The sequence below is a fragment of the Podarcis filfolensis genome, assembly GCF_964270895.1.
Source record: "Podarcis filfolensis genome assembly, chromosome: 11".
In the NCBI taxonomy this organism is placed as follows: domain Eukaryota; kingdom Metazoa; phylum Chordata; class Lepidosauria; order Squamata; family Lacertidae; genus Podarcis; species Podarcis filfolensis.
Genome location: NC_139613.1, coordinates 55,940,956 through 56,220,808, shown reverse-complemented (window position 1 = coordinate 56,220,808; position 279,853 = coordinate 55,940,956). Strand labels below are relative to the sequence as shown.

Sequence of the window (279,853 nt, the reverse complement as noted above, 5' to 3'; positions counted from 1 at the left end):
TCTCCCATCCACCCACATACGTTCTTTGCCCTCTGGTGGTGGGATGAAGGGAGAAAGGTCTCTCTGTCCGCCATGACATCTGGTGTGTGGACAGCTGAGCCAGACAGATGGACAGGTGGTGCAGTGCCTCAGAATTCCACCTGAGGGCTGGAGCCTGTCTCTGATTGGTTATTAAGACAGAGTGGGGTGGAGCCAGCACTTTAGGAGGGAAAATAAAAGGAGCCGTTTCTGAGAGAAGGTTCAGATAGTTTAAGAGGAAGAGAAGGTGTTGGTTCTGGTCCATGGGTAACATTTGCTTTGAGGAAAATATCTGCAGCTAGAGAAAAGAGTCTCTGAGCTTAGATAGAAAGACAGTGTTAGGGTCTTGTGGGAGTATTTAAACAGCAGTTAACTGGAAGGCAGGATTTGAACAGGAGAAGTAGAAGCTGTGAGGAGACAGCCTCCTTGGGTCTCATTTCTGCCAGGAGGGGAGAGATCGTCTAGATAGAGAAGACTCCCAAACCAGTTAAGAAGAATTTGGGGATCCCCTGGGTCTGTTATGCTGCTAGAAGTACCCCAAGAGTGTGATTGAAAGAAGGTTGGGAAACTGACAGAGAAAATACCACCTTGTTTAAGAACCAACGTATTAACCTGTGACACCCCCACAAGTAAGTTTTATGAGACTGAAGTAACCAAACTCGAAATAAGCTGAACATGTACAATCTAGTCTGGAAACCTGTAGCATCTAACTGAAGAGTACTCACTGGATATAAGCAACTGAAGTTTAAAAGAAGCTGTGCGTTTACTCATTTAAAAGGCTGTAGCATCCACTAAATTTATTATAACTGTAAATAAGTTAACTGTTTCCTAAACTTTATTTCCTGTCAAATCAGCTGTTTTACCAGCTTTGTCCTTTAAAACAAATCTTTATTTGTTCAGCTTCTTCCCGAGTTTCCAAGTGTCAAAGCTGTACTTTGTGTAAAACCACAAGATAGCCCATATACATAGCAGTTGGATCCGCTTCAATTGTTGGTAGCGGTGGGATATCTGCCTCACTAGGATTGTGAGTTGGGTGCAAAAAGATCTGGAACTCTGCCTGTGAAAATCCATTGAGGGAATCACATGGAGCAGAACAAATGTGGTTAAGGGAAAGATTACACTGGGAAACAATTTTTTTGTTGCATTGATACCTGCAGTTGTTCTAACCTAATTTCGACGTGCTGATTTCATATCTGAAGTTGGTTTTGTTCTGTAAGCTCTAGGTTTTTTTTTGCAATTCATGTTTTTCACTTTTCACCATAATCTTTGTTTTTCACAATGCAAGAATTCAATATTTTATTAAAGACATAGCCAAAGTAGTATAATAGGAGTATAAATGTAAGTGACTTATATAGCATTGAACATGACATCTATGTACAGTTGGAGGTATGCAAAAAAATGTATTCCCTTGGAATACACAGTATCTACAAGCTGTTGTTATTCAGGTAAGAATTTGAGCTTGTATCTCATGTGTTTGTGGACTTGCACAGGGGATTCTCATTTGATGGTCCAAACCACTTCTCTCGTCCTTTTTGGTCACCCTTTGTCTCTAGTTCCTGACAAGCAACTGCGGTCTCTTCATTTATTTACAAGTGGGAATGCAACTTAAGGTTGCAGTGTGGAATGTCATTTCTGCTCCCCACCTCCCCCCAGTTTTCCATTTCCCTCCATCAACACGGACTCAGCCTTCTGTGGCTATTGAACATGTTCAATCTTCATTGGGTTGTTTGAGAGGTTTTCCTTCAAAGATTTTTCCCTAGAGTTTTTGTGCTTCTGCAAAAACTCTGGTGTTCCTCCATTCCCTAATAAATACTTGTTTGAGTTTTGCTTAAATGTGTTTTTAGACAAGGGTTAGGGAAAGTGGTCCTGTCATCTCTGGCTATGGTGCCTGTGGTAGATGGTAGTTGAAGTCCAACATCTTTTGTAGAACCACAGGTTCTTGGCAATGCCTTCTCCTTATGAACCACCCCTTCCTTTTGCTGTCAAGATAATTTACAAGGTCTTGTTCTATCTGCTGCTTTCGACAGAGGTTAATTGATGGGCACCTGAAGCAGGGTCTTTTCAGTGTTGGCACCACTGTTGTGGAATTCCCTCATAGGAGGCCTGTCAGGTTCAATACTTTGCAGTTTTTAGGAAGTTTGTTGAAATATTTTTGACCATCCTTTGTGTTGCACGAAGTATTTTACACTTGCTGATTCAATATGTCTTTGTAGTTCCCTGTAACCATTTTTATCTGTAAACTACTGTCAGGGAATCAGGAGCAGGAGCACTGGGGAGAGAGGATTTGGAGAGCGAGGGGGAAGAATCCGAGGGCAGCGTAGGGGAGTATGACAGTGGCCCGAGAGATTCCATGAGTTTCTCCAGCGAATCAGAAGATTCCCAGAAGGGGGCGCCGATGGTCAGGGCAAGGGGGGTCCCAGGGGGGACGCACCAGAAACAAGGAGCCAGAGGGGAACCCCAAAGCAGCAGTGGAGGATCGGGACCAGTTTCCCCACCAGAGCATAGTGGGGGGGAGGAGGCACATGTGTCAGGGCCAGCGTCTCCTCCAGAGAGGGAGTCAGGGCTGACCACGCCTCCATCGGACAGTGGGGGAACGGAAGGGAGGTCAGTTGCAGCTAGCCCCCCCGAAGGGGGAAGCAGTGGCAGCAGCAGTGAAACGGTCAGGAGGAAAGCTGCTGGCTGGGCGCGCGCGCCAAGTTCAAATGTGCAGGCGCGCGGAACAGCAGGAGACCCGGATGGGGAACCAGCTCCTAAAGCCCGCCGGAGGGAGGGAGAAGGCTCAGGGGAATCAGCGGGAGAAGAGGCTAGAAAGGGCGGAACCCCGGCGGGCAGGCGGACCCAGAGGAGGAAGGAGCAGCGGAGAAGGTGGAGCAAGGCTAGGATCTTAAATTGGTGTCAGGAGGGAGGAGACTCAGATGGAGCATCAGTGGTCTGACACTTTAGACGTGGGGCTGCGCGCTGCGGCTCTGGAAGTGAAACTGAACTTCAATAAAGGCTTTTATACTTAACAACGAAGCAGCGTTGGTCCTTTGTGAGCTGGGACCTAGGGTAGCCCTGACAACTACTATGAAGGTTTATAGCTAGAAAAGCAGTCTAGACATATTAAAATAAATAACATAAAAAATGAATACACATACTGAATGCTATGCCACCTGAAATCACATGATAGGTTATATTAGAAAAAAATATTGAAAAATCTTGAGGGCCAGCTAGAGATGTCTTGTTCCTGGACCTGAGGTTCTTCACCATGGATGTGGGTTTCTTTATCCTGTTATAAGCAAGTGTTAAGAAGTTAGAGAAATGAACAAGGCTTATTTGTTTCTGACTTACTGGCGCCTTTAGGGGCAGCTCTCATTATTTGTGATTGATTATCAATTTTATTCAGCTTTACACTTAAGTACCTTAAAATATATTTCACAATTCCAAATGGAAGCTGAAAGAAAATTACCTTCCAAAGCTGCCTAAAGCAGCTACAGAAAAGATTAATTGTCAGCATCAAACTATAATGGATGAGAATCGTATTATGGCCATAATAGTGACTGATAGGGAATTATGGGTTGAATTTGGCTCCCCGCCCTTACACTCTAACTGCAAGTATTATATGGCTTAGAGGAGATGAGATTATGGTTCCAAAGTCACTTGAGGAAAGTCTCATCTACCCTAAACTGGTGCAAATGTGAGGCAATTTCACTGATTATGCTGAACACTATATTTATACTAGCAGAGATCTGAATGTAATTTCAGCTTATTTCAGAGTAACGGACTGCAGCTTTGCAATCTCTGTGGCAGTCTAGAAAAAGACACCAGTTTATGCAGGAGCAGCCAGTTATCATAGTAATATTTTTTACTATTTTACACTTTAAGGGTGGGAGACAATTTTCAGACTGAGGGCCACAATCCCTCATGGGCAACCTTTCAGGGGCCACATGTCTGTGGTGGGTGGGGCCATAGGGAAAAGTAGGCAGAGTAATGGATGTGACTCTTACCTTTATACAGTAAACTGCATGCCATACTGTGCATACTGCTGGACTTTCTTTGCCAACCAAGTTTGCGCAGCGGCTGGGACGATGGAATAAAAACTTGCCTGCAATATCTTTGCTTGGCTTTATTTTAAGTAATAATCAAACAGCTGCAAAACACCCCTTCTCACCACTACACACTCCTCCAAATTCTTTAACACTACACTGGTCAAACAGAGAGTATAAAATAAGAGAGTAAGATAGCAAGATATGATACAAAGCATTTGGTCAACTTAAATACAGTATTCAAAATAATCAATTATCCTATCACATCGTTGCATTCAGTGCAGCAGGTAAACTCCCCCTGCTATTGCTAGCATACCACAGGTATGCTGAATTGTCGATAGCTCACAGGTGTGCTGCCATGCAGGCTAAGATTACAAACACACACACCTTTGCGGACTCTGCTGACGCATACGATGATGCAGAACGCAACCCCCACACAAATTGGAGTTTGCCTGTACAACATAATGCATTTTTCTATATAATTTCCACTGGTGTGCATTTAATGCACACTTTAACCTAGCATATACATTTTAATATACATTATTTGCACAGAGAACAGCACTGAAAAATTCAAGTAACAGATTAATCCCCAAAATTTTCAGAATGAATAGAATTAGCATGGGCTTGAAAGATCTTCACTGTGGGACACCAACAAATTGTAAACAGGCTGGTTTTCATCATAGAAACGGGTCCTCAAGATGATGTAATAAACAAATCCAAGTTGGGCATGTAGATGGACCACCAGTAGACCCCTTCTGTGGATTGGCTGGAATGATGCCTTCCTGGAAGAGCCACACTATATAGTGCATTTAAGCACATGACTTCCCCTAAAGAATCCCTGGGAATGCAGTTTCCCCCTCACAGATTTACAAACTACAGTTCCTAAGATTCTTTGAGGGAACTAATTTGTTTCAAATGTGTGTTGAATGTGCTTTTATTGTATGGAGTGGGTGTTCCCAAAGTTGTTTGGTTTGCCTAGGTCAGAGCTTTCCTAATTTTTCAAGTTGGTGACACACTTTTTAGGCATGCACCATTTTGCGACATAGTAATTCAGTTTTACTAGCAAATCGGAGGATAAACTAACCCCTTTCCAGCCCCAGGAGGAGCACAGGGAGTACAACACACCTACACACTGCAGCTGACACACTAATGTGTTGCGACACACCATTTGGAAATCTCTGGTCTAGATGCTTTAAGTTCTACATCCACTTCTTTGCATTCTCTATTATTGTGCTCACTCACTAGCTTACCTGTGTTGTTCCATTATTCCTAGCAACTCATGTGCTTTCATTTCCATTACATCCAACTTCACAGACTTCAGAGTTTGGGTGTCTGGCTCTAGCATCAAATAATATTTGCTTGTGATCACAAGACAAACAATAAAAATGGATGTCTGTGAGACACACGGACAGAACATTTGATGCAGCGCAATGCTGAATTCTAACCCACGTTTATTTCACGTCTTTCATCTACTTTGGCCTCATTGCAATCCATGACATAGAACTCAAAACATATTTTCACATTTTACAGATGAGTAACACTGACACCAAGGCTAGTCGCATGTCACAGAATTCAAAATGTGCCATCGTTTCACAGGACACAACATATGGTAAATCAGGGATGGAGAACCTCCTCCCTGTGGAGCCAAGTGTGGCTCTCCAGGCCTCTCTGCCTGGTTCTTGGCACTGTCCCCAAGCCATACTCCCTCCCCAGTCACATCTTTGGCTGGTCCTGCTTTGCCCCCTGCTGGAGTGCTTTGCCTGGCTGGAATGTGCTCTTGAACGCTGCTCACACCTCTTGCTCACCTGGATGGAGGATAAAGAGGGATGAAAGAGTATGTTTAGAAACCGCTAGCCTTGGCATTCCTTTTAAGAATTTTAAATGACGATATTCCAAAAGACAAAACTATTTTTTTCTTATACGCAATGTCTGCAGCAAGAATCCTGGTGGCTAAGTACTGGAAAGGGAATCAGCTACCCACTAGGGGAGAGTGGCTATGTAAGCTCTCAGAATACTTAGAATTAGCCAAATTGACAGATATAATAAGACAAAAACCAAAAAGTAAAAAAAAGAATGGGAGTGCCTAAATGAATACCTCAAAAGTCAAGGTTCGAGGGCAGAAATCTGGCTGAGTCTGGAATAACCTTGTGAAGTGAAAGGATATGAAAGAAGGATTTATATCTACCGTAGATGTTAGGATAGAGAGGATAAAGAAAACAGGAAAACAGGAAGACAGAATGAGAGATAAAGGAGGTGCTGTGGGATTGGTGGAAGTCAATGTCTTGTTGTTGTTTTAGTGTTTATAATATTAACTTGTAAGATATGGATTTGTTCGGTTTTTTTGTTTTGTTTTTGTTGTCTTTTAGTTTTCGAATGTTGATTTTTGTGTGTTGTGTATTGTTATCTTTTGATATCTTTTGTGTTGTTGTTGTGCGGAAAATACTAATAAAATTCATTTATTAAAAAAAAAGAAAAGAAAGAAACTACTAGCCTTCTGCACAAAAGTAAAAGTCATTAGTTGCTCTTCCCACTTTCACCTCTGCCCCAACCACCACTGGCATATGGCTCCCAGAAGGTTGTCCAGAAGGGAATGCGGCTCTCAAAATGAAGATTCCCTACCCCTGAGGTAAAGGTATTATTAATAATGCATCTACAAAGCATCCAACCATTTCATATTTCTCTCTCATAGATAGGAGAGAGAAATGAACACACACGCTCATTGGACACTGTCCCACTGGCCAACTGCTGTCACATGCTCCTCACCTCTTCTCCATTGCCGGTTGACCTGGGCCCTACTGGGTCCTCACTAGTTGGCTGCTGGTAGTGCCAATCCGTAGTGTGAGCCTCAGCTAGCCAAGCCAGTGGGTTCCTCCTTGCCGGCATTGCTGCCCATCCCTCCTTCTCGGCCTGCGATGACCCAAAATAGTGAACAGACAGCTGCCTACCAGGCCCCTGCTCACCACCCACTTGCAGTGGGGAAAGCTCAGGAGCCGGGGGCTGCAGTGGGTGGCTGTTCTGAGTTTTTAAGCCCTTACATGCCTGGCCTTCTCATGACTCAGTACAGTGGTACCTCGGGTTAAGAACTTAATTCATTCTGGAGGTCTGTTCTTAACCTGAAACTGTTCTTGACCTGAGGTACCACTTTAGCTAATGGGGCCTCCTGCTGCCACTGCGTGATTTCTGTTCTCATCCTGAAGCAAAGTTCTTAACCTGAGGTACTATTTCTGGGTTGGCAGAGTCTGTAACCTGAAGCATCTGTAACCTGAAGCGTCTGTAACCCGAGGTACCACTGTACATGGATGTGCATGCGGCAATGCATGCAAAACAAACAAAATAATTAAACAGAAAAGAAAAACTGGAAAGGAGTGAGGAAAAGGCTCACCCCTCTCCACACCATTAGGAGATGTTTTCTGCTTTATTATTAATCTTACTCATCAGTTTCACCAGAAGTATTCGCAAAATATTGACAATGCTTTGGCTGCATCTATTAAAGTTCATTTGATCAGCCCTTGGCCTTTATGGATAAAGGAAAATTAATGCTAGGCTGTCTGTCAATAAGTCACCTGGCTTTGCAGAAGCCTCTGGCTCTGCCTCACTTGTTAGGTAGAGGGCGCTGCTTTTAGCTGTGCCAGAACAAGTAACTGTACCACAACAGCTAAAGTGGATACATAGGATTTGTTTTTAATTTCCAAACTACTTTCTGCTCATTTACTGCACACTTGCTCTAAGGCAGGGGTTCCCAACATTTTTGTGGGGACTGAAAGCACATCTGAAAGCCTAAGAAATATTGTGGGCATCACACAACACTAATTCCATGAAATAAAAATTGGCAATGTTCAGAACCACCACCTTCCTCCCAAAAGACAAATCATACCCCAAAACACAGACTGAAATGTAGCTATTAACTAGAAATATCTCTGAAATCAGAGCACACTGGAGGAAGATCTGGATGGAAAGCAGTTGCACAGCCATATTTTGGATCAGCTGCGTACGCTGATAAAATTTTCTCTCAGCAATAACACTTAGAAAACACTTGATGGCAGTATTCTACTTGAATTCTTTCACTTTTCATTCTGTATGGACAGGAGTTTTTTTTTTAAAATTCACACACACACACACACACACACATGGGGGGGGGAGAGGAATTAAAGAAAATATATCCATATCTCTCCAAAGCTAAAGCTGTTCCTTTTGGGGTGGGGACGATGACGACACAAATGCTTAATGCACAATCAGGGTATTGAAGTTATTGTCCCTTGTTCAATCATCTATGATTTTAGGAATTAATATTTTTAAAAAAATCAGGGACACATTAAGGCCCACCCTCCCAGTCAAACATACAACAAACAATAGCGCCATTATCTTAACCCCTCCAATGATTCCTTAACAAACATTACAATATATTTTGAACACACACTTATAGGAACATATTTGAATATACACAAACTCTTCTAGGAATGAAGTCACTAATATTAACCATGTTGGGTGTGGGGAGCATACAAATAAGATTGGACCAATTGATGAAGATGAAAGCAGTGAATGAGATCACACAACTAACTAGAAATTCATCTCTCCTCACAGCAATGGTAAAGGAAAGGGGAGGGGAAATTGATTTGGTGATTTGGGAGAGTAGAGGGCCGACAGGAGTGGTGGGAACTTCTCAAAACCAGGAGGATAGGTTTCTGACACTTTTCGGTTAGGCGTAGGTGATCAGAGCCAGATTGAGGCCTTTAGAAGACTTAAGCACCAGTGCTTTTTTTCAGGGAATACTCAAGGGTTTGCAGAAACAGCACCTCTATTTTGTTGTTAAAAAGTGTGACACTTACAATAATAACTTCCTGGTGAGTACTGGCACCTATTTTTCTAGGGGGGAAATCACTGGTAAGCATTGAAAAGATGGTGCCCTCAATATGTTGTTCAAAATAAAAACAATACTAAACTGTAATATAAAATGTTAAAATAATAAAACAAAACCCATATTTATTGCAACACAAGACAGGATCTGATTTCCTCACATTATTTTGATATACATTCCTAAGACGCTGCCTGGTTTAGGTGGGGATGAGCAATAAAAAGAGAATAGAAAGAATGGGGAAGACTGTGTAGTGGGCAACAAAGGAGGCTAATGAAGTTCTGATTTTCCCCATTTTAACTACTTTGATGCATTTTTTAAAAAATCCCAGATATCACATTCTTAAAACAAACCCCTCACATTGTTGTATGCCTCTGCTTTGCTGGCCTGCCTAGGTAATCCAGCATTGTAGGTGTTATATAATGGAAAGAATGAGGTAGATTGTCTACTATAGATGATTAGCAAATAGGCAAGACTGGTGCTGAAACCTCAAGACAAGTCTCAGGAGACTAATTATACGGGTGGAAATAACGACGAGTTACTTTCTATGATTCACACCATGTTAAAAGTTTGGAGGGCTTCAGTGAGAGCTCATAATCACGTAATAAGTACAGTGAGAAGGTATCCCTCCCAACAATGACATACTTATAGAAGAAGACATTGATAATTCAGATGAACATATTGCAGAAGTATCAGGTGGAAAATATACCTCCGTGACCTAGAAGAAGATATATCTGGAATTAGATCTTTTTTATTTTATTTTTTGAGGGACGTGGATCAAAATTTATTGAATGATTTTAGAAGTGGTTCTGGAGATTAACCGTGCAATCATATACATGGATTGAAGGGAGCGGGTGGCACTGTGGTCTAAACCACTGAACCTCTTGGGCTTGCTGATCGGAAGGTCAGTGGTTTGAATCCCCACGATGGAGTGAGCTCCTGTTGCTCTGTCCCCGTTTCTGCCAAGCTAGCAGTTCAAAAGCATGCCAGTGCAAGTAGATAAAGAGGTACCGCTGCGGCAGGAAGGTAAACAGCATTTCCGTTGCACCAGTAGCGGTTTAGTCATGTTGGCCACATGACCCAGAAAGCTGTCTGGACAAATGCCGGCTCCCTCAGCTTGAAGCGAGATGAGCGCCGCACTGCATAGTTGCCTTTGAATGACTTAACCTTTAACCTATACATGGTTACTCAGAAGTAAATATCATTGTTTTCAGTAGGGCTTACTCCAACCAGGAAGTGCATATAGGATCACAGCTTAAAATAATTTTTAATCAGTGGCTTGAATGAAATAATAATAATAATAATAATAATAATAATAATAACAACAACAACAACAACAACAACAACAAATAAATAAATAAATAACTATATAATGAGATGAAGACGCAAGAGCCATTCTGAGGCAGCAAGCAGAAAAAGAGGAAGAAGAAAATGAACAAGGTCAAAGAGAAAATTTGTCTTCAGAACCAGAAGAAAGAAATGGTGAGAGATATGAAGAAACCAGCAAACTTTTGAAGACGATTTAGAGATGAAAGACATTTTGAATAAGACTAAGAACAGGAAGGAAAGTTCTGTGAAGGGGAAACAACATTTGTGGGACAAAGAAACCAAATTAAGATAGCCTTCTCCAGCCTGGAGTCCTCCAGATGTTTGGGGCTCCAAAAGGTTTAACCAGCAATTCTGGCTTATGGCTGTTGGGAGGGGAGTCCATCAGGCTAGCAAAGGTGGAAATAAGGCAAAATAAATACAGTGGTACCTCGGGTTACAGACGCTTCAGGTTACAGACACTTAAGGTTACAGACTCCGCTAACCCAGAAATAGTACCTCAGGTTAAGAACTTTGCTTCAGGATCAGAACAGAAATTGTGCTCCAGCGGCCCAGTGGCAGCTGGAGGCCCCATTAGCTAAAGTGGTGCTTCAGGTTAAGAACAGTTTCAGGTTAAGAATGGACCTCCAGAACAAATTAAGTATGTAACCAGAGGTACCGCTGTATTAAAGGTTAGACTAAGTAAATCCTAAGCACAAAATCTCTCTGCAAGTTATTTAAAAATGCTAATTGGTTTTTTATCAACTAGCCAACACCATATGGTATTTTTGAAACAATTTCAATGGGAAGCCCATTTCATGCAACAGATGAGTGTTTCAGATCCTTGAAAAGTAGAGGCTATTGAGAGGGTGGAATTTTAACAAATAATTATCCGACTTGCCAGAGTACTATTAGGAATGAGAAAATAGCTGCCAGGAACTTTCTTCAGTGACTTTTTAATATCAGTGTTAAGAGGACTGCAGTTAACAGGTTATTTGTTCATTTAATTCTTTGTCCCCTGTTAGAATTCCTCTCGATTCAAGATAAAGGGAAGTCAGAGAAAGAGCAGCTCATGAACGCTGATGATCTGGATTTGTCTGGATGAATGTAACACAATATCATATCCACAATTTATCATCTTACCTCTCCAAAGGCACTATATGAAGCTTGATATTGGGAGGTTCAAATGGAATGAGTAAGTTCTGGAAGTAACTGAAGCTTTACAGCAGACATCTTTCACCTGAGGCCCTCCAGAAGTTTTGGACTCCAACTTTTATCAGTTCCGGTCAGCTCATGTGTGTAGATGTGTGTATATATCCTTAGAGCACCTGGGGGGAATTTCTGAAAATTGGCAAAATGTCTAGGATTTTGAGGTTGATTTCCCAAAAGAAAGTTTCATTTCCCAGAAAAAAGCTCAACAACTTTTATGTCTGAATTTTACTTCTAGAAACCCTGCACAAAAGACATATACTCAGAATCATAGAATTCTGAGCCCAGAAATATCTTTTGAATATCAGCAGTGCACAGAGCTTACAGTTCTTCCACATAAAAACTCTGTCCGGATTACCCTAAGCCTTAATTTCAACAGTATGATTTAGGGCAGTGGCAGGAGGGGTATTATTTTGTTGCTGCTATTGGTAAACCATGGGGAGTTAGAATCCTTGCCAGTGGCGTCGCAACAGGGGGGGCAGGAGCGGTGCGCCCAGGGTTCCATGTCTGCGGGGGTGACAAGAAGTCACCCCACGGGGGCTCGTGGCGACGCAAGCAGCCACCGCAGCCTCATGTGGAGGATCCTTAGTTCACGGCTAAAGCCGCAAGCAGAGGTTCCCTGCACCGCTGCCGCTGCCAAACCTCTGAGTACAGCGCATGTGCGGCGTTGCACACATGTGCTGTATGTAGTGACGCCGCACATGCGCTGTATAGCAGTTTGCCGGTGCCACCGCTCCAGCGCCGTATGGACGGTGCTGGGATTCCTCTGTTCCTGCTACAGCTGTGAGCAGAGGATCCCGGCGCCGTCCGTATGGCGCTGGAGCAGCGCTGCCAGCAAACCGCTAAGTACAGCGCATGTGCGGCGTTCCTACATACAGTGCATGTGTTGTATGTAGCGACACCGCACATGCGCCCTACGTAGCAACGCCTGCCCTGGGTGTCATGCCACCTTCCTTCGCCCCAATCCTCGCCAGAGATCTAGCAGCAGATCCAGAGCTACATTTTGTCCACCGCTGTACTGAACAATGTGCCCCAAACAACAACATCTCTTCCATCTGCCCATTAAGGGAGTGTTCTTACTTGGTGAACAGGTCTTTCCCACAAGGAATTTCTGTGTGCTTTTTTAAAAAAGAAGAACAGGACAACTATTTGGCACAACTCTCGTTCCACTTGATCCATAGGGCAAGGCTATATAGCCTCTCATATCCTGATGCCACCTTGCTAACAAAGGTCTGTATAGTTAAAGCTATGGTTTTCCCAGTAGTGATGTATGGAAGTGAGAGCTGGACCATAAAGAAGGCTGATCGCCGAAGAATTGATGCTTTTGAATTATGGTGCTGGAGGAGACTCTTGAGAGTCCCATGGACTGCAAGAAGATCAAACCTATCCATTCTGAAGGAAATCAGCCCCGAGTGCTCACTGGAAGGACAGAATGTGAAGCTGAGGCTCCAATACTTTGGCCACCTCATGAGAAGAGAAGACTCCCTAGAAAAGACCCTGATGTTGGGAAATATGGAGGACACAAGGAGAAGGGGATGACAGAGGATGAGATGGTTGGATAGTGTTCTTGAAGCTACCAGCATGAGTTTGACCAAACTGCAGGAGGCAGTGGAAGACAGGAGTGCCTGGTGTGCTCTGGTCCAGGGGGTCACGAAGAGTCGTACATAACTAAACGACTAAACAACAACATCCTGATGCCACAGATAAAGCAGATCCTGCGCTGTGCTGAATATGAGCAATATTGTCTGCAGATTTAGTGGGATACTTCTCAGAACACACGGAATTTAACTTTGGCTCTGAACAGAGGCACCACATGTACAGAAGCTGTTACTTTTGCAGGCAAGTACTTTGCAGATGTTACCAGCGTGGCAAGAGTGCTCTCCTCGCTGTTGTCATGGCATATCACTCTCTTTTTAAAAGACTTATGGCTCAATCAGTCAGCTTTGGCAAGAGCTGAATGCCATGAGCAATCAAATTATGAGCTCAATTTCTACAGTTTCCAGCATATTGGTGCCTTACATTAAAATAAAATAAAAATCATGACATCGTAGCAATAGGGAACAATGTTGACTAACATTGCTCGTGCATGTTTCCTATTGGGGGGAAGTAAGTAGTGTGTTGCATAGCATATGTGCAGTGAAGATATGAAGCAAACCTCTTGCTCAGTTAAGCACTAAACTGGAAGGCAAAGGATGCCTGCCAATGGCTATTCTCACTAATGTACATCAAGCATTTACAATCCTGAGAGCATTTATATGTTGAAGATAATCAGAATAGATTGGCTACTGGCCATGATGTTAGGTTTTATACCCAGTGGTGGCTGGGGGTCAGTGGGACACCCAGGGGAGAAGAGGAAGCTGATATCCTTGACTGGATGCAAGCAAGAAGGCAGACCAGCTTCCACTGTTAATAGCTTGTGGTTCATTATTCAATGGAAGTACCAAAATAAGCGCAAACCCCAAATGGACTGATGCCCCATCAGCATCTTCCAAACATTATACCACATCAGGTTGGCAAAAGCTCCCAAATGCCAGTGGACTTTAATCCAGATTAGAGTAATTATGTATTTGCTAGAGACAGGTGATTTAGAAAAATTATATTATGGCCTAGTTTCATAAAACCATTTTCTCTCTTGCCCTCCTATGCCACCCCCACTACTACCTAACCTGTCCACATGTACCAAAGAGGCTCTGTTCACAGTTAAAGCTGCAAGGATTTCAGGAACTGCTTTCATGAAGCTCGACTGCATTTTCTGTTTTGATCAGCTGGGTTTACAGCAGCCAGCTCCACTTAGCATAAATTATTAATTTATTACTGAGCATTGCAAAGGAGGATAGAGGAATAATTCAGTGAGATAAAGACATCAGCTGGAACACTATAGGCACTTCTTGTCTGCTTGAAGTTTATTGGACTCAGGCTTTCTGCCTTTTAGCAAGAGACCCCACACAACTAAACTTTGTAGTCCAAACTTTCATTGGGTGTTCATTGTTGTTCTGCGGCTTGGCCTCTATCTCTTTCCCTACACACAGGAAAACCCTAGATTTCTTTTGCTGGTGTAAAACCATGTCCCTCCATTGACTTTAATGAAGTTGTGTCAGTTGTTATCCGATAAAAAAATGAAGAAATAAAATGTTGGAGGGTGGCCGGAAAGCTTTATGGAGGGGTGCAGTCATGAAGCCAGCAGTGGACAAGATGTTCCTTGAGGGCACGGGGCCTTACGTGGACCTTGAGGAGGCTGGGGGAAGTACAAGTTTGTTGATGGATTTAGCTGTCAATAAAAAGTCAGTACATGCAGACTTCTTTAATAATTTTGATGATGACAATATCCAGTGAAATTCAACTTCCTGCTGTGCTAAATACCTATGTTTCTTGTAGAAGCAGACTATATTCCTAACAAAAGATAGGAAAATGTGAATATTGTCTCCAAGCCATGAAAGAGCACTTCGAAATGGCCAAAGGTGGTTGAATAACTAAACTCCCCCCTCACACATGCACAAACAAATCCCATGCAGCCAACCAAAGACAATCAACCACACCCAAACCTCTCTCACTACCAAGGAAACATAAGTGAATAGAAAGAGAATCTACCCAAGTGACACTGACACAAAACCCCCACACATACACTAAGTAAAAGAACATAAGCTTCCCCCCTCCTGCCCCCCCTCTTTTCTTCCCAACCCTATGCTGCATATAACACCAATGTCTCACAACAAATTTAACTGATCTGAAAATACAACCTGAAGAAAGAGACAATGCATGTGCTTTTGTAAACAAGGAAAATCTTTAATAAAAATTATTAAAAATAAAAAACATAATCAAAGGAGATCTAGTTCTTCATCGATTCTTGCTGAGTCTGTTGTACACAGCAAACCAAATGCTAAAATTGATTATTTGACACACACTGCTTAATATTCAAATATAACTTTTATCAAGCCAGAAAAGCATGGACTTAAGATTCTAAGAACTATAGATTTCATTTTTGTAAGTGTCACTACAGTGTATGCTGAGAAAGGAAAAAGCAAACAAAAAAGCCCCAAACTTGCATTACAAAGACCTGCCATTCTTGCTCTTAAAGAGAGACTCACCTGACAGGATTGGCTCCCCTAGTGAGCTTTCAGTGATGGAGGTATCAGCTGTTGTCTAGTAACCACCCAGTAGTCACTAGGTCTGGGGAGTGGAATTTCAGAGGAAGACCAGGATGAGACTGTACTGTTCAAATCCACTTCCCAAGATTTTGTATTAGGAATTTTTAAAATCATAGGTTTGAAGATGCAAAATAATAAACAGTCCCTTGTTATTTTTGGTTCTGCAGTGGATGGGCAAGTATCTCCCTGTTATTTATATAAGCTTTTTTCCTCATACTTTTATATTTTGTTTGAGCTACATTACATGTCCTCTTGGATTACATGATTATATTCAACCATGCTCAGAAGCCATCATACAAGAACCTTGGAAGAGAGCTTGGCCTTCCCTTCTGCCCTTTGAGAAAAGTTGGAAAGGGGTGTGGTGAAGTAGAACCAGCAGACAAGAGGGCTGGTGGTTACAGAAGGCTGCTGCCAAGCTGCTAGAGGCTGAACCAAAACTTAAGGAAGGGTTGTTCTCGGCCCATAATGAAAACACCTTTGGCAAGATCATGAAGAGCAGAGCATTATACAGTAGTTCCTACATTCAAAGCAGGTGATAAATCTGAACCCAGGAACGATCACCCAGTTAGTTTGGTACCATTTCTGAATTTCACTTGGTATTGACCAAGTTAGGAAAATGGGCTGTATTTTAACTTCCATAATCTTGAAAAAAACAGGCCAGATTTAGGAAAGTTAAGTGTCTAGGAAGCAGTTATACATTGTTTTTGCCAATAATTTGAAAGCTACCATTTTATTTGGTAGCATACACTAGGAGACACTAGGGGTAACATTTTGAGATACCAGTGTTGACAGATATTTACTCTGATCAGGAGACATATTGATACATGTGGCAAAGTCAGTGGCCATATTTAGATGACCATGTTGTTGCTTAGTCGTTCAGTCATGTCCAACTCTTTGTGACCCCATGGACCAGAGCACGCCAGGCACTCCTGTCTTCCACTGCCTCCCGCAGTTTGGTCAAACTCATGTAGGTAGCTTCGAGAACACAGTCCAACCATCCCGTCCTCTGTCGTCCTTTTCTCCTTGTGCCCTCAACATCAGGGTCTTTTCCAGGAAGTCTTTTCTTCTCATGAGGTGGCCAAAGTATTGGAGCCTCAGCTTCAGGATATGTCCTTCCAGTGCAGCTTAATAAACTTGAGATATGAATGAACCTTTTGGCTGAGCACACAACCACTTTTCTCCTTCATTGGTGTGAGAGACTGAACAGACAAAGAAGTGTTCTATTAGTTGTAGTTTTGCACATATTCCAGATTGGGAAACTATGGTAAATGGTGTGACAGAAAGACTCTGGACCTGCCTCCTGGTGACCCAGCAACCATTAAGAGCTGGTGAGACTGGCAGTCAACCAGGAGAGAAGGTGTAAAATTTAAGCAAGCTGCTGACAGTTTAATGAGCAGATAGGAATTTGATGCTCAGTGGGAGAAGGATTGACAGTGGTGGCAGTTGGGGTTTTGAACTATCTGAGTGGGGTTAGCCAGGTAATGCAACCTGGTTTTGATTCCCTGTGGGCAAGTTAAATATTGGAAGGGACTAAATGGGGGTTGCTGGTTTGAACACTAATAGCCATACTTTGTAGGAAAGGTCTACCTGCAGAGGCATTGTGTTCCGCCCAACATTATGGGGGCTTGTTGCATGCACATTATGTCACACGTATCAGGAAGAGGCTGTGAGGTCCAACAAGGCCCTCTGCCATTGCAGGGAGGCCCAGGAAGTCCCAACCCCTCAAGATGTAAATAGATAAAATGGAGGGGGGGGCTTACTCATAAAGTGTTAAACCCTTGTGGAGTGTAATTTAAATAAGCATATAGTTCTGTTCAGTGCTTCCCCCCCCAAAAAAATGTTTAGGGGTACTCTCATTTTCCTGCTCATATTGAAATACTGCCCTTCAATGAGGCCAAACTTAGATTCACAAAATGTTTAGGACTGTGTGTACCCCTTCATCCCTCCAGAAAAAAAAGGTTCTGTTCCATAAGTGCTTCCTCATACTTTGAACCTCTGGGTGGGAAATAAATGGTCACTGGGTAGGAAGCCTTCACAGAAATAGAGTGCTTGCTGCTGTTAAACACAAACGCTACTGTAAACAGTTAACTTTAGACTTTCCTGGTGTAAGTGACAAGGAGAGATTTATCTATCGACACACCCATAAAATCAATCATGTTATTCAACACCCATCTTTAGTCTGTCACAAACGGTTTTGAAACAGGACAGGATATGAAGCCACAGTTTGAAGTTGGCTTCATATTCTGTCTTATTAAGCCAACATATGATTGTCCAAATCATTTTGAAGGTCAACTTTCAGAAGTGGTTTCTATTATCAAAGGTGTTCCAAAGGGTGTCCTATTGACTTTATCCCTGTTTACCAGCGTTTCAGAAGACAGCTTGCTTACCAGTCCCAGTTTTATTCCACAGACTGTTGATGCTAAAGTATGCAGACAATATGGTTCTGTTGTCAACTGTGCAATAAGGGTTACAGTTGCCGAGGGATTTCCAGATGGTGTGCAAAAGAAAGCAGTTAATGGTTAATTGCATTAAGACTCGGAGTTGTGGTTTCTAGCAATTGTCCTGATTACCACAAATAGCTTCTTGATGGTCAGGCAATTAAAGAGGGTTTCCATTATTTGGGTTTTGTTTTTTTACGTTTTCAGAAATATGGAATTAGACTTTCTGCTTGCTGCAGCAAAGGTGAAAGCTTCAGCATGCAGGGTTTGCAAGAAGATTTGAGGAGAAAGATAATTTAGAATATTTCTATCTAATTTGGATGATATTTATAACAGTGTTTATTTTTTTAATTTAACAAGTGTGTAACAACCTCAGTTCTGCATTTCGCTGTGACAGCTCAGAAGTTGATAATACATTTTGTAACAACTAATATTGATGATTGTGGTGACCTTTCAACTTTTTTTATTCCATTGGTTCTGGGAGATGTTATTGCTATAAACAGAAACTGGTGGTAATGCCATTGTTACAATATTAGAATCTACTATTTTGTGATCACCTAATTGCTTGAACAGCAACATTTTGACTTGACTATGCTCTTATTTTTTCAGTGAGGGCTGAGTAAGTGAAATAGGCAAATATTTTCATCAATTTTTTTTATTTCATTTGCTGAGCAAGATGATGATAATTTAGATTTTTATCCTGCCTTTTCTCCCCAATGATCCAGTGAAGTTGGTTGTTGAGAAAATGATTAATTTCAAAAACTGATCTATGCTTTGCAGCTGAGGGATTGGAAGCAGGCTGTGGGCAACCTCAAATCCAGATAGGCTGAATTAAAATGGGCTCCTGCATCATTCACTGTTTCTTCTTAACTCCTCTTTTCAGTTGTCAATTATTTCAAACTTTTTCTTGACCTTATTAATTCCACTGTTTCATCATGATCCATCCAAATGTCAATTGATTTCAGTGGGTAAAAGCCAAAAGATTATGTTCCATAATTGACCCACCAAACCCCATTTGTTTTCTTTTATGAAAGACAAGGTTGGGACTTCTATATGAGGAACAGGGATTTAGTCCTTTCTTGCTACATTGTTTTCTTCCTGAAAATCAAAATTGGAAGCTGTTATTTTGCTCAACTAGGGGAAAATAATAATAAGGGGACAGGGATGCAAGAAGGTATCCTTTTCTATTCTGCTCTGTATTCATTGCATACAGCTCTGTTTCTCTTCCACTGCAGGTCATCTTCTACAAAAAAATGTAGACAAATTACATCACATTATTCCACCTCATTGATTTCAGTGCAAAGGAAACATAATGAAAATGGGGAGGGGGCAAAGTAATCAATTGCATAACATTTGCAGGCTGAAAGCAAGAACAGTGAATGCCAATCAACATTGGATTTATTTCTTTTCCAAACGTGGGATGAAGAATTGAACATCGGCAGTTTCCGCTCCCATTTCTGTTTTAATCAGAATTCTTTGACATCCCTAAGATGAGATGAACCACTCTCCCTTATCCAAATGCTCCTCCCATGACTACTTGTAAAAGAAAAACCATGGATCATTCAAATCACAGAACTCCCACATTATGTCTACTATGCTCCTGCTTACCTCTCTTCAGTGAAATCAATGGGACTAAAAAGTGATCGGACTTTGTCCCATCATGCCATTTGTTTCTGGCTAGATATACCTTGGCAATTGCTGTTTCTTTGTTGTCTGTAAGCTCTTATGCCGTTTAACATGTTCCCAGACACATTAAACTTTGCTGTGTCTTCCCCTGCTGCCGTACATTCTCTTTTAATGAAGTCTATAAAAACCATTATCTGCAGAACTAGTCTACGGTCGCTCCAAGCTGTTATTCCCATTTAGTTTATAGACTGGAATTATGACATCTCATTGATTGCTTTCAACATGACATATTTCAGAAAAGAAAAATGGGTGGGGAGAGGACTTCAGTGGACCCAGAGTCTGTGGCGCAAATGGAAACAGACATGTGAATGAAGAAAGGATCTCTTAACATTCTCTTAGACACTTTGGCAGAGTGCTGGTATTTCCTGCAAGCCTTAAATCAAGAATAAATGTCTCCATGCAGATCATACTTGGTGCATGTAACTATCCAAGGTTTCTCTTTGCAGGCTGCTGGTTGGTTAATGGGTGATTTCACCTCCTTTACTGGTTAATCAGTTTTAAATATACATGCGAAATATTTATATACAATTGGGCAGTAAGTCATCATGAGAGAAAGACCTACTTTGGGATCACTCGGGAAAGTGTGTTGTGATCTAAGATAGATGTTTGGTTGTGGGGCCTTGTGCAAAATTCATTTCAGCCCCCTCCAGCCCCCTTTGCTTGATTATACACCATTATCCAGTTACATAATAAAGTAAGGTAAGGTAAGGTAAGGTAAGGTAAGGTAAGGTAAAGTAAAGTAAAGTAAAGTAAAGTAAAGTAAAGTAAAGTGTATTTTAGGAAAAACACACTGAGGAGGACACAAAAATGCATATCTGATGGGAAAAATAATATAAAGCACATATTAAATGAGTACAATTTAGCTGCGTTTTGCACAATTTCTAGAATCCACAAAAAAATTAAAGCAGGATTGTGTGTGACCCCAGTGACACAATGAGTACACATCATCATGAATGCACAATAAAAAGGATGTCTAGAAGGGTCCATAGTTAACTCCAGCTCAGCAACAGAAGCTGGAGGACCAGAGTTCTCATTTTCCTCTCTTCTAAAAGACTTCAACTTGTCCACATTAAGTGTTGGACAGGATTCGAGTGCCTGACAGGTGACAGCAGAATTAGCAAAAAGAAAGGCAGGAAAAAGGCATGCCAGTATAGGCTGTCCTGTCCAGTAGCTAAGCCATGGCTCTTGTTGCTCTGATGCACCCTAACATCCCAGTGTCATAAATGTATTGCCCAATATATTAGTGTACATATCTTAGATTCAACATTGAATATAGGTGCTTTGCTTGAAGAAGTGAATTCTTAAAGTGTAGGTGCACACAAATACTATCCCAGCCGAGTAAACCCTTCTGTAGGATCCAGTGGCGTAGCGTGGGGGGTGCAAGGGGGGCCGGCCGCACCGGGCGCAACATCTGGGGTTAGGGCAAATCCATGGGTTAGGGGGCGCAAATCCATGGGTTAGGGGGCGCAAATCCACGGGTTAGGGGGCGCAAATTACTTGCCTTGCCCCGGGTGCTGACAACCCACGCTACGCCACTGGTAGGATCAGGGCCCCTGAGAGAGCAGAGCCAAACAAGCACGAGTAGAAGTCCCCTGAAAACCTTCCCTGTGCAATACAGAGAAGGTTGGTGAAGATGCTGGAGGTGAGCCTTGAGAGCCCGCTCCTACCCCATCTACACTGCATGTGCATCTTCAGAAGACTGCCTGAATAAGTGTGTTGGGGATATATTGTGGACTTTAATGGATAACAAACAGCTGCATCCTGTAGAGGAAGAAAAAATGCACTATACAATTGCCATCTTACCATAGGCTTAGTAAATGTAGGTTGAAATGCAAATTGGGTGTGTGGTGTAGCCAATGGCATGGTCACGTCACAATAGGTCGCATTCAGAATGCAGTCTTCAAATCACTCTCTTAGTCGGGGCCACCACAATTTATACAGATGAATTCTTTGATTTTGCTTCTTTTCTGCCTGAGAACCTTATCATTTTCTCCTGTGCAGTCATTGGCTCTGTTCATTGTTTGCCTGTTTATTGTCTCCTGTTGAAACCTTACAGTAATATATATTTGTCAATTTTCAGTTTTTGACATTTCCCTCCTGGCTATTAGGGAACCGTTTATTCTGTGTCAAAAGGTTAAGAGTGCACTTTCTTTTTAAAATTGAAATTTGGTCAATAAATTACTAGCCCATTTGCTTCTTTTATAAATGTCAATGTTCTGATTTATTTTTTAAAGGAAGATAGTTAATGTGTAGAAATCTTTGATACACATTAAAGTGGAGACTTATATTCTGATGCTTGGTATCTCTGCTTCAGACTGATAGGTACTCATATATTACACAGTCATCTATTATTTACTGTGCAGTTACCATAAACATAAAGTTTGGGCATTTGCAGTGCCTATGAGTAATTGACAATGTACACTACCAATAATAAATCACTGCCTAGGAGACAGATTACTCTCCAATCCCATATGATGTATTTATCATTGTCTGCTCAGATGTGGCAGATGGGGATTGAAAATTTGGGTGTCTGTCATCTTGCATAGAGTTTGGATAAAACAAAAACAATTGCAAAACATAGCTTGGCCTCTGTTTAAGAACATTCTTAATGTGTGATTGAACTTGGGGTGAGGCTAGAAATTCTGACTTGGGGCTTATTTTTATGCATTGAGGACTATTAGAATATAGATTGCATTCACACATATTGATACACCCCATAAAGTCAAGGGAATTAAAGGATCTCAAACAAAAAAGAATTAGGTTTCAAACGCTCATGGTTTCAGAGTTAGGAAGACAGTTGTGGTTTTAAATTACAAAGCATGTGGCATTCTTAGAGAGTGATGATTTAATGGAGCTTCTATAGCTGTTGCTTTCTGGATTCTTCATCTTTCTTCCCCTTCCCTTCCCCTTGCCAAATTCAGCTCAGAGTAGACAACCATGACATTGTTAAGGACAGGGGGCTGAGGGCACTTGAGTCCCAGGTCTTTTGTGTTGGGCCTCCAGATCACCTACCTCAGTGTTAGAACATCTAATTTGCATGCAAAAGGTCCCAGATCCAATCCCTGGCATTTCCAGGTCAGGCTGGAAGAAATCATGCTCTAAAGCCCTGGAGAGATTCAGCCAGTCAGTGAAGACAATGCTGAGCTTGATGGACCACTGGTCTGACTCAGTATAAGGTGGCTTCTTACATTCCCAACTTTTGAAGAACTTTGTTTACAGGGCTGCTGCATGTGCTGTAAAGCAGTGCTGCTGATTCACATCCACCCACCAACTTAATTTGCCCAGGATGCTAAATGTGTATCTCTACAAATGAAGTTACTATATGTAAATGCAATGCAAATTTACACCATGGGTCTATTCCCCAAGCCTTTTTAAGTACCTAGCAATGCACCTCACTAAATACATCTTTAATTCTGAAGAATTTGACATAGAGAAGGACCCAAACCATCTGGTTCTTTTAGAGTCTCTTCCCTTTTATGTGATCAGTTCTTGAACTGTTTGCAATATCTGGACAAGCCTTTGAAATCCCTTGAGTTTTATGTTTTCCATCTGAAAGACAGAAGATCTGAGACAAATGGGGTAGCATATGAGGTTACGCCTCTCTGGCAACATATCATTTAAGCAAGTCTTGACCCTAAAATCCTAGAGGAATAATCTGAGACCACTGGTGTAAAACAGCTGAAACTCGTACTTTTAAGAAGACAGTGGGCATCATGGCAGAACCCAAGTCCCTAAAATAGGGGGAAACACTGATGTGACCTGGCAAAGAGGGCAGACCCTGGAAAAGCCAGCTGCAAGACACTTAGAGATTTCTGACAAAAGCAAGGTTTTGTCAGAAATCTCTAACAGCACGAACCCATAGAACAGTGGTAGGGAACTTGTGTCCAGCTCCCAACACTCATCAGCTTCAGTCAGCATAGCCAATGGTGAAGGATGATGGGAGTTGTAGTCCAGCAATGTCTGGAGGGCCACACCTCACAGGTTCTGTTGTAGAACATACATTGGTGCATTTATTTAAGTTACTCACTTAGCAAGTCATTTGCAGTGCAATCCTGTACAGAAGTAATTTGCACTTTCTTCAATAGAACTTACTCCCAGGTGTATGCACACAGAATTTCAGCCTGAAAGGGGAATGCTTTACTGATTGAAATGACTATTGTTTAGTATGGAAATGTTTCCATCATGTGGACTGATGCAGATATTGCTCTTGACCATATAACAGGAACAGTTTCGATTTCATATTGTATAGATACTGTTCTAAGTAGACACAAGAAGCCTAGTTCAATGGTGACCTGAGTGTTTGAACCTCAAGGTGTACATATGACACAGCTCTAACTCACACAGAGACCTCCCTTTCACTTCCCTGCACATTTTGATGTTGAGGACTTCATTATGTGCCCAGAACTGTTCCTTATATTTCAGGGAATACAGTACTTACTGGGTATATCGTGAAGCTTTGAATCAGGATCATTTGCTGCATATTTCTGATTGCCGGTCTTTGCTTAGAGGACCTGGCTTCTGAAACAACAACAGAGGTCTGTTATTACCCAGAGGTCTCAGGGTGGGTGACAAAAATGTAAAGCAAAGTTTACAATAGTTTTACAACGTATAATTTAAAAATGCAATCAGAAAAAAAAGCTGGCTACATCTCGGGTGTTAAAGGCCAGAGTATTGTCAACTTATCTTATTATTTTTCAGAAGAGCTTCTCTTATGGGAGAGAGAATTGTGTTTTGTTGTGAATAACTGTTGGCTGTTGGGTTTTATAAGCCCTGCTCACTTGTGCTCCATAGAATCTAAGTGTGGAGCAAGGGGTGGTGAGACTGCGCTGTGGGTCCCAGCCACAGTGGCATGTGTAGCAGAAGCCATGCACCCCAGACACCTGCAGGCAGGAAGTCTGCGTTGGTTTCACCCATGCAGAAGCCAGAACAACATGCAAACATCCTGGGGTGTGGTGCTAGTGCCATGCAAGATGCTGCAGGTGGGCCAAAAGTGTTGTCCCACTGCCCCCTTCTCCACATGTACATTCTTTGGGCGAATATGGATAATGTGGACCAAACCTGATGTGATGCCAGCCACACTATTAGAAATTATGTTAATGGCTCTTTAAAAGTAAATTCCAGGTCTTCACTCATACTGTGGTCCCAGTTTGATTAGCCTGTCTGCATGAAGGAGAATTCCCCAGAATAGTGCTGTGTCTGCTTTGGCCCCAAGTCTTTATAGACCACCCTGGAAATTTTGAATTGAAGGGCAGTATACAAATGCTCCAATTAATAATTAAATAAACACAATTCAAGCCTAATAACAAAAATTGCTTTTAGACTCAGAAGTGCTGTTGCTCCTGTGAAGTTGCAATAAACACAGGAGGAAGGGAGGGGCATGGAAAGTAGAAAGAAAAAAAACCCCAGTGTTTCTAATTAGGCAACATGTTGAGCAGATAGCTTAAATTCTCTTCTAATAAATAGAAATCATTCCATCCTGCACAACATCACCTTGTCTGGAAAAGGCCAAAGCCCTCTGGAAAAGCCAGCCAGATGCAACACATGACACACACTGGGCCCCCTCAACTGAAGGGGCCCAGCCCCTTTCCAAAAAAAATTGAAGGGTCCGTAAACACATTGGCCCCCTAGAGTTGGCACGCCTGATTGCATAGGGTTAATGGTCCAAAATAGGAGAACCAGGGGACTTCCGGGTTGGCGCCATCGCCGAATGGCGGACTCCCTCCGAGCTCCGGAGGGAGTCTGCTCGGCAGGGGCTGGGTTCTACCGCACCGGCGATGCGGGGACCCTTAGAAACCACGGCCACGGAGGCCGTGGACATGGAGACTCGGCTTGCACCGTTAGCGCCCTCCCGACTCGTGAAGGAGCCTTTTTAAAGGCTACGGATCGGGTGCCGGGGAGAAGCGTGGTGCCTTGAGTTCTCTGCTTCCCCTGCTGAGCGAAGCCGCATGCCATTCGGCGGAGAGCGCTGACTTCTTCCATTGAAAATTCGGACTTTTCAACAACAACCCGTGAGTAAATTTGGAAATCGGGTTCAAAAGGAGGAAAAAAAAATTTTTTTTTCGAATTGGATACGAGCGGGGGGGATCCAAAAAGGAAGTCAGTCCCCTCCCTATTGTAAACTTTCCAAAACAAGGACGGGGAAACCAAGACCCAAAAAGGCTTGCATTGCTGATAAAAATCCAAAATTTCACGATGGGGAACTACAAGAACTGTGCTGGAGGAGGAACTGGAGAAGGGAAACGCAACCCCCCCCCCTGGGAACCGGGGTGACTGAAGAGAGAGCCTGGTGAAAGGAGTCGGAGATCTTGACAGCTGTCAAAATAGCTGTCAAAGTCGAAAAGCGGAGTGGATTTTATTATGAGAACTTGGCTGGTTAAATTTGATACAATTTGTTACAACTTGTTAAAATTTGGATACAAAATGGCGAATATGGATAACAAATTGACTTTTGGATTAGAGGAAACAAAGATACAACAATCCCCCTTGAGGAGTTTCGGGACATTACAAGGATTGGGAAAGTGGAAAAACACCAATGGAACTTTACAGGACTGGTTATCTTCTGGGAAAGCTGCAAAACGGAAATAACATCTCGTCTTCAGGGTGTTTTCTTTTTTGTTTTTTTAAAGGAGACAATAGATTTTTCTATTGAAGAAAGGAAGGGACTGAACGTAAGGTTTTGCCCCTGAATAACAACCATCCCTGCAGACTTACCAAACTTTCGAACTACAACGTTTTAGCAGCGGAACAAAGGGAAATCAGACTACAACCTGGAAAGAACAATGGAGGGAGTTCTATTACAGTTTTATTAAAGACTGAAGTTAAAGTTTTGAAAAATAATGATAATAATAATAATTTTGATTTTCAAAAAAATTTATTTTTAATTTTAAAAAAGAAAAAGCCAGCAAGGAGTTGGGGAAAAGTTGTGATTTATGGTCTTAAGAATTCCAGGCAGACACCAGGGGTTGATGGTCAGGGGGAAATTAAACCGGGGACAGGGGGGGGAGAACTAAAACTCCAAAGGCTTGCCAACTTGGTTATTTTTTGCTGAATTGGTCTATTATTCATTATATTTTTTTTATTCTCTACCTTTTCTGTTTCTATTATCTGGGGTGCTTCTTTTATTAAAAAATGGAAATTGTGGAATGACATGGGGTGGGTCTTGGGGAAAGAACACTGGGTTTTTTTTTTTTCTTTTTTTTACTGTAAAACAAATTAAGTTTCAATTTGAATGGGGAACTTGTTTGGCCAACAATATGAAAGGGGAATATGGTAGGGGTGGGGGAAGGGGGGAGTCCCGTAAAGTGATATTTTTTGTATTTTTGAAAAATTTTAATAAATATTATTTAAAAAAAAAAAAAAAACAAAATAGGAGAACCAGACTGGACACCAGATCTGTCAGAAGGAGAGGTCATGTCTTTGAGCATAGTATCTGGAACCAACTGCAAGACCAGCACAAAGAGGAGAGAAAACAACACATCCCTAAGAAGCACATTTTAAGACTCAAAGGCAAATCTCTTCCACTAAACAGGCACTTAGAAATGAAAACATCCACAATTAAAACCATGTTTGCATTTCAAGTGGATAATGTGTGATCTAATCCTCTTTGCAATGAAGCCATTTGTGGAAAAGGGAAAAAAGCCTCAAACCCTGAAAAGGCAGATGTGTGTTGGCTATGTAATCCCGGGGTGTGTGCCAGCAGCATAACTGGAACTACAAAGAAAGGTGAGATCATTTCCATGTTCTGCTGGGGTGCAAAATGTTGACGCCGGCCAGATTTCTAGGAGCCAGCATGGGAGGAGGGAAAGACCACAGTGTGAATTGCATCTCTGAAACTCCATTATTCCTGGCATGGTGAGCTCCTGACCAAAGGGCATCCCAAGCAAGGAGTGTTTTCGACACCCATCCTTTGTTCAACTTTTGAATACCTTCCTTCCTGTTCCATTTCAAGGTATAGTGTATATGAGGCCTTATTCTTGCTGAATTCCACGAGTAGCCCCATTCAGGCTGAACAAGAGGATGCCTATCTTGTCCAAGACACCTGACATATGATTGGCTACCAAACCATGCAGAACCCAGCCATCCCAAACTTCTATATATTTTAGTCTACAACTCCACTCATCCCTGATCATTGGCCATGCTAATTGCAGCTGGTGGGAGTTGCAGACTGTAACAGTTGGAGGGCATCAGTTTGAGGAAGACTGTGTAATGGGCACTTGCCCTAAGTATTGCATTTGTTTGCAGGAGGTTTGTACCATGCACATTCCTGGTGGATTGTGTCCTCTTTGCTTTACATGATCTGACAATGTTGGGACAAGTTTAAAGTTTGTTTTGAGACTGAATCACTTTCCAAATGTCTCAGTTGTGCAATACCTCAGGAAGCAGGATTATTATTTTATTTGACTGTCTAAACAAATTAAGAATTAATCCTTCACTCTCTGAAACAATGAGTTATAAGGCTATAGCAGTTGGCTATCAAAGGGAGATGCTTCAAGGTGTGGCTCACTCTAAAGATATGTGCCAAACTGCTCAAGGGAAGTTGTGTGAAATAAATTTCACGGAGTATGATTCGCCTCTTCTTAAAAGTTCAGAGAAGTTGATCGTTAAACATAACTTTGCCAGCCTTCCCATGAACTTGTCTCCACTGCATTCCAGTTAGGATAATATTACTATATTGATGTAACTACTGAAGTTTTGTTTTTCTTTTTAAATTTGGAAGGAAGGAAGGACTTGAACTTTGTTTTCAGGGTAACATTTCTGGTTTAGAATGGAGATGGGAATTCATTTTTGGCTGAGGGTCATATTACCCCAGTGGAAAGTTTTGGGGGCTACATTCCAGTAGCAGGCAGGAACCAACCCCAAACTGGTCAGGAACTCACCCCCCACCACCCACACTTGATGTACGGAGAAAAATATAATGTACACACAATGTTATTTCCCAGGGAATGAGGAATATATTTAAGTCTCAGTAACTCCACTCAGGCTTCACCTTCCATTTCGTCTGTAGATTTTTTAAAAAACAATGCTTATAAAAGCTCTTCAGCACTCTTTATCTGTCCTCATTGTGTAATAGGCAAAAATACGGTAATTCAGTAATCCAACAGAAGAATGTGAATAGCATCAATGCACAGCTGAATGGCAAGCAACACTTTAGGTCCTGAGACCCCCCAGCCAAGGAAGGCACACATCTGATAGTTATTGTCCAAAGCACACACTTATGCCAGCTCCTAAGGTGTCCCAGATACACACATGCACACACTTCTAGAATCTAGGCCAGGAGTCAGCAGCCTTTCTCAGTTGTGGGCTGGTCCACCGTCCCTCAGACCATGTGGGGGGCCGGACTATATTTTTTTGGGGAAAATGAATGAATTCCTATGCCCCACAAATAACCCAGAGATGCATTTTAAATAAAAGGACATATTCTACTCATGTAAAAACACGCTGATTCCTGGACCGTCTGCGGGCCGGACTGAGAAGGTGATTGGGCCACATCTGGGCCCCGGGCCTTAGGTTGCCTATCCCTGGTCTAGGCAGCTGTCCCTAGATTTGTGCTTTGCAGAGCAGTTGCAGCCACAATGAGACCATGGCCCTCCACCAGCTTATGTACTGCATCAGAAGGGGTGCACGTGCGCAACCTGAGACTTCCACTACCTGAAAGCTGCCATTGCTCTTCCCTCTTCAAGCCCCTCCTGGTTCTTGGAGACTGTGGACAGGGGATGTTGGGGATTTCACTGGCTTGTCCCTCACCTGAACAGTCTCTTCCTCTGCCTCAGGCTGTTCTGACCTTTCCTTCTCCCCCTGCCACTACCATGGCTCCTGCCTTGTGGGCGGCACCAACCCCACACACTTGTCAGAGCGCTGCCAGTCCCTGACATATTAGATCTCTCCAAATCTTAAAGGTCAACGTGCAATTGCATCCCAAAACTTAGATACACGTACTTTCAAATTTCAGGACAGTTGCAGTAATTTTCCTGCAAGGAGAACAGGTGGGAGTGGTTTAAAATTTGCATGAAATTTAGCATACCCAAGAGAGCTCCCCCAAAATAATGAATTTGCTAAATTACAGACAAATAGGTCCAGGTTTTATTTATTTTTCCAGACAGTTTTAAATTTTATTTTTTGGGTGGAGGAACTAAGAGGAATTTTATTTCCTGCCTTGTAGTTTTGTGGGCAGGAATTTTGTTATGAAAATGGCATGCTTTGTAGAAGTACCCCCAAGAAAAGTAATTGGGGGAAAACTCAGACAAATAGGTGCAGGCAGTTAAGGCAGACGTAGCCAACATAGTGCTCTTCCCAGACTTTGATAATGTAAGAGTCCAGGATCTATTTATTTTCATTGGTGTCACTGTAATGTTCATGTTCTGAACTATGTCTGTCACAGTCTACCCCCATATCCCCCCCCCATATTCTTGGGAGAAAATATGCTGGTGATTCTTGATGGTTTGATTACAGTACATCTGTTGATTGCAGTAAGTGGCTCCAATGTATACAGTGAAATTGTCCTCGGATATTTAAAACAAATGCAGTACAGAACACCTATAAAATGCTCATCTCCACTTGTTATAGCTTGGTGGGGTTCAGTTGTGGGGCAGGCATGGTTTGTGTTGCCTTTCCCCAAGTGATAGACGCCCAGCCTATGTGAAACACAGTCTGGTTTTTTAAGTTTCATTACCTGTCAACACCTTTTAGCCCAACAGTCAAGCTGAAATAAACGCACATACTATTTACTAGGCACCTGGACAACATTTAGCAAGTGTTGCCTTTTTGCATTAGGTAACTGCTTAAATGGAAACACATTTGTCTATCTTGAGCTTTATTTGCTGATCTTAAGAGAGCATGATAAACAATACTTTTGGATTCACTATCTCAGATGTCATTGCAGGTCGCAATGGAAGTATTTTGTTGACTTCTAAGAGGTGCAATATAATAATCCAACCCTTTCTGTGCGACTAACAGAGCTGGCCCTACCACGAGGCAGCTGATTTTGAGTGTTGTGGGCAGAACTGTCCTAATCTTGCCTGGGGGGTGATCAGAGCAGAGGGCCACCACCAATTCTGCTAGTCAGGACAGAAGGTGAGGGAAGCCAATTTTCTCCTCCTCCTCTTTTTTTTTTTTTGCTTTATCAGCATCAGAATATGATGCAGTGGGTCCTTGGCTGGTACAGCTTTGCACCCGAAACACCCCATTTTGGGTTCTTATGCCATTTACTTCTGGCAGGAAGATTACTGGTGATGGCCTTCACCCACCTGTAGGTATTCACCACAGAGGAGATCCTTTTCAGCAGTTGAGATCCCTCTCTGCCAGTGGAGTCCAGCAGAGAGGGACCTATGCTTCACTCTGTTGTTCCCCCCACAGCCACCCACCTTAGGAAGGTTAGGTTCACTCTCAGCAGAGATGAGTTAATGTGGAATGGTGAATAGGTAACAAAACAAATTTAAATGAATCCCACTTATATGTTTAAGTGAAGTTATGCATAGTGTGCCTTTCAGGCATGGCCAAACTTGGCCCTCCAGCTGTTTTGGGACTACAGTTCCCATCATCCCTGACCACTGGTCCTGTTAGCTAGGGATGATGGGAGTTGTAGTCCCAAAACAGCTGGAGGGCCAAGTTTGGCCATGCCTGCTTAAGTGAAAGCTTATGCTATTAAGCAAGGGTTATGAAGGGGTACAGTGGCAAAAAAGAAGGAGGAAAAAATGGTGGGGGAGAAAAGAGGTGGGAAATTGTGACTTCATTAGCCTTTTAGAGAGCATAATTTAAAATGGTAATTTCTCTGTGCTTCATATACTATGTCACAGGATGTCAACATGAGAAAATATAGAACTCAAGTTTCATTAACTTATGTACCAGTCTACACATGAATGTTTTCTAAAAAAAGCATTAGAAGCTTTTGAAAAAAATTAATACATTCTTGGTGTACTATTGTATACGGGGTATGATTCTGCAAATAGGGATAGGTAAATCAATCAGTTTTGGTTTCTCCCTTTCTACTCTTAAATTCAGTTTCCACATCTTCTCATCAGTTTGCAGTTTAATTTTTAAAAAGCCCTCATGAATTCATCAGTGTGCTAGTGCAAATTTATCCTAATACACATGTTTTCACATGCAATTTTGCCTAATGTAGTCATTTGTACAAAGTAATCTTCCCTCATGTAATGCATTTTGGTGTGCTCTTTTTATTAATACATGCATTTTATACACATTTTACTTGGCTAGTGAACTGCCTAGCAAAATTTAGAGAAGTGGAAATTTCAAAGGATGGCTTTGTTTTGATTCAGTTATTGTTTTAGAAAATGCAAATTAGGTTGCTCACCTTTAAATGTGAACTCAATCAAATTTCTCTCCCATCTCCAGCAGCAAACAAACATCTCCTGGCAATTATAGATTACTGCAGGAGGAAAGGCTTTGCAGAGACCTCTTGCTATCCTCTCTTGGAGAGACCTGCTAGGATTAAGCAGGCTGAGGTGCTCTCCTTGGCCGCAGCCTTGCCTCTGGAGATGTTTCATCCTCTGGTACCGGAGGTGGGAGCTGTAATCTCCAAAGCCAGTCATCACTTTAAGAGACACCGTGTAGATTCACAGCTGTGTAAGTTCTTGTAAAAGCCACGGAATGCAGCTGTAATAGCTAATGGATTAGTGTAAACCAGAGCATCTGGGAATCTAATACTTGGGATAAGCCTTTTGAATTGCTGGGAGCAGGGCTGTGTGGCGCAAGTCCTGTTTGGTTTGTACCCAACACACACATTTTTACCGTCAGCTTCCTCCAAAGTCAGTGGAGTTCACTTAAAACCTCCTGGTGACACCAGTACAGATTTTACATATCAGAAAAAACGATGGTTAAGAAGACTTCTTTTTCCTATGTATTCAAGTTTCTTACTTTTGCTTGTTGTGTTGTTTGGGTGTTCTCAGAAGGCCTTCCTACCTCTGAGATCTTCAACCTGAAATCCAGGGACCCACAAGCTAGAGGCTTCTCTAATGGCAATCCAGAGAGTGGCATTTGATGGGCAAGCAGGTGTGGCATCAGCCCTCTGGCCAGCATGGGCATGTAATGTTGAAATTTGAACATTGCAATTGGAGCCACAGAGAGAGACAATATGCGGTGGCTGAGGCTGGTGGGAGCTATAGTTCGGAACATCTGATGGACACCAGGTCGTGGAAGGCTGGAATAATCTGCTGACACATGTTCCTGCTACTTGCTTCTTCATAATATGGCTATGTAGATTTATTTTTCTTACTTTACAAGACAGCGAGGATCTCCAAATGGGTGGGTGGGTGGATCAAATAACAAACTTTATTTATTATTTTTTATGCATTTTATTTTGACAATTTATATACGCCACCTAATGACAATTATTGTACAAGAAAGTGTATAAGAAACTCTATACAATTAAAATGAAAATCAGTTAAAATAATAAAATCAGAATTCAGTTAAAATGTTTGCTGTAAGAAGTCGTCTTCAGAAGGCACCTGAAGTTCAACAGGAATTGATTTTAACTTGTCGAGAATGACTTTTTAATGCTCATTTTGCATCTCAGTGAAACAGATAAATATCGGTGTCAGTGATATTTTGGGTTCACTTCAGTTATAACTGGGGAGGTGGGAACACTGAACTCCAAGCAAATATCAAATACACAAATAACAAGCATACATTGGGGAAATTTCCTAAGAGCTCAGAGCTCCTGGGGCCCCAACACTGAAAGAAGTTCTGATTTAGAAGGTACTCTCACCTGCTGGAGGGGGCATTTCTCGCTGGGCATTTGGAGGGGAACTTCCAGAATTTTAAATAAAATTACCAGAGTTCCTCCTGGCCACTTAGATAATAAGAAGCTTTCTATAGGTGTGTTATAGATTTTATTACTTTTTTATTTTATTTTTTGCATTGTGATGAATGTGAAATTACTGGAAAGGAGAAAGATGCATAACATCTGTTGTACATTTAAAGTGATGGGGGATAAAACTTCATTTTTCATATGATGTGCCAAATGTCATATATCATAATATAGCCTCACTCGCTGCATACCGTGGGGCAGCTGGGAGGCGAAATGGGGACTATCCAACATCACATTCAAAGTAAGGGCCTACTATATGTTTACTTAAATAACTACTCTGGCAAATGTTGCTGCCTTCCTGAAATAGCTTTCCCCCTGCCCTTCGGCATACTAAAGTTTCAAATGGAACCGCTGTAAGACTCGTGTATTGCCCATCTGAATGGTCTCTCCAGCAGCGGGAGAGCAGCAGAGGTGGCAAGTAAGGGACTGTCCTAGGTCTGGGCTTGGCTTAAAGAGGCCTTCAAACATCCATGGGTCTTGTGTCACTAATTGATTTTGTGGATGCTGTCACTCACCATGGCAATGTCCCACAATCACAATATTGATGCTGTTCAGGGCTGGATCATTGAATCCTATGACTGTTGGGTTGAAATAACGACAGACAGGTAGCGAGTGTCATCTGGGAGGCATCTCTCGAGCAAGTCTCGGGGAGTCCCTTTTATTGAATATTACAGCATTGCCACATATGTGCTTATTGCTGATTGGTTAACACAAGTACAAAGCAAAGATTACATTAATCACCAGTGGATTAAAGGCTGGGAAAGGGTGCACAGAATTACACAGGCATGAAGACCTCCTAATTAAACTTTTGCTAGTGATTGATATAGCATTCATCCGTAGATGTGGTCAACTATGCATTAAGAACAAGTCAGGTACAATGTTTTCCTGAACTCAATGTGAGCTGAACTGGTGAGTGAATGTCTTAGTACTGTTTGTGCAGTATTGTGTGCAGGAGCGAAACTTAAGAGCAAGACTTTCCCAAACATGTCACAGTCGTGTATAGGATTATTGCATCCAGCATCCCAGCATATGACTGTCCTATGTTAGAGGCTGGAGCACCAACTTCAGTCTACCCTCAGTCAGCCCCCACCTGCCTTCTTTCTTACAGCTAGGGATAAAAAGATCTGTCAATTTCAGTTCCCTCAGTTTCTGATTTTCCAATTTTAAATTTAGTTCTCCACGTTTCTGCACCAATTACACACAGACACACACACACACACACAATGAAAATTCATCAGCATTTTAGTGTGAATTTCTTCTAATAAACACATTTTTATATGCAGTTTTGACTAATGTACACATTTTTGCAAGTGATTTCCTCTAGTCTAATTCCTTTTTGTATGTTATTTTCACCAATATCAACATTTCCCCTAATGTATGTATTTTTGTAAACATTGTTTGGCTAAAGAACTGCATCACAAAATTTGGACGAATGTGAATTTTGAATGTTAGCTATGTGTTGGTTTGCATATTGTTTTGCAAAGTGTGGATTTGATAGATTTGGCTTTAAATGCATACTGAATCCAATGTCTCCTCCATCCTTACTTACAACCCGTCCAGTGGGTGCCACTGCCTGTCAGCTTATTCCTCCTTAGTCCCAGTGTTGCCTTTTGTACAGCTCAGCAGTGAAGAGGACCAGGATGAAAGTGGAATTAATTTGCTCCACCTGCCATTGGCTGAGGGTAATGCCTAATGTTCGCTTCTTTGTCTTCTTCCTTCTCAGTCCTGATGGACACTAGCCACCATTGCTATCCTGATGATATCATGCTAATCTCTTTAAGGAACTACATCGACTGGACAAATACAAGTCTCTTATCCAAGCATGTATGCCACATATTGCTTGAATACTCCCCAGTTAGAATGGCCTCTCTCTGCCTGCTGTGTGGGTTTGTTCAAGATAACCAAAAGTCATGTTTACCTACATTTGTACATATACCTCCCCAGTTGACCTCACCTCTCTCATTCTCTCCTCCATCTGTTGTTTACCATTCTGTCAAAAGTTAAAATTGTAGCCTCCTCAGGGCAGAGACCTGCTGTTTTTAATGTCACTCTGTAAATATGAATGATGAGATATAAATAATAGCAACCAGGGTTGAACCGTGACTTCATGTCTGTACATAAAAAAATATGTTAGGTAACTACAGTGGTACCTTGGGTTACAGACGCTTCAGGTTACAGACTCCGCTAACCCAGAATTAGTACCTCGGGTTAAGAACTTTGCTTCAGGATGAGAACAGTAATCGTGCAGCAGCGGCAGCGGGAGGCCCCGTTAGCTAAAGTGGTGCTTCAGGTTAAGAACAGTTTCAGGTTAAGAACGGACCTCCAGAGTGAATTAAGTTCTTAACCCGAGGTACCACTGTACGCTCTCTCTGTCTTTTTGCTCACTGAAAATATTGTGGTTTTAGTTAGAAGACTTGCTCTAACATTTCAGGAGCCCTGTGCTTGAACCCTGCTGAGGTCTAAGCATACAAAACACTCCTGGCTTCTGATGTCTGGAGCCACCCTGAGTGGACTCCTGCCCCCAGTTTTCTGAGTCAGTTAAGTCATTTGTTAATAGGCACTGATGATCCCTGAGATTAGAAAGGAAAGCCATCGCCCACAGTTGTGATTTACTGCTCCTAGTTTGTACCAGCCAATTACTCACTAGAACTACAAATGTTCAAACTTTATGGTTATGGTGACTGCATAGTGAATTATAGATGACTCTGTGTTAGGTAGCGTAATATATGACATCCTATCACCAAGAAATGGAGATATCCAAATGTGGGTTTTGCTGTTTTTAATGAATATGAAGGATTGCTATGCATTAAGAGTCTGCAGCCCAGAATCAATCAGAATATTGCAATTTACAAAATGCCAAATGCAGCGCAGTGCACAGTTATTCATTGACCTAATTATGTTTTCAATTCTTGCTACGGGTAGATGAGCAAAGTGACGTGGAAGAGCCACAATGTTCATTTTAAACAGCGTGAATGGAAAAGACAATCACGAAGCTGCTTGAACAAACTTGTTTAGATGGGATGGGGTGCAGTAAGTGGTTCTTCCATTATTTCTACAAATGAGAGGATGGGGTTTTTCCACAGGCTTGGTATGGAGAAGAAACCTCTAGACAGAGAAAATGACTTGTTCATTTTAATTCTCTCCATAGCTGCTTGCCAATGATTATCTGAGCTGAGACCCTATCTGCCTGCAGACTGTCTCGCCAGAGTGGTGCATGCTCTGGTTATCTCCCGCTTGGACTACTGCAATGCGCTCTACGTGGGGCTACCTTTGAAGGTGACTCGGAAACTACAACTAATCCAGAATGCGGCAGCTAGACTGGTGACTGGGAGCGGCCGCCGAGACCATATAACACCGGTCTTGAAAGACCTACATTGGCTCCCAGTACGTTTCCGAGCACAATTCAAAGTGTTGGTGCTGACCTTTAAAGCCCTAAACGGCCTCGGTCCAGTATATCTGAAGGAGCGTCTCCTCCCCCATCGTTCTGCCCGGACACTGAGGTCCAGCTCCGAGGGCCTTCTGGCGGTTCCCTCACTGCGAGAGGCCAAGTTACAGGGAACCAGGCAGAGGGCCTTCTCGGTAGTGGGGCCCGCCCTGTGGAATGCCCTCCCATCAGATGTCAAAGCGATAAACAACTACCTGACATTCAGAAGACATCTGAAGGCAGCCCTGTTCAGGGAAGTTTTTAATATGTGACATTTTAGTGTATTTTTCATCTTTGTTGGAAGCCGCCCAGAATGGCTGGGGAAACCCAGCCAGATGGGCGGGGTACAAATAAATTATTATTATTATTATTATTATTATTATTATTAATCTGTATGAACTGAGTTGCGCATCCCAGAATGCCACCAGCTTGTTCTGCATACTGTGTACAATGGCTCTCTCAGGCACATTTCATGTCAGCCAAGCAGCTGCAAGGATGGCTGCTTGAAACTGAACTTCATGGCCCAGATTCCACATGACAAGATCTGTCCATTTTGGTTTCAAATTAAGTTCAGTTCTCCACATTTACACATCAGTTAGCAATTTTTCTTTCAGGTATTCATGAAAATCCACCAGCGTTTTGTGCTCTTTTGGCCCTAATTTACCCATTTTTGTAAGCATTCCCCCCCCCCAAATAGAGTGCATTTTTGTATCTTATCTTCAGTAATATATGCACAGTTTTCCTACTATAAGCATTTTGGGACACATTAGTTGGTTGGAGAATTCCATTGCAAAATTCAGAAGGGCAAACTTTGAAGGATGGCTGATTTTCAGTGTGCACATGGTTTTGGAAATGGTGAATTATGTGAGTTTGCCTATATGTGCAAAATGAATTAAATGTCTCCCCTACCTCTATTTGTGTGAACATGGTCTAGGGGATTTTTAACAGGCCAGTGCAGTTCTGCTTGGGGAGGGAAAATTTATTTACAGTAAATAAGTGGCTATTATTTTTATTTTACCTTCAGTGTTCAGAAGCTGCTCACACAAGCAGCTCACCATATGGAGGTGCACCTATATGGTTCGGTTGTAAGCATCATGTGAGCAGTTTATATAAGAAACAGATGGACATTAAGACAATATGTCTTATGTCTTTTATCAGGTGTTAACAGCTTCCTTCCTATGCTGTACTATCCCTGCTAAGTGAAAAATACACCAAAGTGATGGGACACTCTATCAGTTGTACCTACTAGACTGGAGGTTGCCCACCTGGCACTTGTGGGCACCATGGCCCTTGCAGAGTCCTTCACTGGCACCCATTCCAGGCTCTGAGCTTTCTTTTAAAACAATAATTCTCTAGACCTCCTAGAAAGAAAGTTATGAAGCAAAATGTGCAGGTACTCTTCTCAGTGATTTCTGTGAAATGAGCCAGCTGCTCCCACCTGCCAGTGATTTTAGCCAATGAATTAAGTTAGATGTGTGATTGATAAGCAAATTGTTTGAATATCAGGCAGTAGGAACCCCCCGGGCCCTTAAGAGTTTCTGTGGCCCCCTCCCCTTTAGTGCATTTTTCCTGCTTCTGTCTTATTTTCTAGTAGTCATTGGAACTGCTATAATTTGCCCTTCTCCCCCCACCTCATTAATCAGGATACATCTTTCCTGTGATGGCTTTATCTGTGATCAGGTACTCCCTAGAAGTGTTTTTGTTCCTTTCTTTTCAAATATTACTGCACAATGTTAAAGAATCCCCTCCCAAAATTACAAATGCAAAATGCGAAAACTTCGCAAAGAGGCTTAGACGTACCTTCTGCTGTGCAGAATCTGATGTCCACATGCTCATCAAGAATCCACTGTATAATTAACTTACAATGGTATACATGTGTACATCAAAAGTAAGTTTGAGTGTTTAATAGTAATTTTTTGTGCTTGCTACTAGGTAAGTGTGTATAGGATGCCAGCCTAGGCTTTTGTTTAAGATTGGCATTGTGCCTAAATTAACTGAGAGCCAGTGTGGTGCAGTGGTTAAGAGCGGTAGACTCGTAATCTGGTGAACTGGTTTTGATTCCCCTCTCCTCCACATGCAGCTGCTGGGTGACCTTGGGCCAGTCACACTTCTTTGAAGTCTCTCAGCCTCACTCACCTCACTGAGGGTTTGTTGTGGGGGAGAAAGGGAAAGGAGAATGTTAGCCGCTTTGAGACTCCTTCGGGTAATAAAGCGGGATATCAAATCCAAACACCACTTCTTCTTCTTCTTCTTCTTCTTCTTCTTCTTCTTCTTCTTCTTCTTCTTCTTCTTCTTCTTCTTCATTGCTGAATCTCCACAACTGGGACCAACAGGACCTAGTTGACTTCCCATGGTAACCACAAGGTCGTCTGGGAGTAGAGGACAGAAAATCAGTAACAGCTTTACTTTTGCCTCTGGTCCCAGCAAGGTAGCAGCGCTTACCTAAATGCCTGTCACTGGTGTTGTTGTGGCTTTCTCGGAGGGAGTGGGGCAGAGTCGGTGCAATACAAATGCACCAGCAGAACCAAACTGGAATGCCCAACAGTGTGTTTGTACTGTGCTAAAGTCGCATTGCTTTGCCCTTCTCCCTTCTAGTAAGCTGTGCTTATGCTGGAGACAAAAGGATAAGCAAGCAGCAGCAGCACCCCACTGATCACTGCCAGACCCCACTCAGGACTGGCTGGTGGTCCTTGGTCTGAAAAGAGTTTCTCACTTCTGTCTTAGGCACATACCTGCAAGCCCATAACACAAGCAAAACAGTCTTGTCACAAGCCAATAAAAGACAAAAATGATAAATAGGTGATTAAACACATATACAACAGTGGATTCAAATCTATAATATAGTATAGTATAGTATAGTATAGTATAGTATAGTATAGTATAGTATAATAATCCATAATATAAAATTATGGATAACCAATAAACAATAAAGACCAGTGTATCAAAGAAAATATAACACAATGCAAAAGTAAGTCTCCATGAAGCTGAACGATGACTGCAAAGGCTGTATGTAATAGAATAGAATTACAATCCATGAAAACTGCATGTAGCAGAAATAATAAATAGTTCCGTATCAATTAAATGAATTCCATATGTGAATGGAGTTAGCATGCGTGATGCATCAAAGGAAGTTGATGTACAAATTGCATGCAGTGGGAAAGTTGATACGATAAAAAGTCCAGAATATATTTCTGTGTCAATACTTCCTCAGAAACTACTGTGATGGATGGGAGCCAAGCACAATGCTCCCCAAAATATCATGCCACTATGCCAAATGCCTTGAAGAAAGGACACTAAAAGTCCCCAAGGAGATAGTGTGCTAGGTTCACCAGGCAGCTTGGTTGCAGCATGGAGCAGCAGTGCTGTGAGGAAGAGCTTAGGTTTGCCTTGTAGTGCCTCCTTTTCTTTGTTGGCTTCTCTTTATCATGAACTCGGGTGCAGGAGAGAAGGACTGAGGGACAACTGTCAGATTTAAGGAGGACTCATAATAGGGAAACGAATCTTTATGAGGAGTTGCCAAGCTTCGAGGTCAGAATGGCTACAGAAATTAGTCGAATATGCAGAATTAGCCAAGTTAACTTAAAGAATGAAAGATAAGTCCAAACAAGTATTTATTACAAAATGGGAACCTCCTAAAACGTATCTTAAAAACAACTGTGGAAGTCTAAACTCGGTCGCTGCTTTTGAATAACCTCTGTAGTTGTGCCAAGTAAGAAATAAAGATACAGGAGAAATAATACAGTAAAATGAATAGATAGGTTTATGCAAAAAGTTAGTAAACTAGAAATGAAGTATGGAGAAGATGGGAAGTCAATGAATTACAAGAAGATTTATTGTCAATTATATAAATTTATCCTTTTTGGTTAATGGTGTAATTTGTAACAAATGTATTTTGTTGGTGCGTAAGCATAAATAAAGCAAAACACAAAAAAAATGGTGCCCTCCAAATGTTATTGGGTTCCAACTTTCAGTTTGAGCCATGATGGCTGGAACTGATTGGTCCAACAGCATCTATAGGGCACCATGTTGGATATCTCTTGTTTAATATGAAGAGGGAGGTAGCCCCGCTCCATGGTTTCAAGGGTTTAGATGAACACACTGGTTGGAGTGGTACAGCAGAAGCCAAACTGTGTGTGTGAGAGAGAATCTATATGAACATCTTCAAAATAGCACAAGGGAATGTAGAAATTGAATTTTCCCAGGATCAGCATTTTGCTATGGGATTTCATTGTAACCAAAGTATTAACTAAGGGAAATATATTCACATCTAATGACTGCCTCTTTTTGCACACTAAAGCAATGACTGAGAAAGGCATGTGGGTATCTTTCCCAAAAGTTGCACAACTTGAGACCAGCCCACAATTTCCTCTGCTAGTGTGCTGGTCCCGGGGGTTAATCAAGAGGCAAGGTCCAAGTCCAGTCCGTGGTCGATGAAGCAATATGAAGGCAGTCCGTAAAAGTCAAAGCTGGGTGCAGAGCAGGGTTCAGGCAGGAGCTGACAACCACCAACATTGCTCCCGCAACCTGGGACTGGGGTTGGCTGGCTTTTATATGCCCCAAGGCACAGGGCGGCCCTGATCCTCAGGTGACTCGCCTCTCCTGGCCTGGAGGCAAGCACTCCTCCTGCGGGAACTTAGTTCCCTCTGCCTCTCTGCCCTGCGCCTCTGCAGCTCAGGAGAGGCTGGAGGGTTACCGGACCCAGAGGCAACCCCAGCTTCCTCTGACAGGGCTGAGAGTGGAGCACCTGCAGGCAATGGGTCCTCCATCACCTCAGGAGCCAGAGCAGACTCAGCTGGTGCCTGCACCTGAGGATCCAGCACAGGTGAGGACCCTTCAGGCTCATGCCCCAGCCCTGGTTCAGCTGGTTCTGGAGGCGGGGACTCCTGTGCAGACTGGGATTCCTCAGGTTCAGCATCTGAATCCGAATCCCAGGCCATCACACCTTGCTTTATAGACTGTGTAGAATGGCAGGGCGTCTTGCATGCACCGAATTACTCATGGATGTGGGCTGCAAATAATGCATGTCTATGTAAACAGATCAGAGTCTTACGAAGAAGTTCTCTGCAGATGTATCTTCAGAGCAGGCTTCCCCAGCCTGGTGGGCTCCAGATATTTTGGACCATGATTCCCTACCCATTGGCCATGCTGACCAAGGCTGATGGGAGTTTGAGGTCCTAAACATCTGAAGGGCACCAGGTTGGAGAAACCTATCTGAGAGACATCATGTATCACACTAGCATCAGTGCCAGGTTCTGTTTGTTTATGTCTGTCTCCTGCTCGCCACATACGGAACACATTTATGTAGCCTTTGCCAAAGAAAGTGCCAGTGAGATGGTTTTAGCAGTGCTATTTTTTGGTTCCCTGTTTCAATTTATGACCCTCCAGAATTTGCTCTTGCTTGTGCTAAATTTCACTGTCTTGACTGTTCTCTTTGCCATGTGTGCTTTAAAGGAAAGTACAAAGATGCCTTTGTATCACTCTTTATAAATCCAAGCACTTCTGCTTAACTGGGTAATGAATCAGGCTGTAACTTGCAAACTGGAAATAAGATTACTGAAGGAAACCTGCCTGGGACGCTCTAAAGGTTGCTTAGCAGTAAAAATAAAAAATAGCAGTGTTGTGCAGTCCAGTACTACAAACATTTATTTGGACGTCTCATTTATTTCAATCAGGGCCAGACTTACGATTAGGCAGAAGGAGTCGGCCACCAAAGATGGCAGATGCATTGTGGGGGTTGCTAAATATTTCTTATTGTTTCCTGAAGTACAAGAAAACAAATAACTCTGAATTATAACAGTCAACAAACTTTGGTGTATGCAGAGCAAACCACAAATGTGATACAGATTAAAGCTCAGTAATGGGTCAAGTTATTCAAGTTTTATGGAAGTAGCTATGCTACAGGACATCAAGCATCATTGGTGGGAAGATGACAAAGCCATTGCAGTTTACATAACTGAGAAAGAGAAACCAAGTCCCATGGAGTTTGTCACGACAGGAAATATCCTTGACTGCTCTTTGGTGTTGTGTTAGATACGTAGCACAAACTATTGCCCATATTTTATCCATTCATCCCTTTACTGTAGGAGTAACTTCCAATGATTCGCTGTTTCTTGGTGGGTGGCTGCCATTAGCATAAAAATGAGGTTTTTATGAATCACCACTGGATTTTTTTCACTCTCAAGTGACAACAGTGCAAGATAAGTCATCTTTCTCCCTAAGTCCACCTTGTCTCTGGCAGCAGGAACTTTAGATGTTCCAGCAGAAGTTCTGCCCTGTGTTTCATCTCCCATTGTAAGGAATTTCTCTTTGTTTTGCACTCCAAGTTTAAATGGGGACACCAATGCCTATAGAATTCCTGCCTCTCTGTGCATGGTCCGCCACTTCAGTGCTTCAGGAGAAATACTCTGGAAAACTTCATTTAAAGCTTCCTTACATTTAAGTTCTCTACAGTTTCACAGGGCTATAAACCATCACTTTGTCGCGGTAGTCTTCAAAGCGGATGATTATGTCTCTTGGCAGGCTGTCACTGTGGGATACTGGACCTGACATGCTGTGTGCCTGCTCAGCATCACCTAGCAAGAGGGTCACTCCTAAGTTCATGGTATTAAGCAAATGAATTAGAAATGCTGGGGTGTCTGCCGCCTCCTCCTTTCTCTTGGAGACCTCCTGTGTGCAGAAATTACTATTTCAGTGCTCCCTAGTACACTGTTCCTCCAACCACAATTCTAGGTCTTCAACCACCATTTTTATGGTCTCCAGCTCTGCTTAACTATCAAGGCCCATTTTCATGGCCACATTTGCTGTTCTGCTAATCTCCACAGTATTTGAGGAAACCTACTCTAGTTTAGCCTCTATTGGCTTAGATTCTGAGGTACAATCCTCTGCCAGTGCCCTTCTATTTTGTAGTTAATATTCCTCCTCCTCTGGCATATCAGGCAATTTCACACCTCTTGTTGATTTAACCTTGCCTGTTTCAGCTTCCTTGTTTGATGGCTCAGAGTTGTTCTCCCCAGTTATAAAATCCCACTCAGTTTAGCAATCTTTGCTTAACTCCTTTGGGTACCGCATTGCATGGCCTCTTAATAACTTGATTTTAATCTTGCTATTGTGTTAAATGTTTGCCACCTACTGTTGCTTTTGCACTGTAGCTTTCTGAGACTTAAAATTAAGCTGCAATTCTACTTACATGCAAGCCTCTTTCCTCAATGTGTGCTTTTAGCAGCAACCCCCTAGCCGTTCTTTCTGAGCCTTCTGGCAAATTCGTTTCCCCTCCTTGAGAGACCAAGCTGTATGTACCAAACAGCCTGCCTTCTGCCTCCAGGTGTGGTGGAGACTGCTTTCTGTCACTAGTGTTGAAGTAATAGTCAAGGGCCAGATGAATGGCTGGATGGAAGAGAGGCACCATCTTGGCCTTCCCCTCAGGCAGCAGAATGTTTTAGTCTATCCCTAACTTCAGTGATCCTGCCAACCTAGCAGTTTGAAAGCATGTCAAAGTGCAAGTAGATAAATAGGTACCGCTCTGGCGGGAAGGTAAATGGCATTTCCATGCACTGCTCTGGTTCGCCAGAAGCGGCTTAGTCATGCTGGCCACATGACCCTGAAGCTGTACGCCGGCTCCCTCGGCCAGTAAAGCAAGATGAGCGCCGCAACCCCAGAGTCATCCGTGACTGGATGTAACGATCAGGGGTCCCTTTACCTTTACTTACTACAGTGAATGTGCACAGCTTCAAAGCCTTGATTGATTTCTCTCTCTCTCTCTCTCTCTCTCTCTCTCTCTCTCTCTCTCTCTCTCACACACACACACACACACACACACACATTCATTCTCCAAAGAGCACAATGTGTGTGTCACTTAGCAAGTATCTTTAATGATCTCTGAGTCATGAGATCACTCAGGTAAATAATCCAGTAACATGAACCGAGTGGTGAATCGGATGGGTAGATGCAGTTGTTTGCTGAAATGTCGGGAACTTTGATCAGATAACAAAGGGGGTTGAGGAAACTGACAAAAGTACTTTTGAAATCTGCTAATACTCTCCTTTACAGAAAGATTAAGAGTCTAATCCTACACGTACACACTGGTGGTTAGGGGAGGTGAGTCTTGCATGTCGTTTCCTCTCCTTCAGCCTCTGCTGGTGTGGAGAGGAATGAGGATGGTGGGAGGTCTTTGCTGCAGCAGAAGTCTCAGCTTTGCCCAGGCAGGTGCCAAACTGCAGCTGAAAGTCTACCTGCCAGTGGATGGGCGTGTAAACCTCCAAGATGGGGCATTGCTGATGTGCTAGATCCAAAGGCCCACAGATCCCCCAAGGGAGCTGGCATAGCTTTAACAATGATGATGATATCTGAAGATGATGGTATCTGAAGAAGTGTGCATGCACACGAAAGCTCATACCAAGAACTAACTTAGTTGGTCTTTAAGGTGCTACTGGAAGGGAAAATTTTTTTTTTTTGTTTTAATGATGATGATGATGATGATGATACTTTCCACCCTGGCTAGCTCCTACCAACAGGGCTTTGGATGATCTGCTCTGCCCTGCCCTTGTCTGGCTGGGGTTGGTATTGTTATTGTCCCAGTCGCAGCACACACATACCCCATGCAGTGAAAGTCCACCCCACAGCCCAGCCAGCAGGGGAAACCCTCACACGGCTGGTGAACACATGTTTTGGCTGCCAGAGATCCTGTATACCTGAAGGAGCGTCTCCACCCCCATCATTCAGCCCGGACACTGAGGTCCAGCGCCGAGGGCCTTCTGGCAGTTCCCTTGCTGCGAGAAGTGAGGTTACAGTGAACCAGGCAGAAGGCCTTCTTGGTAGTGGCGCCTGCCCTGTGGAACGCCCTCCCAGCAGATGTCAAGGCAATAAACAACTATTTTACTTTTAAAAGACAACTGAAGGTGGCCCTGTTTAGGGAAGTTTTTAATGTCTGATGCTGTATTGTTTTTAATATTTGGTTGGAAACCGCCCAGAGTGGCTGGGGAAACCCAGCCAGATGGGTGGGGTATAAATAATAAATTATTATTATTATTATTAGGGGGTCACATCTTCTGCCCACCTGGGAAAGGGGTAAACAGCCACTCTGTAAGCACTCACATGTAGGCTTGTTGGAGAAAGTTGATGGTGATGGATTTCTCCATTCATCTTCTTTGGAAACTTTAATTATTCTTTTTCATTTCCTTCATTATAAGGCGTGCTTCAAAAACTGTGCTGCAAAATGAACACTTGTGAAGTTTTGGCTCTCTCCAACCAAGAGTCACTCATGTAGGGCAAAAGTCATGTGTGGTGTTAACTATGTGTCCATCCCTTAACTATTAACCCTGTTTTGTTTTTTTTGCTTTAGCAAATGTTGCAGTTTGCTTATGGGCACAGGGGAGGATTTTGCCTTTTGATATTTGCATGCAGTTTGCATTTAAATGTGACCCTACCTAACTTGCACTTCCCGAAAAAATGTGCAAAGCATATTGTTAGGCAAAAGCATGCATAAAAGTGTGTATGACTCCAGGGAAAATTGCTTGCAAAAATGTGTATATTCCACAGCATTGCATACACAAAAGTGCATGTTAGGGAAAATGGGCGCTAAAATTTTCCTGAGGACTTTAAAAAAAATAACAAATGGAGAAATGTGGCAAATTGGAACTGGAAAAGTAAGAAGCTGAAATTCACATATTTGTCCAGCCCTACTTTTATTCACCCTCTTTTGGGTGTTTGTTAATGCAATGTCCATTCATGGCTTTTAGGTTTAGCAAGGTTGCTTCTGCTGACTGATAGGAAGTGTACAGCAAAATAATTGATTCACTTTCACTCATGTAACGATGAAAGCTCACACAAGATCAGATGCTATTTTTTGAAGGTCACCGAGCTGCTGTAGAACACAGGACCACTCAAATGGAATGAGTAAAACATTCCCTTTTCAAATTGCTTTTAGGAAGGAAAAATACTTGATGTGTTCACTATTGAGGCAGCCTTATGCCATCTGTTTGCAGTGCTTTGGAAAGGAGAACTATAGCCTCAGCTTTGCATGACAGGTCGATCTTGAAATATTGAAATATAATCCCGGCGCATTGGCATTTACAAGGTAGCTAATGGAAACATTTGATTTTAACCTATGATAACATGAGTAGGTTAATCACACCAATTTACTGATCAAAGCTTGTGGCTCCATTTAGAATGTCTTTGTCATGTTTTCAAGCAGGGGCAAATTTTCTGTTCTGCTAAACATTCTGAGTACTTGACTTGTATGTCATTATCCAAGAGTGTCTCTGTGTTCAGACTGGGCCTGTCCTCTTTCTTGTTCTGGACTCCTTTTTAAAATCCTCATAGCAGCTGGTTCCTGACTACCTTAGATGAGCAGCAGCCTCCAGCCATGGTCTCAGATCAATAAGTGTGTGTGTGTGTGTGTGTGTGTGTGTGTGTGTGTGTAGGAAGAGTCTGAGAGTGTGTGTGTGTCAGTGTAGTGGGGTGCAATGGTTAGAGCATTGGACTAAGACCTAGGAGACCAGATTTTGAATTCCCACTCAGCCATGAAGTTCACTGCATGAAGAAGAAGAAGAAGAAGAAGAAGAAGAAGAAGAAGAAGAAGAGGAGGAGGAGTTTGGATTTGATATCCCGCTTTATCACTACTTGAAGGAGTCTCAAAGTGGCTAACATTCTCCTTTCCCTTCCTCCCCCACAACGAACACTCTGTGAGGTGAGCGAGGCTGAGAGACTTCAAAGAAGTGTGACTGGCCCAAGGTCACCCAGCAGCTGCATGTGGAGGAGCAGGGAAGTGAACCCGGTTCACCAGATTACGAGTCCACCGCTCTTAACCACTACACCACACTGCACCACACACCATGACCTTGGGCCAGTTGCTGTCTCTCAACATAACCTACCTCATAGGCTTGTTGTGAGGATAAAATAGGGAGAGGGAAACCATGTACACCACCTTGAGCTCCTTGGAGGAAAATGTGGTACATAAATGTAAAAAATAATATCATATATGTATATGTGGGACACCCCCCCCCACACACACTGGTTTAACTACAAATGCTAATGAAGTCAAGAAAGCTAGTATGTGTGTGTATCAGTATTTGAGGGATTTGAATAAGCGCCCATGACCACTGGCAGAGGTGGGGTGCCATTGCGGCTGCCCCCTTGCTGGGTGCCACGCCCCTGCGGGTGGCACGCCATGCCCCCGCCTGCTCTCCGCCCCCCCGGTGCCGGAGCATGAAGTTCTGCCACTGCCTATGACAAATGCATAACTTCCATGGGAACTCTTGCACAACAATGTATTTTTCATTATGGCAATGCTTGAACAGTTCATGAAAGAGTGAAGCCAGAGAGGAAAGCAGCTGATGGGAGTTCTGGTCCAAAACATCTGGAAGGCACCAGCTTGGGAAAGTCTAGTATAAAGCATTCAAGCTGATCCCAAGTCCTGATTATTAACCCTGAAGCTAAACATCTCTTCTGTTTTAATAGCACAAATACATTGGCTATTTTTTCAGGTGCTCCATCCATGGCAACACTCTCTAGTCCCCAACGGTGAGCCTAAATGTGTGCTTCTATTTAATCTTTTTTCCACACTACATGTGCTGCCCAGTATTGTTTTAATTTCCAGGACGATGAAAGAACATTGCATCACACACTGAATCCAACAGAGTGGAATTCCTTTCGCACAAATACACTTATTTAGACAGGAACTGGCTATGGCGCTAGATGAAAAAACTTTGAAGATGTGCTCAAGTCTAGCAAAAATATTCTCAGGGGGGTTTGTGATATTAATTGGAGGGAATTTGCATTTCAGCAACGTTCCTTGTTGGAAGCTAAGGAGATCCAAAGACGGAAAGTCTGAAAATAACAGAGCAGTGATAAGCGAAGGAGCATTATGAAGCAAAGGGCCGCTCTGACTCCAAAGAAAACAAAGAGGCACAGGATGAGGGAAGTCGATCTGGACCTCATTGCAAAGTGGAGGAATTCGTTTGGGAACATGTTGGAATTAATAATGTACTTTCTTCACGTCTATTGCCAATTATGCACAAAATAAACAGGGACACACAGATACTTTCCTTGCCCTCCCGTGAACTTAAGTGCAGCGTAATGGATGCTGATGGAATGGCCTCTTGTCCCAATTCCCAAAATGCAAGAACTAGCTTTTCTGGAAGACTTGCGGATAAACAAGTCAAAGTCTATTGATTTATTCATACAGTTATACGGTAGATTTTAGTGCATATTCTCTCTCCCCGTGCGCCCCCCCTCCATCTAACATTACCTGCTGGGGGAAATAATTGGAAACCAAGAAGTACAAGAAATCCTGCTAAAATAAGCAAATTGCTTTGTTATGTGGTTAATATCCACCATTATTCAAAACAAAACAAAACTAAGGAATTACCCGTCAATCAAAATATGCTTCAGAAAACAGGAAATAAATTTAATGGGCATGCACATAAATATTTTTTTGGGATCCATAGTCCCTATTGGTATAAACAGAAGAGCTGACTAAACAGGATTTCAGGATTTCAATGACAAAACCGGCTTATTTGACAAATAGTCTTCTCCAGGGTTACTGCACTTATGTCTACTCTAACGGCGGGTGTGATGTCAATTATCAGTGACCCAAATTATTTATTATTAATTGACATACAGTGTTTATTTACCCCTTTCCAACAAAAAAAGCGCTGTAAAGCAGTTTACATTGTAAAACTTGAGAAGAATCAAGCATCCTACGGCACCTTAACTGTAAAGTTTTCGCTACAGTTTATCTCCTGCTCTTCCCTTTGAATAGAACATTCCTTGAGGCCTGGATGGGCAGAGCAGTGCCTTCCTGCTCCCACAAGCCAAGGGGGCAGTGGAAAGGGGGTCAGATTCATGCTCCCGACTATTGCAGGCACCTTCCAGAAAGTACCAAGCACACCATGACCACATTAGCAGTGATTGCATCAGCTGGGAAGGGAAAGCACGTTTTCTAGCTGCAAAGTATTGTTCTTTGAGTGCTGGGAAATACATGAAAATTCCTCCGATGTGAAAGAAAAACCTTTGGAGGGTTGCTTGGGAAAAGCATCCAGGTGACCTGTCCGTTTAGTCTAACCAGGTGTATGTGATCTATCCTGAGCCTTTGAACTTGTTGCAGTAATTATGTTTTAGAATTCAGATGGCAGGGCTGCAACTCACTGGGTGCAACCTCAGTCCAATCCCCATGAAAATAGCACTGGGTGGGATACCATTGAGGATTGGCGAGTTTCTCAAGAGTGTTTTGCACTGAGATCCCCTTCCAAGGCCTGGCCATCTGAGGTGTGCTGGGTGGGGCCTGTAGAGACGGCTTTCTTGGCAGGTTGCCCCATTTGTGGAACAGGCTCCCCAGGGAAGCTCAGCTGGTATTTATCTTCTTGTCATTTCAGCACAAGATGAAGACCCTTTTAATTTCCCATGCCTTTAAAATGTGAACTTGTTATCTACTGCTTTTTGATGTCATTGTTTTGATAGTGCTGCTGTATTTTTAATGCTTTATCTGTTTTAGCCACCTTGGAAAAGGTTGGCTATGAAGGACAGAATATAAATACTCTAAAATAAATATATTATAAATAGGGGAGGAAAACGAGGGCCACACTAGGCATTCTGTTAAATGATGTTAACAGGCAGGTGGTGTTTTTTTAAATGCAAATTGCATCAGTTAGAGCTAGGGTGGGAGTTGATAAGGCACCTGATGGAATTTAACATGTACATACCCACAGAGGTCCATAAGAAAATCCTTCTTCTGAAGCTGATACAGTACTTGCTTCTTGGGGAAGGGGAATTCCCGCTGGTGCTAATGGGGAATGAACTACCAATGCAAAGAGGGAAGGAGATGGTTACATTTTCTTTCCATGTCTGCTGCAATCCCATTCATTTGAACAAACACAAACCCCTGTGTTGCAAAATGTAACAATATACAAAAATGCAAATGCAACATTCTGGCTAATAACAGGTTGCTCAGTTTTGTTGTCATTCATTGCTTGCAGTGCCTTACATGAAGACTTTATTCCGAAACAGTTGAACTATTCTGGATATACTGTCCTTCTGAAACTTCAGAGAGATGTCTTCCTTTGAGACTTTTGTGAGACGTCTTCCTTTGAGAGAAGGCTTGGTGTTCCTCGCTATTGATTGATTTGTTTGATTCTTTGTTTGACTCTGATACATAACTTGTAGTTACTTGTATATTTTGTGAGATGCGTTGTATGATATTTACATCATTTTGAAGTGGCTTATTTGTATATTTTGAATGACATCATAACCGATTATATATTCACTAACAGTTATTAGCCAGCGTGTTGCATTTGCAATTCCATTCCTTCTCAACTGCTCCTTCCTCCCACCAGCTGGTGCAATTTTCATTTTTTTAAAAGCTGCAGGTTAGATGTAAGGACACAGATATCACATAGTCGAACCCTCAGTAAGTGAGCCTGCACCTGATCTTTTAAAACAACAACAATAATAACGAGGAAATCAAGCTCTCTTTTCATATTTAAAAACTACACAGGTAGTGTATGTGTCTCACACTGTCGTTCCCCAAATTGGTATGTTGTATCAAAGGGAAAGGCTTCTCTGGTTCCATCTCTTAGATTGTCTCCTTTTATTACTTGCCTGCTTTTAATAGCATATCTCCTATTGTTTTATGAGCCTACCATAACTTCAGTTAATGCCAAGGACGTTAAGTGCATGTCTTTTAAATTTTTAACAAGAATAAAAAGTTTACCCCGACAGTGCAGAAGCTTTGTTGAATCATCTCTCGATTTGTGTAAAAGATAAACTGCGAATGTTTCACACATAAGTTTAAATATTTATTCAGGGGACCCAGATGCTTTTCATTTCTTTTCCCTTGCAGCATCTGTTCTTTAAATACTTTTTTTTTAAAAATCCCAATTTCAGCATCCTGTAAAGGAATCTTTCAGATATTTACATTAACAAGTCCGTCAACATTCCCCATAGGTAGAAGCTAAGGCTTGGGGAACCCCACAAGATCCAATCTGATCTCAGTTAAGATTTCCTAAATGATTTTTTCCCCTGGTTGTCAGATTTGTTGTTTCAGATTCTGATTTGTTCTAAAAACATTGCTGCTACTCCACAATTATATTTGATACATACATTTTCTACAGCCACTGGGTATTATGGGTATTGGGTGGCTGACTGCCTGATGAGCATCTGTGCAATTTACAAAGCAGCATGTTGCAACTTTATCAGTTTCTTCAGTTCCAAAATTTGAAACTTAAGTTTACCAATGATTCAAAGCTAATATTTTCAACTGCTCATGAAAGTGAGGGTGGAGGGAGGGATCTCCCAAGAATGGGCAGGAACAATTGAAGGTATGTTGTAAATGGTAATTAATCCAGTCGTCGTTGGAAACTAAACTTCTGAGATTACGTGAGATTTGAAACTGGGAATTTGACCCCAAAATTCAGATTGCAGACGGATGAATGTAGAATATAGCATATAGATAATATTTTTATTACTGAAATGCTGAGAGTTTTTTTGTTAATACACAACCAGCAACTATAATCCACTAGCCTCCTGGCAGGTGGGTAGCTGTTGTTTATGGGGAGAAGAAGAGAGGTAAAGTGGCAGGAAGGTTTTGTGGCAGAAACTCTCTGGTGAAGCAGACCTGGTGCTCCTGAATGGGTTATATTGAGTTTCATTTTGTGGGGTGAGAAAGGAGTAATAAAGGCATCATATACTATAGTTTTTAGAAATATAAACAACTTATGCAGGCACAAAGCCAGGCAGCAGTGAAAATATCTGTGGCTTTGGTACAGTATTAAATTGAAAGTAAGATTTAGGTAACCTGCCTACCCAGTTTATCTGACTACTAAACATCACTTGAATTACAGAAGAGTTGAGCAAACTGATTTATAGCTCAGCGCCATGGAGGTCTAATCAGAGGTAAGGTCTATTGAGTTCAATAGGACTTACTCCCAGTGTGTATAGGATTGCAGCCTGGGAGTAAACCTCACTGACCTCAGTTGGATTTCCTTCTGAGGAGACATTTATTCCGTAGGATTACACTGTTAAGCTCTTCCTGTCAGTGGAATGTATACATCATCCTAGTGTGATGAAGTAGGATTCATTCCATGACTTCAGAATCATGTATACATGTGTTAAAGGTAAAGGGACCCCTGACCATTAGGTCCAGTCGCGGACGACTCTGGGCTTGTGGCGCTCATCTTGCTTTATTGGCCGAGGGAGCCGGCGTACAGCTTCCGGGTCATGTGGCCAGCATGATTAAGCTGCTTCTGGCGAATCACAGCAGCGCAAGGGAAATCACTGTGCCAGTTAATAGGTAAAGGTAAAGGTACCCCTGACTGTTAGGTCCAGTCATGGACAACTCTGGGGTTGCAGAGGTCATCTTGCTCTATAGGCCGAGGGAGCTGGCGTTTGTCCGCAGACAGCTTCCGGGTCATGACTAAGCCGCTTCTGGCGAACCAGAGCAGCGCACAGAAATGCCGTTTACCTTCCCGCCGGAGCGGTACCTATTTATCTACTTGCACTTTTACGTGCTTTCGAACTGGTTGGTAGGAGCTGGGACCGAGCCACGGGAGCTCACCCCGTCAAGGGGATACAAACCGCCGACCTTCTGATCGGCAAGTCCTAGGCTCTGTGGTTTAACCCACAGCTCAGGAAACAAAAACTGTTTTATCATTACATGTGCAACTAAGCCTGCCTGGTTATGGATGGGATGTCACGTTTCGTGTACTAACTTCTGCCAGTCTTCCATGCAAGTCAGTTTAATTTCCTTGGAAATTAAATAGATCAAAAAATCTTGAAATGCACCCCGATAACATTTATGCACTTCTGTTTGCGCAAGGGACGGGGCGATGGGTGGTGGTGGGGAGCAGAGTACTGTCAGTCACATTTTCTCTCCTGCCCCCTGCCAGAGAGACCAGCAGGGCCACGGCTCCCCGTTAATTAATTATGATGTCAGCTTTGTGTCAGTGTCCAATTTGTAATCTGGAGGTTGAACCAGGGCGCTTTCACCCCGGGAAGGAGAATCGCACCATGCAGAGGGAAGCGGTGTTTAATATAAAGATAACCGGGAGGATTTCTAAGACTTCTCCCCATTCAAAGGCAAATTTAATCAGCACTTACGGAGGTCCTGCTGTTTTTAATCCTTTGCTGTCACAGATGTTTTTAACTGAATAGGAACGCTGCATAAAATATGTAGGGGGTGGAGAAACACGTGGAAACGGAGACCGTCTAACCAGGGGTCCTGATAGTTTCCAAGTGTAGGCAACAAGGTGCACTCTGTCATTATCTTTCCCTTGCTGTTGACGTTGGCTGAAAACCACACAAAATGGTTTTGTGTGGGTCTGAACCACATTCACCCTAAAATCAGTGGAAGAAAGGAGTTGACTCTGGTAGCTTTCCGATGCACATCAGAGCATAAGAAGCTACGTGGTCAGGCCAATAGTCTGTCCAGCTCAGTGAGAAGATAAATAGCCCCTGGTGGCTCATCTTGTCCAGCATCATGTTATCACAGTGGACAGCCCCTGGGAACCCTAAGACCAGCACTTGAGCGCAACAGCATTGAGCATTCTCCTCACTTGGGATTTCCCAGCAATTGACATTCAAGGCCATACGGCCTCCAACATAGAATCACAGAACTGTAGAGTTGGAAGGGACCCTAGTGGAACAGTGGAGGAAGGACATTGCCACCATGGCTAGGAGCTATGGATAGTCTCATCCAGTATTGTGGACATTAACTGGCAGCAGCACTACGAGCTTTCAGACCTTAGGGCTGCAGGAGCAGCTCCCTCAGCACAAGCTGTAGCAATGGCCACTCTCACTTAATGGGGGGGGGGAGCAAGGCAGTGGTGAGGGTTGGATTGGTTCTGTTCATGTGCCTGCCCAACCCTGACCTTGCCACCTCCCTGTGAGCATCAGAGATGCAGCTGCCAGGATTGTATTGTTGTGACTCTGCCCTAGCAGGCAAGCTGCTCTGGGATCAAAGTATTTCCCAGCCCCCTTACCTGGAGAATCTGGGAACTGGACGTGTGGTAGACATGCTACCGAGCTAGAGTTGTTCCCCAACAACAAGTGTGTGTGTGTGGGGGGGGATGTTCCCTCCTCTTCCCCCTGGCGGGACTCAAACCCACCTCCTGCTTCCCAACCCTGTGCAGTGAAAGCTACTGTAGTCCTCCTACATGAAGCATCATCATCATCTTTATCATTTGTGTATCCTGTAAAGGGCTTGCTTTACATGTTGGAAAAGGGTGACATATTTTCAATAACAGAATTCATGAGCTGCTGCCTGAGTTGCCTATAGGTTATTGCTGTGGTAAAAAGCATGGCCCTAAGAAATTAGAAAATGTTAGATGTATGACAAGCCATGAAAGCGCTGAGCAGTCCCACTGAGGCTGTTAGTGGATGATTTAAGACTCCTTTCTTTCCCCTGGACAGCACATATGAGTTGCTCCATTGACTTCTAGCAAGAGGATTCCTATTTTAATTTCTCATCCTTCTTCAAAGTTTAGGTCTCGTGCATGCCGTTTTATTGATCCCAACAGCTAGCTTATGATGTGCTTTCCCTCAAGAGTTCCTGATCTAATAGTAAAACAAAGCAAAAGAACCTGTGTGAGTGCGCAGCATCCTGAGCACATTAACACTAACCAACAGAAGCCTTGTGTACTTGCTCAGTTACACCTGCATATCACTATCCATGGCAATATACAAAAATGTTTCACATAAGTAACTGAAGCCCATCAACATAACTGTGTGGTAGTCTATAAATCTGCCTTGTCTTTCACTTTTGAAATCAGATTTTTATTATTATTGCTTCTTTTGGGTGTGCTAGAAACCAAATTACTTGAAGAACAATAGGGTGCATACAGATAGTTAATTCTTTTCATATGATTTTTAAATCTTTCTTTCTTTCCTAGTATTTCCATACATACATATTTGGAATATCAAAATATAATATCAGATATATTGGGGTGGAAATTTAATTGAAAACACAAGACCAGTTGAAACCTATCTTTATGGTTGCCACTTGGCTTGCAGTCTTTGGTACCCTGGTGCTTTCTGGACTATTCTTCTTGTGTCTGTGTTTTTCCTTCATGTGCAAGGCAATAGCAATGCCTCTTGGACATTTTTACAAAGTACAGAGCAGAGCTTTAAGCTTCTTGCTCTGCTCTCTTTAAATAAAATAACTGAAACCATTTTCTGAACTCCATAAATATATTATGCAAGCTCAGGGACCACGGGTCTCTCTATGCACTTGGGAAGGGGAATCTAATGGACGCAGCTTATTGTAAGAAAATGAAATTTATATACTTGTTTATTGACAGTAATAATCTATTAATAATTGAACCACAATTTCTTTCTAGTGCCCCATTATTTATATATGACCCATGCTGTTATGTTAGTATAGATAGTAATGGCTGCAATTAATACACCTACATGTTATCTATGGGATTAGTTTTTATTGAATTTTTCAAACATGAAAATGTTGCAGAGTGCAGGGGGAGGGACATTTTTTGATACAGTTTTCAACCAGGATTGAGATTTCCACAGAAATGTTTTCTTTTTAGGATGAGTGGATTGTTCAGTTCAGCTCCTATAAAAGGGGGAAAACCTTCTGGAGAAAACCCAGTGTGTTTTCTGTGGGGTCCGTGCAAGAGAATCAGCTGTCATGTGGAATCCAGTATAAAATTCCACCCCAGAGCAGATGTCTCCATGGAGCAATCCATTCAGCTTGGAAAATTTCTCTGTGCCACTGCAAAACTCTAGTGTACCCCTATAATAATGTGTTTGTTCTTTTTACAATGATGAAATCGGTTTCTGTATTCGTTTAAGTTATAAAATTCCTCTAACCATGAAGATATATGCATTGCTGGATGGCTATGTCCTGTTTTAAGCTTGTGCTCATCCTCTTGTCTTCTCTTTCTATTTCCCTCTCAAATACTGTACCCCAATTACTGTCTTTATATCGTGGTTCTCAGCAAACCATGGTTTGCCATTTTGTCTAAGTGGACTAACTGCAGATTGGGCTTCCCTGACCAGGGTTTGGTCTTGGTCTGCGATCCTGTGTTTCAAGCATGCACAAGACATGGTTTTACCCATATTTACCAAGAAGTAACTCCTGCCAACCTAGCAGTTCGAAAGCACATCGAAGTGCAAGTAGATAAATAGATAAACGGCATTTCCGTGCGCTGCTCTGGTTCACCAGAAGCGGCTTAGTCCTGCTGGCCACATGACCCGGAAGCTGTATGCCGGCTCCCTCGGCCAATAAAGCGAGATGAGCATCGCAACCCCAGAGTCGGTCACGACTGGACCTAATGGTCAGGGCTCCCTTTACCTTTACCAAGAAGGTAAGAATCTCATTGTGTGTGGAGGGAAGAGGGACCATTTGAGCCTGAGATTCCTCAGGGCTCAGCTGCATAAGGCCAAGCCATGGTATTGCCACTGGAATCCAAAGACCTACTTGAGGAGCACCCAAGGGCATGGCGTTCATCTGCCCGCCACCTCTGAACAACAGAGCAGCATGGCAAATCACAGTCTAATTTTCAAAAAACAGTTTGCCATGTGGGATGAAGAGGCAGCTATTGGGAAGCCAGCATGGTGTAGTGGTTTAGAGTGGTGGACTCGTAATCTGGTGAACCGGGTTCACTTCCCTGCTCCTCCACATGCAGCTGCTGGGAGACCTTGGGCTAGTCACACTTCTCTGAAGTCTCTCAGCCTCACTGAGTGTTTGTTGTGGGGGAGAAAGGGAAAGGAGATTGTTAGCTGCTTTGAGACTCCTTAGGGCAGTGATAAAGTGGGATATCAAATCCAAACTTCTTCTTTTTACCCACAAACTACGGCTTGTTGTTCTTTCCTTTTCCACTTTGCGGCTAGATCACTAACTAGGCCTGGGTGCTGTGTTTGTATTATGCTGGTTTACAGAATACATTTATTTGTTTTGTTTTTATTGTTACCCTTTTATTCTATCATATCATTTAAAGGTAAAGGTAAAGGGAGCCCTGACCATTAGGTCCAGTCGTGGCCGACTCTGGGGTTGCGGCGCTCATCTTGCTTTATTGGCCAAGGGAGCCGGCATACAGCTTCCGGGTCATGTGGCCAGCATGACTAAGCCGCTTCTGGCGAACCAGAGCAGCGCACGGAAACACCGTTTACCTTCCCGCCGGAGTGGTACCTATTTATCTACTTGCACTTTGACGTGCTTTTGAACTGCTAGGTTGGCAGGAGCAGGGACTGAGCAACGGGAGCTCACCCCATCGCGGGGGATTCGAACTGCCAACCTTCTGATCAGCAAGTCCTAGGCTCTGTGGTTTAACCCACAGCGCCACCCGCGTCCCCTATTCTATCATTTAGATTGTACAAAAGTCAGTAAAATACATTTATTTTAAAAACGCAACCAACATGTATCCTGGATCCACCTTTTGAGAAACTGGAAGTCATTTCTCTCTAAACCAGGGCTAGGAAGCCCCTGTTTCCTCCCAGATGTTACTGCAGTCGCACTACCAACAGCATCAGCCAGCATGGCTCATGGTCAGGGATGATGGGAGTTGTAGTGCATCAGCATCTGGAGGGATACAGAATCCCCATCTCTGCTCTACACAAATAAAACTGGGCAATCTCATTCTCTGAATTTTTACCTGGAAGTAATGTATGTTATATTAAGTGGGGCTCACACCCAAGTAATTATATACAGAGTGTGCCATAGTATGGCAATTTGATTAAGCTGGAGAATTGTTTGGCCTTGCATCTCTGTTATGGCCAGCGTTCTCACAGAGCCCAGCACCTAGTGACTCAAAGAAAAAACTATATTGGCCATTGATGAAATTAATAATTTGACGGTTTGCTAAACTACTCTTTTGTGGATACTGAATAAAGAAAAGAAAAAGTGCCCTGCGTCAGTGGTTAACCTTAAAAGAGCATTTAAATCCACAATCAATGACTATGGACATTGATGTTTAACAAAGCTTTTAGCCTTTTAACCACCAGGAAATCTTCCTTTCAGGATATATTGCTCTTGGGGACTCTTATCGTTCTGTGGCATTCTGGTGCAAACTGCCTGGGCTTTTCAATGAGCTCACATAACCCGGTCACAGCAGCCACTGTTTTTTTGTTTACCCCAGAATCACAGGCAGCAATTTCACCAAGTGCAACTTTCCCCCTCCAAGGATTGTGTGTGTGTGTGTGTGTGTGTGTGTGTGTGTGTGTGATGGGGAATTTGTAGTACTTAAAGGGTCCAGGGACTGTGGTAAAGAGGAAAGCACTGCTCCAGTGTGCAGAATGTGGACTGGAGCTTTTCTCCACGTCTTCTAATACTAGAGCTGATTCTAGCTGATTCAATTTCAGTTTGCCTCAATTTCTCATTTTTCCATTCTTAAGTACCCCTGACCATTAGGTCCAGTCATGACCAACTCTGGGGTTACAGCACTCATCTCGCTTTATTGGCCGAGGGAGCCAGGGTACAGCTTCTGGGTCATGTGAACCAGAGCAGCACATGGAAATGCCGTTTACCTTCCCGCTGGAGTGGTACCTATTTATATATTTGTACTTTTGACATGCTTTCGAACTGCTAGGTTGGCAGGAGGTGGGACCGAGCAATGGGAGCTCACCCCGTCGCGGGGATTCGAACTGCGACCTTCTGATCAGCAAGTCCGAGGCTCTGTGGTTTAGATGGGAACAAATGTATTTTAATGACAAAATGTGAATTTCATTACTGCAACCTGAATTTGATGAAATTTGAATTATGCTTAGATTAATGGGAAGACCTGAATCTTTATATTTCACATTCCTTTCAGCTCTTACAGAAAGTTGATCATAAAACCCTTTTCCGGAAAAGTAAAGGATAGAATCATTTCTTGTCACATCAAACTTCATGAGCAACAAAGAACACGATAGGATCAAGTATGCTGAACAAAGAGAAGAGGGCAAAGGTATGTTCTCTGTTGCCCCAGACGGCCTTGAATCCAAAGTGGAGAGAGGGCAGCTGTGCTTTCAGGCTTCCGAAAGACATCTGGTTGGCCACTGTGAAATAACAGGTGCGCAACTCTGTCAATTTCAGTTTGCCTCAATTTCTCATTTTCCCATTCTTAAGTACCCCTGACCATTAGGTCCAGTCATGACCGACTCTGGGGTTGCGGTACTCATCTCGCTTTATTGGCCGAGGGAGCCGGCGTACAGTTTCCGGGGCATGTGGCCAGCATGACTAAGCCGCTTCTGGTGAACCAGAGCAGCGCACGGAAACGCCGTTTATCTATTTATCTACTTGCACTTATCTATTTATCTATTTATCTACTTGCACTACTTGCACAGAAATACTGTTTACCTTCCTGCTGGAGTGGTACCTATTTATCTACTTGTACTTTGACATGCTTTCGAACTGCTAGGTTGGCAGGAGCAGGGACCGAGCAATGGGAGCTCACCCCGTCGCGGGAATTCAAACCACTGACCTTCTGATCAGCAAGCCCTAGGTTCTGTGGTTTAACCCACAGCACCACCCGCATCCCAGTTCTTAAGTACAGTTCTCCACATTTCCACAATATCTTCCTTTTTAAAAATCCTAATGGAAATTCAGCAGCTTTTTAGTGTCTAATTCTCCTAACATACACATTTTACTATGTAATTTTGCCTAATGGACAATTTTTTAAAAAAGCAATTTACACTAATTCCACCTGGATTTTTATGCATGCTTTACCCTGGCATGTGCACTTTTGTTCACATTACTTGGCTGCAGAACTACACTGCAAAAATTCAGGGAAGTGCAGATTTCCAAATATTGATGTGTTTTGGCTCATGTGTTGTTTTGGAAAGCGTGAATTAGGTAGGTTCACCTTTAAATGTGAACTGAATCTAATTTTCCCCCCATCCCTAGCCTCAGATGAGTTTTTAAAATGATTTGTATTATGTATCACTATTCAAAGTGTTGGTGGTGGGGAGTCAACAGTTCTAACATCACATATTTGGACCCTCAAGAATTCTGAAGTAGTTTTTTTGGACCTCCATATATCTTTTGGAGTCAAAAATGTGGGGGCGTCATATACATGGAGGCCATCCCCCCATTTTCTTAAATCAGAGTCCCCAAAAATAGGGGGCGTCTTATGCATGAGGGCATCTTATAGACTGAAAAATTCGGTAATTCACATTAGATTCAGGACAGTTGAGCTAAAGGTGGATATTTTACTGTCTTGTTCTCTGTGATAAGTAGGGTCAGAAATCCTACATGGGAAGCAGTTTACTCTGTTTTTCAATGTGTAGACGAAGAGCTAAATTTGAAGGTATGGGGTCTCAACTAGATGGTGTATCAAATATGTGTGATTGTATTTGCAGGTGTTAATTTTCTTTTTAAAAGCAACTGTGGGGAGGGGATCCTGATCTAGATCTGGGCTGTGGCATGGGGGAAGGGGGCTTAACTCTTTCCTCCTGCTCAGTTTTCCAGATAAAAACCCACCCATTCAAAGTTACTGTTTCTGTTCATGTCCGTTTCTCTTATGGTGAAAATACCAGCTTGCTGGTGTGTGTGTGTGTGTGTGTGTGTGTGTGTGAGACCAAGAAAATAGCATGGGGGAAAACCCCATCTCCTTCATGAAATGGTTCTAATCCAGATCAGCCTTTAGTGGTTTTGTTTTTTTATAGAAAAATATCACACATTTTGTCTCTTATTATTATGTATGACTGAGCTGGATGTGGAACCCAGGTCAGGCTTCTAAAAGTCACCATTGGCCAGTTGTGTTGGATGAAACATGAGACAGGAAGAAGTCTTCTTTTGAAATAACCCCACTCCCCACTACTCTCATTTGTATTTAACTATCATATATGTAAAACCTCAGCGCCTAGGACTTGCCGATCGCATGGTCGGCGGTTCGAATCCCCGCGGCGGGGTGAGCTCCCGTCGTTCGGTCCCAGCTCCTGCCCACCTAGCATTTCGAAAGCACCCTTAAGTGCAAGTAGATAAACAGGTACTGCTTTATAGCGGGAAGGTAAACGGCGTTTCCGTGTGCTGCTCTGGTGCCGGTTCGCCAGAGCAGCTTCGTCACGCTGGCCACGTGACCCGGAAGTGTCTGCGGACAGTGCTGGCTCCCGGCCTCTAGAGTGAGATGAGTGCACAACCCTAGAGTCTGTCAAGACTGGCCCGTACGGGCAGGGGTACCTTTACCTTTACCTATCATATATGTATGATCCTGTTTCTAGGTTCTGCACTAGATGCAGAAATAGTATCTAGGGTGGGGCTATGGTGATGCCAGTGGGTTGTCCACATCAAATGGGGTCAGTTCTCAATAGCTTCTGTGTGTTTCATGGAAGAAAGGCCAACAGTGTCCTGAAATTGCCTTCTCCCTATAAACTACAAGAACACAGGAAGATGCCTTAGACTGAGCCAAACTATTTGTCCATCCAGCTTGGTATTGTCTACAGTGATTGGCAGTGGCTGTCCAGGGTTTCAGGCAGGAGAAATTTCAAGCAAAATCCCTACATGGAGATGCTGGGGACTGATCTGGAGGCCTTCTGGTACCGAAGCATGTACTCCAACACTGAGCTATGGGCTTCTTCCGATGGTTGCACAAAACCCAAGGCTTTCCCAATGCATTTTGGCATCTAGGTAAAGAGTAAAATGTTCCCCACCCTCTTTGACAGACGGCAGTTGGATGGGCTGGCAGTTGAATGGACTTCAGCACTGGGACAGCGTCTTCTACTAGGCCTGAGGGCAACAGGCTAGCTCTGTCCTACCTTCCCAGAATCTGATGCCTGAGGCAGCTGCCTCCCCCTGCCTAATGGGAGGGCTGGCCCTGTATTCCTGTAACAAACAATGGGGGAAACGACCTGTTACACACATTTGCATGTAACGGTGCCTTGCTTGAGGGTTTTATGCTTCTTTTCTTTTTAAAGAAAAGCAGATTCAGAAGGTCTCATCCCCTCGAGGGATCCCTGCAATATATGTGCTCTCTCTTTGCCCTCCTGCCCATTGTGATTATGGGCTTTTCACTATTGAGGAATAAAGGTGATGAAGATAGCTTTCTCCATCAGATTCTATATTGATTGTATAAACATTAGCTTGTCTAACATTATTAAACATGATCTAATTAATCAATATGATATGACTATTTTGACATCAGGGCGTATTTGAGCTTTTCTGTTAAATAGCTCAGGTTCCTGGACTCTTAGAAATAAGAGACTGAAAATGCCTATGAGATGATTTAGCTTGATCATGGCCGCACAGGATTATTCTTACAATATGATTTCGAGAGCTTTGCCTACCTTAGTTTAAATATCCCTGGAGACTGAGCTTCCAGTAAGCTCCAGATTACCAGAAAATGGGCATTAAGAACAAGCTCATTTTGCATTAAAAGCAATAGCCTCATCAGCACTTTATATTCTGATTCTTTACCCTAAATGTAAATATGTAAATAGGCTGAGGTAAAGCGGTGGTAAACTATTTTTCCTCTCAAACCTAAAAACAAATGTTTATATGCAATAATCGATATTGAAGGACATAATCCATACCAATTTTCCAGTTTTCGCAGAGGTAACGAACATGTGTATGGGTTGTACCTCTTCAAACTGAAGGTTGCAGTTAATTGGGTAGATTGCTGCTCCATCCCCCCCCCAAAAAAAATCACTCCCCATAAAGAACAAGGTGCTGGTGGCAGAGGGAGAGCTGTGAACAGATTTGCCATAGTGTTTTTTTTTTAATGGATAAATACAGTTGTGAGGAGGAGGCGGCAGCAAATCAAATTGGTACTGTGGTGCTGAGGGAGGTATTTTTTAACCCTTCTGTCCATGCCATTCTCTTGATCCAGATTGTGCCCTTGCTTCCTTGTGTCTGCATTTTTTAAAAATGTAAGATCCACTTGCAGTGCAAGATCCAACTAGGCTGGCCATTTGATCTCAAGAAGAAGAGTTCTACCCTTTCTGGACACAGTAGTTTTAATTATGGATGAATTTGTTTGTTTTTGAAATGTGTGAAGAAGCATTGCATTATCTGAACCTGCACCTGCAATCCAAAGTCTAAAGGGAGTGGTAACTATTGGATGTCTAACAAATTGAATAAATAAATAAGAACAATTAAATCAAGTTGTATATCCCAGGTACAGGTTTACCACGTAGTGAGGTCCACATAATGCATGTTGTTGTTGTTGTTTAGTCATTTAGTCATGTCCGACTCTTCGTGACCCCATGGACCAGAGCACGCCAGGCACTCCTGTCTTCCACTGCCTCCCGCAGTTTGGTCAAACTCATGCTGGTAGCTTCGAGAACACTGTCCAACCATCTCGTTCTCTGTCGTCCCCTTCTCCTTGGGCCCTCCATCTTTCCCAACATCAGGGTCTTTTCCAGGGAGTCTTCTCTTCTCCTGAGGTGGCCAAAGTATTGGAGCCTCAGCTTCAGGGTCTGTCCTTCCAGTGAGCACTCAGGGCTGATTTCCTTAAGAATGGAGAAGTTTGACATAATGCACAGGTGATCATTACACAGACTTAAGAAGAAGAAAGAAACCCAACAAATGTCATTGTAGGGTGAAACTGCCAACTTGATATGGGTGGTGTGGGGTGAGGTGGACTATTTTCCAAATAAAATCATCCACTGTTTCTCCCAAGGGAGCAACTGGGGAAGGAGTGTGCTGATCAAGAAAAGGGCATGGAAGTTAAGCATCCCCTGCAACAGAGCTGCTGCTCCCATCAAGTTCGTAGCCTGACCATCACCACAGCTGCATTTCATAAAATGTTAGATCCCACATATAGCATGTAGTTTGGCAGCAAGAAACTAGACTACTGTAAAAAGTGTTCTGACAGTACAATTCTATACATGTCCTGAGTAGGCTCCAATGGGGCTTACTCCTAGGTAAGCGAGTATAAGATTTCGGTCTTACTTAAGTCAATGTGATTTCAACAGGAGAAGAAAGCATAATTTTCTCCCGTTGAATAAACAGTACTTAGCATGCCAAAACATTTAAAGCTTAAAATTCCTATTAATATTTCATGCTGAACTTTGGGTATAGCCACTCAAACATACTATGTTGTATCTCTGCTGAATGGATCAGCCATAGATGGGAACAAATGTATTTTAATGACAAAATGTGAATTTCATTACTGCAACCTGAATTTGATGAAATTTGAATTATGCTTAGATTAATGGGAAGACCTGAATCTTTATATTTCACATTCCTTTCAGCTCTTACAGAAAGTTGATCATAAAACCCTTTTCCGGAAAAGTAAAGGATAGAATCATTTCTTGTCACATCAAACTTCATGAGCAACAAAGAACACGATAGGATCAAGTATGCTGAACAAAGAGAAGAGGGCAAAGGTATGTTCTCTGTTGCCCCAGACGGCCTTGAATCCCAAGTGGAGAGAGGGCAGCTGTGCTTTCAGGCTTCCGAAAGACATCTGGTTGGCCACTGTGAAATAACAGGTGCGCAACTCTGTCAATTTCAGTTTGCCTCAATTTCTCATTTTCCCATTCTTAAGTACCCCTGACCATTAGGTCCAGTCATGACCGACTCTGGGGTTGCGGCACTCATCTCGCTTTATTGGCCGAGGGAGCCGGCGTACAGTTTCCGGGGCATGTGGCCAGCATGACTAAGCCGCTTCTGGTGAACCAGAGCAGCACACAGAAATACTGTTTACCTTCCTGCTGGAGTGGTACCTATTTATCTACTTGTACTTTGACATGCTTTCGAACTGCTAGGTTGGCAGGAGCAGGGACCGAGCAACGGGAGCTCACCCCGTCACGGGAATTCAAACCACTGACCTTCTGATCAGCAAGCCCTAGGCCCTGTGGTTTAACCCACAGCACCACCCGCGTCCCAGTTCTTAAGTACAGTTCTCCACATTTCCACAATATCTTCCTTTTTAAAAATCCTAATGGAAATTCAGCAGATTTTTAGTGTGTAATACTCCTAATATACACATTTTACTATGCAGTTTTGCCTAATGGACACCTTTTTTAATAAAACAATTTCCACTAATACCTGGATTTTTCTGCATGCTTTACCTTGACATATGCACTTTTGTTCACATTACTTGGCTGCAGAACTACACTGCAAAAATTCAGGGAAGTGCAGATTTCCAAATATTGATGTGTTTTGGCTCATGCGTTGTTTTGGAAAGCGTGAATTAGGTAGGTTCACCTTTAAATGTGAACTGAATCTATTTTTTCCCCCATCCCTAGCCTCAGATGAGTTTTTAAAATGATTTGTATTGTGTATCACTATTCAAAGTGTTGGTGGTGGGGAGTCAAAAGTTCTAATATCACATATTTGGACCCTCAAGAATTCTGAAATAGTTTTTTTGGACCTCCATATATCTTTTGGAGTACAGTAAATGTATAGCAGGTTTTTGGTTTTTTTTAAAAAGACCTGTTTATTTCATTTATATCCCACCTTTTTCTCCAAGGAGCTCAAGGTGGTGTATGTGAACCTCCCCCTCCACATCCTGTCTCAACATTAGGCTGAGAGGCAGTGACTGGTCCAAGGTCACTTAGTGAGCTTCATGGTTCAAGTGGGGTTTTGAGCCCTGGTTTCCCAGGGTCTTAGCCTTACACTCTAACCACACTGGTTGCTGAGCTGTTGCCCATAGTGCTGTCAGGGCTGGACTTTGGGGCCGAGGTCTGGACCCCCACTCAACAGACTGAGCAGGAGGACCCCCAAAGCAGCAGGGAAGTGAATACCCATTACCATCTCAATGTGAGGGGCTCCCATAAGACCCTTAAGATTGCCTAACTGCACCCCCATTTGACATTTTAGTGTGTCTGCTGCTGAATTATTGCATTTCTCCAGAGCTCAAGATGAACTATCTCACCAGGAATCCTGGGCAATACTTCAGTAAAGGGAAAGCAAAGCAATATATGAAGGAAGCCTCATGTAAAATTATTTATGTGAAGGAGGAAATGGCTGCACCAGTATCAGCTCTGCTCTCATCTGTGTAGCAGAGGGATCCAGTAAGCTCTTTCGGACGCTTCTTAAATACAAAGGGGCAGGTATCATCGTTATTGTTCAGGCAGAAAGCGTATAGTCTTCACGTGTGTGCACGGGGGGAAGAGACGACTTCCTCTTCAAGGTTTCCATCCTCCCACAGATCCAGAGAGATGTGAATTAGTTGTGAAACCTTTCGAATGGTTGCTTTCCCCCCTGCTACTGATGCAAAGCATCTCTCTCCATCGCCGCGCGCGCGGGGGATCGGCTGCTGAGCGTGTGCGTGTGTGACAATCCAGGATTGTGAGTGGCTTCCTCGTGGAAAGCAAAAGCGACCTTCGTCTGTCCGCCCCCCCCCCCGCCCCATCTCTGACAGGATCCCCATGTTACTCCCGCAGCACCGAGGGAGCCGCAAAGACGCGCATTCGCCCGCCCGCCTGCCCATTCCCACCAGCACTTCCCACTTCGGACACGGGGTGGCGCCAGAGCTCGCCGGTGGCGCCGATGGCACTGCGGTGGATTTTCCTGGTCCCTTTTTTCGAGATGACTGCGGAGAAGGGATGGCGGACGCGGGAGGGAGCCGACCTGCGGGGAAAGGCAGATTCCGCGGCCAAGCGCTTTCCACGTCCGCCATCCATCGCTCTCTCTCTCGCGCGCCCGGTTGTGAAAAAACGATCACGTTCCATTATCCCGGGATCAAGGAGAATCCCGCTTTCCTGCGTTCCCTGCCCCGTTCCTACGCGCGTGTCTGCTCCCTGCGTACACGTGACAGCGGGAGGCGCCTCTCGGCCTGCGGGGATCTGGGACGGGGGGGGGAGCGGGCCTCTTCCCGGGTCCCGATCCTACGTCTCCGGCGAGGCGATCTCGACAAGAACAGCTCATCGCCTTAACCTGGCTAAGGGACCTGCGGGGGCCAACATTGCTGCAGGAGGCGGCGAGGGGCGCGCGGGTTGGCGGGGGTGTGGAAGCCCCCCCGGTGAATCCCTCGCCGCCTCCGCCACGTGGGCTGCCTGGGCGCCGAGAGGGGCGAAAAGACGCCCGCCGACCCCCCCCTTCCCGGTCCCCCTTCCTCTCTCACGCCGATCTTCCAGATCCTTTTCGAGCCAGTCCCCCCGGCGTGGCTTTCGATTCCGATCACGTCTTTGCGCCTTCCTTTCTTAGGGGGAGCGGGCAGGGAAAGGGGGGCGACGAGGGCTGCTGCCATTTGCACAGCGGAGGGAGGCTGGAGGGTTGTCAACAACCACAACCACAAACCCCCCCCCCCCACACACACACGCCAGACAGGGGGAAAGGTGTTTTTGCGGAGGGCGGCGCGCACTCCCGCTGCCGCCCCGGATGCGCGCGCGCGGCCAGATCCCCGCCTGACTAATGGGCTCTTCTCCCCTGCGAAGCAGCCCCCGCCTCGCTCGCTCGCTCCCTCCCTCCCTCCCCGGTTTTATTTTGGATTTGAGGCTGGGCTCATCCCCCCCCTTTTTTTTCTTTTTTGGTCAAGGAGTTTCTACCCCTCCTTGCGTCAGCCTCACGTCACTTGGCCGGTGGCAGCCCCCGAGCTCTGGGGCTGGAGCGGGAGGCTGGAGCCGCTCTTCGCCGCGGCGAGGGAAGGAGGAGGAGGAGGAGGAGGGAGACGGCGGCAGCGGCGGGGCAGCGAAGCGCCTTCTCCCCCCACACGCAGCCCGCTCCCTCCCTGCGGTGTTGGCCCACAGAAGCGGGGCAGGAGGGCGGCCGACCAGGCGGCGGCAGCTCCCCCCGGTGCTCCTAGGTAGGAGCGCGGCGGGCACCTGGCTGAGGAGAACAGCGGGCTGGGGAGATAAGCGGCGCCCGGCTTCTTATTCTCGGGGCGACGCGCGCGCAGGGCGGGAAGCGGGAGGGGCGCGCGCAGGGGGGGGGTGTCAGGCGAACCCTGGCGCGCCTTTGCCCGGCTGACCCTCACGGGGCGCTTCTCCTCTCTCCCTCTCTCCCCCTCAGCCTCAGCCGGTCTCCTCTCGCCTCTCCCGCGCCGCCTCGCAGGACTTCTCCCCGGCCGCCGGAGCGCAGGAGGCGCAGTCGCCGCCTAGGGGCGAGGCAAGAAGGCGGCCGCTGAGGCGACTGGTTCGCGCTCGGGAGCCTCGACGATGCCCGAGTGACTGGATTGACTGCGTTTCGCGGGCGGGAGGGCGAGCGCCAGGCCAGCAGCAGCAGCAGCAGCGCCCTCAGCAGCAGCAGCAGCTTCCCCGGCGCCGGCATGGGGGCCTGGCCCAGGACGTGGGGCTGGCGGCGGCCGCAGCTGCACGGCTCCCCGCGGCCGGCGGCCACCCGCTTCTGGAGCTTGTGCTGGCTGGTGCTGGGCGCCTGGCGGGGGCTGGTGGCCTCGGCTTGCCCCGCGTCGTGCACGTGCAGCGCCGAGCAGATCTGGTGCCTGGAGCCCGCCGGGAACCTCACGTCCTTCCCCGTGCTGGGCAAGAGGAGCGCGCCCGAGAAAGTCACCGACATGTGAGTGGGCCGGGGGGCCGGGGGGGGGGCGGCGGGACCGAGCCGGGAGGCTCCGATGGCTCTCTCGAGGGAGAAACCGTTTCCCAATATCCTATCCGTATCATCATATCACCTAGATAGGTACAGGCTTACATACCCACGCGGGTATCTGGCGTGTGCGCAAACTAAATAAGGCAATCCTTTCAGATTTCTCATATTTGCAGCCTATGTGAATGACGCAGACAGGTAGTTTCCTATTTTTTATTTCCCATAAAACCCGCTTTTATATGCCAAATGGCCATTCGAACCTATTCTTTTGGTGTGTTGTTTTTTAAAGCGTTCATCACATTAAAGGCTCATGATTCTTCCCTCTCTTTTAACAACACACACACAAGATCTCATAGCAACAAACCCATAAATTGTTCAATTCCGACTAGGCATATCTATTTTTATCTGCCACAAGTTTTGTATAGTCACCATTCTGGTGCTGTGACCGTATGCCAGTAGACCGCTTCTGTCCACCCTTAGAGAATGGAGTCACATAAAGACTAACCACTATGTTTGCCTCTGTGCAGAGCCAGCGACAGTCTGTTGTAGCTAATAGGCATGAGAAGGACGGACACCCTTGCGTTGTGAGCCGCTCATCTGAGAATGATAATGGGTTTTTTTTACCTCTTTTTGGCATCTCTTTCAGAAAATCTTTCTGCACTACCAAAACATTTCCCTCCATTCCTGTGTATTGGAAAAAGGCACCCTAGCCGTAGGCAAATGGGCTGTTCCTAAAGAGATTCTGCATTAAGGAAACTGTCTGAGACCTTTTGTAAAGGCTGTGTAAGACGAGATGGTCTCTGTATAGCAATGCACTTGCTCAAAAGGCAACTCACTGGGAGCCTAAAAGCCTCAGCTGATCTAATTTAGATTTGACTTTCCCTGAGATATAATTTGGAAAGCATTTAGCTTATAAATCTTAATTGCCCACAGTCCAATTTGCTGGGAATAAACTAGATGATAAAGCAATAAAGGACATGGATTGGTGTTCATTTTAGTACAAGGCTAGTATTCTGTTACAAACCTGCTGTCAGATTTTGCTGCGGAGAGAGGCAGGAGAACTTGAACATTCCTGCTTATTATTGGGTTTTCACAAGCTGTTAGTGTTCTAAAAATAAGAGGGAACAAGGGCATATAGGCTAGCTGTGTGTAGTAGGCAAAAACGAAAACACTGTTTGTTTGTATCATTTTTGTTCAGAGACAAGAAAAGCAGATGAGATTTATTTTCTCTTCATAGACTTTGCCCGTTTTCATGTTTCCTTAACAGTGTAGATGGTGTGTTTTGTCCTCACTTGCTGTTACATATTCTTCCATATAAAGTATATGAAGAATTGTGTAACAGTAGTACTGTAAATAAAGAATTCCTTACTTTTCCTTCCTCTAGGATAGGTTACCTCTTAGGTTCCCAAATTGTGGTGTGGGCCTCCCCTTTGGGGGCATAGGAGACTTTGCATGGAAGCCATGCTATACTAATGAGTGACTGGACAGGTGGGCTCATCTCTCCTACCACCAACCAAGAATTGGGTGGGTTGAATGCCCTGCAGCAGAGGACCATCAGCGATAAATACTGGGTTTGTGGGGTAGCTCCTGTTTGCCCAATTGAATGAGAGAAAGAAGCTTGAAAGGCTGCCGTGTTATTTCAACAATATTTCCTTGTATATGATCAGAGATGTTCTCCTCTAGCACACAAGCTCATTTGTAGAACAGAGTTGGTGCTGCATTAGTGACTTGGGGTGTCAAGAAGGTAAAGTAAGTTTCAGTCAAGGTGGAGGGCAAATTCAAAAAGTTTGGGAAATTCTGGATTACACCATTGTATTAACCTTACTATTACTATAGCAAATTGAGTCCCTCTTAAAAATTAGAGCTGCTGGATTATTTTAATTGGAAAGGCAATTGGAAAGTACTTTATTTCTCCTTTAGAACACAATGCTGATTTTTCAACCCAGGCTTCTTTCCCTCTGAAATAGGTAGCTGAGTATAGACTATATACTTCAATAAGAGATAACTGTAAATCAAAAGATGCACGAGATTGCTAAAGACATTTTATTCACTCTTCCACATTGAGTGCATTGTTTATTTACAGAATTTCAAGATACGTGGTTGTGTTCAAGAAGCATTTTTAAAGTTTTTCCTTTGCAGTTTTTTTTTTTAGCTGAAAAATCCATTACCTCCATTATCAATTTCGTAAAAATCCTTGTTCTGGGCTGCCTATATACAGTTCACTGTAGTTCTTCTGCAGCATTTCCCAGTGTCTGGGTTTGGTAGAAAGTGATGGATTTGTTTTCTATGACATTGCTCAAAGGGCTTATTTTATTTTGTAGCTCTTTCTTTGACAATAATAAAAGCACATATTTCAGAAGGTGATAGTGACAGTTTGTTTTAATGGTTTTTTGTTCATCTTCAACTCAAGAAAGGTGACATTGATTTGGTACCCCATCCTTTCAGAGTGTTTGTTGTGGGGGAGGAAGGGAAAGGGAGAATGCTAGCTACGTTGAGACTCCTTAGGGTAGTGATAAAGCGGGATATCAAATCCAAACTCCTCTTCTTCTTTCACTGACACCATCAATCATGAAAAAAGTATCCCCTTGTATTCTCTTTAACCATTTCTATTTAATTTGAAATTACCCTGAAAACATACAAGTTAGGTTCATTTTCTCCTTGCATTTCTGAAGTTTGTTGGCAGTATTTGTCCCCCAACCCCTGTTACCACCATTTGATTTTGATATCATCTACATCATGAATTGATCATAGAGGAATGGCTAATTTCCCAGGAGATCTTATTGTACAAATTCAAGATACAAAGCATTGAAATTGGCCTTGACACCAAAGGATGAGCAGCTCAAAGTTGTTCATTATTACTCATTATTAAATGTGGGAATTATTTTAGGGTTTCTTTGTAATATTTATGTGGCAACTGCACCATAAATAAACCAACGCTTTATATCTGGCTTCCAAAACTACACACAAACTACATACATAATTGAATGCTTCCAGCCTGGTATGTCTCGTGCTAGTTCATCAGGCATTAAATAATAGCTTTTTCTGTTATATGTGCTACATATTATAATAGGTGGAGTTTTGCATTCTTTCCCCATGTTAAAAACATGATGTTCCTAACTTGTGATTTTCTTTTTCTTTAAAAATATTGGGAGTGATTTTATTGCATGTGTTTTCCTATGATTGGTAAATCTCAGCTAATTTAGGAGGCAAACTTTTTTTGTGGGTTTGTGGAGGACTTTAAGGCCTTGTTATTGGAGTCAGTGGAATTTTTCTGTAGAATAGGAGATACACTGTAAAATGGAGGGCTTGCTCGGTTTCAACTTTCCCATGCTTTGGTGTGGTGCAACACAGGGAAGGTAGAAGGATGGACAGTGGAGTAATTCGGTGGGTGGGAGGGATAAGATCAGCTCAGAATAAGTTGTAAATGTGAGGTTCTGATGTCCTACCTAGGTGAAAATGCTACATTCTTTTGGCTGCCAGACATTAAGATAAATTACTGTTTCCTCACAGAAGCTGACATAGAACTCACAGGGTAGAAATAGAGAATATCATTGGCTTTATGTATGTGGTTTGGGACTGGGCTGATTGAACCAGTTAGGGAGAAGAAGGAATTTTGCCTAAAGTGTTTTGCAGAATCTTTAAAAAAAATCTCTCTCAGTAGATTATTCACAAACTTGCTTGTCTTTTTAATGAATACAACAGACATGGTCTTATAAGCCTGTGCTTATAATGAGATTGTGTTTGATTCTGTTCCTTGGGGTCCCGGTGTGGGCTTGAAAAGCTTTTGCTACGTATACACACTTGCAATGGTTATTGCTCCGTAATGGGCCATAATCTACTTCTGACATGATTGTTGCAGGTTATTGGCTACACAAATATTCTGATATTTGCAGTGAGACACTGTAGTAGGGAAATTAATGTAGGCCTTGCTTAGCTGTTGTTGTTACTAACAGCTGAGGAACAAATGTAAGGCATTTGTTAAGACACAGAATTCAAAATCCGCACTAGAGGCATTTCGAAGTAGATTCCCCCCCCCCACAGTGGAATTTCTAGAGTTAAAACATTAACAAGATGGCTAATGGGCTTCTTAGAGTTCTTGATTAATATTTTCTCTTGTGCTAAAATATCCAGTTGCAAAAATCGGGGTAATGTCAGCAGCTTATCCTATCAAACTATTTCCTTATAGACTTCTGTATATTGTAGTAGCTAAGATTAGCAGTTCTTCTGTCAAGCTATTACTTCAGACAACCAACGTTTGAAATTAATTGTTCTATTTAAGAACGCATATAATGTGCCAACAAAAAAACAGGCAGCTATTCAACTCCACGCCATAGCATTGAAAAAGCAGATTGTGTATGTGTATATTATGTATATCTAAAAGCCACAGCGTGAATTTGTAATGTGCTTGTAATGTAAACCACTTCAGACCTGTTAATAAATGAGGCACATTGTGCAATTTAAATAATAAATTATTTAGCAAGGTTTGTAAGCTTGTGCAGAAAGGGGGGTGGGAGAGAGAGAGATGCTGTTTGCATTCCTGTGAAGCTTTGTCCTGTTAATTTCTTGGGTCTCTTCCATGTTTTGCTCATTATGCTCTTTGCGTAATACAATAAAAGCACCTCGTTCTTTGGCCCATTTGTTTTTATTTAATGGCCACTGCCAACTTCTACAGAAAATTCTTCTGAGGTTGTATCTGTTTTGCTCTCTGGCGATTTGGAGGTGCACAACTTCACCTCCTCACCTTGTACCACTTGAACCAGACGCTGTTTTCTCCTTTTCGTGAGGAGGCAGCAGAAACACAGGCAAGAGCCTGAGACTTCTAGCAGGTTGCAATTTGTCCCCAGTAAGTAGTATCTGAACAGACCCAGATAAATGTCTTGATGGCGATAGAAGGGACACCAGGCTGCATGTTGTGGTCATATCTACACTGATACTTCAGGCCAGAGAAATTTGCAATGGAGGATATCATGCAGGATATCATGTACTTTTATGTGCCCGGGAAATTATGTGATAGATTGCCTTGTAGTAACTTTTAAAGGGCCAGTTCATTCATGTTTTAAAATAGCCAAGCTGTCTTAAGGTAAGTAGAAAACATTTGCAGGGGCAGAGTTATCTAGGCAAGCTACTGGACGTACAAGGTGGGGGGGGGCTGCAGGAATATGAAGGGCCAGCTCTGCCCCCTTGATGATGCTGTGCATGCCGGCAACTCTTTTCAGTGCATAGTCAGGCAAGGGGGGGTCTCCTTAATCTCACAAAGGGTTCCCAATGGGGTTAGAAACCCTGATGGGCCATGTTTCCCATTACCTTATTGGAAACATTTCACATGATGAAGGGAGCCTTCTTCAGACTCAAATCAAGTTACTGGTGCATGTTGTGCTGTCCAGGGGCAGACCACGTGTTTCACAGAAACACCTGAGGAGGTCTTCTAGCTTTTGCGTTTTCACTGTCGTGGTTGCCATGGCCTCCTGTTGACCTTTCAACCTGTTTTGACATGGGATTGATGATGCTGGGAAAAGCTGAGCTCCAGAAGACAGGGAGCACAACACTTTTAATGGCGCATCTTGCAGGATTCATTTTGTAAGGTGTGAAACATAAGGGTAAAGGTACCCCTGACCATTAGGTCCAGTCGTGGACGACTCTGGGGTTGCGGCCCTCATCATAGATAACTGTAAATAAACCTATATTGGTTCAATACGGTGGTACCTCGGGTTACATACGCTTCAGGTTACAGACTGCTAACCCAGAAAGAGTACCTTGGGTTAAGAACTTTGCTTCAGGATGAGAACAGAAATTGTGCAGCGGCGGCTAAAGTGGTGCTTCAGGTTAAGAATGGACCTCCGGAACGAATTAAGTACTTGACCCGAGGTACCACTGTATTTTGTTATATTGTTGTATTGTTTGTTGTGATGGCTTAGACTACTCGCATGAGTAGTTACTTATGGGACAAAGCACTGGTACTTCTGAGCAGATCCTCTTCCTTTTTGCTCAAGAAAAAAAGGTGTGAGTCAGATCTATACTAGTACTGTCTAGAGCAGAGTTAAGACCATGGGTAGGCAAACTAAGGCCCGGGGCCCGGATCTGGCTCAATTGCCTTCTAAATGAAGCCTGCGGATGGTCCGGGAATCAGCGTGTTTTTACATGAGTAGAATGCGCCCTTTTATTTAAAATGCATCTCTGAGTTATTTGTGTGGCATAGGAATTTGTTCATTCCCCCCCCCCAAATATAGTCTGGCCCACCACAAGGTCTGAGGGACAGTAGAGCGGCCCCCTGCTGAAAAAGTTTGCTGACCCCTGGTCAAGACACTGTGAACCTTGATTTAGTGCTAAAGAAGCTCACCATCAATTTTCAGATACCGTATTTTTTGCTCTATAAGACTCGCTTTTCCCCTCCTAAAAAGTAAGGGGAAATGTGTGTGCATCTTATGGAGTGAATGCAGGCTGCGCAGCTATCCCAGAAGCCAGAACAGCAAGAGGGATTGCTGCTTTCACTGCGCAGCGATCCCTCTTGCTGTTCTGGCTTCTGAGATTCAGAATATTTCTTTTCTTGTTTTCCTCCTCCAAAAACTAGGTGCGTCTTGTGGTCTGGTGTGTCTTATAGAGCGAAAAATACGGTAATTGTTAACCCAGAATAGCCTTATTCAACCAGGGAAAAAAATCCAATGATTTTGATTGCACCAGCTTTCACATTGTATTGGTTCAGCCACAAGTCACTGTATTTATCTATGGAACTTTGAAAATTGGACTCTAGTCATGCTTATCACAATCAGCATGGGAACGACTTCCCTGTGTAGAGATCTCATGCCATGTGGTAAGCACCTGAGGACCAGAAACACATGTGCAGAGCTAATTGTGTGGGTCCTTCTCACAGAGGTGGATTTAGGGAAGAGCGACTGAACTGGTCGCACTGGGTGTGGAGCCTTGAGGGTGTTGCAGGAGGCGCCACAACCAGTCCCTTTTTTCTGGGGGGAACGCAGGGGTACGCATACCCCCTAAACATTTTGTGAATCTAAGTTTGGCCTCATTGAGGGGCAGTATTTCAATATGAGTAGGAAAATGAGAGTACCCCTAAACATTCTTTAAGGGGGGAAAAGCACAGGCCACAACTATAATGTAGAATGGAGGGTGAAAGGCTGGGGGCGCCAAATTTTGGAGTTGCATATGGCGCTGGTGGAATTTGAGATCCCAAGGTTTGCCACTGCTTCCCACCCAGAGAAGTAGTGAGAAGAATCTGTGCAGTTGTTACTGCTAAAACAGTAACATGGGCTCTCATTATGGGGGGGGGGGGAGATCCTATGATACTAGATATGGATAGCACTGCAAACATAACTGTTGTGGGGTACTGTATAAAATGCACAATTCATCTAATAGTAGACTTGGGTAGTGTCCATAGAGCAGCAAGAGAGGGGTATTGGCCCCTCAAGCATTGCAAAAGTATGAAATACCATTAAGGTGGCAATTCCTTTGAAGAAATAGAAGATATAGAAGCATGATCAGTCGCACCAACAGGGTAAAGAACAGCTTCTATCCGTGGGCTGTTAGGCTGCTGAATGAAAAGATAACAACCGGGCAACTGACTTTCGGGTTTGGTGAGTGTGCGTCAGTAAACGAGGGGAATTAAGACTAAGAGAGCTGAGTGGGGGATGCTCGTGTAATCTCACTGTATACAAGTTGTACAAGTGACGATAAAGTATTTCAGTTCCTCCCATCACCCCTGTTTCACCAGACCAGTGAAAACTGAGTACATACTTGGTACCCATGGAGCTTTGAGTGTCAGTTGGAAAAGAAAAATAAAAGATGGGAGGGGCAGGGGGGAGGAAGATGCCTTCCTCATCACTCAAGGAGGACTGGCTGACTGGAACTCTGAACAGGAGCGCTCCTGTTTGCAGGTGGGTATACAATGCAACATTATGTTGCAGATTCCACTTGTTCAATTTTGATGACAAACCAGGAATCTTTTCATGACTAAATTGTTTTGCCTCACTATTTTATCTGGGATTTCTTATTTGCTTAAGAGGATTTTCTTGTAGTGCTGCCATTTTAGTCAGTGTGTAATGGTTGAAAAAAAAAAAAGGGCGATGTATCAGACTGTGTGGAATTTATGGATTAATTTATCAGAGTTGCCGAGGAAACCTTGCATAGTGTCTTGTAACAAAGAATGACTTCTTTTCAGCACATAAGAAAATGATCTATAAAGCAACTTCAAATTTTTAGTATGATTCTTCTTTTTACCAAATTCTTCCCAGAGATTCTGGCTTGGAAAAACTCAAATGATGTGCTCAGTATGAATTCAGATAAACACTGCTGATAGCTTATTGGAATGATAACTTTGGTTTCAGTCAGAATCTTTCTTTTTTTTTAATTTAGAATTTTTAGCATGGAGTGGCAAGAACAGAGGGAAGCTTAAACTGAATTCAGATAAGATACAGAGATGTTGGCGATTGTTCAGTCTTAGGAGGATCAGCTCTGTGTGTTATTGACGAGGTCACACTCCCCTTGAAGGACCATGTGTGCAGTGTGCTGTGTGTGTGGATTTTGGTTTGCTCTTGAGTCCATAGGGTGGGGCTATGTCCAGGAACCTTTTTTTCCTTGGCTGGGCTGCTGCATCCTCTGTGTCTACTAGAAAAATTTAACCCCTGAATGGCTTGGGATCTGTATAGCACAGAGACTTCCACCTTCCACAAGTGTTTCCCTGCTTTCTTAAATTACTTGAGGTAATCTTTTTCCATCTACTTGCTGTGTTGGATGTTTAGACTGTTGGTGAGATAGGCTAGAACCTTTTTGCTGTTGTTGTTGTTGTTCTAGTGCCACAGTTATAATCTCCTTCTTATGGTAAGCTGGGAAGCGTTCTTAGGGATTTTATGAAAAATTGTGACATTGTCTTTGGTTACAAGTCCTACAGTGTGTAAGCTGATATTAATTCTACTTGCAGATTGTACAGCTGTTTTACAACTTGCAGTTTTGTTATTGTTCATAGAATTCATAATGCCTGTAACCTGCCTGGAATTAATAAAGAAGCATGGGATATACTTTTGCAAATGAATTAGTTGTGTATAGTTTTGATATGGGTCATGGAATATGAAGGAAGTAGTCATTCAGGACAGAAAAAAAATGGTCTTTTCACACTGATGACATGTTTAGAAATAGATCTCATTGATTGTGAGAATAGACTCTTACTATAATAAAGTAAGGGACACAGGTGGCGCTGTGGGTTAAACCACAGAGCCTAGGGCTTGCTGATCAGAAGATCGGCGGTTCGAATCCCCGTGACGGGGTGAGCTCCCGTTGATTGGTCCCTGCTCCTGCCGACCTAGCAGTTCAAAAGCCCATCAAAGTGCGAGTAGATAAATAGGTACCGCTCTGGCGGGAAGGTAAACGGCATTTTTGTGCGCTGCTCTGGTTCACCAGAAGCGGCTTAGTCCTGCTGGCCACATGACCCAGAAGCTGTACGCCGGCTCCCTCGGCCAATAAAGCCAGATGAGCGCCGCAACCCCAGAGTCGGCTATGACTGGACATAACTGTCCAGGGGTCCCTTTAGCTTTACCTATAATAAAGTAAGTGTTTTACGGTGTACTCTGTATCAGATAATGGATAGTTTATGGAGCTCTATGCATGGGACCAGGGTGTGTGTGTGGGGGGGGGGTAAGTGGCATGAGGTATATCACACATCAAATGGCTGCTTTAAGGGGAAGAAGGCAGAAAGGAGAACAAGCTCCTGTGCTCACAAATGCAAAACTCCTTATTGTAGGTTTAAGAGGAACCTGATCCCCATTTAAAAGAGGTCTTGCTGACTACTGTAGCACTAGGGATTTGCAGAAGGGCAAGGAGGTCAAGCTGCATAGCTCTGTATATTTCTCACTTATCAATACCGACAGAGGGTCCTGGCTTCTTCTTTTTCTTTTGCAGTTGAAGTCAATATTAATATCCCAAGCTTAGAATCAAGCCACACCTGAACGTAGTTTAAGTGGCATTTAGTATTTGACATTTTTTGGTTTCTTTCAGGACTAGTCTGAGGAACATGAAGGCTCTATCAGAATTGGATTCTTGAGCCCAGCCCCCAACCCTGTTGTACACAGAACTATTTTGCATGGTACACAGAAAGAAAAGAAAGAAAGAAAGAAAGAGATGAAGGCAGGCTATCATGGTTGTCACGTCCAAAAATGGATAAGAATATAGCTGAGTCAATTCATTGGTCCATCTAGCTAGGCACTGACTTGAGAGTAGCTCTCCAGGGTTTCAGGCAGGAATCTCTTCCAGCCCTACCGGGAGATAACTAACCTGGGACCTCCTCATGCAAGGTAGATGCTCTACCACTAGACCTGGGCGATTTTTCAATATTTCGTTCCGAATCGGTTATGAAGTCCACAGCACGGTAGTGGTTTCATAAAGCAGGTGATGCTTATGACAGTAGCTGGGAAAGCAGCAGCCAACCAGCAGCAGAATCTTATCAGCCCTCGCAATATACTTCTTTCGAATTTGCAGCAAGCCCTGACTCAGCAGTGGGACAGGTTGATAGATGTGGTTTACAGAGATACTAGTCTGAGCTGGCTCGGGGCTTCTTGCTGGGAGCTCCCTTTCCCCTTTGCCCCTCCCTTACCCCCTCCCCCCCCCCAGTGAAAGAAGAAACGGGTCTATGGAAATTTTATGGAAACCCCTGTTGAAGGTGAATTGCCCACCTGAGAGCTCCCAGTTAGTTTGGAGTGGTGATAGCTGTATCCATTTAGCAGTGGCGTAAGCCAGCCTTCATTCCATGCCTTGAAGCAGATAATCTTTGCATGCATGGTGCTAGACTATGTGATTCTCAGATATGGTAGGAGAAAGTTGTTTATTATGATGACAAGAGACCAGTTTTTTAATGGGTTCATAAATATTGACCCGGTCTACTATTCAGATTCTGTCTCAGCTCACCACCAACGCCTGCCCCTCCCCTAATTATGTGGCACGTGCATTGACGGGGTGAGGGAGGATGGAATTTGGCTTATGTGCTGGTGTTTCCTGGCTGCTCTCCCAAGTTCTCTGCATTTGTCAAAGGACTTGGGGAGAGACAGGACCCTGCATCTTTGCTCCTCTGTCTTCAAAGTTTCCTCCATTAATCTAACACAGGCATAGGCAAACTCAGCCCCCCAGATGTTTTGGGACTACAACTCCCATCATCCTTGACCACTGGTCCTGTTAGCTGGGGATGATGGGAGTTGTAGTCCCAAAACATCTGGAGGGCTGAGTTTGCCTATGCCTGATCTAACAGAACTCGCTGCACAGCGGTGATGGTTCCACTTGTATCAATCTGTTCTCGTTTTCAAATAGCAACCCACGCACCCCGCCTTGAATATCTCTGTGATGGGGCAGCATGTTCTCCATTACATCCCACTGGGATGTGCATCTTGCCCCTAAGTGTTGCCACTGGGGCATTAGTAGGATTTATGGCAGTTTTATGGCCTCTTAACTCTTCATTCCTCCTTCCACTCTCTCTGACTGTTGGTGTGAAGTCAGCAGTTGCTGTGTGAAGTGGAGGATACCATAGGGTAAAATCAGGCATCCTGGGCAAATCGCCAGCAGGCACTGGAAATCAACCACATGAACATGTGGGAGGAGCAAGGGTGGATGGGACATGAGCTAGGTAATTGATCCTTGTGATTGGCAGTCACACTTAGGGATGGATGGATCAGTTTGTTTCCAATCTGTATCACTTTTATATATGTTCATTCAAAAGTCTATTCCAGATCATTTCTGCATTAACTTGCAAATTTTTAAAAACAAGAATGTGTAAGCAACTTTGCATTTAAATATTTAAATGCTATTTTGAATGTCTTTCATCGCGAAACAAGTGTTTATAAATGTGTTTTTTAAATGTAAATATTTTTGTTAAAGTATGCATTTTATGTGCATTTGGGTATATTTTTTGGAGCTGGGAGCTGCACTGCACACTTGGAGAAGTGGGAAATCTGAAGGCTAACTATGTTCCGTTTTGAACATTAGTCCAGGAGATGCAGATCAGGCCGATTTGCAATAACTGAATTCCTCAAGCTAGACTCTCAGGCTAATGTGTGCATGTGTCTCGCTCTCCCTGTCCCATTCCTAGTTTCCCAGACAAAGCAGGGGAGTGGTCAGCTAAACCAGCAAGAACTGAAGTCCTATGAGAACCAGAGACCTGGCAAGGGAGCTGTCCAGCAGTGCCAGCAAGGTCAAATTTCAAGTGCTGATTAGCAAGGGGGAGCCAAAGAGACAGCTAGGATTAGGCGATGGTCCATAGGATTATTGTACAACAGATTCCAAGCAGCAGCTGAGGGTTTTTGTAGTCAGTGTGGACTTCAGAGTGACCCTGCCCTTGACCATTGCTTAACAATTAAACTACTTCTTATCCCACCCTTCCTCCCAAGGGTCTCAGGGCAGCACACATGGTTCTCCAGCTCCCGGCTTTATCTTCCTCAATCTTAGGTTGAGATTGAGAGGCAGTGAGTTGCTCAAAGTCACCAACTAAGGCTAAGCTTTGTGTCTGGGCAGAAATGTGAACCCATTTGCCTCTGACAGTGAAGACAGAACATTGTGGCTAGTAGCCACTGATAGCTTTTATTCTCTGCGAAATTGTCTAATCCTCTTTTAAAGCCATCAAAGTTGGTGGCCATGCCAAGGAGGGAATGCCACAGTTTAACTATGCATTGTATGATGCACTTCCTTTTGTTCCTTCTGAATCTCTCAGCATTTTAGCTTCATTTGCTGTCCCTGTGTCCTAGTATTATGAAAAAGGAAGAAAAACCTTTCTCTATTCACTTTTCCCACACCATGTATAATTTTAAACACCTCTATCATGTTCTCTTACTTGCTTGTTCTCTGAACTTAAAAGCCCCAATGCTGTAATATTTCCTTACAGGGGAGTTGTTCCAACCCCTTGGTCATTTTGGTTGCCCTTTTCCAACTCGAAAATATCTTTTGAAGTAAGGTGATCAGAATATTATTATTGCTGCTACTATTATTAACCTCTCAGTGGCTTTGGACACCATCAACCATGGCATCCTTCAGGAGCAGCTGTCCGAGTTATGGGTGGGTAGCACCATTTGCTCTTCAGCCTTATGGAGACTTCATTGTGGGGTTCCTCAGGGTTTGATTTTATCTCCCATGTTGTTTAACATCTACTTGGAACCATTGAATGGGGTCATCTGGAGTTATGGAGTACATTGTCAGGCTGGCGCCTTCATTATATCTCTTTAGGTGCCAGGCAAACACATTCCTCTTTTCCCAGGCCTTCGGCTAATTAAGCAATGTATGGCCTTTTAAACTGTGTTGTTATTTTGTTTGTTACTATGTTATGAATTTTGTGTTCTTATAACTGTTCTGTGATCTTCGGGTGAAGGGCGGTAGGGCTTGCCGATCAGAAGGTCGGCGATTCAAATCCCTGCGACAGGGTGAGCTACCGTTGCTCAGTCCCTGCTCCTGCCAACCTAGCAGTTCGAAAGCATGTCAAAGTGCAAGTAGATAAATAGGAACTGCTCCAGCAGGAAGGTAAACAGCGTTTCCTTGCGCTGCTCTGGTTTCGCCAGAAGTGGCTTAGTCATGCTGGCCACATGACCCGGAAGCTGTGCACCGGCTCCCTCGGCCAGTAAAATGAGATGAGCGCCGCAACCCCAGAGTCGTCCGTGACTGGACCTAACAGTCAGGGGTCCCTTTACCTTTACTAATAACTGTAGACAATATTCCAAGAGCAGTCACATCATAGATTTGTATGGTTTTATTGACAGCTTTATTTTCATCCTCTTTCTTAACGATCCCTATCATGCCATTCACCTTTTTAACAGACATACATTGCTGCACACTGCATCAACATCTTTGCTGAGCTATCAGCTAGGACCTCAAGGTCTCATTTCTGGTCAGTCACTGGCCAGTGCGAACCCCACCAATATATATGCAAAATTAGGATTCCTTGCCCCACTTGATGCACTAACTGAAGCTGATGATAGATGCTTTTCATCATAGAAGCCACCTGGGCCTCAATGGACAGAGAGAGTTCTAAGAGTAGCTCTGAATTGCATACCTGTTTCTTCAGTGGGAGTGCAACCCCATTTAAAACAGGCGGACTCCCCAGTTCTCATCCCTGGGAACCACTTAGAAGAAGAAGAAGAGTTTGGATTTGATATCCCGCTTTATCACTCCCCTAAGGAGTCTTAAAGCGGCTAACATTCTCCTTTCCCTTCCTCCCCCACAACGAACACTCTGTGAGGTGAGTGGGGCTGAGAGACTTCAGAGAAGTGTGACTGGCCCAAGGTCACCCAGCAGCTGCATATGGAGGAGCGGGGAAGCGAACCTGGTTCACCAGATTACGAGACTCTTAACCACTACAACACACTGGCTCTGTCTTAGTAGGATTCAGCATCAGTCTACTGACCCTCATTCACAGTGCCCTAGAAGAGTTGCTCATGTAATCAGATTTCCTCTTACAAATCCCAGCATTACCTCCTATGCTGTTTCAGAGGGTCACAGACCCTCCAGGGCAGCTTTTCAGGAGACACATAGAAAGGGAAGAGTTCAAAAATTGCCCCCTTTTTCCATTGAGGGCATCCTATCAGTGACACTCGCCACATGGGAAATCTGGATCCAACCTTGATATATAGTCTGCCTTGTTTCAAGAAGAGGGTTTGGTACATTTTCTCCTTTTTCCGAACGACCAGCACAGTTGAAGTGAAAGTTAGCTGAATCCCAGGAACATGGCTGTTCACTAAGGAATGTTTGTTCATTAACCTTCAAAATGTTTTCCCCCCAACACAATGAAATAAAGCTCAACAGATAACCGAGGAGTGTTTTGTTGGGGAGGGCGAGAATGGGAGGTGGGTGGAAAGTGTGTATTTGTAAATAAGTTTTCCACAAAGGGGATTTATGGCAGTAGAGCTTGAGGCAAATTGCAGTATTATTTCTTTTTACCTAAGTAGTTCATGCTAGTGTGTGGTGGGTTTTTGAGTATGCTGTTACTGCTCTGAATTGTGTGGGGCAACTTCAATGTTGCTTGTACAAGACATGAACATCAAAAGGCTTAAGTAGACATATTTTGGCTATCAAACTGTTTTGAAGCATTGGAAAAGAGTATAAACATGCCATGTTAAAATTTTTAAAAGTGATTATTTACTGGGAACAAACTATGTTAAAGGGTCCTAAAGCATGAAGTGTATTAATGTTATGAGATATTCCTTAGCTTTTCCAAAATCTTTGGGCTGAATGAAACTGCTTTTGCTTGTGGCTGTATGTGTCATAAGCTAGTTTTGGAAAGATTAATTATCAGTTCTAGTATTCAGAAATGTAACATCTTTTTTAAAGAATAAGACACATGAGGAAAGTAATTTCTGGTGGGAATATATGAGTATTTAAATATATGTGCATATAAAAATGCAAGTTCATTGTCTATCTTGGTTATATAATTGGACCTTCTGTATGTTGCAGTCTCATCTCTTTTAAAGTTTCTTACATACTGGACATTCAGTGTCCATAATATATTTCATTGGCTCTAAGCAAGTTGGTTTTAAGGCTGTAGTAAGGTGCATGCAAGACCTCAGCCATCCAAGGCTATGTTCTGCATGATTGGCAAGCTAAGTTGGTTGGTTTGACAGGTTGGATTATGTGTTGCAGCTGGTGGGATCCCCATAATCTTTTGTAAGATCACTGCCCTATCCAGGTACCCAATCACTGAGTTTCAAGTATTTGTCCCTATTTGTGGGCCTGCAAGACAGAATTTGGATTCTCTTTGTGTGCCATCCAACTGACTACCCAATAGTACCTCTCTCTGAGTTGGTAGAGGTAGTCTAAGGGGTGTTGTTGATCTCCCTCAGGTGTATTATGCAGAGAAGGATAGGAGTTTAAGGTATTTTAAGACCATTGAGAATATTGTTCCTGCCCCCTGATATTTATTATTTTGCTGCTTTGTAAACCATTACATACCCTTCTTTGAACTTCAGCATTTGTACTTTTCTATTTTATTGTCTTAACCATGTTTTTTTAACTTCTCTGTGCTACCTAGGGGGCCTTTTGAAAATAAAAATGGCATACAAATGTAGACTTCATCCTAAACTAATTTAGCTGATGAAAGGATTCTCTGTGTGTTTGTTTTGGGTTGACAGAATACATACCAAATACATAGCCCTTGAACTTGCCAGGTTTTAGTTTTGGGGATTTTAGCCAGGTTAAGACGGTAGCTGTTTTTTGAGCTGGGCTGAAATATCATAGAAAACAATTCTTTTGCTCTCCCCTCCAAGAATTATTTTTTAAACTCATACATTAATTGCTGTAGAATTTCAGCCCCACCATGCTCCCATCCCCAGTTTGGTACTGTGATTATTGTTTAATATTGTTACAGGAAGCAATGGGCTTGAACTGTACTACTTTCCAGCCACCCCATTGTTTGCTTCATCCACCATCATAAAGTAAAAATAGTCACTTTCTGTATTAACCAATCTGTTTAAAAACAATAATTTCCCTGCCCATCCCACAAAAAATTCTCTCCTACTCCAGCCCAGAAAACTGTTGAGAGAAGACTGCCTTCTCTCTGGAGAATATTCAGCGAAACGGTGGATAATGGAAACTGTTTTTGTTTAGCTCTAGACCTTTTCTTTTACCATGTATAACAGAGCCTACCCTGATATTCCCGGTTTGGGTTCTGAGAGTATCCATGTGCAGATGCCAAATTTTACAGCTAAATACAGTAATAAGAATTTGGAAGAGGAGAGCGGAAGGATGGAGATAGGTACTGCATGTTGATAAGAAGAAGGTTGTCATTGAGGATTGTTGCGGCTTTGCCTAAAGACTAAAATAATTAGAAAGTGTACTTATCTTGTAGGTCAGTTGTGATCCCCACACTCTGCTTAAGTTCTAGCAATGGGGCTGGACTGGGCTGGTTACAAAAGCTTTAGATCTCAGGGTTGTTGACATTTTCCTATGGCATACAAATAGAACATTGGGGCTTCCATAATCTGCTCATGTCTTAGAGTGATTTTCTTGTAAGGCTATTCAATTAAATAAAAGGAAAGCTATTTCTAAGAGCAGAACACGCTACATTTCTCAAGATTGCCCTCAAAAAGCCATGGTAATGTCAGAGCTTTTAGGAATATTAATGTTTGATAAGTAACATCAAGGTAGAGTAGTTGTAAAAGAGGCAGAAATAGCCTTTAGCCAGAGCAGAGGTTTTGCTTCAAACCTTTGTCTGACTCAGGAGTCCATGCACAGATCTGTACGTGTGGCTGGGATGGAGAGCACACGTCAGTTGCTGTCATCCCCACCCCCAATTAACCCAGGTGATCTGCATTGTAGTCTGCAACACCTGGTGGAGTGAAGCAAAAGCAGTACAGTGCATTGCTACCAAAGTGCTTGCAAAGCAGACAGCTCTAAATTATTCAGGCAAGTGAACATTGCTCCAAGCAGAGGCAAGTAATATACTCTGCATAGTTCAACTCTGCATAGTTACTATCCTCTGGCCCTTTGGGAGAATTCCTTCCTGAACACCACTCTGCTCCCTGTCAGTGATGATACTCTGAGCAGGAGGGCCAGCTTGAATAAAATATTGGTGGGTGGGGGGCAGCTAAGCCGCACCCCACATAACTGATCACATGACACTGCACACACACCATATGAATGGCAATGCCCATCAACTTTGTGGAGGACCGGCCAACTCAAATATTTTAGGGGGTGCAAAGGGACCTTGGTTCCTAGGAGTTGGCTCTTACGAGCATGTGACAAAGCCTGTCCACTGAGAGTCACCCCTAACTTTACTGGGCACATGTTTCCAACAACATCCAGTTAGGCAGGGTGTGGGAATCAGTACTTGATCTCAGAAGATCATAGTAGTGAAGTGAAAGATTAACATCTGTAAACAACCTAGCAAGATCCCCAAATCCTATCACAGTGTAGTTCTTTGCTCCCATTCTATTCTGTTCTAAAATGTTATTTCTCTAATAAGAGTGAAGCCTTCAGGCTTTCAGCTTGAAAAAATAAGGACAATTTTTTATAGTTAGTAGTCTTTCAATTTAAATACCTTCCTCCTATTATATCTTGTCTCCGTTGTTATTTTATTACTGTCATCTTGTCACCATTTAAATTTTTCTAGATCAAATTCTCTTATTCTGTATTCATTGTAGAATTCTCTATTTGTTTAGATGGCCTACATTGTCTTGTGGCTTTTTGCCTTTTCAAAACGATGGCTCCCTAACTAATAACATGTACTGTTATGCTTTTAATTTATTGATTTTGAGCTCATCCTGTTTGTTCTACACAGCAATTCTCCATATCTCTGTTATCCGCAGGGTTTTCCAACATGCTCCTCCTTTCTATCCAAGATTGCTAATGAAAAGAGAATTAAAATAATAATTCCAAGATCAATCCATAAGCATGACCTTCTGGTTCTGAGTAGAAAGTTTAAATTACAGTTCCTATGTTAATATCTATTTGTAGAGAATTTACATTTAAGGTAAACCAAGTGGGGTGCATTTCCTGGTCCACCCAGCAGAGGGCCACAGGCAAACACCCAATGCAGTGATTGGTGTAAGCCTGTAAGCCTTCAAGCCATGGTTCTTTGTCCCCTGCTGGATTTTATCTATCCAGTCTGCTCCCTGTTGGGAAAAGAGACAAAGGAACAGCATGGAGGATGGTACCTGACAATTCTTGGAGCATTTCCACCACAACAAGGGGACACCAGAGGACACATTTTTCCAAGGTTCCCCTTAAACTTGGAGCTGCAAGAAGCAGCCCGTGGGGGGGGGGGGAGAGATTTCAAATGCCCCCCCCAGCTGCAATTCTTGGTTTTAGCACTGCATAGTAGAGGATCCACAGCTTGTGTCACATTTTAGTGACCCAAGAGACCAGGCATTTGATTATATACTCAGGGCCATCTTAAGCATATCCGGCGCTGTGGTGCTAAGATCCCTCTGGTGCCCCCCCCCCGGGAACTTCAAAACAAGGGAGGGGGCGGTGGAAAATGTCCTCTGCCTCCCCCACTGCGCCGATCCCCGGCGTGGTGGCGGCGATCAAGCAGGAAAACTTGCTGGCGGGCATGCTCTCCTGGGCGCCTGAGAAGGCAGCCCAGGAAGGCTGCGCGCCTTTTGCCAGGAAGCAGGAAGAGGCAACGACCGGTAGCAGTGCTGTCTTTCACAGATGCATATAGTTGGCGGGGTGCAGCTGGCGGGCATGCAGGGAAAGGGGAGGCTGCCGGCAAAGCCGCGAGGCTCCCCCACTCGCTAGGGCACCCCTGAGAGACCGGCGCCCTGGCGCAACAAACCACTAACACCAATGGGAAAGACAGCTCTGTATATACTAACAACATTGTGAAAGTAGATTAAGAAAACTGAAAGGCTGGTAGTTAACCTGTGCTGAACTGGAGTATTATCAGCTTTAATCTTTTTTCTTTTTTTAAAAAAAGGCACGCATAAGGGGTTACATACTTAGTTGAAAGACAGTAATGGGAGGAGGAATGTGTAGATTGCCCTTATGTGTAGGGAGAGTGTACCTAAGGAGGAGCCTGGTTTTTGTTTTTTAATGTAAACAAATAGAAGAAAGAAGGTTCTTTAGTAACAACCCTAATTTATCCTTTCACGAAACAACCTGATTTTGTAAACAGGTTTTGAACATTCAGCGTGAGATCCTTTGCCTAGCTTGAGGAGAGAATTGCTCTAATGCGAACTGACGATCAACAAGGGGTTTATCCTTATTATCTCTAGTGTTGTTTCATGAGTTTTGCACTGTCTCTTAATGAGCACTAAAGGTTTAGATGAGTTTGCCTGTGATGGCTCGCAGGGGGGAGATTGTGAATAAACCTCTCCCGTAATTTCTATTTTATTTTATATTTATTTTTCTGTTGCTTTCCTGTTCATCCCCTGCTGTGCTGTCACTGTGATATGATGCACATGATACTGGTATTCTATGTGATGAAGACCAATCTATACCAACAGTGGCTGATGTTTGGACTTCTCAATAACCTTCAGTCTAAGCAGGGTTTGAGGTCATTATTAGGCATGAATTTGGAGGGAAGATGCATGGTCATTAGAAGTGGTGGTAGATGTTTTCCCCTGAATCAAGGGCATGAAGAAAACGTTAAATGTCTGGTCATTTAAAAATGGATCAAAACTAGCAGACAGTCAATAACTTGTATCAAATTTGTACAGATCAGTTTTTGTAATTTTACATTTTAATATTCCAGTCTAAACAGTTTTTGTTGTAGTTTTGTCCCCACACTTTAAGGCTTGAGATCCCTCAGTTACTTACAGGTTAAACTCAATTACTTCTCATCAGATCTCTGTTGCACATATTGTCCATTTAACTCACAGTGTCAAATTATAATCAACGCTTGGAAGCTGGGCATTCTGTGTTTGTGTTTTACTCAGGGTGTGATGTGATAGACACACAGAGTTCATTAGGACTAAGATCATTAGACTTTGCTAGTTATCTATTCTGCTTTTTCGGAGAAAATAATCAACCTAGAAAGGAGTAAGTGAAATCCATTGTGGTATAATGGATTGAGTGCCAGAATAGGACCTCTTGAAACCTAATGCTTCTATTCTTCTATCTTACGATGCTCCTGCAAGCCTGTAGCCCTATTTGGGTGTTAGTAGTTCATGAAATTACCAGTGTGTGAGGGAAGAACAGGGGTGTGCCAGTCTGCCCTGTCCCTGCTGCTGTATCTACTGAGGCCACCTCTGCCCCAGCTGCCAGGGGTCTAAATCATATAGGGAGCCTATGCATGTGTAGCAGGCCCCCAACTCCAGACCTTCCCAACAAGACCTTCCCCACTACAATAATGCATCAACAGCCTTCTTAACTGGCATCTCTCTCTCTCTCTCTCTCTCTCTCTCTCTCTCTCTCTCTCTCTCTCTTAAATAGTTACATTGCAAACCAACGGAAATTAGAAAGCATAAATGAAAGTGATGTCAGAAGCTACATTGGATTAAGAAATTTGTGAGTATATCATTTTTCATGTTTATTATTATAAACCCCGTGTCTTTGTCCATTGTTGCATATGCTCTGTAGGGGCTTAGGCAGAGTTCCTGCATATTTGGGCATCCCTGTTTATTTTAATGAAAAGAACAACTTTGCAAATGAAAAAGAATATATGTTCTCTCCATTGCACTTTGAAGCTCTCACATGCACCGTGGACGGTTTAATAAGGGCAGTAGTGCTTAATAATCTTTAGAATCACAGTACTATGTGCCTTCCCCAAATGTGTGCCCTCCAGATATTTTGAACTACAATGTCCATTATTTCTGAGCATTGGCCATGTGAGCCTGATGAGAGTTGTAGTCCAAAACATCTGGAAGGGACCAGGTTGGCCATGGCTGCATTAGACGTGCTTTGGTTACTGAACCAATATAAAAAACCAACTTCAGATATGAAATCAGCACGTCGAAATTAGGTTAGAACAACTGCAGGTGTCAATGCAACAAAAAAATTGTTTCCCAGTTTAATCATGAAATACTTTGAGCTATTAAGGTAACAGATAAAGGACCCCTGGATAGTTAAGTCCAGTCAAAGGTGACTATGGGGTGTGGCACTTATCTCACTTCAGTCTGATGGACCTGGCATTTGTACACAGGCAGCTTTCCGGGTCATGTGGCCAGCATGACTAAACCGCTTCTGGCGCAATGGGACACCGTGATGGAAACCAGAGCGCACGGAAACACTGTTTACTTTCCCGCCGCAGCGGTACCTATTTATCTACTTGCATTGGTGTGCTTTCGAATTGCTAGGTTGGCAGAAGCTTGAACTATTATGCAGCATTAAAAAGGATTAAAGATCACTTGACAATTCTAACTTGCATTTGTGTTTTTTGCCAGAACTGTGGTGAATTCAGGTTTGAAGTTTGTCTCAACCAAAGCTTTCCTGAAAAATCCCAGCCTGCATTACATGTAAGTAAAAACTCACTTAATGGTTCCAGAATACGCAAAGCTTTATCATACATCATTACCTTATTTGCAATCCATGGGAAGAAAATTAGAGGGATGCTACTTAAAAATAACAAGCTGTGACCTGCCCAAAAGTATTGCAGTGTATCATTGGTGCTTCAAGGCTCCTGATCAGGGTTCACACCAACCTGGAACAAACATTTTTTGTGGCTTGCAAAGGTGTTCACGTGTCTGTTCACGTGTCTGAGACTCCTTCAGGTAGTGATAAAGCAGGATATCAAATCCAAACTCCTCTTCTTCTTCTTCACGTGTGTGTGTGTAGATTTCAGGAGAGGGAAAAGAAAACAACATATTTCTCATCCCCTCAAAGCCTTTCCTGGCTGTTCTAAATGACAGGTTTGGGGCTGATTGACAGCCTTGTACCTGTATCACTATGTAGCAAAGGGGTGTGTCTGAAAAAAGAAAGGGGAAATATGCTGTTTTCATTTTCCTTCTTCTTGAAACCTCTCTGCATTGTGAGAAGTGGAAAGTTTTTTAACCGTAATCCTGATCCTGACCCTAATCTGTCCTGTTATGGGTTCAAGCAGGCTAATCCATGGCTCTCCCCTTTACTTTATTATTTATCCTCTAACACCTTTGAAAGCATTGGGCATCGTTGAACCATTTTAGCACTACCTTAATTTCCCTTTTCATTAATGCACTACTTATATTTTTCTGCATGCAGAAAGCACTATATTGTTTGTGGTTGGCCCTGTTTTGCTACCATACTGATGGCAGTGGATTGTTCAAGTTCAGTTTAGAAAGAATGATAAATGGAAAGCATCTAGATATATCTGGTTATATGTTGGAAGTGTAAAGAAGTGGTTGCTGATTTTGCTTTTCATTCTGGATTGTTAACATCTTGTGATACGGTATGATGACTAAAGAGCCGTGGATTTCAAGCTTGGAATCTAAGGGAAGAAAAATATTAGATACCAATGACCTGCTAATTGCCACTTTGCAAATTCCATGTTTTATATTTACACATAAAATACCATGTATTCCTGTGAGACACACAGCACCTGAGCTAGCAGCAGAATGCTGATGGAGATAGCATTTAAGTACATGTGCATATTTGTATATTGTCAAAAGCAGTATACTGCAGATATACAGCATGTACACTTGGATGCACATTCTAATGTATCTGAAACAGCAAGTGATATGCCTGTGGATATTTACTGTTGTATATATGTTATACAACTACAATACTTTATTGTGGTCCAAAGACCCACAAAAAAATTTCAAAACAAGATACAGTTAAAACGACCAGACAGACAGATGGAAAAAACCAAGGCTGTCATTTTGTTTTATCTAGGGCATAATCATCTTTGTTTCTTATAACCTCCGAAAGAAACTTTGCCATGGCCCATGTAGTATCATTTGACCTGTCTTCCAAAAGATATTTAATATGGGAGGCTTCAGATTTTCCCTGCAATCAATTGATCCCTCATATTGCCCACAATGCAGTAGGATATGCTTCATACTATCGACATCCTGGGAACATAAACAAAGCCTATTCTGATAGAGGATGCCTCTCAGACTGCCACTGAGAACTTCTGAGGGAAATACATTTAGTCTGGCTTTGGTAAATAAACGCCAATAGGTAGGTACCAACAAATTCCTAAGGTATGAGGATATCTGGAAGCCGTACCCGTATTGGGTTCCAGCTGTGACTGAGGTGCAAATTACATAAGATCGGGATCGCAGGTTGCTATGTGAGATGTCCCAAAGCCTTTGTCTCAGGGATTCAAGGGCAGTGTCATAACCCAGATGATATAAGAGGGATGATGGCAGTCCAATTGAGGTGGCTTTCCTGGCCATAGTTTTCAGCCATGGGCTGACAAACTTCTCATTGGTTAAATGTACTAATAATCCCTTATCCAGGCCAAATACTGAGATCTTGAGCCAGTATCTCAAGGCAGCCCACCATGCTTTGGTGGAGAGTGGGCATTCACCTGTTTTCAGAAATAGAATTGAATTTGGGGCACAGTTTGGGACCTGTAATAGGGACTGAAGAAACTTTGCCCAGAACCTGTCTAACTTAGGAAATGAACCGTTGTACCAGACGTTTGAAGCATAGAGAATTTGGGAAACAGATTTTGCATTAAAAACACTTATGGCTGATGGAACATAATGGCCTCCCCTTGTAAAAAAGAATCAGAGTATAGCGAGTTTGCTTATCTCCGCCTTTTGATAGGCGGTCTGCCTGTGGCAGTTCCAGGACTTTGAGTGATGAAATAAGAACCCTAAATACCAGAAGCATTTGAATATATGTTATGCAGCTACATGTTCCATTGAAAGATGCGGCTTCTTGAGTTTTGTCCATGAAACTTATTGCATAGGCCATATTGGGATGTCATGCTAAACCACGATTGGCTTGTTTCAAACAAATCATGTTTAACATGAATGGCAGCTTGTTGCTTCAGATGACATGGTGAGCTGTTGGTTAAGCCAGCAGTGGGGAAGTTCAGGCCTAGGGGCCACATATGGCTTCTGCACGCCCCTCTGTCAGGCCACACACCCTTCCCCCCAGTCCACATCAACCCTGCTTTACTTCCTTGAGAGTTTCTGCCTTGCTGAAATGTGTTCTTGAGCTCTGATATTGCCCCTTTGTTCCTTGGATGGAGTATATACAGCAGGGGTAGGCAACCTAAGGCCCATGGGCCACAAACTACAACTAATCCAGAACGCGGCAGCTAGACTGGTGACTAGGAGCGGCCACCAAGACCACATAACACCGGTCTTGAAAGACCTACATTGGCTCCCAGTATGTTTCCGAGCACAATTCAAAGTGTTGGTGCTGACCTTTAAAGCCCTAAACGTCCTCGGTCCAGTATATCTGAAGGAGCGTCTCCACCCCCATCGTTCTACCCGGACACTGAGGTCCAGCACTGAGGACCTTCTGGTGGTTCCCTCACTGTGAGAAGCTAAGTTACAGGGAACCAGGCAGAGGGCCTTCTCGGTAGTGGGACCCTCCCTGTGGAACGCCCTCCCACCAGATGTCAAAGAGAACAACAACTACCAGACTTTTAGAAGACATCTGAAGGCAGCCCTGTTTAGGGAAGCTTTTAATGTTTAATAGGTTATTGTATTTTAATATTTTTTTGGGAGGCCGCCCAGAGTGGCTGGAGAAGCCCAGCCAGATGGGCGGGGTATAAATAATAAATTATTATTATTATTATTATTAGCCAACAGGGGTCATTTAACCGGCCCACCAGGCGCCCCCAAACCGAGCTGTCCACTCGGCAAGTCCCCATAATATGCTAAACCAGCCTGGTGCAGGGATTCACTTCCGCGGCGCTGGAAATCACATCTGCTGGAGTGAACCAGCCCAGGCAAAGTAAACTTTGCCGACCCCTGATATAGAGGAATGTGTGTAGAACATAGTCTACTGTACAAAGGTTGCATTTACACTGGATGCTCTGCCCACTTTTGCTTTTGACCCTGTCCCTCACCGGGATGTGGCCACCACAAAGTAGTGTGGCCCCCAGACTGAAAGAGGCTTCCCATCCTTGCGTTAAGCAAAAAAGAAAAAAGGGGGGAAAGCAAAAGCTTTTGAAGTCCTTGTGACCACACTGGAGGAAGATTGGGGAGGAGGCTTGCTGTGGCCTGTTCAACTCAATTGGAATATTTGTTTACCACAGCCTTCCTCAGCCTAGGTCCATCAGGTGGTGTTGGACTACAGCTCCCATAATCTCAGACCATTCGATCTGGGAATGATGGGAGTTGTGGACCACCAATGGCTGAGGAACCCAGGTTGAGCAAGACTGGTTTTGCGTGGCATTCAGACAGAGTCATTATTCATTTTCATATTAAGCTAAAAACAACCCAAAACAACCCCCCACCACCACTGTATATCCTTGAGTCTCATTAACATTGGTGGCAAAAATCCAAGTGATTTCATAGGGAGTAATGTTTGCTTTTTCTACTGAAGTTTAAATCACCAGAGTGACAGCATACATTTATGCATTTCACTGTTTCTTGTCTTATAACAATTGGTGCACATCTAGGATTTGGAAACCATTTTTGTTTTTGTTTTTTTGGCAGACGTTTTAATGAAGACTGATATAACTGCATGGACTTTCCAACTAAGAAAACTATTTTGGCTTTAATTATGTCACAGGAGGAGCCTTTCAACTCCTTTTAAAATCCCTTTTTAAAAATAAACTGATTCCCAACAGTATTTCATGTGAAAATACTAATGATAGCAGCAAGCACTTAAAGCAACTGCAGGAACGTCTGATGCTAAATAATACATTTTGTCCCCTCCCAAGATGAAATTTGTGTAGCCAAAATGCTTTCCTTTAGCTTGATTATTTGAAATCAGTAATAATGTAAACAAAGAAAAATAAACATTCCAGTAGATATTGCTTAAATGTAACTTACAGCATCATTGACTCAGTTCTGGCATTCTCACTGACTTTAAATTTCAAAACAATAACACTTAACAAGCCATTGAACAGCACTGTTTTAGCAAAGCCACCTGTTTGTAAATTCAGCAGTCAAAATCATTAATGACTTGTTGTTGTGCTGTATGAACAGTCACTGTGTATTTAAGTGCCTGAATAAGTATTGTACAGTATGTGCTGTTCAAAACTTTGGGGCATTAATGCTCAGTGCATGCAAGTATATGCTAGGGACACTGGAGGGATTCAGTTCATTCTGTATTTTAAAGTGAACCAACCAAATTCACATTTTCCAGATCATGAATTGCAAACACTGCTGTGAGGGAGAACATTTTCCAGTGATTTATTTTCTGTTTTGTATGTTCATTAGTAACAATGAATGGATGTTCGTTGCAAATAAATATTGGGCAAGTTTGGAAGTTTCAGATTTTTGAGCTGTGTTTACTAAATATGAGTAAATATACTAAGTTGGTTACTTTGGGTTGTTTTGCTCTTTTCTAAATTTTGCAATAAATTTTTTTAGCTCAGAAACATGCCAAATGTGTAAAAAAATGCATGTTCTACTGTAAAAATCGCCCCCAAATGCATATGCTTAAAGTCCTTTTTAAAAGAATGCAATCAACTTTTCATTAATGTTACTCCAGCTGTGTAATAACTGACGTGCTATAGCCTGGCAGATTTCTCAGTTACATAAAATGGTGAAAAGTAGCACAAGTAGGAACAGTGTAAAATGAAGTCTTACTTGACTCCCTTGCCAAAAGAATCAGGGCTTGCCTAATACACTTATTAAAGCTGCACATTATAATAAAGTAGGCAAACACCTAATTCACCCTCAACTATCAGTGAAGAACCTGTGACCATCGGGTTGTTGATAGACCCCCAACTCCATTCAGCCCCAGTGCATGTGGCCAGTAGTCAAGAATGACGCGAGTTGTAAACTAGTGTGATGTAGTGGTTAGAGTGTCGGACTAGGACCTGAGAGACCAGGGTTCAAATCCCCACTCAGCCATGAAGCTCATTGGGCCAGGTACTGCCTCTCAGCCTAACCTACCTCATGGAGTTGTTGTGGGAATTAATTAAGAAAGAGGAGAACCATGTATACTACAAATGGCTTAGCATGTAACACTGGGGTGCAGCTCCTAGTTCAATGCAGTTCATTACAAGTAGAATCGAAAGCATCTGATCTTCACTCAGGTAGAAGGCAGAGAGAGGAAGAGAGAGGTTCCGAGGCTCATAGCTATTGTACTACCAACCTTACTGTATGCTTGTGAAACATGGACCACTTACAAACGCCACCTGCAACTTCTTGAAAGATTCCATTAACGGTGTCTCCGAGAAATCTTACACATCACTTGGGAAGACAGGCGAACTAATATCAGTGTACTGGATTGTAATGGCTTTAGGGGTTGCTTGTGCGTAAGTTACCGCCGCTCTGGGCTAGGTTGCCTGGTTAAACCGTTTCTCGCTGGACAGCCATCCACTCCGTGGCTGTTCAGTCGCTGGCAGAATCCGTCAGTGGGCGTTTCTTGAACCTCTTCCAGCAAAGAAGTTCTTTGATGCCAAGTCGCTGCCTACTTTCCCTGCGCGGAAGTCTTCTGCGCAGGGTGGGTGTGGGCAGTGGAGGACCTGTGCTCTCCTCGCTGGTCTCCTGCGAAGAGTCCTGGAGCCTCCCCTCTGCTTCCCCCATCGGCCCCCCTCTATCCCTGGTGTTGCGCTGATTTTCTTCCCCAGCCAGAGACCTGCCTCTCTCCCTGCTTGGCCCCTCTCCAGCATCGCTGTGGAGCCTCGCCTCCTCCGCTAGTTCCGATGGCAGTTCCCTGACATGGATGAAGCAAAGATCACCAGTGCTGAAGCAATGATTCTTCAACATCAACTTTGTTGGACTGGTCATGTTGTACGGATTCCTGATTATCATCTTCCAAAGCAGCTACTCTATTCTGAACGTAAAAATGGAAAGCGTAATGCTGGTGGTCAACAAAAGAGGTTTAAAGACTGTCTCAAGGCAAATCTTTAAAATGTAGTATAAACACTGACAACTGGGAAACACTGGCCTGCGAGCGCTCCAGTTGGAGAACAGCCTTTACCAAAGGTGTCATGGACTTTGAAGACATTTGAACTCAGAACGCAAGGGAGAAACTTGCTAAGAGGAAGGCACGCTTGGCAAATCCACACTGTGATCAACTCCCACCCGCGAACCAATGTCCTCACTGTGGAAGGACGTCTGGATCCAGAATTGGCCTCCACAGTCACTTACGGACTCATTGTTAAAACCGTGTTTATGGAAGACAATCTTACTCTGCTACGAGTGATCGCCAAAGAAGAAGAAGAAAACGAAAAAGAAGAAGATAATACAAAAATATAGTTCAGCATTGTAAACCAGACCAATACAGTGGGTTACAGACGCTTCAGGTTACAGACTCCGCTAACCCAGAAATAGTTCCTCAAGTTAAGAACTTTGCTTCAGGATGAGAACAGAAATTGCGCAGTGGCTAAAGTGGTACCTCAGGTTAAGAACAGTTTCAGGTTAAGAACGGACCTCCGGAACAAATTAAGTTCTTAACCCGAGGTACCACTGTATCTCCTTAGGACTATTCCAAGATTTTTTCTTCACTGCCCTAGGTGGATTTAATTCCCCCATCTTGTGTCCTAAGCAGCATATTTTTTGTTTTAATTTTTGATGACAGTGCCTTCCTTACTTCCTCTCTTTGGAGTGCTTCAGCTTCAGGTGCTGTGCAGTGTATCTTCATATCCCGTACTTCAGCCAGATTTGCACTCAACTGGGATGGAGGTTGTGGGGAGACAAAACTGGCAATTCATGGCAGCTTCTACACTTGTTCCCAGCCCTAAAAAAAAAGGTCCAGGTCTTCAGAGATTTGTAGTCTGAATGGGAACATAGATGACAGGGACCACTACAGCATCTACTAAGCATCTCCCTTGCTCACTGGGAACATTTTATTTTATTTTATTCCATTTTTCCTCCTTTGTCTCTTCTTCAGTGAAGGTGTTTCCACCCCCACAGCACAGATGACCATGTGAACATAATCTAGAGCAAAATTGCCTCTGATCTTCAATCTAGTAGAAGACATTAAAGCTCATTATAGTATGACGCCCTGAAAGCTTAATTGACGTGAAAGGCCTAATGGCTGTATTTTGCCATTTTCCCTGTGATCTTTCATGCAGTTTCAAAGGGATATATAAAAAGCTTATGAAACTTCTTATTTGGCATGTGGTCAGGGTTTAGGTAAGTACAGTTTTCAATGAAGGATCAAAGAATACATGGTAAACATGTATATTGCTTATGAATAAGTTGAGCATGTAGTCAACATCTGAGAATGTCTTTGGAGTAAAACTTAATCCACATTTTTCCTCTACATGAATAGACCTGTTTAAAGGTGCACATCGTGATGAGTGTTTGCCTTTGTGTTGTGTCTCATCTTCAAGTTAAAGTACAGTCCGTATCGTTTTATAGGCCATCACCCAATAAAAAAACCTGAAAGTTGGTAGCTTTACCAACTTACAATATATTGCAATATTTTTGTTTCAGATGGTTTTTTTACTTTTAATAATGACATTCTGTTTCTTTACAGTAACTTATCTGGAAACAAGTTCTCAAGTTTGTCCAGAAAGTCTTTCCGCCACCTGAATTTGACTGATCTGTAAGTAATTGTTTTGTTTTGTTTCTTAAATGTTGAGGGTTGGTTATTTTGGTAGTTGCCATTATCATCACCCATCCAGCCCAAGCCTACTTCACAGGGTTCTTGTGAGGATAAAATGGAGAGTGTTGAAAGCTTGTGTGCTGCCTTGAACTCCTTGAAGAGAAGGTGAGATATAAATGTAATAATAAATAAATAAATAAAAATAACCATTGTCCAGTTTTTAATGGACATGGAATATATCAAAGAAATACTTGTGGGTTTAAGAAAAGGTAAATTTTTCTTTGCACAGGCCTAAAGACATTTGTGTGCTCTGGTGAATCAGATGGGTTGGCCACTACCACATGTTTTGTCTCCATACTACACAAGCCATTACTGGGAATGTTTGGGGACTGTGGTGGTAAAGAATATGGGACAGATACATGTGATGAGCACAATACAGACAAACAACTCACTTCATCCCATGGAGACAATTTAAAGAGACTCCCATGCAACCACTGTATTGTGAAAAGGACTCCTAGGCTAGAACTCTTTAACAGGGGCTCTTCTCTCTTCCCCCTCAAACCACAGAATCCACACTGCAGATCAATTTACTTTTGAAACACTAGAGAATTGCAGTGGCAGTAAACTGTGCACTATGGGAAGCCCTTGAGCAAGCCTAGCATCACGTGACCCTTTGACCTGATGAGAATTACTGAACCCTTGGTGAAGCAGCAGACTTAATCGCTTCACCTAATTAAAGTTTTTGAGTTACTGGGGCAGTATCACAAAACTTGTAAAAGTGGATCAAGTGATGCTTGAGTTGTGCTTATGAAGAAGCAGTCAGTAGGTAACATACCATGGTCATGGGAATTCACATCCTGTTGCTCTAAAACGTTTCTGTGTGGATTGGACCTTTTGTTATTTCGTCTTTGTCCTGCTCTTTTCTTCACATCTTTATTGCACTTGTCTTTCTGGTGAAGTTGTACAGTAAAAGAAAATTTTGTTGTTTTAATCAGTTGATAGAGAAGAAGTAAACTGTGACTATCTGGAGGATTTAAAAACTAGATTTGTGTTTGATTTTATTTCCTGCTGCTTCTTAAACTTGTCTGAAGGCACATTATCTTACCTGGACTCATTGTGTTGAAACCAGTGTTAATTCTACTCAGAGGAAACCTATTGTAATTGAATGGACATGTGTAACTTAGGTTCATTCATTTCAGAGGGTCTGCTATGAGTAAAATTTAGATGGATTCAACTCATTAGCTGTAATACCAGTAAATATATATTTTAAAATACTTGTTACATATTGCTTTTTAGGGATTTAGAAGTTCCCAAGGAGATCCTAATCTTAGTTAGGTCCCATGGTATGTGCAGGTATGGAAATTTGATAGACAAGGGAAAATATACTATGGCCTTGGAAAGCAATGTGATTACAGTTCAAGAGGCAGCATTAGTTTGCATATTTTTGTAATGTAGTAGTCATCAAGCAGCTGGATGAGAAAGATTATTGTTTGAGAAAATAGAGTGACCATGTTTGGTCGATTATATCTCAGTAAGCTGAGATATGAAGAAGTCTTTTGAATGTGTGAGCAACTCCTTTGCTCCACTGAGTATTTTCGCTAATCCAACCTCTATAGTAAAGATTGTACTATTCAGTTGAATGTGATACTTGTTTGTCAGCTCATATTAATGTACGTTGCTGGCATAAACAGCCGAATGATGGCATTTTATAATGCTCCTTTTGATCTTTCATCTGGGTGCACATAGACTCTCAAAAGTTTAAAGAACTTGTGCTAGCACTGGCCAGAATTTAAGTGAGTTCAGTTTTCAATTTGTGATTCAAATAAGACATGAGGAGCACCCACTTTGCTCATGGCTAAATTGAGCATATAATTGAGACTATAAAAGTTGGCTTGATAGTGGAATCTGCCTCATATATCTGTAGGTGCCAGGTGGGGCACCCAGTTACAAAACTTGATTCTTCTGTGCAATGAAAGTGAGATATGAAATTACTCTTACAGAGGAAAATAATCCAATCTCCTGTTCTGACTGTCCTTTGACTTCCCTGTAATCAAACAAACACTTTGTTTTAGATGTCATGGTAGACATGAGTTGAGAGTGGTTTTAAAAGGCCATAGCTTTAAGTACATTTTAAGAGATTGAATTTGTTGATTATAAGGTATTTGGATGCTATAACAATAAGTCAGTCTAATAAAGTAGAGATTTGAGGGGAGATGGGAAGTTAGTGGTATAACAAGGGTAGAGAACCTATTATAAAATGTAACAATAAATGGGTAGCAATAATCTGAATGAAATGTTACTGTGAAAAGAGAAGGAACAATGTACCACATTTGTTGTTTACTGAGCAAAGGGCAGGGAGCTGATCCATAGCTGTCAACAGTTCCCTTTTTTTAAAGGGAAATTCCTTATTCTGAATAGGATTCCTTGCAAGAAAAGGGAAACGTTGACAGCTGTGAGCTGATCATTAAGATTTAGGAGTTGGGCAAGTCTGGGTTGTGCTGCTAAAATGTGCTGCTATATCGAAGACAGAGGAAATGTTTCTGAATGGCCCACTAAATCTCCAAGGGGAGCTAGTTTATAATCTGACAAGCACAGCCTTGTAAACAAAGGTTACTAGCCTGCAATTTTTCTTTTACTAGCCTGTTGTGGCTAGCAGAGGAGGGTGAGAGAGCTCTGTTCCTCCTGCAGTAGCATTTACATTTCTTTGCATGGACGATGTAGCTTCTCCCCTCTTGCAGCATGCTTGGTTTCTTTGTTGGGCACAGAGGAAGGATGGAGTCTTCCATCACCCTTCTGCTGGCCTGTTTATGCGCCTGCATGCAATTCCATGTGTTTACCTAATGGAACCAGCGGAATAGTGTTTAAAAGGCTAGGCCAGTATGTACAGTGGGGATTTAACTTTAAGGTTATAAGAAATTCAGATAAAAGTTAAAATAAACATGAAGCCACGAATCAGCATAAAATAAGTATACTTGGAATAGGGAGGGGCGACAAACCCCTAATCTACTATGCATATACTTTCATCTCTGTGTCCACCTGATTTCCTGCTGGGTATAAATTAAGTACTGCATTATGGAAGTGTGATGATTATTATTAAGCAGTTGCCAAGTCTTTCTTTCAGTGTCTCCTCCAATACAGTGGTACCTCGGGTTACAGATGCTTCAGGTTATGTGATTTCGGGTTGCGCACCGCGCCGAACCCAGAGGTACCAGAATGGGTTACTTCTGGGTTTCGGTGCTTGCGCATGCGCAGAAACACTAAATCACGCTTTGTGCATGCACAGAAGCACCGAATGACGACCCGCACGTGCGCAGATGTGGCGCTGTGGGTTGCGAACGTGCCTCCCGCATGGATCACGTTCGCAACCCGAGGTTCCACTGTACTCCTGGATGAGACCTGGGCAAAGCTTTAGTTTGGCAGCGTGGCAGCGTCATGACAGGAGAGTGTGAATGCTATCTTGAGGTTGTGGGAATTTGGCACCTACTGAGTTGCCTGAGTGCAGATAACTGTTGCAGTTATGCTGTTGAAAGGCTGACCCATGGATACTTTTTCCTTTTGTATTTGCTAGCTAAAGGCTAGCATCAATAATAATAATAATAATAATAATAATAATAATAATAATAATAATTTATTATTTATACCCCGCCCATCTGGCTGAGTTTCCCCAGCCACTCTGGGTGGCTCCCAATCAAGTATTAAAAACAATACAGCGTTAAATATTAAAAACTTCCCTAAACAGGGCTGCCTTCAGGTGTCTTTTAAAGATAGGATAGCTACTTATTTCCTTCACATCTGAAGGGAGGGTGTTCCACAGTGCGGGCGCCACTACCGAGAAGGCCCTCTGCCTGGTTCCCTGTAACCTCACTTCTCGCATTGAGGGAACTGCCAGAAGGCCCTTGGCGCTGGATCTCAGTGTCCGGGCTGAACGATGGGGGTGGAGATGCTCCTTCAGGTATACAGGACCGAGGCCATATGCATGGTTAATTAACATGTACTCTCTGTAGCTGTAAACCCAGATTTGCTACCAACAGTTTAGCAAGCTGGTAGAGATACTCTTGCCAAGGAATGAGAATTGGCTGCAACTTCTTGTCTAATGGTTAGTTGGTGACAAATTGATACATTTATGTTCCGAAGCCACTGTTTACATTTCAAGGGAAGCCTCACTTTCTGCCAATGGAAAATTTCAGTGAAATCTAAAGCTCCAGAGAGACATTTTTTGTTAGGTCCATGGTAGGCAGAGAGACAGAGGGAAAGAGATTGAAACTTCCTCCCCTTCCCCATCGCCAGTCCCGAGGCTCTTTGGGCTTCACCTCTCACTGCTATTCACATAACAAAAATAAAAACAAACCATGTATGTAAATTTTACTCAGTTTATCCCTCAAATGCCAGAAATTCAGCATTCCATTTTATGAGAGGGGGGACACTGGGAAGACCAGACCAACTCCCAGCCTTCTCCACTGCCCCGTGTTAAAGGAGAATTAAGGTGAGACGTGAGTCGTTTGGTACAGTTGTCTCTCTTTATTGCAAATCCCATCCTCTCCCTCTGTACTGTCTCCCACGCACCACTGGAAGAAATCCAGTGCTGACCCAAACCACAAGGTTTGTAGGAGTGGGGTCTTAACTTTTCCAGTCTGTTAGCGAGAATTTGTCAAATCTGTAGAACAGTCTGTTTTGATCGGAATTATCTACTTTGGCTTGGGTCCAGTCCAAATCAAGAGTTTTGGAAACATCTGAACTGTTATGAACATTCTGCTGAGATTGCATTGGCAAAAAGGATTTTGAAGATCGTGGTCAAATCAAATATAACTCCTGTAGATTATTGTAATTAGTGCTGGTTTGTTTCTTCTTTTAATGAAATGTCTTTGGCGGCTCAAGCGGCACATAAAAAATTATCCTCATGAAACATAGGTATGCTTTTATGAGCAAAGTTGAGATAATGTTCCGTTCCTGAGCCAGACATCTGGATGTTCTGTGTTGTGTTTTGTCTCCAGCATCTTTGCACTTAGCGCTGATTTGCGGCTTTCATGTGTGTTTTAATTATAATAGTTCTGCAAAGCTTTCATTTGAATTCCTCAATATGTGCTTACATGCTTAGAGTATGCAGTTCAGCTTTTGTTTGTTATTACTCTTTGATATTAGTTAAACACTTTTTGCGTCATTGCCTAGAGATCTACAGATTATTTCTTTTTAGAATAATTGCATCACTTACTTTGAATACATTTCTTTGGTGCTTCAGTATAAAGGGAGCTAACTTTACCCCAGAATATGAAAAACATTTTAAAATTTACTTTCTCCAGAAATAATACTGGAAATCACATATGGTTCATATTCCTGGTCCATAATATTTTTGTTGAAATATATGGGATTGCTCAATAGGTTGATTATGTGCTTAGCACAGCTCAGACTAATGGTAGAACGCTACTGAAGTCAGTGGAATCACATCTCTTTCCTCCAGTTCAAGACCTGGTCCTTGAGCTGAAACATTTAGTCTATTCATCAGTTGGATTAATAGGTTATAAAACATTTGATTTAAAAATGTGTCCCTAATTAATTGGGAGTTTTAGAAAATTGCCAGTTTTTTTTAAAGATACACGTATGTATGTATGTATAAATAAATAAATAAATAATAAATATGTATGTATGTATGATATCGACAGTATCACATGCCATGTTAGAAGAAATATTCCTTTCCTCTCCCACATACATCTGTGAATGCCTGCTACAAGACTTGCATGAATATTGTCTTATTCATATACAGATTGTATTGATTAATAGATTGAAATTTATGGGCTTATGCACAATGCATGTAGGTCCTATTTCACACCCTTGCGTTTAGGTATGTTAAAGATGGAGCAATCATGCCAGGTGGGAGTGGGAAAGAGCTATGTTAATTGCTCTCCATCATGGAGCAGATTAAGGACAGGTAACATTCAGTCCAGCCTTAACGACTTCCTAATTAGGTGACAGTCCTGCCTGGTCTCATATTAAACTTTAATTTGGAGCACCTTTTTTTTTAATGCATTTGTACTTACTGTTTTGTATATTATTAATTAGTTTTGGAAAAGAAAACCATATTTCCTGTCTTTTTAATCTTTGTAGGATTTTGGATGGCAATCCATTCAAGTGTAACTGTGACATTATGTGGATCAAGATATATCAAGAGACCAAGTTTCCAAAAACTCAGGATTTTTACTGTATGAATGACTTCAACCAGAACATATCTCTGAGGGAGAAGCCAGTCACAAACTGTGGTAATGCACTTTTAATGTAGAATGATTGGCATGTGTGTTTGATGTCGCTGAAAGTTTTGGAGCACAACCCATTAAGCACCTTCCCTGTCCAAACCCCATTTAATCAAACTTTTATTAGCTCATTTCTTCATGGATTAGATTCTTGTTTATAACCCGGGTGCTAGTCTGGTTTGTGAAAGATAAAAATCATACTTCAGGAGAATGTTTAAAGTTAAGTTGTGCATACCTGTTGCTTAATCAGTCTTAATTATGTGCAGGATTTCTACTGGAAATGTGACTTTTGTCACTTTTTGGATTCACTTGTTAGAATGATTTTTCAAGTGAAAGTCCTGTTTTGCCTGGTGAAGAGTGGATAAAACTTCCAAAGTTAGTCCATCTTTTCTGTGTTGCATTATGAGTACCTTGACAACTATTGATATTCTGTTACACTGTGACTGTTTGTTAAGCTGAAACAGATAATTTCAGGTTGAATGAACCACAGAATTGTTCCCATTCTACATCTTTCTAAAATTTCAAAATGTGTCGGTCCACTTTTCAATATTTAGTCAGCAAGTTGCACTTGCTAAAAAGAGAATTTTTTTGTGGGAGGATTTCATTGATACAGCAGTGGGGAGAGAAAATTGGAAAAAAATGCCTTCCCCCTGCAGGAACTTCTGTTGAATCAAAAGCCCTTACATTCGTTGATGAAAACTTTGCATCCAAGCCTGTGTATTTATATGAACCGTTAGGTGTCTTGCCTTTTCTGAAGCTTATATTGTAGAAATGGGAATGTCCAAAATACCATCTACTCTACATTGTCCATGCCATCCAGTGGCTTATACCAGTTGCAGAAATGTCTGTTCCTCTCAGGGCACTTCTATTATACAGGCTTTAGGTCTGCTGAGCTTATAGAAAAACATGTTAACTTCTGTTTCCTCCACATGCTAGTTCTTTACTCTGAGATACTTCCCTCTAAGGAGTACATGGCAGAGATCTCCCTTCCTCCCCCTTTATTTTTGTTATGCTGCCCCTCCAGGTGTCCTTGCATTCAGGGTCCCATTGTTTAGCTCAGGCATAGGCAAACTCTGGCCCTCCAGATGTTTGGGACTACAATTCCCATCATCCCTAGCTAACAGGACCAGTGGTCAGGGATGATGGGAATTGTAGTCCCAAACATCTGGAGGGCCGGAGTTTGCCTATGCCTGGTCTAGCAACTCTGGGGAAGCAATTTTGCCTAAGAGAATAGCATAGGATTGAGTGCACAGGCTTCATTGTCAAATTTTCGCCAAGCAGTCCTGCCAGAACTGATCCATGTGCTTTCAGCTGAAAAAACTAGGGACCTGAGCATCGTTTCCAGAGTCCTCCAGCTCTGAGTCAAGCAACATTTAAAAGGTTTACGCTTCTAATTTTTCTGCTTAAAAATACACACTTTGCATTAAAAGTAGGAATAAAGAAATAATTGGTTTAACTGAGAAACAAGAAGCATGTAATGTGTGGTTTTCAAGTTTAGGAACAAATGCCTGGTCACTCATTTTTCTTCCTGTTCTGTGGAAACAGACTGCTTTTGACTTGTTTTTCTGCTCAGATAATTCATCCCAAGAGATGAACACCCACTTCTTCTTTGACTTAGCTTTTTTTAAAGCAACATTGTTGTACATATTTATTTGATGTAATAATTAAATTAATTGTCATTGCTTCATTCTGAATTCCTGTGAACTTGCAAGAGGACAAACATTTTTTTAAAAAAAGAATCAAGGATGTAGGAAGTCAAAGTCGTTTGTTCATTTATTTTGACAGATGTTCTACATTTTGTATGGTTATAATTTCCTCAATATATTGCAAATTTAGTATTGTACAGAAGGCAGTATAAGTGTTAGTAATGCAAGGCCTTACTGCAGTCAGCTGCTAATAAATTACTTGCTGGGAAATGAAGTGAGACTGTTGTGGTTTCTTGGTAAGGTTATTCATATTAGCAGACCAGTGTAGCAAGAAATAGAAATCGTTGATGGTACTGCCTGTACTCTCTTTTTATGGTTGAAATGGTCAAAGACTTGCTTTCAATGCTTAGCTGAAAATAAACATTAAGTGTGCAATGGAAGTTTATTTCTAACCCTGGTAAAATATTAACAAAGAGAACTATGAAGAGTGGGTCAGATTTGGCTTACTTCTCTCTCTTTTCTTAAGTATATTTCAGCTGGTTCTTAGACTGCTCGCTGATGAACTGTAGGGGACTTTCCTTCTTTCCAGCTGTTAAGTTGCATTAAAAATACTGTTTGTTTATGTTTGCTGCTAGCTTGCCATTTGTTGACTTCATTTGGAGGTGGTATATAAAATAATGTAATTTAGAGGGCATTGTTAAGTGTTTAGTTAGCAAACCAGGGTGCTTTTGTGTAGTTTAAGATTATGTCATTAAAATAAGGAAAAATCTGTGTCACGGTAAATGTTCAAGCTCTTGAATAATTTTTGCTGTGAGGTATTGTATTTGTGTAGCAGTTACATTCTGTTGGTTGTGGCCAATGTTAGTCCTACTCAGAGTAAACCCATTAAAATTTATGGGTGTGACTAACTTGGGCGGGATTTGGCTAATCACTCCCACTAATAGAAGGACCCAAACCAATGGCTTCAAACTATAAGACTAAACACCAGGAAGAACTTTCTGATGGTAAGAGCTGTTCTACAGTGAAACTCCCTGGGGAGGTGGGTGGACTCTCTTTCATTGGAGATTTTAAGCAGATGTTGGATGCCCATCTCTCATGGATGGTTTAGTTGAGATTCCACATTGCAGTGGGCTGGGCCTCAGGTTCCCTTCCAACTCCCCATTTCTATGAATCTATGACTCACGCCAGCACAGTGGTAGTTTCCCCTATTCTCCTCTCCCCTGTGCCCCTGGAAATTGGCTAGGGGAAGCAGGAGAACCCCAAAACAACATGTCAGAGCAGGAAAGGGAAGGGGGTTGTTCCATCTGGTGAGCTGAAAAGCTTGCAGTGATAGAGCAACTGTTGTAGTGCTGTGTTGAATTTCCCCCATTAATTCCAGTGGGTTTTCTGTGAGTACAAGTTAGTTGGAGACAACCCGATATCTGCATCTTGGGACCAAACCAGACCTACATGCATTTATTAAACACATGCTTGCCCTTTTGGCTATAAAGTTATAGTGGGGGTGGGGTGTCAAAAATTTATACCACATGGAATATGTGGGGGGAGAAAAGCCCCCCCTCCTGCTGGCTGACCTAATCTTGCTGTGCTCCTTTTCCGCCTTCCATTCCCCAGTTGGGGAAAATGGCTTTAAGCAGTAGAATGTGGCAATATTAGGTTCTGTAGAGCTACACTCTGTTTAGCCTGCTTCCCCCAGTGACCTTATCATTATAACCAAGCAGACAAGTGCAGGTTTAATAATCACATCTATGTGTGGCTTGGCTTTCAGTGTGATACCTTTGTTTGTCAAAACTTGCTTGTTCTTTTTAAGACTCCCTGGTTTGGCTAATCTGCTTTCTTCAGACATGTTGCATTTGTTTGAGTTGCCCAGAAATGCTATCTAATTCAGAATTAGGCTTCTGATTATGATTTTGTAAAGTTTTCTGGTGCTAATAAGAGTTGGACAATATGTGCTGAGTATTTGCAGATCGCTAAAATTCTGTGAGCACAAGAGAGATTTCTGCGCTATGGTTGATGCTTCACTTGCTTTGAAAATGGAAGAAGGGATTCAGAATTCTTGAGGAATCTAGGGCTGTACTTCATAGATGCCTTTCCTTGCATTGGAAGACGTTGTCTGGTAGTCTCCATGGTTTCGTTCATGGAGTGTTAGGGTGTGATTGCTTTTTTAACTGTTACCAAATGTGAAGTTAATTCCATTCACCTAATCAATTGTAAGGAATGTTCTTGTTTAAAACAATAGCAAAAGGATTCCAATCATTGTGGTGAAGTCATGATACTTGGCAAGGTTTAAAACGGCTTCTTTTCCTACCCAAGTGTTACTTATGCTATAAAAATCCATTTTGTCTTCCAGGTAATGTGCTGGTGCAAAAGTAGGTAATAAATGTCTCACAGATCCCTATAGGGCCTCATCCCAACATCTTTGCATGGTTGGTGCTGTTCATTTGCTGCATAGTTGTAAATTGCAGGGATTTTCTTGCAGGTTGTAATATTTCATTTGAAAGATATTTTTGTGCATGTTAATTATTTGCTGAATAGTGGAGATATACAGGTTGTTTCCAGAAGCCTATTGACATCTGGACTTTGTGTGTAGGGTAGAGAGTAGGGAAAAGTCTTGGGCTATTGAAAGCTCCCCAACGTGGAGCCATGTTCCTGTAACAGGAATTGTCTGTGGATACACCTGTGCACAATGCTCTTTATAGGTCACCTATATGTGGGACGCGGGTGGTGCTGTGGTCTAAACCACAGAGCCTAGGGCTTGCCGATCAGAAGGTCGGTGGTTCGAATCCCCGCAACGGGGTGAGCTCCCGTTGCTCGGTCCCTGCTCCTGCCAACATAGCAGTTCGAAAGCATGTCAAAGTGCAAGCAGATAAATAGGTACCGCTCCGGCGGGAAGCTAAATGGCGTTTCCGTGCGCTGCTCTGGTTTGCCAGAAGCTGCTTAGTCATGTTGGCCACATGACCCGGAAAAACTCTCTGCAGACAAACGTCGGCTCCCTCAGCCTATAGAGCGAGGTGAGCGCCACAACCCCAGAGTCGTCCGCGACTGGACTGGACTGAACGGCCAGGGATCCCTTTACCTTTATTTGTGGTGGGGGAAGGCTTGCAAGCCAGATTTGCAAGAATTTCTTAAAATAACCCACCCCATGATTTTTATTTTGAAAAAATTAAAGAATAGCATATGCATGTGTTCAGGCCATGTGTGAACTGGTAGAGAGTTTTGTAGTTGTAGGTGTCTGTTAGCACCTCATATTTGACTCTGAATGAGGTGTTCATAAAATGAATGCAGGTTTCATTCTGTTGGTTATTGAATAAGTTCTGAAAGTCCTAAGTGATTTCTTTGAAATGAGATTGAGCAGCATGAGGCCAACTTGTATATTTTTCCTGATACTGAGGGACGCTGCCTGTTGCTACTGAACAGTATCAGTGTAAGTGTAAAGTCAGACCTGTGTTACCTGCAAAGGACACAGCTGATCCCTGCTTTAAGGTACCAAAGTGTGAACTTAGTTCTAGTTTGTATGGCTACATCTAAAATTGTTGTGTGTAAAGATGAAAAGGATAAAGGCATTGTTACACTGGAGGTAGATTTAGGTTTGTTAATAATATTCCACATATCTGAGAAAAGTGTGTAACAAAGTGGTTGGCTAATCTCACTAATGCAACAAACCCCAAAATATCATAATAACCCAATAGAATTATTTGGGTCATTTGGAATGGTGTCAATCTGTCTTGGCAACATTTCATTTACCTCTGGATCTGAATTTGCTTCTCTCGCAATCCGTTGTTTATCTTGACACAAATGAGTGACTGCTAGGAGGGGGTGAAAGACCAGGTCTTAACAGAAGTATTAGGGCTTAAACTGTAATTCTGACACAGTAGTGTCTGCCTCATGCACACGAACACAAAACATTTCTCTTAATCAATGTGTGCACTCTAAAAAGCAAATTAAAAGTGGTTGGCCCTTCTCCTCCTCCTCATAAACTTTATTGCACTAGCCAAAGGCCAGGGCATCATTCACAAAGGGAACAAAAAGAAAAGCAACAAAAACCATAAAAACATCAGGCACTGCAGATACAATTAACCACGATCACGTCTCCTAAAAATTATTTGTTGCATACGATAGAATAGCAAGGGGTTCTCAGGTAGAATGTGCCATCTTAAATGTCCGAATCACCTTTGCAATTGACCGCTATTTTATCTAGTTCTTTTCTCCTGATCTTCTTAGCTGCCAATGCATATAGTGTTACTTTACAAGTTACAAAGTCAAGTGCTTGGTCAAATTCTATTGTGTTGGAGAAACTTGTAAATTCTTCTTCTCGCACCTGCTAATTATTTTCTTTGAATACATAAGAACATATGAATAGCCTTCTGGATCAGCCCAATGGCCCATCTAGTCCAGCACCCTGTTGTAGGCCAACCAGACGCCTGTGGGGAACTAGCAAGCACAACGTGAGCACTAGAGCTTCCCATGGTTTCTAGCAACTGGTATTTGAAAGCACTGTTTCCTCAAGCTGTGGAGCTAGTAATAGAGCATAGCCATCCATCATGGCTAGTAGCCACTGCTAACCCTCTCTTCCTTGAAATACAGAAAAATACAGCTTCTAAACTGGAGACAGAATACATGCGGCCATGCAGTTGTGCAATTGTGGTATGCATGAGAGTTCAGGATGATTTGAGAAGTATCAGTCTGCTCCTGAAATGTTGTCACAGTGAATGAGTACCTGAATATGAACACAGATTTATGAAGCAATAAAATATATATATGAAACTTCAGTGTAATAGATGTTTGCTGTTCCCCATTCTAAATTATTTAGTCTGTGTCTTAGAACACTTCCAAGAAGATGCTTAAGTAGATTTTAGATAAGGATTTCAAAGACCTTAATGAAGGTCAGATGGCGTTTTCCTGCTGGTGAGGGGAGGGAGGATGTTTCACAGTAAAAGGCCTATTCTTTAGAAGAACTAGTGAACATTTATAATGGGCGCAGAAGCGATTGGTCCCATAATGTCATTTAATTAAATTTTAATTCTTTTTTTGTCTTCTGCATCCATCAAAATATCTTGTTTTTTTATGACTGTGGAATTAATAAATTCCAAGTTTTATTTGCATAGGTGTCTTAGCTGAGATGTATTCTGAGGACATCTGGGTCAGAAATAGAACACCCACAAGTAAGGTTCCTTAGATTTGGCAATAATGCTACAATAATGAAGTGGCCTCCAGTAGGATTATATGTATGTTTGTTTTTATTGAACTTGTATATCCAGGTCCCTTAGCTGGCTCAAGAAATCTCTTCTACAATGTTGTTATTTTGTCTACCCAAATGTCATTTCCTGATAAATTCTGGATTCTAGCAAGACTTGATTCATTGGCGTGGTTGACAGGAATATTTGGAGCATTATTATTCTACAAAATTTGTGTTTTTAAAAATTATATTGCTTCAGAATAAAACAGCTATCTGAATTCATAACTGGTTCCTGGCATAGACTTCCATGCTTATATAATGCTAATACCAATAGGATCCACAAGTATGTGAAATAAAGTTGATGAAGGAAAATCTAAGCTGTCAACCTAACCTTAAATATATTTTGCTTTCTACTTTATACTGGAGTGATCATAGCCTCTTCTGTCCCACGTTCTTCAGCCAGAATGCCCTCCCCCACCCTAGATTTTCCCCACCACTTTGTTATTGTCTGAGAATACTCTGCAGATTTAAGCACCATGATAGGATTGTCAGTAAATTAAAGGAAGCTCCCAAAACTGCACCCCCTCCCCAAATGTTACCTAGATGAGGTGCAAGCGGGTGCAAGCTGTCCTGATGAGACATACAGGCATCACAGTTCTTCTTGCTTACCACCAGGTGGCAAAGTCCAACAGGTATCTAATGGGGCTGCATTAAGAAGGCCTTGTAGCCCCACAAGGGGCAGTACAGCATGGTTGCAAGTGGAGAGTTGTATGCCCTTTGCTAGTTAAAAAGAGGATCAGAGTTAAAAATTTGTACAAGAGATGTCTTGACATTTATTACTTACTGTGTTCTTAAAAGGAGTACTCACATCCTGCCTTTCTAAGTCAAAATGTGACCCTTTCCAAGTAACTAACATCAAAATGCAAAACGTAAGCAGAAAGGCATACTAAAAAGCATAAACCCAAAAATAAAATGAAAACAGAAGCAAACAAGCAGGAGATACAATCGTAAAAACAAAGGGCTGCAGCGAAAGCAAATCTCAACTAGCGTCATAGCTCAAAGCTTGCAGAAACAAAGCAAAACTCGTGCTGGCAGAGTGCCATCGGGGGGGGGGGGGCAAGCAAATCTCCTGAGACGGCGAGTTCCAGAGAGTGGGTGCAGCAGCTGAGAGAGCCCTTCGAGTATTTCTGACAACTGTGCCTTTGATATCAAAAGGGCCTTTCTGAATTGATATTAAGTATTTAGCAGGCTGCATTTGAATTTTACATATTGATATGAAGACTTTCCTGTGATTTGGAGTTTGTATGAGCTTTCACTTCACGTGACGGATGCTGTGGAGATTGTGCTTGAAATTAACGTCCCTGCAAAAAGGAGCCTAGCTTCTAAATTTCCTCTTGCAAGCCAGTATGGCCACAAGCTGCTCAGAACTGAAACAATTATATTATTGCTCCTGCCTGTTTCTTAGCTAGTGTCATTCATATCTAACTGTTCCATAGGTTTCGTTGACAGTTAATAAAAGCTGATGGACGTTTTTGTCGACAGATTGCTACATCCAGAGGAAGAGTAATGGAGCTTTCAGTAGTGTTTAATGTACAGTTTTGCAAACGGAATGGACAGTGAATTGTCTACAATTCCCACAAACTGATCTTTGGACGCAAAATAAGCTGCCTTAGTAATGTGTTCATTGTAAAACCTTGCTAGGCAAGAAAATGATTTGTCATTTCAGTTCTATCGAACTTTAAGTACATTATACTTTCCTTCAATTTTTTTTGTCCCTCTTATTAATATAGCACTAGGGGGCCTGCTGCAACAAAATGTGACAGTGTAGAGCGCTTCTTGCTCATTCGTCCAGTAAGCCTCATCCTTGCAATAAATAGTTAACATTCCATAGCTGTTGATCATTCTCAGTCCTTGTTGGGCTGTTTTTGAGGTTCCCCACTGTAATGGCTTTAGGGGTTGCTTGTGCGTAAACAGCCGCCGCTCTGGGCTAGGTTGGCTGGTTAAACCATTTCTCGCTGGACAGCCATCCACTCCGTGGCTGTTCAGTCGCTGGCAGAATCTGTCAGTGGGCGTTTCTTAAACCTTTTCCAACATAAAAGTTGTTTGACGCCCAGTCTCCTCCTACTCTCCCTGCGCGGAAGTCTTCTGCGCAGGGAGGGCGTGGGTAGCGGAGGACCTGTGCTCTCCCCGCTGGTGTCCAGTGAAGAGTCCCGGAGCCTGCTCTCTGCTTCCCCCATTGGCCCCCCTCTATCCCTGGTGTTGCGCTGATTTTCTTCCCCAACAGGAGACCTGCCTCTCTCCCTGCTTGGCCCCTCTCCAGCATCACTGTGGAGCCTCGCCTCCTCCTCCTCTAGTTCCGATGGCAGTTCCCTGACACCCACCTTAGGTTTTTCTCCTCTTGCTGCACTTCGACAAACCCAGGAGGTCCCCTACGCCTGTTAATACCCTACCCTTCTGCTTGGATAGAGCTACAGCACTCACATCTGAACATTGGAAATACTTTTATTTGTTTATAGAAATATTTGCATATAAAATATCAAGGTGGTATACAACAGTATATGCATAATACAATAAATCATAAGATACATAAAACAATTCAAAATAAATATTAAAATGTCTGGTTAACCTTGAAAAGAATATAAACAACTGAACAGGCCAGCCATCATTAGAAAAAGTTTTCAAGAAACATCTGAAAGTTAGGACTGAGGGTGCCTGTCAAATATCTGCTGGATTCAGGTGTCTTCCCACTTATGTGCATTTGACTCACGCACAACCACATATATGCACAGTGCCAGGAAATAATCAAATCAATTGATTTAAACTGCAAAAAGGGCATGAAAAGAGAGGGAAAATAGCTAGCAATCCTAGGAGCCTTTGCACTGACCTTTAAGGCCTGTGCAGAGTTGGAATCTGAGGTTAGAAGGGAGCAGTTGTGGTGGAGTTTGGCAGATTTTTATGAGTTTTTTTGTCAGAGTTTGGCTTTTTAGATGGTGTTCCCTACTACTGGTATACGCTATTTCACATATATGCATGGTACCCAGGAACGTAACCCCTGCGTAAATGGGGAGTCTTATAACTGAAGCCAGTTGGGCATCTGAAACACAGGGGACAAGTAATAGCACTCCTCTAGATTAACTCAGGTTATGCTGGGATAGAATGCCTCATGCAGTCATTAAGGTATCCTGGACCCAAGTTATTCTGGGCTTTTTATATTAATACAAGAGCCTTGATAGTTAATACAGATCACATATTTAATGGCTAATGGAGCCATTAAACCTTGCAATACAATAGAATCAACCTTGCAAGACTGGCATGCCTGTCAGCACATGATGAAACAACTACACCATAACTGGAAAGTAGAAACAGAATGAGGCACGGTTACAGAAATAAACTCATGTCGATACAGAGCCTACAATCTCTGTACAGAGATGTACTGCCATGCCCTCTCAGTTATTTGAGATAACAAACATGCCTAGAATTGCTTAACCAACATAAAAAAAGGTAAAGGACCCCAGCTATTCTGGGCGGCTTCCAACATAAATAAAAACATAATAAAACTTTAAACTTTAAAAAACTTCCCCATACAGGGCTACCTTCAGATGTCTTCTAAAGGTTGTATAGTTGCTTATTTCCTTGGCTCGTGGGTTGCAGAACTCCATACCCTCCAACATTTCTCTGATGAAAATAGGGATATCCTAAGAAAAAGCGTGACATTCTGGCATCAAATCAGAAACCAGGATGGCTTCTTTAAATCTGGGACTGTGCCTGGAAAATAGGGACACTTGGAGGGTCTGATATCATGATAACAATACTGAATGTATTGAAATCAGTGAGCATGATCTGTCTCCTTCTTGTGGGTGAAATGGCACACATGAGCAGCCCTGGCAAGGCCAGACCCAGAGAAGTTTTGGGAGAAAGCTGCTAATCTAGTGAGCAGTCTCTCTCTTTTTTAAAATAATATTTATTAAAAGTTTAAAGATTACAGAAAGAATAAAAAAGGAAAAATGAAAAGTTAAACAAAACAAATCAATACATTACAATACATAGGAAAAAAAACAAAAAACAATACAGCAAAACAAAAAAAGCAAAAACAATTAAAAACACATTGTACCTACACACACCGCCACCGGACCTTTAAATAAGGCTTCAACATCCAATATTTCCATATCTTTGTCTTTCATTTACTTGTTTCATCGACCTCCTCACACCTCCCTTTTTTGTATTCTAATTCAGTTAGCTATTTCAGCAAATCCTTTCCATCTTTCTCAATTTTTGTTCTATAATTTATCTTAACACAATCTAACCTTAATTTTTCCACTTTGGCCCATTAACAATCTATTTTTACTTAATTCTTTATAACATTTCTGCTAAAGCCATATAACTTCATTCCAGCATCCTTCTAACATTCATTAATTTTACAGTATTTCTGTAAATAAACTTTTAATTTTTTTCCAATCTTCTTCCACCGACTCTTCTCCCTGGTCTCGGATTCTGCCAGTCATTTCCGCCATCTAGTGAGCAGTCTCAAGCAGATGGGGAGAGCAGTCAGTGAGCAAAGGGAGGCTGCTTGCCCAGTCCTCAATATAGGCATCTTTTTCAAGATATGGAAGGAAGTTTCTTTTGAGTGATATTTTACTAAATGTATTACATTTCATGTTTAGAAATGCAATATTTCTCCTCAGATTGGGAACCCAGAATATAGGATATTCCTGTATACAAAGCACACCAACTTCAAAATGACTTAAAATGAACAAGTTCAAATCCCTTAAGTATTGCGGAAAACCCAGATTTGAAAAAAAAACTTACTGACATTGATTTTAACTGAGCGTGGCCTGGTTCAGTTGTTTGTGGTTCTTGCCAGAAGGAAAACCCTAGTGGTTTCACTTTGAAATGGAAAAATTCTGGCTATAAAGCTGAAGGTTGCAAACTAAAAGGAAAGTTTATTAGAAGTTTCACTTTCATTGGTTTTGCCAGAGGGAGGAGGGATTCAGAGTATATGTGTGGCCTGAACTGATTGTGTGAGTACCGATGATTAATCATGGAGAAAATTTTAATCTGCATTTAAGCCTTTCATTTCTCTGCTGAACTAAAGCTTGCGGTCCTGGTGATAATTCTTCATAGGTGGTATATAATAATTGGCAGCAGGGTGAAGTGATTCAAAAAACATTACACACTAATTGTTATAAAAAAAACATTGCTTGTGATGGGGATGTTCTATGTTGTTGGCATCATGGACATATTATAGTCACTTCATGGAGTTTTCCTTATTATTTTCAGTGGCTTCTTTTGAGGAGCCTTAAGAACTAAGTTGGTTCCCATTTCTTCATATAACTGTGTTTTGATATGCCAAAATAATATTTGAAAAGTCTGTTCACAAGTGTTATGTTCAAATAGTTTATGAGAACCAAGATGCATATGGTTCACCTGTGATATTTGCTGAAAGCGTGGCATAGAGATTTCTCTCTTTCTTGCTTCGTAGGCTTGCCTTCAGTTAGGCTGAACACACAGAACCTCACTGTTATTGAAGGAAGAAGTGTCACATTGTACTGTGAGGCTACTGGAAGTCCATCACCAAGTATAGCTTGGGTTTTCAATAATATTGTTTCAAAACATGAGGTAAGAATTTCATATTGAAGTATCTGGATCTGCCAAAGCCGTTGGTTTTTAAGGAACGGTGCAAATTCCACATCCTACCTGAAGTAAAAGTGCCAGATGCAGTAATGCAGATTACATGGAATTATGCAGCTTGGAACTCTTTAAGTGCCTGTCAGGAACCCCGCAGACATTCCTCATCAGTCCTGTGAGTTAATGAATTGCCCACATCCATAGCGGGTGATGCAGTGGGTTAAACCACAGAGCCTAGGACTTGCCGATCAGAAGGTCGGCGGTTCGAATTCCAGCGACAGGGTGAGCTCCCGTTGCTCGGTCCCACCTCCTGCCAACCTAGCAGTTCGAAAGCACGTCAAAGTGCAAGTAGATAAATAGGTACCACTCCGGCGGGAAGGTAAACGGTGTTTCCGTGCGCTGCTCTGGTTTGCCAGAAGCGGCTTAGACATGCTGGCCACATGTACGCCGGCTCCCTCGGCCAATAAAGTGAGATGAGTGCCGCAACCCCAGAGTCGACCACGACTGGACCTAATGGTCAGGGGTCCCTTTACCTTTACCTTTATAGTAATACTTGCAGAGCCTATACAGTGATGTCCAAACTTTTTTCGAAGAGGGCCAGATTTGATGAAGTGAAGGGCCGTGGGGGCCGACCAAAAGGCCGACCAAAGTTATTGACCTTTTTTTAGGATTCAAGTTGTTGAGCTTTGTTGCTTTGTTTAGGGTTGGAGTTGTTGAGCTTCTTTTAGGATTGAAGTTGTTAAGGTTTGTTTTAGGATTTTACCCCAAGAAATAAACTGCCAGAGGGGCCAGATTAAACCGACCGGTGGGCCAGGTTAGGCCCCCGAAACTGACTTTGGACATGCCTGGCCTACAGCCTGAATCAGCAGAAGAAGCTGCTCACATTTAACTGGGCGTATTGTCACCTTCCCCTTATAAGCTTTTGTGGCCTTTCCACTATGTGATGCCTCTAGGCTGACATCACAATAGTGATGCTAGCCAGGAATGAAGCCCAAGGGCAGATGAATGGCAGGCACTGCAAAATGTAATTTCTTCTTCACTGGTCGTCCTCAGAGGCTCCCACTGTCTTGACCCATACTGGGCAGGATCATATCCCCGATTATTGTGAGGAATTGCCAATTGCCTCAGATAGCACACTCTTTCCTTCACAATCGTATCACTATCTACTTTTTATATAAAAATACAAACATATTTATAATGTCTGTGTAGTGAAAGAAAACTTCTGGTGGTTATTGTCATTTAATGTCCTAGATTAGGAGGCCATTAATGCAAATGGAATGGAATTTGTGGTTTGTGTTGAATACATGTGGTTAATTTTCTCATCTCAGAAAAATTGTCTGATAATTATCAGAACCCACATACAGTGAACCAGTTTAATATTTGATTTCTAGCCAAATTCTTCATGCACTAGTAAAACTATTCACCATGACAAATGCTAATAATAATGTACCTACAATTCATTAAGAATGCATTAGAGTTTTTGCTCACCTGAACATGAGCAAATTGAGGCGATGATAGGATATGAAATACTGCTTCAGTTCTTCACATGATAGATGGGCTTCTGTAAAGCAACAACACATATAGGTGTGTCTGTGTGAGAGTATGCCCTTAATCCATCTCTCACTCCTGTTTGTATGTGGGTTGGTATACCATGTGTGCATATTGATTGGAACAAGTCATGCGGCAACTTATTATCCTGCCTAATTCATACATGGTCTATGGCATTTCTTTGCATCCATTTATATGTATATGGGTATGTTCACAGTTTAGTTTCTGTGGCTAGAATTATAGTTACATAACCATAGTGAGTGCAGTGGAAGTTCTCTTGTAACAATTAAGCATTGGAAGGTATAATTTGATAGGAGGTTACTAGGGCTTTTTTTTTGTTTGACACCCAGGGCTATTCCTTATTCCCTATATAATATATTTATTTGGGGATGAAATACTGTATAAACAACTTGGAACCAGGGCACCTAGGAGATCACCTCCTCTGTATAGACCACGCTGATTGTAAAGTCTTTCTGAGGAGTCACTTGCTATAAGCAGACATTCTCAGTTATAGCACCCAGCCTCTAGAATGCCTCCCATGAGTAATTCATGAGACAGCAATTACATAGCTACAAACCAAAATATAGCCTTCAAACTAATAGGCGCTTTATGTAAATTGAATAAACTCTTTTGTAAATATGTTTAAATTCAAATAAGTTTCTTAGTATCAGATCATGTTAGGGAAACCACTCCTAACCTCTTTATTTCTCCGTTGCTTTTCTTCTAGAATGACACAAATAAGAACCCAGCTTCCCTAACCATAAAGAATATATCATCCAATGACAGTGGTGTGCAGATTTCTTGTGTAGCAGAAAATATTGTGGGCGAAGACCAAGCTTCTGTTGACCTCGTGGTGTTCTGTATGTAAATAAACTTACGTAAAATTTTAGCTGCAGATAATTGTAGCCAAGTGGTATCAGTAGAGAACAATTTTAGAATTTCTGCTCAGCCTTCTTCGAAAAGATAAAACTTTATAAAGTATATATTAGTAAGGATTAGCACTGAAGAGAAGAGTCATTAAATGCTTATGATTGTCCACCCTCAACACGCCAACAAACATCTTCCTTTGAGGTTGCTAAAGGTATTCCCTGAATTCATTGTGTATGTGCAATCTGATCAAGAGATTTAGAGTTGGAGCTTCAGTAAATCGGAGGACACTGACAATCTGTTTCTTTTTGGTCTGGCCCAATTCCATCATTTATGGCAGAAAATTGATTAATGGTGCAGAATTGCTCTTCTTTTGGCCTTAAGGCAAGAGAAGAGCGTGACCACAGACAATATTAAATCATTCATTTTCCTCTCTGTTCTAATTCTCAGAACATGCAAATATCAAAGTTTTAAGGGAACTGCACTGCATTTCAAGTTTTGCCTTGCCTAGTTATGTCAACTTCTGCTGTAAACATTACAAAATTTGCTGGAATAACGTTATAACAGAGTAGGTTCAAGCAGCAATCAGATACCTAATTATGAGGAAGTAAGACCCATTGCAGTAGTGGTTTATTTCAGATAGAAATGGATATGACTGCGCTGTCAGAAAAAGAGGTGTATGTAAATGTGAAATATATTAAAGGTTTAGGTAGAATAAACTCAGTTGTGAAGTGGGTAGGAAACACTAGTGATTGAACAATATGAAAAAGCCACTGCCCCTCCAAAAAGTGAAGAAGGAAATCATAAATCATAGCTTAAATGATCCTCTGTTATAACTTCCTCTAAAGAATGCTTTAATATATATATATATTAAAAACACAACAAATTTGCTTTTGGAATTCATTTATTCATTGCATTTATATGGATGCCAGCTGCTTTGCTTTAATGATTTAAAACAAACTGATGAATTTTCAAGGAAGAGAAAATGTAGTATACTAACATTACTCTTATTTGTTCTTAATATAGTTGCACCAAATATCACGTATCTTGAAATTCCATATCCGGACCACCACTGGTGTATTCCATTCAGCGTGAGGGGAAACCCGCAGCCTATCCTGACATGGTTGCATGATGGGGTTAAGTTGAATGAGTCCGTCTATATCTGGACTAAAATACATGTTGTAAATCAAACGGAATACCACGGCTGCCTGCAGCTGGACAACCCTACTCATGTGAACAACGGCGATTATACCTTGGTGGCACAGAATCAATATGGAAAAGATGAAGCCAGCATTTCTGCGTACTTTATGGAAGATCCTGGAGGTAGTAAGTAATAATATTACTATATTATCATTGAAGCATTAATTAAGTAGGGCTGTTGTTTCTTCTTAGTTTGCTTAATGATGCTACTGAAAGTTAAGATGAGCAATTTTTTATTTTAGTTTTGCATGCAGCCTTTGGGTGGCATATTTCTATTAAAGCTGCAATCCTATACACACTTACCTTGCAGTAAGCCCCATTGAATGGAATAGAGCTTGCTTTCGAATAGCCGTGCATAGGTTTGCATTGTATGTGTGCAGTTAAGTCGTAAGGTTAGACTAGTTAAATGCTAAAAAGCGAATAAATGCAGATTTGAGAAAGTAATCTCACTAGACAGCACAGTAACCTAAACTTTGCATGATGAACTAAACCGTCTCTGGTCATTCTCATTAAATTAGTAAGTTAACATTATCAACTGACTGAAATCATTATATAAAGCAGTGGTTTTCAACCAGTGTGCCGTGGCATCCTGGAGTGCCTTGAATGATAGTCAGGGGTGCCACGGGCAACACTGGCCTCTGTCCCTCTTTCCTTCCCTCCCTCCCTCTGTTGCCCTCTTGCATCTCTGCCTCCCAAAGGCTTGCACAGCTGTTTGTTGCAGCAGCCCTGACTACAAACTCCCCAGGCGAATGGTGCGTCTGGGCTGGCCAGGGGGTGCTTCCCAGGTCCCTGTGGGGCAGTGTGAGGAGGCAGCTCTCTTTGGGGTAGGGGGGTGCAGCTCAGAGACCAGGGGTGGCAGCTGTGGCTGCCCAGAGGACGCCCAAGGAGAAGGGAGAAGAGAGGAGACTGAGGGAACACTCTGCAATGGAGGGTGTTTGAAAAAGGGTGAGAGGCTGCCAGCTCTGCAGGCAAGGGGGGACATAATTGGGCTCCTGAGCCCCACAGGGGTGCCGCAGAAAGAATGTAGTTGGTCAAGGGAGCCGTGGACTCAAAAAGATTGAAAGCCTCTGATACAAAGTATTATTTTCTTAATCTTCATGTCACTGCGAGTTAAATACAGTATTGCCCATCGGAGACGATAATTATTTCATTCATTTGCTTAACTTTCACTTCAAGCATGGTTTGTTTGTTTTTCTGCTGGATACTGAAATACTAATTATAGAGATCCAAATTGCAATCCAGTGTTCCTAGGTTATGGGTGCTATTAAATGAGAAGTTTGTCTGCACTGAAGCATCTTTGTTAATTGACACATTATTTTCTTAATGTATAGCTTAAGGCTCTCAAAATGAGAAGGATAAGTGATCATTGCATGGGGGGGTATGCCTGTGTGTGCATGCTTTTGTATTCTTCTGCCTTCCTCATTATTCACTACTACTGAAGAGATGCATTACTTCTACCTATGCACGGAGGTGCATGGAGGTTATCATATCTTGCTCTTCCAGAAATTAAACCTTATAATTTAAGCATAAGTTCCTCAATGTACAGTGATTTTTTTTTACCTTTAAACAAAAACATTTAGGGCTCCCATATTCAGCTACATTTGCAGTTTCATAGAATGCTGTTATACAGTATCTCCCTGTGAAGTTAATTAAACCAAGCTGCTTTATTCTTGTGATGCCAGTTATATAATCTCTTCTTTTATCTTTACTTTATACTGTTTTTAAGTCTTAACAAACTTGTAAATATTCAGAGATTTTAAAAACCGTAGGTTTTTTTGCTGCTTTTGTGGTGAAAAGGAAGAATAAACTCAAGCACAGTGGTAGTGGAATGGCATAATACATTGTGAAATCCCTTGGGGCACTCTATAGACCTTCATATGCCAGTAATCACCACCACTGTCTTGTTTTCCATGGTTAAACTTCATATCTCATACCTTCCTTAATAATGTAATAGTTTCACCTGTTAAGAGAAGGAAAATACCAATCAACTTCCAATACTTGTTAAATAGATCTAAATGGTTGGGGTTTCTTCCCTGCTTGAGGAAAAGAACTCTGCAAAGTAGGTTAAAACTTCCCAGGGGAGGCCAATGCAGGGTAGATGAAGATACACCCAGTGCTTTTTTTCTGGGGGGGGGGGGACGCAGGGGTACGCTTACCCCTGAACATTTTGTGAGTCTAAGTTTGGCCTCATTGAGGGGCAGTATTTCAATATGACTGGGAAAATGAAAGTACCCCTAAACATTTTTTTTAGAAAAAAAAGCACTGGATACACCTAAGGACTTACTAAAATCCTTGATTTGTTTGTGTTGGAGCCCAGTAGCAGAGAGGTGCTATAGACCAGGCATAGGCAAACTCAGCCCTCCAGATGTTTTGGGACTACAATTCCCATCATCCCTAGCTAACAGGACCAGTGGTCAGAGATAATGGGAGTTGTAGTCCCAAAACATCTGGAGGGCTGAGTTTGCATACTATGCCTGCTATAGACTACAGAAAAGACCATTGTCTCCTACAGGTTAGCATGGCAAGAGGTAACTTTGTACCTCTAGCCTAGGAAACAAATCTAAGCAAAACATTTTGTTCACTTGCTTTACTGTGCAGTTCCATTATTTGAATGTCAGTGGCATTAAAGTATTGCTACCTAAGCAGAAAGAAACTTCAGTAGATGAGGCAAATTTTGTAACGGCGCATCTGCTCCTTTTCATATCCTTTTCAAGCATCCTGACAAGGTTCTGGATTGGGGGCTGGACAGTTGGTAAACGCCCATGAGGATGTTGGCATCTTAGGGTGACTGTAGTAAATGCTTGATACCCTGGAAGCTTGCTTGTGCAGGTCTGCAGCACATTGGGTGTCAGTTGTATTTGGTCTGCCTGAAATTCTTTACCTAAAGTTCAGTTTTTCATGTGGCTTATAGTTGTTGACAAGTATTAAGAAATCAATGCTAGGTTAAACCATGTGTAGACCCCACTCCAAGATAGCTTCACTCTTGGAATATTGCAGTGTCTTGCAAACTATTTGTTTTATATTTTATGTTTGCCTTCTTCCACAATGAGAATAAAGACAAATAAAACATATATAATCTACTGTAATTGCATTCATGGTTTACATTGCTATTTAAAATAAATACAGATCAGTCTTCAAGCCTGAAATGGCTTTGATAGCTATTGTCACTGTCAGTTTTACATACTGCACAAGCCCAGTGCTATCAAGTGATGGCAGTGAGCTGATTTGAGATTCAGTAGGCTTTCCTTGAGTTACGGTTGCTGTGAATCCCACCAGTGATACTCTTGCCTTTCTGCATTTTGGGATCAGTGTAACAGGGAGCTGGAGGAGTGATGTCGGTGGAGCTGTTTGGGGCTAGATAACCATTGCTCCACCCATCCACTCCCACCCAGAAAAAACGCTGGTTAGGGCTAGATATAAGAACAGGTCAGTGGCTCACGCTCAGTTTATAAGACCAAGTAAATAGGCTACATTTGCCAACACTGTTGGCAAAACCTGAATGTGCTGCAGTCCCCAACTGGAATAGTACAAAGACAGAGGAGGCTTTACCCCGTTCTACAGAGGGAGAGGTTTTTTTTATATTCTAGTTGAAGGGAGACAGCAGTTGACCTGTTGGGACCAGTGCTCTCCTCTGGTTTTACCATTACCAGGACTTTTAATTGTATATAGCATTGTGTTCCTGTATGGGGGCATTAGGAACATACATAGCCTTTTACAAAGTCAGATCCTGGTTCTGGAAATTGCCATACAGAGACACCATTGGTCCATCTAGCCAAGTATTGTCTGCCCTGACTTGCAAGGCTATCCCGTATTTCATATCAAGGTCTCTCACCTCTATCTAGAAATGCCAGGAATTGAACTTGGGACCCCACTAAGCTATGACCCTTAAACTGTGCATGTACAAACCTTTTGACAGAATCCCATGTGTAGGGTGTTCTGAATATGGAGAAGAAGGATGTGTGTTTTCTGTGTGGGGGTACATTTCACTCCTCTGTTGCTGGCATGGAGCCACCACATTAACTGTTAGAGACAATGGTGATATATGCATACATAGTCACAAAAGAAGGTTAATTTTCATTAATAATTGCTTTATCCAATTGATCTCAGAGAAAAGCTTATCATCCAGATGGTGGGTTAGTATACAATGTGTGCCCAAAAGTTGTAAAGAGGGATTCTCAGTCTGGGCACAAGCATTTTGAAGTAAAGCTTGGCTTGAGTTCTTCTAAGAGACAGACAGACAACAGATTTTTTTGTCATGTTAATTATTAAAATGGCTCACATCTAGTTCCAAAACCTCTAATTTCCAAAAAAAAAAAAAAAAGGTAATCAAGAATCTACATATTGACCTCAGCAAGGCTGATTTGAGTGGCAGTGCTAATGGAAAATGTCCAACATGAAAGTTAAAGTTCTGATGAGATACCTTCTCAAAAAATTTTTTTTGACAATATTTCGTCAATTTGAGGTTAACAACAAACTATGAAACCACAAAAAAAATAACAGCCATTAAGAAAAGCGGGATTGTTCAAAAACTAAAGAAATTGTTTTTTTAAAAATGAATAAAAAGAAGAGCTCCTAAAAGGAAGCATAGTCTCTGAGCTTCCCAGTTCACCTCTAGATGCATCTTGACTGCTGTCTCCTTCTGAGGCTGAAATGGAAAAGGTCTAGGGTTCAGAAAATGGTCACCAAGTAACAGCACGTTCAGAGGTCTAAAGTAACAGAATGTCCCAAAGTTCTCAGTCCAAGATTTTGAGGTTAACCAGCTAAATAGCAAAGGAGTAGGTGGACTCACTCCATGCTTGGGGTGATGCAGGACATGTAAACAGGTTTCATTTACCTGTGCAGCACCATAGTTTCCCACCCCAGCCTCTGGGCAGTTTGTCAGCCGCTCCTTGTTATCTCTTCTGGATGTGATTTGAGGTTTTATAATCTACAGCAAGTCAGAAGCAGAAGTTAAAAGGTCGGCTTTGTCTATGCCACTGGCCAAAATGTCCCCCCCCCCCCGTTGTTTCCCCAAGCAAGGTGGCATATACTATACAGGTAAGCACCACAGAATCTCACAAGCAGTTTCACAAAAGTTTCCCTCACAGGCACAAAGTGGATCTTGGGCTGTTGGTTTTTGAAAAAGCTTTCAGGCCTACCCCCTTTCTAAAGGCCAGGTTGGGCAGAATCTGCAGCTAGGCACCTAGTGTCTCATAAGCAAGCTCTCACAGAGCTCTTCCTCCACAGTGCAGGATCCGGAATGCTGGTCCCCATTCCCAGATGAGACAGATCTTACAGGTAGGCACCCCAGAGTCTCACAAGCAAGCTCCCAGGAGTCTTTCTCATAGGCACCTGATCATATATGAGCTTTCCCACCATTTCATAATGATGACATCTTACTAGTAACTGGTACAATGATTACTTGACCATTAAAACATGCTACATTTTCACCTTGCATCATTGAGAGAGGTTCAAACACACTTAAATAAATGGGTTTTCCCATCAATAAAATATATGAACAGGGCCCACTATTCTCAAGTTACGCTAATCTTATCAAGTTGCAAGTTGTTCTCATTGTTCTAGAGAAATAATAAGTGACTTAGATTTTGTGTGCCCAAACTGTTTCATCATCTTGGAAGATTCAGCTTCCTAGATAAGTTTTTTTAAAAAACCTTTAAAAGTTACAAATTCAGTAGTGAGTGGTGCTATTTAGACTGTTGTGTTTCAGCCTGACATGGCTATGTTCCTTTTCTTTTAGAAAAGTGATAATTATTACATTAAAAATTCCCCAGTGCAAACCTGTTCATTCAAGTTGAATCTGAATTCTCATTTTAGGAATATTGAATATTGAATGAATGTTCTCCCAAGGCACAATATATTTATTTATTTGTTTGTTTATTTAGTTATCAAATTTGTATACCACACTATATCTGCAGATCTCAGGGTGTTTCACAAAATAAATGTGCAATGCATAATGTAAAATAGGTGAATTCAGCTGATATGTGTGGTGTAGAATATGATGCGCAAATAAGTGTATTTTGTTTTTCTCTGGAAACAGTTTAGAAGATAAAAGTGTGTGTAACTTAGGTCTGCATTTAATGTTATATGGTATCATGTGATTAAAAGCTAATTGGTTAACTGTACCTCTATGCTATATTTGTAACTTAATTATATCTTTTTCTTTTTGTTATCCAGGTAGTTCGTTCTACACCCATCTTGGTTATAGTGGTATATTTTTATTTTCTACTTCAAATATGTATATAACCTCAAATGATCAAGTAAATGACTGAAACATGTGAAAGATGGACTTTTATACAGTTTGGAATCATGAATACAGTAGATACTATTCAGCTAGATTTAGAACCTCAAAATTTGCCTTGAATTTAATATAGATATGAATTTCTTCTGAATTTTCTGAAGGGCAGTCCTTAATCCTGAGGTGGCACATTTTCCTGGAGAATGTCAGCAGGGTCAATCTTCATTGTTGTCAAGGGAGAGGGACAACATGACCCTTCCTGTCAAGCTCTGCCTAGTGAGATGAACAGTCAGGTCAAGTTGGAGCTGTAAGAGCTCTTTGAGGCTTCTCCTTCACCGGCCCAACATGCCTGAGAAGGGCCTCTGGGGATGTTTCTTTGTGTGTGTATGTGCGCAGAGTCTCTTCAAGAGCACTCCATTCCCACCTAGTCTGGAGCCAGATGTCTTGCCACTGAAGGAAAGTAGCAATTTTAATCTAAAATAAAAGTACAGCGGTACTTTGGTTGTCAAACTTAATCCATTCTGGGAGTCCATTCGACTCCCAGAACCGTTCAAAAACCAAGGAACGGCTTCCGATTGGCTGCACTCAATCAGAAGCCGCTTCAGACGTCCGGCTTCCAAAAAATGTTCGCAAACCGGAACACTTACTTCCGGGTTCGGGAGCCGATTTGTTCGGGAGCCAAGCCATTCGACAACCAAGGTACCACTATACTAGGATAGATGCTCTGGCAGCAAAAACTGTGAGGCAACAACTAATATGTGATCCTATGCCCACTCTCCCCTCTTGTCATAGGACAAGGCAGACTAAAAGTGCTCCTAGAGCATCTGTCTCCCCAGGCAAATTGGCAGGAAATATCGAATGTAACTTACAAACTCTGTCCAGCAGTTTATCTATGGTTTATTTACTACCAAAAAAACCCCACAGTTGGCTTATGAATGTTGGGTAGCAGAGTATCCAAGGATACAGTTACTAGTTGTTCAATGGAATATACTGCTTTGACTTATCAAAGACTTGGAAACTCACTATTCCCTAAAGGAGATGGCAGCATCTGTTGTCTTTTGGCTTAATTGTCCTTAGTCATTTGATACGTCGCTGAATGGGTCTCCACCCATATTTGTTTTTACTACCTTAAAAAAAAATACAGTCTGTTTTTCAAGAGAGCTTATTCCATAAAATGGCTTACAGCTGTATTTCAAACCACGACAGCATTACAATCTACAAGAATAAAATATTACGTGCATTCAGCAAGCATTACAGAATAGATACTGCAGACGTGGACTTTAATAAGAAGGTCTTGCACAAGGTTGTGCTTTAATAGGGTGCTGGCTCATGAAAGCCCACCCTTAACTCTGCTTCTCTGTTACATGCCAAGGTGAAGGAATGGCCTCCTGGAGCCTCAGGAGAAAATGGAATTTCTCTTCTCTGAATTTCCTGGAAGATAGTCCACCTGCGACCTCTTTGTGACTAGCCAGCCGGTTATGGATTTCCTTCAAACCAGAGCTTCTGTCAACATTGTACATACGTTGGAGGCAGACAGATGTGCTCACCTCCTTCTTTCCATTTCTTATTGTTTTGAGAAACAGTTGTTTTTGAAATGATCATATAATTGGTGCCTGTTGGTACGCATGTTTTTTTTATTTGGTTTTGAGTGGGGACCAAAGGGTTCGTGCCCTCTTCCAGTCTGCTCTGGCAGGGCATGGTATCTAGTCCTCCTGGCAAACTGATAAAAATTGACCTACCCACATGTTCCAGGTGCCTTCTCAAGGTTAAGAGCTGCCCTCTGTGAGACTTAGAGAAACAGAAATTCGTAGTAAGGGAAATTTCCAATTTTTCTTTTTTGTGTGTGTACTGAAGCAAGTCTTCTTATATAACAATCCCTTTATATATTTATGGAAAATATCATACTTTTGTTTTTCATATTTGTTTGTTTTTTTGTATATCTACATAGAATTATTAATTACTATTTTTTAAAAAAAAACATACTTTTTACCATATAAAAATTCCCATCAGCGATTTTTCTTTTTAAAACAATTTCTTAAAACTGTGCTTGTTGGAGGCTGCAATCCTGCACACAGTTAATCTGCTTAAGTCCTACATTTAAGCTGCCCAATTGTGTGTAGGATTGCTGCTGAAGCTATTTGCAAATTAATGTTCTTCAAAAGGCTAACCTATTGTTATTAGATCAAAACTGGTGCCTTTTAAAAGAACTAAATTTTTAGATAATGCCATCATAAAAGGCACCATTGCCTTTTATCTGTGAAAGTCCATTTTAAACTGTTTCTATAATACTTGTATACCTTCAGGAGTGGAAAGTTTTGTTCATTCTTGCTGAATATATAGCCCTGTGCCAAAAATTGTCTAAAAAACCAATATAAATTATATATTAATTGTAATATATAATTTTATATATTAATTCGGTTTTATTCCACATCATTAACCATAAACTCTAGCATGCAATTGGATTACCGCATTACCTGTAAGAGGAATGAGTAGTTCCTAATACTAATTAAAATCAATTCTGAAGGGGAGTTTTGGACCATTCAAGAACCCATTATTTGGATAAATATTTGGGCAGCTTGCCTGTGATAGTGGAGGAGCAGGGCAGGAGGGAATCCCACAGCCCACTGATGAAGTCTCCCTCACTTAATTAGAAGTTCACTGAATAGATAGCTTGCAGCAATGCCTTCAGTTCTTTCATACTTAATTACAATAACCCTGATCAAGAATGCAGTATGCGAGAAAGGGAAGCTTACCTTTCACAGAGGCATGCAAACTGTGATTGTAGGAGCCATAGGGGGAAAAGTCTCCATTGGCCTAGTTGCCATAGGGGAAAGTGCTAGAGAAATGTAAAAGACAATGACCCCAGAGTTAAAACTCATTGGTTGGAATGAATGTGTATAAAAAGGAGAGTGTGGTAGTTATGCCTCTTTCTCAATAAAATGTTTAATATGACCTTAGGATTGGAGATACTATATTATTGTAGTTGGTAAATTATTGTAGTGTCCTGCTAAAAAATGAGCTGCAGCAAAATTCGGGCTTGCAGTCTCCACTTCTTGCAAAACTGAGAGGAGACTTGGGAAGCTTTTGTTTGTGTATTTATTTAATCACAGGTTTCCACAGCTGAAGTTGGTTTGTTTCAGACAATAAACTGTGGTTAACCAAAAACAGAAATGAAAGCTTCCCCACTTCTCTGAATTGTATGGGAAAATTAGGTGAAAGTGTTGGAGCCCAAATTTTACTGAGCTTTGTACTTAGTTGTGCACGTTGTGTTAAACCAGGCATAGGCAAACTTGGCCCTCCAGATGTTTTTGGGACTACAACTCTCATCATCCCTAGCTAGTAGGACCAGTGGTCAGGGATGATGGGAATTGTAGTCCCAAAACATCTGGAGGGCCGAGTTTGCCTATGCCTGTGTTAAACCATGGTTTGGCATGATGTATATATGTTGCCATAGAGTTAATCTCTTCCATTCCCTTTTTCTGTGTCATTTCTGAATTTTCTGGATTGACAAAATTAATGATAAAATAAAACTGTCCTATCAGGAGTAACTAACCCAGTGGGGAGAAGCTGCAGCAATAGTCTCCCAGCAGCGGGGAGGGGTGAGGTTAGGGCTATGTAGGATGCTCCCACTTGTTCACCCATGTAGCCCCAAATTCTCCAGTGCCTCACCCCTTTTCCTCATGGTAAGTGGCAGTGGCCATGGTGCCTGGAGGCTGTTGATTTGGCTTCACAGCACTGGGCAAGCTGCTCCTCCCTCCTCATATCAGCTAAAGAAACAACCTGCTCAAATGATACCAGCTCACATCTAAATATATTTGGTAGGGAATATATCAAACTTGCCTATTTTCCTTATGTACTTTGGGGAAGGAGTGAGATGACTTAAAGGGAGTAAACTGCCATTACATTTAGCTTATAGTTAATCACCTTGGTAGTCCGAAGCACACAAAGTGGCTCAATTCTGTCGATTGTATACAATTATAACAAATGGAATTTCTGCCATTAAATGCTCCGTTCCTATGCGTGGAGCTGATTGCATCATTTTTTCCAAAACAAATCATAAAAATTAACTCTGCATTCAAAGCATATAAAAAGATTAACTCCAGTTGTGCAACTCTAAAAGCTATAAACAGAAAACATTTTGTACGAAAAACCACCTAGTGCTGTGTGAAATTATATATTTCTCTACATGTTTTTTATGTTTACATTGTACATTCTGCTGGATGCTTATTTATTTCTAGTTTTCAGATTTGGCTCTAAAGCCATATAATCTGATTTTTCTTTTGCCCTCTCTTATTTTGTGATAATACATACTAATGAAAGTGGAAGAACCCCTGGCTTTTGTCCAAGTGGCAATGTTAATGTTTCTCAGTATATCTGTATCATGGCAACACAACCACCAATGTGCCAATGAAATCTCCTTTCCACCTTTTTGCTTGTACTCTGTTACAAGAATCTTGAAAGACTTTTGAATGTAATGCAAAGCACCCCACCATAGATGTCAACTTTTCCCTTTTCTTGCGAGAAATCCAATTCTGAATAAGGGCATTTCCCTTAAAAAAAAGAGGAAATGTTGCACCCCACCTCACCCCCATGATCTCACAAGTTTCATGTGCAGTTTTTGTTTTTTTGTTTTTTGGCATGTCTTACTGCTTAGCCATTCTGGGCTCAAGGAAGAAACTTTTAGCCCTTCCCTGGATGTGGAAACCCTTTCCTGTTTGGATGCACACCTTCTTGTGATATTAACAGAGCACCAGGTGGTGTGGACTTCATTTGCCCTTTGTGGGATCTTGACACTGGAATCAGATATTATGCAGAACATGAAAGGAAGTGTAACTAGTCATAAATAAGCACAGCATTTGCTGCGATTTGAGATAATGAGCAGATTAAACCTTTTGAAAAGTTCTACACACAAGAAGCATTACTATCTCATGGGAAGAGAATATATTTGCTCTGGAATAGTTTTAAAGTAATTTCCTTCAGTTCAAGGATAGGCAAAGTTATGCATAACTTAGGTTTAATATTTGATTTGTTAATATTAAGTGAAGATCTTTTGTTCTATGCTCAGTGAACAGATTTTCATTAATTATTTGTTCATTCCTTTGTATTTCCAAATGCCTGCTTTAATAAATCTAACCTTTTCCCCTTCCACTAAATGGAGAATAACTTTTTTGGCATTTTAAGATACTTCAAATTGTACAACTTTCAGAAAAGTATTTTTAATGTTTTAATGCACATTTTGTTGCATTTCAACTTAACCTATCTCTTGTCAGTAAAAATACTTCCCGCCCTTGAGCTTTTGCAAAACTTATTTCACTGGGAAAGGAGAACTGTAACTCAAGCAAAAGGATACATTTTTCATACTCAAAATGAAAGTTAGAAGAATCAAGGAAACAATGATGTACTTTCAGCTGCCCAAAACAGGCCTTAAACTACCCTATGCATTATTCTTGGCTGGTCCATGTGGTTAGAACTCCCTCACAGAATTCTTAGGAGATGATACCTCTCCTTCTTCCTTTAAAGTCCAATTGAACTCCATCTCCATCTCCAACCCTTGATTTGTCTCCTTGTCTGGAACCTTATTATACCCAGTTTCCTGGGAATAAGCCCTATTAAACTCAATGGGATTACTTCTGAGTAGGCAAATATAGGATTGCACTGTTAATTTTTACCACCAATTATGTGTGTAATCCTATACCTACTAAAAACTAAGTCTCATTGAGCTCAGTGGAATTTACTTTTGAATATAGATGTTTAGGATTGTGCAGCAAGTATATGGAACTCTATTTCCTCCTGTTCCTCTGCTGTTATCCTGCTCTCTCCCTTTTCTTGTTCGTTCCCCTTAAATGGTAGATTATAAGATGCTTAGGGCAGGGGCCAGTATTTTTGCCTAACTTATGTTAACTCTTTGAAGTACTATACAAATAACAGAAGAAGTTTCTATTTAGTGCATTTTACTATTATAGTATTACTATTTTCATCCTTTGTTTAGAATATAACTAAGAAAGAACAGAGTACATATTGAATTTGAAGAGTAGATACAAGTTTTCATACCACAGAACATTCACTGAGAAAGTCAGGAGCAAATAAAGTTCTTGGCTTTCTGCATTTTTGGCAAACAAAACTTAGAACACTGAACAATACATTATAGAATTATAGTAAATTTTCATTTCCTGTGTTTAGTACTTTTCATAGAGACAAAAAAAAAAGTTACAGTCAGGGAAGTAAATAAAAATACATTCTTTCTCTTAGAGGATTATGGAACGCCAACGGATAATTTTGAAGATACTACAAATAATAGTAATCCAGTTACTTCTACGGATGTTTCCGACAAAAACAATGAAGATAGCATCACTGTAAGTATATACATAGTTTCCTGGTTTGTAATCTCAGCAGACTTTCTGACAAGGGATCTGATACGTTTGTGGTGTTTTAGCTTGTAACAAGACACCACCTTGACTATACCCCAGAGCTTTTCACAGGCATTTATATAATGTGAAACAATTGCTTTTTCAAAGAGTTGGTAAATTATAGATAGAAAACAGTGTGCAAAGTTTGTTTCATACGTTACCATTAAGTGATATTACCTAGTTGCAGCTTCCAAGCTGCATGGAAACGACTCCCATTTACAGCCTGAAATATTTTGGGTTTCCCTCTTTTGGCATGAAAAATATGGTGTAACTTTAGCTGAATGTTCTAGTGAGCACCCACATAATTTAAGTAACTATAAGGTCAACGCGGGTGGCGCTGTGGTCTAAACCACTGAGCCACTGATCAAAAGGTTGGCGGTTCGAATCCCTGCGACAGAGTGAGCTCCCGTTGCTCAGTCCCAGCTCCTGCCAACCTAGCAGTTTGTAAGCATGTCAAAGTGCAAGTAGATAAATAGGTACCGCTCTGGCGGGAAGGTAAATGGCGTTTCCGTGCGCTGCTCTGGTTTCCAGAAGCGGCTTAGTCATGCTGGCAACATGACCCGGAAAAACTGCAGACAAAACGCCGTTCCCTTGGCCTGTAAAGCAAGATGAGCACCGCAACCCCAGAGTCGTCTGCAACTGCACTTATCTGTCAGGGGTCCTTTACCTTTTTAAAGCCAAGATAAACTGGATGTTGTATCCACAGGAGCAGATGATCTTGAGATATTTTCCTGGTTCTGGTTTCCTTAGCAAAAAGCCATAGAAGCCATATTTTGAAGTCTCTTTTATTGAAGAGGCAACCTTAATTTTTTTTTTTAAGGATTAAAATTCTAAATTCTCAGCTCTTACTAGGGCGTTGTGACTATCCCTAGTAAGAGCAGCCTAGGTGTATAACACCCATAGGCTCTGAGTGGCAAGAGTTCAGACTGCAAACTTCAAAAGCTTTTCCAGTTTGACAATTCTGATATCATGTTCAAATACTGCCAATACTTCAATACTGGGTTTAATGCACCTTACTTTTCTTTTAGGTCTATGTTGTAGTGGGGATTGCAGCATTAGTGTGCACTGGCTTAGTTATTTTGCTCATTATTCTCAAGTTTGGAAGGCACTCCAAGTTTGGAATGAAAGGTAAGAGGGGCTGCTTTTATTTCTTTACTTCAATGAGTTAGATTGTTGCTTTTTGTTTTTTTATACACACTATATACATTTACATAGGGACACGGGTGCCACTGTGGTCTAAACCACTGAGCCTAGGTCTTGCCGATCAGAAGGTCAGCGGTTCGAATCCCCACAACGTGGTGAGCTCCCGTTGTATGGTCCCAGCTCCTGCCAACCTGGCAGTTTGAAAGCACGTCAAAGTGCAAGTAGATAAATAGGTACCGCTCTGGCGGGAAGGTAAACGGCATTTCCATGTGCTGTTCTGGTTTGCCAGAAGCGGCTTAGTCATCCTGGCCACATGACCCGGAAGCTGTATGCTGGCTCCCTCGGCCAGTAAAGCAAGATGAGCGCTGCAACCCCAGAGTCGGTCACGACTGGACCTAATGGTCAGAGGTCCCTTTACCTTTACCTTTATATACATTTACATGTGTAAACTTTGTACAAAATACATACAGTATGCATGCTAACTCAGAAAATGGAAGGTGTATTTTAATGTTCCTCCTGAAAGATACAGCAATTCTCTCCATGATTCTTGAAGTCTGCAGTGCATATTAGCAGTACAAAGTGCTGGGCCCCTATACCCTTTCTTCTACTAACAAATGTATACTGGGGCTGTGCTAAATGTTTGTATGTGTTTGTATGTTCTGGTACAAAAGCATTTTAAGGCAGCCCAAAATGCCCACTTCCTGAAATTCCCCTAAGTGCACCTTGGTCCCTTTATGGTCATGGGTGCTTTCTTTCTCTGCTTCTCCCTCAGCACCATTTCAGAGTGAGGCCATTACTTTTTATATCTCATTATCCATAGTCTCCATGGATGTGGCGAGTGCTGTAATACTTTGAGTGCATGTCACAGGAGGGGGAGAGTGGAACCACCAGGCAATGAAGGTGTTTCTCAGCCAACAGAGTTGTGTGGGCTCCTCCTCCTGTGTCCTTCTGCAAAAGGTGTTTTGTCTTCAGTTTCCTACTATTCCGATGATTAATACAAATTGCTACTGAAAAACTGAACTGTTCATTTTCATTGCCGCTTCTTTCACTCTTCAGTAACCATTTTAACCATTACGCCATGATCAAATAGTTTGTGTGCTTATTCAGTAGTAGTGAGAGTTCCGATTGCTCCCCCCCCCCAAAATATATATTTTTCATATAGGAAGTGATTTGGCAGCAGTGGTCACTGATGTGATTAATTCTCTGTAAAGGAATAGAAAGGGGTAAGATGCAGTTGTAAGTCAGTGGTTGCTTTATCTTTTCTCATATTTGTCTAGTCAGTCTACCATATGTGGGCATGTCTACCATGTGTGGTAATATGCACCCGTTTCATCTTCATATTTCTAGGAACAAGTGATGACTTTTCACAGGTTATATGATGTCACTTAATACAACTTTCTCTCAGATGTGAACATAAATACAATCAATTTATATCCATATCATCTCCCTCCTGAGTAACTCTGTTTTGATGCACAGTCATATATCATACTATGATTATTAGGGAAAATATTTTTTAAAAATACAGCAAGTCTTGTAATTCCTTTATATAAAACCAGTGCTATTTTTCTAGAAAAAGAAGTGCTAGAACTCACCATTAACACCTCCTTCATTCTCTTATAATGGCAATGGTGCCCACCTGAGAAGTGCCGGAATTGAGTTCTGGCTGAAAAAAGTCCTATATAATACTATAATTCAGCTGCTTTGTAGAGATGCTGTCCTACACAGAGTAGATCCAGTGAAGTTAATTGACATGACTAATTTGAGATAATTAATTTCACTTGAATCAATTTTAGGCCTAGCTGAATACAACTATATGTACAACTGTCCCATCACAGAAAAGCACAGACCTGAAAGGGGTCTAGAAGGGGCAACCAAAAGGCTTTAGATGTTCATTTGGGACATCTACAAGGAAAGACTAAAATGTTTGGAATATTTTAGGTGGGTTTTGTCTTGTGTTTTAAGGCAGCTGTTGGGTGACATGAACTCAGGATCATCCAATAAAGTTAATGGGCGTGGATTCCGAACATACAAAAATCATTACTTCACACAATGAATAATCCATTTATGCTTTCACTGCCACAAGATGTGGGGATAGCCCTTGGCTCGGATGGTTTTTAAAGTGGATTGGACAAATTGGACTGTCAATTACTATCAGCTGTGGTAAATAAATAGAGCCTTCAGGTTCAGCGGTGGTATATGCCTGAATACCAGTTATGGGGAGTCAGTTTTGTGGGAGAGCTACAACCTTCATGCCCTGATTGTGGGCTTCTCAAAAGCATCTGGCTAGTGGCTGGAGAAGTTCAAACAATGGCCACTTATTTGGGAATCCTGGCAAGTAGCGGTTAGAGCCACAGCCTGGTCAGGTCATCTTTACCATGGTATGACCAACTGGGGACATGAGAGCCTCTCCTGCAGTGGCACCTCTCAGCAGGAAGTGCCTATTTGAACAGGCCAACATGAGACCAGCTGGAGGCATGGCTGAAGTGGTAGGCCAGGGCATCACTCAGGTCCATCCAATTTTTATAAGTTCAGGCTGCACCCAGGCTTCCCAGCACAGATCAGCATTGGTTCTTATCTTGGCTAATTATGCCGAGTGTTTTGATTATGCATGTAGCCCCTTCATGAGGCCATCAAACAGGGTCATACGACTTGCAAGTAATTTTTCAAGTTCTGTAAATTCCCCTGAAGGTGCTGACTTCTCAGTTTGTCAACATAAAATTTTATTTGCAAATATCCAAACCACAGAAAAGTTTTATTTCCCATATACAGTTTGATTTTATCATGGCTTAGAAATCCAGTTTCGTGCCCTAGGTCTATATATCTATTCAGTAAGACATTTTATTTCGTTCATCAGAGGTCACTACAGTCCCTCTAATGGCAAGGAAATACCTTGAGAAATAAGATACATTAAAAATGATAAGAAATGGTTTTCAAAGAAGGCGCAGTAATTTATATTTACCTTAACTTACAACTTCACAGGTCTCTTTGGAAGTTTAAATCATTATAATTTATTAAAGCTGCTGTTGGGAGGGCTACAGACAACCCGTATTTTTGGGTTCTTTTTCAAATAGCTTTGACTTATGAAAATGTTATGTTTATGGCATAACTTTTGAAAAGTCACGCAAAAAGAGGTTTTGTTTTGTTTACAAAGAGCCCTGTTTTGGCTCAATCTTTGTAAGACCAAGGGAAGCTGCATAAATAGGTTTGGCACAGTTATGATGAAAAAAAGAGTCAGGATCTTGCTTTGGGCCCAGCTATCATCCAAAGGTGAACCGTGTCCCTTAAATGCCATTTTCCCAACTGCTCACCTTTTAAAAGGCCTTGTTCAAGCCTGCTTTGTTTAAAATATGTGGACAGTAAACAGTAGGATGCTGTTCTTCTTTATTCAGAAGCAAGTCCTATCGAGTTCAATCAGATTTACTCAATAGGAAATCTGTGTAAGCCACAGGGAATAAGCCGCATTGAACTCAGTGGGTCATATTTCTATATAGACATTCATAGGACTGCACTTCACATGCTTGAAAAACATTTTGAAGAGCCTGATAATGAAAAAAACTTCAGATGGTATACAGTTGCATTGTATACTGTTGGATTCGATTTCACTAGAACGCGGCACACACAATGTCATTGTATATTTCATAAGTCTAACCAAATTATAGACCATTTTATAAAGAGCAGAACATATACCGCTAAACATTTTTTATTAAGGCATATATAAGATTTTTTGAAGGAGCCTATCATCTTCTCAGCCTTCTCTCATCCATCTCTCCCTTCTCTCACATATCTGTATTTGTATACACCCACAAAACCAGAGAGATATTATGTTATTGAGGCCATATTTCTACTGAACATGATTTTTCTGCTCAGAAACTGAGTTACTTTGATCACACAGAAAAGCTACTGTGTAAATGTGAAGAAGTAACAGTATTTGCTCCTTTAACAATGGAAGAAATTGAACTAGCTTCGAACTCTGGAAGGGGCTTAAGTTCAGCTCACTACCTCAGAATTCCATATTAGCACTATTCTAAAAATCATTACCATCACTAGTGTAAAATTAGGAAAGTGCTTACCATAGTGATGTATCCTCCCTCAGGGTTGCTGCCAACATATGTTTAAAGAAAAATCAAATGTAAGCTAATGAGATCTTTCTGTCTGAAAGCACATCCTTGTTCAGAAAGATCATTGAGTGTTGATGCCTACTCTAAATTTCAAATGCAGTGAATTTGGCTGCAAACTGTTTCAAGCCCTAAGATGTATTCAAAGTTTTTTCAGTTCATTTGGGGGAGCTATTGATGTAATTCATTCCACCTTTAATTTGTTCCTCACCCAAGAGACGGATATATCACTACACTGGTTGGTCTGTATAAAGGTCCTCACTGCAACTCATATATCTCATCTTAAAATCTGTGCATCTGTTACAGAGATGGGTTAAGGCAGCATAAGCAATAACTTCACTAGGGACTACAGACGGTACTTGCCAAAAATATGGCCACTTTCCAGCTCTGGTTTTGCCCTTTGTTTCTTCTTCTTTTGAATTTTCCATTAGAGCAGCAGAAAAGTTCTAGTATTCTTTTACGGTGATTGACTGGGTTGCCCTAATTTCTCTGTTGGTTTGTATGCCAGTTAAGTTCATTCAGAACTTCTGAGGCTTAGAATCCCTGTGCTCAGTGTGGAGTTTTGAAAAACAGATTAGTTCGTGGATGAGATTATGCGACTTCGGCTTATCAATATCGTATTATATTAAAAAGCTTAAACTGTGGTGATGTAAAAAGCAGTGTGTTGAACTTCAGTGCCAACAGAATGCTTGTATTGAACACTGATGGCCTGTGCACCAAAACAGCACACAGGTTTTCTCATACTTAATTTAGACCAATTCAAATCAACTCCATTAGTAACCCTTCCTATATTAGACTCAAAATGATTTAAATAAATGAAATGTGGGGTTTAATTTTTAAAAATCTGACACTGGATTTAGATTTTTAAAAGTTTGTGATAGTTATCCAAACAGGGTGGTTTTAGGAAGGTTTCCAAGTTCCTGAGTTGGATTGTGTTGTTGACAAGGCATCTTGAGTCAGATCAGGGACTCCCTAATCTTCCAAGCTGCTATGTGGCTTCAGATGTCCAAAGCATGCCCAACTTCCTTTTGCTTTTGCTGAAAAACAAAAACCAAATTGACTGCATAAGCACCCAGAGCTCAAGAGGAATGGAGGTGAAGAGCTGGGGGGGGGGCAGGGGCTTCTCTTCTCATTCACGATAGAATAGAGCGTTAAAACCAAAGTCTTTAAAGAGCCTAGGTCTATCAATCCAGTTTGCTTGACGTGTTTAGAAGAATTACCTTAGAGCATTCCTGATTGCAGTTTATCAACACATAATCCCACCCCTGTTATCTGACTTATTTGATGCAAACCAGTCAAGAGCTTTATGTTTGATCCATCCTTACAGATGCAATGCAATTATATTTCCATCCCATTCCCCAAATGTTGGTCCCCACTGCAGTCTCTTACTACAACCCTTAGGGAAACATGCCAAAAATAGCACTATATTGCTAAACTTTTCACCTGGCTCAAATCCAGCTCATCTTTCGCTGATAATCTCTCTCACAGTTCTTTAAATATACCTACATAAGGGCCAAACTAAAGCACACAATAATACAGTGCTCCTGTATTATGTAGCAATCGTTTGTACCCTGCTAAATTGTTCTCTAGTTCATATCCTACCCATTACTTGGGCATTTCTTCTTCATAGACTCTGCGCATGCACACAAATGGATTTTGTGCCTGTGCAGAGTACCTTTCAGAAATTTCTAGCAGTTTTTGTGTGTGAAGGTCTCCCATACTGTGCATGCTTTAATGACTTCTCTGCCACTCCCATGACTACCCCACCAACATCTGGAGTGATGAGCTCCCCTCCATCAGCCTCTGCTTCTATTCTAAGTTATTATGGTGACTGCTATCACAGCAGCAGAGTGTAGGTTTCCATTTTTAAAAGGTTTTTGACAATCTACCATGCCTCTTCCCAGTGAAGGAGCTCCTTATTCTCAAAGTCTCCCTTGACAACCTTGTGATTGATGACACTTCCTGCTACTCCATCTTGACTCTCCTGCTTCTTCCTGACTTCCTTGACCTCACTTTTACCATACACCTCTGTTATTCCCTTGTTCCTGGATCTATAGCCATGACACCCATCACTACTTTGCTCATGCTGAAGACTGGGACTGTGATCTCTGGAAAGAAGAGCATCCACCTTCTCTATGGTCCAGTTCCTGGAGCCTTTCACCAATTTATTGTGATGATAAGAGGCAACTATGCATCAGATTGGGGCAGAGGTTCCTGTGCATATATCACATATGGATTCCTGCTATAGGTTAGGGATCTCTTTCTGTACTAATAGTATTACACATTAGCCTCCAGAATCGTGGAGACACACACCCATAAGGTTTCAAAGCCGCCACTGGGATAGGGATCCAGCTCCATCAACTTTCACAGTCCCCTCTGCTTTGATTACCTCTATGGAGTCTGTTAGTTGACCTATAGTAGATGGACTAACAGGCACTTATTTCAACATGAACATCAGACCTCAAAGCAGGAAAGTGTGTTTAGTTTCATTTTTTGCTTTGCCGTGGGTGATGTGAGTATTCCCTTTTCGTCTCATTATAGTATTTAGTAAAATTTCATTTTCTTCTACAATGATGATTAGTTATGAGTAGGGCATTCCTAATTCCATATTCTCCACCAAATTACTCAACTTCTTTTATGTACAAAATTATACCTACCCACTTGTTCCATGGTATGGGGGGAGGTCATCCTGGATTCTTCATATGCCACAACTTTTGGCTGGCCACCATGGTTTTCAACACCCACTCAAATAGCATTACAAATTCAGCATCTTTCTTAGTCTTAACGTCAGCCCTAAATCCTGTTTCACAACCCCAGCATGAACATATTCTTACGTGTGCAGGAGTTCAGACAGGTGCAAACTAGCTATACATATGTGCCAGAGCTCATGGGGGGGGCATATGCATACATGTTCTTGTTCAGTGGAGCATCTGTTGACATGAGAGTGCATGGGGAAGATTTTGCATGCAGTATCTCCAGTGCTTTTTTTCTTTAAAAAAAATGTTGAGGGCTACTCGTTTTCCCACTCATATTGAAATACTGCCCCTCAATGAGGCCAAACTTAGATTCACAAAATGTTTAAGGGTATGCATACCCCTGCGTACCCCAGGAAGAAAGCACTAAGTATCTCCATGTGGACATTAGAATCTTGCATTAGAGCTCTTTGGGTGTTTTCTTCTGTTACTGTACCCATTGAAACCCCTTTACTGTTTGGCCTTTCACATGAACCAGGGAAGTCTCTGAAAGAGCTGGAAAGATATTTGGGCACTTCATTTTGCAACGCAAAAAAAGAGTTACCTTAGCACTATGCTGCTGGGTTCTGTCTGATTCTGTGATGCAGTTAGGGGTGGTGGCTGATGTCCTAATGCTGTGATATATCTTACCTGATCTCAGGAACAGCAGAGTTTCATCCCAGAAAGAACGAAACAAAGAAAGCAGTGTGTGCCAGACTGTAGCATGCATGCACAGTAGCTAGGGTTCCTTCGGGACTCTGATCTAGAGACTATATCCTCTTGGGGTGATGTTGTGCCAGTGAATGCATTAGCAATTCCCTTTATCTAGCCTATAAATTCCAAATCCTGCGTTAGAGTCAGCTAACATATATCTCTGCAAGCAACTAGTGCTTCAAAGGAGCCTCATGAGGGAAAGGGAGCCAGGCAGCTTACCAAAAAAGGAGCCAAAAGAACATTGAATGAGCATTAAAGATGTTCTGGTCAAATGGGAGCTGAAACAATATCCTTCGTTTTACTTTGACTTCAATACAGCACCTACCATATTTTTCCGTGTATAACATGCCCCCGTGTATAAGACAACCCCTATTTTTTGGGAGTCCAAATTTAGGAAATGGGGGGGGGGGAGATTGCCCAGAGTTGTTAAGCTTTTTGGGGAGGGGTTGCCCAGAGTTATTGAGTTATTTTGGGGGAGGATTGCCCAAAGTTGCTGAGCTTTTATGGGGGAGGGGTTTGCCGACAATCTCACACCCGCATGACCGCTGATGCCAATCACCCACCCACTTGCTGCCAGCAGGCCTTGCTGGAGCCACTAATCACCCACCCAATCACCGATTACAATCTCCTGCTCATGGCTGCCACCAGTCGCATGTCCCCCCTTCACTATCTGTGTATAAGATGACCCCCCAATTTTTAACAATATTGTTGTTAAAAATCCCATCTTATACACGGATAAATATGGTATATTGTAGCAAGGATAAATTGTTCAATTGTAGCCTGACACATTTCAATGGCAGTTCATAAAATTGGATACACTCCATTTCTAGATGGAATTACTGTACTACTTTTTTTGTATTCTCCACTTTCCAGCCAAGCACCATTATAGTGCCTGTTCCTTTAGTTTTGAACACTTTGATGAATGGATGGATGAATGAATGAATCTTTATTTACGTCAGTCATCGGCCATAGCAATAAAACAACAATACAATATACAAAGAATAGAAATAAAAAGTCAATTATAGACTTACTTTGCAGATGGTAGGCTCCAGCAGGACCTGGCATTTTGTTCTTAAGCCTATAAGCCTATCATGTGTATGTTTTTACCAATAAGTAGGGTGGAGAGTATGCAGAGATGAATTGCATTTCCCAGCAGTTTTTACAAGCTCTCCTCCCACATACACCCTATTAATCATAATTATGAATATTTTACTACTAATAAAGACATTTGAAACTATATCAACTGGTGCTTTAGCAGAGTCTTTCAAATATTTTGGCACTGTTAGGGCTGGGCGATACCTGGTTTTCAACATTGTGATATATCACCAGCTAAATATCACTATATAATGATATATTACCATGTCTGCAATAAGGAGGAAGAAATAAATAAGGTGAGGAGGGAGAAGCAGCTGAGATACATGGCCCAGCCCTACAGCTGACCTCCATGCCACTCTGACTCATGCCGGAAGGGTGGGGGTGGGGCTTCCTTGAGCTTCTCAGCTGAGTCGCAGAAGCCTCCTTGCCCCCCAGCTGAGCCGTTCATGCCGTTCTGGCCCATGTGAGCCGGAAGGGTGGGTTTCCTTAAGCTTCAGCATCAGCTAGCTTCACAAAACAATGCTTTCTGTCAGCGGCTTGCACACAAAGAAGGGAAGAAGGGAGGAAAGAGCGCTTGCTCACTCAACTCAGGGAGACACAGAAGAACCGACTGGCTTCCCTGTTTTTCCAATAGGGTCGTACCTCGGAAGTCGAACGGAATCCATTCTGGAAGTCCGTTCGACTTCCAAAACGTTCAAAAACCAAGGTGCGGCTTCTGATTGGCTGCAGGAAGTTCCTTCAGCCAATCGGAACCCCACGGAACCCGCATCAGACATTTGGATTCCAAAGAACGTTCGCAAACTGGAACACTCACTTCCAGGTTTGCGGCGTTCAGGAGCCAAAACATTTGACTTGTAAGGTGTTCAACTTCCGAGGTACGACTGTATCATGATTTTTGCATAGCACACGCACACATACAAGTGCAGCACCTCTACACTCATACATACATATACACATACACACACCCACACCCCAGTGGCTCCTATGGCACTTTTTCTTTTCCTAGTGGTACTATCACGACTGTCTCTCCTTATCCTTGAAAGCCTGTTTATGTTCTTGAGTAATTTACATTACTCAATTGTATTACCATAGAAAAAGCATAGCTGTCGTTTTTGTATTTCATCCAAACTAAAAATGGTGGGGTGTTGTTTTTTTAACCTTTCTCGCTGTTTTCTGCTGTATAGATTGAAATCATAGGTATTCATTTCTAGCTACCTAGCCTGATAGAGTTGGAAACACCATTCACCTCCTAATTGCTGCAAGGACCTGACACATTAACAGTGGAAGTGGTGATATCGCTGTGTAAGCTAATAGAATCGTGTTACTGTAGGAAGGCATGAATTTGACACCGTGTACTAATTTTCACTGCTGTCAATAGCATTACATTGTCCTTGGGGCCAGAGTTAAATGAAATGTCCTTGTTCCTCTCAAATACCTTTTTTTTAATGGACAGTTTCTGGCTGTTGGAAGTTTGTTGTTGCATTAACTAATCAGCGAGAATATTTATTTCAAAGATTTTCCCCAGTCCGTTTCTGTGACAAACCCTGTCTTAAGTTCCAAAGCAAACCTCTAACATTGTAAAAAGTGTTATTATATTTTACAACAAGGATGGAGGATTTGTGGTCTGCCAGATGTTGCTGGACCACAACTTCCATGATCTGACTCTGTTAGCTGGAGTTGATGGGAGCTGGGAGTCCAAGAAGCATCTTGTGGGCCACCCCTGCTCCAAATGAAGGCCCCAGCCACTAATTGTTGTTGTTGTTGTTCTTATTTTATTTATATGCCACTCATCTAACTGGGTTGCCCCATTTACTCTGAGTGGCTCCCAACAAAAAATAGTAAAAACATCATACATCACTAGGTGTTGCCATCATCACAATGGACCACTTTGCTCTATTTGTTGTTGTCGTTTAGTCGTTTAGTCGTGTCCGACTCTTCGTGACCCCATGGACCAGAGCACATCAGGAACTCCTGTCTTCCACTGCCTCCCGCAGTTTGATCAAACTCATTCTGGTAGCTTTGAGAACACTATCCAGCCATCTCATCCTCTGCCGTCCCCTTCTCCTTGTGCCCTCCATCTTTCCCAACATCAGGGTCTTTTCCAGGGAGTCTTCTCTTTTCATGAGGTGGCCAAAGTATTGGAGCCTCAGCTTCAGGATCTGTCCTTCCAGTGAGCACTCAGGGCTGATTTCCTTAAGAATGGATAGGTTTGTTCTTCTTGCAGTCCATGGGACTCTCAAGAGTCTCCTCCAGCACCATAATTCAAAAGCATCGATTCTTCGGCGATCAGCCTTCTTTATGGTCCAGCTCTCACTTGTTCTATAGGCAGCTACAGATTGCCTCTTAGACAAGAACATCCAGGAGGAGTTCTTTCCTATCCAGAAGCCCAGGCTCAAGTTCCTACACCTGCCTCTTGTAATATTAGCACTTCTGCCAGTAACTTAAAATATCAGGCAACTTAGGCAACTTGCTAAGCTTGAATCACTCAAATACTCTGGTTTAACTGGGCTGCAGAGTGTTCATTGCGGAGTATCTTTGATGAATGTTACTGGTGAGACAAGCCCCTTTCCCATCCAAGTAGCCTTATTTCGCCGTTGTTGGTTTGTGCAGATGTAAAAATGATATCCAATACAGACCAGTTGTACTTAACAGTTACATTTAGAAAACAGTTTCCCAAAGCTGAACAAAAAGGTGCTCGGTTAGGAATAGCATGCATTTTTTAGGAAGAAATTGGGGGGGGGGGGGAGACTTTCACTTCATTCCACAAAGAGGTGAAGTTCAAAGTAGAGAATTGGAATTCATTAATGATTCAGAATGGTTGGTTTCCAATTCCATCCCTTTAGTCACAAGGCAAATCATGGTCGATATTTCTCTGTCAAGGTCACCACTATTGTGCCCCCCTCCCCAATTCATATGCACATTGTCACCTGTCAGACATTTAGGAAGCCTTATCTAGCCATTCTTCCTTCATGAGGAGAAAGGCAGCGTTGGGAAACGCTGTCATTTGAGGCCAGGATAGCAGTCCTGAACTGGATGAGACATGACCTCTTCTCATCCTGTCTTATTTTGCAGATGATAGGCTCCAGCAGGACCTGGCATTTTGTTCTTATGTCTATAAAAAAGAAAACAAGTGAGGAAGAGAGAGTAGAATAATATAATAATAATTTATTATTTATACCCCGCCCATCTGGCTGGGTTTCCCCAGCCACTCTGGGTGGCTCCCAATAGAATATTAAAAACATGATAAATACACCATACATTAAAAACTTCCCTAAACAGGGACAATCCTCACCTGCCTTATCTCCTGCCAGACTTCCATGGAGGGAATTCGTCGTCCTTGGTTTAGCCTTCACCATATGAAATTGCGTATGAAAGAAATAATGTCACTTCAGACCAACCTTTACCTGTAACAGGCCATGCACGTATATTATCACCAGCAGCAGCTTGCATCTCTCCCACATCAAGGCTCTGTAACTGCCAGAAAAAGTCGCTGCCAGTATGGCCTTCTGGTGGGTGGGGGCCCTTTCCCAGGTCATTCACTGTTCTTAAGAAAAAGCAGGGAAGCATGAGTTGTTTCAGATTTTTAAATGAGCCAATCAGTTTCTGATCAAGTGCAGGTTTCATACAGAGACTCTTGATACTTTCGTTCCCTAGCCACAGTCATTCTTAGCAAAGCCTGTCCTCACATCCCAATCCAGAACAGACACTGTAGATTCTGTTGTTTCAGGTATAAGGATCAGTAGCAGCACTTCTATGCTTTGCCCTTCTGTCACTCTTGAACTTTGAGGCTCTTCACCAAGATCTTGGAAAGTCCAGCAGCTTTTCTGATGGAGAAGGGGATCTACAAATATCCACTCCTCAACTACCTGCATGCTTGTTTCTTTCTTTGTTCCTAGGTCCTGTTTCTTAAACATTTGGAAATAACAAGCTCTGCCCTGTAGATGCATAGTTTTGTCATCTGCAAGGATGACAAAATCAGTCACTCCTTTTGTAATTGGTTCTCATTGTGTCCATAGAATCAGTCTTTCTGTTTCCCAGCAGCATGAACTTGGTGAGTGTACTTGTGATGCTCCTCTAACATGATGTTGTGACATGTCTTCAGTCTTCGTCCAAGCTTCTGGAAATGAATATTTCATACTTCAACTTGGGCAAGATTCTACTTCAAATTCAGATTATTGAGACTGAATATGCCTGCTTCCAAAATAAGTGTAGTGCCTCTCCGGTGATGAATACTCTCCCTGGGGAGACTTGCCTCGCACCTTCGTTATATATATCTAGGCATCAGGCAAAAACATTCCTCTTTTCCCAGGCCTTTGGCCTTTGAAACTTTTTTTGGGGGGGTTGTTTTTGTTTGTTACCATGGTATGTAGGTAACAAACAAAAAAGAAGGAAAAGAGCATAAGTTCCATGACTTAATGGTGATACGTCTGGCACTAGTATACTTTGCACACCTCGTCAGGGGCCACTGTGTCCTAGTCAACATGGCTGCAAATGTATAGTGGTGGCCAAAATGCATGTGGTTTTTGGAGCTTGTGAGCCAAATTCATGCACCTCAAATCTCTTCCTTCACATTTCTCTGCTTTAACACCATCTGGGCTGTACAGTGGTACCTCAGGTTAAGTACTTAATTTGTTCAGGAGGTCCGTTCTTAACCTGAAACTGTTCTTAACCTGAAGCACCATTTTAGCTAATGGGGCCTCCTGCCGCTGCCGCGCCACCGGAGCACGATTTCTGTTCTCATCCTGAAGCAAAGTTCTTAACCTGAAGCACTATTTCTGGGTTAGCGGAGTGTAACCTGAAGCGTATGTAACCTGAAGCGTATGTAACCTGAAGCGTATGTAACCCGAGGTACCACTGTACTGACTTGGAGAATAAGTGGGCTACCTCTAAGCTCATAGTTATTCCACAGAAGTGATCTACATCCTCTTTGCATCTATGTCCTTTTGACTAAAAAGTATGTGGCACCACCTGGATGTTTTTGTAGCTTGGTGCCAGTGGTATGGTAAAAAGAACTCAAACTAGGCTTAGGTTGTGGTCAATGCTCCCCCAGGGGGTACTCAAGGGTACACAGTACCTGCACCTATTTTTGTTGTTGTTAAAAAGTGTGGCACTTTCTGTAACAACTTCATGGTGAGTACCGGCACCCATTTTTCTAGGGGTGGAAAGCACTGGTTGTGGTGGATTTGGTTTCCTCCAAAATAGCCTTTAGTCAGGGTTGAAACAAAGAACTCTACAGAAGGAGATATCAGCCCTTGCCAGTACCCTGGAAAACTTATTGTCATCTTGCATAGTTTGTCAGCTTATTTTGTGAGCCCCCCTCCAGTTCACAGGGTACCCAACCTCTTAAAGCCTTTGGACCCACTACATTCTAGATCCTGATTTTGAAGACTGACTGGTGGTAGTCATCTCAGCAAGCCAGGTATCAGCATTTGGGATTCTGCCTTTCGGGAAATAATTGTGTCTTTATCTGCTAGGAAATGTAATCTTTAGGCCCATTAAATATTTTATTCTTAAGACTGACCTGGCCTTTTCTGCAGGGTGGAAGATTTCTTCTTCTTTTCTTCTGCCAACTGCCTGCCACTCCTTGGGGGAAATTCTTGATGTATACAGAGCTCTCGTGTGTTATGTAAACAGGATGAAGCTCATTTGACAACACAGACCCTATTCTTACTTTGGAAGAAGTTATCTTTGGCAGGACAGTGTCTATGAGCTTCCTGGTGCACTGGCTTCAGGAAAGTATAGAGCTGCCCTCTACTTCTTGCAATTTGCAGCTGTTTGAAGGCATGCTTGCTTATTCCATAGGGAGTGCTGCAGCCTTGGCTTCTTGGGCCACTTTTAGATCTTTACTGGGTATTATCCTTTGCCATGATATGAAGCAGGATCAAAGGGCTGTCCACCGGGGACATACTACTTTTTAATGTCCTAGCACTAGCTGCATCCTTCCCTTCAGGGAAAAGAGATAAAACTAGGATTTGTCTGCGAATTAGTGTTATTCTCAAGTGAACATTGTGGCGTTCTGATCTGATGGAACATAGAAAGTTGTCTTATACCAAGTCAGACCACTGGTCCACTTAGCTTGGAGTCATCTACAATGTCACAAAGATAAAGAGAGATGAACTAGAGAGAGAGAGAGAGACCAGAGGTTTAGAAAACAAGAGTGCTAAAGTTGGGAATGCAAGATAGTTGGAGGAAGCTTCACCACACCCAAAGCTATGGGCTGCAAATGTAATAGTTGAAAAATCTGAAAGTGATGACCCTTTAGCCAGTTAAACCCTGACTTGCTGACCTAAACCCTGACTTGCATTCCCTTGACCTAATAGTGGGGCATTGCTTTAGTGGGAGAATGGGATATTTCCACCTCTGATATCAGTTGCCATACATGATTCTTATTAAATACTAGTACAGTTGCATCTTTCTAGTCCACCTCTTTTTAATTTACTGGCTCCCGTTAGAATGATTGTCACAAAATGAATGCATGTAACTGAATTTTGATTAGCACTTATTTGGGGGGGGGGTGATTGGGAATGGAACCAGTGGAAAGAGGGGAATCCTTGTCCCTTCTTCCACCTCCCACTTTCTCTTTGCAGATTCCCATAGATTGTCTCACTCCGTGAGATTATAAATTGAAGGAGGATAAGGCTGTGTTCTCCTTTCACTGTCAGAGACAGTAAGCCTCTGAACACCAGTTGCTTTCAGGCTTCACTGAGAAGTTGCACAGGAGGGGGAAATAGAAAGAACCTGGAGTTTGACTTTAAGGATGATCAATACCTTGGCTATTTAAATTGTGTTGATATTGCCTTCATCCTACGAGCTTGCAAATTACATTTATTTTGCAGGTGTAAACCAGTTGAATAATTCAGATGCCTTCCAGTAAAAACAGACAAATAAGTGTGGATTGGAAAATATACAGTATGTGAGATATCCAAAAACAAAAGAGGAATAGACATGTCTGTGTAACTAGGTATCTTAATTTAACATTTGTTTTAGAAACTAGGGCACTAGATAGGGTGAATTTTTCATGACAGGCTTCCAAATCTGAGAAGAATATAGGAGGCATTTGAAGATGTATCAGATATTTAGACAAGGTAAAAACATAAGCAATGGAAAGGGAAAGGAACCTATCTATGGTGATTAAATATGTTACATAATACTGGCATTAGAAGTATTTTAGAATTGACTGCTAGCATTTGGCTTTATCATATATCAAGGGCACAAGTAATCAATAGCTGTTAAATATAGCAGATCCAAATTTGTAGCTGCTCATAAGACTACATCAGACAGGGACCATATGCTGTTCAATTTTATTAATCCCTGTGACATTATACTTACAGTTCAAGCAGGTTTCATGTATGTAATACTGATTTAATGTTGTTCATAAAAAGCCACTAATAGAAAAATCCATTTCTATTGCCTTCTCTCCCTGTGTTTCTTGGGATACACTAAATCAATGACCATGGGAACACAATGTATTTCTGAATAGCCATTGGAAAGCATTAAATCAAAGGTGGGTTGCTTGCTCATCCATAGGTTTTTAAGGGCTGCCCTGCTGTACCCAACATCTACCCTCATATGCATAAAAATTGAGTTGTCAAATGGCCATAAGAATGCATTAGGACAGCTTAGCTCTGTTGAATCAGCTACAGGCATTGCGGCCTTCTATGTCAATGAAGTGTGTTACCAAATGGCCGTAGGAATCTGTTGAGATGGGGAACTGAACTATGACCTGTATGAATCACCAGGAGCCCAACTATCTGTCAGAAATACATTTAGGCCATCCCACCCTGTGCCCTGCAGAGGAATACAGTGGTACCTTGGGTTAAGTACTTAATTCGTTCCGGAGGTCAGTTCTTAACCTGAAACTGTTCTTAACCTGAAGCACCACTTTAGCTAATGGGGCCTCCTGCTGCCACTGCGCCGCCGGAGCACGATTTCTGTTCTCATCCTGAAGTATAACCCGATGTACTATTTCTGGGTTAGCAGAGTCTGTAACCTGAAGTGTATGTAACCTGAAGCGTATGTAACCTGAGGTACCACTGTATACAGTACTTCTAGGATTTTGCCTAACAATATTCCAGTGTCTTCTTAGCCATTCAGAAAGTGCATAGGTTGTAGCTTTCCAGAACCTAGAGTCTAAGAGTATGTGTGCGACTGCACAGCTGAAAAATTAATATAACTCTAATTAGCAGGGCAGTGGGATAGCCTTGAAAACCTGGGACAGTGAGATAACATAGGTGCATCTGCTATTAGTGAGAGAGAAAACTACATTCTCATGAGCTGATTTACCCAGAAAGCTGAGCAAAAGGAGCCATCTTTTTAGAAAAGGCCTAAACATAAAGACCAGTTTTCTTGACAGGCCCCTCTCTACTCCCCACCAGCCATACTTAAACTACAGCAGCATACAGAAAAGGGCCTCTCGGGTAGATCTTCGGCAGCAAACAGGCTGGTAAGGGAGAAGGTGGTAATTTAGGTAAATAGTCTCATAATAAAGCCTGCTTCTCATAAACGACCATGGGAGTGCCCTGGCATATGTTGTCAGTCCTGAGACATTTCTTGTAGGCTTTAATGCCTGCCATGTCAATCAGCCCAATTTTGAATGGCCATTCCATCCAGCATTTTGGATTCTCCTCAATTGCTTCCTCTGACCCAAACTTTCACAGCCATCCTCATTTGCATAAAAATCAACAGCGTTTCCAGATGGCCACAGAAATGCATTGCAATGGGCTGGGATTCCACTCCTTGCCTTGTCATCCTCCAAATAATGCTATACAAAAGGCTTGTCAACCTGAATGGCTATTAAAATGCAGAGGGTTGGATGGAGAAGGTAATGCCTGATCAGTGCTATATAAATGCATTGCTCGTGGTTAGGAAAAGGTGAATCTATCAATTTCAGTTTCTCATTTTTCCAATTTTAAGTTCAGTTCTCCACATTTCTGGGATGCGGGTGGCGCTGTGGGTTAAACCACAGAGCCTAGGACTTGCCGATCAGAAGGTTGGCGGTTCGAATCCCCGCAACGGGGTGAGCTGTCGTTGCTCGGTCCTTGCTCCTGCCAATCTAGCAGTTCGAAAGCACCTCAAAGTGCAAGTAGATAAATAGGTACTGCTCCGGTGGGAAGGTAAACAGTGTTTCCGTGCGCTGCTCTGGTTCTCCAGAAGCGGCTTAGTCATGCTGGCCACGTGACCCGGAAGCTGTATGCCGGTTCCCTTGGCCAATAAAGCGAGATGAGCGCCGCAACCCCAGAGTCGGCCACGACTGGACCTAATGGTCAGGGGTCCCTTTACCTTTACCTCTCCACATTTCTACAGCAGTTTGCAACTTTTGTTTTTAAAATCCTCATAAAAATTCATCAGCACGTTGGTGTGAATTTCTCCTAACATACACGTATTTGCATGCAATTTTGTCTAATACACACACATTTGAAAAACAAATTCCGTTAATATAATGCATTTTGAATGTTATTTTCTTCATTATTTACATTTTTATGGACACTTTACCTCAGTTTATGCATTTTTGTACGCATTACTTGGAGAACTGCACTGTGAAATTCAGAGAAGTGTGGTTTTGAATGAATTTTGTATTTTGGTTTACATGTTGTTTCAGAAAGTTTAAATTAGGTCAATTCAACTTCAGATGAGAACTGAATTGAATTTCTCCCCATCTCTCCCCACAGTGTGCATTAACTAACCACTAGTTTGCATTGGGAGTTAACAGTTGATGCTGAAGTTCCCATTGCAAAATATTATGTGGCCAGCCTGTATCTAGTTTCATTCTTCATTTATGTAGGATGGTACGCACTTCAGCTCTGTGATAGTGACATGATTAATACAGAGTTTACATACACAGAAACACATTTTGTTGCACTAAATTGAAATTAAGATTTGGCCAATAAGAAGCTGCCATATCCCAAGTCAGACCATCTACCTCAGTAATGTTTGCACTCAACTGACATCATCACACCTGGGTTACAAGTTTTCCCAGCCTACCTGGAGATGCCAGGAACCGAATCTGGAACCTTCTGCATGCGAACTGTTCCCCAACTGTGGCTGACATCTATGAGCTATCAGCTCACATGTTACATTGACCCTAATAATGCAGATATACAGACTGTGCCCACATGTACAAAAACATGCCCTTACTTGCTGCCTGAATGCCATGAAAGATGCCATGTCATTTAAGGTTAAGAGAAATGGAATCACTGGACTCAAAGCTGTTGTATAAAGTAGGGCAGGTTTCAATCTGTTCTGAGCAAAGTCTTGGTTTCCCCTGATCTGATTCCAAGTTTAGTCACAATTATTCATCCCACCCAGTCTCCTCAGCTGTTTATAGATAAGAATACGTGCTCACAGAGTTCTTTTCCTGTCCATGCATACCCACCCAGTCAGTTCCTACTCCTCCCTCCATAACAAAAGAAAAAAAACTACACAGTCTTTTACCACTTCTGCACAAACTAGCTTAACTTTAGCACACTGCCTTTAATTTCAGAAGACCTGGTACTGGTTTCCTCTACTATCTTCCTCTCGATGAGTAGCTGGAAGTTATTCCATTTACCCAGCTGCACCCTTGCAGAAAGCAGTTAAGACAAGAGGGATGTTCCAGTCATGAATTTTTGCCCTGACTTACTGACCTACTTCTGAGTCCTCTGGAGTAGAAGCTGACAAATGCTGGATCTAAATAGAAATTCTAAAACATTCATTTACAATGAAACACACAAATTCACTTCCCATCTAAACAGGACTGAAACAGGACTGAAATTGATGTGTGCAAACATAGACCTGGATCCAAAGAACTGCATGATCATTTCTCTGTGCCAGAGGGATCTTTGAGTTTCTGCTTCTCAAAGAGCAGCTCTTTTTTGAAGCAGAGAGCAGTTTAAAAAGTGGTTTCTGATTTGGTGTGGGACTAAAAAGTCATTGTGGGTATGCCCTAAGCCCTTTGGTGCACCTGTAATGGCTTTTTGGATCCAGGCCACAATTAGCAACAAGGCAATCAGGGTGGTTGGGGGGAAAAACCAGACAGGTTATTTGCATTTTTATGGCATGCACATACAAACACTTACATTTTTTAAAAAATAATAGTCAGTTAATTCAGAATTACAACTATCTGCTAAAATTTAGTAATATCAGCCCTGCCTTTTCCTGCCCTTCTATCAGGTCTAAACTAGATGTGACATTAACTGCACCAATGCAATTAAACGGCAAGTTTCTTGTTATGTAAATATCGGCCAAGGGGAAGCCTTGGCAGCTTTGGAAATTGAGTGGGGAAGGGAAATATAGCTATTTATTTCCCTGTTACAGCCTCTACAAAAGCCACCTGCTAAAACTCTTTGCCTCATCTCAAATGACCCTGAGCTTGCTCAGTCTTACCCTCAGTTGCTTTTTTACATAACAAAAAGCATGTAGGTTAATTGCATCTTGTCTAGCTTTATGTGTGCTTCCCACCTCTTTCCTGCCAGAGAGGTGGCTGTTCATGACATAGAAGAATATGCAGAGATCTCCTTCAGTTTCTTTGTAGTAAATAAACACCCTCTGGAGGGAGGTTCTTATGAATAAATAGTTTAGGTGCAGACTGTTAAACTGGAGTGAGTGGTGCTGGTGTGAGCAATGGAATGTGTTAAATGACCTTAAGTTATGTTGAGCTTGATCAACACCCTTTTCTGTTGCATTAATGCCAGTGCATCTCGTTGCAGTTGAATTTAAACAAGTTGGTCTGGTAGACCACATGTGGCTGTCATTGCAAGACTGCGATAATGAAGGTGAGACCATTAGTTGTATAGACTCATAGCTCATGGACCAGAGATAAAGACTAAAATCCATTTTTCTTATTAAAAATGGATATACTATGAAACGATTCCATCATAGTAGTAGTCTTAGCGCAAAACATTTTTACCATTATTGTGTTGTGTGGTCCCATATATTTCATTGGTCATTTTAGTTTCACATCCATCCATCCTAAGAGACATAGCAATTGGAGGAGAAGGAGGAATACTACCTGTCTCCAATTTGTGAAATGAAGAAGTTCAGTAGAACATATTGTTATATCTGGTGACTCCAGCCCAGAGTTTTATGGACTCTCTGATATGTGCCACAGCACTGGCACAGATTTCCCACAGCACTTAAAATTAAATAACAAAGCTCCAGGGATGTGTATGTTGCCTTCTCCCTTTAAGCCTCTGAAGAAATATTCTCTAATCATACCTTCGTTTGCCCTAAAGTTTGAAGATTTCTTAGGACTCTTTGAGTCTCATTCCAAAGACCCATTCACAAAACTGCTTCAGTACTTTGCAGATTGACTGGTGACATCAACATGTATTTATATTTCCATTCTAATTATAGGTCACTTACTATGCACAGTTTACAATATGATAAATCCTAATACATAATCAAAATGCATAGATGTACAATAAGCACATAGCTTATAAGCTCCTTACGTCAGGGCTATAGTTCAGTAGTAGATAATCTGATGTGCATGTCAAAGGTCCCAGATTCTATGGTCATAAGGTCTCAGCATCTACAGCCACCGTAGAGCCACTGTCAGTCAGCATAGACATTACTGATCTAGATGGACCACTGGTCTGATTCAGTATAAGGAGGCTTCCTATGTTCCTACATGAGGACTGACTCATGATACCATTTCAGTATGTGAAAGCTGTGGGGGAAAGCAGCTCTGCTCCTTTCCTTTCTGGGTATGGAAATTTTCTTGGAATCCTTTTAATGCGATTAAAAAGAGGGAAAGGGTCATAGATGAGGGGTGGCAGAGTATATATACTTTGCATTCAAAAACCTCAACTTTAATCTCTAATGTCTCCAGTTAGGAAGTTTGTGGGTTCCAAATGATGGGAAAGACATTGGCATGAGACCCTGGAGAACTTTTGCCTCATAAACAATGCTGGGCTGGATGGGCAAATACTTATTTAACATATTTTTAGACTGCCTTTTAGGGCCATACTCTCAGAAAGCAGCTTCCATCATGCATAAAAGACAATTCAAATAGTGTTTCCTGGTATTATAAGTCAGCTTTCTATGTTTCTAATGGCAGACTACTGGCAGACTGGACTGGTTTGTTATTGTTTTTATAAAAAAGCCAGCAAACTTAGTTATATGAGGAGTTCTGAGCTGAAATCTATTCGTGCTGCTGACAGAAATCCAAATGTCACTAAATAAGATTGCCCTGGTTTAATAATAATAATAATAATAATAATAATAATAATAATAATAATAATATATTTGTATCCTGCCCTCCCTGGCCAAAGCCGGGCTCAGAGCAGCTAACAACAGGTAAAAATAGCACAGTGTACATAAAATCGCAGTCAGTTAATTAAAATACATTCTAAAATCAATTCAGAATCAAATTAATGGCAACCGTTGGGTTAGAGTTCTATGAAGATTATAGAAGGAGAGAGGGGGTCAGACTGTGCCTTGGCCAAAGGCCTGGCGGAACAGCTCCATCTTGCAGACCTTGTGGAAAGATGTCAAGTTCCACAGGGCCCTAGTCTCTAATATTTAGCTTTCTAGTGGTATTCCTGGTAGACCATGTAGTAAGTCACCCATAGCATACTGTCCAACGTAGCTCAACTCTCTAATTAACTTTATGTTAATTAATTTGGTAATATTTAATTACCATTCCATTCTTGTCGAACACATGGGCTGAATTTCCAGAAAAGTCTTCTTAAGTTTAACTTGGAGCTAGTTAAACTTGGAAATATACCAAGGGTTTCTTTTGTTTTTCAACTCCTTAAGCATATATAGCCCCGGATCCAGCAGAGTTAAGCATGCTGAATCCCATTGAAACCATGGCTAGTTCTGTGTAGGATTTAGGTGTCTGTTGGGGACAGCATCCACACTAGTAGTAGCATTATATCCTGTTCATTTTCCATCTCTTATCACATCAGTGGTGGCTTTAGCTGAATTCATTCCCCTGTACGTTTCCATGGAAATTGTCTAAAATGACACTGTCCATTTCTTTACAAAATGCATGGTGCAGGTTCATATTTATTTATTTCACTATCACCTTCCAAACACAATTTCAATGTACAAAATACCAATAAAACAGCTTTAAAAAGTGTTAAAAACAGCACAGAAAATAACAGTTCATGAATTTAAAAACAGTGCAAAGTTGGCACTGGTTCTTGTAGAATCAATGTAGTAGGTGCAGGGGTTTACACATAATGAGAATAAACTTCTAGGTACACTAGTAATAGCAAAAATACAATTTTTTAAACACACTGTGAAGTTTTCTGACATCAATACAATATAATTTTAATTGAATTTAATTCAGTCTTGCTATTCTTAGCAAGAGCTGCCACTGTAACCAGATCTCATATAGATCTGTACTCCCCATCTTTTTCAGTATTGGTACAGGATGGTTTTATGATGCAGCCCATTGCAATTATTTGCAATGTGAGCGAGATGTAAATTCATAGCACAAAACCTGCCAGCGTATCGTTTTGAAAGGAAGATTATTTGAAAGCTGTAGTCTTTTTAATGCCCTTCATTCTCACTAATCAATAAAAAAGCAAGGAACTATATCTTCAACACAAGCAGAATCGTAGAAGGAAGTGCTTATTAGACATTGCACAGGGCAATGTGAGAGTAATGACCCTGCGTTTGAGAAATGCATCGTAAATCCTAGATTAAAATGCTGAATACAATTTATATTTCTCTTTCTGTCTCATGCCAGGAAGATGTATATGCTGTTCAAGGTTTCAGTGGGAGAGAACACCGTCAAGTAGCCTAAAATAGCCCATTACAGGCAAGGCCACTGCAAAAGAGTTTAAGGAAATCAGCAAACATTGCCGGCAGGGCATGGGGCTATTAACCCTGCCCATATTTTTGCTGTCAGAAATGCTGAGTCTGTGGGTCATATCTTAACATCCCACCCCACTAATTCATTTTATACTGAGATCAGTGTTAACACTTTTTCAAAAATTAAAGTGTGTACGATTCCATTTCCCTCTCTCACACACATACACTTTTATTTTATGAACTTGTGGATAGATTATTTAAGCTATTAAATATATGAATGAACACTATCAATAGCAATCACATTAATTATTCCAATTTGTCTCCTTAAATCATAAACTTTGTTTCTGTAGACGTTGAGAATATATGGCTTGGCAGTTAATAAGGAATGTGACTTTTATTAGTTGTACAAGAAACTGCATTTTAAAAAACACCACCACCACCACATGTGTCTCTTACATACTTATTTCTGTGTTGAGGACTGTGGACAAAAATGTTAACAATAAGTCTGATATTGTGGTGTTATGGTAGGTTGTGTCTATAGCTCTACAATGGTTATGTGTCTGGGGCAGTTCAAGAAAGACTAATAATGGAACTCAAGACTCTTGTGTTCTGCTCATTTCACCCACTGACAGGATATGTGACCTTGTTTGATGATTCACTTAACCTTCCTGTGCATTGATTAATTAATGTGCGAATGGAGTGTAATCATTAGAAATTGTCTAAAGTTACGCAGTAAGGGCTCCACACTAGATTACTACCTGTTATTTGGGCCTGAGCATTTGTTTCAGCTACCATGTAAGAAAACCAGCCAGAATCGCATGCAGATAGGTTTAATATTTCTTGTCGGGTCCTGCATTTATCTTAGGGCAAGATTTATTTTTTTTCTTACATGCGTAGTCAAAACTGGGAAATTCAATCAATGTGGTGACATCCTGTACAAATCTACCTGTGGATGGTTATACTGCAGGTAAAAGGATTCATAACTAAATGTATGGTTTCCTTTGCCATTAGAGAAAGTGGAGTGGACTGTCAGTATTCTACAAATTTTACCTATAAACCAGAAGCTCTAAAGCATATTACTGATTGTCGTGCTCACAGCTGAACATTCTGCATAGAAAGTGGGGAATTGTAATGTACGTGGAGAGCCCACATCATAGAAGATAAGCAGAAGAGTTTGTGCTGCTAATCATGCCTCTTCTACAGCATACACCATACAATGTTTCTTTAACATTTTGAACAGGTCTTCCAATGTTATTCACCTTTCTGTCCTCATCTCTATTATCTTGTCAATACATGGAGGCATAATCCACCACACATAGCTATGTGGATGTGTGTGCTGCTTACTCAGTGTTCTCCCCTCTTTCTCCCCTTCCGGCCAGAATCTGGCCCTTTCCACTTCCCATTTCCACTTCACCCCACCAACCAGTTAAAAAATAAAATAGCAGAATATAGCAGTTGTCTTCAATGTTCAACACAGCTGCTGGTAGCTGTGATTACAAAAACCATACAGGTTGTGGGTATGATTAAGAAAACAGTGTGTCCCACAATTTGAGAAACACTATAATAAGTTTAAAGCAGCGTATTTTTCGCTCTATAAGACGCACCAGACCACAAGATGCACCTAGTTTTTGGAGGAGGAAAATAAGAAAAAAAAATATTCTGAATCTCAGAAGCCAGAACAGTAAGAGGGATCGCTACGCAGTGAAAGCAGCAATCCCTCTTGCTGTTCTGGCTTCTGGGATAGCTGCGCAGCCTGCATTTGCTCCATAAGACGCACACACATTTCCCCTTACTTTTTAGGAGGGGAAAAGTGAGTCTTATAGAGCAAAAAATACGGTAACCTTTTTTGCAAATGTAGAGAGGTTACCCTTCCTAAAAGGCAGTCATCTGAGAGAGAGATTTGAGCACCCCCCCCCCTCTCTCACACACACACACTCAGAGATAGCTAAAGGAAGCTTAAAAGGCAGACTTCATAGAATTCTGAGACGTTTATGTATTAGCTGTAGCTGTAATTTCACATGAAATTTCAGATTAAGAGGCTTTTTCTGAATATTTTATCTACTGCTTGGCATTATGATGATGATACACGGCATTATTCTTTTTGCATAGGAAACAATTTCCAGAAATCCAGGCGGGAAAATTCCCTGGCTTTCTGGGAAAAAAAAAATAAATAAAAACAAGGCAGCAACATTAGCAAGCATTGCGAAGTAGCAACTGAACAGGATAAATTATTTCATTTCACTTTCTTCTTGGAATCAGAACTGAACAAATTTGATAAGATTTCCTTTTTAGGTAACATTGCAGCAGCATCCTTCCTTCTTTTTTTTATTGCTTCCCTTTAACACTCAGCTATTCTTCATTTCTCTCCTAATAAATCATTCTTCATTTAAATGGGTCACAGATACAAGTCTTGTTACAGATTATGTCTGTATCTTGTTTAAAATAGCTGAGATTGCATAGGGTATCAAATAACAGTAATATGCTTGAGATACATGAGGAAATATAGTGGGAGACAGAAACAGAGTTCAATTTTAGTCAGATTTTAAAGCCAGAAGAATTTTCAGACTCCGCGTCTCCAATTTGAATCACAGAGGCGTGGTGATCATTTTAGGCCATTTAGCCCAACTCAGTGCATGAAATCCAGAGCTGTCCAGGCTCAGCTTGAAGACCTCTGAGCAGCGAGAGCCCACCACCTTTCTATATAATTGTTTCCATTGTTAAACTGATCTTACCATTCTGCTTCTCCTAATGTCAAACCAAAATCTACCCGCAACAACTTAAGTTTTCATTAGATCTATGTGATATGCACATCATACATTTAAAGCATGTTGCTTCCTCTTAAAAAATGAGGTTTTTAAGTTTAACCCTTGCAGAGCTATGTTTTCCAGAACCCTAAGCAAACTACAGTTCCCAGAATTCTTTAGGGAAAGCTATGCATTGAAAATGTACTTTAAATGCCATGTGTTTTAAATGGTGTGGATGCAGCCCTAGTGTAAAGCCTTAGGGTTCTGTAATTGAGAAGAGGAGGGGCGGATTGGCAATAACTCCAAAGTCTATGAAAATAATCCTTTATCTCTTAAAAGTAAACAACAACAAACTATTTACATAACCAGTCAATGATCCATTATAAAAACAAATGCACAATGCACAAAACAAAGCATTCCAGAAGGACACAACTCAAACCACTGTGGGTTCCTTGGCAATAGAGGATTTATTAACGAATAATGTCAGCTAACTGTTGCTATTTAAGTCTGGCACAAGTCCATCTGGCACCGGTCTTTCAGTCTGTCAGAATTCACGTTCTTTTTGTTCACTTTGATTTCTTCCATTTCTTCCTCTGGTTGTGTTCTTCAGCTTCTCTCAGATCTCATCTTATTCCTGTCTTTATTTACTTGAGGCCTCACTTCCCATTTGACAATTCTCACCATTTTGTGCTCTTCCCCTTTGTACATCTCGTCTTGTAGAGCCCTTAGGAGCAGGCATTGCGCTAACCTTGCCCTCTGGAGTAGCAAAGAACAAGTGTGTGACAGCTCTTTAGATATTTGAAGAGTTCCACCATGCCCTGCTCAGTCTTCTCTTCTCCAGGCTAAACATATTTACTCCCTTCTCCCTTTCCTAATAGCACTTGTTTTTATACCGCCGACCATTTTTGTCGCTCTCCTCCGAACCCATTCCAATTAAGGACACGCTCATTCTTCGCCTGCCCCTCACATGATGGGGAAAACATGAGGTACCAGGCCAAGTTCAGAGCCCTGCAGCAACCCTCCCTCCAGTTTGATGAGGAACTATTGATGAGAACTCTTTATAATCACCTGTGAACCCACATGGCTGTATTCTCATATAACCTGCATTTAACCAGTTTGCTAATCAAAATGTAGTGTGTGTGTGTGTGTGAGAGAGAGAGAGAGAGAGAGAGAGAGATGCTTTTTTGAAATCAACATAAGCAAGATTACTTCAGTGCATGGGGCTATCTCTGAAGACAATTTGGAAACATCATCTGGAGCAGAATTTGGTGGCCAGGTTGCTCACTGGGGCAAGATGGTTTGAGCATATTACACCAATCCTATCCCAACTGCACTTGCTGTCAGTTTAGTCTCCAGGCCCAATTTTAAGTGCTGGTTTTGACCTATAAAGCTAAAAAGTCACAGCCATAATACCTCAAAAACCACCTCTCCTGATATGAACCAACCCAGTCCCTGCGATTCAGGCCCTTCTTAATGTAGCCCCTCAACAAAAGGTCTGGAGGGCAGCAAAATGAGAACAGGCCTTTTCTGTAGTGGCTCCCTGCTTGTGGAATGCTTTCCCTAGGGAGGCTCGCCTGGTGCCATCATTAAATATCTTGAGGAGCCAGGGGATAATGTTTCTCTATGACCAGGCCTTGGCTGATTAAACATTCTTTAGCCTTTTAAATGTGTTTGTAGGAGGAGGGTTACTGATCTGCTTTTGTTTTATTATGTATTTTGTGTTCTCGTTTGGTATTTTTAAGTTGTGAACCACCATGTGATCTTTGAATGAAGGGCGGTGTACAAATTTAATAAACAATAAAACAGTAAGAATTACGGCCGCAACATCCCCAAAATCTTCTAAACTGGTAATCATGCAGTGCTAGAAAGTAAAATTGACACCCTGGGAAAGATGAGAGCTCTCAGCTTCACCCTGCTTGTGTATAACAGCCACTTTGGTGGGACAAATATAAGATCAGTATGGCGGTTGGTGTCAGTAATGCTCCCAAGCACACACCGTTTGTGCTTTCTTGTGTCCTGCTTTAAGCAGTGTCTTGGATTTTCCAAGTGGTGCTTAGCTGTGATCCTGAAGTACAAATCCTTCTGCTAAAATAAATCACAATTCATGATTGCCCCACTACTTCAACTCCATTTCAAAATGCTGTGTGCATACCTCCTCTATTAGATATTGGAATGAGCCATGGTGTGCTGGGAGTTGCAGCATGTCTGTGTGTTGTCCCTGGCAAGATGTGAGTAGCTTACTGGGGAGGTAAGAGGGCTACTTAAAAATAAATCACAGTGAAGTGTTAATCACATCAGTGAATGTGGTATTCCTCAGAAGTAGTTGTCATTACAGCAAATATTACCTTATGAAATTAATCTTCTTAATGTCCTAAAGCCTTTCCTTCAAAACAGCTTATGAGAACGCCCCGTTACAGAATCCTGGCAGTTCTAAATTGATTACACTTGCTCTGAGCCAAGTCCCTTTTACTCTCTCTATTTTTGTTGGCTTTTCATTCCACGTTGTAGTGATTGTTTCAGCAAAAAGGAATTTAGGCAAACCTTCTTGGAAACATGAAATAGCTCCTAATAAGCTAGTTTGTTTTTGCACATGTGTCATTACCTACAGTGAAGGAGCAAATAGTACTGTTGCCTCAGGTGTTAAATTAGCAATCAAGTGGAATGCAAATGAAGTAATTGCTGTTTACACCCTTCAAAGCCCTACAGCCTGTATTGATAAACTTTGGAGCAGTTAGAAGTTCCAAAAGTCTCCTTTACGATTGAAGCACATTGGAGAATGTTTCACGGGATAAGCACTTATCCATTTTTATTTTGTTTTTTTGTGGCCTGTCTTCTTTTCTGGTTCTTCTCTGATCCATGTGATCTTCCCCCACTTTGGGGTTGTGGGGTGGAAATCACACAAACCAGATCTCCTCAAGATTGGATGCTAATGTGGAAGGCCCAAGTCAGTGGCGTAGCGTGGGTTGTCAGCACCCGGGGCAAGGCAAGTAATTTGCGCCCCCTAACCCGTGGATTTGCACCCCCTAACCCTAACCCCCAGATGTTGCACCCGGTGCGGCCGGCCCCCCCTGCACCCCCCACGCTACGCCACTGGCCCAAGTTATGCAGCAGTGTGGTTGGGAAGGGACTTGCACTGGTCTTCTACTATGTTGCTGTCAGTGCTATTTTTCTAGAAAGGTGCTGGAACTCACCATGTCTGCTTCCCTGGTTCTCTTATGATGGCAATGGCGCCCACCTGAGAGGTGCCAGAACTGAGTTCCTGTGAGTTCCCCCTGAAACGAAGCCCTGGTTATTGTGGTGGTGCCTTGACCTGAACATTTGAGCCAGACGCAGTTGTATGTGGTTCTGAATCGTGGCATCCATGTCCGCAACCAAGGATCATTTTTGTGCTGCTCATATTACATTGCTTTCTATTTTGAATATTTTATTTGTTCACACAATGCATATATAACCATACACTAAATAGTAAATGCCTTTTAAAGGGAAAAAGAAATCCATGCATGCAAGTTATGTCAAAATATATTTTTTCTTAAGCATCAAGCGCATTCCCCCCCCCTTATGGTCATGTCATGTGTTTTGTTAAATGCATTCCATATTTATTTGATTCTTTAAAAAATATTTATGTTGATTCATTGTGTTAATTTTGTTTAACTGTTATAAGCATGATTTCTCATATGTTTATTTTGTTTCTTTTAGGTTCTGTTTTGTTTCATAAGATCCCACTGGATGGGTAAATGAAATAAGGAAAAAAAGAGAGGGGGCGTGTTGAATCTATGTGCTTCTCACTAGGCAGTGGACATGTTGTTGTGGTGTCAATTGCTACACTCCTTGGACCTCTCTTGTAGAGATGAGTTATGTTTGGAGGACTCTGGAAGTATGCACTGTTTTGGCAACTTCATTTCAAAATCAGCCCCAGGCAGCTAGAAAGAAAGCACAAAAATAAACTCTTGTATTCCGTAGCAACGATCCTGTTCACAGAGTGGCATTTTAGCAAAGTTCCACAGTATTATTTCAATTCGATTGTTTGCCTGAACTTAGCTGGAAAGAGAATTAATTTTATAGATAATATTTATTAAAGGTGAACTGCAAATACTTTGTGTACTAAAAAAGTTTAAATGTTTTATGTCCTCATTTTACAGATTCTTATATTCCAGCCTTTGAATTATAACATTCATACCAATGGAGCAATTGCTCACTTAAAACCTGAGCACCTGCATGTTTGCAGGACTTTGATCAAACGTTCTAAAAGCAATAAAAAGTAGTTCCGCAAAGCTTTCTCAATGTAAGCAGTCTTTAGCATGGGCTGGTGTCTCTGGAGAGAAAATAAGCTGTAAAAATGGCCTCTTAACATGCTGCACTTAAGGCATTGTTTAGCAGTGTGCCATCTCATGTTCAAAGATCACTCTTTGCTATTCTCAAGAAATCAGTTAGACAGGAAACGTTATATGACTCTCCACCACTGCTACCATTAAATAAAATATACTAAATTGCTGTATGTGCAGTTCAAGTACTTGCATGGTCTTTTAGGTCTCAAACCCAACAGCAGTACTATTGCCATTACTCTCACACAGCATTACCACCCTTAAACACTTAGGTTGCCCATATACCGTATTTTTTGCTCTATAAGACTCACTTTTTCCCTCCTAAAAAGTAAGGGGAAATGTGTGTGCGTCTTATGGAGCGAATGCAGGCTGCGCAGCTATCCCAGAAGCCAGAACAGCAAGAGGGATCGCTGCTTTCGCTGCGCAGTGATCCCTCTTGCTATTCTGGCTTCTGAGATTCAGAATATTTTTTTTTCTTGTTTTCCTCCTCCAAAAACTAGGTGCGTCTTGTGGTCTGGTGCGTCTTATAGAGCGAAAAATACGGTGTGTGTGTATATCTCCTATTTCTCTTTTTTGAACAAAGGTAGGTGGCAGACATATGCCTAGGTGCTGTGGTGGCATCTGAGGCAGAAGGAACCCTTTTCAGACAGCAGCACATCTCTCACTATATCACAGCCGGCTCTGTTAAATATAAAAAGCATGGTGGGTTCTGGGGCAGTTGCCCAAGAGGTTTCATTCTCAAAGGAAAACTGTTCTGTGCAGCAAAGGAGCACAGAATAAGTGTCTAACATCTTGTTGCCTAACCCTGCCAGTCCTTTGTCATCTCCAATAAAATTCACTTATGCACCTCTGGGAATGAGACTGATTCTTTCTCCTGATTGGTATGAACTTACATTTGGTGTTAATGGACTGAAAACCATTAAACAAAAGGTGGGCAACAAAACAAATGCTCTATTTAGCTTATTCCAGCCTCATCCCAGCTGCAAAGTTTCATGTGTGTAAAAAACATTAATAGACGGATATCTTAAATACCAAACTGAGAATTGCCAAACTTCAAAATATTCTCAATTTCCCATTCTTTAAAGAAGTTTCCAGACACACTTCTTGTCACATTATAGGTTTAGGATCTTTATCAGTTATTTCTATAAAACATTCTTGTAGTATTTTGCAGTTCAACTTTAAGGTACACAGGTACGATTTTGGAATAGCTCTACGTGTACTGACAGATTATTTTGGATTCTATGTAATCAAGGCATTTATTTTGATAAAACAGAATTGATTCGTGCACCACCAATTTATATATGCACACAGGCAATATAGGATAATCTGGGTATTTTTGTATTCCACATTAGCCACCCAATGCACTGTTCATGCTATAGTTACTCACAATGTGTTATGGATTACAGCACATGGCTATTTGCTGTTTGTGTTTTGGCAGTAGCCATGCTTAAATAATGAAATAGGCCATGCTTTGCTTGCCGATTTCCTTTCCAATATGGGAGCAGATAAAGCTTACTGAAGCCAAATTTTGAAGTTGGAACTTGCAGTATGCGTATTTCATTTGGATTACTAATGACCCTGCCTGTCACTCTGGATATTTTAATCTGTCCAAATAGTGTTGAGTTTACAAAGATCATGGTTAATTATACAATTACTGACCCCTTAAACCACAGTGAAAATCACCCCAAGAAATCTGCCAGGGCCATTAAAATAGTTAAAGGCGTAGCTTTCATTGCTAAAGTGGTGTTAATAGTACCTTGCTAGGTGGTAAAAAGGGTTTGTAGAATGCTGAAAGTCTGTTTTACACATTGATAAAACCTGAACGGGTAGAATAGTGTATTTTTATTGCCAGCAGTTGTGCCTAGCTAACTGTCATGCTGGCTAATTGCAGCATACATTAAAAATCAGTCCTTGGCTCTTGTGGGGGGGCGGGTGTTAAGAACCAGAATCTGAAACTACTATCATGTTGAGAAACTATTCACTTACTTAGGTTGAGCAGCTTCAGGTCTGTAATAATTCATGCTGAATTCTACTGGGAATTCTGCTATTGGCATTCATGGCTAGAACATGGTACCTTGTGTAGAGTGTATATATTTGATCAAGCCCTGAATGCCCACTTAATCACAGACACATTAGTGTTCCATAACATAAAATTCACAAGGAATGTCACCATTTAAAAGGGGTAGCTGCCTGCCTTTAAATTTTCTAGAAATTAATTTGTATGCGTTGCTTACATTTTATCATGTTATAATTTGGGTTTTCCTCGTGCAATATAGCTAACTACTGTCCAGCTATATAGCTCAGGCTTTGATTCATTTTCATTTTTTAGTTACTAGAACCTTTCTTAGCAAATGACAGAGTAAAGCTGACACATTAAGCTGAATTGTGACCATTTTCATTTAGCATTTTAAAAAATAAAGAGAAAAAATGAACTTGTTTAATTACGTAAATTGTGTGGATTAAACAGGACTGTTCTGGAAAAGGGGTGGGGGAGTCAGAAAATGAATCTTACCTTCATCAAGTGGAGTGAAAAACGCTCCCAAACTTGACCTTCTTGGGTTCCCGGTTTTAGATTGTAGGCTACTAAGTTGGTGCTACTGGGGAAAGTTAAAATGCACCAGAAGGACCCATCTGCTGGTGTGAAAGAAATTGCCTGACCACTTCCGTAAGCCTTTCCATGTGGAGTGATGTTAAAGCGGCCTTCACATAAGGGTCACAAAGTCATTGGTGGCGTGGGAGGTGGGGAAGCTCTGCTGCCATTGGGGGCTCCATTGCATCTAAAGAAAGCAGCACGGCAGGGCCGCTACCACCCGCAATGTTTCCACTTCTGGTAATAATAATAATAATAATAATAATAATAATAATAATAAATCAATTTTTTATTTATACTCTGCCTTCCCTGGCCAGAGCCGGGCTCAGGGCAGCTAACATCAGTAAAATTACAATAAAAACATAATGGGGGGGGGATTTAAAATACAGGTTAAACATATAATTTAAAATGCAGCCTCATTTTAATAGTAGCCCATAGATCAAAACCAGAAGGGGAGGGAAACATAAGGGTCAGACTGAGTCCAAACCAAAGGCCAGGCGGAACAGCTCTGTCTTGCAGGCCCTGCGGAAAGATGTAAAGTCCCGCAGGGCCCTAGTCTCTTGTGACAGAGCGTTCCACCAAGTCGGGGCCAGTACTGAAAAGGCCCTGGCCCTAGTTGAGCCCAATCTAACCACCTTGTGACTTGGGACCTCCAAAGTGCTGTCATTTGTGGACCTTAAGGTCTTCCGCAGGATAACCAACATAGGGCCTAGAATTGAGGCACAACAGTACTGACCACAGGCCCACTGGATCCTAAGCTATTCCCCATCTTCTTGAGCAGAGCCTGGTTCCCCCTCCCCATAATCTTCCCCCCTGACGACCATGCCCGCAATGCAGGAGTCAATCCAGGCAGAATTTGCATTGTTCTGACCTCTAATTAAATTATTGCTTCCATGTGAGTTTGGGGGGTGTAAACTTGAAGTCTCCCACAATACCACCCATTTAGATTCCTATCGTAGAAGTGAAATAATGTTCTCCTGAAAGTCCTGCTCTCCTGTGTATCATTAGTTGAAATCCTCCAAGCACTTATCTTAGAAAAGTCACACTGACTTTAGGGTCACTACTCTTAGGTAAGTGGTTTGCAGATTTTGACCAGTGAAGCTACCCAGTCATGGGATGCCAGTCACCTGGTTCATATGTCTCATTGAACAAGGTACAGTTTAATATGAATGAAAAAAAGTCACTGCACTTCCTCATGCCTTCCCACTATCAGGAAACAAGCCAGAGTCTGGCTTGTCATAATGTCCAAATCCTAGTTTGTTTCTCTCCAAAGAAACAAGTGGGAACATAATTTTTTATCCTTTGCCTCCTGCACAAGCCCAGGTTTGGACATCACAAGAGGCACGGTGAGAAATTTTCAGCAGTCTACCAACTGCACATTCACACTAAAGCATTGTTGATTTTTAGCTATGGATTAATTTGTACAATACTCTGCTAGTCCATTCATACAATACTGTGCCTTGTTGTTTAGTCGTTTAGTCATGTCCGACTCTTCGTGCCCCATGGACCAGAGCACGCCAGGCACTCCTGTCTTCCACTGCCTCCCGCAGTTTGGTCAGACTCATGTTTGTAGCTTCGAGAACACTGTCCAACCATCTCGTACTCTGCCGTCCCCTTCTCCTTGTGCCCTCCATCTTTCCCAACATCAGGGTCTTTTCCAGGGAGTCTTCTCTTTTCATGAGGTGGCCAAAGTATTGGAGCCTCAGCTTCAGGATCTGTCCTTCCAGTGAGCACTCAGGGCTGATTTCCTTAAGAATGGATGCATTTGATCTTCTTGCAGTCCATGGGACTCTCAAGAGTCTCCTCCAGCACCATAATTAAAAAGCATCAATTCTTCGGCGATCAGCCTTCTTTATGGTCCAGCTCTCACTTCCATACATCTCACTGTGCCTTACAGAGGAAGAATAGCAGGATTTATTCCCCTAGCCAGAACAAGCTGATGCTGACGTATTCAGCATTTAATTGATTTGAGTTTAGATCAAATCTAAACACCCATAATTCCTGACATATGCATAATGTAAATATGTTTACAATTTAATTAAATCACATCAAAGCTTTAATATAGCTGCTATTAGAGGGCACCATTTCTTTTGGACCATAGGATTGTATCCAGTCCTGCAGCCCAGCTGTTGCAAGGGACTTCTGTGTGCACAACAGAACTTCCTTTTTTCTCTCCTGTCGTTCCCCCATGGACCCTCAAAATTAGCTCTAGAGGAATGGAAGACCCTCTGGATCAGGGTGGTTTGAGTTGGGGTTGGAGGAAGGAAACAGAAGTCCTATTGTAGCAGTGGAACCTCACTGGAACAGTACTAGATACAGATTGTAGTTCCATTTGAGTAAGAGGAAAATTCCCATCATTTGCTGTAATCCATCAACAATGTGAAACTTTAGATACTCTGCCTGCAATTCATCTTAAAAGGAATTTATATATATATATATATCTTGTAAATAATTGACAATCACTGATTTTATTTCAAAGCACGATCTTGACAATATGGACAGACTGTACTTGCTGAAATTTCTAAACTTCTTTTTAACAGGCCAATAAAGTTTTATAATTCATTACCATTGTGTCTTGCATTTTTTGTAAATGTATGTAGCATCTACCTAGTCCTTCATCAGTGAAAGTCTAACCAGAAATGGAATCCATTGATGTATCATTCTTATGTTATGATTTATTTTGTTTCTCTGAAATTTGTAGATATTTGTGTATGTTTATAGTCTGGTGCTTTTCTAAAATATGTACCTGGTAATGTTTTTCTCATAAATTTATTTGAAATTTAGAGTATGGGGTGTGTTCAGACAAGTAAAAATCACTCCATTTCCAAATTGAAAGTAAGGGAAATGTAATATTTTGCTGAGGCAAATATATGTGGTTAATCCAGCATCCCACAATTATTTAGCATTTTGATTATAATTGGGAATCCCTTAGACTATTAAACTGAGTCTCCAAAGCATTTTCTGATTTGCATTATGGTAGAATGGGGGGTGGGATACTCTTTAGGTTTAGAACTGGGAGGGGACGAAGGGAATGTACAGATAGAGATGGGATAAGAAAAAGGATGAGGTCAGAAAGGAAGAAAAAGGATAGGCAGAACCACTGAGGAAGGAGTAAATTGTCATAGTTACTTGCATTCCTGGATCAAGCATCTTAGCAATGTCTCTGTCACTTTTGTTTTAAATACTGCAATGTCAAAATGAACTGATAAGGAACATCTTACAGGTAAGAAACCGTAACAGCTGGAACTATGCCACTTTCTTAAAACAACTTTGACAGAAGGGGAACAAATATGATTTCCCAGTTAGGTAATACTGTAGAGATAAAAGGTAAAGGACCCCTGGACGGTTAAGTCCAGTCAAAGGCGACTATGGGGTTGCAGTGCTCATCTCACTTTAAGGCTGAGGGAGCCAGTATTTGTCCATAGACGGCTTTCTGGGTCATGTGGCCAGCATGACTAAACCGCTTCTGGCACAGTGGAACACCTTGACAGAAACCAGAGCGCACAGAAATGCCGTTTACCTTCCTGCCACAGAAGTACCTATTTATCTACTTGCACTGTTGCGGCGCTGTGGTCTAAACCACTGAGCCTCCTGGGCTTGCTGATTGGAAGGTCAGCTGTTTGAATCCCCACAACGGAGTGAGCTCCTGTTGTTCTGTTCCAGCTTCTGCCAACCTAGCAGTTCGAAAGCACACCTGTGCAAGTAGATAAGTAGGCACTGCTATGACAGGAAGGCAAACGGTATTTCCATGCACTCTGGTTTCCGTCACGGTGTCCTGTTGCACCAGAAGCGGCTTAGCCTTGTTGGCCACATGACCCGGAAAGCTGTCTGTGGACAAAGGCTGGTTCCCTTGGCCTGGAAGCGAGATGAGCACCTCAACCCCATAGTCGCCTTTGACTGGACTTAACCGTCCAGCGGTCCTTTACCTTTTTTACCTTTTAATACTGTAGATCAGGGGTCACCAGTCTTTGGGGGCTTGTGGGCAGAAGCTGGAACCCCACCTAAGTGCTGCAACCACTCATACATCACCATGCAGCAGTTAATTCTCCCCCAAAAGTCACCCCTTGCACCGCAGTTAGGCTTGAAAAAAAAGCTGCCTATTGCTACAATAGAAGGCTGCTTTCAAGCCTAATTTCACCAGGGGAAGGGGAAGACCCTGCTAGTGCCAGGAAAATCTTCTGTTGGCATATGGGTGCCCATTGGTGTTTCGTGTCATAGAACTGGCTTCATAGGTAAGTTTGTTTGTTTGTTTGGTTGTTTGTTATGCTATGCTATTCAGTTTCACTTTTTGAGGTTTATTGCCTTTTAGGAGCCTTCTCTTAATCAGGATATGTGTGGAACGTGTCCCAGTTCTGACAAAAGAGGTCATTTCAACTGGGGAAATGACAGGGACGAGAGATGTGTACAGGACTCATCAATCTGGTGGTCTTTCCACTTTAATGGTGCCTGAGATAGTGGAAGGCATTCTTCTTCTTCTGCTTGCTCCAGCCCACGGGTGGCTAATCTGTGTGCCTCCAATCTAAGTGGAGGATCCTAGCAGGGAGCAAAGGGTTAACCCCAACACACAACACTACATTGCAGGTCCTACACTGGCAGTTTGTGCAAAACAACAGCACCTGCACAGCTGCATAGCCATAGCACAATGTTGTTTGGCCCTGACATGCTTAAGGAATTGATCAACCCCAATTTTGCCTGAGTGCCCTTGCCAAGACAATGGAACAGCTGGACTCTCTAGAACAGCCTTTCTCAACCTGTGGATCCCCAGATGTTGTTGAACTTCAACTCCCATCAGCCCTAGCTAGCAAGGCCAGAGCTCAGGGATGATGGGAGTTGTAGTCCAACAACATCTGGGGACCCACAGGTTGAGAACCGCTGCTCTAGAACTTCCCACCATATCTGGCAAGTCACCTTATTTTAATAATAATAATAATAATAATAATAATAATAATAATAATAATAATAATTTATTATTTATACCCCGCCCATCTGGCTGGGCTTCCCCAGCCACTCTGGGTGGCTTCCAAAAGAACACCAAAACACTGTGATACATCAAACATTAAAAACTTCCCTAAACAGGGCTGCCTTCAGATGTCTTCTAAAAGTCTGGTAGTTGTTGTTCTCTTTGACATCTGGTGGGAGCGCGTTCCACAGGGAGGGCGCCACTACCGAGAAGGCCCTCTGCCTGGTTCCTTGTAACTTGGCTTCTTGCAGTGAGGGAACTGCCAGAAGGCCCTCGGTGCTGGACCTCAGTGTCCGGGTAGAATGATGGGGGTGGAGACACTCCTTCAGATATACTGGACCGAGGCCGTTTAGGGCTTTAAATGTCAGCACCAACACTTTGAATTGTGCTCAGAAACGTACTGGGAGCCAATGTAGGTCTTTCAAGACCGGTGTTATATGGTCTCGGCGGCCGCTCCCAGTCACCAGTCTGGCTGCCGCGTTCTGGATTAGTTGTAGCTTCAAAGGTAGCCCCACGTAGAGCGCATTGTAGTAGTCCAAGCGGGAGATAACCAGAGCATGCACCACTCTGGCGAGGCAATCCGCCAGAGGTATATGCCTCTGGGTATTCCTTTAGATGAGGCTTGTATGTTTCATGGGCGTAGACGGTATTTTTGTTAGGGGTGCAGGCTTTTGTTAGGGGGAGGCAGAACCTCAGATTTGTATTGATTTTGATTGATGGGGGGGCTGCCCGCCCGGCTATGCCCATGGTACACTTTGTCAGTTTACAGCCCCAACTCCTTGCTTTCATGCTCATTCTGTCATGAGAAGGTCACTAGGAGAAAAACACTGAGATAACTGGGTCAGTTTTTCAGATTTTTGCACATAAAAATATATATATTCTCACAGAACTAGAATAGATTCTGCATAGGCACACTGTGGAAACAAGCTGTTTTCTTTTTATAACATAGCAGGGAAATGGAATGGAAAAACTCTGAAACATTTTTGGTTGATGTGAATGCAAGTGGATTATTATGGGCAGTCGTATCTGCTTTTTTCTGAAGGGAAGAGAAAACAATCCTATGAGTGTTAAAGCAATTATGCCTCAACATTGCCCTTTCTTGCTATTTGTACAGTCATGTCATGTTTTTCCCATGGTTTTGAATATTCTAGTTCTGCTAACTTGGCAGATGCAGATTTTTACAATCTAAGCTGTTTGTGTTTGCAAAATGTGCAGTCATTTATTTATTTTTTCATTCTGGGAAGACAGAAGTCTCCTCAGCATCTTAACAATCAGCATAATTTGGCCATAGGGGACAACTATTTTTTTCTTGAAACAGACATGATAGCTGATGGTGTTGCATTGTACAGTGGTACCTCAGGATGCGAATGGGATCCATTCCGGAGCCCCGTTCGCATCCCGAACAGAACACAAGACGCGACGGCGTGTCTGCACGTGCGCGGGTCGCGTTTCGCTGCTTCTGCGCATGCACGTGACGTCATTTTGAGCGTCTGCGCATGCACAAGCGGCGAAACCCGGAAGTAACATGCTCTGTTACTTCCGGGTTGCCGTGGAGCACAACTCGAACACGCTCAACCCGAAGCACATTCAACTCGAGGTATGACTGTATATTTAATATGCAGATCACTCTTGTGTGTGGAATGTTCTTGTGTGGAATGCGCTGTTATTGGAAACACATTGCTAGACTGTCTCACCATCCAAAAGAAATTAGGCCAATTTAAGAATCACAAGCTTCCATGTCAGGATTTCTTCACCATGGTTAGGCGCATGTCCATGCTCCTATGTTCATTTATGATAATTCCATAGTGGCAGAATATTCCTGGACTCACCCTGCAACCTTGGGTATAGCAGCAATGTATTTGATTAATACTTTCAGCAAAATGTTTGGCTCCTACAATTTTCAAGACTGGCTCTTTCTTGACCTTCTGGGCAAAGGACTCCTTCTAGTAAGAGCATTTTTATATACTCTAATCCAGGCATAGGCAAACTCGGCCCTCCAGATGTTTTTTTGGGACTACAATTCCCATCAACCCTGACCACTGGTCCTGTTAGCTAGAGATGATGGGAGTTGTAGTCCCAAAACATTTGGAGGGCCAAGTTTGCCTATGCCTGCTCTAATCCAGATTCAACGATCCCTTGGGAGAGTGCATTGGCTCTAATGCACATATGAGTTCATTTTTCCATAATGTATTCCCCATTTTATTTCAATACACAAAGGGATGGGAATCTGGAACAATACTCTTCATGTAAGTGAATGGGGATAGGAGCTTTTATTCCACTTGCACATATAGAACTTTGCATTATGACAACTTCCCTGTCCTGACATTCTAGATCACCCACTTCCATTCCTTTTATTTTATTTTTATACATATTATTTTTCAGTGTTCAATTTAACAATAATCATCATCAATTATACTTACATACATACTTGTTTTGACTTCCCTCCTCCCCTTCCTTGGTTTCTTGTAAAAACATTTTCAAAACTGCATCTCCCCCTTAACTCCTTTTATTTGTTACTCTCTATATTTCTTCCAAAGTCACCTTTTAACTGCTTGGTTTTAAATTAATCCTGCTAGCTAGTGTGTTTAATTGTTTACAATATATTTTTTTTAGATAATCCATGTATCTCCCCCATTCTGTGTTAAACATTCTTCCATTGCTTTTAAATGGCCAAATCTTTCTAACTTCTGCTTAATGAAGTCAGTTCCACTTTATATCTTTAAATGCCAGAAGAAATGTTCACAAGTGTCAAGAGTGCGACGGGAACAGAGAGCTGGGTCTCGTACATCCCAGGGTTAGCTACGGAGTTTAGGAGCTTTGGGGCACCATATGCTGGGCCATCTGCCTTCCTCTCTCTCATTACTATTGTTCTAGCTGCTTGTGAGGAAGCAAATAGTGGCTGCTGTCATTCCTCACCCTCCTCTGGGCCAATGAGGAGGCAGCAGTGAGGAAAAAATAGAGCCAGGATTTTATTGACAGTGCACTTACTGCCAGGGTATGGGCCTTGGTAGGGGCTTTCCCATGTGCCAGTCACTTCAAGGTATCTCTTGAAGGTTTTTGTCTTTGCAGCTGTTTAAATAGCCAATCACTTTCATTATTGGTTTTAATAACGTTCACCACCCTGAAATTTTATGATATGCTGGACACGGGGACACACACACACACACACCGTATTTTTTGCTCTATAGGACACACTTTTTCCCCTCCAAAAGTTAAGGGGAAATGTTTGTGCGTCCTATGGAGCAAATGCAGGCTCCTTGACTTCAGCGAAAGCAACGTGAAGCCTCCAAAGCACAGAGGGAGCGTTCCCTCCGCACTCCGGAGGCTACGCATTGCTTTCGCTGAAGCCTGGAGAGCGAGAGCGGTCGGTGCACACCAACCCCTCTCGCTCTCCAGGCTTCAGGGATAGCCGCCTGAAGCCTTTGGAGTGCAGCAGGACCTCGCGCTGCACTCCAAAGGCTTTGGGGTTAGCTGCGCAAAGCCTCCGCAGGGCAGCAGGGTTACTTCACCCTGCTGCCCTGCGGAGGCTTCGCGGGCTGTCCCAGAAGCCTCTGCAGGGCACGGGGATGAAGTCAGAACAGTGAGACGGACGCTGCGCAGTGCTCTGTCTCGCTGTTCTAGCTTCGGGGTTAGCGGCGCAAAGCCTCCACAGGGCAGCGGGGTGCCTTCATCCCGCTGCCCTCTGGAGGCTTTGCGGGCTGTCCCAGAAGCCTCTGCAGGGCACGGGGATGAAGGCTCCCTGTGCCCTGCGGAGGCTTCGCGCAAAGCTAGACCAGCTATCCCAGCGGCTATCCCAGAAGCCAGAACAGTAAGATGCTATCCCAGAAGCCAGATCCCTCTTGCTGTTCTGGCTTCTGGGATTCAGATTTTTTGTTTTTGTTTCCTCCCCCGCCAAACTAGGTGCGTCCTATCGTCTGGTGTGTCCTATAGAGCGAAAAATACAGTATATATAGGAACAAATAGTGTGGAAGGCATTGGCCTGGATTGCAAAAGTAATGGACTGATGACTGAGCAGTGGTTTCTGTTTCTTCTCTAGCCTAAACACGATATTCACGTAATATTTCAAAGAAAATGTAGTTATCCATGATCAGCCATGTGCAAAATACTTTTTCCATTACCTTGTTTTTGCAATATATATCATATATTTAAAGCCCCAGAAGAAAATGCAGATGTTTAACCTTCTGTTGCTCTAACCTAACACAAATATAAATACAATATATATAAATCCACAGCCATTCTTTTGTGGATTCCTGGAGCATTTCTCAAATGTACCTGCTCAACAAGCCCTCTTATGTCTTTTATTCAAGTGAAATACTCTTTGCTGTTTGTGTGCATTACTGAAGGCATTTGTTGCTTGTGTTAATGCAGCCTGAGTCCACCCTTCGTTTGCAAAAAAAAGTGATTAACAATACTCCTATAATAATAATTCTATTACTACTACAACAACTTTCTGTAGAAAAGGTCACTTAGAGATTTTTTTTTATGTCGAAGTGGATGCCAGCTTTTCATTATTTATAAGTGGAGAGATAAAGCTACACATTCACCATGATAATAGAAAGTGTTGCTTGGTAAGTTTTCTTATTTATATGGCTAATAGTTTTTCCTGTCCTGACCTCTGAAGAAGTTTCATGCTCCAGATTTGTTTTTTTTTAAGTACTACAGAATACAAAATTAGAAGACTTTCTCAATTTGAGACATTTTATAGACTTTGGCTTTTAATACCTAGCTAGGATCTAAAAGTCTGAACAGCACAATCCTATAGCTACATATCCCCCATTGAGTTCAGTGGGGCTTACCTATGCAAATGAGTATGAGGCTGAAACCTCAGCTAATTTTATTTCACTCCTAAGCGAAAGGGACTTTTCTGTCTCGGGAACTTCATCCATTTTATTTGTTTGTATCCTATCCCCTCTCCAGAGTTCAGTGCAGCCTCCATGACTCTTCTTCCCCCACACCCCATCTAGGAAGTAGTTTATGTTGACAAATATTACATAATAAGGTTAATGGAACTTGGTGCTGAGTAGACATGCATAGAATTGTGCTCTAACAAATGTTGCACGTCTCCTCAATTCCTAACCTGGATGGGGAGAGTGCTGTTGCACTCAGTGCTGTTTTTGGGCTTCCCACAGGCCGTAGGTCTGCCACTGTGAACAGGAGGATGGACTAAATGGGCCTTTGGCATGAGCCATTCGGTCTCTTTTTATGTTCTTCTTGAAGGGGGTGGGGAGAAGTAGAAAGGTAGATCCTGTGAAATGTCAGGTGTTGTACTGTCTTCAAAAAATTCATCTGGAGGGGTAAGCCATCTTGTAGGTTGTGTACTGTAAATCTTTACTTTGGTTTACGTTACGATTTGTCTTTAGGGTTTGTGAGGAGGCAAATGCTGTGGGCACGTTGACCAGAAGGCATTTCATTTGTTCCTTAGAACTGTTAGAAAGAACTCAGTCCTGCCGTCCTCACAAATCTGTAACAGCTGCTAAGCCCTGGTGATTGTGCCAAACAGTCTGGCAAAGCCAGGCTCTAGCAGAATGTTAGGGCTTGAGCAATGTACTTTAGACATAGATGAATTGAGCTAATAGCTCATATTTCTCTGGTACTGTGGGCCAAGTCATGCAAGTCCTTAATACCTACTCTGGCAAAACTCCCACTGATAGTTTTGTCTCAGCATGAACCAAGGAGTTTTCAAGATTTGATCTTGCATTAATTTCTCAGGGGTTAAAAATGAGGAATGGATTTTCATAGATTTTCAATTAAACATTATGTAGACATGAAACTGTCACTCTTTGTAATATAAGAGACCAAAGATCCATCATTTCCCTCTTTGCACGGCATTGGACTAAGGAAGATGTATTACTTTAACTCATTCTTAACAGCAGAACATTAATCTGCAGTTGTATAAATGAACTATTGCCTCTCCAGGACAGAAATGGCTGAAAACGTCATTTGCTAAAAATCATGCGCTGATTATTTCAAGACTTCATGCTTTACTGGTCTAGAGAGCACTCATGCATAGTGGAGGGGAGGTTGCTCAGCACAGCTTGGCCGGCCCCCTATATTTGCAGAGAGATCTCTGAAGAGGAACCTCTACACATGAGTAGCTACTGCCCACCAGAGTCCTCTATGTGAGTAACACATAAAGAGGGCTTCTCTGATCCTCATATTCACAAGGGACTTGTTATGTATAATAAGACTACTAGTTAATAATCTAATCTCATTCACATTTATTTTAGAGGAAGTCCAACTGAACTAAGTGGGAGTTGCTTCTGAGTAAACATGCACAGGATCAGTCTGTTAGGAAAGTCTGGATGGCTCACTGTTAGAGATCCACTTAGCTGAATGAGTAGAAGAGCACGTAATGCTGCAGGGTCATCTTACCACATCCAAACTTTTCACATTGGTGACACATGTTTTAGACATGCATCATTTCGTGACATGGTAGTTCGGTTTTGCTAGCAAACCGGAGGTTAAACTAACCACTTTCCAGGAGTGTGGATAGGATTCGCACGACACACCTGCACACTGCAGCCAACACACTAATGTGTTAATAATTAAATAATAATAATAATAAATTTTTATTTATACCTCGCCCTTCCCAGTTTAAAAATCGGGCTCAGGGAGGCTAACAGCAAATATAAAACATTGATTAAAATGCGAGTTAAAAACAGCATAAAACAGCATAGAATACAACATAAAATGCAGCATCAATATCAATAAAATTCTAAAATGCAGGAGTCATTTTTGGGGGGGAGGGGGAGCCAGACAGTAGACATTGAATGATCAGCAGGAGTAACTGGCCAAGTTGGTCCTACTAGGGCCAGCAAGGAGGTGCGTGAATAAGAATTTAAATGTGGGGACCCAGAAAGGGTTTCTTCATGGAAGAGGAAAGAGAAAAGGGAATAGAGGATAAGCCTAATTCTGATTGAATTAGGTGGAATAGTTCTGTCTTACAGGCCCTGCAGAAGGAGATCAAGTCCTGCAGGGCCCTAGTCTCGTGGGACAGCATTCCACCAGGTCGGAGCCATCACTGAAATAGCCCTGGCCCTGTTGAGGATAGTCTGGCTTCCTTAGGGCCTGGGACCCTTAAGCTATTGTTATTCATGGACCTTAGGGTCCTCTGTGGGACATACCAGGAGACACAGTTTGGAAAGCTCTGAACTAAAGGTGTTGAAGGGTGTGGGGCATAAAACCATAAAGTCCCCTCTCTAAAATTACCTAGTTGCACCACTGTGCCAATCAATCCATCATTTTATTTGTATGCCATCTTTCCAAAGTTAAAACAATGCTCAAGGCCGCTTGCAACAATAAAAAAATCCATAACTACAAACAAAAGTAGTCATAAACAATAAACAAAACATCAAAGCATATACAACCAAATTGAACAATTTCCACATAAATCATAATTTCCAAAATAAAAATACAAAAAATCAACAACAATAACCCCCCCACCCAACAACCCCCCCCCCCAAAGAATGCTTCAGCCCAAGGGGCTGTTCAGCAGCCTCGGCTTCTGTAGCTGGAATTAGTCAGGGTCCCACCGTCCCAGCCCAAGTGGGAAAGGCCTGCAGGGCAGGGAGCAGGTCTTCCAGGACTCACAGCCAAGATTGCCCAAGTACCATACACAAGCAAGAGACACACCCGACTGCTGTCTGTGTGTCCCTGTACAATTCTTTATCATTCACTGATTTATACTCTCCACTCTCAAAAGAGGATGTATGTGTTTTAAGGAGAATAAGGAAGAATGATGCAGGCAGGCACATTCCACATTTGAAATGCCACTCCTCTAATTTGGGCTTGTGTATTTCCACCTGATTTAGGGACACGGGTGGTGCTGTGGTCTAAACCACAGAGCCTAGGGCTTGCCAATCAGAAGGTCGGCGGTCCGAATCCCCGCGATGGGGTGAGCTCCCGTTGCTTGGTCCCAGCTCCTGCCCACCTAGCAGTTCGAAAGCACGCCAGTGCAAGTAGATAAATAGGTACTGCTCTGGCGGGAAGGTAAACGGCATTTCCGTGCTCTGCTCTGGTTCGCCAGAAGTGGCTTAGTCCTGCTGGCCACATGACCTGGAAGCTGTCTGCAGACAAACGCCGGCTCCCTCGGCTTATAGAGCAAGATGAGTGTGCAACCCCAGAGTCGTCCATGACTGGACCTAATGGTCAGGGGTACCTTTACCTTTATTTCCACCTGATTACAGAAAAAACACTTGTATGAACTGAAGGGCAATCAGGAACGTCTGATTCTATCAACAACCAGTGTTTCTGCTACCTTCCATTTAGGACTAATAAGGTTCGATTCTTGGCATCTCCCTATAGGTCTGGGAATGTCTTTCCCCTGTCTCAAATCCTAGAGAGCCCCAGTCAGTGTAGACAATACTGAGCTGGTGGTCTAAGAGAGCTTCCAGTGGTCTGAAGTGAGCATAGAGTCACAACAGTCTGATCTCACGTGGAGAGTTCATTGTAAGCAAACAGGCCACTAACATTGGTTGCCGTTATAAAATGGTTTCTGGATCAAACTTGCAGCCGTGAGCACTTTTGATAGCAGAGCTATAATAAAATACAAATAGCTGAAAGGAGTATATATTCATTTCAATCGGAAAATTGCTTATTTCATCATTCTCTAGGGAACTGGCGTGTTTGACATCAACATTTATTATGCAGGATCTGTTTCTGAAAGGTGTGTTTAAGGTTCTATTTAAATTAGCAAGAGTAACCCTTTGACACTGTTGTTGATTATTTAGGATGAACTAGAATGCAACTGTTTCACTGCCCTTGCTATGACTTATTGCCAAATTTGTCCGAACACTAAAAATGTCACTTCAATGCATTTCCTCTTCATCAAAGTCGAACTACAAGGTAACCCTTTGCCGTTCTCTTCAGGCCTTAGAGAAATATATTTCCCTGTCAACCAAAAAAGGTGTAACATGACAATGGCCTGATAGGTGGAATGAAAGCTGCATAAAGAAGTGTTTCATTCCAGCAGGATTCATGAACTGTGACCTTGAGCTTGGATCCCATTCAGCCAAGGGGGGGGGGTGAAAGCTTGCAAGTTGGTTCTTGAACTTGAACTTTATTGCATAGGCAGCCAGCCCATTCCTGTCAAACGTCAGGAGGAAATCCTCCACGTACTACATTGCAGATGTCGCTGAAATAGGCAGGCTACGCAGAATGCTTGAATGGAGGGAAAGTGACATACTTCAAGAGAGATCAGCCCTCTGAAGAAGTCAAACAAGATTTATTAAGTTAAATATAGGTACAAATAGATTGGGAATGTTTTATTCAAGTTGTTCCTGGGGGAAATACGTTGTGAGCTCCAGCATCACCCTACAATTTTCTCCCCTGGTAGATGAGGCCATAGGGTTGGGCGCATGGCACACCAGTGTTCTTGCTTGAGCATGCTGCAAATTTCCTGTGTAACATCCAGGAGCTGGAGCTTCTTCCCATAAGCTGAGGAGGTCATGTGCTTACAGTGGCAGTCAAAACTCAGGGGCGCTGCCAACGCCAAGGACACCAAAGCCAGCAGCACAATGATACGCTGTAGGAGAAGAGCTGGAGGCCAACGCTAAGGAATGATGGTGTGAATAAAGCCCAATACATGAGGCCTGCCCTACCATTAGGCAGAGTGAGGCAGCCACTTCAGATGACAAATGTTTTGGTGCAGAGAACAGCAGCAAGATTTTGGGGAGGGAGGTTAAAGCTGTTTGTGTGGTATGGTCTCCCCTAAGCCGGCCTGTCCCATCACAAGTGTTGAAGTAAGATTCCATTGCCAGTCCAGTCAGCTTTTGTAAATAGAACAGGGTATTAGAAATGAAGAGTAAATTGGCACAGATTCTCTCTGTTTCTAACAATTCCCAGCCGGATACCTGTGGGAAGCCCACAAACTGACCTGGCCTCGTCATGTAGTCCTTTGGGTCCTAGTGAGGACAACCAGTGCCAATGTCTGCTATGGTTCTGTTGCACCAGATCAGGAAAGCTGCCATTTTAAATACCTGATGGGGCCTGAGAGCACCCATTGTTATTATGTTTCATGGCGTTCTGGAAAATTAAGAATGGGGGGGGCAGTTGTCAATGTAGGACAAGACCCACCAGATAGCACTTGCTGACGGACCTCCTTATGTTGTTTGCAAGCAAGGCATGAAGGCCTGCCCCACTGTTGTTTCCACAGATGCTGTGGACAAGGATGAATGAAAAATTCCAAAGTTCATTGGGTTCCCTCTTTTTCCTTTTTGAAAGCAAAGGAACTGTATCTCAGCATTGTCAGTGCCACCCAAAGAAGTACCACACCACTCAAAAAAGGACAACCAGCAGGCCTGCTTTGGAAGGTACTCCATTTCTAGGTGTGTCATCCAAAAATACACCCTGCAATACCATAAAGAAAAAAACTAACTGGAAAAACCATATGTGCAATGGAAACAGAAAGCAAACAGGAGAATCTACCTTTAATGTTCAGCATTCTAGAGAAAATCTGGCTACAATATGTAGCCTAAGGATAACCTTTCAAACACAGGTCTCGCCATTTGACTGTTGGGAAGTCCTCCAGCTGTGGCTGTGTGCAAGTGTTTCTGCTGTATCCTGTTAATGGCTTAAACCAGGCATGGCCAAACTTGGCCCTCCAGCTGTTTTGGGACTACAACTCCCGTCATCCCTAGCTAACAGGACCAGTGGTCAGGGATGATGGGAACTATAGTCCCAAAACAGCTGGCGGGCCAAGTTTGGCCATGCCTGGCTTAAACTTATAGGAATGCAAGAGAGAGAGGAATACAAGAGAGAGAGAGCGCAAGGCTCTTGTAGCCTCTGGAAGAGTTGTAGGAAGTCAGAGAATCCAACCTCCTAAGGGGAGAATGAGAAGGATCCTGTTGCAAGGGTGCTGAGAGAAAAGTGAATATGGGAGGCACACAAGAATTTATGGGATAGGGTAGAAAGAACTAGAGAAGACGATAAGTACTTAGGATGTGTTGCGTGCCATTTCCAGAATCAGAAGTAGAACAGGTGTAAAGCAATAGTATTTTCTCCAGATGGCAGACTGCAACTTCCATCATCCCTGACCAATGGCCCCATTGGCTGGGACCAGTGGGGATTACATAAGAGCCCTGCTGGATCAGACCAAAGGCCAATTATCCTGTTCTCATAGTGGCCACCCAGGTGCCAGTGGGAAGCCTGTGAACAGGACCCGAGTGCCAGAGCACTCTTGCTACTTGCGATCCCCCCCCCAATTGGCGCACACAGGCCTGCTGTCTCCAACACTGGAATCTACAAAATCTGGAAGGCAGCATGTTGGCTAACTCTGAAGTAGACCCAGCTTCTATAAGACCTACTTACTCCAAACAATAAGTAAAGCTATAAATACAAAAAAACAACCACTGCCCAACGTATTACTCATTTTGGCAAAGAATGAAGTCTTTTATTGCTTTAATATTTCAGAGACATTGATGCAGTCTTCACAGTCTAGTTTCTTAAGTTGCCCCAGCATTTGTTGGGCAAGAGGTGGGAGCAGTAACAGCAATGGAATTCAGTCAGGCTGGGTCTCCGATATCAGATTTATTGTGTGCAATAGCAACTGGGAAGCATGGACTTTCAGATGTTTTGAGTGGGCAAGTAAAGTACTCTGCTATTATTGCATGACACTACAGATGGCTTCCTGGAGTGAGAGTTCTCTGTGGAAATGTAAGCCAGTGGACATTATGTGGGGGAGTGAGGCTCTTGGGTGGGGGCAGAGGATGGTGTGATGGCTTCTGGCACTTCCATGGTGTGTGCAGCAGGAAAAGGTTCCTCCACCAGAACGTTGACACACCCCAGAAGGGCCAGTCGCAATCTATGCATTTTTTGAGGGGTGGGGGAACCTACATACGAAACATGGATAACTACCGTATTTTTACGTCTATAAGATGCCCCCATGTATAAGACATTTTTGGGGACTCAGAAAATGGGGGGAGATGTATCAGTGTATAAGACACCCCCTAATTTTTGACATTTTTAGGGGGGAACCTAGCCTTACACAGGGAAAAATATGGTACTTTTCCAAATCTCCAGGCTAGACTCTGTATTGGAAATGATTCACGTACAACTTCATGCAACTCAGAATGCACATCAGATATAAGAAGGAAGGACGGAAAGCTAGAGCAGGAAGTATTTCTCCTATGTTCTCTCTCTCCTAGGCAGATTGCTGTTTCTTATCTGTTTTTAGTTTCCGACTTTAAAAAATAAGAAAAAAAAATCTTAACATGAATTCAGTTGGGAACATCAAGCGGAAATCCATATGTGGTTACTATTAGCTATTAGTGACCTGCATTTCTAGCCTTTTTTTTTTTTTTTAATGTACTTTTCCAACTTTTGGTTGTAAGCCAAAGCTGGATTTGTGAAAACAACATCAATAATAGGTGTTATCAAAAGGTTCCTTCTGCTTCTGACAAGTAATTAGCTGACCCCATTTGAACCAGATGCAGCAGAATTTCAGCATTTGGGTGGAAAATTACCCTTTGCCTCAAAGTTCACACACTGTGTGTATGGGAGAGTTGATGGAACAGTGAAAGCTACTTCCAATTCGAAGTGAGTGTTTTTAAATTCCCTTCTGAAAATTGTTTTGCATTCTTGAAACCTCACGCATACATTTGGTTGTTCAATTAAGTGTTGGCTCTATAGCATAGCCTTTGACTGTGGTGTAAATTTGGCAGTGCATTAAGGAAATGGGATGCAGCTTTTCATCTAATAGCTAGTCTGTCAGATAAGCAAGCATTAAAACAGTTTGTACGCCAGTTTACTCACATTTATCAAGGGAGCTGACAAACAAGGTATTTAAAGAGGTGTAAATTTAGCTGTCTCCTGACACACAGAGATTTGCCATCTGTTAATTACATAACAAATAGAGGACAAAAGGGGGAAAAAGTAGGCATTGGGAAATCAGAACACTTGCACTAAGCTCATTCATTGCCACATTGTCTGGAGTATTTTATTATCTTCTTTTAGGATATTAAAATATGATGCCGGTTTTTGTTTCATTGTTTTCCGTTGTGGCTGTTTGTGTGGCATTAATGTAGGTCAGGTGAAGGTTTTCAGAGCACCATCTAATATTGGTTTGTGGGATCAGTTTCACTTGTTGTGGCCTGAGGATATGGACAGGATACTGGCAGGGGTCTGGCTTTTCACAGGCTACATTCAACTAAGTTAGTTCCAGCCATGTCATTGGTTGAACTCTGGGTCTAAGTGAATCATGTCCATTAATTCTACTGGTTCTACTCTGAATATAAAATATAACTAACACTGGATACTGCCTTATGTGCTGTGTGTTCTGTTGACCCTTGCCTACCATGGCTAATAAATATTAGCCAGGAAGGTTTGACCATATGAAGTGGTTGAGATGGGGGTGGGTTGATACTTCTCTTCCAAAAAAATGGTGCAGCAGTGATCCCTTTCTCAAGAGTCCCTCCCTGGACTCTGAAATTCTAGATAGCTATGATCCACTTCCAAATGTCCAGGGCAAGAGGATTGAGAGATGGCAGCTGAACAGTTTCAGGCTTGCTTGGATGAAGCTACCCATTTCACTCTGGCATCATGGATAGCACTGAAATTACCTTGGTCACCCTGACTGATAACCTTTATCAGGTAAGCAACAAGAGGGAGTGCAACTCTGTTGGTTCTTGATCCCGATGTGCTTTTGATATCATTTAATAAAATGTATACATCATTTGATTGTAAAAACAAACAAACCTCAAGGCAGTTTACAAAAGATAAGACAGTAAAATCAAGAAAAAAATCACAACCCTGCGGGTGTAGGGCGGTATATAAATTTAATAAAGAATAATTAAAGAATAGTGATAACTCTACTTTAAAACAGATCAAGATTACCTCAACTTTCTTTTTTCCTGATTTTGAGATTATTATAGTCAATTAAAGTAAATAAGAAGAAAAAGGAAGGAACAGAAAACAAGTTAAAAACAGATCAAGATTACCTCAGCTTTCTTAGCATCTGGGTGGGCTTGTCTAAACCAGAATGTTATTAGCAAGTGCTTAAAAGAGTACAGTGAATTGGTCCAAGTTGTTAAGGGCTTTATATGCTAATAGTAACTTGGCCCAGCAGCAAATCGGCAACATTTCAGATCTGTTGAGCACAGGGCCTCACCTGTCAGCAATCGTGCTCCAGCATTCTGCACTAACTATAGTTTCTGGTTCAAGTGTGAGGAAAGCCCCACACAGAGTGCATTGCAGTAATACAGTCTTGAAGCAAGCAACACATGGACTGCTGTGGTAAGGCTTTCCTGAACCAGGAATGGCCTTCCCTGTCAAACGAGCTGCTGTTGATAAGAGACACTTCTAGCCACTGAAGTCCCCTGAGCCTCCAGATACCATTAACTATTGTATCTTCCTGTACTGACACCATATTACAGGACCTCCTCTTGTACCTGCAGAACTGATCCTGAACAGTAGCATTGGGCGTCTTCTGCTCAGTTCCTTGGCATTTGTGCAGGACACATGCTTTTTAACATCTATATGAAGATGGTCAGAACTATCATCCAGGGGTTGGGAGAGTCATCAATATGCAGATGGCACCCAGCTCTGTCTCTCCTTTCATCTGATTCGGAAGAGGCTGTTCAGGCACTGGATCTGGGCCTGGAATCAGTAATAACTGGAATTGGATGAGGGTCAAGAGGCTGGGGATGAATCCTGGTGAGATGGAGGCACTGTTGATGGTGGTTTCCAGGTCCTGGAGTTAGGTAGATGGCCTGTTCTCAGTGGTACAGCACTCCCCTGAGAGCACAGGTTAATAGCTTGGGGGTTCTTCTAGAGCTGTTGTTATTGTATGCCCTAACCCCTTAAGAGCTAATCCCATTCCGGAAGAGCCAGGTGGGGCCAGGGAGTTGCTCTACAGAGGAGCCCCTCAGCTTTTAATATGATGGAAAGTAACAAGTAAGAGGAACTCAACATTTTGTGTAAGGTACCCATAGAAACAAGCAATTGCAAAGAAAACAAAATGCTACTCCAGTTGTCTTCGCTGAAGCAGAAAGGAGACATATTTGGCCATAAGTAGAATCATATTTCAGTTCCAAGTCATCTGCTGAAGTGTTCTGGCAAAAGAATGAGACTATCATGAAATTTACAAGTTTGTTTGTAACAGAGTAGCATAGAGGAAGTCAGAAGACAAGGAACACCGTCAAGCAATGGCTGTAGACTTCTTTCATGTTATTTGATGGGTTTTCTGGTTCACAACAGCAGGTGGTATGTTAACACTTGTTTGCAAGCTTGTTTGCATTTCTAATTAAGTGCTAAAGGTTGCATTTTGGCTGGATGAAGAACTTTTGTTGAAGCCTGAAGTATTTCCTAAGTTGGGGTCCAAAGTAAGAGGAGGAGTTCAATGGCATTTACTCCCACAACACTACACTCCAGCTTCAAGATTTCCCACTACATCCCTGGTGTAGTGGGCAAGCGGCCATAGTAACTGTGGTGCAAGTCATTGCTTTTCAGGTAAAGTGAAGTTAAGGGGGTAGGAACCGCCATGTCATATATAACTGAATTCAAGATGGTCAGTGGATTGAATTAACTTTCTGGTTTATGAAAAGCCTCTAGAGTACTTAGCGTTGGGCGGTGATTTTACAATACAACATGGGCAAAAGGGGGGAAACTAGTAAAGGGATGTGTGGTCATGGCCTGGGAAGGAGGGATGACTAGTGAGAGGGTGACCTCAGGGGTTGCATTTGTCCTCCAGACCTGAGGCTCCCCATTCCCAGACTACACAGTGCTGTGCGAGATAGCCAGACTCGGTATAAGGCAGCTCAAATTAGCGCTGTCACCTCCCTCACCATGCAAGCCATTCTGGGAGAGGGTGCATTTGAGCTGCTGATGACCTGCTTTTCTGCATCCATTCCATTGCATCCACATTCCATGACTTACAAAGTCCCCAGTATCTTACAAGGAGACCCGCTTAGGACATGAGTCGTCATCTATACATTTGCTGTGTTTTATTATTCATTTATTTGTTGCATTTATATGCTCCTCATATATAGCTAAGTTTAATGTGCTGTATGAGTGGGCACATACATTATTTATTGAAAAGTACAAAATGCCATCCAAATGGAAAAGAATGAGAGTATTAATTGGAGCAAAACAGCAGGAGAAACTGTCTTCAGAACCTTCTAAAAGTCAGCACTGTCTATACGTAATTGCCACGGTTTGCTGTGGATCAGCTTCCAAAGTGGTAACAGGATCAGAGCCCAAGTGATGTGCAAAAGGTCAACTTCCAGAAGCGGCAGCCGTTGAGGTCGGAGGCAAGCAGCCTGGTCAATGCTAGGCAAACAGGCCCCACAACTCAACCTTTGGTAGGTCTGCTGCCTTGGAGGTGCAGAAGTTAAGGGACTAGGCGTCTGGGTGAACTGGTCTAAAACTCTTTTCCCCATCCTCTGCGCAAAACCTTACAGTATGCTTGGTTCTAAGCAAGATAGTGAAGGCAGAGCAATGATAGAGGGAGGGGAAAACTATGTCAAGTTACAGGGACATCTTTGTTTCTAACTTTAGGTCCTTCTTCAGTTATCAGCAATGACGACGATTCAGCGAGTCCTCTTCATCACATCTCTAATGGAAGTAACACTCCATCTTCTTCCGAGGGCGGACCAGATGCAGTAATTATTGGAATGACAAAGATTCCCGTAATTGAAAACCCTCAGTATTTTGGGATCACAAATAGTCAACTCAAGCCCGACACGTGTAAGTACAGGTGTTTGTTTATATGTCTTTCAGTCGCTGTTTTTCCCTCTCCTGAATTGTATATGAGAGCCGAACAGCAAATTAACAATGCAGTCCTAAATTTTTTCATTTTGATTATGGTGCATAATCTAATTTTGTTTAGATTGTGTGTTCAGTTGGGCTTTCTCTCATGGTGCAAGTAGGACTGCAGTCTAAATGAGCTTTTGAGGTGGGAGAAATGGGGACAGGTGGATTTCTCCAAGCATTTGAATCCGTCAGGCTCTGAAAATCAAAATCTGGTACAATTTTAAATACATGTCAAGGAGGCATAAGCTAAACCTGCAAAATGCCAAAGCTCAAGTTGTAATGCAAATGTTTTGTTTCGTTTTCAGGTAAGTTTAGAGATGTTTGGATTAAATTAATGGTTTCTCTTGTATGTTTTTATTATTTTATTTATTACATGTATATACCACCTTTATCTTCCAAGGAATCTAAGGTGGTATACCTGGTTCTCTTCCTTCCCAGTTCATCCCCACAAGAACCCTATGAGGTAGATTAGGCTAAGAGATGGTGACATAGTGAGCTTCATGGCTGAGTGGGGATTTGAACCCTGGTCTCCCAGTCCATAGTCCAACACTCTAACCATTGTGCCACAGTGGGCAAGGCAAATACACTAATACCCTTTCTGTTGATTATTGGAGCAATATATAAAAAGCAGAATGAGGCCGTAGATTGTATCACAACAACAACAACAACTTATTATTTATACCCCGCCCATCTGGCTGGGTTTCCCCAGCCACTCTGGGCAGCTTCCAACAAAATATCAAAATACAATGGTCTATTAAACACATGGGACGCGGGTGGCGCTGGGGACGCGAGTGGCGCTGTGGGTAAAACCTCAGTGCCTAGGACTTGCTGATCGTATGGTCGGCGGTTCGAATCTCCGCGGCGGGGTGAGCTCCCGTCGTTCGGTCCCAGCTTCTGCCCACCTAGCAGTTCGAAAGCACCCTTAAGTGCAAGTAGATAAATAGGTACCGCTGAATAGCGGGAAGGTAAACGGCATTTCTGTGTGCTGCGCTGGTGTAGGCTCGCCAGAGCAGCTTCGTCACGCTGGCCACGTGACCCGGAAGTGTCTCCAGACAGCGCTGGCCCCCGGCCTCTTAAGCGAGAGGGGCGCACAACCCCAGAGTCGGACACGACTGGCCCGTACGGGCAGGGGTACCTTTACCTTTTTTATTAAACATTAAAAGCTTCCCTAAACACAGCTGCCTTCAGATGTCTCCTAAAAGTCTGGTAGTTGTTTTTCTCTTTGACATCCGGTGGGAGAGTGTTCCACAGGGCGGGTGCCACTACCGAGAAGGCCCTCTGTCTGGTTCCCTGTAACTTGGCTTCTCGCAGTGAGGGAACCACCAGAAGGCCCTCGGCGCTGGACCTCAGTGTCTGGGCAGAACGATGGGGGTGGAGACGCTCCTTCTACATAACAGTAGATTACTGTTATGAGAATCATTTTAATTCCCCCCTATTATTAGTTGCTCCCCCCTATTATCAGTGCTCCCAACAGTGGCAACAAACTCAGGATGCCAGCCTATTCTCTTAAAAAAAAACAACTTTTAAAATTAAAAATTAAAATAGCTAGCAGGCTGTGTTGGTAAGGAAGAGCTCAAAGTTGACCTCTTGGCTGCTGTGGTAATCTTAGCCTGCCAAGAGCAGGCTTGTTCTATACAGTGGAACCTTGGTTCTTGAACGGCTTAGTTGATGAAAAAATCAGCTCCCGAATGCCGAAAACCCAGCAGTAAGTGTTCCAGTTTTCAAACGTTTTGAGTGCAAGAAGCTCCTGCAGCCAACTGGAAACCGCGCCTTGGTTTTTGAATGTTTCGGAAGTTGAATTGACTTCTGGAATGGATTATGTTTGAGAACCAATGTACCACTGTACATCCCAACCCTCTAGGTTCAAAAGTTTGAATGAATGATTGTTGAACCAGCAGAGAATTTGAGATTTGGTCCCAGTACTGGAAAGCTTAAACATTACATGATTCAGAATGGCACTCTGCTCCTTTTCAAGTCTGCAGAGCGCTCCTACGCCCATTCATTCTATACCTGGAGTGTTTTAACTTGTCTCTCTTTTAAGAATCCCTGTAAATCTCCATCTCATGTATGGTGGATTTTTCATTTCCATTGCTGGGCTCTGTCCCTTCAGATTAAACTGTCTCCTTGAGATTTTTCTATGGGCTGGTGAACAAGATCAAGAATGTCTACCTGGTTTCCCTGTGTTACCTGCTTGTAGATGGATAAGAGTAGCAACTGAAGTCACAGACTCACAAGGAGACTCTGAATATGGAAAGGCAATTTTTGATATGAGGTCATTGTGTGCAAAAACTTTGCGGTGTGAGGAGCAGCATTTCACCTTGGAATGACCTATAATTTCCAATTATAACTGTTAGAATGGCATTGCAGTGAAGTAATCTGCAGGTGTTAGGATGGGTGGCAGTGTTTTAATTTTTTTAAGATTACACTCTCACTCTTGAAGACCCCATAAGATTGAAAGCAGCTCATACAGCTATTTGGAGGGCCCTGTGTTTGTTTTACAAATTCTGGCGAGAGATGCAATATCCCCTTATCGTCCTTTTGCCCTTTCGTTGATACTGTTACTGCTGACTGATGCCTTGGCTGCTAATATTTCAAAATTGAAATGGGGCGTGGGGGAGAAAGTGGTGGAAATGTTTCACAAATAGACTCACCAGGGAATGGCCATTAATATTACACAAAAACAGCGATAAAATATACCTGAAGGTAATTTAATTGAGCCCACCACACTGAAGTAAGGTGTCTTAATATGGTAAATATAAATGGCTCAAGCAACAGAACTGGATCGTGTACTGTGGAAGAAGAACCTTTGTCCAGGGAAAGGTTACCGGCAGCTAACATGAACTAAAGAAACTAAGGTTACATACACACAATAACTATAAAGCATGTTCAAAGCACATTTCTCCCCTCAAAGAACTCTGGGCACTGTAGTTTACTCCTCACAGAGTTTTAATTCCCAGCAACCCTTAACAAACTACAGTGCCCAGAATTCTTTGGGGGAAAGAATGTACTTCATTTTCCTGTCACCTAAACCAAAGCAAGCCAAAAATTGGGAATTGGGGGGATTAAAAGGGCAAATTATATCATTAAGTGAGAAGAATTGCAAAGGGATTCTGGTCCTCAAAGACTACATCATGGGTAGGCAAACTAAGGGCTGGATCCGGCCCAATCGCCTTCTATATCCGGCCTGCAGACGGTCCAGGAATCAGCGTGTTTTTACATGAGTAGAATGTGTCCTTTTATTTAAAATGCATCTCTGGGTTATTTGTGGGGTATAGGAATTCGTTCATTTCCCCCCCAAAAATATAGTCCGCCCCCCCCCACAAGGTCTGAGGGGCAGTGGACTGGCCCCCTGCAGAAAAAGTTTGCTGAACCCTGGACTACATGGCCATTAGAAATTGTTGTGCTGGGTTGGCCAAAGGACTATCTCATTGAGCATCCAGTTTCCAGCCAGACTGGCCTCCCAACTATTTGTGTGATATATTACCTGTACAAGTTTTGAGCCCAACACAATTAATTTAACTGATCCCGCTGCATAATTCCTTTGTCCAACAGGCAGCGGATATCACCAAACACCTGCTATTTCTCTGCAAACTCCTTGTTGCTTTAGTTTGCTTCCAAATGCAGTGAACTCTCCCACTCTTTGAAGCCTGTTCTGACAATTTGCCTTTCTTGATCTGTGCTCAAGAGAAAGGTGAAATATAACTTCTTACTGTCATTACTGTTGGGACAAACCAAGCAGTATAGCTCAAAACTTAATGCAGAAAAGGACGAAATTATTTGCAAGTGTTTGAACTATCTGCCAGGCTTGGTTTAGTACACACACACACACACACACACACACACACACAAACAAACAAACAAACACATATAAAATAGTTTGTGGTCAAAAAGTTTTTTTTTCAGAACCTACCTTCACCCCACCCTAAGCACAGCTGGCTATGAAATAGGTTTCATTTCAAATCAGTTGGTTCCAAGTTTTTCCTTTGGCTGGCTTCTACCATTTTAAATCAAGAACTGAGTTACTGTTAATTTTCATTGACTTCTTATCTATTCCCAAGAAAATTTCAAAGTATTGAGATCACTGGTGCCAGCTCATCCAAGTGCTATTAGCTCCAGTATCACAAGAAGCCCTGCTCTTTGAGTAGAATCAAGTGCTAAAAGTGCATCTCCACAAAGTAAGCAGTCAATATTATCAAATAAATGAAATCTCCAGTCCCCCTTGATGAATGCACTGAGTCAAATATATTAATTACCCTCTGGCTGAAATCCAGAATTTCCATTGCCATTATCGCTGTTGCTACTACTACATTTATTATTTACCATTTATTTTAATCTGGAAATTGTCCTATTCCGATGATTGTTTCTACATTTCAATTAATGCACAGAGAGGGAGCAGGATTGCACCGGCGGATCCCACCCCTGATGTCCGCATGAGCCTCTGAGCACACCCTAAGATGTATGCATTCAGCCGAATTCATGAAATGGGACCTTGCATGCATTCAGTTGTGTGTACATACAGGTTTCCATACAGCCGAGAGCCCTGTGTGGTCCCGGTTCTGGATTGCATGGAATTCCCAGCACATCCTGCATACTTACTTGCTGCCTTGCAGGACATCTTTGGGAGAAGAAAAGGCTAAGGAGTAAAACCTACCGGGGCAGAGCTACCTGCCCTGGCACCTGGAGCGGCGTGGGGGGCGGGGCTAGCCACCCGCACGGTGAACGTGGGGGAGCGCCGCTAGCTGCCTGCATGGTGAGCATCCCTAGCCACCTGCCGCCCGCCCAGAGAGTGGGGGAGGGTGCTGTTAGCGGCCCACGCAGTGAGCGTCCCTAGCCACTTGCCCGGCGAGCAGGAGTGTTGCCGCTAGTCACCTGTGCGGCGAGCGTCGGGGGGGGCACTGTTAGCTGCCCGCGGCAGCATTGTCCCTAGCAGCCCGCCGCCCGCGCAGCAAGCGTCCGGGGGGTACCACCTGCACAGTGAGCATAGGGTGGGGGGGGTGGCGCGGTGATGTCACCCACCCTTACGGCTGACACTCGGTGCGCACCGCATCCCCTGCACCCGCCTTCCTGCGCCAGTGAACCCTACACAAATCCAGAGTGGAGTCCCTAAGATGGTTGAAAGGCGCCTTGCACTCTGCTTTCAGAAACTCCTGCATCCAAGCTAGTATTACTCTGCTTTCCTTTGGACCACATCAGGACCTCCAGACACACTGCCCAGGCTTGCACATTGGAGAGGTCACTTCAGTGCTGCTAATGCAGCAAAAGCAACGCAGGAGGCAACAGTTATAAGTCGCCGGTCTCTGCAGCCACAGCAGGCGCTGTGATTCTCCAGTGGCTTGACTTCACCCTTGAAGGCACACTCCATTGCCTCTCGAGTCAGACAGGTGCCAACAACTGCTTCCTCCTGTTGGCACATGGGAGTCCCTTTCACCCATTCAGCTGAACATGTGGGTGTTGTTTGTATGCCTTGAGGCGCACAAAGGCATTACCGGCAGGTTCAGCAAGTTCAGTCATATTCCCCTTATGTACTCAGTGACGCTGTGGAGGAATGAGGGAACACAGCTATTATGTTAGCCATTGCAGCTGGCAAGATATAGTTGTCTGGAACCAGCAGCAAGGAACTTTTTTCAGCCAAAGGCCACATTTCCACATTAGAGCACATAACTCCATACCCTCCCATTTCTCCAATGAAAATAAGGACATCCTAAGGAAACATGAGTGGCGCTGTGGTCTAAACCACTGAGCCTAGTGCTTGCCGATCAGAAGGTTGGTGGGTCAAATCCCCACGATGGGGTGAGCTCCCGTTTCTTAGTCCCAGCTCCTGCCAACCTAGCAGTTCGAAAGCACGTCAAAGTGCAAGTAGATAAATAGGTACTGCTCCGGCCGGAAGGTAAACGGCGTTTCCGTGCGCTGCTCTGGTTTAGCCAGAAGAGGCTTAGTCATGCTGGCCACATGACCTGGAAAAACTGTCTGCAGACAAACATCGGCTCCCTTGGCCAGTAAGGCAAAATGAGCGCTGCAACCCCAGAGTCGTTCATGACTAGACTTAACTGTCAGGGGTCCTTTACCTTTTTAAGGAAAAGTGGGACATTCAGGGATCAAGTCTGAAGCTGGGATGGCTTCTGCAAATTCGGGACCGTACCTGGAAAATAAGGACTGGGGGGGGGTCCAATTTAGCCCCATCTTCACTACATGCCAAGAGAGGTATTAGGAGACTCCTGTTCCTTTCCCAGATCTACCGTTCATGGAATTGATTGACAATCAGTTCCTCTCTGCAGGGAACTCTAAGAATCATGTGTCTCTGGAAGGAATTTGGGTCTCCTAACAGTTCTCAGCACCTTTAACAAATTGCACTTCCCAAGATTTTTGAGAGGAAGCTATGACTGTTTAAAGTGGTATGACTCTGCTTTTAATGTATTGGGCAGATGTGAAGATTCCTGTGCCTGGTTGCACTTTGTGCTTTGGGTCCACACGAACCAGTTTTCTTGTGCAAAAGAGCATCTTTGGAATGCGTTCAGTGCAATGCATAAATGTTAAAAGATCAAACTATTCTACCATCAGTTAATACAACTTGAGTGCTTCGGCCATTTGTAATTTTATCTGAACAACCAATGTTAGCCCAAAGGATAACAGCAGACTGCGGTGGGGGAGGGGGGGAATCCATTTAATCTTCAACTTAATGTATTCATTTGTATAATTTTTAGTTTTGCCTTTCAAATCTCTCATAAATCTTTTGGTAAGAAGACGAGCACATAGTTAGAATTATTCATAAATCAATCAAACATCTCTTTGCTTCAATTCATTATCAAGTGATCATGTCATTAATCAAATGTTTTTACTTGCATTACGTTCCTTGCCTCCGGCAAGTTTGTCAGAAATTAGCTTGAGGGAAAAGCAATTGTTGATTCAACGACCTTGTTGCTGACAAGCTAGCATGCAGTAAAAATAAGAATGCCATTGCTCCTAATGAATCGTTTCTGCAATGTTAGTCAGATACAGAACAATGCATAGCCTATTAAAATATAAAATCCACTTTAGGGCAATATACAGCCATAAAATAGTAAGCAAGTTTTTGAGTTCTGCAGAACTCTTAACCAGGCAGGATGATAAGCAAGATTGGGTGGGAGGAAGTAGAGGGGACTGGTGAAGTTCTTTGCTCCCCAGGCCTGCAGTTTAGAGCAATCTTCAGCTGGAATGCACCAATCTATTGGACATAACTGGATTAAGCCTCTCACAGTGCGAAGCCCGATTATAACTTGCATCCAAGTCTATTTCCCTGCATTTGAGAATATAAAATCTAGCCATGACTACTTAGTTGTTCTTTCTCAAGCTATAATTAGAATATGCTGTTCCCTTGGAAGGCAGAGAACAAAAACAAAAAACGATATGGTAGTCTTTAAAGCTGGAAGTTACTTTTTAGGTGGTAAGTCAGGGTATTTTTTAGATAGCATTTTAGATAGATAGTAGTTGGAGGGCATGAAGCCCTCAGAAGTCATGTTTTATCTTCAGGGGAAGTCACTGGATTGCAGCTCCAAGGGAAATCACTATGCCAGTTAATAGGTAAAGATAAAGGTACCCCTGGCCGTTAGGTCCAGTTGTGGATGACTCTGAGGTTGTAGCACCCTGCTTGTGGTTAACGCTTAGCTGGAATGAAATATTCAACGTAGCAATAGAGAAATTAAAATAATAATTTATTTGTCAGACAAATAAATGAGAGACACAGTGGTATATGGTTACCAAAGCTCTGCCCACTCCAGCCCTGATGGCCAGCACTTATATTTCCTCAGCCCAGCCCCCTTGCTCCTCCTTTGGCTGCCTCTGTCCAATCAGCCTGGTTGAAATTCCTATTGGCTGTTTGCTAGAACCAATCATAAAAGATACACCCATTTCCTATTACCTTTTATGGGAGACAAAGAGCTATATTTCCTTCTATCTATAAATGGCAAACAAGTAGCCGTATATCTTACATTTGCCTCAACAAGGCACCTTAATTACCAGATCACCTTTTGCCCTTCTTGCCCTATTGCCCTCCAAAACAGATGGTTAAAACAGATGCTCATTCTGTCTTAAACAGAGATCAGAGATCTTGGGTTCACATTCTCACACACCATCAATGAAATAAGAATCTATTATAAGAATCTAACATTTCTTACTTTCTAAATCCTTTGCATAATTACATTTAAGCCAACAAATCTTATACATTAACATAGATCCTTTTCAAAGTAAAACTTCTTCAGTTTACACCCCCCTTTCCTGGCCAGCTGCTTTTCCCATTAGCTCTTGCCCTTTAACCTTAGGAATATATGGCTAAAGTCTCTAATGGGAGACACATGGTATTATATTTTGTTAAACAATGAATCCTACTATTTACCAACTCTTAATTAGTGCTTTTGCAGCTTGATTGTATTCTGTAGGGTCAGTAAACTAGTAACCTTTGCTCCCAGCCTGTAATTCCCTTTTTACAACTTTGAGAATTTTGGCTCCTGCTATAAATAAATTGGGGGGGGGGGCCTTTGTCCAGGAGGATAAACATCTGCCAAAGTCTTTTAGCCAGCTGGTCTTCTGCCTGGCATAAAAACACACAAGCATCTGCAAATATATATTGTTTTAAGCTCATTTAAAAATACAAGTCTTGATCAGATGCCTCAAGGTTGCAGCGCTCATATCGCTCTATAGGCCAAGGGAGCTGGCATTTGTCCGTAGACGGCTTCCGGGTCATGTGGCCAGCATGACTAAGCCGCTTCTGGCGAACCAGAGCAGCGCACGGAAACGCTGTTTACCTTCCCTTCCGGAGCAGTACCTATTTATCTACTTGCACTTTGACATGCTTTCGAACTGTTACGTTGGCAGGAGCTGGGACCGAGCAACGGGAGCTCACCCCATTGCAGGGATTCGAACCACCGACCTTCTGATCGGCTCTGGGGTTTAGACCACAACGCCACACACATTCCTGCACCAGTTAATACATCGGAATAATTCACACAATTATACAAACAGTTACTTTATCATTTATCTGCGGACAATACAGCACAACAGCAATACATGACTGCTGCAACCAACTCTGGTGTTTCCCTTTGGAGCTTTTAAAGAGACAGAAACATTGTCTTTGGGGAGGAAATACACACACACATTTTATCAACTGAGGTCCAATGCATGCATTTACAATACACATTTAGTAGCTAAAAAACCCTTCTATGACATCAGTGAAAATTTCTGCCAGGAAGCTGCAGCTCTGTCCATGAAGGTGACGCTCCAGATGAACTTGAGCTCCAAGTCTTGGGATGTGTACTCCAACAAGATCTGGAGGCCACGGGTTCCTCATCCCTGCCTTAGGCACTCACTTCCGATTCTCCCCAAAGACAGGCCGTTAACCCTCACGCCATGTCTGAACTAGCTCCAGCCTTGACAAAAGCCAGCATGCCACAAGGTGTGTGTATATGAATGGCAAGGTGCAGACAGTGTAAAGCAAGGCCTATGCAGGTTTTGATTCTGAACACTCCACCCCAGTTCTTCGGGCTCTGGGGGCTCTTTAAAGCCATAAGAGCGCCAACGTTACTGATATAGAACCTCTCTGATGCCAGCCTACCTTAGAAGTATAGGGAAACTGGATTTTTGGAGTGTTTTCTTAGACGGATGAAGTATTATGCTTAAAATGTCACTTGCTTCTCATTTGCTTAGGTGCTGACCAAGAAAACCCAGATATGCCACATTCCCCTTTTAGATACAAAACAGGGAAGGGTAAAGAGTGGCGAGAAAGATGAGAGAGGCAGCCCCGTGCCTGCCTGTCTTTGGCTGTTTAATACGCTGATGTCATAAATTAAAACAATATTTTGCAGCTGTGCCATGCCACATCTTAGGCAATTAAAGCTATTAAATAGATTCCATCCTTACACCCTTTGACAGAATATCTGCAGAATATGGGTTAAAGCACCGAAGGCATTTGGGAGTGTTACCATCTCTGTTGATATATTTCCTGGCTGGTGTTAACAACATCCGTGCTTAATGATGACAGATCTTTTTAGCTGGCTTTCAACAGGAGGTAATGTACTCACATTATAAGTTTTCTTCTTCCTGGCACTTCTCTCAGAGACTCCCAGGCAGGTTAGGAAGTGAATCTGCCTCCAATTTTGCAACAACAACAAAAAGCCACGGAAGATGGGTGAATGATGATAAGAGTTGAACTGGGGGAAAGGTTTGGGTGAAAATCGAATAATAACGCTTTTTGACATGTCCAGAGTTGCCATTCAGAGCTTTCAGAGATTACGGAGCCCTTTAGAGACCTGCTTTCAGTACCAGCTAGGCAAGGGGGAGATTTGATTCAGTTTGCATTTAAGGGTGAATGTACCTAATTCACACTCACTGAATTAGTGTATGACCTAAAATTCGGCCATCTTTCAAAATTCACACTTTAATTTTGCAGTGCAGTTCTTCAGCTACATAACATGTGCAAAAGTGCATATACTAAAGGATACATATACATTAGTTAGATACATATATATTAGATACATATATATTAGTTAGAATAACATACAAAAATGCATTACGTTAGGTGAAATTGCATTGCACTGTATATTGGGGAACATTTCATATAAAAATGTCTATAGTAGGAGAAATTTGCACAAGAACACTAATGAATTTTTATGAGATTTTTAAAATATATATATATAAATCTCAAAGTGATGCGGAAGTGATGCGGAAATATTGAGAACTGAACTTGACTGGAAAAAGGAGAAAATGAAATAAACCAAAACTGATATATTTACCTATTTCTAGTATCAGCCCCTGAGAAAATGGCTGAAATAAATATTCCAGAATGCACATCTCTCTCTCTCTCTCTCTCTCTCTCTCTCTCTCTCTCTCTCTCACACACACACACACACACACACACACCCCCCCCTAAGGCTGGAATCCTGTGCACTTACTTGGGTGTAAATCCCATTAAAATAAGGAAGGCTTAGCTTAACAGGCTCAGTAAACATGGACAGGGTAGAACTTGATGACAACCCAGAGAAGGTGAACAAACGGGGGGTTGCATTTTCCAGGTCTACAGTGGTACCTCGGGTTAAGTACTTAATATGTTCCGGAGGTCCGTTCTTAACCTGAAACTGTTCTTAACCTGAGGTACCACTTTAGCTAATGGGGCTCCTGCAGCCGCCGCGCTGCCGGAGCACAATTTCTGTTCTCATCCTGAAGCAAAGTTCTTAACCTGAGGTACTATTTCTGGGTTAGCAGAGTCTGTAACCTGAAGCATCTGTAACCCGAGGTACCACTGTATAAGGCAAATGCAAAGCCTCCCATGCTTAGAATGCCATATTCCAGTCTCCGTACATGTGCACAAGACATTTGAAAGAGATTTTGTGCCCTGTACGGTTTTCATTCTAAAGGTAATAGCCGCTTTGGTGATGGTGACTTTCAAACAGGGCCACAGCTCAACAAGGCGTGTTTCTTAAAGCCTCCCCATGTCATGGCCCAAATCAAATTGTCCCATCCCCTGGTGGCTGATTTTGGAGGCATCTCAAACATCACTTTTAGTCTGGCCCTAAATAAACAAACACAAAGCACACAGGGGTTTATGGCGCTCAATACCATAGGGTCAAGGCTATATTAACATCCCTTCCGCAGATGCAGAGTAATGGACAGTCCCTTGCTGAATTTGAGGTGGCTGGCAGAGCCGCTAAGCAACTCTTTTTCGAAGCACATGTGTGGTTTCTTAGTGAGCAGCTCCCCTAGGCTACTCAAGATGAATGAATATAAATTAATTTAACAGTACCTAAAATGCTTAAGTGGGAAAGTGGGAAGAAATCTGATTAATATTACAAATTAACTGTGATCTGGAGACTTTCTTTTCTTAGGAACTGGAGCAGCTAAGTCATACTGTTGCCTCTTTTACCTAGAGGAGAGTGTACGATACTTTCCATGCTCTTCATTTAACTATCTCAACACCTGCCAGCCTCAAAACTTGCCTTACGTTTTTAGCACATTCCACAAAAATTAAATTCTGTTGTATGCTAGGTGCCAGATATGGTTTCTAAGAGAGTCTGTGTACTGGTCCAGTAAACGCTTCCGCTGCGCCACCAGCAACAGTTCTCTTTGCAGAGCATTAATTAAGTCCAGTGCAGAGATTCTTGTTGCAGTACAAGCTTCAAAGTCTCAGCAGCAAAGAAATAACGACACAGGGAAGCCTGTCTTTCCAAAGACAGGTTTATTGCAGAAAGATAACAGAAACACCTCCGGAGCTTTCAGACATTTTTGCTTCACGCCCCACAGGCAGAGAAAACAAACACTCTTTATATACTGAGCAACTTAACAACTTAACGAGCTTGACTACTTAAAGTCACATGACATTGCTAACTTGCCAGCGTCTTAGGTTTCACACCTTAACACCCCCTCTCGCTGGCAATACAAAAACAAAATTACTTCAGACCCATTTCTTCACAAAAGTTTTCATGCCGCTGAAACCCAAGCGGTTTCGTAAAACCATCAGCTTGATTTTCATGACTGGGACAGTAATTTAATTTAACAATTCCTGCTTTTACCGTTTGACAAACATTTTGAAAGCGGATATCTAAATGTTTTGTACGACCTTTAAACTGCCCATTTTGTGCTAACTTAAGACACGGTTGATTATCACCCCATACAGTGATTGGAGTGATGGCCTTTTCATACATCTCTTGTGCCAAGCACTTGTAAAATTCTAGATCTCTACATAACTCAGATAAGGCACAGAACTCAGCTTCTGTTGACGACAAAGCAATCAGGTTCTGTTTCTTGGATCTCCACCCAATCAGAGAGTTACCAAATTTTATTACACAGCCAGACACTGATTTTCTATCTTTTAAATTTGCCCAATCACTGTCTGCCCAACAAGTAATCTGTGCTTGTCCTTCAGAAGATAATTCAAGGCAAAAATCTTTGGTGTATTGTAAATATCTTAACACTCTTTGAATTCCTTTCCATGCATTTACACTAGGTTTTGAAGCTTCTCTGCTGAGTAAGTTAACAGCGTAAGCAATATCTGGTCTACTCCATTGCGAAAGATGAAGTAAGCTTCCCAGTGCTGACTGAAAGATTTCAGCACGCTTGAATTCAGCACTATCCTTGAACTCATTGTCTTTTACAAAACCCATTTCCATTGGTGTTCTCTGACCTGCACAGTCCGTCATGCCAAATTTTTTCAACATTTGCAATATCTTGCCTTTTTGATTCAGTAGAAAACTGCCATTGTTGGTCCTATCTATCTGAACACCAAGATAGACCTTCACATCACCAAGATTCTTAACTTTGAAGTGTTTATTTAACTCTTTGGCTAGTTTTTTTACTTGTTCTTGTGTCTTTGAAGTATAAATCAGGTCATCTACATAAACAAGCAAAGATTCTTGAGCATCTCCTGAACCTCTGAAATATAAGCAATTGTCAGCCTTGCTCCTGCTAAAACCAATGCCTACCAAAACGTCATTCAAACACTCATTCCAATTATGAGCAGATTGCTTGAGTCCATAAATAGATTTATGTAGTTTCCATACCTGATTTGATTTACCAACTTTCAATCCTGGCGGTAGCTCCATATAGAGCTCTTCAGCCAAGTCTGAATGAAGATAAGCTGTAGAGACATCAAATTGATTCACTTTGAACCCTTTCTGAGCAGCAACTGCTAATAGTGCCCGTAGGGTTTCACTCCTTGAAGTGGGTGCATAGACTTCGGAATAATGTAACCCCTTTCTTTGCGTAAAACCTCGAGCTACAAGCCTTGCTTTGTACTCTGGTTTCCCCATCGCTGTTGTCTTTATCCTGTACACCCACCTACAACTTACTGCCTTGGTACCTTCTGGCAGTTTGGTGATGGAAAACACACCCAGTTCTTTCATAGAATTCAACTCTTTTTGCATGGCCTCACGCCACCTACTGGCCTCCTCCTGGGGTAATTGCTCAACCTCCTCAAAACTTTCAGGTTCGCAATTTGCCAAACCAGCCCAAACACTAATAGCTTGGTACCTTTCAGGAGGTTTACCTTTGGTGGTACGCTTGGAACGCCTTAACAGTTCCTGCGATGTTCCTTCAGTTTCTCCTTCTGACCCAGAATCACTAGTCGTCACCTGTTTGTCACTAGTAGTTGAAGAACTTTCTGATTCTGACTTTACACGTCTCTCTTGCTGTACAGGTGAACTTTTAGAGCTAGAAGATTCTGACTTTACAGACTTGGGTGAACTAGACGATTTCTCACCCTCGTCCTTAGACTCAAATTCCTCAGCCTGTTCTGGAACTAATACCTGCCCGGGGGCCTGAGTTTTATTGTTACTGTTCACCACATCAAATAGTATGTCAGGATTTCCATGAATTTTATTCCAACCATCCTGTTCACAAAATTCTGCACTTCTGCTGATTGTGATTTTCGTTTGATTGCCTTCTACATTCACAAATCTCCAACCTTTTGTGTTTGCTTGATAACCACAGAAAAACATTTCTTTAGATCTAGGATCGCCTTTCCTACGTTGTGCCCTAGGCACCAGCACATAAGCACGACATCCAAAAACTCTTAGATGATCAATTTTTGGTTTTTTCCCAAATAGCATGAAGTAAGGAGTGTTGCCTACTGTGCTATTGTATACTCTGTTAAAAGTATAATTCGCATACAGTGCAGCCTCAGCCCAAAAACGCTGTGGAAGTCCAGAATCAAACAGCAAAGCAGCAATGGCTTCCTGTAATGTACGAAATTTTCTTTCGGCAACTGCATTCTCCTGTGGTGAATAGGGATTGGTAAGTCTATGAACTATACCTTTCCTTTTTAACCACGTCTCCAACGTGTGGTTCACATATTCCCCACCACGATCTGATTGTATTTTACGTACCCTGGTGTCAAATTTACATTCGACTTCTTCAATCCAATCCATCAGGATGGAAGCTGCTTGTGATTTTTCTTTCAGAAAGAAAACCCAACTAGCCCTTGAAAAATCATCCACCAAAATTTGCATAAATCTCGCACCTCCAAGCGATTTGACTGGCATAGGGCCACACACATCTGTGTGCACAAGTTCAAAGGGTTTTTTGCTTACTCTATCAGATCTAGGATAGTTACATGTCTTAACCTTAGCATGTTTACAAGCACAACAATCCAGAAAATTTGGACAGGGTTTAATGTTACACTCCTCAGCTAAATCTGGCATCTTGCTTACATACTTAAAGCATATATGAGCTAACCTTCTGTGTAGTAGATGTGCACAACCTGTATGAGGAGCCTTATTTACACACTTAGCTTGCGCTTCACCTGTTGAACATCTACCTGCTGCTAACTGCTCTTCATCCAAAACAAAAAGCCCATCCTCACAGGGAATTTTAACTAGCTCCTTCCCCTGTTTCGAAATGGTGCACACATCATTTTCAAACTCAACCTTAAAACCACTTTTTACCAGGCATGACACACTCAAAAGTCCATTCTTCATTCCTGGAAGAACAAAAACAGGAAGGTTAGTTTGCAAACAGTTAACATAAATTGTGCCTTTAAGGTTCATTTCTCGTTTGCTATTGTCTGCTATAGTCACAGTTTTTGCAACTGGCAATGTCTTGCAGTTCATCAAGCTGCCACTAGATGTCGCTGGAACTAAACTGTGACTTGCTCCACTGTCAATTATCCACTTCAAGGTTTGTTGGCTCCTTTTAGGACTCTGTTGTGCTGCCATTGCAGATAGTCCCTTATCAGCACCTGCTCCCCCTCTGGATCGTTGATTCTTGTAGTTCTCACGTCGTCTTCCCCTGTAGCTCCGGAAACGAGCCTTGGACTGTTGAAATTCCTGTTGCTTTTCTGGACACTTTGCTATCAAATGAAACCTGCTGCCACATCGAAAACATGACTTGCTGGCCATAGCAGACACTTGTGAGGCTTCCTTACAGCTCTGCCTGCTAGTTCCCCCACACTGGGAATTATCTGAACATCCAACCCTTGGGGTATTTGAATTATCAATACGTTTTCGATGATGTTGATATTCTTGCTCACACAATCTACCAGTAACATAATTCATATTCAGCTGGTCCTCTGGCAAAACTTGTAAAGTTAGTACTAAGTTTTCAAACCCTGCATGCAGGCTGCTAAGCAGAGTATAAACTTTAATATTTTCAGGAAAATTCACACCTAGAGATGACAGTCGGTTGAAATACTCAGTCATCTGTGACGTGTGTTCAACCACACTATCCCCTGGCTTCAGTTTCAACTCATACAAAGCACGTATAATGTTCACCTTCTCTCCGGGCGTGGCTCTATGGTGAATTCGCCTAAGAGCTTCCCAAATTTCAAATGCAGACCTTAAATTTTCCACATGAGGTAATTGGGAATCGTCTATCGATACCATCAACATGCATCTAGCTTTAGTGTCCATTTTATCATGTTCCCTGTTCTGAGCATGTGCAGCAGCCTGTTGCTGTGCTGTGGCATCTGCTGCAACAGCCACAAACGGCTTTCGCCTCTGGACATAGTCAGCACACACTTCTTTGGCTTCCAACCAGACTTGAGCCCTCTTAGACCACTGCACGTAATTAGCAGAGTTCAACTTTGTAAAGGGAACCTGGAAATTTTCCACTGCCATTCTTGGGGTCTGCTGCTACTCCCTCTGTGTGCCCTTGCTTCTCTTTCCCCTTGGGATTTGTTTTACTCACTTTTCAGACGCCTCCAGCCTCCTCTGACGCCTTTAAGAGCTGGATTTACGACCAAGCCGGTCTTCTCTCATCCGAAAGCTGCTTTCACTTTCTCTGCACACAATACAGCTGTAGAAACGTAGAAGGAGCCATAACCTAAGAGAGTCTGTGTACTGGTCCAGTAAACGCTTCCGCTGCGCCACCAGCAACAGTTCTCTTTGCAGAGCATTAATTAAGTCCAGTGCAGAGATTCTTGTTGCAGTACAAGCTTCAAAGTCTCAGCAGCAAAGAAATAACGACACAGGGAAGCCTGTCTTTCCAAAGACAGGTTTATTGCAGAAAGATAACAGAAACACCTCCGGAGCTTTCAGACATTTTTGCTTCACGCCCCACAGGCAGAGAAAACAAACACTCTTTATATACTGAGCAACTTAACAACTTAACGAGCTTGACTACTTAAAGTCACATGACATTGCTAACTTGCCAGCGTCTTAGGTTTCACACCTTAACAGTTTCTTCTATCAACTCTTTTCAAATATCAATTAAAATCAAATAGAAAATATTGCCATGTTTCAAATGCTGATGGCGAATATCCATCTCAAATTAACTGTCAACATTTCATACCATTTAACACATTTATATACTGTATTTTTCACTCTATAAGACGCACTTTTCCCCTCCTAAAAAGTAAGGGGAAATGTGTGTGCGTCTTATGGAGCGAATGCAGGCTCCATGGCTTTAGCAAAAGCTCCAGAGCCTTCATGTTGCTTTTGCTGAAGCCAGGAGAGCAAGAGGGGTCGGTGCGCACTGATCCCTCTTGCTCTCCTGGCTTCGCTTTGCTGGAGAGGCGTTGCACAGCTTTCCCTCTCTGCACAGCGCCCCTTCAGCGAAGCGTGAGGAGAAATGGAAGGGGCTAGGCTTCTGCTGCCACTTCACTGAAGGGGCGCTGCACAGAGAGGGAGAGAATATTTTTTTTCTTGTTCTCCTCCTCTAAAACTAGGTGCGTCTTATGGTCAGGTGCGTCTTATGGAGCGAAAAATACGGTACACAGTGACTGCATTTTTATTATTTGTTACATTAATAATCCATCTGCTACTCAAAGCTGTGTGTACAGAAGCTATCCCCAGATATCCTATCCAGGCATTGACCAGACTCAGACCTGATTAGCAAATTTGGGACTTCATGTGCTTTTAGATCAGGATTGGGGAACCTGTGTCCCTCTAGTTTAACAACTCCCATCTTCCATGACCATTGGTCATGCTTGCTGGAGCTGATGGGAGTTGTAGTTAAACAATATGGGGGGGGGATAGGTCCCTCATCACTTTGTAGAAAACTTTGCACTGTTTCACACAGCAAGATGAAGTGGTGATCTGCTGTGTCAGTAATCCAGTCCATGTAAAACTTTCATATCACCCAACATTGTGGTAAGCCTGGTGCTTTTTGGTGTTGTCAGTTCATCCATTCGGATACTGGCTGTTTAAATCCTGAATAGTTCCAAGCATTGAGCTTTAAATGGCAAATATATACCATATTTTTCCGTGTATAAGACTAGGTTTTCCCCCAAAAAAATAATGTCAAAAATCGGTGGACATCTTATACACGGATAGTACCAAGGGTGGACTGGCGATTGGTTGTTGCCCCCCAAATAGGGGGCGTCTTATACATGGGGGTGTCTTATAGACGGAAAAAGACTGTATATAGTAAAGCAGTAAATTTAAATTACATAATCAGTGGATAGGAAATCAATAAGGCAATGCATGTGGTGAACCAATCCTTAAATAGGTTGTAATTGACAACAATACCAGAAGGGCTGTTGAAAGTAAACAAGGATATAGATTATCAGCAATATCTTGATGATCGGTGGAGGAAAACTTACTTATTGCTTACCTAAGAGACCCAGGATACCTGCAGGGCATTCCAACATGACTGTTAATGGAAGATGAAATGTAGGAGCTACCTGAAAAGGCTTATTTGTGATGGCATCTAATGCTCTATGACAGGCATGTCCAACTCCCAAGAGACTGTGATCTATTCCCACTATTAAAAAACTGGCAGTGATCTACCCATTGGATTGACCAAATTGTTTGGATTGTTGAGCTTTTCTTAGGGAGCCAGAGTTGCTGAGCTTTTTTTGGGGGGGGGGATAAATAGCTGAGAGTCCAAAGATTGAGCAGGATTGACCACGGACACCCCACGATCAACGAGTAGGCCTGTTCTATGAGAACACTGCAGAATTAAGGGTTCTTGATTAATCAGAGGTGCCAGCTCAGTTTTCTTCTAAGCACAGGTTAGCTAAGCACAGGGGCGCACAGTGTTTTGGAAAGGGATAGGATTGTAAACCACATGGGACTTCCTCCCCACCATTTGCCAAAACCTGTGTGAGGCACATGTACAACGGTTTCCTGCTTACCCACATTATATTGGTTTGCACGGTGCCTTTCCAGCTGACCACTATGGGTGGTTTAAGAAGGGCCTGAAGATGTCCAGTTCAAAAAAAAAGGTACTTTAGATATTGTGTTGTAATCTATCGATTCCTGCATGCGCCATTCACAGCATTGGACCAGTGACTAGGATGCTGGACATAGGCTAAGGTGGAGCCATGGTTTTCCAGTAGTGATGTATGGAAATGAGAGCTGGACCATAAAGAAGGCAGATCGCTGAAGAATTGATGCTTTTGAATTATGGTGCTGGAGGAGACTCTTGAGAGTCCCATGGACTGCAAGAAGATCTATCCATTCTGAAGGAAATCAGCCCTGAGTGCTCACTGGAAGGACAGATCGTGAAGCTGAGGCTCCAATACTTTGGCCACCTCATGAGAAGAGAAGACTCCCTGGAAAAGACCCTGATGTTGGGAAAGATGGAGGGCACAAGGAGAAGGGGACGACAGAGGACGGGATGGTTGGACAGTGTTCTCGAAGCTACCAGCATGAGTTTGACCAAACTGCGAGAGGCAGTGGAAGACAGGAGTGCCTAGCATGGGGTCATGAAGAGTCGGACATGACTAAATGACTAAACAACACGAAGGTGGAGCAGGTTCAAATCCCCACATGCCCACAAAGCTTACTGGGTGACCTTGCAATAATCACTATCTTAGCATTGTGCAGATTAAAGATGGCAGGGGAGAGATGGGATTCTGTCCTGAACTCCTCGTAGGAAGAGCAAAATAAAAATATGTCATGAAATAAATAACTGCATGCATACTAAGCCATAGAACTGAAGCCAAGAGGCAGGTTGAGGAGCAAGAGAAGGCAGAGTAGATTTAGAACAGTTCTGGGGAGGCTTCAAAATGTTGGAGAATATTATCTTATGGTCAAGCTCATTAGGGTAGCTGAATAAATCAAAGCTGAATAAAAGTGATTGTCCTTTATCTGCGCATGCCCTTATTCAGCAAAGTCCTGCATCTGCCGGAAGATTGGACTCATGCCCTTCTGTGAATACCAAACAGCCTTGGATGCTTGCCTCGTGCCCACTTTTTTCAGGAACAGTGGGCTGTGAGGAGGGGGCAACCGTGGTTACAAATACTTGTGATTGTTTCCCCCTCCTTTCAGATGTATCGGAACAAAATGTTCAGGCCGTGGCCCATCTCCCTCTGCTTCTCAGGCTACGGATGGAAAGTTGTGAGCGAGTTCATTATGGTGCGATAAATCAGCCAATAAACTTGCATGCATTGTCACTGCGGAAGTGTTGGGGCAGCTCGTGTTCCTTAGTGACAGCTGCTTGGCACAGGATGCCGCAATTATCAACAGAGAGAGATTTTGAGAGAGAAGAGGAAGAAGAGGAAGATAGATGGATATATTTTGAGAGAGGGAGGCTGGGAGAGAGATGCAATTTGGAGGGAAAGGGCATGCCTAGGTGTAGACAGCACAGAAGCATTGTAGCAAGTGTGTTGTTTTGCTGTGGGGCAAAAATAAAATAGTATGTAAATTATTATAAATCTTACCAGAAACTCAGTGGGGGGGGGAGCCTGTGGGTGCAACTTCTGTTCCATTAATTTTGTTTAGTTGTTTATATGTGGGGGGGGGGGTTTACTGCATTTTGGTGTTTGCTTTTTATTTTCCTTTTAATGTTTAAGAGAATATTTTGTTTCATTGTTAATTGCATTACTTTAAATGTGAAGTATAGAAGGGGAAGAAATGGAGGCAGTGAGAGATTTTACGTTCTTGGGCTCCGTGATCACTGTAGATGGTGACAGCAGCCATGAAATTAAAAGACTCCTGCTTCTTGGGAGAAAAGCAATGACAAACCTAGACAGCATCTTAAAAAGCAGAGACATTACCTTGCCGACAAAGGTCCGTATAGTTAAAGCTATGGTTTTCCCAGTAGTGATGTATGGAAGTGAGAGCTGGACCATAAAGAAGGCTGATCACCGAAGAATTGATGCTTTTGAATTCTGGTGCTGGAGGAGACTCTTGAGAGTCCCATGGACTGCAAGAAGATCAAACCTATCCATTCTGAAGGAAATCAGCCCTGAGTGCTCACTGGAAGGACAGATCCTGAAGCTGAGGCTCCAATACTTTGGCCACCTCAGGAGAAGAGAAGACTCCCTGGAAAAGACCCTGATGTTGGGAAAGATGGCGGGCACAAGAAGAAGGGACGTCTGAGGACAAGATGGTTGGATAGTGTTCTCAAAGCTACTAACATGAGTTTGACCAAACTGTAGGAGGCAGTGGAAGACAGGAGTGCCTGGCGTGCTCTGGTCCAGGGGGTCACGAAGAGTCGGACACGACTAAACGACTAAACAACAACAAATGTGCATCATTAATATATTTGGATCTGATTCTCATTTGTAATGTTTTGCAGTGTTCTATTTGATCATTTAAGGCAGCTTGAATCCTACAATTCCTTTGGAAATGTGAAGCAGTGTAGAAATGATAGGCTGTGATACTGGTGCTGGCAGAACTGAGATTTAGGTAGCTCCCCGTCACCAAGTCAAATGGCCAAATATCAACCTTAAACCCAGCATGCATTTTTTTCTTTCTATATGGTCTGCCACCATTTACTGCACTTGTAGCCTGCTGTATATATATATTCCTCAGAAAGGCCACAGTTCAGTGGTAGACCATGTATAGAAGGTCCCAGGGTCACTCCTTAGCTTCTCCAGTAGCAGGGATAGTTTAAGATCCTAGCATGAGCACTTGGGAGCTTGACAATACTGGGCCTAATGGGACATTGTATAAGGAAGATTCACATATTGGAAACATGTGCCGAGGAGGGGGACCAAGATGATTAAGGGGCTGAGAAACAAGTCTTATGAGGAATGGTTGAGGGAGTTGGGTGTTTAGCCTGGAAAAGAGGTGACATGGTAATCATCTTCAAATATCTGAAGGGCTGTCACATGGAAGACGGAGCAAGCTTGTTTTCTGCTGTTCCAAATAACAGGAAAGGAGATTCCAACTAAACTTTAGGAAGAACTTTCTGATGGCAAGAGCTTCTCAACAGTGGAACATACTACTTCTGAAGGTTGTTGACTTCTTCACTGGAAGTTTTTAAACAGAGTTTGGATGGCCATCTGGCAGGGATTTAGCTGTGATTCCTGCAGTTCTATAATTCTGTGTTCGTAGAGGCAGGTTCTGAGTTCAGGCAAGTCTGTTAGCCTAGTTCTACATTTTCAGGGCCCTCTTATATCTGTTGGCATTTTGGAGCCATCACTTCAACGTGAAAAGCAACGGTGGGGAAACTTATGCAGCTGGCAGGCTGCATCCTTTACCTGTTGCATCCTCCACTGGCCATTTTGACAAGAGGATGGGGTTGATCAGTGGCACCTGCAACCGCTGCTTATTTTGTCTGGGCCAGTGTTTGATTTACACTATAAAGCAGGGGTAGAGAACCTTTATTCCCCTCTGTACCTGTCCTATATCTCATGGGTCAAATGTGACAGGCCTTGCTCCAGGAGTGGTTTGCAGTGAAACTCCTGCTAAAACAGAAGCTTTCACTCTTGCTATACAGGAGCATCTGATATAGGGTCTGCAATGCTGCAATGCGCTCTATGTGGGGCTACCTTTGAAGGTGACCCGGAAACTACAACTAATCCAGAATGCGGCAGCTAGACTGGTGACTGGGGGCGGCCGCTGAGACCACATAACACTGGTCTTGAAAGACCTACATTGGATCCCAGTACGTTTCCGAGCACAATTCAAAGTGTTTGTGTTGACCTTTAAAGCCCTAAATGGCCTCAGCCCAGTATACCTGAAGGAGCGTCTCCACCCCCATCCTTCTGCCTGGACACTGAGGTCCAGCGCCAAGGGCCTTCTGGTGGTTCCCTCATTGTGAGAAGCAAAGCTACAGGGAACCAGGCAGAGGGCCTTCTTGGTAGTGGTGCCCGCCCTGTGGAATACCCTCCCATCAGATGTCAAAGTGATAAACAACTCCCTGACATTCAGAAGACATCTTAACGCAGCCCTGTTCAGGGAAGTTTTTAAAGTGTGACATCTTAGTGTATTTTTGGTCTTTGTGGAAGCTGCCCAGAGTGGCTGGGGAAACCCAGCCAGATGGGCGGGGTAAAAATAATAAAATTATTATTATTATTATTATTATTATTATTATTATTATTAAGGGAAGCAGACAAAAATAAAGCAGCAACAGCAGCATTGTCATAATTTTATCCTTTTCGTATCATCTCAAGTAACATCTCAAAAACAGGAATAGTTGTTCAGTATAGTTTGTGACATTCATACGTCTGTATGGTCTGGTATTTTAAGGACTAAGACTGCAATCCTGTACATACTTACATGGCGATAAGTCTCATAGAATTCAATGAGGCTTACATTTGAGTAGACATGTCCTGTAAATATTTTTGTAAGCAGGAAAAGAAAGAAGAACAGGCATCAAAGAAAATGGTGAAGGGTCCAAGTTTTAATACAGCAAGACAGATTTATCCTGTAGCAGACAATTGCCCAAGCTCTGATGGCCATATTGCTGCCAATTGTCTTATTTCTCTGTTTAACCTCAGAGCAAGAGTGTAAATCATATTTGCTAGAATGAAACATTTTATTTATCCTAGTTGTTGAATGAAACAGACAGAGTAAGTGGCAGCTTAATTTAAGAGGAGCAAGCGAGGAGAGCCACAGAGTAGGCTGGATTTAATTAAATGAAGACCTACTTTATCTTCCTAGGTTATATGAATTTCCCCCCTCCCCCCCCTCAGAAATTTTCTTTGCTGTGCAATAAAGGGGAGCAGCTGTTAAAGAAATTTTTAAAAACGGAAGTGACAGGAAATAAACACAGCCTGTCTTTCAGTGTTTTCCTCCTCTTAATTTATTTCTTGAAGCAGCAGCATTCAGAATTTTTTTTTTCAGAGCTCACTCTGCTGTGGTGATCAAAGACATCCCAGGATGACGGACGACCTTGATCTTGTCAAGAAGAAACACACTTTTTCCCTCTCTAAGCCTTTTCAACCTAACCTGTACACCATTTTAACAGCAATATCAAAGTATTTCATTCTTGTGCTCCACCCTCTTTTGGCTTTGCCTCCCCACATCAGAATGTGGCCCCTGGAAGGCTAACCAGCTCTGATATATTTAAATTCCATTTTATGTATTTTATGTTCAATTCCCCCTTTGTTTGGGGGCAGGGGAAATGTATACCTCATACATAATATAAGTAAATGGTTACGTCTAACCAGAGGTGTTATGTACTGAAGTTCTCATCCTGGGCCAGCAGGGGGATACTGTAGATAGTTATGCAAATGAAGGATCGAAAGTGACGTTCAGTGATTGGATAGTTTTAGAAAATGGCAACAGTTACATTGTTCTGGAGCTCTATATAAGCAGGCTGACTGAGCTCCTCAGTTCAGTTCTGTTCAGCTTACAAATAAAGAGCTGCTTTGGAAGAATCGCTGTGTCGTCTGATATGTTCGCCCACAATTTAACAAGAAGAAAGCTGAGGAAGGTGTTGGGGCAGATTGAAACGATTGTCATGTCACATGATTGGTGGGTGGGCGGAGTTTGCTAGAAATGGCCATGTGAGCCTGAATGGTCCTGACCTCTGCATTAGCTGCTTTGACTTAACATGGCCAGGTAAAAAAAGAGGAGTCCTGCTTTGGGGCCGGACTTGCCAAGTCAACAGAGCAAACAAGCCCTGTTGCTCTACATGCTGGGATTTTACCTGGGCCCACTTCCCAAACTGCCGCTCTCCCTGGCCAGGAAATTCATTTCTAATCCTTGCTTTACCTTCATTTTGCAGTTGTCCAGCACATCAAGCGACACAATATTGTTCTCAAAAGGGAACTGGGAGAAGGAGCCTTTGGGAAAGTCTTCTTGGCCGAATGTTATAATCTGTGTCATGAGCAGGAAAAGATCTTGGTTGCAGTGAAGGTAAAACAGACCATCTTTGTTGTGGATGTAACGGTTGATGTTTGTTGCCATTGAATTGTCTCCAGCTATAAATGGTTCCTGTAAAACATGGGTGAGGAACCTGTGGCCCTCCAGATGTTATTGGACTCCAGCTCTCATTGGCCGAAGCCAGCATGGCCAACCGTCAAGGATAATGGGAGTTGTAGTTTAGCATCATCCATAGAGTCACAGTCACATAGTTGGCTGCTATTAACATCGTGCAAATGTTAATAGGAAGTCAGGAGATTCCTGTGAAAATGCCTAGAAGTAGGTTGTGGCCTACCTGAAAGCCATACCCTTTCGAAGGAGAACCTTGTCATAATCTCGATCTCACATTCCAGTTGCGTTTATTCAGCAGGGAAGAAAAAGCACTCTGCAGATGCTTGAAGATGCACTCTCTCTTGCTTCACGTGCTCGAGAGTTGAGCCCTAGTGCAGTACTCCAAACATGTTCCATGGCAGAACATTAGTGATAAAGTGCTCCTTGCTGTGGCTCTCATCCCTAAATGGTTTCTTACAGCATGGGGGATAATTTAATTAGATCTACATTTTTAAGCAAACTTGGTGCATGTGAGGCCACCTATGCACTTAGTTTGTGTGTCAACCAGTACTTTACTATGTGCCTGGAGAAAAGTACTAGCATTCCAAGAATTATGCTTTTTCTTCAAGTCTTCATTATGTGTTTTTTTTAATATATGAATTGGTCAGCCAAGGGGGACACACAATTGTTTTTTAATAATAATAATAATAATAATAATAATAATAATAATAATAATAATGTATTATTTATACCCCGCCCATCTGGCTGGGCCTCCCCAGCCACTCTGGGCGGCTTCCATAGAAACCAAAAATACACTAAAATATCACACGTTAAAAACTTCCCTGAACAGGGCTGCCTTAAGATGTCTTCTGAATGTCAGGTAGTTGTTTATCGCTTTGACATCTGATGGGAGGACGTTCCACAGGGCGGGCGCCACTACCGAGAAGGCCCTCTGCCTGGTTCCCTGTAGCTTTGCTTCTCGCAATGAGGGAACCGCCAGAAGGCCCTCGGCGCTGGACCTCAGCGTCCGGGCAGAACGATGGGGGTGGAGACGCTCCTTCAGGTATACTGGACCGAGGCCGTTTAGGGCTTTAAAGGTCAGCACCAACACTTTGAATTGTGCTCGGAAACGTACTGGGAGCCAATGTAGGTCTTTCAAGACCGGTGTTATGTGGTCTCGGCGGCCGCCCCCAGTCACCAGTCTAGCTGCCGCATTCTGGATTAGTTGTAGTTTCCGAGTCACCTTCAAAGGTAGCCCCACGTAGAGCGTAGAATGCTTATTATTCCTTCTTTTCTGAATTGTAAACAATGCGATATCACTTCCTGTCTCTTTAAGACAATAGAATCTTGATAAAACATGTTTACTTTCCAGGAGCAGTAGAGGATTACATCTGTTAGCCTACCGCTCCCTTCTGTGTGTTCAGATGCAGAAGGTGTGCCCATTGTGGTTACAAATCAATGCACGAAGGCTCTGCGAGATCATTGGCCCAGCATTTTTGCAGAGTTCTCAATTGCATGGGAGCATCTACTTTGCTTCCAGTTGTACACATACCACATAGGACTTTGTCCACACTGATGAACACACAGAAGATATGGGCAGGACCAGAGGATACAGTCTTCCTCTCCACCATCACTTTTCACATATTGAGTGAATGCAATTTGCAAGTGTGAGCAGGACTGCAGTTGCAAGTTGACAGATCTGGAACTCTGACTTTGTAGTTAATGCTTAGCTCTTACTCAAAGTAGCTTTGTAGTTGACAATATTGTTGTCACCCTGATGCAGAGATAAAACATAAGAGCACAAATAATGCAAAAAGATTTTTTTCTCTCTCTCTTACACACCCGCACACCAATATGTATATTCACCTGGGAGTGAGCCCCACTGAAAATAGTGGAACTTATTTCTGTATAAATACATACAGGATTGTGCTGGAATTTTAGGGGATGTTATATGCACACATCCTTCAATTCTCCTTGTGGAATATACACTTTGTGACTAATATGTCCATTTCAGAAAGATTTTAGACAGAGGAGAATCTGAGCAAGTTGCCTCAGAAGGCCAAATAATCTCACTTAATGTTCAAGTATTGTCACATTTGCTATTCATTCATTGGATCGTTGACATGCCTCCTTGGTGGTTGCTGGGCAACCCAGAACAGCATTGTGTATACATGTTAGGGAATGGCAGCCACTGTTTCCTGTGAGAAGACAAAATCTCAAAAGGTAGCATTTTCAGGGTGTGTGGAAGAGAGGATGGCAAATATTCTAATCTTGTATGAATTAATAGCTTTAGAAGAAAGGGTATTCATAAAAATTGATTTGATATAAAAAGAGGAAAACACATACAGAGGGAAGCTCTGCTTTGCCCTTAAAAAAAAAACAACTTGACTCAGGTTTATTTTTACTTTCAGTTTGTTTGGACAGAGTTTGATTTGTGTGTGGCCATTCTGGAGCCAGCTTCTGTGCAGAAAGATTTAACTAAGATTTGAGTAACACACAGTCCTGCTATAAGCCCTCTAAAAGCAAGCAGATGGAGAGGCCATGTACAAACTCATAACAATATGAAAGCAGCAGACAAGATAAGACAGAATTTGTTGTTCTCCACAGAATAGAATTCTGATTGCAAAAGTGTGGCTTTTGTCTTTGCTGCAGGATATTCCTGTTACACTTTTTTTGGATTGTTCCATTAGGGTGGTGTAGAAAAGACTTCAAGAAAAGAAAAGTGCTAGAGGAGGAATTAAAAGAAAGTACTGTAGCTTAATGGACGGGAACGTGGGTGGCGCTGTGGGTTAAACCACAGAGCCTAGGACTTGCAGATCAGAAGGTCAGCGGTTTGAATCCCCGTGATGGAGTGAGCTCCCGGTGCTCGGTCCTTGCTCCTGCCAACCTAGCAGTTCGAAAGCACGTCAAAGTGCAAAGTAGATAAATAGGTACCACTCCGGCAGGAAAGTAAATGGCGTTTCCATTGCTCTGGTTCGCCAGAAGCGGCTTAGTCATGCTGGCCATGTGACCCGGAAGCTGTACGCCGGCTCCCTCAGCCAATAAAGCGAGATGAGCGCTGCAACCCCAGAGTCATCCGCAACTGGACCTAACGGCCAGGGGTCCCTTTACCTTTACCTTAATGGAAAAGCGAAGGCTGTTAAAGCCACAGAGAGCAATATGGTAGAAGGCTTAGGGTCTTCTCTATAGTCCAGCACATGGATAAAGAACATGCATGGCAGGGGTGTGTGCTTGTTGATGGTTCTACCCCTAACCTTCATGAGAACGTCAGAAGAGATCCTGCACATGCATGTGTGGACATAAGAACATAGGCAGAGCCTGCTGGACCATGCCAGCAGCCCATCTAGTCTAGCATCCTGTTCTCACAGTGGCCAACCAGAGACTTGTGGGTAATCTGCAAGCAGCACCGTCTCCCCTCCCGTGGTTTCCAGCAACTGGTATTCAGAAATATTAGTGCCTCTGACCATGGAGGCAGACCAGAGCTGTTATGTACTGAAGTTCTCACGCTGGGCCAGCAGGGGGATACTGTAGATAGTTTTCATTCAGGTCCACGTCAGTTATTTTAGGCGGGAAACCCTGGGTTGTTGTTGCTACAATGTTGACAGCCAGCTGCCTATAAAAGCAGGCCGGCTGAGCTGTTTGCTGTTCAGTTCTGTCCAGCTCACAATAAAGAGCTGCTCTGGAGAAACCGCTGTGTCGTCTGCTATATTCGCCCACAACTTAACAAGAGCCATCATGAATGGTAGTCAGTGATGCCCTCTCTTTGGGTTTTCTAATGAGCACATACAGATGAGAGGTAGGCCCTGCCGCTGAGATGCTCCCACCCTGCGCATTCATTTTCCCTGAACTGAATTAACGAAAAGGACTGCAGTTGGGTTGGGAGAGAGAGACAAGCAGAATTTTGATTAAGGGAATTTCTGCTTGTTCTGAAAGGACTAGATTGGGGACACAAAGATGTTCTAGCAGCAATAATTCTCAAGCATCAACAATCTATCTGGGCTTAGAGACAGTGTGCATTTGGCTGTTTTGACGGACAGTGTACAGTTACCACGGCAACAGCTCCATCACGGAAAACAGCTGCTACTCCTCAGAGATGAAAAACATGAGTTCACCATTCCATCTTCCCCAACTAAGGCTGCATTCAGACAGCACTTCATTCCATCTTCCTGGTGTTTCTTCACCTGATGATTTTTGCCTTTCATGTGATACACAAAGTAAAATTCCCATCTTGGAAAACTAGCCAAATCTAGTTAGAGTTCTAGTGCTCATTTCTATATTGTTTCCAGAAAAAATCCTTTTGCAACCCTGGAAACCCATAATATCGGAAGGGTTTTATTCACATAATGAAATTCTGCATGGCAGTTTGGCATACTGTGCAGTGAATTATGGGGAATGGAAGCACCCAAGCCTGGAAAGGGAGGGGGAGTAGTGACATATCCAATGACATTTGTTGTTGTGTCACACCACACCCACTAGTGCAAACGAAATTTAACATGACGTGGTGGTATATCAAGCAAAAAGCCATAGTTAAGGAACATTGAAAATTGGAACAGAAGTGCTAGTACCTGTAAAACTCATGCAATAAACCCCATGTTTGAATGCAGCCTAAATGTGTTTGGATTTGAGGGTTTATAGCATGTTCCATATTTCTCTCTCGCTTACACACACACACACACACACACACACACTTCATTTTTTCCTCCCAAGTTGGTAATTTCATTTTCAGTTCTGTGAGAGATTTTTAGACCACTGGGGATTTTTTACAGCGTGAATACAGCTATATCTGGTACATAGCTTTGACATAGCTGCAAAATAGTTCCATTTGGCAACACAGACTGCGCCAAGAGGCTTGATACTTGGGTGCAATGTTTCTGAGGAGGAAAGGTCACCATGTTGTTGAATGTAACAGTAAGTAAAAATGGAAAAAATATGTATCGCCCAAGATGAGAACTTGAAAGACAACTTCCATGCAACAACCATGCAAGTACCTGGCGACTTAGGCTCCCAGGTTACCTTTGGCATAAGAAATTTCAGAAGGAAATAGTGCAACACACACAGCGTGATTCCTCCCAAAACAAAAAAAGTAGTTGCCAAGTTTCTGAAAGTGTGTGACGTTTTTCTCTTAATTTTGTTTGACTCTTTCCTCACAGGCGCTAAAGGATGCTAGCGATAATGCCCGCAGAGACTTCCACCGGGAGGCAGAACTATTAACTAACTTACAGCATGAACACATTGTGAAGTTTTACGGGGTATGTGTGGAAGGCGATCCTCTCATCATGGTCTTTGAATACATGAAGCATGGAGATCTTAACAAGTTCCTCAGGTAAATTCATAAAGAAACATCTGCTAATTATGTACAATAGTGGAAATAGCTTTTAGAGAAATAACGTTGGGCTAGTCTGTTGCAGCAAACAACAACATTATAGCACCTTAAAGACTAATACATGCATTACAACACAAGTTTTTGTGGACTAGAGTCCATCAGGTATCCAACAGTGTTGGCCAATAATGAGAATATAGCCCAGATATTTCATAACTTGCATGTTGATGGGTTTCGGTTTTGTTTATTATGTGCCACCAAAATTCATGGCTTAAGTTACTATTTCAGTGGGTCTACGCTGAGTAAGACTTAGTCACATACAACCCTTAGCTTCCAATCCTATACATTCTTACCTGGGAATAATTCCCATTTAACACCATGGGGCTTACTCACACACATTATAAAATGGCTAGGGATGGGAGAAGCTTCCAGTGCACAAAAGGTAGGATTTAGACCCAGGAATGGGGAACATATGACTCATGAAAATCTTGCAAACCATGGGAAAGAGAAGAAGTATACAAAAAAAACAACAAAAAAAAACCTGGTGCTGAAACTATCCAGTCGACTTTAGGAAAGTAGATGTCAAGTGCTGTGAGAGATCATAGGAATTGAGCCATATGAAAACATTTAAGAACAGGGCACATTCTCAAAATCTGGCTCTGTCCTCCAATCCTGTGTTCCAAAACTATCCAGCCTGAGCTTATAGGATCATCTATGAGTGTATTGCATGGACCACATGATCTGGCACAATTATTGGGCTCCTGGAGATGCCTTTTGGATGCCAAACTTTATTTTGGAATTAGGTATTCTGTTAGGAAGGGTATTTTGGCAGTCATATTACCTAAAGACCACACATCAACAGTAAATATTCCTCATGATACCATTTTGAACAGAGAAATCATTTTCACTAGCTAATATTCTAATGGCACAGTCCTACCCATGCCTACTCAGAAGTAAGCCCTATTGAATTTCATCAGGCTTATTTCCTGGGTAAGTGGAGTTAAAATTGCAGTCTAAATTAGGGATTGTCTTCACTTCCACATGAATTGTTCCTAGAAAGCGTGAGTCCAAGCAGTTTTGCCTTTGCCACACAACCTTCCCCCAGAAATCACTCTCTTTAGCACTAAAACAGAGCAAATGTCAATCCAGAGAAAACATGATTGACATTTGCTCTGACTCAGCAATAAACAGCAGGTTTTCCTGGGGGCAAGTTGTGGGGCAAGTGGCAATGTGGACAAGCCCTTAGTTTTTTCCATTTAATTTCAGCTTCCCTGTCAACCTTCATTATCTGTGAAGGTGGTTGTCTGCTTTTTGTTCTTGTACTTACATATATAAATGCATTAGTGTCAAGATGCAGTCAACCACCATAGAAAAATTTAGGAGGCTGAAACTTTAGTGCATGTTTCTGCACACAAGTAACATTTCTTAAAGGCATCCAGTGGATCTAACCCATCCTCCTAGCTTGACACTTTATTAGTATGATAGAGGAAGAAGCGATGTTTAAGGAGGAAAGAGAAGAGATAAGGCCTTGTTGATATCTTGCATCCAAGCGTCCCCAGAAAGCTAGAGCAGGCCTTGTGTTCATGTGACCTGCGATTACGTCAACACAAATCAGATTCCCAGATGACATCTAAGTCTGTGCGTGTACTGTTTGTACCACATGAAGGGACTGCATAGTTTAGTGAATGTACATAGGTTGAGTAGCAGAACTTGCTGCTGTGATCCTGTTTCTTCCCCTTCGTAAGTCCATTGTATACACAACTGGCATCTAATGGATGCTTATACCTTTAAAGCATATTTGAAGCACATAGTTTCCCTCAAAGCATTTGGATCCCTGTAGTTTACCACTCACAGAGCTACAATTCCCAGCAGCCCTCAACAAACTGCAGTGCCCAGACTGCTTAGAGGGCAAGAAGGTGCTTTGAATGTGCCTTAAAGGAATGATGTGTTTCACAGCAGATCCTTCTTTAGCTAACAGAGTTCTTGATGTGAGATACCATTAGCATTCCCATACTGCTTTGCTTTGGAGAGAGGAAGGCTGCCTAAATCGCGGTCACTCGGATACAGGCAGCCTGTGTTTAACAGCACAGCCATTTCATCCCAAAAAGGCATGTGCCATTTCCACAGGGAGAATACCTTGCTGGCAGCCTGGCCTGACACATGTTTACTTGGAAGTAAATCCCACTGTAGGCTTTACTCCCAAACAAATGTGCACTGCAGTCGGAGAGGGTGGGGAGAGGGATCCATGCTATTAATAGACCGATAGTGCCAGCTGATGTGGCCTGGATGAACAGCGCAAGTCAGCTTCCCACAATTGAATGCAAACATTAAAAATTCATAATAATGGCACCCGTTTAATAGCATTTGAAGCACTTATTCATTTACATTTGTCTCTTGAGTTTTGATTTGGGATTATACCACAGCAACACATGGTCTTTCTTTTGCACTCTTTCTCTCTGCCTTCAGTTGTTAGTTATTTCTCAAGTTTAGAATGCTGAATTGCTCTTGAACTTGCGCTTAAGTGTGGCTTTCTTCCATTTGACGCAGCTTAATAAAGGCTGCTTGCTGATCATGAGGCAAAGGAACATTTATTTCTTGCCCTGCAGCGCCCCCCATGGCCACCAGGAAGAAGTAAACTCTCTGCGTCCTTCACAGTGCTGGCTTCCTGCAGTACAGGGCCAAATTGCAGGCCAGGATCTGAAGGTCAGGAAGCCTTCCTGTGGGTACCATTTAGGCTGAGGAAGCCTAAACAACAAAATGAAATGTGGCAGCCACACACAGCTGTGTGTCTGTTATAGATATAAACTGGACAAAAATGAGAAAGAAGAGCCAGTCATTTTTATTTTAAAAAATCAAATTTAGAGGGAAATAATTCTAATGGATGATAGTCAAATATTATTAACAAAGACTAACTACGTACGATATGTGTTGTGACTGCAGAAGGAGTGCTGCTTCACAGTTTGTTTTTCTGCCAATGTTAAAAAGCTGCCCACACAGTTTTGAGGAGGAGGAGGAGGAGTTGAATACATGAAAAAAGGTGTCCTGTTTAAAGAAATCAGCCATGGGTGCTCACTGGAAGGACAGGTCCTGAAGCTGAGGCCACCTCATGAGAAAAGAAGACTCCCTGGAAAAGGCCCTGATGCTGGGAAAGATGGAGGGCACAAGGAGAAGGGGACAACAGAGGACGAGATGGTGGGACAGTGTTCTCGAAGCTACAAACATGAATCTGACCAAACTGTGGGAGGCAGTGGAAGACAGGAGTGCCTGGCATGCTCTAGTCCATGGGGTCATGAAGAGTCAGACACGACTAAACGACTAAACAACAAAGGACAGGTGACACTTGAAAAAAGGACAATCACGTTTTTCTAGGGATGGGTGACAGCCCTACATTTCAGCCACCATGTACATACAACTGTATGCACTTAATGTGGGAGTTAGGAATTAAAAAGGGACCTATATCAGATCTGTGGTGTAATCATAAGGCTTGTGTGAGTTTTCTCACATGAAATGCTGCTGTAGTTAATTTGCGACATTCCAGTCTGTGAAAAACAGTGCAGCTGTTCATCTCTTTAGGATCTGAGTGCCCAGTGACACAACCTTCACATTCTCATGTGAGGGCCACTTGAAAGCATGCGCTGGTCTCGTCAAGCCCATGGCAAGCCAGCCTTGTGCTTCTACCACCTGCAACAAGGATTTTGCTGTTGCTTCCCTCAAAATCTCCTGCTCATTTTCAAACTCAGCTTTTATTTTATTTTCAAAATGTCTTCAATGATTGTGGAAGAAAGCTTTTAAACATGAATAAAGCAATCTGCTCTACAGCTCAGCAAGCAAAATGATACAGTAAAAAAAGGCGGGATTTTGACAGTACAAGTCATCATGTCCCACCATTTGGGTTTCTGCTTTGGCCTTTATCATCCTTCTTTTTATTTTCCACTCTTTTTCATCCTCTTCTACTCCAGTTCCTTATTTGTTTATTCATGTGTTTGTTTAAAAATCCATGTCGTTCTACAGACACAAAAAAACAAATGTGAATGTATGCAAATTTGCATAATTGGAAGACTTCATTCCAGTCACTACATCTGTATTTTTTGCTCTCTGTTTTGAGCATTTATGACATATTGTTAAACTCTCCCCTCAGATATGTATCCTCACATATGTATTCTGTGTTCTAAGGGCTGAAGGCTGACATTTGCCTTCATGTCAGATTGCACAAGTCCGAAGTGAGAAGGGACTAGGATGGGTACGTTCTGTTAGAATTCCTGCTCCATGATTGCAGTCATGGGATTTTTTCGTCTATCACATAATGGTGTATGTTTTGACTCCACAAAGTGGGAAGTGATGGAGACAGGATGTTTGTGTTACTGTGTTCTGTGAGGTGGGACTATTGTCCTTTGTTCTTTCTCTTTGCTGTCTGGTGCTAGAGAGAGAGAGAGAGCCATGTTGCAGTGCTCCGTGTGTGTTTATAAGTAAATAAAGTAGATTAGCCAAAATGCTGAGTTGCTGAGGTCTGTTACACAAGCTGTGAAGACTCTGCGGATCCCTAAGTGTGCCGGTGTCTGTTGGCATTGGTCTCTGTGATGTTCGGGCTGAAGAAAGCTTTTGAAGCTCCCGAATGATTGACCAGGAGGGAGAGAACATGCCAGTCGGGCATGTGTCTCTGCCAGGGTCCTATTCGAGTGTAGGACGAGTTCCTGACACATTCCATCGCAATCTTTCTTTGTAACTTTTGTCTTGGGTCTTATGAAGGACAGAAGAGGAGCAAAGTTATCCAGCCCATCCCTCCCAGTCACCAGTACAATAACTATTCTGCAAGACGATAACTCAGAGCCAGCAGGAACACTCACCTAGCGCCATTTGCATTGTCACTGGTGTAAAACCATTCTGCTACTGATGTTCTCACAGAGATTGTTCCACAGTTTGTAGTGAGGATTATGCCCTGATTATGAGCAGCAGACTATTTTACCAGAAAGGATGCTTGTGTTTCAAAGTCTCTCTCTGGGACTAATGAAAGAATGCACCCCACCAATTTGCTTTCTCTGTATTGGAATGTATGCTGTAATCTATGCCCACTGTCCTATAGCTAGCAGAGGGATGTGTAATGAGCAAAACAAGACAGTTCACGTATATTAATGTTTTGTCTGTTAATAACTTGAGCAACACCCTTCTTCTTTATTTTTCTTTGGTTATTAAGAGTCCATTTCCAGAGCTTAAATGGCATCACCCACTATAGAGCTTTGGAGGGTACTACTGAGCATGGAGTACAATAGTTTCATATTATAACTGGCTTTCCTCCATGGAGCCCAAGGCAGAATATGTAGGGTTTCTATGTGTTCTGCTAAGTCTTGGCAGAGACCAGCAAGTCCCTTTTCATTTGTAGAGACAAGGGCTCATCCACACTCACCCTTTGCCCCTCACTTTCTAGGCATGTGTTCACATTTTCCCAGCCATGTCCAAGTGCTTTGGTGTTTTTTTGCACTGCCTCTTTCCCCAGGAAAACCTGCTCTTTACTGCTGAATCGGAGCAAACAGCAATTCAGGCTTTCCACAGATTGCTGTTTGCTCCATTTTAGCGGTAAAGAGCAGGTTTTTGCAGCGAAAGTCCCAGCGGGGCTTGGACAGGAATCTAGAAAGCCAGGACCTGTGCCTAGACATGTAAGTGTGGATGAGCCCGAGGTCTGTTAATCCAGGCCTTGATGTTTTCATGCATCATACAACTGAGATTCTTAACCTGGAAAAGGACTGTTGTTATAGGAGATATAAGCTCAATAAGCACTTTGCCTGCTCTTCAAAACAGATGGTCATTAAAGAGATTGGGGCTCATGGATCTTCATCTCCCATATGGTTCTTCCATTGTGTGTGCATGTTTTAAACTTAAAGGAAATGAATAATTGGATCTGCTTACACTCTCCTGTGTTCCATACAGGGCACATGGACCTGATGCAGCTCTGATGGCTGAAGGGAGTCATCTAACTGAGCTAACCCAGTCACAGATGTTACATATTGCCCAGCAGATTGCAGCGGGCATGGTTTACTTGGCATCACAGCATTTTGTGCATCGTGACCTTGCCACTCGGAATTGCCTGGTTGGTGAAAACTTACTGGTGAAGATAGGAGATTTTGGAATGTCAAGAGACGTGTATAGCACAGATTACTACAGGGTAAGTGATTTGTTGTTTTTAATAACTTTGGCTTCAGTCTGCCATCTTGTTGCTGCTACTGAAGCCAGTAGTTGTGCTGTTATTTTTAGAGGCTGTGTCATTTTATGGACCTTACTGATTATTTTTATCTTACTTAATTTTGTTCTAAACTGCCATGTGGCTTGTGCAAAGAGTGATATAGAAACCGTTATTAATCTACAAAGCAGAAAATGTTAGTAGAGTTGAGTTTAAAGTGTCAAGGATGGACACTTTAGGAAATATATCCTGCTGAGTGCTCCAGTGGGTATAGTATTTGACTTTTATCTGGGAGACCTGGATTAAAATCCCTACCCGGTCATAAATCAATTGAGGGGCAGAGGGCAATTCATTAACAGTTAGACTGATCTTTCACTCTGTACAACTGAAATATTATACATCTTGTATAATATACACTTTATGGCTGCCACTTGCATACTTGGGGCCAGTTGCACCAACAGGAGCACAACAGGGCTTTCCCTGCTCCTTTGCCCAGGCCCCACAAAGCTTGCCCAGGGGGATCAGGAGAATCCCAGATCGGCACACCAAGGGGGGGAGATGGGAGTTGGTTCCTTTGTTCCATAATAGTGCAATTCATCCTTTGGCTTTTAAAATAAACAAACCGAGACAATTTTCAGCGGTGATTTCTAGCTATGTATGATATCCAAAGATGCAATTCTGTAGTCACAGAGAATGCTGACCACCAGATGTTGGGAAGAAATAGTCGGCTCCACATATTGCCGGCTTGTCTTGCTTTATGAATTTCCTTGAGCTGTCTGGCTGGCCAAAGTCTCAGACTAGCATTCTGCTGGAAAATGCCTTCTGCATTTTTTCATGAATATTCTGCATCCATTAATGAGAAAAGAAATTGCATTCCAAAATTTTCAAAGGGGAAAGGAAAATTAAGTAAAATTCTCATGGGTGAGATGCAAGATTTTTGTTGCACTTACTTTTGAGATGAGCCAAGGTTCTTGTGAGTGTCCTTTCTTTCATTCTACAAGTCATCTCTCCAGGGATCTGCCTTCTTCAGTCTTCCCACACGCCTGCCCTGAAAACCCCAGGATGTCATTGCTGGACTCTCTCTAAGCAGGGTCACCCAGGGAGGCTGCCGACCCTGCTCCTGGCAGATGTTCATTTTTGAAAAGAGTAATCTTTTTACTTATAAAGAAATCAGTGTGGATTTTTAATTTTTTTTTAGGTAAAAGGGAGCACCTTCTTAAAACAACAAAATCAGTGAGCGCGTCCAGGTTCTCATTGGTCAGCCTCCCCAGTGTTCAATTAAAGCCCAGGGGGAGACATTCCTCCCCTGAGACTTAAGATCAGGAAACACCACACTCACTGAAATTATAAAGAAATTCTAAAGCTCCCTGAGGAATGAGGCAGGTAAAGGGAAGCCTCTTTTTCAGAAGAAAACTTTTGAGAAACAGCTTTTGGCACATTATTTTCTCAGTGAAGATACTGACGTACTGAACTCTTATTCTGATCCAAGATGCTAGCTGTGAGTTGATAAATATTAAAAATGAAATAGCTGTTTGGCTAATCTTTTCTTTTATTCCTGCTCACGAGTAGCTTACAAGTTTCTTCTGAGACCTGAGAGCTCACTTGACATGAATAAGGAAAAAGCATTTCTCAATGAATGCTGACTGGTCAGTTTGGTCTGCCATGTCATTTCAATGATAACACAACCACCATATCTGTTCTTAAGCCTGAGAGAGACCAGATCTTACTGGAAAGAAAATACAGTGGACGCTCGGGTTGCGAACGTGATCCGTGCGGGAAGCACGCTCACAACCCGCAGCGTCCACAACCCACAGCGCCAGCAACCCACAGCGCCATGTCTGCGCAAGCACGGGTCATGATTTGGTGCTTCTGCGCATGTGCAAAATGCGACTTAGTGCTTCTGCGCATGCGCAAGCGCCGAAACCCGGAAGTAACCCAAAGCTGTGCGCATCCTGAAATCACGCAACCCAAAGTGTCTAACCCGAGGTAGGACTGTATCAGTTAAAAATCATGCACTACAACATCAATGGGTTGCATGTTGCTGCCATCTCACAATTCCTACCTTCCGATGGTGACATAATCATGTTCCCATGCATTTGTGAACTCCCTGCAGAGCATCAAGCGTTCAGTCATTGCTTATGGATCAATTTGTTGATCAACATACAAAGGACTTCACAAAAGATAAAAGCTTCAGTGCTAAACTGATTATTTATTGCTGTCTTTCTTGCTAACTTCTTTTAATGAGGCAAGTGGCTGTGGTTATTGTAAAGCAACAAGTCATGGGCTAACAGCATTTGGTTTTGATCACGTGTAAATAAAGAGTCGTGCTCTTTAGCCACCTCATTCTTCGCTTAGTGGCCTGGTTCTGTGAGAGGACAGAACCGATTTTGAGCAGTTCCATTGTCTGCAGACATCCTGCTTCAAAAGTGAATTGTTACATATGGCTTAGTGGCAAGGCAGAGGAAACTGCACCACCACACAAGGACAGTATTTATTTTCATACAACTGTTTTAATTAAGAGCCGAAAAAGAACACTCTTATTTTGGTTTGCATTGTCTGTTGCTTCCTCCAGTGATCCATACTTTGCAATTAGTGAACATCTGAACTAGATTTCTGTCACATGTTGTCTTCCCAAGCTTTAGCCTTCCAAGCTAGTACATTGTTACACTACGAAAATGACATCACATCACACGAGCGAACATGACTTTCACGTGCAGTTTTAAGACCTTGGGGCAGGAAAGGCTTGCCACTGGCTAATTTGCATCCGCAAAGTTTCAGCACTTTTTACACTTTATGAGACAATAATGCCTCAAGGGCAGTAGCTTCAAAATAAGTCTATTTGGGAAGTTAGGTTACATCTGCACCATACATTAACCCCCCCCTTATTCTACTTTAACAGTCATAGCTTCTCCCAGAGAATCCTGGGGAAGGTGGTTTGTTAAGGGTGCTGGGAATTGTACCTATGCTTTTAACAAACTACAGTTCCCAGGATTCTTTGGGAGAAGCTATGACTGCTAAAGAGACGCGGGTGGCGCTGTGGGTTAAACCACAGAGCCTAGGACTTGCTGATCAGAAGGTTTAGGTTTGAATCCCCATGACGGGGTGAGCTCCCATTGCTCGGTCCCTGCTCCTGCCCACCTAGCAGTTCGAGAGCACGTCAAAGTGCAAGTAGATAAATAGGTACCGCTCCAGCGGGAAGGTAAACGGCGTTTCTGTGCGCTGCTCTGGTTCACCAGAAGCGGCTTAGTCATGCTGGCCACATGACCCGGAAGCTGTACACCGGCTCCCCCAGCCAGCAAAGCGAGATGAGCGCTGCAACCCCAGAGTCGGCCACAACTGAACCTACTGGTCAGGGGTCCCTTTACCTTTACCTATGACTGTTCAAGTGGCACAGGAGTGCTTAAAATGTATGGTGTGGGTGTCAGCTTAGAGGAAGAGAGATCACAGAGCCAGGGTTGTCTTAAGCATATCCAGCGCCATGGTGCAAAGATCCCTCCGGTGCCCCCCCCTTTCCCAGCCCAGAGTTGTTGACCTTTTTTAGGGCTGGAGGAGGCGGGCAGCAGCTGGCCACGGCAGACAGCACACAAAGTGAGCGGGCCTGCGCCGAGCGTCGGCTCGGTTTTTTCCCTTTTAGCCTTCTGGCGCCCCACATAATTTGGCACCTGCAGGCTAAAAGGGAAAACACCGAGCCGACACTCAGCGGGAGCAGCACACACACCCTTTCTCACTCAGCACGCTCGTTCGGTGTTCCCAGGACTCTCACCTGGCGCCCTCCAGAACTTGGTGCCCTGGCACCCCGTGCCACTAGCCTTTATGGGTAAGACGGGCCTGCACAGATCTCTTGCTTTCTATCATGGAAAAATATCCTCCCATAACAGGGTTTTCAAACTCTCTTCTGGGAAATCCTGGAACTCCTCAATGGAAAAAACAAATCAGTCGTGGCAGACCAGCTTCCCCCAAAGCCAGCTTGCCAGTCACTTCTTGTCTTCCCCAGCAGGGGACAAATGAATGCACAAGACTGTTTTAGGACACATTCTAAGGTACATTTTCAACCCACATGGGACAATGGTGATGCTCATTAGAGAGCCCTAGGACATGCCCCAGAATCCTTTGCAACACAGAAGGGGCTCCATTATAAACATATAATGGAGTTTATAACTCCACTATAAACATTTCTTAAATTTATATACCGCCTTTCATCTGAGGATCACAAGGCAGTTTACAATACAAAAAACACAAAAATACATAACATAGTGATAAACAAAGACAATACCCCCACATGCACGCAGTTTAAAAGGCCATAGATATTTTTATTTTATTTAAACATCCTCAGTGGGCAAAGCAATATAGGAAGGGTTCCTTGATGTCAGAAAGCCTTAAAATCAGAATCTTAGGTTGTTTGTAGTTTATAGTGCCCACTGTGGAAGTAGGAGAGAAAAGAGAGAAGCAACACGGAACTAGATGGGTAAAATACTACTACTTTATTTGTCATAATTCAAATTAATTTGGCCTAAAAAGGAAGGGCCTTGGCCTTCATCTGCCCAGTTGCTGAGTGGTGGCTTCTGCACCAGCCTAGCCTGGCTGCTAGGTAAACTTTGAAAGAACAGTAGCAGACAGAGATCCAACTCAGGCGAGTCTCTATGCCCTCCGCCATTCTTCTGGGGTGTGGTTAAGCCTTCTTTAAGTTGCTAGATTGGTCCGGTGTGCCCAAAGCCCCCAGGACCTCTTAGTTAACCTTCCTTTATTGTAGTGTGTCCAAAGTTGCTCCACCCTAAGGCCCTAGTTCCCTTCTAAATCAGAAGTGGGACAGTGATATCCCAACATTTCCCTGAACCAACATGGGAGGAAATGATTGTCTTGATAAAGACAAATAGTGATAATGATCCTATCCTGGACATGGACAGGACACTTGAGATACTGAGGCTAACGACATGTCCTGTTGATCCCCATCTATTATGATTGATGAAATCAAGTAGGAGGGGATTGACTAGGAGTGGTAAATGCCACACCACTTGAGGGAGTTATGTCCACCACCTTGAAAGAGGTGGTAGTACAACTTCTCCTGAAGAGGACCAAGTGATTTTAGGAAACGTTCACCCAGTTTCTAGTATTCCCTTCATGGGCAAGATGATTGAGAGGGTGGTGGCCAGCCCGTGGCAGGTGTGTCTGGAGGAAGCAAATTATCCAGACCTCTGGTTTTAGGTCTAGTTTTAGCACCAAGACAGTCTCTGTCACCTTGACCAAGCTATGTGAGAGGGACAGAGTGTGATCCTGTTGGTTCTCCTTTATCTCTTTAATCTCTTAGTGGTTTTTGACACCATTGATCAAGGTTTCTGGAACAACTCAAGAAGGTGGGAGTTGGAGCCATTGTATTACAATGGTTCTGTTCTTGCCTGCAGGGCATTTAGGCCATGGGGTCCTCAAGGGGTCTATTCTGTCTCTTATGCTTTTCAACATCTATATGAAACCATTGGGAGTTGTCATCCAGGGATTTGGAGCATGGTGTCTTCAGCATGCCGATAATATGCAGCTTTATCTCTCCGTTCCATTTATACCAGAAGAGGCTGTGAAAAATTCGGAACAGTGCCTAGAAGCAGTGATGGGCTGGATGGGGGCCAGTAAACTGAAGCTGAATCCTGATAAAATCCAAGTGCTATGGGTGGGTGGTTCTCAAGTCCTGGAATTAGGTGAGTGATCTGCGGGGTGAGTTGCACTCCCCGTGAAGACACACTCATGGTCTGGGAGTGCACCTTGATCCAGATCTGTCATCGGAATCCCAAGGGGCCTCTGTAGCTAGAGTTGATTTGTTTTTCGTTTGACAGCCATAGCTGTTTCTGAGCCAGAATAGCCTGACTGCAGTAGGCCATGCTCTAGTGACCTTGCATTTGGGTTCCCCACGTATGCTCTATGTGGGGCTGCGCTCAAAGACAGCCTGGAAGCTGCAGCTGGTGTGGCAGACCAATTGGACCATGTGTCACTGGTCCTGAAAGCACTATACTGGCTGCCAGTGAACTACCAGGCCCAGTTCCAAGTACAAGGCCCTAAACAGTGTGGGAGCGAAAACATCGCCTCCTGCAATATCAACCACCAAAGGCCATATAAACAGCAGGGGTGGCCACAGCAGGCTGCCTAACCGGTGCTGACTTTCCAGCAGTGGTTCATCTCCACCCCTGTTCCTGCCTCTTAGTGACATTTTAGGGTCACTTCCAGATTCAGTGCCATGCGTCTGTGCAACGATTATCATTTGGATGTGCATAAATTGGTTGTTGCCTGTATTTAGGCAGAATTCTAAAGCAGGCCTGCTTACCCAGGGATCTGAAGTCTCTTCCATCCTTGAAATTAATTAGCTGGGAAGATATTTGAAGGTTTTGCTTTGTAAAAATCTTTGTATTGTTTTTACTCTTTGCGTTCTTGTTTGGGAGGAAGGTTGGGTCAAAGTATGATCAAAGCAAGACATTGATCAACTGCAAAAGACACTGGAACGTGTAGTAAGCTTGTGTCTTTTTACTATTGAAACTGCATATTTGCCACTGAATGTTGTATCAGCTGTTCATTTGCCTGATCTGTGTATCTCTTAGCTCTGCGGTGCATAGTGGAAAAGCAAGTGTTGGTTACCAGTGTGTACATAACCATCTTTATTAATGTGTTAGTAACCGGCACTCCATGACGCCTGCACTGATTTGCTGAGATATTAGTTTGCATCCAAAATTATTGTCTGCTGCTTGCCTGTTTACATGGCAAATAGGCCCGGCCCTTCTGCTCTGTCAGATTGTTAATGATATTCTGCACTCTGTCGGCACAGCTATTAAGAGATGCTGCAGGGACAACTGTGGAGAGAGATAACCTTTGGATAATTGGCATGTTGTGCTGTTGCATGCTGCTAGCTACAAAGGCTTTGTTTGTTTGTTTGTTTTTGTTTGTTTGTTTGTTTGTTTAGAGCCTCTCTGAAATTGTACAACAGACAGGCTGGGAAAGTACTTCTATTGTCCAGTGCAGGAAACTTGTAAAAACATGATAGTTCTTTTTAAAAGCAAGCCCACTATGTCTTAAGACATGAATGACATATAGCGTTTTTTCCCTTTCTTATTCTGTGAAAGAGAAAACAGAATGATAAATTATGAGCATCAGATTTGCTTGGCATGCAAACCCCAGATCTTGACAATAAGTATTTATCCTTCCCCGCCCCCAAAGTGTTCTTTCAACATTTTGCAAAATTGCAGTCTTATACAACTGAACTTCTTCAGTTTGAACTGAGTTTGGTGTTCATACTGACGGGGGTCATTTCCTTCTTTTGCTGAGGTCTGGGGTGTTTGGCTGCTCATAGTGTTATTCCCTTAAGACAGGAAGTTTCCCATTCTTTCTGTTTGGCACCTGACTCAGGTGACTCATTAGCATTTATCTCAAGGGGATTTACAAACAGCAACTTTGCAAGGTATTCTTGAATTCACTAGGAATGGGGAGAAACTCAGTTTGGTTCCCATTTGAAAGCAAACCTCCCTCAATCACACATTACTAACTAACTGGGATAAGGGACATGGGTGGCGCTGTGGGTTAAACCACAGAGCCTAGGACTTGCCGATCAGAAGGTTGGCGGTTCGAATCCCCACGACGGGGTGAGTTCCTGTTGCTCGGTCCCTGCTCCTGCCAACCTAGTAGTTCGAAAGCACATCAAAGTGCAAGTAGATAAATAGGTACCACTCCAGCAGCAACGGTGTTTCCATGCACTGCTCTGGTTTGCCAGAAGCAGCTTAGTCATGCTGGCCACATGACCCGGAAGCTGTACGCCGGCTCCCTCGGCCAATAAAGTAAGATGAGCGCCACAACCCCAGAGTCGGTTACGACTGGACCTAATGGTCAGGAGTCCCTTTACCTTTAACTAACTGGGATGGTATTTTCCTTTGATATAATTCCTCTGTATAATTCCACAGCCCTTATCATTTCTGTAGGCTTAACAGGCACAAAATCCCACTATGGTCCTATATAAATCAAGCCTAAATTGTCGGCACACATCCAAAGTAAGTGCTACCATATATAGACTGCAAGGCATATTGTAATTCTTGTTTTCCCCTCAGTACATATCACAAATTTAGTACGCTGATCCAATCAAAACTGGTAAAATCTGTTAAAACTCACTCTGAAGTCAGTTTGCAAGTGGTTTGTATTCATAGGGCTCTAAGCGGTTATCAGCTGATTGGCACTGACAGCCAGCCTTCAAAGGGGTTCAGCGGAGCCCCTTCTGAGTCGTCAAATGACATCAGATGATTGACAGGTGGCTGGCCCCATCCATCTGACAAATTTGGCCTGCAGGAGAAGGGGAAAGGAATGATCCGGCTTACAATCATAGAATTGCAAAGTTGGAGGGGATCACAAGGATAATCGAATCTAACCCCCTTCAATCTTTTGCCCAACATGGGGATTGAACCCACAGCCCTGAGATTAAAAGTCTTGTGCTCTACTGACTGAGCTATCTCACAGGGCTTGCCTGCGTTAACATCACTGCATAAAACACCTTACTTTCATTTACATACATTTCATGGTCACTGAGAAATACCTCGTGTTGTGGGGATGGAATTTCAACGTGTCATTTGCTATCGTTTGTTAAAGCAGTTCTGGGTTTCATCAGACACCTGCCTGCAAAGGACGGGTCCCCTTTTTCTTAGTAGCCATTTGTGTACTCAGAGTCGCCCTAAGTTCCTTTTGTGCTTGCAGGGCCAAAGATATGAGAACCCGGTATCTTTTCTAGCACAGATGGGAATGCAGCTGGGGGGAGATTTAGGGAGGACAAGTGACCGGAAAGGCAATGGTTAATCTTCCCCTTTCCCCTCTACTTCATTCAAAGTCACCTACAGCTGCCTTGCAGGATAAAAGAAAAGCCCTGAGGGAAAACACTTTGAGTTCCTCCCAAAACCAGTAAAGACTTCTTATCAACATGTAATCCCCCCCCCCTTAAGAGTAAGTGTAACTAAGTAAATAGTAAGGTGTGTATATATTAGATAATAGAAGCAATCACAGCTTGTTTGTAAGAGGTACACGTTCTTTAGCGGTGGGAAGAAGTTCAACCCCTTTTGAATGCCAGAAAGTCAAAGCCTGTCACAAATTAAGCCACAACAAAATATAACAATAGCGCAGGCACACACAAATGAATGGAAAATAAAACTCGGATACTTGTACTCCGCACTGACCTGTATCAGGTTGTTTATTGCACCATAGGAATCTGATTTTGTCTGTCACCAGGTTGACTCAAAATAAGCAAACCTTCCCAGTGTTTACCAAGAAGGTGTAACCTACTGAGCTTCTGCACGCTCCTCTAACTGCTTGGAGGCTTAAAGGATGCTCTACACTGGGGTTGTTTTGTGCTTTGGTAGCAAGCTAATACTTCCTGGAGTAAGCTAACTTTTCCCATAAATGTTACATGTTTTTGCTAGGTTTTAACCTTAGATTCTCCAGCACAAATTGTACTTCTTAGTAGAATGGCAGATTCCGGCACAGTATGAGAGGCTCAGAGCTAGCTACTCCCTGTAGAAGCAAAATTATTCAGTAGACATTTTCTGGGGAATTTATTTTTTTGCCCATGGACCCCACCCTCAGTTTGTTTAAAGGGCCACTTTACATAATTTTCTCCCTGCCATTTTTGTAGTAGCTGCCTTTTACACAAACACAGAGTGCCCAAGTGCAACAGTCGTGTGTGTGTGTGTGTGTGTGTGTGTGAGAGAGAGAGAGAGAGAGAGAGAGAGAGAGAGAGAGAGAGAGGGAGAGAGACCGTCTGTGATACTGCCACTGCAAATTTGGAGCCGTACCCCAATAAATTTGGAGGGGTTCCCCTCCCCGTGGAGAAATTTAGTGAAATGCCCCACTCCATCAGTTTCTCTGCTGACAAATAGGGTAGAGACTTTTGAGAGGCCATCTGTGCACTGCAAAAGAAAGAAAGAAAAGAAATCATTCCTTAGCATGTTATGTTCTGCCTTCCATCTTACAACCTTTCAATAATCTGTTCCTGGCTTTGGTGCATTGTAGATTTCCTTGTGACTCCGCTGTTTGTTAATGATAATGGCAGTGTAATAAGCCCAAAGGGTGACTTCACTGCCTATTTCTAGTATAAAATGTCTATACATTAAAAAGAGTCGATGTGTGGCAACAGGGTTCTTATTCCCCCTTCTTTTTATAAATAATGGCAGCAGGTTTAGCTGCTGATGGAACACTTCAAGCAAGGGATAAGTTGCCTTTCTTTCTCCCCTCAGAAATGGCAGTACTCACAGGCACCTGCAGGTCTCCGCTGTCACTACGCAGCTGTATACCTGTGTGGGCGAGTTTTGTGTCGAGGTCTCGCACAGGAAAAGCAGGAGCAGGCTGGTGACGAGTCAAGCAGCTTGCCAAGGCATCCTTGTGGGTGTTTATATTGAACTGTCACAGTTTGAAGGCTTTTTATTAGATGCTATTTTGGCAACTGGTACTCAAATGAAATTAGCTCTTTCCCCCACATGTGCTTTTCAGCTTCGCTCCAACGTCACAGCCTGGTTCGGCCATTGCGTCATGTCAGGATCTATTCTAGAGGATGACAGAGGGATTTTATTTTTTCCTAGGGGCTAGAGGCCTTGTGCCTTATCTTGTGCTAGGAGCTTGGGAGCTTTACTCCCAAGGTTGTAAACAACATTTTCAAGTGTCTACGTTTGACAAGAGCCAGTCCTTTGTTTCCTTGCATAATGAATAGGTAATGAAGGAAAGACCATACATGGTATAATTAGTAGTGTGTTGTTAGTTTAGATTGGAGGAAGTTTATGCATATGTATTGCTTTAACAGATAACAGCTACAGTATGTATATTAGCAGGCCCACCCTTTTGGGCTTTGCTCAGCTTTCGGAGAGTGATCGCACTGAGCCATTATTGCTAGCGATAAACACCCTTTGTTTTCTCACCACCGCGTGGAGATTTCCTTCAGCCTCAAACATTAATTTTGCTACACAGCACGGTGGTTGCCTTTATTTTTAGCCCACCTTCAATGACTCCCCATCCCCGCAGTATTCTTAGTTCATTTACCCCAGAGTTGTCGGACATAAAAATGACATGAAGCAAGGATTGTGTAAAGCAGGGGCTTGCAGACGGATTATGCTCTTGCCTCTGGTAGCAAATAATGGTATAAGGTGGGAGTGGAGTGAGGTTGATCTTCTGAGCTGGACTGGGCCTAGCCAGCATGGCCAGATGCAAAAGTGCAGGGCTCCTACACTTTTAATAGTTAATTAAAGGTGCAGAAGCCCCAGCACAGCAACTGCCATTGGTGCCAGTTTTAGCACAAAGCTGCCCCAAAGCCTGGGAAGGAGAGTAGGTAGACCCTGGCCCATAGCTGTCAACGTTTCCCTTTTTTAAGGGAAATTTCCTTATTCCAAATAGGATTCCTTGCAAGAAAAGGGGAAAGTTGACAGCTATGCCCTGGCCTAGAAGCCAAAGAGCTTACTACAAGTGGCCACTGAAGCACTCTGGAAAATAGTTTCTGGTTGCATCCCTCCACATAGAAAGGAGACTTCTTACGTTATAAATTTGCTTTCATTGCCTATGTATGTTGACTGTTGTAGAGGAAAGTCTTTTTTTTTTTTTTTTGTCCATCCCTCCCCTTCGCCACTTCTGCTAACTGATCCTAACTTGGCCATGAAAAATAGAAAATAGATCTGCAATGAGAAGATAGCAAATCTTCTATAAAGAAGAAACTATTATGCTATGGGCACTATTAATAATAATAAATTTTATTTATATCCCGCCCTCCCCAGCCGAAGCCGGGCTCAGGGCAGCTAGCAACAATAAAACAGTACAACAGTACAACACAACACTCTAAAATAATTCATTATAAAATTAATTCAACTCAAACCAATGGCAACCATTGGGCCAGAGCTCCGCGATGATTGCCAAAGGAGGGAGTCAGGCTGTGCACTGACCAAAGGCCTGGTGGAACAGCTCTGTCTTGCAGGCCCTGCGGAAAGATGTCAAGTCCCGCAGGGCCCTAGTCTCTTGTGACAGAGCGTTCCACCAGATCGGAGCCACAGTCGAAAAAGCAATTGGGAATTTGTTGGGTGATCCTTACAGAAGCATATAGAAATTCCAAGCCAATCCCTTGAGGGCAAAAATGTTCCATTCTAGGTGATGATAATTTTAAGTTTTGCACAGGTAGGAGGCAAGAAGGAGCCCTGAAACTCTGGATCCAATAAAATCCTTGCCCTCTTATACTAGGCACCTGTAGAATTATTGGAGGGAAAGTATTTGTGTAGATGGCACTGCAGTGAATGGAAGAGCATGGTGAACGAAGGTGAATTTGAAAGCTCTGGTTCAGGGGGAAAGCAGATGTCACCCTTCTTAATTCCTGTGCCAATCTTGAAACAGCGGCTTTATTATCGCTGTGCATTGTGAGTTTTAATTTAGAGTCTCAGGCATCTCAGGAGTCTGCCCTCACAAGTAGAGATGTTGTTTTTGGCACCAAGATTTGAAAGCTCAATGAATAGTTCTCTGCAGCTGTAATTTTAATTACATAGAAACTCTCTGCTGCCTTCTGCGAAGCAACCACCCAGAGTCTTAGAGGAATCCGGAGAACTGCTGGGCACAGGCAGGTTAAATTACAGTTATTAGGAGGAAGTTATTTAAAGATCAAAGTTGACTGTCTTCTAAGGAGCGAAGCCTTCACTTCCCCCCGAAGTGCAAACCAAACAAAATGTTTGCTTATCATTCCAGACTTCCTCTTGTTTATTGCTGCTTGCCTGCAAACTCCAATGCATTGTACTATTACCCTCTTATCTGCCAAAGAAATATACTTTTATTGTGAGCCCCCCCCCCCCGCCATTTGTTTCCCACCCTATCCAGATGGCTGAAGGCAGGTAACAAGGTCAATAAGGAGTCGTGCTGGTGTGAGTTGTGGGAATGAAACTGAACCAGAGCCCAAACTTAGAATGAACCATTTATTTATTGAATATGGTCCTCAGATTCCTGGAAAACAGGAACTGTTAAACAGAGTTCAGTAAGGGCTGGTTCACACATAACATCACACCATGGACCCTTCCCCTCCCCCCTTGCATTTTCTGATTTACAAATAACAATAAATCACAGTATATTGAGCTATAGTTTATTAAACCATGGTTTAGCATTATGTGTGAGCCCTGGCCAACAGCTTAAATAGGATTTATTTGCTGCAAGCCAAATGTGATATGAAGCCATAGTTTGTGGTTTGTTTGCTTATGAACCTTGATCAGCTTTTACTATGGCTTGGCATTCCATGTGAACATAACACCCTCCGTCCATTAACCCCACCCAAGAGCTCTCCAAACTACAAAGATGTGAATCAAGAGCAGCTAGAAAACAAGCCATATTTGGAAGCAACAAATCATGATTTGTTTCATTGTCTGTGAAACAACTGGTTGATAACTCATGGGTTGTAAAACAAACCATTATATATATATTTAGAAATGAATTGCTTAGTATTATGTGCAAAGTGGGCCAACAAATTACTTTCCCTTCCATGCAGCCCATAGTGTTCCAACAAACTGTGCACATACACTCCAAAACCAAGATGACAAACCACATTGACACTGTGACTTCCTATCTTTATTTGGAGGGCAAATGCAAATTTGATGATTCAGGTGTAACTGCAAACTATGGTGTGGCTGAGAAAGGCAGTAACTCAACAGTTCATGAAGTTGGGAGGAAAGAGGAAGTGCAAGGCTTGTTCACACATTGCTAAACTGTAGTTACACCTGAACTTAGGTAAAGGTAAAGGGACCCCTGACCATTAGGTCCAGTCACGGCCGACTCTAGGGTTGCGGCGCTCATCTCGCTTTATTGGCCGAGGGAGCCGGCGTACAGCTTCCGGGTCATGTGGCCAGCATGACTAAGCCACTTCTGGTGAACCAGAGCAGCACACGGAAACGCCGTTTACCTTCCCACCAGAGTGGTACCTATTTATCTACTTGCACTTTGACGTGCTTTTGAACTGCTAGGTTGGCAGGAGCAGGGACCGAGCAACGGGAGCTCACCCCGTCGCGGGGATTCGAACTGCCGACCTTCTGATCGGCAAGTCCTAGGCTCTGTGGTTTAACCCACAGCACCACCCGTGTCCCACATCTGAAGTTGGCCCAAGTTTATTGTTAACCCCAAAAGTATGCTTAGGTATTTCACTAACAGTGAGGGTGCGGTGGGCAGTCCTGTTTTGAAGAACTTTGTTTTTAAAGCTTATTTTCAATAAAATAAATAATATTTAAGTTTCCTGAGAAGAAACACTCTCAATTAGACTTAAACCACTAGCAGCAGGAATTTGAGACAGTCCCATTGTTCAGAATGGCGGCATCTGTAGCTCCTCTGCCCTAGCCATCCTGCCTACAAATGACTGAGCAGGATAAAATGATGATTGCACAGTGCATTTATTCCAACTGTGTGTTGCTCCCCAAGTCCAATTTATTTTTAAAATTTGGATTCTGCCCCTGCAGTGGACTGCATGTGAGCTCTGGCAAATAGCTCCAGCCCAGCCTGATCCATTGCCCCTTAATCACCCCGCTGGCAGAGGGCCTTGCCCACCTGTTGAATCAGATTCCCTCTGGCTCTGATTTTTATGATTGGGTAGCACCTGTAGATCTCTCAGGCATCATTTGAATTGACTCAATAGAATGTTTTCACAGATTGGCATCTGTACTGCTTACATCTTATACCAGTGGCAGGAACACATTTATTCTGAGTCATTAAACTTCCCCAGACGCAGGAAGGAATCTCTGCCTTTAAGGGGTTGCCACCTTGGTAAAGGAAAGAGAAGTAGATTTGCTGGTCTATTTTGGTTCTGCTAGTTTCTTGCGTAGTAAGCAGGGTGTGCATGCAATATAATAATGTACCATTTCAGCAGAATGTGTTGGTGGGATATATGTGTGAGTGTTGATCTCTTGGCCATAATAAATCTGTCAGGACCCTAAACAGCCTGCCCATGAAGGAAATCCCCCTCTTTTTGCCTATCCTCTAGCCTGATGTACCTTTTTGAAATTCACCAGCAGTATGCTCGAGATGTTGATGCGGTGAGGTTTGCACATTCGGAGACTTAGTTTCCATGGTAGCAAGCCTTCTGTGCTAGGAACCGGCAAGTCAGGGGAGCAGCGAGCAGAGAGGGAGGAGAGAGCAATAGGGAAAGAAATCATTAAAGTGTGTCAATTAGTATGCAGTGCCATAGCTGTCTTTACAGCACACTCCCTCAAAAGCAGGCAGTGTTTTCTGCCCTTGCAGAAGCAGAGTGGGCATGAATGGGAAGAGAATGAGTTTTCTCGTTTAAAACTAATGGCATGCCGAGCTGAATGACAGATCACCATTATACCAACATTAATGCGTCTTTGTAACAGAGAGGGAAGAGCTGATAAGGAACACCAGATGAGTATCTTCCAGGCCAAATATCCCCTTCTTACCTTTTCTGCCCTCTCAACCAGAAAATATTGCACCGATTGGAAAAAACAGTTCATCGTTTTGGAGAAAATATGCCTTTCTTTTAGCCTTCGTAAGCAGGGATTATGGGGAGGGCAGAATCTGTGGTATTTGTATATTTGACAATACCACAAATTAAAAATCTCGAGACTGAAAAGATGACTATTACCCCGAAATGAGTAATATTCCTGTGCAAAGAACATTGCCCACATTGGCTTACAAGGAAGTAGTGAATGCTGGAACAGCATCAATATGAGATGCTGAATTATATCTGTCTATTTAGAGCGATAGCCAAACTGTGATCATTAAAAAGCCAATGAACTAACTCTGAAGAGAGAGGGGATCAGAACCATGGGGGTTCTTGTTTACCAATATGAATCACTGTTTAGTGTATGAAAGGCTATACAACTTATATCTTGTTTATTAGACAACAGCTGTTCATAAGCTTAGCATGAGGTATCATAGAATTGTAGAGTTGGAAGGGAAGAAGAAGAAGAGTTTGGATTTGATATCCCGCTTTATCACTACCCTAAGGAGTCTCAAAGCGGCTAACATTCTCCTTTCCCTTTCTCCCCCACAACAAACACTCTGGAAGACTCCACAGTGCAGAAGTTCAGTGCAACAAAACTGGTTAGGATGATGCGATAGAGGGGGCTGGGAGTTAAGTAGCTTAAGTGCCTTAATTGTATGTGTGTGTTTATATCTATAGTAAAGGTAAAGGGACCCCTGACCAGTAGGTTCAGTCGTGACCGACTCTGGGGTTGCAGCACTCATCTCGCTTTATTGGCCGAGGGAGCTGGCGTACAGCTTCCGGGTCATGTAGCCAGCATGACTAAGCCGCTTCTGGCAAACCAGAGCAGCACACAGAAACGCCGTTTTCCTTCCCGCTGGAGCGGTACCTATTTATCTACTTGCACTTTGAGGTGCTTTCGAACTGCTAGGTTGGCAGGAGCAGGGACCAAGCAATGAGAGCTCACCCCGTCATGGGGATTCGAACAGCCAACCTTCTGATCAGCAAGTCCTAGGCTCAGTGGTTTAACCCACAGTGCCACCTGCGTCCCGTTTATATCTATAGTTATGAAGAAAAACATTTCTGTTGTTAACTTGAGGCAGCCCAAGATCTTTATGTAGCGATTGTATATGTTTGGCTATGTATCAAACGAGGCTCCTACATTTAGTGTATGTTATTCTTCTGGAATATCTAAGCTAATAAGAGGAAGGGTGCCCTTCTTTTTCTAATAGGCATTTACATTTCTTACGATAGCGAGAAGCTTAAATCACAACAAAACCTCAATAAAAGAGCGAACCGTGTTTTACAACCAGCTTTCATTAATTTTTTAAAGACTGTCCCATAAAACCCACGGAGCCAAAGCAGTCATAGATGCCACGTGATGAACAGGCTTAAGAGCCACTTAATATTTAATGAACCAAAAGCCTCTAGCAACTAATAATGTTGTAATGGTGCTTGCCCTTTGCTCTGGTGTGTAGCCACAGATTTCGAAGGGTCTCTCTCTATTTTTTCAACCTCCTAATGAATGCTCACCCACCCACTGAGGAAATGCAGCCAAGGATAGCAGCTTGCTTCTCGCAGTGCATCTTAGAGCAAGGGTCAGAAACTGAATGTTGGATTTGTGTCTGGTGTGCATATTGGCAATGCATTAGTAACACTATACTCTCCACACAGATCTCGGCCACAGATCATATTAGTTTAGTTATGGGTATTTTTACACATCCTGGTTCTGGCACCCTTGATACCAATCCTTCATGTGCTCTGGAAGCCCCCAGATGTCTCAGGAACATCAGAGAGCAGTGGCCGGTCTGCTTCATTCATGTTAGATCCCAGATGTGTCCAAGGAAAGAGTGTAGCTGGCTGTTCCTAGAGCCTAGATCAGCCTTTCTCAACCTGTGGCTCCCCAGATGTTGTTGAACTACAACTCCCATCACCCCTAGCTAGCAAGGCCAGAGCTCAGGGATGATGGGAGTTGTAGTCCAACAACATCTGGGGACCCACAGGTTGAGAACCGCTGGCCTAGATGCTAACCGGACTGCTGCACCTTTTCAAGTTGCAGTGCAGAGTAATTCTACCAGCTGTGGCTTCTGCTATGAAACATGCTGACTTGAGAGCTGAGCCATGTGTATGTTCACTAGGGGATGCCTGGGGACCTCTAGCCAATCCTTTGCTTGTAGACTTTTAGTCATTTTTGTGTTCTGGCACAACCAATCTGGAGCAAACAGCCAATGAATGAAAATTGGTGGTAAGCAATTAAGTTTTACTCAGAGTAAACCTATTGAAATTAATGGCTCTAATGCAGTCATGGCCATTCATTTCAATGGGTCTACTCTGACCACAGTTTAGTTGAATACCACCCATTGTGTGCCTATTTGTGTGTAAGATGCAAAGCTCCTTATTGGAGGTGGCATACAACCTGGTTTAAGATGATCTTCATTGATTGCCATGGTCAAATATTCTGTGCAGTGAAACAAAATGAGTAATCCACAAACTGTTGATACATTTTCTGTCCACCGTATTTAACCAGGAAAGCATTTAAGAACAAATGTAACCGGCATATATGCCTTCATTTCAGGGAAGTCAACAATGGCTCCTTTTTGAGAAAACACTTCTGCATGTCTTTAAGTGCATACAGAGGTGCTTTCTCCAAGTAAATCAGTAGCCCTGAATGCAGTTGTATGCTCCAAACATCCATATGCTACTGCTAAACTCTGGCATACAGCTGGAAGAAAATGCTCCATAAATCTTGGTCAGACTTTTGGTTCTCCTGATACTTTGCAAAAGAAGTAAAGGACTATAGTGTAAAGTCCCTGGAAGTTTCAAAGAATGTTGCCTTGGAAGTGAAGAATCCATCCATCCCTGATGAAGATTGTAGGAGATAACAAGAAGCAGAAGGATGTACTAATGAGACACAAATTAACAATAACAGGAAATAATATATTGCACTGCAAAACCTTTAAAACATGCATTGTCCCTTTCTGCATATACTTCTTCCCACAAAAACCATTTAAATTCTTTCAAACTCTTCTATCCAGGTTGGTGGACATACCATGTTACCCATTCGCTGGATGCCTCCTGAAAGCATAATGTACAGAAAATTCACCACAGAAAGTGATGTCTGGAGCCTTGGAGTCGTTCTATGGGAAATCTTTACCTACGGCAAACAGCCATGGTATCAGCTCTCAAACAATGAGGTGTGTGCTGTTGTACAAATGATATGCTTTTAAAAATGCAGTCGGGCTGTGGTGGTAAATGGTCTCAAAGGCAGTGTATTTGGCTGGATCCATTTGCCGGAAGTGGAACATTTCTAGAAAGATAAGAGTGCAGAAGTGTTTGGCACATGTAAATTGGGAGGTGGGTGACTCTCTCAGGATGTGTTGACTAATTGCCCAAATCAGCAATAAAAGAAAGAATAAATTGGCTTGCTCCTTGTCCTTTCTCTTCTCTCTCTCTCTTACTCCAGGTAATTGAGTGTATTACTCAGGGCCGTGTCCTGCAGCGACCTCGCACCTGCCCAAAAGAAGTCTATGATCTGATGTTGGGATGCTGGCAGCGGGAGCCTCATATGAGGCTCAACATCAAAGAAATCCACTGCCTCCTTCAGAACTTGGCCAAGGCATCTCCAGTGTACCTGGATATTCTAGGATAGAAACTCCTGGCACTTCCTCTTACGGAGTGTTTGAATGAATGTGTTCAATTGCCACTAAACTCCATTAAAATGTGTTCTCAACTCTGACAGTATTAAATACAAAGATATGGAGAAGCTTTCAAAGGGCAAGCTGTGTGCATTTCTCCCTCTGTAGACACAGTATTGACTTTGTGACATTACTGACATGTATCTCTTCTCCCCTTCGTTCTTTCTGTGTCTCTGTCCCTGCCCCTCGATTTCTATTCAATCAGGCTTCTGCATTATTATAACTCTGCATAGACAAAGGCCTTAAAAAACCTGACCTGTTATATCAACAGACACTCAGTTTTGCCCATCACAACTAACAATGCCTTGTTGTATTCATGCCTTTGACCTGGATAAAAAAAGGGAAATAATGACTTGAACTTTGTGACTTCTGCTGTATGGATATCTGGAGCTTCTATGGATTCACCTCTTCTTCACGTGCTTTGGCATCTGGGCAGAAAAACCGAAGACTGGTATTCTCTGTGGGAATCTTGTTTGAGCTGAGATCAAGCCAGAGGGAAAGAAATCAGCAGATTGTGTAATCCACTCTAAGGAGAAACTATAGGATCAGATGGCATCCGATATACCACTTTAAAACATCAATGTAATTATTTGGTGAATGGGAAGGAATTCAGTGCTTTCCCCTGGGAAATGTTTAGAGGAGTAAAGGCACATCTAAGTGTGCCGCCATTTTTACACTGATAGATGCATCCATGTGGTCTGTGTAAAAGGCGTTGCCAAGACATCCCAGAATTGCATAGCAGTATGTTCCAGCCTTGTTTAACCATAGGGATTTCTGATGTCTCGGAATACTAGCTGATGAGAATCGCACATGCGGAGAGTGTTGCTGTTCTTAGGTCCTGTTTGTGGGCTTCTCCAGGCATCTGGTTGGCCTCTGTGAAAACAGGATGCTGTACTAAGATAGGTATTGGGCCTGATTCAGATAGGCTGTTCTTTCGTTCTGTTCTGATGCCACTGGTACAATTGTTCTCCCGTGAGTCTTTGATAATGCAGGCGAGGGCTGAGGTATATTAAAGTGTAGTATAATTACCAAGGCCAATTCCTAAACTATGAATGCTTCAGTAAGACAGGAGGGAAGCTTCTCTTATATGATGCTGTTCAGACAGCGAGCCCCTGCTGTTGCCTCCCTTCCTCTTCCCCTTCTCCCTGTGCAAACCCCAACCCAGCATGGTCCCTGTTGATTAATACCCAGCAATTTGTGCTGAAAACAGTTGCTCATCTCATTGTGCACCCAAATAGGCGTAGCAAATTCATGACGGAAAACATATATTTAGTTGTAGGAAGGTCATTAGCTACATTCAAGCATCTATACATTGTCGCAGGCGCAAGAGGCTGGTACCGAAGATTATATGGCATTTGTGAGAAAACGGGTCCAAGAAGGCTCTAGAGAAACGACAGGACGGTTATTAACTTGGTGAATGATTAAGATTCAGAGTTCGCACTAGTGTCTGCTTGATGAAGTGGTGGTAGTCTGGTCTTTTTTTTATTTAAGATTGACAGGCATGGTGCGTTTACACTTTTCATCATGGCTGCTGGGCTGAAGAAGGCAAGCTCGTGACACACAAATGTGAAAGGTCTAGGATGTGCATGTCAGGTAATTTTTATTATAAAACCCTTAAGATGAGATAAAATCAAAGTCAGTTCCTACCTTTGTGGAGAAAAGTGCTGCAAAAAATAGGGGTTATTTTTTACTTTAAAAAATGGGGTCATAAACGCACAGCTTGTCAATGTTTTATTGTCGTTTTATTTTTAAAATTAAGCACTTATTTTTCTAAGTGTTTCCATAATAGTTTAATATATGTTTTGCTTGCATTTCTTATTTATTAAGGCACTTTCTTTTTGTCCCTCAGTAGTTTGGAAAGAAACTGTTCTTTTACATCTAAATTAAAATAGCAAATGTTAAATAGTGGTGAAGTTGGGCTCTCTTATGTCATTGACAAAGGTTGGTGAAGAATACATTTAACAATGTAACTCTAAAGCCATATATATATATATATATGGCTATATACATATATATATATGTTCCTAAATAAGATTTGAACAGGATTTTTTAATGACTGAGGATATTTAATATGAAATGGATTTTGAAGATTATTTTAGTGATTGCTGAGAATTTATTACATGGAAAGAAGAAATGTTGAACACTCAGTCTTATCCATTCTTTTCAAGAACCACTTTTTAAAAGTGTCATTCTAGTTCATTTCCAATATGTGAAAAATGTGGGAAATAAATCTTGAGATGTCAGAGATCACTAAAAGGCACACCCATCCGTGTATTGCATTCCAAAGTCATTTTTCAAAACCTTTGGTTGCTTTAGCACTGCTGAGGCATTGGTTAGTATGATTAGTTGATAGTGGAATTAAAGGGGAGACTCCAAGCACTGTATTATAAAGGTCCTTTCCAGTGTTAATTAACAGTTTCTTGCTTCTAGGACCTGTCGGATTTGATTCCAGTAGAGGAAACTTGGCTTTAATTATGCATTTCCTTTTATTTATTTTTCTTTTGCAGTTTAATAGTGAAATAGTGGTATTTCACTATTCAAAAAAGGAAAGAAAATTTTTTAGAGCCTCCCTCTACCCAGCATGAATGGAACTAACGCTGTGGCAATTAAAATAGGCTATTCCAGGCACAAAGAACAGGCAGTTCATCCCAAAGCATTAAACAGGCGGGCTCTACAAACAAGAAACTTTAATTAAAGGCACAGGAGCACGAAAAAGCTGCAATTCCACTTTGCCTTTCCTCACTGGACAAGCTGGTGTTGCAGTTGGGTCTTATAGGCGGGGTGGGTTGCTACAAATCAGGTCTGAGAATATGAGAGAGGAATACAGAAATGACTGGAGAACGCCTGGAATTTTGATAAAGTGTGACCGATCGATATCTGCCATTCCTAGAGAAAAGGGACCTATACTGAAACAGACCTCATTAAAAAAGTACCCTTATTTCACCTCTCAATACACATTTTTTAGATTCTCAGCTTGAAAAGAACCATGTATATTGTATGATTGCTGTATACCAAAACAAATGTAAAATTTGACCAGATGGTATCCTCTCCCCACCCCCCTTTCTGGAAAAGCATAAGAGAGTAATTAAAAATACTGTGTTATAGTATAGGGTGCAGTAGCTTACCCATATGCCCATGTTAAAGGACCAAATGTTCTATACAGCCATTGTTCTGTGCCTAAATCTTGGCCTGTACTGCAAATGTGGACCTTAAGTGAATAAAATCTTCTGGCCTTGTAGGAAAGGTGTTAACTAGCTAAACGCTAAGGCAACAGTGGCATTTATTCATTCAAGTGGATATAACTATAGGTAACTGACAGGAAAATAAGAGTAAGAAATATAATCTAAAATGGGAAAAGAAAGGTTAATCATCTACTGTGTACATATCTGTCATGTTTTTCAACTTTGGCTAACTTTATACACTGAGCAAATATGACAATCAGGCTTATAAATAAAGAGAAAACCTTTCTTGACTATGCTACAATCATATAGATATAATATAAATTAGATATGTGTCTGTGACTGCATACATTGTGTATATATCCACAGTAGATACATACCTGTATATGTGTTTTATAAATATTTGATTTATACATATGCAGACATATGTGATTTTGTGTATATGTATACATTTGTGTACACTGCACATATCTTCTTACTGGTGATGTATAAAAGACAAGTTAGATCAGAAGGCTGACAAAGTATGCTAAGTAACCAAAATCCATTTATCATCCATTTTTCCTTAGGTTTTTTTAAAAAAATAATAATAATAATAATATTGTATGTTTTTCCACATACTGGTGATTGGTATCTAACCTGCATGCAGTTCTGCCTAACCAGATAAATTCTAAAAAGCAGATTTACTAAATGCATAAAAATAGCCCTATTAATTCCTTTCTGACTGGTTTTAAGAGTATCCTTTGGGTCTAAGAGTTTGACTTAGCCTGCCTCATTTTCTTTTGCTATTATTATTTTTCATGAACTTCCATTGTGTGAGTTTTCACATGTCATTTATGCACAGTAGAATTTCTAAGGCTAAGCTGGAAAAACAAAGGTGCCACAGAGAGGGTAGGATGCAATCACTGGGAAAGCAACAGACTTTCCAGTAAGTGCTGCAGCAGCAAGGGAAACCCAGCCAAATGGGTGGGGTATAAATAATAAATTATTATTAAATTATTATTATGAAACTAATGAAGGTTAAGCTTCATCCCAGAGGGGCCCCAGAAGCAACTGTAGTCCACATGGCTTAACAATTTGGGGTTCAGTAGACCTAATTTGAGTTGCCTATCTCAAATGGATATTTTTTGTTGTTGTATATAGTTCAACAACCCCCAAGTCTGAGTGTCAGTAGCACAGATGCCAAATGTCACAGTAACCTGAAAACTACAAGGCATAGGAAAGTTTTATTTACACCCGTGACTTTGACATGTGCAGCAATTTTAACCAAAATCTGAGATGATGCAGTTATTTTATTTTTTTAATTGTGATCTGTCATAGAGCAACCCAACTGAAAAAGATAACAGTGGTTACCCAGACCTCTTTAATGGTTGCGAAGGGTCAAGCTACAGGGACCCAATAATGGAGGTCCGCCACTGTGCAGCAGAACTGAATTTTTGTGAATTTTGTGGTTAAATGTGCAAGTTCAATGTGGGAGAAGTTCTGAATGGGCAATTCTCAAACATTTCTCCTGGACAGTTATCACAGATGATGTGCATCTGTAATCTCTGAGATAGCCCACAGAAGACAGTTCATGGAAGCTCCAAAGATTTAGGAGCTGTGGAGTTAATCCCTGAGCTGGTCTAAGAAGTTGGGGAACTTTCCCAAGCTCACTGATATAAAACTCTCGCAAAGGCCATTTATCTTGATTAAAGCCTTTCCCTAGCCCATGTGACCAGGCACAAATTTTATGCAAATCTTTGTTGTATTTTATTATATTGGCAATGCAAAAATGGCAAGCGTACCTGCAGCCTTTAACAAATTTAGCCAGGGGCTTTGTAGACATCTCTCATGTCTAGGCGTCACTTTTTGATATAATTGCAAGGGCACAACTGAAACAACGAAGGCTGTTTTGGCTGAGCAGGACCACAGAAGTATTTCTCGTATTCTTTTTTCCACCCTCCGTTTCTTCAGCTAGCTTTGGGGGCAAGTGGGCTTTGCAAAGGGACAGGGTCCTGCAAGGCGACTCTTCTTCTGAATGGGGTTTGTTTACTCTGACACGTAAATCATCATTTATGTCTATAGCCACTCAAAAACAGCAGTCAGTGGGAATCACAAGGTCTGCAGCATCGCCTCTTCGCTCCAACCCCACCCAGGCCATGTAGCCATTTGTTGCCTCAGGCAGAAGCACCCACCCACATGTTCCCTCATAATCCTAAAAAATTACGAGGCGCCAAGCCTCACAAACCTAAACAACAACAACAACAACCCTGCTGTCTCCTGATTTCTCTCTTTACTCTTTGGAGAGTGGCGTGGGCTTTTGCAGGACAAGCAACTTCCCAAGGAAGCCAGCGGTTGACTAAGAAGACTGTCTTCTTGAGGTGGCCGTTGTCCCTGGGAGCACATTGAAAGCGTTGCCATGGGAACAGAGAGTGCGCCGGGGGGGCAGCGCATTGTGGCTTGTCACTAAATGTGAAGGTTTAATAGCACACAAAGATGTATTTTTCTTATCAGGGCTGAGATACTGCTGCTCTGATTCGAGCGATCCTCATAGAGCCTTAGGTTAACGCTTGTTTTGATTTCATTTTTATACATTCGTTGCAAATATGAAGCAAAAAAAAAAATTAATAATCTATATATGTTGCAGGGAAAACACTGTGAATTTCACGCAAGCAACCAAGTGACTATTTTGCCATCTTTTTAACATATGTCTCAGGAGAAGAATTGGGAATTGATGGTTATATGTTATTTTTTACCGTCTATGCATTCAAAGCCAGGTCGGGGCGGGGGGGCGGGGGGGCTTGTTCATTTTCTGGGAGAAGATTTATGAGTGTCAAGTGGAGTAAAACTCTGAGCTGGAGCAGCTGGAGCTGTTCATAACAAGGCTGTTTGTCAGGAAGATAGAAGAAAGCAGAAATCAAACATTTTCAGAGACCTACATACAGCTTTTAGGTGTCTTTGTGTAACTAAAAAAATACCAAATGTTGAATAAAACAGCTGAGAATGTTTTGTAAATTAAACCCACACTGGGTTTAATTGCATCACAATTCAATTTAATTTAGAAATTATTCATCCCAGTGCTACAGGCCACTTATAGTATATGTACATATATGTGTATAGATATATTTTCTAGACCTTTTTCTGCCTTTTTCCTTTTCTGGTGGGAGGAAGAGGAAGAGCAAGATCTAGATGTTGATATAAATATCTATATTTTCACTCAAACTGTGACCTGGTGTTTGGAGCCCTCTTTATCCCTTTTCATTTTTTTTCTTTGATTGTGACGTCTCCGTGCCGATATTTAGTGGTTCTTGTTTTGCAGTTTGTTATCAAAACTCATTGCTTTTAAAATAAAGACCTATTGCATCTTGGCTGAATTTGAAGTGATGCCCGAGTAGCAATGTTCAAAGTTTTGTTTGTGAATCATGTGACCAGCTTCTCTCAGCCTGACATGGAAAGTCTCTTGTACTAAAGTGTATTTAATGAAAATGATGTCCAACAATAAACAATGTCATCCTAAAGAAAAACAATTAATAACACAGTGACTATTACTTAAGAAGGCATAGAATTGCAATGAGCTGTTGTGTCCTGTTTCCTTCCATCGACTGTCTATATATATATAAACCACATTGCTGGATTGTCTGCAGAAGCAACCTTGAGATGTAGGGGCTTAGACTGAAGAATAACAACTGAAGTGAAGAAGTGGCCCAGCACATGTACCGTTTTACCTAATAAGGTCTGATTTCAGCAATTCCTTCTTTTCTGAGGAGTAAGAGATCCACAAACCTGCATTAGATGCCTCTGGGTAGCACAAATGCTGTGGGACCATATGGTTACTCACTCTTTCAGTGCAAATTGGCAGGGAGTTGGACTCGATGGTCCTTGTGGTCTCTTCCAACTCTATGATTCTATGATTCAAATACAACAATCCCTTGCTAGGTAAGTGTCATGTGCATCTATAGGCGGGGCAGTTGCCTCCCACCAGTGACCACAACCCCAGATTCATTTGAAAAACAGAGTATCTAGCATTTGTAGAACTTGAGATAAGAAACACTATTATTCTCTTTTTGTGTGAGAAACTATCCTCTCCCTTTTCACTGTTTTACTTCGCTACCCCTCCAAAAAAGAATCCCTGTGAATGTCCCTGTTAGGTGTGTGACTTCAAATAGCCTATGCATGTTCTAAGCATACCAAGAGCACGTCCATACCATCTCAGAAACCACCTTGTTTTCTCATAAGCTTTTTTTGATAAACCATATGACGTTTCTGCTGGTTAGTGAATATGCTTGATTTTTGCATGGCTAAAATCTGACTCTCTACTAACTGGCAGTAAGGTGGTGAGGTTTCAGAACTGATTACGTGGTGGTAAGGTTACAGAGGACGCGGGTGGCGCTGTGGTCTAAACCACTAAGCCTCTTGGACTTGCCGATCAGAAGGTCGGCCGTTCGAATCCCCACAATGGGGTGAGCTCCCATTGCTCGGTCCCAGCACCTGCCAACCTAGCAGTTCAAAAGCACGTCAAAATGCAAGTAGATAAATAGGTACCGCTCTGGCGGGAAGGTAAACAGCGTTTCTGTGCACTGCTCTGGTTTTGGCAGAAGTGGCTTAGTCATGCTGGCCACATGACCCGGAAAAACTGTCTGCGGACAAACGCCGGCTCCCTCGGCCAGTAAAGTGAGATGAGCACCGCAACCCCAGAGTTGTCTGCAACTGGATTTAACTGTCAGGGGTCCTTTACCTTTACCTTTACAGGTTACAGAACTGATTACATTGCCTGGCAGTGTGTGTTTGCCATATCATGTTTCTTGGGTTATCCCATTTCCACCTTATATCTTAACTCTTCTGTGCTGCGGTCCACTTTGCACATAATGGGGCTTACTGCTGAGCTGCAGCGCCTGAGAGTAAGGAACGCTGGCGGGATGCTAAGATCAGTGGTAGTTCTAAGGGCACCTAGTTTAGTGTGATGTTGATTGGTGAAATGCAGTTAGCTAGATGTGGAAATGAATTTTAGTTGGCGCGCAGTAGCAATCTAACATGGCGGGGAGAGACACCTGCAGAGCTCATGCGTTTGGGCTCCTTACAAAGGGTCCATGGGTGGGTATTTTTAAATGAGCAACTTGACTCTAGATCTGAAACACAAATAGGCAGAACCTGGGCTTCTTGTACAATGATATATGGAAACAGTGAATAAAACGCAGAGATGTGGAACCAGGGGCGTGCTTCAGTGGTCAAAACGGGTCTGGAAAATGTGAATTTTCAGCTGCGGTGTGGATGTATTGAAGAGTTACAAGCTGAAGCTGAGGGAGACTGTAGCACATGAGGCAGAATGTTGAATTCTATGTGCAAATGCTAATAATATGTGGCTGAAGGAGGCAATTACTTGCCGATCATCTGAAATGGCCCCTGCCTTGCCTTGCCTTGCATACAAGAAATTTCACATACTGTTCTGTAGAATTCTTGCAGTGGGGATCAGCAAGGTGGATCTTTGTGCAACCAAAATCTTGGCAGAAATGGCAGGCCAAATTTCTCTCATGTCACCACATGTTACTGCGCTAGTATCTTCCTTTTTAATCTCATGTCCTGCATCTTCCTTTAAAAACAAACCACACCAGGCTTTCTCACGTATTCTTCCTAAAATGTTAGGGGAAATGTCTGTGCGTCTTATGGAGCGAATGCGTGGTCCCTGGAGCCGAATTGCCCAGGGGCAAAAAGCAGATCATGCTTTTTTTCCTTTTTTTTTTTTGAAAGAGGGAAGTGGGTGTTGAAACAAAGCCGCTGATAGTTTGCCAATCGGGGAGGGAAATAAGGGATGCTAGAGATAAAGGAGGCTGCCTGGGAGGGGGGAGGTAAAGACAGCAAACTTGCAAAGGGGGGAAACAGGAAGACTAAAGCAATAAGGAGAGAAATTAGAAGAAAGGGAGGAGCAAAAAACTGCTCCAGCTAAGGAAAAGACACTAAGGCAAACAAGAGGGAAGGGAGTGTTGAAAGGAAACAGCTGATCGGTGGGATCGGAAGAGAGATAAGGGACTCTAGCAAAGGCTGCCTGGGAGGGGGGAGGTAAAAGCCGATGGATCCTCAGGATTTTTACATTGGGTCACCCCAAATTCACCATCAGATCACATAGCATGTCCATGGCTACAGTCTGCACCAAACAAATCACGCACCCACTGTTGCGTGGGGCCCCAATAGCGCAAAAACGTGGTTACAAAGCACGGATCCACATGGATCTGCAGGATTCTTGCATTGGGTCACCCCAAATTCACCATCAGATCACATGTCTGTGGCCATAGCATGAACCACAAAAATCATACATCCACTGTTTTGCTCAGAATATTTTTTTTCTTGTTTTACTCCTCTAAAAACTAGATGCGTCTTATGGTCAGGTGTGTCTTATGGAGCAAAATATACGGTATTTACTTGAAAAGGAAGCATGGGCGACTGAATCGAGCTCTCTGCACCAGCATCCCACCAGTGATGGCTGATGTCTATGGGGAGTTGAAGGGCAGAAGGCAAGGAGGCCAACAGGAGAGTAGTAGAGCCAGTAGAGTCAGAGCCAATGACAGGGGACAACTTTTCTGCTTTTGTTTTTTTTTTTTATATAAAATTTTTATTGGTTTTTTAACACTTAATAATAGACAATACAAAACAATACAAAAACAAACAAACATATAAACACGTATAATTTCTTCACATTTTTTTTCCTAAACCTTCTTTCATCGACTTCCTCATACCTCCCCTTTCTGCATCCCTGTTTTGAAGTTTTCCAGCAAGCCCCAATGTCAATTTATAACACTTTTTTTCCCTTTGAATCCTTTTTCTCATATCCATTTATTTTTCCCCGCAATTCTATTTTACCTGACCCAAAACATTTTAACACTCATTAATTTTGCAACAGTTCTTGAGATAAACTTTAAATTTCTTCCAATCTTCTTCCACCGTCTCTCTCCCTTGGTCACGGATTCTGCCAGTCATCTCCGCCAGTCCCATATAGTCAATCACCTTGGTCTGCCATTCTTCCAGTGTGGGTAGTTCTTGTGTCTTCCAGTACTTTGCTAGAAGTACTCTTGCTGCTGTTGTAGCATACATAAAAAACATCCTATCTTTCCTTGATACCAATTGGCCCACCATGCCCAGGAGAAAGGCTTCTGGTTTCTTCACAAATGTGCATTTAAGCACCTTCTTCATTTCATTATAAATCATTTCCCAGAAGACCTTAATCCTTGGGCACGTCCACCAAAGGTGGTAAAAAGTGCCTTCAGTTTCCTTACATTTCCAACATTTATTATTGGGCGTGTGATAAATTTTTGCAAGCTTGACTGGGGTCATGTACCACCTATAGATCATTTTCATAATGTTTTCTCTTAAGGCATTACATGCCGTAAACTTTATACCGGTGGTCCATAACTGTTCCCAGTCAGCAAACATAATGTCATGACCGATATCTTGTGCCCATTTAATCATAGCTGATTTAACCGTCTCATCCTGTGTATTCCATTTCAACAGCAAGTTATACATTCTTGACAAATTTTTAGTACTGGGTTCCAAAAGCTCTGTTTCTAATTTTGACCTCTCCACCTGGAAGCAACTTTTCTGCTTTTGTCCCCATCCTCTTTTCTGCTGAGTCCTACAAGGGCAAAATGAAGGAAGAGGAAGCAGACAGGCATTGAACCCTCTGGATTGGTTGTAAGAAAGCAGGTTGGTTTGGAGGAATCAAGACTAAGCTTGGTGGAGCCGTGCCCCTATTGCCCACATGCATTCAGTCTACCTCCTACTCAACAGATGACCAGAGCTTTCATTATATTTTGTCTGATATGGTTTCTGCGTAAACTATGTGGGAAGGTGTGCGTCAGCCCACAGCATATGCACATACACGTAGATTTATGCTTTCAGACTTTTATTCATAGGCTTCCGAGTTTTATTTATATTTACAGCCTTTAAACAAATGTATTGTCCTCTAGACAGCTTGCAAACAAAAACCAGTGAAATACAATAGTGTAACTGCAGTATTTAAAAAATGCCAATAGAAATGTAGAGGAAACCAATTTCTTTAATTTTTTATACAGTGGTGCCTCAGGTTAAGAACTTAATTCGTTCTGGAGGTCCGTTCTTAACCTGAAACTGTTCTTAACCTGAGGTACCACTTTAGCTAATGGGGCCTCCCGCTGCCGCCGCGTGATTTCTATTCTCATCCTGAAGCAAAGTTCTTAACCCAAGGTAATATTTCTGGTTTAGTGGAGTCTGTAACCTGAAGCATATGTAACCTGAAGTGAATGTAACCCGAGGTACCACTGTATTCATATTAAGCTCGTTTATTAACGTTGATTAACAAATGTGTTGGATTAACGGGGGGAGGGGGAGGAGGCCACAGCAGTGGGGAATAAATATGAACCAAGGAAACGGACAGGGGGGGGGGCTAGTTTGTTACCTACCCCAGAATACCCCTACCTTGAACAGCTCTGACAGGGGGATGTGCAGTTACACAGCCTGGGGAAAAGGGCTGGAGGTGGAGAAGGACATGCAAGAGACTTTCTAGCTTGCTCCAAGGACAGAAGGGGCTTAGGGGGCAGCTACAGCACTGGTTGCCAGGAAGTGGGGGGCAAGGAAGGTAATTGAACATAATTGACAGGGACCAGAGCCCAGGTGGAATGAAGGCAAGGTGCAAAAAAGTGTGTCATTTGCTAGGAAGCCGCAAGCAGGTGTCTCCTCCCACTTTGAGGGGGAGTGCTCTGCGCCTGTGGGAGGAACACCCCCTGCCCCCCACTTCCAAATCTGGGGAGGGGGACTTCGGTGCTCTAGAAGGAAGGGATTAAAGAAGGGAATTTTAAGCTAGCTCAGCAACTAGAACAGTGATCCCCCCAACCCCCCCAAAAAATTTTTTTAATGGATTAACCTCCAAGCACAAGAAAGGTTGTCATCCCAATAGAATTTCTCCAACTGCTGCAACCACCACTATGTGGTAATCCTCACAGAACTCTAGCCCAATGGTTGCCATTAATTTGATTTTGAATTGATTTTAGAATGCTGTGTTACTTTTATTGTTGTTAGCCGCTCTGAGCCCGGCTTCAGCTGGGGAGGGCGGGATATAAATAAAAAATTATTATTATTATTATTATTATTATTATTATTATTATTATTATTATTTGGAGGGGGTGGGGAGCATCCGATGGCAGAGAGAGCCAGGCCTCCCCTTCCCAGGTTGCCTCAACAGAAAACACAAGACAAACACATTTGGCAGGGTTAAGAGTGCAACTCTCCGCAATTCACAACGGGAATTTTAAATGTATTTTTTTTGTTCAGTTTGTTGTTCTGGGAAAAGACGCACCTCCCTCCTCAACACCTCCACCTCTACACAGAAAGCATTAAAACTTAAGAGAGAAAGAATCAACATGAGTCTCCTGCAATTTCCCCTCCTTCTAGCAGTTTTAATATTATTATTCTTTTTTTCCCCTTTTTAAGTGCAAATTCTCAACTTCTCTTGCGAGAAAACAGCTGTAGTGTTACGAGCAACCAAGAAAGGGGAGGGGGATTGGGAGGACCAAGGTGAGAGGGGGACCACAACAAGTGAAATAATATCAAAAGGAATACAATTAAGCGTCCAGCTGTCCTGTTTTACAATGACCACAAAAAGCTTATTTTCTTTTGTTTAATCCGAAAGGAAGAGAGGGGTTGTTGTTTTGTTTTGTTTTGTTTTTTAAAGGAAGGGAAAAGAAAAGAGAGAGGGAGAGAGATTTGGGGTTTGAAGCCAAATCTGACAATCTGCGGGTTGTAATCCTCTCTGGTTCATAATCAGTTGAAACTGCTGCCCTGCAGTTCCTTTACATAGCTTGACAGCAATTGCAGAAAGTACGGCGATCAGGATTTCTTCACCCATCATATTTCTGTTCAATCTCCTTGCCCAGGTCTTCCTCAGGAAGGTGTAGATTCTCCCAGGCTCCCGCTGTCCTGGAACAAGGAGAGGTACCCATTCTAAATCCCAATAAGCTGGAAGTCATTTCTCTTAATGTTGGGCACATCCATGTTGTGGGTAGAAAGGCAGATATCTTCATATTTCCCCCAGTGAATATGCCTATGCCAATGAGGAGCATTTTGACATGACCGTGCTTGCTGGTCTTGGAAGTGGACACCTGCACAATCTTGCAAAATTTGAGCAAAGCACTGCATGGAGAAGGTAGCAGAGACCCCCTGGCATTGCTGGTCGTGAAGTCTAGGTCATCAGCCATGTTATGGAAGCCACCCAAAAGCTCAACCGCTGCCACCCATCCCACAGTGCACACACACACTTTGAAACCAGTTTCATGGCATGGCTAAAAATACATGCCATGTAAACAGAGTGTTTATAGTGTATCACTTTAAAATCACAGATCGCAAAAGGTATGAGAGAATTTCACTTCCCTTGGCAGAGGCGCCTGGAGCAGGACTCTGAAAACAGGGCCGGCCCTTCTGTTAGGCTAAGTGAGGCAGCAGCCTACTTAGGCATCAGGTGCCTGTAGGAACTATGAGGACTGGTGAGCAGAGCTGTCTGTGGCAGCTGGCCTGCCCTGCACCCTGGAAAATAACTAGGTGTGGTGCTATCTCATTGCCAGTGCTGAAGTGGGATCCAACAGCCAACCCTGTATGTGGAATGGGGATGGGGATGCCATCTTGTCCTTTCCCTCAGGCAGCAAAATGCCTTGGGGCAGCTGTGTCTGAAAAGGATCTCAAGGTTCAGGTAGATATATGTGGGAGAAGGCAATCTTTCAGTAAGACCTCTAAACTTATAATTATCTATATACTAGCAAAATGTCTATCATTATGAAGCATAGTTTACATGTACTATATGTGTTGAAGGGATCTGTATACAGTGTTACCTCAGGTTAAGTACTTAATTCGTTCCAGAGGTCCATACTTAACCTGAAACTGTTCTTAACCTGAAGCACCACTTTAGCTAATGGGGCCTCCTGCTGCTGCCATGCCGCCGGAGCACGATTTCTGTTCTCATCCTGAAGCAAAGTTCTTAACCCGAGGTAATATTTCTGGGTTAGCGGAATCTGTAACCTGAAGCGTCTGTAACCTGAGGCACCACTGTATTGCAAAGACTTTGGAAAGAGAAGGATGTGTACGTAAGAATGTGTAATGGGTTAACTGGTTAGATTAATCCATTAAACAAATAATCAATGGGAAATACACTGCTCATCAATGATTTTGCATAATTTGTAGAACTGCAGATGGCAAGCACCATCTTTGTTATTTACTGAGTTTTCGTTTTGACAGCAATAACAAAACCCGGCCTCCCTTTCCACCTGCTGCCCTTCCACCCAGTCAGAGACAACAAACGAGGCACAAAGTTCTGTTTGCTCAGAACTGTCAAGCAAGTGGCACTGAACATTTTAAAACACATTCCTGCAAAAAAAAGCTTGTCTGCCTTTTCTCTTGCACACAAGGGAATACTTCTTCTAATATGATGCCAGCACAGCATCTCTAAAACAGCATGCATCTTCTTTCAGAAATGTTTTTTTAACCTTATTACTATCAGCAGCATCGTTATTACTCAGCCTTCACCGGCAGGTCTCAGGGTGGGTTACACAATTTAAAATCCAGAATTAAAAATATTTAAAACACATTACATCTGAAATAGGGTCAGTTTTGCAAATAAATAGATAGGTAAATATTCACAAGATTAATGAAAAACAAGTGCAATGCTTGGAGCTTTTAGCCGGCTCAGTATTTTTGTAACTCTGGCAAAGAGGCCTGCTTTGCAGAAATAGCTGGAACTATCGCTCATTTCTCTGCCACCAGCTGCCTGCTAATATTTCAGCCAGTCCTAGGTTGTGGGAATACAATAGCGGATGAAGTCTAGCTCATCCATGGCTGAGTGGGGAGAAGGAAGAAGCAGTGAACAGGGAAATGTTTCTACATCACTGTTCCCAATCTCTGCTCTGCCTGCGCACACACCAGCATTGGTCCTCTCCATCACTTTATACAGCCTCTGCATGTTTTATAATAGTTATGATTTTGAAACTAAATTACATAAATGCAAGGTCATAGCTACAGCGAGGCTAGCCAGGTTTCTTGCCCTGGGTGAAGCCTCCAGAGGGGTGTCATTGAAGCTCCCAACCTGTGTGTGTGTGTGTGTGTGTACACGCAAATGCACATCCGGGGTCTGCAAACTAGATCTTTGACCCTGGTGAAATGAAACCTAGTTTTGCCCCTGCATGAATGTGAGCAGTGCAGTCCTTTTCAGAAGACTAGCACATGCAGTCTCTCAACATGTGAGCAGGGGAGGAGTAACCTTGCCCCCACCCCCAGCCCTACCCCAATGTCATACAATCCAAGTAGTCCCAGCCCTGGTGTCTGCTTATGCAGTGCAAATATCCCTAAGGAGGGAAATGTCAGCTGTGTGGCTGGACACTAAAGTTTCCTCCCTGAAGATGTCTTCGCCAATGGACAAGGCTATTTGGTGAGCCTCTTTCGCTGTTTACATACAGACTGAGCATGTCGTCCTCTCTTCTGCAACAGGCTTGCAGGAGTCCTCAGTCGACAGATACATAGATCACATCAGTGCCCCCTGGACCTACACACTTGCCCAATCTTGGCTTGAGCAGGCAGCTCTTGACTTAAGATCCACTTTATGTCTGTTTATCTAGTTTGCCGGTCGAACCCCACTGTGTCCCTGCTTCATTCCTGAATGCTATTGAACTTTGCTCATTCCTTCCAAGTATCTTTGGCCTTTTCAGGTTTTGCCAGCATCCGCCTTACCCTGCTGCAGTCCTTTCATTAAATATATTTCTGTGATATTTTGGGAACTGGTGCGCATGCACACACACACACACACGCCAATTACTAGATCCTCAAGCAAGTGTAGAACTGGTAGGAACACAGCGGTCCCGTCTCCTAGCAACAGAGTAGGTAAAAAAATTAAACCCAGAGACCTGGTTGCTGAGCAGTGCTCTGTATGTAAGGCATTTGCGCACTTCGCCTTTGTTGTATTTGATTGCCATTTCTAAAATAGAGCTCTTTATTCATCGAATGCAATGTTCGTCACTGACGTTACCCTATTTAACAGATCTCCACTGATACCCACAAATCCTATAATCAACATTTCAGGCACTCATAACCTGGAAGTAGAGGCTGATGAACAACAAATTAGGATATCCACGTGACACAGATTTTCACTTTCCAGTCAGCCTTCCAGTCGGGAGAACAAGCCCCTCTAAGCCACCTGTGGAAGGTAAAATTGCTCCCCTAACCATGAGAGCAGAAGGACAAAGTACATGTTACATCCACCCTGTGGTTAGCAACCATATCAGGGGATTTTAAAACATAATACTAAGCACCCGGGCCAGCGGGGGAGGGGGATAATTGGGACCACCACAACACATGAGAAGGTAGTTTAACCCATCTTCCCTCAACTGTGAGCCCCCAAAAAACTGCCACACCATGCAACATTTAGCTATGGGTCAGGGCAAACTCTTAGAAAGCATCTGGCCCATATATTTTGTCTTCAGGTAACGGACAGAAGTCTACTTTGTTTCTTCACAACTTTTATAGGCCTAGTGATACATATGCTTAAGCCATGATCCCCTCACACCCATTTAACTGTGGTTCCATACATGTAAAGCTTTGAAGCAAACTAAATAGGACATTAAGCACTTCACTTGTTCCTGCAAGCATGGAGGTGATTTTCATTGTGTGGGCCTGTAGAATGCGGGGAGGGAGAGTTTAATTCTTTCCTCCCCACTGTGTGCTCCCAGTTAAAATTTCCCTCCTACAGGCTGCAATTCATGACCATAGAAGCCTTGTCTCAGAGCTAACAGTAGACACCAGATTGGGGGAAGGAATTTTTGTCAGGAGACTAAGGAGAAAAAAGAGCTAAGGAGAAAAAGGTTGTCTGCTTCTCCTGCTGCAGTCCTAATGAAAATCCAGGGGTGTCTGTGTCAAACTTGCTTTTAATTGTTTGAGGGAAAGATGCAGTAGCAATTGCCATGTTTCTTAGGCTGAAATCCTATACTCTGTTACCAGGGAGCAAGTGCCAATGGATTCTGTTAGTAGATACTTTCAGTGGACATGGATTGTGTATCATGTCTAGTCTGAACCAACTTCTATGGATGCTAAACCACCCACCCAGACCCTGCACAATTAACTATTAAATGCATGATGCATTTACATGACTTAATGGCTGAGCAACTTCAAATCTTTATTGATTTGTCTTCTCAGTAAAGGTTGCAGTGAAAGTGAATCAAGACTGACAACCGAACAGAATGTTCCCTCATTCTAAGAGCCCTAATAATTTCTTTATCGCTCCACAATGAGATTTGTTTAAATGCAGTCACGTTGATTCAAAACAGTGGTAAGATTGTATTCGTAGTCTTTGATGTGGCTGCTGTCTTTTCTCTTCTCTCAAATATGGGGAAGATATAGCAAGTATTTTGGAAATGTGGTGGTAGGTCCATATTCTCCCCCCAAAGCTAATCTGAGGCCGACAAAATTATAGCTTGTAATCAACACACCACATTCAAAGAATTATTCCTCACACAGATGTACACCATGAAACAAGAGATGATGGTGCCTAATGACAGTCCTAAATATGATGGCATGTTTCTGTGTATGTACTAAAAATCGCATGATGATAATGATAACCTTGAATTACAGAAGGACTTGTAATATCTGCTTTAAGTAATGCATAGGGATATTGTGGCTATAGTCTTTCACATGCCTTCAGATTAAGTCCCACTGCGGTCAACATAATTTTTCTTGGGCAAGAGAGCCAGTGTGGTGTCGTGTCAGAGTGTCAGGCTAGGACCTGGGAGACCAGGGTTTAAATGCCCATTCAGCCTTGAAGCTCACTGGGTGACCTTGGGCCTGTCACTGCCTCTCAGCCTAACCTACCTCACAGGGTTCTTGTGGGAATTAAATGAGGAAGTGGAGAACCATGTATGCCACCTTGGGCTCTTTGGGGAAGAAAGTGGGATATAAACACAGTAAATGAATATATATTTGAAGAAGCAGGTGAGTTCTAAGATGTACTTGGGGCAATTATGAGTTGAAGGTGGGTTTAATCCTTTATCCAAATTCCTGTGGGAGTCAGCAGAAAATGGAACTCACTAAAGCGTGGGTAGCCTTCAGACATCCTGACTTCAGCTCCCATCGCCACTGGCCATGTAGGCTTGGGCTGATGGAAGTTAGAGCCCAAGAACATTCGGAAAAGACCAAGTTGACTAGCCCCAAACAGGTTCTCAGAAATTGGATCCAAGTTAACTCTGGAGCAGGTGAAGTAACCATGAAGCTCCATGTGCATGCAGAGGTTACATTTCTCACAATAAAGCAACCACAGCCCAGCATCACACACCAGGCATCAAACTTCAAGGCGGTCTTGATCTCTGGTTGGCAACTAACCAATGAGAGTTGCTGTCCTGAGTCCCGTACATGTGCCTTGCCCCTACATTTTCACTTATAAACCAAGAAAGCAAACATGTTGCTACGGAAGTTTAGGTAGTTCCATGTGTCTTGGCTGACTTTGGCTTCGATTGGCTTTACTTTCAGTTGTTTGAAAGCCTAGAGTCATAGAACTGTAGAGGAAGAGACCCCAAGAGTCATCTAGGAATATGCAGGCCGCCCAGCCAGTGATTTTGGCATTATCAGCACCACGCTCTAACCAATTGCTTTCTGGCTATGATTGTATGGTGTAAAACAGCCACAATAGTGTCTAATGTACAAACAACAGCAAATGTATAGTACGAGGCTAAAAATATATAGGAGTCTCCCAACTTTGATTACTGGAGGTGCCATTCGCAGCAATGGCTAGAGTTTTTAATTTTCAAATCTATGGTCTGTTCTGTAAAACGTTCCTTTATATCTAAATGCCTAATTATACGCTTGCATACTCGGAAGTTCCTGCCAACCTAGCAGTTTGAAAGCACGTCAAAGAGCAAGTAGATAAATAGGGACCGCTCCGGCGGGAAGGTAAACAGCGTTTCCATGTGCTGCTCTGGTTCACCAGAAGCGGCATAGTCATGCTGGCCACATGACCCGGAAGCTGTCTGCGGACAAACGCCGGCTCCCTCGGCCTATAGAGTGAGATGAGTGCGCAAACCCAGAGTCGGTCGCAACTTGACCTAATGGTCCCTTTACCTTTACCTTTATACTCGGAAGTAAGACCCATTATGCTCAAGGGGATTTATTTTCATCTGTGTAAGTGTGTCCAGCATTACAGCCTAAAACTCTTTCAATTGCCCCCTTGCTTGTGGCCTGAAACTGTGCCCCCTTCCTTGATATTACCCATTCTGATTTGTTGTAAATGCAGGCAGAAATGATGGCATCATTAGAATGAGAAGGCATGACTGCCCTGGGTACTTTGACAATTAATTCTGCACTCTCCAATGAGCGTTATTTTCAGAAAATAAAAAGGCACAGCACCTTGTTTTTCTGTTGCTGCTGGGTGCACTATTGTGCTAGAAGCCTTGATCTCACAGGCTACCTGAAGTTCAGCCTCTACGTACTTTAATTTGGCTCTGACATAAGGCCTTTGTCAAGCGAGACTAGTTACCATGGCACTGTCTCAAAAATAGACCAAATCCAATACACATCAATATCTGTGCAATAAATAGACTAATGCCTTGCTTAAAACACATCATTTTGCACTCTGCTAGGTGCTCATTTGTGCAGAGAGAAGACTGAAACTCTTTTCCCTCCATTTTGCAGTAAAGAATATCTCCAGGTCAGAAATAGGACTGAAGCTGTCTTGAGGAAGTATAAAGAACATGGTAACCTCGGCATTTTTCACCTTTCCAAACAGTTGTTTTTAAGGTAAAGGTTGGATTTTCGTAAGTTAGTTGTTGAGAGGGGGAACCAGAATTCCAGATGTCTTTTCCACAGTCAGTACATCAGGAAAAACAGAACAAATAAATGAACAAACAGCAAGCCCTAAAAAAATCAGTGCATGCTAGGAGATTGTGCAATTTAGCTTCTTTACAGCCAGTAGATCGGCTATGCTTACTTTGATGTGACAGTGATGCGCTGAATTGTAAACACAAATATTAAGCTGGTACTCACAGTTCTTCTGTAAATATTTTAAACAGTGTAGAAAGATGGACATCCCTTTCTTTGACACACCTTAAGAAACATCCACCTATTTGCATCACCTTGACTTGCTCTCACTCTCAACTGACTTCACCTGCCCTTTTCGAGGCCATCAAGTAGTCATATTTGATTGGCTGTATGGCACCGTGCAGCCTGCTCACAATGTGATCACTGATTGGCTAGGGTTGTCCATGGGACTGAGTTTCCCTCAAGCAGAATGAGAGGCTGTTATTGGGGGGGGGGGGGAAGGCATGTCTTTTAATTTAATTCTGCTTGATTTATTTCTTCATTACACAGTAGTGCCCATCATCTATATCTAAGTTGGAATCCAGTGACAATGAGGAAATCATATAATTTAGTAAGCTAAGTCACTAATGATTATATTGATACTAATTTTAAAAGTATAATGTGAGACATAGCCCAACTAATTATATTGCATACACAGAGAGAGAGAGAGAGAGCAAATTTGCATGCATGGTCCTATCGACTGCAATGAATCACAGAATGCAGAAAAGGCAAAACATGTCCCAGGAGGGGCAGGCTTGTGATATGATAAACTGGGCTGGGTGGGGGCTCAGTATAATATACTTCTGCAAAACACAACCCTCTCCCTCTAACTCGCTAACTCGACCAAGGAATAGCATAAGGTTCTGCTCTTCAAAAACAGGGTGCTCATACTGCATTCTACTGGACGGAGAGGATAATTGTTTTAAAGCTACATTCTGGAACCCTGTGAAAGAATGAAAATATTTCATTTTGTGTTTTGTTTTGGGGCTGAACAACTGTTGCCTTTTTTTTTTTTAAGTTATCCCTAGAGAGTCAAAGGAGGTTTTTATTATGTTTTTAGATATGCTGTAAGCTGCCCAGAGTGGCTGGGGAAACCCAGCCAGACGGGAGGGGTATAAATATTATTATTATCTGTACCTTAAGAAGGAAATAAAAACTGAAGACTTAAGTTGGTGGGGGGAGGAATCATTAATAGGGAAAATAAACCTAAATAGGGCTCTCCTGTCCTTCTGATTGGCCAAAGGTTGGCTGGAGGAGAAGAAATCATGTATGGACGTAAAATGCACAAAGGGGGTGAGTTAGCTCACTGCAAAGAAAACAGAGGTAAAATCAGAAGGAAATAGCTAGAGGATTGCAGTGGATCCAGACTCCAGGGTAGGGAAACAGTTCAGATTAGGTGTAGGTGGATGTGTTTTCCTACATTATTTTATGGTTAAGTGTTCAAACTCTTTTGAAATTAAGTGCTTTTCTCCTAAAGCGTCCTCACATAATTGTTTAAATCTTACAAAAATAATTGGTAGAAGCTTTGTCTCAAATATGCCTGATTGCCTTGCCACAGTACCTAGTACTGAGAGCTTCCTGGGACAGTTTTTTTAGACCACAAGGGAATGTTCCTCAGAAGAACCAATAGCAGGTTATTTGAGTAAAAAAAAAAATATAGTCACCACAAAAAATGTTATGAAGACCACTTTGTCTCATTTCATCTTTAATGCTGTATATCCAAATGAAGATATTGAACCTTTCCGTGAGATTTAGCCCTCTCCATTTAAATTTGTTTCTGCCTGCAGGTAGCTATTAAGGTTCTAAGCATCTATCCACAAAAGTGGTGAAAACTGAACCTCAAGTTCTTACACTCACTATACAGCACCCACGCCCCAAGAGCTAAACAGATGAATGAGTGAAAAGACTAAATGTTATCTTCAGACAAATTTAATAAGTGTATTGTTTTCCATGTCTCCCCACCCCTTCTTGCACACAGTGCTGTACTTTTGCATGCCCAGGTGCAGGAAGTCGGCTACCAGGGGTGTGAGATGAAGGAAAGGAATCTCAGGACAACTTCTTGGCTTGAAATAGGCCACAACCTTACTGAATACAGATGCAAGTGAGTTTTGGCTCAGGCATTGGGTGTTTTCCAGAATCAGACAGTCTGCCTGCTGACTACTAATCCTGGGATAGGACTACCCTATGGCGTACATCAAATAGGAGCAGCCCATCAGAATCCCCACCTTGGGGAGTGCTATGGCCCCTCGCCCCCGACTGCGCGTAAGGACAGAAGCACCTCCCCTAGGATCCCTTTTTTTTGGGGGGGGATACAGTGGTACCTCAGGTTAAGTACTTAATTCATTCCGGAGGTCCGTACTTATAACCTGAAACTGTTCTTAACCTGAAGCACCACTTTAGCTAATGGGACCTCCTGCTGCCGCCGCGCCACCGAAGCACGATTTCTGTTCTCATCCTGAAGCAAAGTTCTTAACCCGAGGTATTATTTCTGGGTTAGTGGAGTCTGTAATCTGAAGCGTATGTAACCTGAAGCGTATGTAACCTGAAGCGTATGTAACCCAAGGTACCACTGTACATCATCATCATTTTATTTGTATGCTGCCTTTCCACAGTTAAAACAATGCTCAAGGCGGCGTACAACATGACAAGATTTACACACCGTATTTTTCGCTCTATAAGATGCACCAGACCACAAGACGCACCTAGTTTTTGGAGGAGGAAAACAAGAAAAAAAATATTCTGAATCTCAGAAGCCAGAACAGCAAGAGGGATCGCTGCGCAGTGAAAGCAGCAATCCCTCTTGCTGTTCTGGCTTCTGGGATAGCTGCGCAGCCTGCATTCGCTCTATAAGACGCGCACACATTTCCCCTTCCTTTTTAGGAGGGAAAAAGTGAGTCTTATAGAGCAAAAAATACGGTAATTACCAATGTAACAAAAGTCATAAGCAATAAATAAAACACATCAAAAAGTACACAACCAAATGGAAAACAATTTCCACATAAATCATAAAATCTAAAACTAAGAATACAGCATTAATAGCAATTACAATTTAAAATGACATAGATAAAAAATAAAAGCAATTTAAAAAACAAAAACAGAGCCCTCTCTGCCTAGATGGAAAGAGACAGGCAAGGTCCTTCAGGCCCTCAGCAGCAGGTGAATCCCTCATACAACACACACACACACAGTTCAAGACTAAGAATTTTCCCCAATGCCTTATCTGCCAAAGTTGTGACAGCTGCTATAAGGCAGGCAAAAACTCCCAGACCAGCCAATTTGTCTGGAGACAAATTTTCTTCCTGGCCCTGAATATGGCAACTGAAAACTTCCATAGCAAGGTCTTCACATGGAACCAACTCTGTATGGTGAAAATCCTCTGAAATAACGAGAGGGAAGGAGGGAGATTTGAAATCTGACTGCAGTGAAGGGCAAGGAAGTGGGCCTAATTTATGCCTGGGAAGCAGACCAGAACAGACCCTGCAAGAGTCTCCGTCCATCTTCACCGCCACTATGTCAGCCTCCGGAGCCCACCCATGATTGGTCAATTTCACAGGTGGGCTAAATTCTAATTTCCCCTCTCCCTGGCCAGCAGGAGAGGCCACACCACTTCATGCTGACCATTGGAAGTGGAAAAAGGAGCCTGGAAATGGCGGCAAGTCATGTGCTTCAACTGCTGCTCATGGTCTAGGTGAGTGGAATTTATGGAGTATTGAGTTTTTTGGGGGGGACAACACCCATCACTTGAATGGGTTACAAACATAGAGCAGTAGGAAAAAAGACAGTGGCACAAAATGTTAAAATTAAAATCAAACAACCAATCCTTTTAAAATAATAATGAGGATGAGCCAGAGAAAAATATAATTCAGCAGTGAGAGTAAGTGGTCCATGGAGGGAGAGGAATCAAGGAGAGGAAGAGACTGAATTATGCTATTGTAAAAATGTGAAAAACTCCAATAAACAAATAATACAAACAAACAGAGCTACTATCCAGCTAATAAAATGTTGTTCCTGAAAGGCCAATTGAAAACAAGACGTTCAAGGTCTTTTGGAAACCTTCAGCAAAGTGAATTGGCGCAGGTTTGGTAGAAGGAAATTCTAGAGCTATGGTAGGGCCACTACACACAAGACTTTATTGCTTATGGTGCAAATGTCTTGAGTTGCAAGAGGTCCATGTTTCCTTGGATGCCTTCAGGACAGTAGGACAGATCCTAAATATACTGATAAATAAACAGTGATTCGTTTGGGCATCAAATATTAAAATCCATTTAGAATTTTGAATATGACTGTTCTGTCTTTTTGAGTGGTGTCTGTCACATTTTTCTACATGGGAATGCAACAGCATTCATCACTGAATGAAATTAATGTGGTTTTTTTTTAAAAAAAAAAGGAGAAAAAGAGATAAAAATGAAATTAAGCAATCTTAACCAGAGGTATAGAATTACAAGGCCTCATCTGGTAATTTCCTTCTCCTAGCTACTATGATGATTATGTTTAGCTGTAATTCCCAATACATTAGAGAGCTAACAGTGCCATTCAAGTGCTGGGAAAGCTCTAATTCAAAGCACTTGGATTTGAAAGTATTCTAAATATTACCAAGGAGACCATTCTCTTCCTGTCTGATGAGGTCCTCTTGGCTCCAGCTCTCAAATCATTATTATTATTATTATTATTATTATTTGCAACCATAAAACCATCTTCCAATGCCTCACCCCTCACAAATGCAAGTTGAACTTGCCGGCCGATTAAATTTGAATGAAAAGAGACTGCTATTTCCTAACAAGCTTGATGAATGTCTGCCTTTGTTGGCCTGCCTGTAGTAGAGATGGCATCTTTTAAACTAGCACACCAGGTCTGCGCAGGATTGCTTGAACTTGGGCAAGAAGGGAAGGGGGAAAGGGTCCTTGGAGGGCTCAGCCGATCCAGGCACAGAGAAGGTTGTGGAAAGCAGGGGGGGGGGGATGCCACCAGCTTTGGCTTGCTAAAGATTTATGGCCAGGGAAGCTTCACTTAGTGAAATTCTCAGCCTCTGGCAACTTGTTCAGTCCTGACCACCTGCACGTGCCCCGAACTCAAGTCCAGATGAAAGTGGTTAGGAACCCAGGTGCAGTTCCCAAAATAGGACACACATACCCCTTCCCCCAGGACGCGGGTGGCGCTGTGGGTTAAACCACAGAGCCTAGGACTTGCCGATCAGAAGGTCGGCGGTTCGAATCCCCGCGACGGGGTGAGCTCCCGTTGCTCGGTCCCTGCTCCTGCCAACCTAGCTGTTCGAAAGCATGTCAAAGTGCAAGTAGATCAACAGGTACCGCTCCAGCGGGAAGGTAAACGGCGTTTCCGTGCGCTGCTCTGGTTCGCCAGAAGCGGCTTAGTCATGCTGGCCACATGACCTGGAAGCTGTATGCCGGCTCCCTCGGCCAATAAAGCGAGATGAGCGCCGCAACCCCAGAGTTGGCCACGACTGGACCTAATGGTCAGGGGTCCCTTTACCTTTACCTTTACCCCTTCCCCCAAGAATATGGTTACCAGATTTTTTTCAATGAATCCGGGGACACTTTTTTTTTTTTTTTGAAACTGAGTAGCAACAGGGGAGTCAGTAGTGGGGATGGAGAGGCAAAAGACGCTGGGCCCAAGCACACATGCATATTCCGAGCCTTCCCCAATGATCTGCCCCCTTCCCCCTTTGTTTTGACAGATCAGGGGAGACTCAGGAGTCGCAGGCGGGCCGGCGTTGCCCAGGAGGGGCGCAAGGTGCATGGTTTCTCTGCCAGGCAAGGTGCAAAGCCCTTCTTTCGCACCCTGTGAAACATAAATGCGCAGAGTTTTTAAAAAACTGGGCAATGGCCAGCCAGCCACGACTCCCGAGTCTTCCCCAATCAGTCAAAACAAAGGGGGAAGGGGGCAGGAGATCTGTACCACCAGACGTCCCTGGTTCGCCTTCAGCAGTGGCAGCGGCAGTGGCAGTCAGCAGCCCGGAGCCAGTCTGGTAGCGCAGTTGGCTCTGGCTGGCTTCAGGAGCTGCTCACTGCTCGCTGCCGTGGCGCCCACCATTCTTACTCGCCGGAAGTCCCCATATGATGTGTTGTGCACAAGACACATCATATGGGGACTTTTTAAAAAAAATATATATATTTTTTATTAATTTTCCAGTATAAAATTATACAAAACAAAACACCAATTTATCACCAACATCATCTTTTTTGGACTTCCATCAACTCGTCTGATAATTCTCCGTCTTAATCACTTCTTTCACATTCCTTAATTTAATATTGCACTATAATAGTATCTTCATTTACCTTATTTTTTATACAAAATTTCTACTATTAATTTTCACAGAACTTCCTGAAAACTTATGGGAACTTTCAACGAGGAAAAATGGCGGGCACCATGACAGTGAGCAGCTCCTGAAGCCAGCCAGAGCCAACTGCGCTACCAGGCTGGCTCTGGGCTGCTGAGGTTACCGCTGTCACATTTCCCGGGGACAGATTTGCAAATCTGGGCACATTCCGGGGACGGAATTTGTCCGGGGACAGATTTGCAAATCCAGGGACTGTCCCCGGGAACCGGGGACATCTGGTAACTCTACCCAAGAAGCAACACGTGAAATAAGGGATCATAAAGTAAGTGTTGCAGTATCTTAAAGACCAACATGGACTATCAAATATACTCTGTGCAGTTTCTCAGCAGAACACAAATGGAGGGGGGACACATTGTGTCAACCTCAGTAAACAAAAAACAAATACAGTGGTACCTCCGTTCCGGTGCTCCAGTCGGATCCTGAGGTTTCCACAACCTGAGGACCGCTTCTGCGCATGTGCATGTGGCAGAACCCAGTAAAATACTTCCGGGTTTGCCACTTTTGCATCCTGAAGTTTATGGGTTATGTAACCGGAGGTACTACTGTACTCTGAGCTTGTGTAGTTTCACATTTTAAACACACTTAATTCACTTCCTGCCTTGGGACAGTCACCAGCTCTAAGACTAGGCTCCCTTGCAAAGTAGAAGGAGGGAATATATAAGAAGGAAGTATAAAATGGCTGCAAAATGGGACTTAATGTTTGTATTATAAGCATCAGATTTTGTTTTCTTTAACCTGAAGGTTGCATATTTGTACAGTACAATAAACGTACGCATATCTCTTGGTGGCCAAACAATGCACTTGTCAGTCACAGCTCTCTGACTTCACTTGCTGCCTAAAATTGCTGAAAGAGAGGAGCAGCCAGGCCAGCCCATCTCACGGAAATCACTAAGACATTGCAGTCCTTTACTATTTAAAAACATGCTGCACCGTGCTATTTAATATGTACTGCTAATCTTTGCCTCCTTTCTACTCAACTCCTTCCAACAGATCTCGTATTTTAGTTCCATGAAGCATCTTCCCAAGTCCAATAGTTCTGTGGCACATGTAGCATCTCTGATGCTGAATGCCATGTGCGCAGGAATAGCCCTGTTGTTTTTGTTCAGTTGTGGGTGAACATATCAAACAACACAGCGATTCTTCAAACAGCTCTTGTTTATTCACAGGCCAGAACAGAACTGGGCTGAAGGGTTCAGCCAACCTGCTTATATAGAGCTCAACTACAAGGCAACAGTAACAACTTTCTGTAACTATCCAATCACTGAACGTCACTTTCAATTCCTTATTTGCATATGTGGACCTGAGTGAAAACTATCTACAGTATCCCCCTGCTGGCCCAGGGTGAGAACTTCAGTACATAACAGTTTTCAGTAATGAGGGGGACCTCATGTACTTGGGGAGGCACCTCATTGTACTTTATCATGCTCCCATTAATTAATCAATCGGTGGAGCTCCAACATCACCACCGCCCTGCCCCAACCACACCCAAGTCATACCACTATTGGGAAGATGGCTTCACAGCTCTGTCCCACTAGACCAGCTGCTTTGGGGACCACCCTATGTTTACAAAGGGGCTTCTCGCACAGAAAAGTGTGTGCCAACACACACACACACTACTGCATGAGCATAAATGTATGGACAGCTCGTCCTCAGTAACAATAGGCCATAGTAAACAAACCCTGCTGAGTTTGGAAAAAAACACAACCCCATTTATAGTTACAAAGAGTTATTTTCATTTATTAATTCCTGCCTCTCGTTCTTATGGCTTACTTTAAACTGGGATTTATATAACAACTTAATAAATCTAAATCCAGCACAAAAGTAGGAATACTTAAGCTCATTGAATCCAATGTGTTGCACTGAAGCCTTTCTGTATGCCACTTCAAATATATACTTACAATAGTTCTCTATACATTTGGTTAACAAATGTAAAGATTATATGGAACGTCCTGCACTACCTTTCGTGCCAAAAGGTTTCTTTAAAAATAAAATAAAATAGTGCAGAGATTTTAAAATGACTTGCCATGTAAAACCTTTGACATATATTTTTGGCCAAGATGCAACTATAGCCAATGGTCAGATGAATGACAGTCAGTGACACAGTAGAGGAGTGAGTGCAGCCTAGGGACTCAGCTAGACTGATAAAGAAAAAGTGATTTATACGCATTGTATGTGCAATGTAGATATCATTGTATGTGCAATGTAGAACAGATATGCAGATAACACAACCTTGATGGCAGAAAGTGAGGAGGAACTAAAAAACCTTTTAATGAGGGTGAAATAGGAGAGCGCAAAATATGGTCTGAGGCTCAACATAAAAAAAAACGAAGATCATGGCCACTGGGCCCATCACCTCCTGGCAAATAGAAGGGGAAGAAATGGAGGCAGTGAGAGATTTTACTTTCTTGGGCTCCATGATCACTGCAGATAGTGACAGCAGCCACGAAATCAAAAGACGCCTGCTTCTTGGGAGAAAAGCAATGACAAACCTAGACAGCATCTTAAAAAGCAGAGACGTCACCTTGCCAACAAAGGTCCGTATAATTCAAGCTATGGTTTTCCCAGTAGTGATGTATGGAAGTGACAGCTGGACAATAAAGAAGGCTGATCGCCAAAGAATTGATGCTTTTGAATTCTGGTGCTGGAGGAGACTCTTGAGAGTCCCATGGACTGCAAGAAGATCAAACCTATCTATTCTTAAGGAAATCAGCCCTGAGTCCTCACTGGAAGGACAGATCCTGAAGCTGAAGCTCCAGTACTTTGGCCAGCTCATGAGAAGAGAAGACTCCCTGCAAAAGACCCTGATGCTGGGAAAGATGGAGGGCACAAGGAGAAGGGGACGACAGAGGACGAGATGGTTGGACAGTGTTCTCGAAGCTACCAGCATGAGTTTGACCAAACTGCGGGAGGCAGTGGAAGACAGGAGTGCCCGGCGTGCTCTGGTCCATGGGGTCATGAAGAGTCGGACACGACTAAACGACTAAACAACTAAACAACAAGCATGTGCAATGTAACATTCTGCCACCAGATGGCGACGTGGAGTCCCGTTTTTCTCTACCTGTTTTCCCTGTTTAAATTTACAACACTTTAAATTGAAACGCTTCTTTGATGTGTCTAGAGCCAGCCTAGGAGTGGTGGTGAAAATGGCACAGCAACACCCCAATAATGAGCACAATGCATGGAAGTAAATTCCACTGAAATCAGGTAATAAACTGGGCTGTCACCCAAGTAAAAATTCCTCACCACCGTAAAGGCAGAGACATTGCACTCTTCAGAGCAAACAGCACATACTCTCCTCCATATTAGTTTCTAACACTTACAAAATACAGCCAGTTTTCCAATAGTCACTTGGCATTAGTCATTCCCACCTTCTGAATTAATGAAGTGCGATCAAAGTGGCCATGCATAAATCCTTCATATGTATCCAAGATACTTAGTAGTAAAATTTCCTGTACTGATTATCCCTATTAAGGGAATACCAGCCAGTGGGCTTAAATGGTTTAGTGACCACACTTTCCCGACATTCTTCTGTGGAAACGTTTATAAACACACTCCTGCTATGGGCCAGACACACACACACACACACACACACAAAATAAAGATGATAATTTCCAAGGGCAGAATTTTGTATGGTTATATCTTATACATTATTTTAAAAATAAGAATGAGTAACCATATACAGTCATACCTCATGTTACGTTTGCTTCATGTTACGTTTTTTCAGGTTGCGTCCCGTGGTGACCCGGAAGTACCGGAAAGGGTTACTTCCTGGTTTCGCTACTCGCGCATGCGCAGAAGCGCTAAACCGCACACCTGCGCAGATAAGGCGCTTCAGGTTGCGGGCTTTTCATGTTGCGAACGGGCCTCCGGAATGGATCCCGTTCGCTACCAGAGGTACCACTGTACTATTGCAAGGGAGCATCACACTGGGGTTACATATTCTCAGAAAAAGAGATTGGACATACTAGTCCTTCTTGTTTTCTGTTGGTTGTTGTACTTTCTGCATCTCTAGTTCAGCTTTCTACAAAACCTCCTTTCTCCAAAGCTCTGCTTACTATTTCTTTCGTATTATGTATGTGGGTGTCCCTTGGGTATATCATTGCTCATTTTATGCTGGAAACAAGTGGACGTAGAATGAAGTATGAAATAAATTAATGTTGTGCTAAACCAGAGGAGTCTAACCTGTGACCTTTCAAATGTTGTTGGACTTCAATTCCCATCAGTCCCGGCCAGCATGGACCTGAAATCCAATAGCAACATCTGGAGAACCCCAGGTTAGCCACCCCTGCTCTGAGCTCTGAGCAGCGTTGACATACCAACAATGACTGCTCCAAGGTTGCTTTCGTTCTTACAGCTTTCCCTAGAATTGCTTCCCTCAGGATAAAGCAGCTGTCATTACAATTGCTGTTGTTGTTTAGCATGATTTTTAACATTTAAGCATTTCATACTTAAAGCCCACTTCACAAAAGGAGTCAGCATTCATATTATTAGTATTCATTTCATTTTCTATACCGCTTTATATTTCTAAGAAAAGAAAATCTCAAAGCAGTTAAACCATCAAATAAAACAACCCAGAATAAATCATTACTGAAAAAAGTCAGATTTAAAGTATACATTCAAAGCAACATAATTAACAGGAAACTAAAATATTATCTTAAAGATTTCAAGATAAAACTTTATGCTATGAGTTTGGGGGGAATAGGCTGTATGGCGAGACCCTTATAACCCCTGGATCCATCAAAGGTTAAAATCTAAGAAAGGCTAGCTTCCTGATTAGGTGATCACCTGGGTGATGGGCCATTAAGGGGAACAAAGGAAGTGGATCTGTGTGAGGCCACAAATGGGGCAAATGGCTGCTCCCCACTAACTGACTGATAGTTAGAAAGACAAAAGTGAGAGCTGAGAATTCAGTGAAGTAAGCTAGAAGCAGGGATGCGGGTGGCATTGTGGGTTAAACCACAGAGCCTAGGACTTGCCGGTCAGAAGGTCGGTGGTTCGAATCCCCACAACGGGGTGAGCTCCCATTGCTCGGTCCCTGCTCCTGCCAACCTAGCAGTTCGAAAGCACGTCAAAGTGCAAGTAGATAAATAGGTACCACTCCGGCAGGAAGGTAAACGGCGTTTCTGTGGGCTGCTCTGGTTCGCCAGAAGCAGCTTAGTCATGCTGGCCACATGACCCAGAAGCTGTACACCGGCTCCCTCGGCCAATAAAGCGAGATGAGTGCCGCAACCCCAGAGTCGGCCATGACTGGACCTAATGGTCAGGGGTCCCTTTACCTTTAAGCTAGACGCAAATCAGTAAAACGGCAGGGAGAGAGCAATGTTTGATTTCTATTTGAATCCAAGGAGATTCTAAAGAGATGGGAGAAACAAGACCCTTTGGGGGTCTTAATGCTGTGAGCCCCTCCATCTTAGGCTCAGGTTGTATATATGAATATACATATATATTCATATATATATATATATATATATATATATATATATATATATATGCCATATATGACAAAGACACCACAGTCTCTGCTGTGCCTCATTCCCAAAAGAAACACAGATTTTGGGTAAGTGCCTGGAATCCCTGGAATCTCACAGAGCTTGGAGATTGGGGTGGCATGCCACAATTGCAAAGGAGGTCAACTACAGGATGCACATTTAACACAACAAATTTAGCAAAATAAAATAAAATTAAACACTTCAAAAGAAACCACCACTAAAAGAATTCAAATATAAAATGCACATTTAAACAGCATAATTAACAAGAGAATAATATATTATCATAAGCAGAGAACATATCTGCTACTGTCGCTGCCAATCCTGCCAAGGGTGGTTCGTGGCAAGCGGACAGCTGTGGAAGCTCAGGCTCAATGACCTGGATCTGCACTAAGAGACAGACAAGACGGTCTCTGGCCTCTTTAGCAGCCTCAGCTTTTGTCGCTGGAGTCAGTCAGAGACCCACCATCCCAGGCCAGGTGGAAAAAGGCAGGGAGCAGATCCCCTAGGATTCACAGCCAAGAAGATTTCCACGTTGACGCTTCAGAGAAGTTTGAGAAGTTTCTGATACTGTATTAGGGGCTTTGGAGAGGCTCGAAAGGGGCAAATCATTTATGAGGCTATTACCAGCTCATGCCACATCCTAAAGCCTGAGGGAAAGGTTCACAGTTCTTATGATTGGCCCAGCCTTGCACCAATTGGATGCCCTAACAAGGGTTTACTTTTGACTTGTGTTAGAAAGGATGGCAGAGTTATACAGCACTCTCAGGCTTGTGTAAAACAGAATGCTTTCCTGGTTGCATCATAGCAGCTACAGAATGGGGGAGAGGAATAAGAGGAGGAGGAGGAGGAGGAGGAGGAGGAGGAGGAGGAGTTTGGATTTGATATCCCGCTTTATCACTACCCTAAGGAGTCTCAAAGCGGCTAACATTCTCCTTTCCCTTCCTCCCCCACAACAAACACTCTGTGAGGTGAGTGGGGCTGAGAGACTTCAGAGAAGTGTGACTGGCCCAAGGTCACCCAGCAGCTGCATGTGGAGGAGCGGGGAAGCGAACCCGGTTCACCAGATTACAAGACTACCGCTCTTAACCACTACACCACACTGGCTAGGTGCTACATTAGAAGAACTAACCAATAAACTGAAACTGATACGGAGACAAATAGAAGAAGACACCTTCAACCCGGTTTGGCTCCCCTTTATCACATACGTAGCCCGACAAGACAACAACAAGGATCAGTGTGCGAATCAATCTGGCTAACCTGATTCAAAAATAAACACACCCCACTCACATACAAAAACAATTCTCACTACAGTCAACCAAAGACAACCAGCCACACCTTAAGCCACACCCAACCTCTCTCACACCAAGGAAATACAAGTGAATAGCAAGAGAACACACACAGATAATGCTGACACAACCCCCACCACACACACTAAGTAGAATAATAGAAGCATAACCCCACCTCACTCGCTATTCTCCCTCCCCCCTTTTCCCTTCTTCCTAATTGTTTAAACCAATTCATGAACCAAGAACTTATACACTGACCACTAATAATGAAACATCTGTTGTAGATATTTTTCCACATTTATTATGTTATTTTTGTGATATATAAATGACATGAGAAAACTCAGTATACTTGTCTTTATAACATTATTTTTGTTTATAAAACCCAACAAAAAGAGGAGGCGGGAGCAACACTGCAACATATATAGCAAAATGGATCTCACCCATGGACAAATCTATGTACTCCAAAATACATATCTGAACAGGGATATGACTTAGAATTTTGTGCACTTGAATTTTTGTCCTTTTTTCTAAGAATGTTCGTGGGCACGTGGCTTCTGCAAGACCTGTAGAAAAAGTAATGTGTGAATTCACTGTTAGACCAGCTGTTATCTTGGTTTCTACAGACTGAGAAGGGTTCAGGAGATTACAGCAAGTCAACAGATAGCAGAAGCAGAAGCTGTAATAAAGCTGTATCAAGAGCAACATAAAGTGTATTAAGAAACCTACCCCACCTTTCTCCATGTCTGTCTGTCTGTCTGTCTGTCTGTCTCTCGTCCCTTTCTTTACCATTCAAAGAAAGAGAGAAAACGTTAAAGCCTTTGGCTTTGAGCCTTTCCTGATCTTGTACTGTAATCATTAGCAATAAGACGATTAATCTTCTTGAAGACTTTCAGATAGCAAACCACAGAGAGCAAAAAAACCCAGCCAATTGGGAGTGATGAAATGTTAAAAGGGTTCAGCTTATAAGTCTGGTGTATAACCACAATAGTAGGGCTTAACTTCAAGGAAACAAAAGCTTTTACATCCTTTACGCTTCTGAGGGTAA

General features: G+C 42.5%; 1 protein-coding gene and 1 long non-coding RNA gene across 10 annotated transcripts; one reads left to right on the top strand and one right to left on the bottom strand.

The window, feature by feature from the left end:
- Positions 1 to 68,327: 68,327 nt before the first annotated feature.
- NTRK2 (neurotrophic receptor tyrosine kinase 2) lies at positions 68,328 to 247,376 on the top strand. Of its 9 annotated transcripts, XM_083576704.1 has the most exons (20): positions 68,328 to 68,534; positions 68,741 to 69,244; positions 90,110 to 90,184; positions 91,060 to 91,131; positions 99,161 to 99,229; positions 105,329 to 105,480; positions 117,770 to 117,906; positions 120,191 to 120,323; positions 121,357 to 121,656; positions 126,757 to 126,807; positions 127,705 to 127,737; positions 134,015 to 134,118; positions 135,201 to 135,300; positions 155,656 to 155,721; positions 189,818 to 190,006; positions 214,874 to 215,004; positions 220,212 to 220,384; positions 226,304 to 226,538; positions 245,025 to 245,183; positions 245,453 to 247,376. In XM_083576704.1, exons 2-20 carry the CDS (start codon positions 68,997 to 68,999, stop codon positions 245,636 to 245,638), a joined length of 2,613 nt encoding a protein of 870 aa, XP_083432830.1. In that variant the 5' UTR covers positions 68,328 to 68,534; positions 68,741 to 68,996; the 3' UTR covers positions 245,639 to 247,376. The 9 variants fall into 9 exon arrangements, with proteins under 9 accessions (XP_083432830.1, XP_083432838.1, XP_083432831.1 ...); XM_083576705.1 differs by lacking the exon at positions 68,328 to 68,534 and having other exon boundaries at positions 68,721 to 69,244; positions 121,357 to 121,653; XM_083576712.1 differs by lacking the exons at positions 126,757 to 126,807; positions 155,656 to 155,721 and having other exon boundaries at positions 121,357 to 121,653.
- On the bottom strand, positions 227,293 to 228,288 carry LOC310745149. The gene is made up of 3 exons (XR_014539987.1): positions 228,017 to 228,288; positions 227,504 to 227,601; positions 227,293 to 227,396 (listed from the first exon to the last, which is right to left on the bottom strand). It is a non-coding gene; the product is annotated as an uncharacterized lncRNA (long non-coding RNA).
- Positions 247,377 to 279,853: the final 32,477 nt, after the last annotated feature.

Excerpts from the sequence above, each read along its gene's own strand:
- NTRK2 (XM_083576704.1), top strand. The coding sequence starts at position 68,997 with ATGGGGGCCTGGCCCAGGACGTGGGGCTGGCGGCGGCCGCAGCTGCAC. Across the intron at positions 155,722-189,817 it reads GCAAGACTGCGATAATGAAG|GTCCTTCTTCAGTTATCAGC; the intron begins GTGAGACCATTA and ends TTCTAACTTTAG. Across the intron at positions 215,005-220,211 it reads AGATCTTGGTTGCAGTGAAG|GCGCTAAAGGATGCTAGCGA; the intron begins GTAAAACAGACC and ends CTTTCCTCACAG.